The 288,358-nt window shown below is 42.8% G+C and overlaps 1 protein-coding gene across 1 annotated transcript; it reads right to left on the bottom strand.

Annotated features, from left to right (window-relative positions):
- Positions 1-88,297: 88,297 nt before the first annotated feature.
- On the bottom strand, positions 88,298-278,837 carry LOC124722855 (intracellular coagulation inhibitor 3-like). The gene is made up of 7 exons (XM_047247981.1): positions 278,680-278,837; positions 193,958-194,073; positions 169,001-169,183; positions 160,862-161,015; positions 136,370-136,596; positions 111,069-111,417; positions 88,298-88,714 (listed from the first exon to the last, which is right to left on the bottom strand). The coding sequence occupies exons 1-7, from the start codon at positions 278,753-278,755 to the stop codon at positions 88,584-88,586; spliced, it is 1,236 nt and encodes a 411-aa protein (XP_047103937.1). The 5' UTR covers positions 278,756-278,837; the 3' UTR covers positions 88,298-88,583.
- Between the last annotated feature and the right edge of the window lie 9,521 nt (positions 278,838-288,358).

Raw genomic sequence — 288,358 nt, 5'->3', positions numbered from 1 at the left:
TTGCACTTCCCTAACTGTTTTCGGCTCTCGAAAATCCCTTACAGCCTGTACCAACCACAGATCGGTTCGCACTCCATCCTTACTGATGATAAGACATCTTCCAATGCAAAATGACACTTCTCCAGGCTCAGTGTCAAATGAGCTGCTCTTAACCTCATAAAGACTTCCCTTAACTGCTGCCTATGCTGCTCCAGACTACTTGGAAACACTATAATGTCATCCAAATAGACAAGACACTGCTGTGGTTTCAAACCCCTTAACACATTGTCTAGCAACCTCTGAAATGTTGCTGGAGTCTTTTTTCAAACCGAATGGCATTCTGATGTACTGATAATGGCCTCCAGGAGTAGAGAAAGCAGTTTTCGGATGATCCCCTAACTGATGATAACCACTTGTCAAATCCATTGTAGAAAATTACTGGCACTGTTGTAAGTTATCCAAAGTCTCCTATATGTTTGGAATGAGATATGCATCCATTACTGTCTTATTATTGAGGTATCAGTAGTCACAACAGAACTTGTATTTCTTATTTACATCCATAGATTTTTTAGGCACAACAACAATGCCCGCTCCCCAGAAACTATTACTATGCTCTATAATACTGTCTGCAAGCTGCTGATCAATGAAATCTTCCACAATCGGCTGCAAATACCTGGTTTACAGTAAACAGGTGCTTCGTTCCCTGTTGGTATCCTATGTTGAACTAATCTAGTTGCTGGTAACAGCCCTCACAGAAAAAAACAAATCCATAAATTTCCACAATTCTTCCATATGCTCTTTTTCTCCTCGTTTCAAATGCTTAACTTTGTTATGAAGTGCAGTTCTATTGGTAGTTAGTGGCTGATCACTATGCCTACCTCTCGAACACCAGTTTTCATTATCTGGTACATCCAAATTCGCTACTAAAACTCCTTTTCCCAAATTCGCGTCTACGGCACTAAAATTATCCACATTCACAGGGACTACTCACCTGTTGTTTCCCTCATGTACGCATACAATACTATGTTTCACAAAACAACCTAATGGGTCCAAAACCTCATTATCCTCTAATGATTCAATAACACATACCATACCCACAGGTAGATTTGACTCCACACTTACCCAAAGTGACTTCCCGGTGCCACTAGACACTCACTCATGCAAATTAAGGCTTAATGCTAATCTACACGGCTCAATTAGTTTGTTCATTATGTTGAACACCCCTTATGAGAGCTCTGCATCGACAACAGTTTCCCCCTTGCTGAAATAACATTCCACTGAGTTCAACAGTTTGCTGTCCAATGTCAATTTTGGCATGACGTTGATGTAAGAAATCTTCTCCTAGGATCATGTCATAGCCCTCGCTTACCCACGATACTGCCTCCATGCATGCATCAAATTGGACTTTCCCTATACGAAAATCAACTGTCACTGACCCCAAAGGTGTGACCCCCTTATCCCCCAATCCACACAACCTATAATATGGTGGGTCTAACTTCCTTTGTCTCATTAAACTCTTAGTAGCTACTGACACTTGCGCCCCTGTGTCCAACAAAATCTTAAAGCTTTTAGTTCCTATGGATCCTACCACTGAACATTCCACCTCTGCATACGTATTTGTAGCATTGAATTTAAACAGGAGCTCCCTTAAGTGGGTTTTGGGCCCCCTCTGCCGTTTAACGATTGTCCACCTTTACTAACTCCACTTCTCCATCCTCCATGCTGCTGATTTCCACCCCTTCCTCTATTCCTTGGTGACTGGGTACATCGCCTCAGCACATGTCCTGTACGACCACACTCATAACATTTTATACCCACTGTAAACACTGTTTGTCTATCATGTACTCCCGTTGCCATGTCTGTTTTCTCACATTGGATTGCTAACTGAATGGCCAAATACAAATCTTTTGGAGTCCCTTCACGCACTTTCCATGCCATATGCACAGGTAACCCCCTCAAAAATACATCAAGTGCCCTTTGCTCTGCCTCCTGTAACAGAACACCATTCGCTTCATCGCTTGGATGCAACTCATAATTTCTCTTATTCTGTCCGCAAATTTCTCTACCATCTCCCCCTGTCTCTTTGTCATTGCACTCAACCTCTCCCTAAAGTACCGAGTGCTATTCTGTTTCTTGTACCTCTATAAAAGCCCCTCCTTCAACTGCTTAAACTTTCCTGCCTTCCTTAAAGCCGGAGAACACCTTACATATGTCTTCACTTCACTCGTGAATCTAATCTTGGGTACATGTAACAACTGTTCATCAGACCAACCATTCATCACAGCTGAAGTTTCCAAGTCCTCCACAAATGAACGCATATCCTCAGATGCCTTGCCAGAAAATGGAACAATCAAACTCATGGCAGCTGGACCAATCTCCTGCTGTGGCACCCTAGGCAACAATAACTAATCAGATGTGGTTTCCTGCTCACTCCTAGATGTCAATGCACTTCTCAACTGCGTATTGTCTGCTGTTAATTGTGCTACCTTTCCCATCAAAATCCATACCACTTCTGGTTCTGACACACCTTGCATCCTTGACTCTGCCATTGTGTTGCTTTTGTTCCCAGTTAGTCCCATTTCAACCTATAAAATCCCACAGAAACAAAACACTCAAAAAAATAAACTGACTTCCTACAGCTCAGTATCTCACCTTACATTTTAGGAGGAGATAAAAAGATCATACTCAACACAATACAAAAGTAATTAAATGCCACAAAAGAAAAAATCTTACTGTCCCAAACACACTAACACTTACTCTGACAACGCAAAGAAAGAAAATGTCCAACACTCAAAACGAAAAATTGGTCAACACTCACCACATTTTGTGACTGTAGTGCAGGTGGTGGGCTCAAACATCGTACTGTACAGACAATGTCCGCTATTCTGACACCAAATGTAGCCATCACTGCCAAATGTAGATGTTGGCATGTGGTGGAGGAGTGTTGGTCGTGGATGGATGCTGTCAGGATGCGCCATATTAAAACTTCATGGTCTTCAAGTGTTTTATTATTCCCGGCTACAGTGCCACGTTGCTCTCTATCTGCATCACATGGTCCTGTGATGCCAATGACGCCACTTTGCTGTCTGCAAAACAGCTTGGCATGGAGGGGCTACCTCAGCGACCCATGCAACGTACTGCTGCACACCAGCCATGTACAGCCACGGAGTTTTGATGATGTCAGCATGCGCTGGCGGATGACTCAGCACCCCGTTGTCTCAGTGCCACTCACAGGGAGCCACAGGGCGGCCCGCTGTGTGCTTCTTCGCCGTCATGGTTAGGATCACGGCAACAACAAACGCCTGTGATCCAACAGCCAAATCTGCAGCCCTCACCACAGGATGCCTCCCGCGTGTGTTGGGAGCCAACAAGACTGCCCGCGGTACCGAGCCGTCAAGTGGCCCGCTGCTGGCTGGCTGCAGAGGGTCGAACCAGTGACCCACTGTAGACTGGAATGCTGTCACCCCATCGGCTGCTGTGTGTAGCTGGTGGTGTGACATACCCCACCATCCAGGAGAGCTGCCACAATTGAATCCCCTCGTTAGAAAACCGGCACCTATTTATATGCGGCTGTGCACCTCTGTTTTGCTAACACATCACTCCAAGTCATGTACTCATAACACCTAGGTAGGCCACTGGGCCCCTTCTGCCTGTAACTTGTGCCATACAAACCGCTGCATTTACTCTTTTCAGAAGTTCTACGGCCCTGTGGCCTCCATTCAACTTCACAACCGCTGGCAAGCGTATCTTGCTGTCAACAGGCCTGTGCCTGGCTGTAAGTTGGCGCTCAGAAATATTGCACCAAATATAACTTTTTCCTATCCTGACAGTGGTGCTGCTACACCTAATTTCAATATTTTTTATTTATTTACTTAGGTGTATTAGAGGAGATGTGGGTTGAGTTTCAAATTTATCAAAATGCATTGGTATTGCTTCTTCCACATACTGCCTTGCATTTTCTAATGAATAGCTGGATCCTATTTCTCTACAACACTTAAAAAATGAGGCGAGTAATGTAATTGCTGTTTATTGTTTTAAAAAGTGTAGTAGATGTAGTGAGGATAGTGTGAAAGTTTATATCAGTGAGTTGGCAGCTATAGCAATTATTCTGGTGTCTGTATTAGGGGCAGTGATGTTGACAGAAGTTGGAGCAGCAATTTTGACTGTAGCAGAGAAGTTGCTAATGATGAATATTAAATGGGCCAGTTCAAAGAGAGCACATGCCTGATACTGAGGTTTCTGGTGGTGATACCGCATCAGATGATGGCATATTCTTTTGAATTTAAGGTAGTGCCTGTACCAATGGCTGTACTAATTGATATTGATTATATTACAGCTGATTGAGTACAGTGGGAAGTAATTATCATAATTGAAGTGTTGTTAATGAAATATGCCCTGAAACAGAAATGGAAGCATGGGTTTTGGGAGAATGTGAGTGTTGCATGTTTCTAGAGAAGGATTTCAGTCATGGTTGGATAGGTACAGAAGAAGCAGAATAGGTTCAAATGTAAAAATAATGAAGAAAACAACATTTTTGTATATAAAGTGAAAATTTGTTTGCCCTACTTTCATGTAATAGTAATTATTTTGGGGATTTCCAATGTGTGTAGTTAAGTTAGTATGCATATATGGTGTGTGATACAATATGAACAATGGCATGAAAATGATGTCAGAATTCTTATCTGTACAAGCACGGTAAGTAGAAAGTGAGTAATTCTGCAACAGAAATGTGTGCATGTTGTCATGCATAAGTGAGAATTTGAGGGAGCTTGTTTTTGATGGGTAGACAAACACATATACAGTTTATTAATCTAATGTTTAGGTTCCCCTTGAAAGTGATTTGACAAAATATATTTGTGTCCACATATATAGATGCAACAACATAGTGAGAAGCAGGGTTGCTGAAATTGGGAGATGGTAAGTTATTTGGCTATAATCCATTGTAGTTTAAGTATTGGTTAATATGCTATGTGCAGTGATGTGACTGTATGTTGTGTGGTTGTATGAACAGCTGGAATGGAGGTAATAAATGAAGTTGTCTGAATGGAAGTGTGAGTAAAAGTGAGCCAATTAACTCTGTATGATTCAGTGTGTGTACATGAAGATTATGTTGTGTTCAGCTGTAAGACAATTTGATGATTTTTACTGTTTGTTGGAAAATGTTCATAAAGGCATATGGGAAAATAAACCTAATTTTGATGATAGTGTGTTCATCTTGTAACACCCACACAAAGGAGGAATGAGAAAAGTAAATACTGAAATGGGAGTAAATATACAGATTCTGCTTACTTAAAAGTATGTTAGTTTCTTGCAAATAATTTTGGAAATTTATAAACTTATCTGTTTGTGATTGTATCTATGGCACCTGGGGTCAAGGCTGCTGCTTGGAGGTAGAGTAGTTGTTGGGAATGGAAATGTAGGGCATCTTAGTGAGTGAAAAATAGTAGAGGTACACAGATGTTTGCATTAATCTATGTACATATTTGTGATTGATACCTGAATAAGCCTCAGTTGAGAGTAATACACAGCGGATACTTGAGGGTTCAGAGATGGGTTGATAAAACCTGATCTCTTGGGTGTCATGGGTGACTTACCTGATTAATCACTTATTTGGGAATTTGTTGTATTTCATCAGAAAGTTTGGCTTGCAATAGATGCATAGCACTGTTGGCTGTAAGCACAAGTGTGTGGAAGACAATCTGCAATGAACTGACACAATAACTGACTGTCTCTGGTTGAAGGGTCCACTGGTAACATGGAGTTGCAGAGAAATTATTGTTTTTGTGATATGAATGAAGTGAATGTAAGGGAAAACATGGGCATGAGTAATAGTTATGATTTTTTAATTCACTGAAAGCCCACAAATGAACTAGTAACTATAATCGTACATAATTCAATGACTTGATTTGGATATAGTTGTTTCCATGAATTTATTTATGTTTGCTATGTTGATACATATATTTCATCATGCAAGCTAATCCACCACCACAAATTCAATAGAGATGTTTTGGCACAATTAGAAATGAGTCATACTGAAGAATGATAAAGTGTTTATTATCAGCCATTCTGTATATTTTGAGACAATCGGCCTCATCAACATGTAAGCTACAGTTAACACAATTAATACAAGAGCTTTATTGTTATTAAAAGTTTGTATAAATAGAGTACAGTGCCAGTTACTACTACACTTACTAGAGCTGACAGGTCGACAGACACACAAACAAACACAAACATACACACAAAATTCAAGCTTTCGCAACAAACTGTTGCCTCATCAGGAAAGAGGGAAGGAGAGGGAAAGACGAAAGGATGTGGGTTTTAAGGGAGAGGGTAAGGTGTCATTCCAATCCTGGGAGCGGAAAGACTTACCTTAGGGGGAAAGAAGGACAGGTATACACTCGCACACACACACATATCCATCCACACTTATACAGATACAGTGCTTAGCTACAATTGTATTTTAATTATGTAAATTTCAGTTTTAATTACAATCATCTACTATTTTTGGTTACTTATGCTTACTTGAAGCTGTGGCACTAGTCTACTTTTTTACATGTATATAAATGTTTAACTGCAATTGCATGATTATAAGATACAATGTTACTGATATGTACAGCTACTCAAAGCACAGTTCTTAAAAATCACCCCCTATGAATTCCTCATCTGTGTAAAATTCTCACTCTTTTAGCAAAGTTGCTAAAAAAATTTTAAACTTGTATAAGAGAATCAAGTGAGATGTTTCTGGTAATTTGTTGAATAGGTTTATGGCTTTTGTGTGTGAGAGAGAAAGTCTAGTTTATGGTAAATCCATAATGTGGCTTTTTCTTGCATTGCACAAACGAACATTATTTCTTGGTCTAAGTGTGTTTAAATTTCCTTTGGCATAAATTAGAGAACTATGGATGTGAAGGTTTGGGACTGTCATAATTTCAAGTGATCTGGACTGATTTCTGCAAGTCTCTATGGGAGGCAGCCCTAGAATATATCTAATGGCTTTCTTCTGTCATTGAATTATGTAAATAATCTCTACCCTGTAACAGTTTTCCATATTGCAGGTGTGAGTGGAACGATGCATAACAGGAGTAAAGTAGCAGATTCTTACTAAATATTTATTCTTAATTTATGTCACAAAAATAATGTTCTTCCAACTCTGAAAACTTTTTAAATAAAACAAATGTTATTAACACTCTACATCTTTATTCTTCATGTCTACATATTTATTTCTCAACAAAGTCACCCTGGTGGTGAACACATTTCTCCCTGTGAGATGACAGTTTGTTGACACCAATACAGTAGAATGTTTTGCTTTGTCAATGAAACCACAGTATCACCTCTGCTTACACTGTTTCATCATTATCAAACTGATATCTTTGAAGGCATTCCTTAAGATCTGGAAGCTGATGAAATGATGAAAATTTGGGGGGGGGGGGGGGGGGGTGAGTGGGGGGAGGGGTCAAGTTGGGACTCTATGGAGGATGACTGAAGACAGTGAACCAAAGGCAATTGCCTCTTACAGATCTCACAGCACTTGTGTGTGGTCTGGCATTGCTATACTGAAGGAGAGGGTGTTCCATGTGTGGATAAACTCTTCAGATCCAAAACTCAATTACAGCTTGCTGCTTCTTGTGTACTGACTTCATTATGTTACACACCACCACATTACACATTACAATTCAGGGCTCTCTAACAGTAGAGAGCTGCAAATACAGTAGAGCATCGATTATCTGAAGTAATTGGGGGACATGGGTGTTCAGAAAACTGGTTTGTTCGGATAATCGAACTGTACATGTTTATTTGCCAAAAAGAACTACTGTACAGTAAATTTATTCATAAAAACACCACTTGTAAACAGCATCATCTAGATCTGTGTTAGTGGTGAGCTTCATAGTTTTACGGCTTGTTGATCCATCAGTAGAATCAAGCATAGCTATAAAATTTGCTGTGCTCATCGTTTGTTTTTTTATATTCGTAATTGTCAACTTCCCCACCTTGTGCTTATTGGATAAAGTGGTTGCAGATTCACCTTCTTCTAACCTTTTAATAATCTCGTACTAGTCCCTCATAGGAAGGACAACACGTTTACGTTTAAGCATTTTGTATCGTCAAGTTCACTTCTTCACACAGCAGCACACAAGCGGTCATAACAGAGAACAGAAGGTGACTGTTTGCACTGCAGGAAGCTCTTCTTGGGGGCACACAATCCTTCAAACTGTGCGGAGTGGTACGCCTCAACTCTAAGCTGGCGCAGCTGTTGCTGTGAACAGCTTTGATACTGCCGCTACTTCTACTGCCAGTGCCAAGCCGACAGAAGTGTGCTGATTGTTTGAAACACAGCAACTGGCAGCTTGGCCGGTCAGCAGCACCTTGTGAAGGCCCCATTAGAAGCAATGTTCTGCCAGTGGTGGCCCAGTGCGGTGACTACTGTGGGAAACTTGGTTTGGGAGTGAGGGGGATGATGGACGGGAGGGTGGGAGAATAACAGGTGCGAGCGAGTACACAGTTCAGTTAAGCGGTCATTCGGTTACCCGACGTTTGGATAATCGATGATCTACTGTAAATATACATGAAGAATAAAGGTTTAGAATGCTAACGACATTTGTTTTATGCTTTGAGTTTTCACATAAAAAATTCAGAGGGATTACTTTTCAGCATGCCGTCATACTTTGCTGCTTAGGTAATTTATGTGTCCATGCCACAACAGTCTTTATCAGTCACAAGTTCAACTAATTTTTTGGACAGCTAGTTGACCAGGCACGAGAGATTAGTCATCTTGATGACATCTCTGTTGCAATTTTGAACACTTTGTATTTTTCACCTACTGTTATCAGTGTGATATAATCAGCATGCAACACATTCTCACATGGTTTATGACTTGAGAAATCATATACACAAATGAAGAGAAGTTGTCCAAGAGCTATGATACCTGCAGCCGTATGATGCCTGATTATTTGCATATAGTTGCTGTAGCCTCTCACTTTTTAAGGTTCTAAATATATTTAATGATTTATTTCTAATACCATAGTGAACCAATTTTATTAAAATAGTCTTCTGTGACTCTGAGTTAAAAGCTTTGCTCAAGTCTGTTTTCAGCACCATCCTATGTAATATCTAACAGATTTACTACTGTTTCACTGTTGATAGATCTGATCTACAGGCAAACTAGTTGACATTCATTAACCTGTACAGTAAAATAGTCATATATTTTTTTTACATGTACAACTTTCATTCCACCTCCACAGCTGATTTCACTAACACACACTTGTACAGAGGCATTCAGCTCAGAAATAAGCTAATTCAAACAATTGGAAAGGAACATCTTTATGTGGTAATGCATAGAATGGTTGTGCCACAGTACAACATCTGGTATGAATTTGTGGCAGTATGCAGTTTTGCCCATAACACCTGTAATTCCTCAACAGACATGGGGTGTGGCAACATGGCAATAGCATCAATATGCTGGTGCAATGGTTTAAGGCCAGCATGTGACACTTCAAAACCCAAATAAATAATGGATGGTTGAAAAAACTGTCTTGTCCAAATTGTACCATCACCCTGCAAAGTATAAAACACAAATTAAAGCACAAAGGTTGTGCAAATGTTCCTCTGCAAAGGCACCAGACACTATGATGTCATCTAAATAGCTAATGCAGCCTGGAACTGATGCAATAAGCTGGTCTAAAAAGTGTTGAAAAATAGCTGGTGCACTTGCCACACCAAGAGGCAAACATCAGTATTGATAAAACCCAAATGGTGCATTGTTAACTAGAAGGCATTTAGATTCAGCATCTAGGGAAAGCAGTAAATATGCATCTGCTAAGTCAATCTTTGAAAAATAATGTCCCCCCTCCTTCCCCCCCCCCCCCCTCCCCTGCCCCCCACATGATTTTGCTAATAGCTTGTCAGGGCACAGTACAGGATAGATATCAATGATTGACTATGCATTCATTTTTTTTTTTTTTTTTACCTGTGAGTTTTTTTTACTGTCACTAATGGTGTTGACCATTCACTGGAAGAAATAGGTTGAATAACATCACAGGATTGAAGGTGATCTAATTTTCCATTTTCTTGATCCTGTAAAGTTACCAGTACCTGGCCCAGAAAAAGACAGCGGCCAGCAGACTGTTTCATTGTAATATGAGCCTGACATTCTGTTGTACAATCCAGTCCTGGAGAAAATAAAGAGGAAAATTCAGCACAGAGAGCATTTAACTGTTGAAATGGAACTTGATCAGAAACAAAATGTGCTTCATCATTGAAGGAGAATTTAAAAAGTTTGACAGTGTCCAAACCGAACTGTTTTTCATTGTAAGCATTGTCCACAACTAGAAATTTTAATGAACAAACCATAGTCTCATGAGTTGCAGGTGTAGAAAACTGACCAAAATGGGAACCTCTTGTTTTTTTATAAGTCACCAGCCTCTGTGACACTGGAGCCAGAGAGGGAGAGCCCAAATCCACATAAGTTTGAGAATTCGCCAATGTTGCTTCTGCACCTGTGTCCACCTGCATTCTTAACAGTTTGTTAAACACATGCAATTCAATGAATAACTCACTTGGAGACACTGTCACTGCTGACACAGTGTTCACTCCCATGTTCATTTCATCCCCACTCATATTTGGAAGAAAGTTACACAGAAGCAACATGTCCTTTTTTTATGATACTTATTACACATTGCTCAGCGCTTGGGGCACACAATCCATTGTTGTTGAATGAAACGGTATGGGCATGGAGGCAGTGGAACATGAGGCTCTTGCTGTTGTGATGCAGACTGTTGTTGTCATGATCGATAATTACCTATACAAATCTGAGACGTCTGTTGGACTGCTGAAATTGCTTCTCCATTCCCTTGCAAACTAACTGGGAGGGGTGAGAAGAAATGATTTCTGAAACTTTGGACCAGGTTTCTATCTGACTACCTGTAGCTCATGAAACTTGAAATGACTGAGCAATGTTTAATACTTCTATAAGGGGAGGTTTTTCACACTGTAGAGCTCACATCCGAACTTTCCTATCAGGCTCATGATGTTTCATTAAATCTTGAATCATCTGATCTGTTTAGGATTCCCTATGAACATTTGTCACAAAATTACCACAACACCTAAGACCGTGCAGTTCTGCTGCCCATGCCCTGTATAACTGTTTCGGCCACTTTTGGCAATGGTAAAACTCCACAAAGCAGGAATAACATGATTACATTTACAGGGATAGGTAGAAAGTAACTTGCACATCTGGTTAAAAGAAAGACTTAAAGGGTCTTGTAAGGGGGTGAGCTGACTCAACAACTGATATACCCAAGGTGAGATCATGACCTGCTATTTAGTATAAGTTGAACAATGTCTAGAAAAAAGTAGTGCATTCATCAAAGGTTCTCACAGTGATCAATTTACAGGAACATTCCACTAATTTTAGTTCCTTTATCATATTTTCAGTGCTGTTTTTATTTATTTTGCTGTACTTTACAAAACCTTTGGTACATTCAGAGAGTGACAGTCTTATTTTTCAACATAGTCCTTCATGGTCAGTTATTCTTAATTTAACCACATTACACACTACATGATCTCTATGCTCATTTGTCATTATGTCATCGAAGCATGCTTCTATCCTTGTGGATTTTTCATTGAAGTGGTAGAGATTAAGTGACTTAATTGTATTTATTAAGTGAGATACATTCTTTCTTTTTTTGCTTATGTCTATGTTAATGTCACTGGCTATGAAAATTTTGTGATGTCTGTATCTTGAATCTAGTAGTACGAGCATATCTACGAAAGTTTCTTCATCAGTTTCTGTTTTACAGTAGACTGATACAATTACCATTTTTCATGTGTGTAGTACCACTGCTGCTGCTTCAGACACACCTTCTAGACACAGACTACTAACATCTATAACTGAGGACTCTATATGTAAACTGCCTCTAGCACAGATTGATAACCCACCACGTGCAGTTTTTTGGTCTCCAATAACTTACGATCAGTGAGAATCCAAATGAGACACACAATTCTATATGTGAACTATTTAACCAGTATTCATTAATACAGAGTACTCTACAGTTACATGGTCCAGTCACATTAATGTGACCACCACCTATGTTCAACACTGTCTTGCAATAACCACTCACAGACGGCAAGTGGCAGCACTAGCAATGGAGGGTATGTAAATCATGACAGGGAAATGAGGAAAACAGTGCAGTCATTGTCCTAATGCAGAAATGGAGGGATTTATCTGATGCCCAGTAGAGTGTGATCATTGGCTTTTGGGCAAAGGGCAGAAGCATTTCTGAACTGGCTGAGTTTATAAACTGTTTGTGTGCTGTGTTCTTCTTCTTCTTCTTCTTCTTCTGTGCTCTACAACTCATGATGAATCTTGGCCTCTTCAACTATCTCCTTTCATTTATCTCAGTCCCTTGCTAGCATTTTCCAATTCCTGTAGCCCATCTTCTGAAAGTCTTCTATGACTTTGTTCTCCCATCCATTTTTTGATCAACCCCATCCCCCCTGCCCACCTAGTTTTCCTTCTAAAATCATTTTTGGTATTTCCATATCATTCATCCATGCCATGTGTCTAGCCCAGCTCAGCCTAGATGACTTCTTCACAATTCTTCTAATAGGCCAATATTTGTAGACGGCATACAATTCATAGTTGTATCTCCTCCTCTTCCCTGTTGCAAATTGGGCTGCTGATTTTCCTGAGTATACTTCTCTCAAATGCATCCAGCAATTCAGCATCCTTTGTTGTTAGAGCCCAGGTTTCAGAGGCATATGTAAGCACTGGTCTGATCAGTGTTTTGTATATGGTTATTTTTGTGGCTCTAATCAGGAGTCTTGAAGACAGAAGCTTTGTTAAGGTAAAAGGGCTTTATTAGTTGCAATGAGTCCCTGCTTTATCTCATAGGAGGTATTATTTAGGCTGGTTACAACTGAATCAAAGTTCTTCAGATTATTGGCTCTTTCAAAGGTACAAGTACTCATCATTATTTTGGTTGCCATGTTCTCCCTGTGCGCTTTCCCATTAGCTAGGTATTTAGTTTTCTTAACGTTGATATTTAGCCCTGTATTCCTGCTGGTCTGTTAAAGAGTGGTGAATGTCTCTTCCATTCTATCAGATTTATTGCTACTATGTCCACGTTGTCCACATAGGCCAATATCTGCATGGATATATGAAAAATCATTAATCTATTCTCTCACCACCTTCTCCAAGGCAGCATTGAATAGAAGGCATGCAGCGCATCAGCTTGTTGTACTCCATTTTTAATTTCCAAAGTACTGGACAACATTCCTCCCATTTTTATGCTGCCCTGCATTCCTCTCATTGTCATTCTTAGTATCCTCATGAGTAATTTTTTTATTTTTATTTTTTTAAGATCATGTTCACCTAGTTTGAGATAGTTGTTGAGATAGTTGCTCTCTATCTATACTGTCATACACTGATTTAAAATCAATAAAAAGACCCCATATTCCGTTTTTCCAAAATTTCTATTATGGTAAATATATGGTCAATAGTTAACTTACTCAGGATAAATCCACATTGGTACGGCCCCATTTCCCTCTGTATTATTGGAAGGAGCAGGTTGTACAGTATGTTAGAGAGTGTTTTATATCCCAGATTAAGCAGTGTGATCCCACTATAGTTACTGCATTCCATCTGGCCTCCTTTCTTGTATACAAAAGAGCATATAATGCCTTCTACATCTACATCCATACTACGCAAGCCACCTGATGCTGTGTGGCGGAGGGTACCTTGAGTACCTCTATCGTTTCTCCCTTCTATTCCAGTCTCGTATTGTTCGTGGAAAGAAGGATTGTCGGTATGCCTCTGTGTGGGCTCTAATCTCTTTGATTTTATCCTCATGGTCTCTTCATGAAATATACGTAGGAGGAAGCAATGTACTGCTTGACTCCTCAGTCAAGGGATGTTCTCGAAACTTCAACAAAAGCCCGTACCGAGCTACTGAGCGTCTCTCCTTCAAAGTCTTCCACTGGAGTTTATCTATCATCTCCGTAACGCTTTTGCAATTACTAAATGATCCTGTAACGAAGCGCACTGCTCTCCGTTGAATCTTCTCTATCTCTTCTATCAACCTTATCTGGTACGGCTCCCACACTGGTGAGCAGTATTCAAGCAGTGGGCGAACAGGTATACTGTAACCTACTTCCCCTGTTTTTGGATTGCATTTCCTTAGGATTATTCCAATGAATCTCAATCTGGCATCTGCTTTACTGACGACCAACTTTATCTGATCATTCTATTTTAAATCACTCCTAATGGGTACTCCCAGATAATTTATGGAATTAACTGCTTCCAGTTGCTGACCTGCTATATTGTAGCTAAATGATAAGGGATCTTTCTTTCTATGTATTCGCAGCACATTACACTTTTCTACATTGAGATTCAATTGCCATTCCCTGCACCATGCGTCAATTCGCTGCAGATCCTCCTGCATTTCAGTACAATTTTCCATTGTTACAGCCTCTCGATATGCCACAGCATCATCCGCAAAAAGCCTCAGTGAACTTCCGATGTTATCCACAAGGTCATTTATGTATATTGTGAATAGCAATGACCCTACGACACTCCCCTGCAGCACACCTGTAATCACTCTTACTTTGGAAGACTTCCCTCCATTGAGAATGACATGCTGCATTCTGTTATCTAGGAACTATTCAATCCAATCACACAATTGGTCTGATAGTCCATATGCTCTTGCTTTGTTCATTAAACGACTGTGAGGAACTGTATCGAGTGCCTTGCAGAAGTCAAGAAACATGGCATCTACGTGAGAACTCGTGACTATGACCCTCTGAGTCTCCTGGATGAATAGTGCAAGCTGGGTTTCACACGATCGTCTTTTTCGAAACCCACGCTGATTCCTACAGAGTAGATTTCTAGTCTCCAGAAAAGTCATTATACTCGAACATAATACGTGTCCCAAAATTCTACAACTGATCGACGTTAGAGATATAGGTCTATAGTTCTGCACATCTGTTCGATGTCCCTTCTTGAAAATGGGGATGACCTGTGCCCTTTTCCAATCCTTTGGAATGCTACGCTCTTCTAGAGACCTTCGGTACACCACTGAAAAAAGGGGGGGGGCAAGTTCCTTCGTGTACTCTGTGTAAAATCAAACTGGTATCCCATCAGGTCCAGCGGCCTTTCCTCTTTTGAGCAATTTTAATTGTTTCTCTATCCCTCTGTCATCTATTTCAATATCTACCATTTTGTCATCTGTGCGACAATCTAGAGAAGGAACTACAGTGCAGTCTTCCTCTGTGAAACAGCTTTGGAAAAAGACATTTAGTATTTTGGCCTTTAGTCTGTCATCCTGTTTCAGTACCATTTTGGTCACAGAGTGTCTGGACATTTTGTTTTGATCCACCTACTGCTTTGACATAAGACCAAAATTTCTTAGGATTTTCTGCCAAGTCAGTACATAGAACTTTACTTTCGAATTCATTGAATGCCTCTTGCATAGCCCTCCTCACACTACATTTCGCTTCGCGTAATTTTTGTTGTCTGCAAGGCTTTGGCTATATTTATGTTTGCTGTGAAGTTCCCTTTGCTTCTGCAGCAGTTTCCTAGCTTGGTTGTTGTACCACGGTGGCTCTTTTCCATCTCTTACAATCTTGCTTGGCACATACTCATCTAATCCGTATTGTATGATGGTTTTCAACTTTGTCCACTGATACTCAACGCTATCTGTACTTGAGACAAAACTTTTGTGTTGAGCCATCAAGTACTCTGAAATCTGCTTTTTGTCACATTTGCTAAACAGAAAAATCTTCCTACCTTTTTTAATATTTCTATCTACGGCTGAAATCATCAATGCAGTAACTGCTTTATGATCGCTGATTCCCTGTTCTGCGTTAACTGTTTCAAATAGTTCGGGTCTGTTTGTCACCAGAATGTCCAATATGTTATTGCCACGAGTTGGTTTTCTACTTAACTGCTTCTTCCCATGTTAGATTAACAAGTTTCATGATGTTCCTTTCCAATTCAGAACATCCTTGCTTGAAAAGTTCTGCTGGAATGCTGTCTGTCCATGCCACTTCGTTGTTCTTTAATTTCATATTGCAGTTCTCACCTCTTCTAAGTTAGGTGGTTCTACACTTTTATCTGGGTTCTGTTGGCTTATAATTTCAACCTTCTCATATTTTATTAAACTTGTTCTGCCCCTGAGAGGTTTCTGTGTCTTATTCACCTCTCTAATAAATTTGATTGCCTTGTTTGTGCTTCTCAGAAGCTCCATTTCTTCAATATTTCCCTTCATTCACTCCCTCTTTTTCCTTTGATGGGCCTTTTTCCCAATTCTCTATTTTTCCTTATATTCTTCCATTAATCATCCTGGTACAATGTGGTTGTATGTCTCATTTTTTCATTTGTTACTGTTTCACATTTGGTATCGAACCACGAGGTTCTTGTTTGCCTTACACTGTTCCCACATATCTTGCTTGCTGCTATCTGCACTGTCTTTTTTTATCTTCAATGTTGTTACATTCTACAGCATTTTCAAGGGCCTGAATTATTCTCTCCTGTATTGTCCCCTTGCTTCCTCTGATTCTAAGGCTGTGATGTTATATTTTCTTCTTGGGCTGGGTTCCTTTCACTGCGTTAGATATTCTTGCCCTCACCTGTGCCCAAAGTAGGATGTAATCCATATCTGTATTTGGACCTCTTAAATTCCTTACATCCAGTAAGTCTGACTTGTGTCTCGCATCAATGGTCAGTTTGTTTTATTGTATTTCGCTCTGGTGCTGTCCATGTTCCCTTATGTATTTCCTTGTATGAGAACAATGTGGAGGCTACCACCATGTTTCTAGATGTTACAAATAGTACCAACTTTGTCCCATTGTCATTACTTATAGCATGTTTACTACAGGTACCAATTGTTGGTCTATAGATCTGTTCTCTTCCTACCTGAGCATTTAGACCTCCAGCTAATTATTTTATATCCTGCCCTGGGCACTCATCATATGCTATTTCCAGAGTTTAATAGAAAGCTTCTTTCTCCTCATCCTCTGATTCTTCAGTTGGTGTGTGGGTATTAATTATTGGGTGATTGAAGAATTTCTCTTTTAACATCCCACAGATCCTATCTCAAACTCATGATTCCTTTCACTACAGCTATAAAATATGCTTGCTTCTTACTTTTCTAGGATTCCACTCTCAATCCATCTTACTTCTTGTAATGCTGCGATGTTGTGCTACAGGTTCATTATTCGGCCTAGCATTACTTTCAGGGCTCCCGGGTGGTATAGTGATCTCACATTCCAAGTACCAATGAACAAATCTGATTTATGCTTTATGTCTCAATATCCTGCCATCTCCATCATCCTTTAACAATCCCACTTTTCTTTGTTAAAGTTTCATAACAGGTATTTTTATAGAGTGGGCTGTCAACCCTACATCCAATCTCTACTGGTGGCTGGGTAATTTTTATTCAGGGTTTTCTTTGCTTAACCTTTGGAGACCCAACTCCCAGACACAAGGCAGCAGTTTGCTAGTTTTGGTCCATCACAGGAATTTTATTTTCCTGTTGTCCATCATATCTGTTGTCCATCATATCTGGTGATGCCCATCTGGCATCTGATAGGAGACTAGCAACTCCAGATGGGAGTTAAAGTATACCATTCATGGCAAACTAGAGCTATCAAAAAGCAGTGCCAAGGCAACTGTGGAGCACCCTGGGCCATAGATGACATGTGTGAACGACAACTGTAGACATGTTTATATGTAAATAGTTCTGCAACTGTTGAGTAAGTGATCATCCAGATGAACCAAGAGGGTACTATCAGTGTCTCCACAACGGCCACTCACCAAATATTGCTGTGTATGCACCTCCACTGCAGACACTTGTTTCATGCACCCATGTTGACTACTTTTCACCAGTGACAAAGGCTGGAATTTGCATGCCGATACCACAGGTGGTGTCTACTGAGTGGCAACAATGGACTTTTCTGATGAATGATGTTTTATGGTCCATCATACAGATATCCATTGACATGTACGGTATGAAATGTCTGAAAGCAAACACCCCGCAACAATTTTTGGAAGTGTCCAAGCCAGAGGAGGGGGCATTATGGTCTGGGGAATACTTCTGTAGCTTTTCCTGGGTGATATCATCATTCTAAAAGGCACAATGGATCAACACAAGTTTGCATCTATCGTTTGGTTAGGTTAGTGTTTTTTAACGTCCCGTCGACAACAAGGTCATTAGAGATGGAGCACAAGCTCGGGTTAGGGAAGGATGGGGAAGGAAATCGGCCGTGCCCTTTCAAAGGAACCATCCTGGCATTTGCCTGGTCCAAAAAGGAGAAAAAAAGCCTTTAGATTTGCTGTTCCTATGATATGGAGGGATCCCAGACATCATTGCAATGATTGCTACTTTTGCAGTGTTGATATTACTGGTCATAATTCGAAAAACAAGAAGGTAATAAGCTACCCTAACCTTCCGTCTGGTCTAGATTTGCTGGTTCCTTAACCACCAGATGGTTTAAATTCTATTTTTTTTAACTGTATTTCTTGGCTCTGGATTAAAAGGAAAGAACTTATTGGCAGTTCAAACCAGCATATACATGTATAGAAAGAGAGAGCAGCAATTTTCCAAAGTTTTTGCAACAAGAAGGTGATTTAGTGTACTGCTCAGACATGCCCAGTATGATGAATGAGTTTGGTATTGAACACAAAAAGGAAGATTGGAGGCTGTTTATTGATTCATCCAAAACTAGTTTAAAGGTGGTTTTTTTACACATTGGTAACATGTATGCATCTATACCTGTTGGACATTCTGTACATATGAAAGAAAACTGTGAGAACCTAGAAATAGTGCTAAATAAAATAGGCTATTCTGCTCATGGTTGGATGATATGAGGTGATCTAAAAGTAACATGCATGCTCCTTGGTCAGCAAGGTGGCTTTACCAAATTTCCATGTTTCTTGTGTGAATGGGACAGTAGGGCTAGGTATCAACACTGGTGCAGAAAGAACTGGCCTGTGAGGGAGTCTTTAAAACCTGGTGAGAACATTCAATGCAAAAACCTTGTAGATCCAAAAAACATACTCCTACCACCACTGTATAAAGTTAGGCCTAATGAAACAGTTTGTAAAGGCTTTGCCTAAAGATGGACCACGTTTTAAGTATCTCTGCCAAAAGTTTCCACACCTCTCAGAAGCTAAACGAAAAGAAGGCATCTTTGTTGGCCCTGACATTAGAAAATTGATGTTTGATGTTAACTTTGAATCCACAATGTCCTTAAATGAGAAAGAAGCTTGGATATCATTCAAGCAAGTCATTACGAAGTTCTTAGGACATGAAAAAGACGCAGAGTATGTTTCTATTATAGCTACAATGTTAAAGAAGTTTAAAACTTTAGGATGTTTAATGAGCCTGAAAGTTCACTTTTTGAACAGTAACCTTGATTACTTCCTGGACAATATGGGAGATGTTAGTGAGAAGCAAGGAGAGCGTTTTCATCAGGACATTAAAGTGATGGAAAATCGCTACCAAGGCCGCTGAAACACCAACATAATGGGGGACTACTGTTGGTCACTTCACTGAGAAGTTCAGCAAGCAACTCATCATAGAAAAAGCTACACAAGAAGCTTCAAAGAAAAAAGAGAAAGAAAATACAAACCAATTCCAGCTGACACGTGAAACCTCTATTAACACATACTGTTGTAAGTAGTTTACTGTAAATACAAACCATGCTTATGTTGTAACAAAACGTTTCATTAATTTCCCTGTTTACCATATAGCATAGGATTTTTATACTATATAATAAAGAGCATATTGCTCGAAAACAATGGGTGATACAAAAAAAATTAGGTTAGATTTGGATTCAGATCATAAAAATCTATAAAGATCCGCTATCAAAGTAAAAAAAGTTTTTACAAAAGAAATTTTCATTGGCCTGTGGAATTAATACCATGCAGAATATCTTGAATCATTTTTTAAAATACTTTCTTAAAATGGCAGATTTACTACTAGTAACTCCAAATGGTAAGTAATTGTACTTGTTTAAGTATAGAATACTTAAGACTAGCAGCTGACATGATGCATCATTGGATATATGATTTCTTTAGAGCTATCTTTGAGGAATAGTGGTACTGAGTCAGTTTAGTTAACAAATGCTCTGTGTGAAGCATAAGAAAGAGATAAATGTTTGACTGGGTATTTATAGTGGACTTAAAGTCACCACAAATGTATAAAAATGTTTAAGAACAATCACAGGCATCGTCAACTGGCTGGTTGATACCAGGGGTATGATGCCTTGGCCTTGAAGTTGTTCAAGTTTTACTTGAACAAACTGTCTAAGTGAAAATGGAAGCTGGTGAGCTATACAAAATTTTGAGACTGCTGAAGGCTTCATGGAGAGTTGAGCAGTAAAATTATGTGTGCACCTGAATATTCGTTCAAAAATCTCTTTGTATGAATTTGGACACTAAATTGACTTGGACCAGTACTTTGAAACCAATACTGGAAAGGTGCCTAAGCCATAATACTTTTTTTTTTTTTTTAGCTGCCAGGGACAGTTGTCCAAGGAGAGGAATGACCTTGTGGCAGTAAGACTTGGCCCAGCATTAGGTCCTGCATGCCAAAGGAAAGCCAAGCCACTGTCAGGTGCCTTAATTGATTAATGACACAGCAGCAATAATGTCCAGCTGGAATTTCATGGACTGGCCAGAGTGTGTCAGGTCCAACATAAGCTTCCGCAGCAATGGGGAAGGTGCCTGCCTACAGCCATGACAGTGTGGGCCAATGATCTTCCCCATGCTGTAGTTGAGTGTGCAGCTGGTGGACCACTTGTTGACACACTACTGGTAGGTGGCCTTGCCCCAGACCCAACAGTTCACTGCATTTTGTGAAGAGCTGTTTCTGGAATCATGTTTGCTGCAGTCTGAGTGGAACTGGAGGTCACTAAACACTGATGGGGCAGCAGAATGATTGATGTACTACAGTCTCTAGTGAGATGCTGTTGAACCAGATTCCTGTAACTTGGGTGAGATTTAGAGGCAGAAGAAGAGAGTGGGGACTGAATTATGAGTTAACAGATGCCAATGTCAGTGAAAAACTACTCTTGATATTTTAGCATCATTTGTGAAACAATGCTGAGCTTCAGAACAAACTTTGAAAGATTCAGCAGTTTTAACCACTTCACCAGGACTACGATCAGACATAACCAAAGTTTTTGTTGTGGCCTCGCTGTCAGTGTAAGGTGCACAGTCATGTCCTGAGTGAACGATTCTGCATATGAGACCTTACAGTTCTGACACACATAACTGCATCTGCAAGTAAGACTAATATTTCTGGCTTAGACAGCCATCATATTAGGCTCCAAGAAGCTGTTCCCAGCGCAGTGGTGATGCAAGAAGTATATAGATGATTAAATGTGGTGTGAGGTACCTGTGACAGATGTTAGATTCGGTGCCATTCCTGTGAGAAAGACCGCCTGCATAATGCTACTGCTCTGTGATTGGCTGCTGTGTTCGGAGCAAGGGCACCAAAACGTTAAAGTATAGTTATTATTATTAGTTAAACTACTCATTGGAATGACTTCACCTATTAATATAAATATCTCTCAACAGCTGACTATCAATCAGTCATTTTAGAACTATTAAAAACAATTTAAATCAAAAACAAAAGACTGACAAAATTGCAGTCGAAGTACTTCGGAAGCGTTCGTGTCACGCCATTTCTGAGATGGTGTGCAAAGTGTTTCAGGTTGTTCGTCACTCTGGATTAGGCAGTCAAGAAGAACAGACATTTTGTCTATGGTAGGATGTGTTTCCAATTTTTAATTAAGTTCCTGTTCATCACTCTGGATTAGGCAGTCGCAATGTACAGTCATGTTGTCTGTGGCAGGATGTGTTTGCCAGTATTCAGTATTAAAAGATTCACTCTGGTAGTCATGAGGCACAGACACATGCCAAAAATAGTGTAAAGATACATTTTTGTAAACATTGTGTTTGATCATGTACTTTGCTGTATCAGAAGGTGTTGTGTTAAGATCATGTAGTCTTCTTGTGTGGCTATATTAAAATACGTGAGTGGCATCCCAAGAAGTGATACATTATTTCAGAACAGAACCTAGATAAAAGTCAGTTTCAGCCTCAAGATACAGAACCTACAAGCTGCATGCTGTTTTCTGCACTGGGGACATCAACTTGAACACAGCAGGTTAGTGAACTATAACAGAACCTTCGTATTCCACAGTGCAGTGGGAACAAGTAGGTGCCTCACATGTACTGCATGCACAGAACACATGTTCTCAGTGACACGTCATCTGCAGTAATGCAGAAGGTAAAGGAGGATGATCGTTATTAAAACCTACAATCAATTCATTCTTCCTTTCTTGCCATAAGACCCAGCAAGTTGCCAGCCCACTGCAATTTCTGCATAACTATATATAAAGCCAAGACACCAAGAGCAACAAGCTTTGCTGCCTACCAGAAATATCATAAGCAAAACAGTACAGTACAAATTGGCAGAGATGGACTTCCCAGCTCTCAGAGGACTTGTCAAATGCAGAAAACAGTGGTTGCTGCATAGCCATGGTCACCAGATGATGTTGATAATGAAGCTGAGACATGTATTACAGGAGAGCAACATACTGTTCTTTCTCTTGCAGCCATTGTTCCTTACATTGCTACTGTTGCAGTGACAGCTGTTTCTGGTGCCATTGCTCTTGAGATGTAAACTGTTTCTGCTGTTGCTGGAGATGTCACTGTCAAAGTTTCAGAAACTTGGGATGCCTAACACTGGCACTGGGTGCAAACATGTTGCCCAAAGTGCAATAGGGTAAGATCTCATTGCCATTGTTCTGTTGGCTCCTAATACGAATACATAATCTGTAAATAAATCCAAATTTGTTGAGTGCAGAACACTGAAAGAAAACCAATACATGAAAGACTATGTAGAATGCAGGGTCAAAATCCAGTAAGCAGAAGGCCATGACTGATAGCAGCTCATACATTGGATTTTACTAGAGTGACATCATGGCTGCCAGCCTGGCTCCACTGTGGCAAGTGGCTTGGCGCATGTGACGTGTCATGCATGCCACTGTTGGTGATCATCAACTGTGATTGTTGTGCCTCTGAGCCACAGTTGATCTTGGCCATTAGTGATGATATTACAATAAGTATCCCTTGTAAAATACTATTCAATACCAAAAACAATTTTGTACACAGTGACAAAGTAGTTCTCTGGCAAAGTAGCACAAATGTAAAGTATTTGACAAATAAAAAATTTAAAATTGAATTGAATCTTGGCTAAAATGGAAGATGTTCTATACTATTAAGTAAGATATATGCAATGTTTTCATAGTCTAATAGTTTAAACATGATCTGAAACAATGTTATTTACAGTAATGAGTGTAATGTTACTTTTTAATCATTTTTCAGGAGTGTAATACATCCAACGTTCTGGTAAATGTGATCCACAGATAAATAAAACCACAAAAACTGCTACTGCTAATACTATGAATAAATTATACATTATACTGTCGCCTTATTACAAAGACTAGGTAACTCAGACTTTTGAATCATATGTATGGTTCTTGCCTACTTGGTGTGCTCTATTTCAAGTGCTGGATATCTCTCAGGATTTACTGTTGGACCACAATAGTCTTTTCAACAAATAGGTAAATATTAAACCAGCAAATATTTTTGTGCTATAAATAGGTATCTTGAGTTATGCAGTTGTGTTGTAAGAGGAACAGCATATGATAAGATAACTATAATGCTAGAAGAAGTAGATATTTGAGTTACATAGCTGTAATAATTAACTAGCATTCAATTTAGGGATATTTATGTAGCCTCTTTATTAGTAACGCTATCTACATTGGGAGAATATTCAATGAGCATTGTTTTCCTCCATTCCTTATGTGTTAGTCAAATGCCTCTGAGCACTATGGGACTTAACGTCTGACATTAAACTTCGAAAAGACTCACTATATGCAATTCAGAACCTGTAAGAGGTTTCCACCCAGCATATGCATGAAGTACAAAGAAGAGCAGATAGAAGAGGTTGACAGTCTTAAATTCCTGGGATTACAACTTGATAATAAATTCAGTTGGGAGGAGCACACCACAGAACTGCAGAAACGCCTTAACAAATCTGTATTTGCAATTTGAGTGTTAGCAGACATAGGTGACATGAAAGTGAAAAAGCTTGCATACTTTGCCTACTTTCATTCCATAATGTCATATGGTATAATATTTTGGGGTAGCTCTTCAAGTCAAACAAAAGTTTTCAGAGTCCAAAAGCGTGTAATACATATTATTTGTGGAGTAAACTCACAGACGTCTTGTAGAAACTTCTTCAAAGAACTGGGTATACTAACTACTGCCTCTCAGTATATTTACTCCTTAATGAAATTTGTCCTAAATAATATATCTCTTTTTCCAACAAACAGCTCAGTTCATACATACAATACCAGGAACAAAAATGATCTGCACAAGGACTTAAAAGCACTTACTTTAGTTCAAAAAGGGGTCCACTACTCAGGAACACTCATCTTCAATAATTTGCCAGCAAACATAAAAAATTTAGTTACAAATAAAGATCAGTTTAAAAGGAGCCTGAAAGACTTACTAGTGGCCAACTCCTTCTACTCCATTGATGAATTTTTTAATAGAAACAAATGATGTATTGTATATATTCATACTATTAGTATTGTTATTTCAGCTTTAAAAAAAAAAAGTGACATGTTCCACATCCACGAGGATCTCCTCAACATGGATCTATGGAAAGAAAAACTAATCTAATCTAATCTAATCAAAGGTCGTCCGTCATGTGTCAGTCCAGTTCATGCTGCAAAGAGTGAGTAAATTGCATGTGTGTGTTTGATTTCAGAGTTGTCTTAAAGTGTTTATTAGTCAGTTATGAGATCCAGGAGGAGAAATGGTGGAAGCTGTTCTACAGCATTTCGAGTCTCATGCTGGTATGTATTATGATATTCTTCTGAAGTACCAAGGTTTCTAAATAATATTGTGATGCTTTATTTCCCTTTATGTTTTCTTTGTTTTGCATCTCACCCACCCACACATGCCCACACACACACACACACACACACACACACACACACAAAAGGGGGGGGGGGGGGGGGAGAAGACGGCATTGTCATTCCAGTCCAAGGTGCTGGAGTTGGCTGTCGTGTGCAGTGCGTTTCTTGTGTGTGTGTGTGTGTGTGTGTGTGTGTGTGTGTGTGTGTGTGTATGTGTCTGTCTGTCTTTTACCAATGAAGGCAGTAGCTGAAAGCAATCTGTCTTTTCCTTCTTAATTTTTTGGTGTGTTTGTTAAACTAAATAGTAAGGAATGTTTTAAATATAAAATAGTCAATATTATAAAACCCATTACTGTTCTTCTGAAGATAGCATTGGTTCTTGGCATATTAAGAAGGAAAAACCACCTGAATCAGCCACTTTGCCTTCTAATTTGCTTGCCAGTAATAGCAATCTTAATTCAGATTTGCCTACTGATTCCTCACCTCCTATTTCAGGATACAAACTATCATCTGATAATGAATCAAATGAAGAACCACAAAGAAGGGCATATCAAGAAGAAAAACCAACCTGAATCAGCCACTTTGCCTTCTAATTTGCTTGCTAGTAATAGCAATCTTAATTCAGATTTGCCTACTGACTTCTCACATCCTATTTCAGGATACAAACTATCATCTGATAATGAATCAAATGAAGAACCACAAAGAAGGGCGAGTATTTACTTTTAAACATTTAAAGCCAACTGATGCTAATGAAGTAGACCAAGAGCCAATGGGAAGAGCAACTGCAGATAACATTTCCAATAGTCAACTGCAGTAGGAAGTATTATAAGAAGTTTATATGTTTAAAAAGGCTGAGTACTTTTAAATATATTATAAATTAGAGACTTAAAACAGAAAAACAGACTTTACTCAAGTAACACAGATATGATATTTAGAAAGAATAGCACACAAGTGAATTCATAAAGAAACTTCAGTGTTATTTTCTACTTGCAACAAAGAAGAGAACAAATCTAAGTTTGTAAGAACCTGTTTTTCAATACATCTGGAAGCCCTAAAGGTATGAATATAGTAATGAACAACAGAACATCCCAAAACACAAGTGAAGAAGTTGATAGTGTGAGAAATCACACTGAAAGTTTTGCAGTTGCTAAGTCTCATTGTAGTCACTCTGGGGGGGGGGGGGGGGGAAATCCAACATTCATCATTTGATATCACACCGATGTACTTTCTGAACAAACCTGCACGTACAGACACCAAATCTTTGTACATGTCTGTCCTGCCTATAAAAAAGGAAAAATACAGTGATTTGATGTCCCTGTTCAAGTGAGTGCTTCCCATACTAGGATTGTAATTTCAACCATTTTATGAAATCTACCACAACAAGGAGATCCAGAAGGCTGTGTATCACTATCTGAACAAGCTGTGAATGACTTCTGACAATGGCAATCATTTTTCAAATTATGTGGCATCACGTTTGAATGTGTAAAAGTGAAAGAATAACAGAGTATTTTCTGAAGATTCGGCATTATAATGTATAATTAAAACAATTATAGTATATTTCAACATTACTATGTACTTCACTGCAAATAAATGTGTTTGACAAGTAGTTGCTTTATTCTGTAAATCACAAGAAGGTAACTCACCATATGGACCAGTGCAACAATTAGATATCCCCTTTTTTAATAAAAAGAAATCAGTTTTGAAAGAACACTGAGAACAAACCTACAAGTACCAAACTTTTCAAACTAAATAAGCAAATCAAGTCAGAATTACTTCAAACACTTTGTGTACAGTGAAGCTTTAAAGTTCTGAGAAATTTTCAAGCTTGTTTCTTTCAGTAACAGTTGTTTCAAATTACCTGGTTGTTGTACTAATGTGATGATATGTAAGCAATGAAATATTTAAGTGTAAATTTTGTATATGTGACTTAAATGCATAAATTAATTGTGTGACCATGTTTTTGAATTGTCTTCAAAGCAATCATTTGTGTACTGGTGTTGTCATACAACAGTAATGTTGTCTCCACAAACAAAAATGGATTTCAGTTATTAACTTAAGTTATAGCAACCTAGACTACCTGGTCACTAATAGTAGTAGTGGTAGTAGTAGTAGTAGTAGTAGTAGTAGTAGTAGTAGCTTTATTTATTTATAGATCTCTTTTTACAGGGATATAGGACATATCAAAGTATTTACATGTTTATACCAGTTTAAAATAAGCTAATTTGTATACACGTATATGTAATAACTTCAAGTTGAACAAATATATTTCAAGGAAGACGCAATACATGAAAGTCACAGATCAAGTAAACAGAGTAAAACATGTGTACACTTTAACAGTCAAATCATAACTGAGTCCAAGTCTAGTGGCCACTGGCTGGCTGGTCACTTAGGTGGCGCTGCTGCTGCATGGCTGGCAGACAGCGCCGCATGTAGAGGATGCGTTTAACTGCGCAGCGGCACTTTGAAAGATTGGCGAGTCACAACACTTTTCCCCCCTTTTAATTTTTTGCACAGGTCTTGATGGAGGTGGCCTGTAGATCGCTAACATCCATAGGTGTTGTTTGACTGACCGTAAAGTCTCGAGGAGGAGGCTTCCCGTACGGACCGAAGTGTCCCCGATGATAACGGGTCGAGATGACAGGAGACATGGGGGTCGAATCTGCTGGGGCCCCGTGCACCAATCTGCCCATTGCGGCAAGTCCAGTTGTTATAACAGGAGACATGGGTGATGTGTCCGCGTATGTAGGAGAAGGAGGTGAGTAGAGTTGCTCCGACAGATGATGGTCATCTGGTTCCTGGTGGTGTTAGTTCTTGTGCTGGCACCGATATGATGGTGAGAGGACTGCGTTGTGAGTAATGAGAGATTCCAGTAACCTGAGTGTCAGGTAGAGCTGAAAGTGGTGTAGTGGCATCCGGAACAGGCGTTGCCGGCACACGAGGCTGAAGCTGGTCTAAATGATGCACTGCAACACCCGTGTCTGTTGGGATTTCATACAGGCGTTGGTCACGGTGTCGTAAGATGCAGCCAGGACTCCATTTTGGCCGCCTGCCACATCCCCGTACCCATACAAGGTCGTCGGCGGTGAACCGGCCAAGCGAAGACACCCACGGCCGTGAGGTGGAAGGGCGCAGAAGATGAAGTAGCGTGCAGGGCTGTCGGCCATGTAAGAGCACAGCTGGGCTGTGGTCGCCCATGGGGGTGAAATGGTAAGAAGCCAAAAATTGGAGAAGTGCATCATCAGCAGAAGAAGTCAGGAGTTTCCTCATCTGAGCCTTAAAGGTGCGGACCAGTCCTTCAGCCTCACCGTTTGACTGTGGATGGAATGGAGGGGCTGTGACATGCATGAAGCCGTGGTGGGTACAAAAATCCGCAAAACCGGAAGAGGCAAATTGCGGACCATTATCAGTGACAAGAGTAGAGGGAAGGCCTCCAAAAGAGAAAATGCGAGCTAGAGCATTGGTGGTTGCCACGGTGGTAGGCGACATGCAACGGACAATGAAAGGAAAGTTAGAGTAGGCGTCAATAACAAGAAGCCAATAAGTACCTAAAAAAGGTCCCACGATGTCAGCATGAATATGCTCCCAGGGCTTCTCAGGCGAAGGCCACGGTGACAAAGATGACTTCGGGGTGGCGGCCTGTGACACACAAGGGCCTCAGGCAGCAACCATGTGTGCGATTTCAGAGTCGATTCTGGGCCAGTACACATGACAGCGCACCAGAGATTTTGTGGGAGAGACACCCCAGTGCTCTTGGTGAAGGAGGCGCAAGACCAAAGCACGCAAAGATGCAGGTACCACAACACGCAGCGAAGCATTTTCGGTGGAAAGGAGGATAACACCATCCCCAGCCATGAGGCGGTAATGCAAAGCATAGTAGTTTCGCAACGGAACAGAAGTCTTAGTGGATGGACGATCTGGCAAACCCTTCTGAATACAGTGTAAAACCTGGGAGAGGGTAGGGTCAGAACCCGTAGCAGCTGCCAGCCAGTCCCCGGTGATGGGGAACACATCCACAACCCGCTGCTCGGCAACATCCAGGTGGAAACACAAAAGTTTCTCCCTATCGAATGCCAGATCAGGACCCATGGGAAGGCGAGACAGTGCATCAGCATTTGCATGTTGAGCTGTCGGCTGGCAATGAATCTCATAACTGAAACAAGACAAGTAAAGATCCCAACACTGGAGGCGGTGTGCAGCCTTGTTGGGAAGTGACGTTGATGGATGAAACAAGGAATCAAGTGGTTTGTGATCCGTAACAAGATGAAACTTGGAACCATAGAGAAAAACACCAAACATATGAAGAGCATAAATAATGGCCAAAGCTTCTTTTTCAATTTGAGAATACGTTTGTTGGGCATCCGTGAGGGTCTTGGAGGCATAAGCAATGGGTTGTTTAGAGCCATCAGAAAAATGGTGCACAAGGACTGCACCAACCCCGTATTGAGATGCGTCCATGGCAAGAACAAGATGTTGGCCAGGTCAATACGTAGCTAGGCATGGGGCTTGTTTCATCATAGTCTTCAATTTCTGGAAAGCCACATCGCATGACGCGGACCAGTGAAAAGGCACGTTTTTATGCAACCGGCGATGCAACGGCTGATCCACCGAAGCAGCAGATGGTAAAAACTTGTGATAGTATGCTATTTTCCCCAAGAAGGCCTGCAGTTCCTTAACAGATGTAGGGCAAGGAAGGGCATTGATCACAGCGACAGTTTGCTGAAGCAGACGAATACCATCCTGAGAGAGTTGAAACCCCAAGTACGTGATAGGTGCCTGAAAAAATTTTGATTTCTGAAGATTACACTTAAGACCGGCAGTCTGTAAGGCATGAAAAAGTGTGCAGAGATTTTGAAGATGTTCATCAGTGGTGGAGCCAGTGACAACAATGTCGTCCTGGTAATTTATACACCCAGCAACACTGAGCAATAATTGTTCCAAGAATCGCTGAAAGAGAGCATGGGCACTGGCAACCCCGAATGGCAATCGTTGGTATTGATAGAGGCTGAAAGGTGCGTTAAAGACCAGAAACTGCCGGGAAGCAGCGTCAAGAGGAAGTTGATGATAAGGTTCTGACAGGTCAAGTTTAGAAAAATACTGGCTTCCAGCAAGTTTAGTGAACAATTCTTCAGGTCGAGGCATGGGGTAAGTATCAATAAGGCATTGAGCATTTACAGTGGCTTTGAAATCACCACAGAGATGAATGTCACCATTTGGCTTAGCAATGACAATGACAGGAGAGGACCACTCACTGGAAGTGACAGGAAGCAAGACCCCTGAAGCAGTGAGACAATCCAGCTCCCGTTTGACCTGAGCACGAAGGGCCACAGGAATGGGCTGAGCCCGAAAACACTTAGGCCAAGCAGTGGGTTTGTGCGTGATATGAGCTTCAAAGTCATTTGCATGGCCTAACCCAGGAGAAAAAAGGGACGAAAATATCATTGACAAGGAATCCAATTGAGCATAAGGAATAGCATCAGAGACGATATTGACAGAGTCATCTATGGAGAACCCAAAAACGTGAAAGGCATCGAAACCAAAAAGATTCTCCATGTTACTATGGTCGACCACAAATATGGGAACAGTGTGAATGACAGATTTGTAAGATACCTCAGCATCAAATTGCCCCAAGAGAGAAATCTTCTGTTTATTGTATGTCCGTAATTGCCTAGTGACAGGTGACAGGATTGGAGAACCCAACTGAAGATACATCTGAGAATTGATGATAGTGGCAGCAGAACCAGTATCCACCTGCATGCGAACATCTTGACCAAGTATTTGGACAGTGAGGAATAACTTCCCTGAAAGGGAAGAAGTACAATTGACAGACAACACAGAATCCGAATCAGCGTCACGTTCATGAACATCATGTATGCGGTCGGATTTGCAAACGGATGACACATGACCCTTTTTTTTGCATTTGTGACATACGGCCCAATGTTGTGGACAATCTTCTCATGAATGTTTCATAAAACACCGCAGACATGAAGGAAGTTGCCGTGGGTTTTGCTGCAGTTTCTTAGAGGTTTGTTTATGGTTAGGTCGAGGCTGCACTTGGGAGCGTACTGCGGCCACGTCGGCCGGTGGGGACAAGCCACATGCTTTGTCAACATCGTACAGAGGTTGGATTTCCCCAACGTTGCCCCATGCCTCTATTTGTGCTCCAGCGGCGCGAGAAATTTCAAAAGACTGAGCAATGGATAGGACTTCATCTAGAGTCAGATTTGCCAACTGAAGGGCACATTGCCTAACTTCTTTGTCAGGCGCCGATCGGATAATAGCATCCTGTCCATGGAACTGGCGTAGGATTCTTTGTGAACTTCAGTAACAAATTGACACTTTCTACTGAGGCCGTGAAGTTCAGCAGCAATAGGATTGATTCAGTTGTTTTTGACAACAATAAAAGGCAACACGAGAGGCTACCACATGCATTTGCTTTTGAAAATAGACAGACAGAAGTGAGCACATTTCAGCAAAGGACAAAGATGCAGGATCTTCCAAAGGAGCCAATTGCAACAACAACCGATACATTTGATGTGAAATCCATGAAAGGAACAGAGACTTACATGTTTGTTTGTCCGTGACATGAAATGCCAAGAAGTGCTGTCGAGGATGTTTTTCGTAATCAGACCAGTCTTCCGCCGTCTTGTCGTAAGGAGGAAAAGTAGGTAGAGACAACAACGAGAGATGCCCCACATTTGATGCCGCGACGAAATCACGAATCACATTTGTGAGAAGCATTTGCTGTTCTATGGGACCTTGCAATAGTTGCTCTAAAGTAGCCATGGAAACATGTGGGTCAACGATGGAAAAGAAAAATCACTACCTTGTCACAAATTGTAATAACTTCAAGTTGAACAAATATATTTCAAGGAAGACGCAATACATGAAAGTCACAGATCAAGTAAACAGAGTAAGAAGTGTGTACACTTTAACAGTCAAATCATAACTTGCATGTAGAGGACGCGTGTAACTGCGCGGCGGCACTTTGAAAGATTGGCGAGTCACAACAATATATTTACAGACTTCTAGTTAGAGATAGTCATTATATTTACTCCTGATATATAATAACTTATTAAATAATGTAAAGCCACACTGTTCACTCATATCTCACTATCAGTCACTGCACACACTATGTTTCATTACACTAATGGAGCCCCAATTTAAGCTGTACTGCATGGTGATCTGAGTTGGCTAGTTTTAAAACAGATGCACTGTGGGATAGGTGGGTCATGTTTGTCATTATGTTGCCAAGACATGTTTTACTATTGCCAATTTCTCTAGTGGGTTCCCGAATGAGTGGGGTCAGGTTAAGTTCATCACACAGGTGATGTAACTTTTTGGTGCTGACATCATTTGTTAATAAATCTATATTTATATCCCCTGTAACTATAATATTTACATGACCATTTGACCCAGAAAATGTTGTGTCCACATATACAAGCAAGTCAGAAAGATTTATAAAATAGGTATCCGTATTTGCTGCAGGTGGCCTATAAACACCGATAACTGTTATGTTATCTCTACCCCATATTAGGTTTATTGCAGCAAATTCTGAGACTCCTTCCAAGCAGAAGGCACTCACATCAATAACATTAAAATTACTTTCATTTACAGTGAAAATTGCTACACCTCCCCCAGTCTTGTCTTTTATACTGAAGGCTGTGCAGAATTTCATACACAGTGGTTGACTAATGCTAATCAGAGCTTCATTGTACCTATGTTCAGTTATAACTAATATATAGGGTTTGTCAATCCATGAAATTACATCTAAATCATTATGCTTATTTCTAAGACTACCAAGATTCTGGTGCATGATTTTAAGGCTGAGTTTTACCTGCGGGAACTTAGAGGATAATTTTGGGCTAGCAATGAGGCCAGCAGGCTTTACAAGTTTCCCTGGCTTGCCAGCGGTGGCTGTTCCTCTTTCTGAAGTCAACATCTCACTCATTATGGAGGGATGCTGACTCAGTTTTTCAGGATAGCAAATGGGAAGTTGCAGTATAAAAAATGGCCCAGAGATCACCAGAGAGAGAGAGAGAGGAGAGAAGACTAAACTCCATGCTAGCACATATAAAATGGTTTGAAAATAATAGCTTTCCATATGATAGCTTTGCTGCTGACTTCTATTACTGCTTTGAGACCACATGCCCGGTTGTAATCACAAAAATGAAACAAACAAAAAATATAAACAAAAATATTTGGGTAAATAGTAATGTCACTGAAGATGGGGAAAAATTAAAGCTACTCCACAGCGCAATGCTGAATAATAGAGATATTCCTGAGCTAAAGGAAGCCTTCAAAATATATCAAGCACACTATAAGGACTCACACAGACCAGGAGCAACTATGTTGCAAATAAGCTTCAAAACTCACACAATGTAACTGCTGGCATCTGGGCAGTCATAAACAGTTTTAGAACCTGCAATGACAAATCCTGTATGGAATTTACTATTAACCACAATGGCATGCTCATAAAAGACCAACTGGAAATTGTATATATTTTTAATGAATATTTTTTTTCCATAGGGGAAGCCATAAGTGACAAACATAAAAACATGCACTACTGTTTTAAAGGTAATATATGTGACCATAGTATATATCTAGCCCCCACAAACTGTGCAGAAATAATGGGCATCATTAGCTCTCTAAAACCCTCTAATTCCACTGGGCATGATGGCCTAAATATTAATGTTTTAAAAGCCTGTAGCCAAAATGTCTCTGTACCTCTGTCTGTAGCAGTCAATAATATAATAGAATCAGGCACCTTTCCAGACAGACTAAAAATAGCACAGGTAACACCCATTTTTAAGAAAGGTGACAACAAAAAAATAGAAGACTACAGACCAGACTCAATCCTTCCTGTCTTTTCCAAAATAGTTGAGAAAGTTACATACAACAGGATTATAAACTTTCTTAACAAACACAACCTGATGTTTGAAAATCAAAATGGATTCCTAAAAGGTAAATCAACTAGCACTGCAGCTGCTCAACTAATTGAAGAGGTGTTAGGGGGTATCAAAAGCAAGGAACATGTGGCAGGTGTATACCTAGACCTGGAAAAAGCCTTTGATTGTGTGAATGTTTACATCCTATTACACAAGCTATGGAACATGGGCATTGGAGGCACTGCTTATGACCTAATAAAGCATTATATGAGCAATAGAAAACAGTTTGTTCTGCTTAAAATGGGAAGTGGTATCTACAAATGAGAGTTCACTTGCATAAAACATAGTGTGCCCCAGGGCTCGGTGTTGGGCCCCCTTCTGTTATTGATCTATGTAAATGATATTAAATACTGTACCATAAATTCCAAAATTGTTCTGTATGCCGATGACACGTCCATTGTGTGTAATGAACTAGAGTCTGAGTGTAATAATGTGACAAAAGAAATTGTTCAGTTTTTTAATGAAAGCCACTTAAATGTAAGCACCAGTAAAACATGTTTGATGGAGTTTAACAAAAGTAGTTTGAATAATGAAATTAATTTATACATTGGCAATGAATTGGTAAAGAAAGAGTCTAGTGTAAAATTCCTTGGTGTAACAATCCAAAGCATCCTGAAATGGGACACACATATTGACTCCCTAGCAACTAAGTTGTCAAAAAATATATTTTCCATCAGTACTATTTGCAAGTTCTGTAAAGACACTGTAGTCCTAAAGACTGCATACCATACTCTTTTCTCCTCTCACTTGAACTGTAGCATTGAAATTTGGGGGCAACAACCAAAGCTAATCTAGATAAGCTACTCATTCTTCAAAAAAGGGGTGTGAGAATAATCTGTGGAGCAAAATATAGGGAATCTTGTCGCAACTTGTTTCCAAAAACACAGGTGTTAACTGTTATAAACGAATACATTCTAAAAGCCATATTGCTTGTGAAAAGACTGCATCCAAACACGTATTCAGATTTCCACCAGTACAATACTAGAAATAAAGAAAGATTTTACATTGGCAGCCACAGAACAGCACTTTATGAAAATGGGCCTCAGTATGCAGGTATAAAATTAGCTAATGCACTGTCTAGTGCAGTCATGGCTCTTACTACAATTAAACTGAAACATCAGCTTAAGAAATTTTTAGTAAAACACCCTTTCTACACATTAGAAGAGTACCATACTTATATGAAGAACAACAAATGCTTTGTGAAATTATGTGAATAGAAATCAGTAAACATCTTATTGTAATTCTGTTGTAAATTAATAACATATTTGGAAGAATGTGTCCTGTGTATTGTACAAATAACTTTAATCATTACTGTTTCTTTGTACATGTGCAGTGTACCATTTGATGTTGAATAAAGCTATTATTATTATTATTATTATTATTATTATTAACCAAAAATGGATTCAGGAAAAACAAATCCTCTCAAACAGCCTTTGTTGATCCCTTGCAGAAATTCCTTAATGATGTGCTGATATATAATGATATATTAAACTGTGGGTTGTTTCTTGAGTTGTCAAAAGCCTTTGGTCTGATGAATCATGATCTGCCCCTAAGGAAATTATACAAAAATGAAGTCTGTGTAGTTGCCTATTTCTGGAAGGCAACAGATGAGAGAAATATCTTATGAATATACGAATTACTATTTGACATGTAGGAAAGTTAAGTACAGGGTAACCCTGCCTCAAGGCTTTGTGTTCACCATCTGTTATTCTCAATTTTTGTAAGTGACTTCCTATACCACTTGCCAGCAGCAAAGCTAGTATTGTTTGCTGATTATTATAATATTTTTAGCAATGGATGCAATGAAACTGATTTACAGCAAAAGGACTTTCTGGAAACACAAGAAGCAGAAAGTGATCTAGCAAAAGTTTAATTGCAAAAACAGTGTGGATGAGTTTTAGATATGTTATCCCAAAAGCCAAAGGAAATACAATGTTAGAATTTTGGGACTGTAGCATTGCACAGATATCTCTCACGATTGCTTGGAGTATTGTCAGAGTATTGTCGTTCGACCTATACTTGAGTATTGCTCATCAGTGTGGGATCTGTACGAGGTCAGGTTGACAGAGGAGGTAGAGAAGATCCTAAGAAGAGTGGCACGTTTCATCACAGCATTATTTGGTAAGCATGATAGCGTTACGGAGATGTTTAGTAAACTCAAGTGGCAGACTCTGCAAGAGAGGCGCTCTGCATCGCGGTGTAGCTTGCTGTCCAGGTTTCTTGAGGGTGCGTTTCTGGATGTGGTATTGAGTATATTGCTTCCCCCTACTTATAACTCCCAAGGAGATCATGAATGTAAAATTAGAGTGATTTGAGCGCGCACTGAGGCTTTCCAGCAGTCATTCTCCCTGCGAACCATACGCAACTGGAACAGGAAAGGGAGGTAATGACAGTGGCACGTAAAGTGCCCTCCCCCACACACTGTTGGGTGGCTTGCTGAGTATAAATGTACATAATTTAAGATGAGAAAACATGTTGAAAAGCCAAAGAAAAAGTTTTGTAAATGTCGTTATGCATTAAATCTGCTTAGGAATTACTGTGTGGTAAAGAATGGAAATCATCATCAAGTCATTCATTATCAAAAACTTTAATGGAAAATAAAAGCACAATACAATTGAACAGTTTGTAATGGTGTGCAGACACAGAGGCAAAAAGAGCAGAGTCAATGATAATAACATCAGAGTTGAACACTAGTGCTCCAGTGGTCAATGGTCCATAACAATAAAAAAAGCACTGTGTGCCCACTATGTGGAAGTGAACAGCTGTAACAGTATGGTGTGGTGTGCTGGGGAAATGTAGACTTTGCAAAAATTCATTCAAACTTCAAAGCAAGTAATGAACATCATGAAGGGGGCTACAAATAGGGAACTGTGCACAAAAATTTTGAAGTGATGTCTGTTCTATGATCATATGTAAATGATTCTCTCTCTCTCTCTCTCTCTCTCTCTCTCTCTCTCTGTGTGTGTGTGTGTGTGTGTGTGTGTGTGTGTGTGTGTGTGTGTGTGTGTGTTTTTGTTTATTGGTGAGTTGGATGTGGGGGATGGGGGTTATGTCAAGTGGGTAGAGGGCTCAGGAAGAGATAGACTTGAGGGGCAGGCAGAGGGAGCTAGCAGCTCAGAGGGAGGCAGCCAGTTTTCGGGCTAGGAATGCAGAAGCGAGGGGTAGCAGGTACACAGTCTAGGCTTGTGATACACAGTTGACAGGGCCAGCAGGGAGCTGCACATGCCAAAGGTGATGTGGAGATATAAACTGGGAGGGGGAAACTGCTAGAGAGATAGGAAACTGTTGGATGAAAGGTGTGGAGAAAGGGGGTTACAGGAGATAGAGGTCAGGAGTGAAGGGAGTGATATAAGAATACTTCCTGTCTGCATAGTTCAGAGAAGCTGGTAGAGGTGGGGGGGGGGGGGGGGGGGGGAGAGAAGCCAGATGGTCCAGGTTGTGAAGCAGCCATTGAAATTGTGCAAGTTGTACTCAGCTGGATGTTGTTCCACTGGATAGTCAACTTTGTTCTTGGCAACAGTTTTGTGGTGGCCATTCTGGTTATGGCAGTGCTATATAGTCTGACTGCAAACTGAAGAATGGGTGGGTCAGTCCCCACTCCCTCTATTCAGCTACATCACAAGAAACACCTACAAGTTATTTCACAAAGTTGATTGATTGACTGATTGGTTTTTTATTGTTCCAGTTATACTGTACAGCACAAATTTTACAATTGATATTCGACAGGTTAAAGAAAATTTGAAGTAATACATAGTCTTAGCAAATAGTAGCAAATTAAAATTAGGTCCATATTCTTACAATCTAATTTTTAAGTAACTTTTTTTGTTACATATTCAGAAATTCTCTTAAAGAAAAGAGACTGTGCTTTATTAGAAATGTCTTTAGCTCAATCTTAAATTTTGGATACATAGTGATATTTATTTCCTCCAGTATCTTATTGTGTAGTATTACTCCAGTGTTAATTATGGTCCTCTGATTTGCTGTAGTTCTGTGATATTTTTGGTGAATGTTTGATTTCCCTCTGGTACAATAGTTGTGTAAATTTTTGTTTTGTAGTAGTTTGCCTATTTTCACAAGGTAATCTCTAGTGAACAAGATAATTTCATAAATGAACAAGCTTGGAATATTCAGAACACCATGCTCAGTAAAATGAGATTTACAGGACACCATCTTTGTAAGGCCACAAATCATTCTCAGAGCCCTTTTTTTGCTTTCTAAAAACCCTTATGCTGTGTGTTAAGTGTGCCCAGAAAATGACCCCACATGAAGCAGTGAATGGAACTGTGTATAATACACCTGCAGAACTGTTGTTTTTCTTGTTGTAGACTTTAATATTCTTAGGCCTTAGTACACAGATGAGAGTTTGATTGTGATTGAATAGACATTTGGTAAGATGGAGAAAATAAATGAAAGTTGACACACACAGGTTTTTCAGTATTTAAATTGAGACTGTTTTTTGTGAACCACTCAGGAAATCTTTTGATAGAACTTTCTGCTGTTGATTGCAAGATTTCTGAGTTGGATCCAGTAAGAAATATGCCAGTGTCATCAGTAAATATAATAGTTTCTTGGGGACTCATATATTCAACAAAGTCATCCATATAAATCAAGATAGATAGATTGAGCCCTGCAGTACACCATATTTTATTGGTAATTCACTGGAAAGGAAGTTGTTTCTTGTTTTGATCTTAGTATTGAATTCATAGTGAAGTGATACCTTTTGCCTGTGGTTTTTAAGTACGAGCACAACCAACTATGTGCTACACCTCTTACTCCTCATCTTTCTAATTTTTCAAGCAGAATGTTATGCTTGTTAAGCTCTAGGACATCAAAGCCTTTCGACAGGTCTAGAAAAATACCTGTAATTGATTTATGTTGATCAAGGGATTTTAAAATGCAGTCTAAGGATTTAAAAACTGCTGTCTGTGTAGATTTAGACTTTCTAAGACCATGTTGCTGTACAGTAAGAGGAGGATATTTATTTCTGAAACTTAAAAGCCTGTCATTAAAGATTTTTCTAGAATTTTTGAGAAGGAACTTAGCTGTGACACAGGTCAGTAGTTCAATATTTGATCAGAACCACCTTTTTTTTAGTAGTGGTGAAACTCATGCTATTTTGAGAACATCTGAAAAGATACCAGTTTCTAGAGAGAGGTTGAAAATTTTTGCCAACAGTTTTGCTATGTGATGAGCTCATGCTTTTAATATGAAATCAGGTACTTCTGACATTTTATTGCTTAATGACATAATTTTACTTACAATGTTATTGAAATTTGTTTAATAAACTCACATAGAGGCACCCACGATCACTGATTTGCTGGATAAACTTGGGACTGGTCCTTTACAGTTTACTAGAATGAAGTCTTCAGCTAGTGTTTATTTATTTATTTATTTATTTCGTATTCCATATGGGAACATATCCCTATGGGAACATATCCCTGGATATAGAACGAGTCAAGGTTTTTTTACAGATTATTGTTTTGTGCACAGATACATTGATCTTATCATTAGATTAAAGAAACTGTGAAGCTTAGCATATACCCTTACATATTAGTTAAGATACAGGGCATCTGAAAGAATATACAGTCGTACATAAATTTGGATAGTGTTCTTAAGTTATACAGGCGTCATATACAGACATACATAAATTTGGGTATTGTATTAAGGTACACTGTACTTACAGAGTATGATTAATCAATTGTAGAGGTCACACAGTAAGGTTTAAGCACAAACAAAAGATTCTATGCATTTTTACGAAGAAATTCATCAATACTGTAACAAGATTCATCTAAAAGGAACTGCTTCAGATTTTCTTTAAACTTTGGCATGTTTCCAACCAGTTCTTTAATGTGCGGTGGGAGGGCATTAAAAATCTTGGTGCCACTGTATAAAACCCCCTTCTGGACCATGCTTTTCGTTTTTAGGTCATAATGGATATCTAGTTTCCTTTGGGTGTCATAACTGTTGTATGAGCTATTGATTTTGAATAAGTTGCTATTTTTTGAGACAAAGCACATCAGGGAAAAAAGGTTTGCAGCAGAGCTTCTGTAAAGTTTGGAAGGTAGGAGACGAGGTACTGGCAGAAGTAAAGCTGTGAGGACGGGGCGTGAGTCGTGCTTGGGTAGCTCAATTGGTAGAGCACTTGCCCGCGAAAGGCAAAGGTCCCGAGTTCGAGTCTCGGTCCAGCACACAGTTTTAATCTGTCAGGAAGTTTCAGGGAAAAAATATATTGGGCAGGTGTTGTAAGGATTTGTAGAGCTCTAAGCAGATCCCTGCACGAGCGCCTAGGCTGTACTCCACACATAATTCTTATTGCTCGCTTCTGTGCATGGAACACTTTTTTTGCTATTGGTTGATTCCCCAAAATATTATACGATAGGCCATAAGTTGGTGAAAATAGCCAAAATATGCAGTTTTTATTGTGCTCATTTCCCTAGTGTCTGAAATTATTCTTAAGGCAAACGTTGCTGAGCTTAGCCTTTTGCACAGATCTCGAATATGGTGGTGCCACTTCATTTTGCTATCTAAATGCAGACCCAAGAATTTGGAGGACTCAACCTTCAAAATCTCATGCTCACCCATTTTTAGGTTCATTTCATTAGTAACATTTGTGTTAGAAGAGTAATGAATGTAATTTGTCCTTTTTAGGTTGACTGTAAGGCCATTGGTTTCAAACCAGTTTGTCAAATCTGCAAAAGCTTTATTTGCAGCCTCATTTGACACATTCCATGAGAGATTATTAACTGATAAAGTGGTGTCATCAGTAAACATGAGTATTTTCCCATATTCTGTACATAGTGCTAATCATTTATAAATATTAGAAAAAGCAGTGGGCCCAATACTGAGCCTTGAGGTACTCCTGCAGAAATGAAGCACCATTCTGAAGATAGCTGGCCACCATGCAGTCCTTCCACAATTACTTTCTGCTTTCTACCACACAGATAGGATTCAAGCCATGTGCCTACGGTTCCATCCATTCCTAGGGTCTTGGCTTTACTCAAGATAATATGGTGACTTACACTGTCAAAAGCTTTTGACAGATCACAAAATATTCCAACCATCATCATATTATTATTTACGGCTTCCATAACATTGTCAACAAAGGCATGTATTGCATCCATGGTTGATACCCCTTTCCGAAAGACAAACTGGCTACTGCTGAGGATGTTATATTTACTAAGATGCTCAACCATTCTGCTATGCATCAATTTTTCTAGTACCTTGGAGAAAACTGAGAGTAATGAAATTGGTTGATAGTTTGTAGCCTCAGTCTTTTCTCCCTTTTTATAAATTGGTTGTAAAAGCCCATGTTTTAACCTGTCGGGAAAAACACCTTCTTCCAATGACGTATTACTAATATGGCAGAGGACTGTACTTATTTCTTTACAACGGTATTTCAGTAACTTGCTGGAAATGTTGTCAACTCCAGCAGAATTTTTACATTTTAAAGACATAATTATTTTTTCTAATTCTATCTCTGTAGTATTTCAAAGATCCATCTCATCTATTTCGTTAGTTAAGGTGTTATGCAAGTATTCTGTAGCTTTCTTTACAGAACCCTGGCATCCTATTTGGTTGGTGACTGTTAGGAAATGATTGTTAAAGATATTAGCCACCATTTTGGGGCATCCACCAAAAGGCTCCCAGTTCTTAAGCTAATCACTTCTTTGGCAGATAGGCTTTTCCCCGCCTCACTTTTAACATATTTCCATATGGTTTTCATTTTGTTATTTGATTTGTCAATTTTCTTTTTTAGATGAATACTATTAGAATTCTGGATCACCTTCCTTAATATCTTAGAGTACACTTTATATTGCCCCATCAGTGCAGTATTGTTAGACTGTCTGGCTGAGGCATACAATTCTCTTTTTGTTTTACATGAAATTTTGATGCCCTGGGTAATCCATGGCTTAAATGCAGGGTTACATTGATTTGCTCTGACTCTTTTATTTGGAAACACCTCCTCAAAAAGATTTGATGTTAAATTAATAAATACATTAAATTTTGTTTTTACATCTGCTGAGTTGAATACTTCAGACCAGTCTACTAACTGTAACTTCCGCCTGTATGTCTCCATTGTGAACTAAAATATTCATTGAATTTTGTTATGACAGATTTTGTGACTATTGAGCCCTCTAGTGTCAACGATACATTCCTTTTTTTTTTTTTTTTGTACTGAGGTACAAGTTTCTTTTTTTATAACTCTCCACATGGTTCTCATTTTGTTAAATGAGTTCCTTATCAAATTTTCATTCCACACAGTTTTTGCGTCTCTGTCTACTCTGCCATAGATTCTTTTGTAGGCTTCAGAATAATTTGCAAATTCTTGGGTAACTCTATATTTCTTACAACAATACTGCAGAAATCTGTTTCTCTCACTAGAAATTTTTATGCCTTTAGTTATCCATATCTTATTGTCGTTAGATTTTAATGTTTTTACTTCTCTAGGAAACACTACATTAAAATATGTTGTGAAAACTCATGTACATACTATCAACATTGTTCTGAATGGAGATGCTTTCCCAATTTTCCTTAGCCAGTAAGCAGTAAGAAATTAAAATTTCTGGTGTTATCTTCACAAAAGTTCTTTTTTCAACTACTTTTTTGCAACTTCTGCTATCTGCACCTGTGTCTCATGATCACTGTAACCCATGCTGAGTACTCTACTCATGAATTTTTAACTTGTGTCTAAGATGAATATTTGGTCAATGATGGAATTTGTACATTCTGCTAAACTTGCTGGGCAGTGTATTGTGGGCATCTTCATGTTTTCACAGCATAAAGACTGTTCCATAAAATTTCAGGTGTGCAGCCTCATAAATTCAGCTTCTTCTTCTAATATTTTGGCTGAATACCATCCAGCCATCTTGGGAGTGAGCTGAGGTGACTAGCGCTGAAGCACTTACTCCGTCCTTTTAACTTGAGAACCGAACCATTGAGTATGGGGCCAAAGATACACAAGGCACCAGAGACAATAATAGGTGGCAAAGAAATGTAACATATGCATTGAAATCAAATCTATGGCTGCGCAGTTGATCCACACAGTGATATCTATGTGTCAAGGAGAGCTGTACCGTCGTGACGTCTTTGTGATTTAATTACAGAAATTGCTCTATTCCATGATTTGTCCAAGCTGAAGCCACTATCTCTATTAATTAAATTTGTCACCAAGCAAATTTCAATTGCCTCTTTTGCTATGTCCCAGAAAGATGAAGTCGAGGATAAAATTTCGACATTATCCTACACCACAGAGTGCCCAGTGTCAATACAGTGCTCTGCCACCACATATTTATTAGGTTGTAAGAGACGGGTGTACCTGCAGTGCTCTGTGCATCTTTCCTGGACTGTATGTGTCATCTGTCTGATGTATGAATGGCCGCACTCACAGGGGAGCTTATAAACCCCAGGCTTCCAAAGAACCAACTCATCTTTAATGAAACCCAGGAGTGCTGCAGTCTTTGGTGGAGGGTAAAAAATCACTTCCACTTTGTGTTTCCTGAAGATCTGTTCTATTTTTAATGAAAGGCTTCTCATGTATGGTAGGAAAGCCATGGATTTAAAACTTTCTGTGTCTTCTGCCACTTTTCTTGTGTCCACTGTTGATTTCATTTGTACTGCCTTATTTATTTGCTGTGGAGAGTACCTATTGGCTTCAAAACTCTTCTCACTTGTAAAAGCTCATCCTCCAGACTGCTCTTGTCAGCAAATACGTGTGCTCTGTGTGATATGCAGTGTATCAATAGCTGCAACCATCCTTCACAGACAATGAGTGTACTCAGAACTCTAGTACACAGAGCACATGTCATTGCTGACAAGAGCAGTCTGGAGGATGAGCTTCTACACCTGAGAAAAGTTTTTGAAGCCAACGGTTACTCTCCACAGCAGATACATGAGGCACTACAAATGAAATCAACAGTGGGCACAAGAAAAGTGGAAGAAGACACAGAAAGTTTTAAATCCATGGCTTTCCTGCCATACAAGGGAAGCCTTTTGTCAAAAATAGTATGGATCCTCAGGAAACACAAAGTGAATGTGATTTTTCACCCTCCACTAAAGACTGCAGCACTCCTGGGTTCTGTTAAAGACGATAGCTTTATATTTTATGGAAAGAATGACCATGAGAGCAGTTTTTTATTATTTTTTATTGGTTGTGACAATGATTTTATAAGATGGTCTGCCTCATATGCCATGATGTCCATATGGTTTTATAAAAGTTAATCCACGTTTCAGGTATGTGGTTCCGTAATAATTGTAATGTATATAGTTAACTCATGTAAGCCCTTCCTCAAATCTGTTACGTTATACCTTCACAGATCTGATGATGGCACCTTCGGAGTGCTGAAACTGGTCATCTAATAAACGATTGAAGATATCGTGGATTTTCAATTATTTTATAGTACTATGTGCCTGTTACTCTTACATACATAGTAATCTAAGATTTAGTATTATATTTTGGGGAAATAGAAATTTCACAAAAAGTTGTTTTGATCTCCAAAAGAGAGCTATTCATATTCTAAAGGGTGTTGCCTACAAAGATCCATGTAGAGAACTCTTTAAGGAGTTGAAAATTTTGACCCTCTCTAGTTTATTCATCTATGAATCAGTATGTTTCCTCAAGTCAAATCAAGAATTCTTTCCTCTAAACAGTGAAGTATATAACTATAAAACCAGAAACAGGCATGATTTCCATAGAAACATACATTCTAAAGCCCTGTACCAAAATAATGTGATGTATCTACTCAAAATAATGTTCAGTGCCTTACCAAAAGAAATAAAAAAACATACAAAACTTACATATATTTAAAACAGAATTACAGAGGCTACTATTAGGTCAAAGTTTCTATAATGTTGATGAATTTCTTTGCTATCTAAACAGACGGTACTCATCTTTTGATTTTTTTGTATAAACCTTCATTTTTTTCAACTTGTGTGTAAAAAGAAGACAAAATATGTAAAGTGTAATTAAGAAAACTTTAAACTGTAATTAAGAAAATGTTATTTCCCTTAATGGATTTTTTGTACAAACCTTGTATTTTTTCATCTTGCATGTAAAAATAAGACAAAATATGTAAATTGTGATTAAGAAAATGTTATTTCCCTTACTTGTTAAAAATATAAATCATTCTCTCTCTCTCTCTCTCTATCTCTCTCTCTCTCTTGCTTTCCATATGACAATTCCTGCATCATATATATCATAAAATGGATGGTAATGAATTGAATGGATAAAGTAAAAAAGTTGTGCAATAAGCTTTAGACTCATATGTACCAAGCAAGAGTGTGTACAATGGTAAATGCTTACCATGGTTCAACCGCCACTTTGGGAGGTTGTTATGAAAGCAGAGAGAGCTTTGTCACAGACTTAAAAGAAGTCAAACCCTTCGTGAGAAACAAGAGCTGAATGAATCCAAAATGACTGTAAGGACAGAAATGCAAGAAGCATTCAATTAATTCTATGAAGTAAAATTTTACTTGATGGTCTGATAATAAATTTTAAGTGTAATACTTGTAAATCCACAACTAAAATAAACCTCTTTAAGTTATTTTTGATAAAATTCTGATTTGGGACACTGATCCCTTATAACACCTGACATTTCCAAAAAGGGAAAATGAAGATTGCTATCCCATCAGAATGCAGGATAAGGACATAGGCACAATGCCCATTGCCACTGTGTACATGGACCACACCGATTTGCTACAGAAACAATGACATCACCAAAAAAACTGAGCTATTCCTGAAGTCACTTTACTGTTATGCAATCTGTAGTTATATCTTGTAATTATATATGAATTAATCATATTTTACCTATATACTAGTAAATATCTCAGTCATTTAGTAACAGCTGTATAATAAATATGTTTATTTTAATAGCTGTCATGGTTTCTTATTGGTAGCAAAAAATTAAGTCTTGCCTAGGAGGTAACAAATCCACACACACACACACACACACACACACACACACACACACACACACTCACACATTCTTCCTCCCTCACATGCTTCATGAAAGAAGTGAACTGTATCTGTTTACTTTACTGTGTCGATTCAACTATACTAACTTACTCTAAGTTTTGGAATAAATTTTTATGCATTTGCATTGTGTAAGCTTTCTTAGCAGTGGAGAGATGAAACAAAAAGCAAAAGAAAACAGAATGAGGTAGCATAGCAGAGGTGAACTTAAGAATTTATACTAAACCCAGTGACTCATTGGGTTAGTCTCATATTACTTGTGCGATCATTTGAGATGGACAGGGACTGCCCCTGTTCTGTAAGGATGCAAGACGTCTTGGCTACTGACTGTAAACAGCTGGAAACTGTGTTAGCCATATTAACAGACTTCAGGTTGCTGCACTGGGCGGTTTTGGTATTAAGGCACCTGAGATGAATGCTTTGGCATCTCTGGAGCCAGTAGTGTCAGGTGGGACTCCTGACATCCCTGTGTCTTCTGATTCACAGGTCCTGTGGAGGTTTTGACTTGCCAGCTGTACACTGAGAAACTCAAGTGATTAAGGTGGATAGTAGGGACATGGAATCATGTGAAATTGACCTAAATGCCTTATCCAAAAATTAGCTTGAGCAGTTAATCATAGAATTGACTCATGAAGAAGGCTACATCTCCTAGTCACTGACAGATCCAAACATTTTGACTCAGTGTGTAATAGGGAATCGGTGAACATAAAGCCATAGAGAAATAGGAACATATTTATGCTTAGCAAGTGAGACAAGAAACAGATTTCAGCCTGCCTGAGAGGTCAAAATGAAAATTTCATCCCTGGCACTGATAATGTTGAGCATCAATGTTCAAAGTTAAAGATTATTATACAATACACTTTAGAGAGGTATGTGCTGAGCAAAGCTGTGAGGGATGGAAAAGATATGCCATGCTTTGTCTGTCATGTTAGAAAGCTGCTGGAAATGATCTGGTAAATAATGTCAGGAGTTTCATTAGCTTTTCATGAATGGTGCTGTTAAATACAGAGAAGTTTCAGCACTAGAAAATTGTAGCAAAATGCAATAAGAGCTGCAAGGGATCAATGCTCGATGCAGGGATTGGCACTTGACCTTCAATATAAACAACTGTGACACACATAAATAGGCAAAAATACCCATCACTGCTTTACACAACTGCAGAACAATCACTGGAAGTGATCATACCCATAAAATATTTAGTAGTGTACATACATAGTGATTTAAAGTGAAATGATGACACAGAACTACTCACAGATAAGCCAGATGCCAGAGTGAGATTCATTGAAATGATCCTCAGGAAATGTAGACCATCCACAATGGAGATAGTATGAATTGAATATTTCCCATTAGTCTAGGATCCATACCAGATACAATATCAGTACATTAATTTATTTATATAATATATTTATATTGATGGAGGAAACAGAAAACATCCAAAGAGCAGAAGCATGTTTCATTACAGGATCATTTAGTAAGTGTGAAAGTATCATGTAGATCAGCCAACTCCATTGACAGACACTGAAAGAGAGGCATTCTGCACCATGATGTGGTTTACTGTTAACTTTCTGAGAGCATACATTCCTAGAAGAGTTAATGAATATATTGCATCTTTCTTCATAGATCTTGCAAAAAGACCATGAAGGTAAAGTTAGGGAGATTTGAGATCACATGGAGACTTACCAGGAATCATTCTTCCCTCAAACAGTTCATGACTGACACAGGAAAAGGCAGAAGAGACAATGATACATGAAGTATCCACTGCCACACACTATACAGTGGCTCGCAGAGTGGATATGTAGATGAAGAATGTCATTAGCAAGACTTGACGTTCTTCCTCAGTCATCTGCTTAACCCATGGCACATCAATATGGGATTAATATCTTCTTTTCTCTCTGCAATTATTTCTTCAGATAGTTTTAAACTGCTGTTTGTAACATGATGATGATTTACCTTCAGAACCAGAACAGTAACATTATTGATCTTATTATATGCCATTAAAACAAAGAAAAATCCAGGATGGAATAATGGCAATATTACGAAAAGAATAGATTGCTACTCCCCATTTAATAGACTTGTTGAGCCACAGACAGGCTTCAGAAGAAGCCTTTTTGGCCAAAAAAAAAAAAAGGTACTTGTTTAGTAGTCGTTTCATTGTCCCACTATATGGTGAGTAGAAATTTATCCTTTTCATCATATTGTAGTTACACAACAAATAAATACTTCCCAGATGATGACTCACACAGCCAAGTTGTACTAAGAGGAATAAAATGGGGTGTTGTCAAGGCTCTGTAGGAGTGATAAGTGTCCTCAAGTTAGGACCAGCTCATAAAGATGTGATCAGGCAAATGCAGATGAAGGGTTCACAGTTCCAACTGCCTAGACAGGTGTCTTGAAGATGGCCAGTGACCATGTTGAATTATGACATTATTATTAGTTAGGACACTGTTATTCAAAAGTCCATGGAGAAACTGACAATCTTAAAAAAAATATACAATACCTTCAAAGAGATACTAACAGATCTGATACACTACCAATGGCCATGGATTGTGGCATTTCTCCAATGTATCTGTCAACAGAATTTGTGGAGAAACCTCTGCCTCCTGCATAGCAGTATCAGAAGCCATTTTCAGAGTGCAGATTTAATGTTCCACACAACCTACCTGGATAACCAAATGCATTGCTGTGCTGCTTATGGCATTTAGGGAGACAAACATGCCCCAAACTGAATGCACCTCATGCATTAATGACAAAGGCTGGTGAGCTGACAAGCTTGGATGTGGTTGTCAGGCAGTTTAATGCATCCAACTAGGTGAATGCTGGGCTTGTATCTGCATCTTGCCGCCTCAGCTGCATAGTAAGAAAACATTTAGAAAATTCTCTCACACTTGAATTTACTCCAGATGCAGGCAGATATGGTAGACAGATTCCATCACAGGGGGGTGGTGGTGTCATGAAGAGCATCCAGCCACTAACTGTCACTGACGTTGTCAGAACCCATATAACAAATGCCAACCTCACAGAAAAACAGGAAGAAAGGCAGTGAAGAAGAAGAAGAAGATGAAGAAGAGTAGGAAAAGGAGGAGGAGGAGGAAGGAAAAGTTTGTGTCCCATACCACTGTATCACCAGAAGTTCAGATATCACCCTTGAGCTTGTGGCGCCGATGAAATCGACACCAACATCAATATGAATTCATGTTTCGACTCTAAGCATTATCTTTGGCTGTTTCACCATGTTGAGTTCAGTTCTTTGTGATCCTTGTATGTGTTAAGGTTAATAAATGAACTATTGCTAAATGGGTGTGATTATTGGTGCAACCAACCCAGTACTCCTCCTCACTGGTGACCCCAAGTTGTAACGTCTTCCGTTTTCGCTGTTTTACTGTGTCCACAACCTCCGCGTCGGTTATTTTCATGTGTATTACATCAACACAGCATTCGAACAATGACTTTGGTCCAGCGCATAAGGCCGGATTTTGTGTTCAACATGCATCATGTTGCAGGCGATGTACACCCGCCAGAACTGCAACACAATGCCTCTCACTTGATGATTCCGCCGATTTCACTGGACGTCTTCGAGCCTGCAACAATAAGTGAGGTTGGGAGTGCACATGACTCTGGCTATCAAATGCCTTTGTTCCCGCCACATGTGCCCTCCCTCATCGACTGTACAGTTACCTCTTACAGATCTCCATGCAGTGTGGGACCAATGCCGATTTCTGCAAATGCTTCATCAGACAACCTACTACCACCAGGACAACAATTTGCCACACTGCAATCTGTGCAGTACCACATGGATACCTGTCCCATGGCCAGAACTGCTTCGTTCACAGGTCTACCTCCTCAGCATCTGACCACACCCGCGCCTGCCTTGGTTCAGCATCAGTACATGCCTACCTCCACCTGCAACAGGAACAATAACTTGTTATCTGTGCCTGATCTCCACCTCCGTCCCACTGCTACGCTTCAGTGTTTTGTGCCACAACATTCACCTTATCTGCACACTGTTTTGAGTGGAGTGACTATGAACAGTGAACATTCACATATTCCGTCCCACGTTCAACATCATTTCCCACAATGTGCTTCTGGACAGCCCACAGCTCCGTAGCCTCCCTGCAACACAGGTGGCCCCGGCTCTGATCATATGTTGAGCTTTCTGCAGACTAACACACGTTCTCAAACTTTGAACTTTTTCTCACCTGTTGCCCCCACGCCAGCTCCAGTTGAGCTTCCGCTACCATTCTTGGCACATCTCAGTGCCTCATCCGTGTTGGTCTTCCGCGACGCGTCAATCCAAACACACCCGCAATGCGTTGCGCTTCTGCAACCGCAATCGACAATTACGGTGTCTCACCCACATCAGCCTTCCGCGTCGTGATGGATCACACTCAACCACAATGTGTCACCTTCACGCTGCCACTCGAACAGCCGTCGTTGCCACATCCCCTGGAGGCACACTCTCCTGGAATACTACAGCAACAACAGCTCGATTCAGGCAGTGCCCCGACAAACTCAACTCAACCTGTTCTTCCAAACATTGTACAATGATTACCGACGCTGCCGCCATTTAATCCTGACAGAACAACAAACTGGTTCAAAATTGTGGATGAAGTGTTCGACCATTACTAACTTGATGAGTCAACCAGGTTTCTGTGCCTCATCACCCACCTGCACGACTAGGAGGACTTGATTGCTGACCTGGTCAACACCCCGGACTCATCTACCCGGTACACTCTAGCCAAAAAGACAGTTCTATGTTGGCTTGCACGCTCAACTGAAGCAGCAATACGGCAATTGCTCCACGTCGAGCAACTAGGCAATGACAAACCTTCCCAGCTCTGGAGACGGCTACATGCCCTGGTCAGCGCCGATCTATTCTCTGACACAGCTCCCCTCACCATCTGGTCAGATAAACTATCTCCTCACATCCGCTTTGCTCTGGCTCGAAGGTCTTCTGAACCTGTCAAGCAAAGAATGACAATTTCTGACAAGCTACACAATGCATCACTGCTTTATTTCGCCAGCCACTGCCTAACTGACAAGTCTCAGTTTCAGGCTCATTGCCCTGTGGCCAGAAGAGGCTGGGGCCGTAGTGTGCCGACCATTCCATTCGCTCCGGGAAGCAGTAAACAAGCAACTGGGACGTCACTGGTTCCGCCCACGGTCACGCCCCCTCCTGCAACCGAACCTGCTGCAGCCACCGAACCTCGGCAACTGCCTTTAGAAACGAACTTTCCAATGGAAATGCAACTGCACTACCCATACTGTTACTTCCACACACGGTTTGGTGAGGCGGCACGGAACTGCAGACCACCCTGATACTTCTCAAACGTCAATCGCAGGTAGGTCCAGGTGCCGCCTCCAGTGCACAACATGAGAGGCACTCCCCAGTGCTCCATTCTGTCCGGGAACAACCGGATAATTGTGGACGACTTTACATTAAAGACATTACGTCAGGATACCTTTTCCTAGTGGACACAGGCACCGATGTTTCGCTGCTGCCTACATCCTTAGCATCGTCAAACATCCGCCCTCATCATACTTCACTGCAAGCCGTGAATTCAACTAAACTACAATGCTCGGGTTCAACTTCCCACATCATCTCACTCTCCGCAAACTGCAAACTCGAGTGGACTTCCTTAGTGTGCAAAATTGACGAACCTATACACTGACTTCTTGCGACACCACAAACTTTCACCAGAGCTAGTGTGAAACACCGTGTTTCATAATCCATCCAAGACTCACTTCCCCTGTGCTCTGTCGAGCGAACCCACCCATGACACCTCGGTCTGGGCTCATCTCTTCCATATATGCTCGTCTCTGTCAATGACGTTACATGAAACCATGCACAAGTTCCTTGTCGAGCTTGAACATGTCACTCGTCTACACAAGGAAAACTTCGAGCTCTCCCTCCAGCTCCACGAAACACAGCTCCAGCTCTCTGATGCAGCAAAGGAATTACATACACCGAATCTGCTTGCAGTCCCAGCAATTGAGCCTTCGTGTGTTTACCTCCCACTACCCCTCGCAACTGTGCTATCAAGACTGCCATAACATGTACTGACAGTTCCACAGGGCCACCCCCTCCTAACATGGCAGCCTTTGGCACTCGGCCAGACACAAGTGTGCATGCGCGACGAGCATCACGTGTTCCCAAACTGACGGCTCCTACCCCGCCCCTCGCGGACAGCACCTCATACTATGCAACCTTGGCTCCTGCGCGCCACCGTGCGACCGCCACTGACAACACAAACAGTGCACCCGCTCCAAGCATTTTGCCCGCGTCCGTGCTGCCACAGGCCGCACCCTCGGACAATGGAATCACTAACGGCTCACGAGCTCTACCGAGCTCACCCGGCCACGGTGCCACTGCTTTGGGACGGCGGCCATCTTGTCACGTTGACTCCTGGGACACTTTGCCGCCTCGGCTCCCGTCAGATCTGCCGAGTGGCTCCGAACACCACGACCACGCCTTGCCTGCCCCGCCCGACACACATTGTATACAAACCGCCTCCCGTGTCGCCGGCAACATTTCCGTCGTCACCAACGGCACAGTTCACAAGCTTCGCCTCATGCCAGGTTCCCCGATCTCCAGTAAACCACGTCGACTTTGTCCCGAGCGCCTCTCTGACCTTAAAAATCAGATTTCTGAACTACTAAGCGCCAGCGTCATTGAACCCTCTGCCAGTAGCTGGTCTACGCCTATACATATGACACCCAAGAAAAACGGGTCCTGGCGCACGTGCGGAGACTACCATCGACTAAACACACGAACAATTAAGGACACCTACCCCATACCCAACATTGCCGACTTTACCAGTTCCCTCGAAGGTGCGACCACGTTCTCTGTCATTTATTGCAAACGGGTCTACCACCAGATCCACATGGCACCTGGAGACATCGAGAAGACAGCAATCATCACCCCAATCTGGTTATTTCAGTTTCGATTCATGCCCTTTGGTCTGAAAAACGCAACCCAGACCTGGCAACACTTCATCAATGAAGTGCTATTTGACCTAAAATTCTGCTTTGCATATCTTGATTACATTCTTGTGTTCAGCTCTTCTATCGAGGACAACATTCAACATGTGCAAACTGTTATGAACACTCTCGCGGCAGCAGGCATCGAGACCAACGAGAACAAATTGCAGCTACATCAACCCGCTGTCACTTTTCTTGGTTTTCGTGTCTCTGCCAACGGCATTTCACCACCCCATGAGAAAGTACAAACAATACTAAACCTACCCAGACCTTCGACAGTCAAAGAGCTCTGGCGCTTTCTGGGGACGGTTAATTACTATCGCCGACATCTACCTCGGGCTGCGGAGATTCAGGACCCTTGCTATGACTGACTCTTTCACTGCCCTCAAAAATCTTCTTGCCGAGGCCCGCACCATCGCGCATCCTCATCCCAATGCGCAGCTTTTCATCACCACAGATGTGAGTGATACTGCCATCGGCGCTGTCCTTTAGCCAGACATCGACGGCCAAACTTCGCCTCTGCAGTTCTTCTCATGCAAGCTCACCAATGCACAACGGAAATATTCTGCGTTTGACAGGGAGTTGCTCACGGTCTACGAAGTGATCAAGCATTTTAAGTTGAGGTTGAGAGACGTCCTTTCTATGTTTTAACGGACCAGAAACCCCTGGCTGCAGCCATTACAAACTCGCCAGCTGACCCGCCTCCTCGCCTCTTCAGATACATGGACTTCATATCTCAGTTTGCCACCGATGTCAGACACATAAAGGGTGCTGACAATATAGTTCCTTTCACGAGTCGACGCCGTCCATTCGCTGTTAGACCTTTCTGAACTGCCTAACCTCCAACCTGCCGACGAGAAAACACAAAACCTGATTTCAGACTCTGCTTCTTCACTACACTTTGTCCGCACCCACTTCCCTGGCATTTCTGGTGAGATCTGGTGCGATGACAGTAAGGGCACGTTATGCCCCCTCATCCCAACCACGCTTCGTCAAGCTGTCTTCAACGCATTGCATAATTTAGCCTACCCTGGTGTTCATGCGTCCGCCCGCCTCGTAGCGGAGCACTTTGTTTGGAGAAACGTCAACAACGACCGCCAGCAATAGGCACGCTCCTGCGTCGCGTGCCAATGCTGCAAAGTACACAAGCACACTTCACCCCCCCCTCCCCCCTCGGTGCCTTTTCGATCCCTTCTGGCCTTCTGGGCGTTTCCAGCATATTCATATTGACATTGGCCGCCCTCTCTCCCCCTCTAACGGCTTTCATTATGTTCTCTCGTCTATCGACCGAACAACTCGCTGGGTTGAGGCTGTCCCCCTCCGCAATATTAGGCCAGAAACTGTTGCTCGAGCTTTCGTCGAGTCTGGGGGATCGCATTTCGGATGTCCAGCTATCATCATGACTGACCAGGAGAGACAATTTGAGTCAGCCCTGTTCAACAGGATTTGTAACATTTGCGGCATCCGGCACATCCATACTACAGCATATCAGCTGCAAAGTAACGGGCTTGTCGAGTGCTGGCACCACACTTTCAAGGCGGCTCGTTGATGCCACGACTCTCTATGCATGGAGGCCCTTCCCCTTGTGCTACTCGGCATTTGTGCGATCTATAAGGAAGACCTCAAAGGCACAATAGCAGAGCTCGTATACGGCCAGAACATTGTTCTCCCTGGCGAAGTTGTGAGCCCTTCCACTTCTCCCCCTCAGTCTGACTTACCTTCGTTCGTGGACCATGACAGACGCCACTTCATCAACCTCCATATCCCTCCACCCGCCAGCCATTCCCACCCTAAGGTTCACGTCCTGAAATCTCTGGACAATTGCGAGTACATCATGCTCCGAGATGACACTGTCCGTGCTCCTCTCCAACCTACATATACTGGCCCGTACCGAGTTCTCTGGCGCTCAGTCAACACTTATGACATCCAGATGAAAGATTCAGCTGTTACAGTCTCTCTCAATAGACTTAAGCCTGCTCATGTCGAACCTTCTTCTACCCCCCTTCAGGCCACGACCATGCCATTCACTGTCGTGGCTCACGATGCTCTGATCACGCCCTGTATGCTGGTCTCACACACTCCATTGAGTGACTTCCAGCTCCAATTGTCAAGCTCTCCTCCGACCTTGCCCTCTTCTCCGATCTCACGCACTCCGTCGAGTGACCACATGCTCCCCATGTTGGACTTACCTATGATCACGCCCTCGCCGCTGGGCCCTTCGCTGGTCCCTTCAACCTCTCCACCATCGCGTGCCTCGCCCTGTCGAAGTTTCTCATGCCCCCCATCTTGAACGTGCCCTCGCTCGAGGTGTTTGTGCCTGTCTCCCCGGACATAATCCACGACATCTCAATAATACTGCACAATTATACACTGTTCATCGTGTGTTTCTCTTCATCCAGTGCTCACAACACAACGTCCGCCATTCCCTGCCACCTGGTGAAATGTGTTCCCCTCTCACCCAACGTCGACCTGGACATGCTTTGTGTGTTCGCCACGCCCATTGGAGACATCATTGTCATCACTCCGTTCCTCCCGCAAACCGCCGGCCTACCTGTCGCCGCACGACCAGCATGCCCAGTACGATATCCGGCTCATTTCAACGACTTCCAGGTTCAGTGGCCGAACCTTCCTTCACGACGTCTACCCGCACAGCTCCCCGACGACACTGTCGAGCTGACCATGGTCCAGTTCCTGCGGACCACCCCTGCCGACGCCATAGTCCCCCCGCCCCCCTCCGGCCTCTCAAGAGTACTCCGTACTGTGGGGGGGAAGGGGGGGGGGTGCTATGTGGCACCAACGAAATCGACACTTACATCGATATGCATTCATCTTTGGACTCTAAGCATTATCTTTGGCTGTTTCACCATGTTGAGTTCAGTTATTTGTGATCCTTGTATGTTTTAAGGTTAATAAATGAACTATTGCTAAATGGGTGTGATTAATGGTGCAACCAACCCAGTAATCCTCCTCAAGCTCATGGACACCAATGTCTTACAGATTGTATAGTTACATCACTTGAAGGATCACTGTGATGTATGACTCGCCACATCAAACATGCCTATTGCCACACACTAGAAATAAATAGGTGCCTGCTATGGTTGTCTGTTCCTACACCATCAGTGCATTCTTTTGTAACATCTGATTATTGGGTTTCTACACAATCTTTATGATGAGTTATGACTCCCTCCAATCATTCTATTTGGTATATGTGTGAATCCACTGTTCATATCTTCAGTTGAATTTCTGGTATTTAGTTGGAAGCTGTGTATTTCAGTGACTCCTTGTGCAAGCTCTATCATTGTGCATTTGCCTATCATCTTTGCTGTGCAAATGAAGGGATACAGTGTAAGGCAAGTCTTGATCCATCATAACAAATCACCTCTGTAATAGTCAGCTCAAATGTAAGCACATCTCAGAGTCAGGAATCCAAATGCACCTGCATTTGTCTTACAGCTCTGTTCAAAAGAAAACTATGATACATTTTCTGATTGATTAAGTCAATGAATCCATCCATTTTTTAACTATGTGTTTTTAAAAATTGAAAAGCTGATACTGAATAAGAGAACCTTTGGAATCACTGCATTGTAGAAGAACATTTAGGCAAAATTTTATTTTTTTTTAATGTTTTCTGTACTGGTAATATTTTGGAAGTACAGTTTTACCTTTGACTTTCAAAAATGTCAATTATCATATGAATTTCTATTATTTCTTTTGACTGAAAATTGGCACATATTTTACATTGGGAAAAATGGTATTTAATTATGAAAAGTCCATTGTAACATTTCATTATTCATAAAAATAAGAACTGTTGTAATTTTTCATAAATACCAGAAAATATCATAATGTTAATATGGTAAGAATGTATCTTTGAAGCTCTGCACTGAGTTATGCTATCTTTGTTTAGTCACTGAGTAGTAGTCTTTGAGAGTAATGGAGAGAGGACTGTCATAAAAAGTGAAGTGTTGGACTAATTTTCTTCTCAGATGGAGTCATATATTACTTTGTTAACTATGAACTGCAAACACTGTGTCTAACACAAAATGTCAGTTTTTGTATCTCTACAATGAAGAAAAAATCCAATAATATCAGTTAGAAAATCAGTGACTTTGTTAACTATGAACTGCAAACGCTGTGTCTAACACAAAATGTCAGTTTTTGTATCTCTACAATGAAGAAAAAATCCAATAATATCAGTTAGAAAATCAGTGACTGTAACAAAATAAGATTTGTTGGATACATTGAACTTGAAATTAAACCATGATGCTTTATTATCTACAAATTAGTATCTTCACTGAAACATTTCAAGCCTGAGCCTTCTGAAGAATCATACCCCAAAATATGTTGGACTGTGAACTGAGCCATGAACTTCTTCAAAACACCCAGATGAGTGTTTTATTGTGATCTTGTTCATGCAATAACCAATGCTGGAACTTTTATTCTACAGTGCTGTTTCACATTATACACTAATACATGTCTGATAGTACAGACGAAGAACTGTTATTGTTAAAATGAAACCATTTCAGTAATTACTCTTTAATTGCACTGTGGGGACAGGACTGTTAGATTTGGGTGTCTCATGCAGGGATACTTTGTTGTTAAGAAGATATTAATTTTGTTATCTATTTCAGATGATAATTAAAAGTAATCTATCCTCAAAAGTACTTTTGAAAAAGATAGTTTCTGCACCAAAAAGATGTAAAAAAAAATTGAACCTAGTTGTGAACTTAGTGGTCAATATTTATTTCAAGAAAAACTGAAATGACAAATTAACATTAAGAAGTTAACAGAGGACTTGCAAACATCAACCTGGAGCAGAAATAAATATAAGTATATTAAGTTCAAGATCTCCTATTTCTAGGTTAAAGCTAGCAAAGCTAGCGTCTCCTATCTTGCTCCTGAGATGCCTTCCTCTTCGTCTATCTCTATTAGCCACACAATCTCCTATTCCTTTATACTTTGTTAATTATGTTTCATCATGTCTCTCTATTCTTCTCCTCCCTTCATCAGTCTCCCTCACACTCCCTGCTACTAGCACTCCTATCTAAAATCTGTCTCTTCAATAATGTCTAATTATAACAGTACTTATGATCTACAAATATAAACTCTATATGTATGTATTTTTCCAGGGGTGCCTTTGTAATTGTTTATTACACTTTTTGTACTAGATGTAGTTTAACATGCCTACTAAAACATATGAATGTAAAATAAGTAGAATGCCTGGTTAGATGTAAGAGAGGGCCTGATGGCCCTAATCTTGCCAGGTTAAATAAATAAATATAAATAAATAAATAAATAAATGGTTTGTGATCAGGTTAACAAAAATGACCATCAGTGAAGACATAGTGAATCAAGCTGCAGGTGGGAGGAAGCAGGTATCAAGTATGAGCAAGGATTCAGACAATTTGCCAGTTGATAAAAAGCAGACCTGATAATTTGATTAGATCAGTGTCGGGGCAAATTGGGAATTTATGTTATCAAATGATAGACCTACAATCAGCTATGAAAACCAACAATGACTCTTTAAAATCAGAACTGCAAAGTACATTAGAATCAACAAAGAAAGCCAACAGTGACCATTCAGAGTCAACTATGAAATCCAATAATGTTCTTTTAAAATCTGAATTGGTAAAAAGCAGTGAGCAAATCAATAATCAAATCTCAGAATTAAAGTACAAGACAGAGGCTAGCTTAAAGGGTGTGCATTCCAAAACAGGTGTAGTTGAAAATAGAGTCATAATCTTAGAATATGGGTTTGTCAAAGACAGTTTTAAGCAGAGAAAGGACATTGAAAAGTTAAGATCTATATGAAAGGCAGTAGAGGAGAAGGTTAATAATCTATGTTCAGAAACAGAGGGAAAGATAACTAAATTAGATTCAAAAATAAATGAGGTACATACAACAATTTGTTAGAAAAAATGAGAATATGATGGATTAAATGGTAAATGGAACTCAGAAAAATTTTGCATCAAAAAATCTATGTATGAATAGTGGTACAATGTGGTCCAGTTTACCAGTGAAAAGGTTTCCTTGTGTTAATTACATTCTATTGAGCAAGCTAGAATTATGAGTGAATTTTTGAATGGGCCTACTTTCAGAGAGGAAATGGAACTACAAAAGACTTTCCAGGAATCAGTTGAAGAAATAAGTACACTTAGATAACCCTGTTGGTGAAATGGCTCAGATAGATGCACTCATGAGAAGGTAGCCTGAAAGATCTAGTGAGATCTACTTCATGAGCCTGATGATTCATTTGATCAGTTTTTTTTTTAATGTGTAGCCTATACTAATTAGATAGAGTTGTGGAGAGACATCATTCACAAAACTTTAGCCATGAGAACTATCACTGTGGGAGTTGGATTGTGGTTTCACTGGTGAGAATTACAGAAGGGATCATGAAAACTTTAGACATGAAAATCACAATGGTAGGGCCAGAGAATGCAATGGAAACAGAAGAGATGGAGGTTAGAAAGAAATGTTGAAAGCACAAATTGAAGATGGGATGGGGGAAATAGAACACAGATTAATTGGAGGCTGGGAGCACTTTGAGTGTTTTTTGTGAAAACTTTAACCCGCCTGCAAAAATGTAGACATCACAGGGTTGGAAAAGTATTGTACATTTGGATGGGATAATTTTCATGGTGTGTGTGTGCTCACTTTTCTTTCATCTAGAAAGATTTGATCATAAAGTGACTGATCAGTCTGTGTTTCCCACAAATCAATAATATAAAGAAGTTTTTCTTGTTTCACTTATGGATAAATAAAACCATTCACTCAACACTTTTCTAAACTTCCCTGTTTTTGTGTAGGTTGCAATTACATTTTTTTTATTTTATTTATGAGCCATCTCATCAACTCTTTTTTGAACAGTCCCACCAGGTTTCCCAGGTGGTTCTTACATACATAAGAAAAATTAAGGAAATATCATTCTGATGCAGTAACATTATGCTGTTCTTTGAAGAAATGACTAATCCTGTTAAAATATTTCTTCCGGACAGTGACTGTTTTTGCTCCTTGTTCCCAATAGAAAGTTCACTTGCAGTATTCAAATCAGACTACTTGTGTGGTAGCTGTGAACCTTAGCCACTGTGCTTAGCCACTTGTCACAACAACTCTAATGTAAATGAGTACAGGAGGTACACACAAAATAACAACATCGATTTTTGCAGAAAGTAGAGGCTGCTGCATCAAAAGTTGCTACATAGGTTCTCAGGAGAGGTCCCTCTTCTATATACCTAAAACATGTTAATATTTGTAATTAGTACATCTGTGGTCCAATTGGAAATTTTACTATGTCACCTATGGTCAATTTTGGCATGGCACATTATCAGAAAGTCTAATCCTAACACCATGCAGTAACCAGTAATTATGAAGGGCCTGACTTCCACTCATTGCTTAAAACTCTGCATTCCCTTTGAAAATTTACCACTGCTGAACCCAAAGACTCTATATCACTATCTCCAATGACAAATGAATAATAGTGTGGGGCATTTAATCACCTCTGACCCATAAGGTCCATACTTGCTACCAACACATGTGCCCCTGTGTCTAATAAAAATTTGTTCTTCTTACTCTCCACTATTCCCACTACACTACATTCCACCTCTGCATCCACACTAACTGCACCAAAATTTATTAAGAACTCCACGTGGTGGGTGGTGGAGTTTCCTTTTACATTTAACACCCATTTATTCAACTCCTGTTTCTCCTTATCATTCCTAAAATCACATTGGTGGTGTTCAACCATGCCACAATGAGGTTGGTGATGTTGCCTCTGCACATATCCCATTCTCCCACATCGATAACACCTCACATTAGTGAGAACACTACTCTCTTATTCCACAATCCTGTTACTACATCAATTTCTTCAAACTCTGTGTCTTCTCTGACCACAGAGCATAAATCTGGGGTACCCATTCTCACTCTTCTAGATGTATCTGGTGGTAAGCCTCTTAAAAATTCATCAAGTGTTCTCTACTCCTCTTCCTGGAGTGTGACTCTATTTGCCTCATCTTCCCCCAATCCACTTGTCTGCACATTCACTTTTCATATTCTGTCCATAAAATTCCTTACCAACTTATTACGCTCCTTAGATAGACTACTCAACTGTTAGTGGAGAACAGCATGTTGTTTTGCTCCTTTTAACATTGTATCAGGTCTTTTTTTCAGTTCATTGAAATTTGTTTGCCCTCATCTGGTCCTGGACAATCTGGTGTTGGACTGTAGGATCCAAATGAGCCATTCAATCTGGTATATGAAAGTTTATTCCCTTTTCAGGTGGTTACCACACCACAAACTACATGGGAGAGAGTTGGTTTCATGTCATTTAGCCTGTAGCATTGCCTTATTGTCATAGACAGTGTGGCAGCTGGGACAGGCAACACCACAATGTGTTTTCCACCTTTTGTTTGGCTATTAGATGTGCGCATATGCGCAGCACTACATGAAGACACACGTGGGTCACAACGCCACAGCAGTTTGGTTGCAGGTGGCCCTTTAGTGTGCTGGCCGGGGTGGCCGAGTGGTTCTAGGCGCTCCAGTATGGAACCGCACAACCGCTACGGTCGCAGGTTCTAATCCAGCCTCAGGCATGGATGTGTGTGATGTCCTTAGGTTAGTTACGTTTAAGTAGTTCTAAGTTCTAAAAAAAATGCCGGCACGGTAGCTCAGCATGTTCGGTCAGAGAGCCGGTTGGCCTCTGTAATAAAAAAACTGAGTGGAAGGATCAACAAATGAACTTGAACGGATGTCATGTGACGTCTGCAACGACCAAATACAACGATCAACAACGAACAAGATGGAGAAGAAAAAAAGTGCCATAGCACATTCCTTATACCCAGATCACAATAGCAAAGTGATTGACAGTGAAGCACAGTTGAGTATGGAAGGGGGCGTGTTGGTGGTTTGCTGGTGCATGCATGCACAGTATGACTGCAGTAGCAACAGTTTTACAGTTCCTTACTGGACTACCTTCTCACATCATCTTTTAATGTGTGGTATTGACTTTGCTTTACAGGATCATAATATCCCTGTGGCTTAACAAACGCACTCCCATGTATAAAATGATACTGTGTTATTATTATTTGTATATGTCAACAAAAGCAACAGGAAGCACATTGTCTTTTACAATAATCAGAATGGATCACATTCAGTTGTATTCATTATGAAAGATGTCTTAAAATGGGTATGAATTGTTCAATACAATAACTAACAACATTAAAATAATATAAACTGCTTGAATACTCATCAGTCATTGGTCATTGTAGAGCACATGTAGAGTGTCATACTTGTGTAGAGAAGTATTCCTTAATAGTGAGATGAGACTAGATAGGGGTGTGGGAATAGCTATTATGGATGCTATGATAATAGTAAAATAGCCACAGGTATTTTTGTGACTAGCTTCCTGTGTGGTCCAGCAAGGCATAATATGTTGCATTTGCGATGTAAAATTGCGAATCAGGTGCGTGCACATGTTGATACTAGATAGAAGTATAGGAATATGTCACAAAAATAACTGTGGCTATTTCACTATTATTGTAGCATCCATAATAGCTATTCCCATACTCCTATCTAGTATCAACATGGACACACACCTCATTTGCGATTTTACATCAGAAATGCAACATTGAGTTGAGATTTATTGTGCAAATGCAGTACACATCATTCAGTCAAACATATAAAACATAAACACAAAAATAAAGATGAATTAAGGCAAAAGGTAAATGCCACTGAATTCAGAATCACTTTCTTCTTCAACACTGTCATTATCTGAGCTCTGGTCGTGGATGAGTCACTGGAATTACCCAAGGATTTAATTATATTTTCAATATTACTGTGAGCACTCACTTCAGTTCTCCAAGCTTCTTTAACAACCTTTTCTGTGTTGTGTACAAATTACTCCACTTCTCTGGCATTATTTGTACTACTGCTGCCTTTAATCGGCTTTGAATTTCTGCCACATTAAAGCTTTTGTTATTAGTTGCCACATGATGTTTAATATGTGTCCACGTCATTTTGATGGCATTGAAGTCACAGTTGTGTCATAGAAACCTAAGAACTATGTGGCCATGTTCTTTAGCTACATGGTCCACAACATGCTGTTGAAAGAATGACTTATTTTTGTTCTGTATATCCATGAGCTTCACCTTATGTAAATTATCCTGAATTTTTACATTGTGGTATTTCAACCACTCAACCATAATGTTGGCTTTTTTTGTTGTCATTATTGGAGCTTTATCATATATAACTGAGTGGTATGGTGAATTATTCATTACAATGACAGATGCCCAATTTAAGGTTCCCAATAGTTGCTCACTGAACCACTTCAGAAAACTATCGTCATCCATTTCATTGTGGTCACTTATTTTTGTCAATTTGTAAATGGGGAGACAGTTAGACATGAAACCAGATGCAGTTCCAGCATCGAAGACAATAATTTTTGCCCCCTTTCCCAATGGAACAAAAGAGCTTCCACATAAGCTATCATCTGTCCAGTCTTTTCTGATGAGATGACCAAACTTTATCTAGGATTTGTCAAGCCACACAATGTCTTCAAATGGCACTTTAGTGCTATTTCTTCAAAATTGACAATGCCACGTTAGCATGTCACCCCTCTCTATCGTAATTTTCTGTTCATTATTTTTCTTTATACCAAAAACCAAGGGCTTTGATGACTGTTAACAGAGACATCTTGCTGCCATTGAATAACTCTGTCTCATGAAGAGGAATGCACAGCTTTTTTTATATATGTATGTTCTTTTCTCTCATAATATCCAAATATGTGGTGATGAACAGCATCATGTTCAAAAGAGTCCAAGTTTTTCATGTGTGGTTCTATTCTTCTCTTATTACCAGGTGTCCAAAGGTTGGATGAACCAGGCTGTTCCCTGTCTGCACAGTATTTCTCCTTACAAATTTTGAGAACAGTATTTTTTATGTATCTTCAATGCATTTGCAGTTCTTTTGACTACTTTTGTTGGAGGCATTAGAGTTGCAGCATTCTCTCTCTTGTTCTCAAAATATTCCTGTGTTGAGCACACAAACTCATGTGTTTGATGATCTTTGAACTTTCAGTTTAGCAGCCACCCTTTTTTGCACATTTTCACTACAAGCTTCAGACTTTCTGTAGTGCACAATAAACTTATCGCACAGAGAAATGAAGCACACCATGAAATGGACCACAACTGCTTTCATTACTAGCCACAAGCATTGTTTACAACTGGCTACAGTGGCTGCTACCTGCAGTAGCAGAGCAATTTGATAGCAGTGAATGAAACAAGAAGAGCAGCCAAGTGTGTTCTTTGATTGGCTGTTAGTATGGTAGCAGCTATGGCTGTTGACAAAATATTGGTATATATCAATAATATTTTCCCCTTGATATATCAAAATGCAATATCAAGTGCCAATACTTTTATTTTATATTATTTTTTTCACAGTTTTCAGAAAATGTTTGAAATTGTAGTAGGGCATGATTTCACTTTCACTGTGTGAAGGGTTCTTACTGCGTTTTGAGCTTTCATGATGTCCAATCTCTCTCCTTGACTGTGTGAAGCAAGTACATGTGACACAAAAGAACAACTCTGATTGCACTTGGGGGTGGTGATGTGAATCGAATAACAATATTTCTGATGTTAAGAAACAGCATAGCAGTTGTGTTAAAAAACAATTTTTAACACAACTAGTGTGCTATTTCTTCACATTGACATTCTTCAAAAACAGTTGCTGAAAATGATTAACAAAAATCTATATAACATGATTGTTTGTTGCAGTGGGTGGAGATGTATGAGGGGGAAATGCTGACATAATTGGTGCTCTGCACTATCAACAGAAACTGTAATGTTTAAGTTCACTACACAATTTTGACACTACAGCTGGTGTTTGCAGAAATGACAAAGCAAGGAAGTTGATATGAAGTGTTCCAGACAAATCAGATATGTGACAAAACTGAATGATGGACCCATCAAACACATTTTATTGTACCACTTACATGCAGTTACTATTGTTAGCAAAGTGGTTTTTGCAAAGTGTGAACGTGCATTCAATTCTTGCTCTAAGTGGTATAGGCAGGCTGCTAACATGTTGATTTACAGACTATCTAATAATAAACAAATGCTTAAATATACAGCTCTAATACCAGCAGTATATTTGCAATGTGCAGCCAATATTTTTATAGGCACATATGTCAATATTATCTCTGCTGATACATCGAGATCCAATAATGATATTTTTTAAACATTGATATATTGGATTCTCAATATTTTTAAAAATATCAACAGTCCTAGTAACACCCCTGTAAACAGGTAGATGTCAATCGCTTTGTTATTGTGATCCAGATATAGAGTCTACCAGATGCTATTGTGATATGGATGCCAGTTCCACCTGAGGTGCTACCACACCTGAAATCAGTGAGAGTAGGGGCCATCAGTGCAGGTCAATGCTGGATGCTGTGATGCAGCCAGATCTAGGAGGACCCTGCTCATCATATACACTTTCAACCTGGCATCATCATTGCCAACGTAGACAGCCCATACCATGCGCCATCACCGTCACTGTGCTACATATCGAAAGTTAAAGTAAATTTTGCTAGCAATGTATATTTGCACTCTGTTGCCACTTAACTGTGAATCATCACTGGACACTTTTGTAATTAGGCTCTAACTTTTGAGTACTACAACCCCTTTTGATAAAGTTTTGTGGTCTTTAAGAGGACGTGGATGTGAACGGCCTGTTTTTTTATGCTTCGCTTTCGGTGCGCGTTACCCATGACCTGAAACATGGAGGAAGTTGCAGTTTTGTATCAACACTGAATAACATTAACTGAAGCTGTACAAGGAAATTTATTAAATTGTCAGTTATAGTTTAAGAATTACAACATTTTGTCTAATAGACGGTTTTATAACACTCGTTTCATTTCTGGTTCTATTTTCTGGTGCATCATCAATCTAACAGCATTCATACTGGGGCAGGCTGCTGTCATCATTCATAGGAACACATTATGCCTCTTGTTTTGTAGTTTGTAGTGCACCTGAGGAAACAGAAAAATCTTTATTATACCACATCATTATTTTACTCAGAAATTACCACTAAAATTACATGCAGAATGACAAACATAGAAATTTTCTGCAATGTGTGAGGCATAATACAACGAGAATATACCATTCTTCACGTGGGAGAAATTTGGTGAACATAGCTCAATCCATAGTGAAGATATATATACCTAAAGCTTGGAAAATGTAGTTTCGAGAAAATGAGAAAAGGTTGTTCATAGTGCTTTTGACTCGCCAAATGCCTCTTTCAGAACATTCCAGCAGCATATTCTTGCTGGCCAGCTGTTTCTTTATCCTTTAAACTTTTTCAGGAGTCCTTTCCTTACTCTGAACTCTTCAGTGGTGGCCTCCGCAGCCTTTCAGCTTTAACTACTCGCTGACACTCTATGGCAGTCAGAGGAAATATCATATTATTTCCTGGTTAGATGACCAATTTGTCCATTATTTTTGTCCTGCTAATTGCACCATCATTGAAACAGATGACAGCATCCATCACACCTATTTTGAGTACCGTCCTTCCAACAAACACTGTTTTTGGTACTTGTTGCCACACACAACTGTTGAAACTCTTATTATGGTTCTGTATGTGGCCATGTAGACATCTGTTAAACAATTTTGTATCTGCAAAGTCTTGACTTTATTGTTTGCATGACTGTGGCAGTGCGACAGTGAACTGAAAGGAGATGTGACTGGTGTACAGGCTTTTGTTCAAAGAGCGCTTAAGAACAAATAAACAATTTGAAAGTTGGTAATGCACACATTTTTGGAAATGGGAGAAATTTGTCTTTCAGATGGTGATAAATTATTTTTCTATTTTTCAGTCATTTTCACATTGAGGTCCCCTTAAGTAACTGTTATTCCCACATTCCCATCAGCTCAGACCCTGCTGCTGCTTCAAATGAACAAATTAATAAACTTCTCCAGAAACTAGAGTTAAGGGAATAGTGCAGTGAGTTGGCACAAAGACATGAAACAAAACAAAAAGCTAGCCAGACAACTGCAAGATCCTCAAGGAACTCTGCAGCTAGTTCTTCAACATCTGTGCCAACCATTGTAAGCAGCTTCCCTGCTGTAACTTTTATCCCTACTTTCTCTGGAAAACCAAATGATAATATCACTACTTTCCTACGGAGTGTTCAAGGTGTAGTGCATATTTGCACTTGGCTGGACAGATTTCAGCTGAACATAGTGAGCTTAAAGCTGTCAGGTAATGCAAGCACGTACATAGAATCTACATCTACATATACTCCTAAATCTACATTTATACTATGCAAACCACCATGAAGTGCATGGCAGAGGGAAGGTCTCATTCTGTTGTTAGGGTTTCTTCCCATACCATTCATGTATGAAGCACAGAAAGAATTACTGTTTGAACGCTCTGTGCATGCTGTAATTATTCTAGTCTTGTCCTCATCCCTATATGAGCAATACATATGGGGTTGTAGTATATTACTAAAGTCATAATTTAAAGTCAGTACCTGAAACTTTGTAGTAGACTTTCTCAGAATAGTTTACATCTATCTTCAAGAGTCTGCCAGTTCAGTTTCTTCAGCATCTCTGTGACACTGTCCCTGATCATTAGTGCTGCCTTTCTCTGTATGTGTTCAATATCGCCTGTTAGTCCTATTTGATATGGGTCCCACACACTTGAGCATTATTCTAGAATGGGTTACATGAGTGATTTGTAAGCAATCTCCTTTGTAGACTGATTGCACTTCTCCAGTATTCTACCAATAAACCAACGTCTGCTATCTGCTTTACTCACGGCTGAGCCTATGTGATCATTCTGTTTCATATCCCTACAAAGTGTTACCCTCAGGTATTTTATCAGTTGACCAATTCCAACAGTGACTCATTCATATTATAGTCATGGAATACTAATTTTTTTCTTTTTGTGAAGTGCACAATTTTCCATTTCTGGACACTTAAAGAAAGTTTCCAATCTTTGCATCATCTTATCAAGAGCTGAATGAATCTGTTGATGCATTAAGAGATAGAGGAGTTTTTGAAGCCCTGTCACACAGTTTAGCAGAGAAATTCAGAAAAATGAGGAGTCATTTACTACAGAGACTGCTTATGTACACTATGGCAAAAGCTGAGTGAAAATTTTGAAGCTTTTGCTGATTGAATACAAACTGTGTTGTGTTGTACATTCTTGGTGGGATGGGTGGTTATGCACAATGAGGTACTAACTGAGAAAGCTGAGGCTAGGACAATCAATGTTTCCATGCATACAATAGACCAGTAGACAGGTAGTGAAGTCAAAGTGGCCTAGCCTACTTTGCTACATGAAGCAGTAAAATTACCTTTGTTGTGCGAAGAGGCAGGATGGTTAGTTTCCAATCCATCAGGAATTAATGACCCACATCATGTTTTTTTGAATGATACCTTCTGTATGGTAAGCCTAATCATACAGTCAAACACTGTCAGGTGTCATGTCATACCATATGACACACGAGTAACAGCTGCCCACAGCATCAACAAAATGCAGGTCCCAAGTGGGGAAACAGTAGGGAGGCAGCCCCTGCCACCTGTCCTTGCCCCCAGTAAGAATAATTAATTCTGTCCAATATGGAAATGTAGACGAGGTAGGTAATGTAATTTTAGATGGTAGTATCAGAGGAAAGATTGTCAAAGTGTTTGTACACACAGGGGCTCAAATTAGTCTATTGCTTGTTTCTCATAGTGACAGGTGTGAGCTCAAGCAATCGTGCTGTAGTATCAGTGGACTACAGAAAGAAGTTATCATATCCACAGGAACATGTATAGTGAGTTTACAGATAGATGGTAGGAATTATGGTTTTGATGTGGAAGTTGGAAGATGCAGGAGGGACTGCGATGTCATTCTTCGGAATGATTTCTTGCAACAGCACTAGGGTGCGATAGACGATAGGACAAACATTGTTTGATTCAGCCAGGCCTGCAGAAACTTGTGGAATGAGCTCTCATTCACAGGCTTCAGCAGAAACACTTACTTGTTGCAATCAGTGGTGGCACTGGGAAAGTTGTCTGCTTAAATGTTTAGAAACCCAAACACTGCTGAGATTTATCTTTCTGGTTGGTCTGCTCAGCCAGTATGATGTTCTTGACAGGTTACAAATTCATGATAAAAGTACTATAAGAAAGACAGAGAGAGTGGGAAAGAACTTTGGTTCCCTGTATTCATTGATAATTTTTGGCAAAGAAATATACAGATTCCATGTGGAACAATACCTGCTAGTGGTTGGGAGGTAGTAGAGGAAGAATCTGAGTGTGGGAATCAGTTCAAGTGTGTGAGAGAAAGAAGTAGTTGCCTGTAAGGAAAGTTTGTACAGTCATGCCTTTACTTAAAGACCAATTATTTGAGAGGTTAGCACATTTGTCTGATTCAGAGTGGAATCTTTTGTGCCCAATTTTAGAAGATTAAGTTTGTTTGTTCAAGGAATGGCAATATTAGCAAGTAACTGACCTTGTACAGCATGAAATTTCTACTGGAGGCACTAGGCCAATTGCTCGAAAACCATATAGACTCCCATTACACCTACAATCTGTTGTTGAGGATACTATCCAACAACAGTTATATAATAGTAACATCATGAAATGGTGGTTAATATTTTGTGATTCTCATTAAGAACCAAAGTTCTGGAGACACTATGAATACATCGAAACATTAAACATCACATTAGCCATCACTAAAATGACCGTTTGTTATTCATAACATTACAGACATATCTCTCAGCATTGTTTAGAAATCAAGAAAGAGAGATTTCCAGATTATATTTTTGATTGATGCTGCAGTTTATAGCGGCACAATAAACACTGAAATATGACCATATTTTAATGTGCTTCTCCCCTCCTTAATACATATATACAATCGTTTTGCAAAATGTTATGTTTAAACAGGCTTGCCACTTAGCAGCGCTGCAGTAGTGAAGTCGCAGAAAATTTTTGGGAATTTAATGACTCATATGTTAGATTATATGAATGCACGGTGTCTGATCTTTAGGAGATGTCCCAAAAAATAGACACCGTGCAGAATCCATAGGTATGAAACATTATGTGTAAATTGATGGTGGAAGAAAGAAAAGAAAAGGGAAGAGATTACTGATGCCAGCTGCATCAGGACGTCATGCAGAATCAGCGGGATGAGTGAAAATGTGCACCAGACCGGGATTTGAACCCAGGATCTCCTACTTACTAGGCAGTTGTGTTAACCACTGTATCACCCAGACACAGTGTTTATTGCAGCTGCAAGGACTGTTTTGTCATGCTTCTCGGGCTACCCACACACTCATCTAGTGCCACCTATCCGCAGTCCTTGTCCATGTCCTCCATGTTTGTTATGTACAGATTCCTGCAGAAGGCCATACATAATTGTGCATCTTCCCTGGAAAAGGTGGATTCATTGACCATCAAGGTGAGTCTATTATGTGAATGCTTGGTGTCTGTTCTTCTTGACATTTCCAGAATAACAGACACCATGCCTTCATATATGATGATGATGTCCCATGCTTCTTGACAGAGCATAGGGGAACGATGTGGGAGACCCGCACCACCGTACTAGGCAAGGACCTAATGGAGGTGGTTTGCCATTGCCTTCCTCCGATCGGAAAGGGGATGAATGATGATGATGATGAAGACGACACAACACACCCAGTCATCTTGGGGCCGGTGGAAAATCCTGAACCTGCTGGGAATCGAACCCAGGACCCCACACTTGGGAAGCGAGAACGCTACCACAAGACCATGAGCTGCTTTCATATAACTGATTCAAAATGTCCAAAAGAACAGACACCATGCATTCATATAATTGATTTGCCTCAATGGATGAGGACTCCACCTTCTTCAGTGTAGATGCACAATTATGTCTGACCTTCTACAGGAATCTCCGCATAGCGAGCATGGAGGACATGGACAGGGACTGTGGATAGATGGTGCTAGATGGGAGTATGGGTTGGCCGAGAAGAGTGCCAGGATAGTCTGTGCAGCTATGATAAACACTGTGTCCAGGTGGCTCAGCAGTTAATGCAATTGCCTAGTAAGCAGGAAATCCTGGGTTCAAATCCCAGTTCAGCATCCATTTTCACTCTTTGCCACTAATTCCATGTAATGTCCTGATGCAACTGACATCAATAATCCCTTTCCTTTTCTTTCTCTCCTCACCACCCTCACTCCATCTATTGTATGTTAATTCTGACTAGCAGGAGTAAGTAGCAGGGATTAATATGATAGCAAAGTCAGCTGCTACAATATGCATTTTGGATACAGCCTGTTATATTCTGAGGGGGAGAACCTTGTGCTGAAGTGTCAGTGTCACATGAAATTATTAAAATTGTAATTCTCTGTCATATTTGAACTATGTTCATATTTGCTAATCTATTCCAAACCTGCTACATTACTTGTGACCAGTTACCCTTTTGATAATGCTTTTCAGTTTCTTATATCTAAAACCAAGAGTTTCACAGACTCAAGATTAATTACATGAAAAAATTAGAGACTGTCAGTCTGCAAATTGTGTTGATTTCATTCATCCTTCCCAAGTTGTGCCTTTCAAGATATAGAGGCCTTACAGCCAGCTGTCCTACCTATTCTCATTGTTAAACAAATATTATACTCAAAATAAGCTAAAATCTGGAATCTTTATACTTTAAACATTATCAAGTCACTAACCAAAACATTTATAATGAAAGATCAACATGAATCTGAACAACCAACTATGGACACTAATACATTGGACACTGAACATCCAAGAATGGACCAATTTTCTTCACTACCATGACTGTTTGACTGTTGGGAACTACTGTCTGTCTAAACTCACTGATTACTGGTTTTATATCTCATTTATACACAACTGTGTTTGAAGATTTTGGTAAATGGCTTCTACATGTTAAACAGTTTAAGAGTGGTTCTTAATAATAATTTTTGGGTTTTACATCACCTTATTTTTATGTAATTGCAATTACTCTTCCTCTCAGTCAAACTGTATTTTGCCAGTGGGACTAAGGAAATGGACTGTGTGATGTGGGCACTCAGCTGAGTAGCTGATATCAACATTGATGTTGATGTATTTGCTAATCTATTCCAAACCTGCTACATTACTTGTGACCATTTAGTTACCATGACATCGGCATTGACATAGACATTATGCTCCACAAGCCACCTACTGGTGTATGCTGGAGGGTACTTTCTGTGCCAGTAAAGGAGCCCTCCAACACCTTTCCACTCACAAACAGTGCGTGGAAAGAATGATGGTTGGTAAGCCTCAGTATTGATTTCTTGAATTTTCTCCTCATGGTAATTATGCGAGACATATGTGAGGAGAAGTAATGTTGCCCAACTCTTTCCAGAAAGTGCTCTCTCAAAATTTCAATTCTAAATCTTTCCATGATGCACAATGCCTCTCTTGTAACATCTGCCAAGGGAGTTTGTTGAGCATCTCCATAATGCTCTCATGTGAGCTAAATGATCCCTTGATGAATAGCACCACTCTTTGCTGGATCTTCTCTCTCTCTTCTATCAGTCCTAGCTCATAGGGATCCCAGATAGATGAACAATAATCAAGAATCGGTTGAACAACCTCCTCATAAGCCACTTACTTCATGGACGAATTACATTTCCTTAAGATTCTTCCTATGAATCTGACTCTGGCATCTGCTTTTCTCACTAATTGTTTTATGTGGTCATTCCACTTAAGGTTGGTCTCAACAGTTTCTACTGGATATTTTATGGTAAACACTATTTTCAGCAGTTTGTCATCAATAATGTAGCTGTAGAGTAGTGGAATGTATGCGCAATATGTTACATTTTTTACGTTCAGGGTCCTCTAGGTTAGCTGATTTGATGAGTTCAGATCTGTTTGTTACCCTCATGAGTTGGTTCTCTAACTATCTGCTCAAAGTAATTTTTGGACGAGACATCCAGAACAATGTAACACAAATCCCTGTCTCTGGCACCAGTTTTGATTGCATAACACTCCCAATATACACCTGGCAAGTTCAAGTCACCCCCTATTACAACGGCATGATAAGGAAAATTTCTAACAATATTCTGCAAGTTCTGTCTGAAGTTCTCTACCACTAGAGCTCCTGACCCAGGTGGTCTATAAAAGCATCCGATTACCATTTTTGGCCGATCTTTGATACTTAACTTCACCCAGATCACTTCACAATCAGAATCCGTGATAACCTCATGACATTTTGTAAAATTCTTTACTGCACTAAGCACGCTGTCACCATTGGTGACTAACCTACCCCTATGATAAATATTCCAATCTGAACTTAGGATTTTGTTGCTATTCACTGTTGGTTTCAATCAACTTTCTGTTCCTAATTCTATCTGTGCATTATAACCTTCAGCAAGCAATTCTAATTCTGGGACCTTTCTTTGAACACACCTGCAGTTTACTAAAATCATATTAACCTTTTCGATCTCTGATCTGCCATGACGAACATTCTCTGAGGACACTGTGGCTAATTTAGCAGCAAATTGTCTTTGATCCCAAGGGTGGGTTATTCTAACCTAAAAAAGCCCCATGTGCATGCCACACATACTCCACTACCCTAGCAGCCACTTCCTGCATGTAGTGCATGCCTGATCTATTAAGGGGAACCCTACAGTTCTGCACCAAATGGTGGACATTGAGAGAAATTGAATAGTATTGCCGAGTCATCTGAGCCTCTGGCTTAGATCTTCCACTCTGCTCCAAATCAGAGGACCACAATGTACCCTGGGTATGATACTACAAATCAACAACTTAGTCTGCACCCTTCATACAATTCTGGTAGCTTTCACTAAATCAGCCGTCTGCCGAAAGGAGCTGATGATGCCCTCAGCATCTTTGCTGCTATTTCCCTGAGGGGTTCCACCACCCGCCTAAGATTGTAGCTCTCAATGACAAGCATACCCATCCTCTGCACTTGTCCAGACTGTGCAGCAAAATTGGTCACTGGCCTAACAGGAGAGGCATCCCATGCTTGATCAGAGTTATCACCAACACTGAGTAGCACCTTGTACCTGTTAATAAGGTGTAAGGAGTTAGCCGCACGACCTGCTCCCTCTTTCGTCTTCCGCCCAGACACCCATGAACCCACCAATGTCTGCCATGTGCACTTGAGTGAAGATGGCCCAATCAGATGATGCAGCAAAAACACCTGGATCACCAAGCTATTACAATGGTACCAAATGTGTTGCAGGTCTCATCACCAGCACCCCAATGTCACTTCAACTTTGAGCATTAGACAGAAGGATGTCAATGGTAGTCAACGCAGCTTCCAGCTGTTTACAAACAGCAGCCCATTCTCCTTGTGTCTGTTCGCAATAAGCACAGTCCCTTGCCATATTTTAAGGTGTAAAAAATAGATATAGGATCTCAAATGGTGCTGTAGAGTCTGTAATATACGTAAAATATAATGAGGAGAATTAAGAAACACTAAAAACTGCTCTGCAGTCTTCTCACTATATGACGAGACAGCAACCTCTTGGAAATAAATTTCTCTGCTGCAGTGGATGTATCTACATTACCTTTTACTAGAAACTCTTCTTACCCATACGCTACTGCATGAGAAGTATGCAAATTAGAATGCACTGATCTAAACTATATGCTGTCTACCAGCATGAGATTTAAACTTATTGACGTGGTGTGGAGCCTCTGGCCCCAGGGAAATGATACCAGGAAGCCACCTTACACAAGGATATGCACCAAGTTTTATGCAAAAACAAAAACAACTTAGAATAATTTGCAAACCACTACTCTACACACTAAAATACAAAAGTACAGTTCATTTCTTTGCAGAAGCACATGAAAAATAAATTATTGTGTATCAGACAACTGATGCTGCTGCTACCACTGCTGGTGCATCTGCTCGGCTTGTCATCTGCATACGATAAGAGGCACACTGTGCCATGGCCCTGTGCATTGCTAGTAGGACACTGTCCACTAAAATTCACAGGATTTATGCATTGGACAAGGGATACCTAACAACTGACCTAATTTCTTGCATTGATGCACATACCATTTTAGTACCTGCCTGGTACTTCCTTCCCAGCCCCATGATTATCGACACTGTTTGGTAAGCTGATTACTTCTCTTCTCCTAGCTTTTTGGAACAAACCTTTGATTTCGTTTTTGATTTTTTTTCTGAAAGACTGACCAATCAGCCAGCCAGCTTTCTGCTGCTATGGCTCTCATCTCAGCCCTATAGCCACCTATTGGGTGCTAGGGATCAGACTACCAGGCAGCACAGCAGCACGGTTCGTGAGTGAAGTTGGTCATATGCCTTATCCTTTGTGAAAAGATATGTACTGTGCTTTCTGTGCCTTACATGTGAGCTAGTGTATGTGCCTGGTTCCCTGAATGTAACACAACACTCTGAGAACAATACAATATTGTAGAATTTACTGGAGACAAAAATCAATGATTTCACTACTTCAAACATCCGCCTGCTTAGCTGGGTGGTAACGTGCTTGCCTCCCATGCACTGGGCCTGGGTTGAATTCCCAGCCAGGTCGGAGATTTTCTCTGCTTGTGGACTGGGTATTGTGTTGTCCTCATCATCATTTCATCCTCATCATCGGCCGCAAGTCTCCCAATGTGGCAGAGACTGAAATAAGACTTGCACTTGGCAGCCGAACGGGAACTTCCAGCCAACAATACCATACGATCATTTCATTTCATACTAGTTCAAACTGCACTGATACAATGCTATTCTTCATACACACACTATCTACTGTAATCCATACTACTGTTGAAGCAATTACAGGCTTAACAGAAGCAATTCATTGCATTTTAGTGGAACATCAGTATCACAGGTATATCACTTTGTGTATGTGCAGGTACATTTTAATATTCAGTATGTGACACATGTTAACATTTTCTTTGTCTTCTCCTTGCTCTCCTGCACAGGTCAATAGACCAAACCCGATGCGAGTCATACAAGATTTGAAATCACACCATGTGTGCACATGCCGCAACAGAATAGCAACAGATTGACATCACTAGGGCTGAACTTTGTGCAGCTGAATCAACAAGAGGCTGTGCTACTCTTGGCTACAGACAGGGGCAGCTTTTCAGTTACAAATACATAGAGCCATGTGAGGAAATTTTCAACTCAATCATTTGGTCACTGGAAACAAACACAGTTATCAAAACAAATTACAACTACAATTCTTGCCATATACCACCCTAGGGAATGTCTTAATTTCAAAGTTACACTTTTCTTGAATCCTTGCCTAATCTACAAATCTATGTGATAGCCTGAACATCATAGTTAAGTCCACCATGAGAAGTCCATCTCTGCACTCTGATACCACTGATCCATCAGTATGGGAATCTATGGTTATTGCAAGTAAGTCAGGAAAAAGCAAGTATAGGGAAATTCTTAGGTACTGGGATGAGAACATAAATTTTTACACATGCAAGGACTGGAATTTTGTAAAGAAGACCACTTGCCAGAGTTGAACCATACACTGCTTTTGTGTCACCAATGTCTTTACTCAATTGTCAAACAATGGTTCTTGAAAGGAACTAAAAACACAATAGGTACTGAGTGCAGTTTCTCAGTAATGATTTATGTGATGTTGAGAAATAAGAAATTTTACAAACAATTTCCAAACAATTGTGGCACCCTCACTGTCAAGGTGATGAATAAGAATTAACTCGGGTAATTATGATTCAGTACAGAAAGGTAGATACTAAAACTAAACAACTGGCCAATGATGAGCTAACTGCTCACATCACTGCTCCATTTACTTTGCAATACATATTACACTTGTGTTCCATGTTTTACAAGTCTCTACTGTTTTGAGAATTACTTTTCCTGCATTTTGTATACTGTATTCTGTGTATGGTAGAGATAGGAAAGTTCCTTTCCCCTGAAACTTGCTGGAATTTATAAGCTATGAATTATGGTGAGATGCATATGAAACAGTAAGGCAACATTACATTTAAATGAAACATTATGTTGGAGTTTACAGAATCTCCTAAGATATAGGAATAGGACGCATAGATAGTGTGCAACATTTCTTATATAATTAAATGAAATACTGAGGGATCCACACTTAGAAGTACTTTTGAGGAGTTAATATTTCCTTTAACAGTGGCTTTGTCTCTTTCATTTTGTGGATAGCCAAGTTATTTTGATTTAAAATGCCCCTTAGGCAAATTACTTATCCTATGTTCTACAGTGGCAAATGTTATCTTTCCAATGAGGTTATGTACTGTGACCTAGACTGCATGTACTCTAGCTGTTTTCTTGGTTGTGGTTATGCTCCTACTCTGTCCGCCACCATTTAAATGAATAGAGGCATGATTAGGTGACTTATCCCAACAAGACCCGGCAGTAGTTACTGTATTTTAAAGGATTAAGTACATTACTCTAGGATTTCAGTTTATCATTAACACTTCTGAATCATCCTTGGCACCTATGAATCTAACAACTCATTTACATGTAAGCAGAGGCCACATGGTAATAGTAACAGGCATAGACGTTCTGTGAGAAGGGATTCTCCTTTGTCATTTCCCTCCCCCTGGACAAGGGATACCTAACAACTTCCCTAATTTCTTGCGTTGATGCTCATACCATTTTAATACCTGCCTGGTACTTTCTTCCCAGCCCCATGATTATCGACACTATTTGGTAAAACCAAATTGTTTTTGGGACTTACAGTGCTAACTCCTTTTGAATACATAACCCTATAATACCAATAGTGCTGGATCAGTGGTCTCGGTGTGCAGTGGCAAACTTCTGACGATGTACTTACCTGTTATATTCAGGATTTCACTCTCCTATTGTGAACACCTATTTCCAGTTTGCCGTGAAGTAAGCTAGCCACTATAAATGCACAATATACTGGATTGGCAGAACTGCTACAAGCTTGGACAGCTGAACATGACTGCCTTCCTTCCTTCCTTACCTCCTACTTTTATTGTATTCTTCTATATACACTCCTGGAAATGGAAAAAAGAACACATTGACACCGGTGTGTCAGACCCACCATACTTGCTCCGGACACTGCGAGAGGGCTGTACAAGCAATGATCACACGCACGGCACAGCGGACACACCAGGAACCGCGGTGTTGGCCGTCGAATGGCGCTAGCTGCGCAGCATTTGTGCACCGCCGCCGTCAGTGTCAGCCAGTTTGCCGTGGCATACGGAGCTCCATCGCAGTCTTTAACACTGGTAGCATGCCGCGACAGCGTGGACGTGAACCGTATGTGCAGTTGACGGACTTTGAGCGAGGGCGTATAGTGGGCATGCGGGAGGCCGGGTGGACGTACCGCCGAATTGCTCAACACGTGGGGCGTGAGGTCTCCACAGTACATCGATGTTGTCGCCAGTGGTCGGCGGAAGGTGCACGTGCCCGTCGACCTGGGACCGGACCGCAGCGACGCACGGATGCACGCCAAGACCGTAGGATCCTACGCAGTGCCGTAGGGGACTGCACCGCCACTTCCCAGCAAATTAGGGACACTGTTGCTCCTGGGGTATCGGCGAGGACCATTCGCAACCGTCTCCATGAAGCTGGGCTACGGTCCCGCACACCGTTAGGCCGTCTTCCGCTCACGCCCCAACATCGTGCAGCCCGCCTCCAGTGGTGTCGCGACAGGCGTGAATGGAGGGACGAATGGAGACGTGTCGTCTTCAGCGATGAGAGTCGCTTCTGCCTTGGTGCCAATGATGGTCGTATGCGTGTTTGGCGCCGTGCAGGTGAGCGCCACAATCAGGACTGCATACGACCGAGGCACACAGGGCCAACACCCGGCATCATGGTGTGGGGAGCGATCTCCTACACTGGCCGTACACCACTGGTGATCGTCGAGGGGACACTGAATAGTGCACGGTACATCCAAACCGTCATCGAACCCATCGTTCTACCATTCCTAGACCGGCAAGGGAACTTGCTGTTCCAACAGGACAATGCACGTCCGCATGTATCCCGTGCCACCCAACGTGCTCTAGAAGGTGTAAGTCAACTACCCTGGCCAGCAAGATCTCCGGATCTGTCCCCCCATTGAGCATGTTTGGGACTGGATGAAGCGTCGTCTCACGGTCTGCACGTCCAGCACGAACGCTGGTCCAACTGAGGCGCCAGGTGGAAATGGCATGGCAAGCCGTTCCACAGGACTACATCCAGCATCTCTACGATCGTCTCCATGGGAGAATAGCAGCCTGCATTGCTGCGAAAGGTGGATATACACTGTACTAGTGCCGACATTGTGCATGCTCTGTTGCCTGTGTCTATGTGCCTGTGGATCTGTCTGTGTGATCATGTGATGTATCTGACCCCAGGAATGTGTCAATAAAGTTTCCCCTTCCTGGGACAATGAATTCACGGTGTTCTTATTTCAATTTCCAGGAGTGTATTAGAATTTAAATATGTTGGTAATATGTTTCATACACTTAAACAATGCACTTATTACTAATATTCACCACCATTTTCATAACTGAACAATGAACTTATAATCATCTGCAAACAATATGCTTGATTTCAGAATTACTTGTTTCTGTCAGTATTCTATAAATTCTGCTGATCCATCATTCTGGCCACATGTCAGTTGAATCTCAGTATCCTGTTACACTTGCCTCCACATGTGTGCTGACTATTGCAACTTGCAAGCAAAAATGACAAGGTAATACCTCTCTCTAGTGCCCCTTTTCATGCTGAATTGGTTCTCTTTCATTGCATTATGGACAACGTTTGACCTGTGAATATCCAATTGATTATTTGGTGTGAAGTCACATCAATATATTATTGTGAATCATTTTACTAGTTTGCCACAACACCCAAAAGGTAACTAATAACATTTTATCTGCTGCTAGATGCCTTGGGCAGATCATATTACAACACAGCTTGGGACATACTTTAGTATTGGGAGATTCTGTTGAGCTGCAGCTTTTCATGTTTCCTTTCTAGGTAGTTGGATCTGTGATAGTGGAACCATCATCATGTTCTGAATCAATACCACTGACTAGCATGTGCATCTCACCCGCACTGAAGATAACCTTCTAGCCACTAACAGACAAATCCACAATGCAGGCGCTGAGCTAGTACAGCAATATAAGAAACTTAGAAATTTGATCTAGCGTGCCACAATAACTGTACACAGGAGAAAATCAAACCTAACTGCTACTGTGGGAGTAACTAAAGCATTACAGATTTTGTTGTATAGCACCCATGCAACACAGCTGCTTGTCAGCACCTTGCATGCCATAATTCATTAGGATTTTAATAGTTAGTTCATACTGCCTGCTGAAACCTTCTTGCAAAATTTAAGAAATACTTCATTTTATCTGTTGGCACCCAGGCAAATGACCTATCCAATTTGGTAATCAACCTTGGCAAAGTACAACTGTCACAGTCTATGAGAGTGTTAAACACACATATATCCCTACCTGTCACTTGCACTAATTGCGAGTTTGAGTGTTACTGCCTTCACATCTTCCCAGTCACCTGGGCAGCCACTTACAAACATATTATTTGACACCAAAACTGACTTTCTGACTGTTAGTAAAGATTATCAAACACACTGTCATACAGCTCACTGAGTTTCAGCTTTGCAGTCATACAAGCTATTACAAGTGTTCCACTTTATCACTTTCCACTAGTGTCGCAGACTGTAAAACTGCTTTGTTTTCAGAGGAAACCAAGAGACCCCTTATTCCCACACAGTTGTCATGATGCCTCAACCACTGTTTGTACCTGTTGGCCATAGTTTACTATATGTGATACAACAGCCAACTGTCATAGCACTTCTCTGCTATAACAATGTGTTGATGTCACATTCTTATCAGTTCTCTCTGACAGAGAGTGTACTCCTGTTCAACAGTACTTATTGTGACGTAATCACAACCACTGCTAGACTGTGTGCTTGTTTAAAATACATACATAACACATGTTTTAAATCTTTTCTGTTGCATTTGCCTGAAATACCTTTTGTGCTGCCACAACCTGACAGGATGCTTATGGTGCTGCAATCAACTGACAAATTATCAGCTCAAGAGTGAGGCCAAATTACTCTTGTTTGTGCCACCACACAAATTGCATACTGGGATATACAGGAATTGATGCAGAGGGGGGAGGGAGGTTAAACACAATGTCATACCTGTTCCACTAACCCCGGTTGCCTTTGGACTGGTCATATGGTTCACATGTAGCAAGGATTAGAATCCCCAAAACCAGCTGCAGCTGAGCATAATCCATCAGGTGACTATCATAACTAAAGACATATTGAAAATGTGGGGTTGTTAAGGCATGGCCCTCTCTTACTGCTAAGTGTTAGGAATTAAGTTGTTTGTATATTAGTTTGTTTTCATTAAATATATTTCTCCTTTTACATATTCTGTAATATGAAAAGCATATTAGTTGTTATACATTGGCGATGGGCCTGATATGTAGAACATTATATTGTGGTGTGTTTGATGATAAAAAAAAAAGAGTAATCTCTCATAGGAAATTGGGATTTGTTAGTTGATATTAACCTTATTGGAAACAAGTATATTATTAAATTTAAGGAAAAAATGTGCTAAGAGATTGGGTTGATCATATTAGTACATCATGGAGAGCACATAAATGGATAGTCAGTTTTTTAAGTATTCATCAATAAACCTTTGAACTTTTGACTTTTATACAATACAACAGTGGAGCTTATAGAGAAATACACCCTATGAACCTCCCTTGATGGAGTGTCACAGTCTTTAATAACGTGTGAGGTCTGGCTGTCACACCTGACAACCACCCTCAGCATCCTGGCTGCACTACTCCATCACTACACTCAGATGTCGCTGACACACAAGCCAAGTCACTACACCGAGCAAGGTGGCGCAGTGGTTATCACACTGGACTTACATTCAGGAGGATGACAGTTCAAACCTATGTCCAGCAAAAGAATTGCAGAGTGATGATAGCATGGAAGCACAGCTTTCGAATCTGTTTCGTGACAGTTCCGAATCTGACGATACGAATTATGACGATTGTATGGAAATCGACGACGAAAACGAGCCCGACCTGTCACACGGAGATAATCCAGGTGAGTCTTGGCATAAAGAACCACATAATATGCAGTATCACCCATTTACGAAGGAAGAAGTTCTGCAAATTCATCCTGCTGGCAATTCTCCTATGGATTTCTTCAGATTATTGGTAACATACGAACTGTTGCAACTTGTAGATGACGAAACGCATGACGACGCAGTCAACATATTGCTGAGTCAAAATAGGATCTAGGATCAGTAAATGGAAACCTCCAAGTGTAGGTGTCATCATTAAATCAGTATAGAACATGATCCTACAGATCTTACAAGGTCTTGATGTTGGCCTGTATCTCAGGTGTCAGGAGAGTCAGCTCCGAGCAGTACCTGCCCTTTCAGAGTGTTACCGGCTTGCACTCGTGCGTTACCAGCCCGCACTCGCACGCTGCTGGGCAGCATTGGAGAGTTGCGCGCCTGCACCAATGCCGCAGCGAAAGTGTTAAGCAACAACCAATATTGGAACTTCTACTCTCAGTGTTTTTTCCCATCATACACTGATATATACATTTACATGTCTAATAGTACAGACAAGGAAAAGTTAGTGGGGAAAAGGACTGTTAGGATATGCAATTACCAACATCGATTTTTACCCAACACTTTAACCCCATTTTTCTACTGCCGTGCCTAGTAATCTAGTTGTTGTTCCTGCTGTCAGCTTCAGTTCAAAGACTGTTTCCATGCTACTTCAGCCTGTTTAAGCCTCTTTGTCTCTGAACAACCACTGCAACCTACACCTTTCTGAATCTGCAGATTGTATTCATTTCTTGGTCTTCTTCTACGATTATTACCCCTCACACTCACCTCCAATACTAAATAGGTGGTACCTTGATGTCTCAAGTTGTGCCTCATATATCTGGTCTCTCCAGTTCGGTTCAGAATCTCCTCATAAATTACACAATCTAGCCATTTAATCTTAAGCATTCTTCTGTAGCACCACATTTCAAAAGCCTCTTCTTGTCTAAACTGTTTATCACCCATGTTTTACTTATCTTCATGGTTACAATCCAGACAAAAACCTTCAGAAAAGACATTATTCAATGTTAACAGATTTCTCTTATTCAGATATGCTTCTTTTTTGCCACTGCCAGTCCACATTTAATATTTTCTTTACTTCATGCATAATCAGTTATTTTGTTGATCAAATAGCAACACTCAGCTACTACTTTTAGTGCTAATCTAAGTCCCTTAGCACCACCTGATTTAATTAGACTATATACCATTATCCTTGTTTTGCTTTCTTGATGTTTATTGTATATCCTTCTTTCAGGACACTGTCCACCCTGTTCAACTGCTCTTCCAAGTCCTTTGTTGTCTCTGACAGAATTACAAACCTGAAAGTTTTTAGTCTCTGATAATCCATCAAGTGGAAGTGCAGCCAGACAAGTAGTACTTGAATAATGGCAACAAAACCAGTGGCTGTATTTGAATATAATGTTGTTTACTCTTTTTAAAACACGTAACCAGTTTTGACACCACATGGTGTCATCTTCAGGCCTCAAATGTAACCTGCTACACACATGCACAATGTGGCATCGAAACTGGTAGCATGTTTTAAAGAGAATAAATGACAGATTCATATACAGCCACTGGTTTTGTCATAATTATTCAAGTACTGAAAATTTTTCTTTCTTCTCTCTGAACTTGAATTTATACTCTAAATTTTTCTCTGGTTTCCTTTACTGCTTGCTCAATATACAGATTGAATAATGTTGAGGATATGCTACAACCCTGTCTCTCCCTTCTCAACCACCACTTCCCTTCCATGTCCTCATGTGTGGCCAAACCTTTGTTACCTCTTTAGGTCTAACTACACCTATAATTTCCCTATGTGGACTCTTATCTGGAAGATTAGAATTGTAAGTTCAGATAAGAGTGATCCACTTTATCTTTTCTGTAGTACATTTTATTAATTTTAAATACAAAAAGACATTAACATACCCACCAGTGCACTTATCGCCACATTTAATTACTCAGATTGTATTACGTGAGGAAATTGTTTACTTGGAGGAATGTTTAAATGTTTACAGACTCCACTGCCTTGCACTGTCTCTTTGGTCAGTGTGTGCACCTGCTTATCTGCAATGAAAAGAATTCCCTTGCCTTGGATGCTGAAGGTCTCACCAAGGCCTACACAAGCACTATCCCCCAGACCTAGTCTGCAAACAGATCTCCCATGCAATTTCCCGACAATCCTCCCACCACCCCCAAGAACCAGCTACAAAGGGGTGCCCCGTTCATCACTTGATAACACCTTTGACTGGAATAACTGAACCCCATCCTTTGTCAAGGCTTTGATTACCTATAATCATGCCCTGATATGACAGACATCCTACCCAAGATCCCTCCTGCCTCTCCTAAAGTGGGCCCACCCAACCTCCACAATATCCTAGTCCACCCCTATGCCACTCCAAATCCTAATTCCAATCCCTTGCCACAGGGATACCACTGTGGCAGCCACAGGTGCAAGACCTGCCCAGTCCAACCACACAGTATTTGGTTGGTTGGTTTGTGGGATTAAAGGGACCAGACTGCCACAGTATTTGTATTCCAGTTCTGTCACTGTCTTATCCTATCCCATCAGAGGCCGGGCCATCTGTGAAGACAGCCATGTCATACATATACCAGCTACACTGTAGTCAGTGCACAGTTTTTTATATTGATATTATGACCAACCAGCTCCCCACCAGGATGAACAACCACTGCCAACTATGCCAATGCACCCACCTGTTTTCCCCTTTCCTGTTCCTCTCCTTTTCTGCTCACAATCCCCCCACCCCACCACTTCCTTACACCCTGCTTGTCACACTTCTCGTGCTTGTATATAATCCCTGAATGCTCTGAGCAATTATGCTCTTCTCTCCACCCATCTGTACCCTGCTATCCTTCCTCCTTCCCTGTCCATCTGAAGACTACTGCTTACATTGAACCTGACAGTTGCATTCCAATACAGTTTGCAGCTGATGGTGGTCATGTGTGCCTGAACTGTGCTTGCTTGTATGGATGTGTGTGTTTTCTTGTCTGAAGAACTGAAGAAGGAGAGGGGAAGGGACATGGACGCGCGCACACGCACACGCACACGCACACGCACAGAGAGAGAGAGAGAGAGAGAGAGAGAGAGAGAGAGAGAGAGAGAGAGAGAGGTATAGCAGGCAGTTTTAAGTTGCAAAGGGGTAGTGGGCAGGTGGAAAACAAAGAGGGTGTGATGAAGCAAGTGGAAGAGGGAAAGCGAGAGGGTGTGATGTGCTAGTGAAAGAGGGTGTGAGGAGGCAGGTAGAATATGAGCAGGTTGTGAGTATGTAGGCGGAAGCATGACAGTTAGTGAGGAAACAGTTGGAATATAGGAATAGTGCAACAAAGCAGGTGGCTGGCGGAGAGAGAAATGGAAGGGGAAGATAGATCAGGGCAGAGATTTAAATTTTTCCTGATTATTTTGATAAAACCATACCTGATATCTACCACGTCATGTGGGCAACTGGCACAACTATGTGTGTTAGGGAGGGGGTGCGTGTCATGACTGACAGTAAGATACATCACATGCATAGTTGGATCCCGGGGTGAAATAGGGTGACCAAAAAACTCAGCAGCACCTGGAGCAATTTAAACATACTTTGGGACACATGTGACACATTTTTCATATAAAAGTAGTCTGGGAGTAGGGTACCCAACTACTCCTAAGGAAGGTGGTGGTGATGAGGAAGGGGATGGTATGTAAAAATGTTCAGAAATAATCTGCTGGTATGTCTTTCCTGTATTTGGCTGACTTGGAATACTTTAAAAGTATGAAGTGCAAACTGTCTCTTATTTGTGTGGTTCAGTGTGTCCATCCAGTTGTGAGAATAAGCACTGCAGCAAGCCAATAATATGTCAACATATTTCAGCACAAAAGATCAGGCCACACAGCTAAATACCATCCACTCGAGTCATATGGTGTTAAACAGAGATTTAGGCATATAGTACATGTGTGCAACATATACGATGTGTACATGGACAAAGCTGCAGGCAAAAAGCTAGTTCCATGTTTTCCTATATACTTACAGTTACTTTATCTCAGGCAATTAGCCTCCAAACAGGTTGTGCACTAAGAACTTTCTTGTTGTTAATGATGCAATGTTTTATGACAAAACTTAGCATAGCACGATTTGGAGTATTTCCTGCAGTTACAAGACTTCAGCATTTTCATGTGAGTGTAGCTAATAAAATTTTCTCTACTGGTATTTAAAATTTTTAGGAGATTCAGAAGAAATATAACGTAACTTGTGAGGTGATTCGACAAGTAAAAATAAACCCAAAAATTTGTACGAACATGTGTCAAATTTTCGATTATAACAGAACTGGTGCGGGCCGTGTACACAATGTTAGACAGTATAATGGGTGGACAGATGACTGATTCATCATATAAGAGGTGTTCAAGAAGTCCCCCCACCCACCTCAATGCACTTGTCAATTCACTGGTGTGTGTGCTGTGCTGCACATAGATCATCTCAGCATACTTTAATGTGGGTAACAGCATTGGTGATGCAAGCAACAAGTTCTTCATGTGTATCTAACATCACAAAATACACGTCTCCCTTTAACCACCCACATAAACAGAAGTCTACTGGGGTTACATCAGGAGATTTGGAAGGGCATCACAGCCAATCCACTGTGGAAATGTGTTATTCAGATTCTGGGATACTTGTCTGGTACAGTGAATCAGTGATCCATCACGTTGCATGTACGATGTCGCCATTGCTCTAATGTCACGTCTTCCAAGTGCAGGCAGGTCTTCTATCATGGAATGTGTGTATTCTGCAGCTGTCATGTGATTTGGCAGGAACACAGGCCCTGGTCACCAGGTCATCAATCATACCATATCAGACTTTCACTGAGAACCTAAATTGGAATCTTGTTTGCCTAGTGTCATGGGGGTTTTCCATTGCCCATGTATGATAATTGTGGGTGTTCAAGATACCACTGCATGCAAATGTAGTCTCATCTGTAAATAAAGTGTATTGCACGACATCTTTGTGTTCAGCCAACCATTCATAAAATTTTTGTTTGCTTCCCGAGTCATCTGGATGCAGATGTTGCACGGGCTGCACGTGGAATGGGTACAAGCCCTCAAAATGTAATGTACACTACAATTGTGTTAGAGGAATACTGAGCTGACGGTTAACATGGCATGTACTATTGGTGGGATGCCATTGTACCATTGCAATAATACCTTCCCTTTCCTCAACTGACTGGATCGCCTCACATTTTGATGTTACGTGTACACTGTGTAGTGTTCCAGATTCGTGTAATGTCTCAAAAACCCTGACAGATACCCTGGCACAGGGGTTTGTCCCTCAGGAACATGTCCCTGGTATTCTGTCACAGCTGCACTGCAATTACAATTCTCCTACACAAACAACATGTCTGCGTATTCTGCATGGGTGAACTTCTACAGCTTGTTGGTATTCATGGGCACAAGTGGGCGCACTCAAACACAACACGCACATGGCCTCACATCTGCTCACTGCTCCAACCCACAATTGTACACTGGGTATGCTTCAACCCGCTCCAGTTCCATAACAATCTAAGATCAGATATTTTCCATTTATTTTTACATGCAGAATCACCACACAAATTATGTGACATTCCTCCTGAACCACCCTGTATGTCAACATCCAGTAGACATCAAATGTTTCAAGGATAACACATCTTGATCATTAATGAATATTTAATTTTGTTGGAGTTAACAATAAAGGAACCGGTGCAGCATGTGTGTGAAGTGACTTAAGGAAGCAATGGAAAACTTAAATCAGGATTGCTTGACAAGGAACTGAATTCCACTTCTCTTGAACATGAGTCCACATTTTCAACCACGAAGCCATTTCACTCACTACTATGAACAGTGATGTTATTCGAGAACCTGAAGCATTCAGAGCTTTGTAGTTCCTCAGATTAGCAAATCTTTACCTAACTGACTGCTTAGCATACTTAATACTTTCATAAAACAGTTTGAAAAATATTTTAGGGCATTGCCAACAAAAAAAGACATAATTAGATGTCCTGATCCAATTTTGTAACATTTCTCTACCTATGTTTTCCCTTTTCAGGCTTTTTTTCTTCACACCAATACAGCGACTTCCACCATAAAAAATTTAAACTCTACATCAAATTACATCATTTAACAAAATAAGGAATCATTTGTTACACACACACTGTACAGTACTTCTTCTTCTTCTTCTTCTTCTTCTTCTTCTTCTTCTTCACTGTACAAAAATCCATTGGTTGAAAACTAGTCTTTTTACCCACAAAAAAGGGAAGAAATGATTTGATCATCATCAGATCGACAATTTGTTCACATGATTAAGCTTTATGCAGTACCACGGACTATTACCAATAACAAAGAAACAGATTTCAGTTTTTGCCTATAGCGGCATTTATTTTATGTAAAATATCTGAGCTCCAAGTACAATGAAGATGTATGCGTAGTTTCTGCGATGCACACCACCAACCTGGCACAATACTCTCTAGACTCTAATCAAAGAATACATAACTCAGCGCACAAAACCAGTCACAACTAAACACAAATATGTTTTACTTATTTATGGATGTGATGTTTAATTACATTGAGATGAATCAGTACATAAGACATGAGTAGCAAATGTTCACAATTGGTTGCCATTGAGAGGCAGCACACATCATGGTACTTGAGTAGGATTTTGCACCTTCCCAGCTAACAATACAAGCTGTGTGTCACGATGCAGCAAGAAGAAGAGGAAAGGCTGGTCCACAAAAAACCGGGTCACCTCTCTCTTCGGCCTCTTAGTCCCTGAAATAAATTTTCATTTATCAGTATAGTACATTAATTTTAAAAATGAAAATGATCAGTTCATTTACATTCATGAAAATAAAATGTAGCTGTGATATAGTTCATCTTTTGTAATGAGCGATCTGCGAGTAGTACATTAAAGGGACGACTAGCCACATATGGGAAGAAGCAACAGTACAGGTACTCAATACAACCCTTCTTATGAACAGAAGATGATATTTTGCATGATGAATAGAGCAACTATTACACTCACGCCAGTGTTACTTGTGTTGATAATAGTACTGTCACTTACTGAGTTGCTTTTTATTAACATCAACTCTACAGTTGACACTGTTCAACTGTTTGTCTAAACGTTAACAACAGCAAGTGACATTCTTCTTTAGTAACTATTTGTTCACTTTGTTCCGCTGAATTCATTTATGTTTAAATATGGATAGTTAAGAGGTCGATACCTCTTAAGGATAGCATAAATTCAAATGTCTCCTTTAAACATAGGAAGGAAAATGGTGGCAGAATGAAAATAATTTAGGAGTAGAGGAGAATAGCAAAAGCATTGTCACACAATGCACACAAAAAAGAATGAAAAGTTTACTAGCTTTTGGAAGAAATCCTTTGAGAAGCTAGAGTACAAATACATGCACCCACAACCTTCCTGGCCTCAATCTCCAATTAAACCCACTTTTCGCACACCCTCTAACCAACTGTTCACCTTTTCTCAGTTCCATCACCCCCTCCCAACCCATGCCTCCACACTATCTTCCTCATGTGCCACATCCTACTGTCTCTGGTGCCCATCTATTGCAAGTCTTGCCTGTGTACCTGCCAGTCGTCCCTCCTGCATTCCTATCCTGTATAACTACTGTCTTCCCTCGAACCACTAGCTACCCATCTCCAACCCCTCCTCCTGCTTCCCACCCCTTTCTCCCTCTACCTGCCCTACATATCGCAACCCCTACCCCAGCTCACCTGCTGAACTGCAATTCTGGTATTGTGCATCCTTCTGGCACAATGTATGTGCACATGGGATTGGGGGGTGGGGTGGAGACAGAAGGAGAGAACTAGCTCATCATAAGATTTCTTCCAAAATCTAGCAAAGCTGCCATTCTTTTCTGTGCACCTGTCAATAATTCTATGAGTCGTCTCCTTTACTCCTAAATTATAAATGTTTCCTTCACTATTTTAGTAAGAAATTTATTTCCCTTCATCTGCCGCTTTGTTCCAACTGAATCCTAACACACTTTCATAATGCAGAACTCCCCCCTCAAAAATTATTTTGTCTTTCCAAATAAGGAGAATGTTCTAACCACTGGGTACCATTTGTTTGAAGAAAAATGTGTACTGTCCCGTGAAAAACCATTTACCCAAATCATCAATAACTGCTTACAGCCTCTTCCCGCACCATTTGAAGAGCTTTATAGCATAACGGTGTAAGTCAGATTTTGACGAAAACAATTACTACGTTATGTAGAGAAAACTTCAGTCTCTTGGATGGCATGGTGATGTATGTCTTTGTATGAACAGTAGCATCACAGATGGCACCACAAGTTGTACTGTGAAATGGTTCGTATGATACATGTTATGGCACAGTGAAGGAAGTCCGACTTGCATCACAATGCCATGAAACAAAATTACGTTCCCCCACTGGGGGGTTTTCCGTTCATCATCATCATCATCATCATCATCATCATCATCAACAACAACTTGATTATTTGGCAGGTGTTACTGATGTTCGTATGAGATTATGTTTATGGTAATACGAATAATGCAGAAAGGCTTAGAGAAATCGTGAACGAAGAAGGGGAAATTTCGGATTCTGCTTCAGAAAAGTAACCATCCAAAAGTGAGTCTAATGAAGAAAAAGAGGAACAGCAAACTCGTAGAAGAAAATGGCAGAAGATACAACAGATGAAACTCAAAAGGAACTGAGGTCAAGAATATGCCACCAGAGAAGGTAAGACAGTTCCTGTCAAAATATTTTGTAATGATGACTGCCACTGTAGACTACAATTCGCTTCGAAAGTAACCAAAGAAGAAAGGAAAAGACTTTTTGATAGTTTTTGGAGACTGGGATCTTTTGCCTTTCAATATGTCTACCTATGTGCTCTAACCAAATCAGAATCTCCTGCAGCAAAATGGCGATGAATGGGATCTTGACTTTCAAAGGCTTCTACTGACAAATACTATTTACATGTTCAGAATTGATCCGTTAAAAGTCTGTGAAAAGTATTTTCTGAGAACTTCGCAAATTTCTGATGGCAGGATGAGTCAATTACACAAAAAATAAAAAAAGAATAGGATCCTGATAATGATTTAAGAGGTCATCATAAAGTTCCAGAAGTTACAGTTAAGTCATATTCATTCATACATTGAAAGTTTTCCATGTCATCCGTCACATTATTCATGATCAGAAATTCTTAACAGATGTTACTGGAGTCCTGAATTGAACATCAGAGTTCTGTACATTTGTAAAAAATTGTGATTCTGTGCTTGGTGAAGATGGCTGATGATGTGCAATTACAGATTGGTGTGGAAGGGTTTTCTATAGTTGCTGTGGCCAAGGCAATCATTTCATCTACAACAGATGACATTGAGGAAGGGCAATGTATTTTCTTTTTCTACCTCCATGGTGAACTGGAAGTTACTGTTAATGCTGTCGAGGTGTTCCAAGAACCTGACAATAAGAACTATTTCGGTACACTCTTACATTGTTTATTTTCTGTACAAAAGCCAGTATTATGATCAGATGGACAGCATTGCAATGGGTGGCCCTTTAGCTCCAGCTGTTAAACTTCGTCATGAAGAATTCTACGGATATTGCCTTACACACTGCACCATTAAAGCCTGGCTGTTTTTTGTAATACTTTAATGACACGCTTGTCATTTAGCCACATGGACGTGAGAAACTTGTCTAGTTCATGGAGCACATCAACAGCATTAACAATAACATCCAGTTCACCATGGAGGTAGAAAAAGACAATGCATTGCCTTTCCTCAATGTCCTCGTCTGCTGCAAACGAAATGGATGCCTTGGCCACAGCGCCTATAGAAAAACCCACCCAGCCCAAAGTCCAAAGCGACTCAAAAAAGTGCTGATGACTTCTACATGTAAGAATGGGCCCACAAAATTACAGACCTACATCCTTTATGCCTGTATGCTGCAGTATCCTTTAACATATTCCAAGTTCAAATATGATAGATTTCCTTGAGCCTGAAAAGATTATCAGCACAGATTTAGAAAGCATAGCTCGTTGGAAACAGCCTGACCTGCTCTCTTGTAATATCTTGTGAACCACAGACCAAGGGCAAAACCAGATCCCATATTTCTAGTTTCCAGAATGCTTTTTACACCATTCCCCACAAATGACTCCTAATTAAATTGCATGCCTGTAGAGTATCATCTCAGTTGTGCAACTGGATGTATGATTTCCTGTCAGAAAGGTCACAGTTCTTACAAGGGAACCTCCCCATTGCACTCCCCCTCAGGTTTAGTTATAAGTTGGCACAGTGTATAGGCCTTGAAAAACTGAACACGGATCAATCGAGAAAACACGAAGAAGTTGTGTGGAACTATGAAAAAAATAAGCAAAATATACAAACTGAGTAGTCCATGTGCAAGATAGGCAACATCAAGGATAGTGTGAGCTCAGGAGCGCTGTGGTCCTGTGGTTAGCGTGAGCAGCTGGGGAAAGAGAGGTCCTTGGTTCAAGTCTTCCCTCGAGTGGAAAGTTTAATTTTTTATTTTCAGACAATTATTATCTGTCCGTCCGTCTGTCTGTCCGATGCGAGGTAACTGCACCATAGTATGGGGATGCTACACCTAAACAAACATCGAAACACACAACGTCAGTTGACTACAGTGAACGGAAGAGAGAGTATTCCTGCTAACGAGGCTCCCTGGCTGGCAGTTGACTGTGCGCTACTTTGGACGAGAGTGCATTAAATACGTGAGATGTATTCCTGTCATGTGATGCACATGCCATCACCAGTGTCACATAGAATATATCAGATGTGTTTTCCTGTGGAGGAATCGGTTGACCTATGACTTTGCGATCAAATGTTTTCGGTTCCCATTAGAGAGGCACGTCCTTTCATCTACTAATCACACGGTTTTGAGGTGCTGTCACAAAACACAGACACTAAACTTATTACAGTGAACAGAGAAGTCAATGAACGAATGGACAGATTATAACTTAGCGAAAATAAAGAAAGTAAACTTTTCACTCGAGGGAAGACTTGAACCAATGATCTCTCGTTTCGCAGTTGCTCACGCTAACCTTGGGACCACAGCGCTCCTGAGCTCACACTATCCTTGATGTTGCCTATCTTGGGCATGGACTACTCAGTTTGTATATTTTACTTATTTTTTTCATAGTTCCACACAACTTCTTCCTGTTTTCTCAATTAATCTGTGTTCAGTTTTTCAAGGCCTATCCACTGTGCCATCTTATAAATAAATCTGAGGGGTCCGTGATGGGGAGGTTCCCTTGTCAGTAACTGATGGGAAGTCATCCAGTAAAACGAAAGTGGTATCTAGGACTCCCCAAAGGAGTGTTAAAGGTCCTCTGCTCTTAATAATCTATATAAGTGATTCAGGAGACAATCTGAGCAGTCCTCTTACACAGCTTGTAGATTAAACTCTCATTCACCATCTAATAAAATCATTAGAAGATCAAAACCAATTGCCAAATTACTTTGACAATACATCTATATGGTGTGAAAAGTGGCAACTGACTCTAAATAAAAGTGTCAGGTTATCTGCATAAGTACACTACTGCCCATTAAAATTGCTACACCAAGAAGAAATGCAGATGATAAACGGGTATTCATTGGACAAATATATTATACTAGAACTGACATGTGATTACATTTTCACGCAATTTGGGTGCATAGATCCTGAGAAATCAGTACCCAGAACAACCACCTCTGGCCGTAATAACGGCCTTGATACGCCTGGGCATCGAGTCAAACAGAGCTTGGGTGGCGTGTACAGGTACAACTGCCCATGCAGCTTCAACACGATACCACAGTTCTTCAAGAGTAGTGACTGGCGTATTGTGACGAACCAGTTGCTCGGCCACCATTGACCAGATGTTTTCAATTGGCGAGAGATCTGGAGAATGTGCTGGCCAGGTCAGCAGTCGAACATTTTCTGTATCCAGAAAGGCCGGTACAGGACCTGCAACATGCGGTCGTGCATTATCCTGCTAAAATGTAGGGTTTCACAGGGATCGAATGAAGGGTAGAGCCACGGGTCTTAACACATCTGAAATGTAACATCCACTGTTCAAAGTGCCGTCCATGCGAACAAGAGGTGACCGAGACAGGTAACCAATGGCATCCCATACCATCACACCAGATGGTACGCCAGTATGGCGATGACGAATACACACTTCCAATGTGCGTTCACAGTGATGTCGCCAAACACGGATGCAACCATCATGATGCTATAAACAGAACCTAGATTCATCTGAAAAAATGACGTTTTGCCACTCGTACACCCAGGTTCGTCGTTGAGTACACCATCGCAGGTGCTCCTGTCTGTGATGCAGCGTCAAGGGTAACCGCAGCCATGGTCTCCAAGCTCATAGTCCATGCTGCTGCAAACGTCTTCGAACTGTTCGTGTAGATGGTTGTTGTCTTGCAAACGTCCCCATCTGTTGACTCAAGGATCGAGACGTGGCTGCACGATCCATTACAGCCATGTGGATAAGATGCCTGTCATCTCGACTGCTAGTGATACGAGGCCTTTGGGATCCAGCACAGCATTCCGTATTACCCTCCTGAACCCACCGATTCCATATTCTGCTAACAGTCATTAGATCTCGACCAACGCGAGCAGCAATGTCGCGATACGATAAACCGCAATGACGACAGGATACAATCCGACCTTTATCAATGTCGGAAACGTGATGGTACGCATTTCTCCTCCTCACATGAGGCATTACAACGTTTCACCAGGCAACACCGGTCAACTACTGTCTGTGTATGAGAAATCAGTTGGAAACTTTCCTCATGTCAGCACGTTGTAGGTGTCGCCACCGGCGCCAACCTTGTGTGAATGCTCAGAAAAGCTAATCATTTGCATATCACAGCATCTTCTTCCTGTTGGTTAAATTTCGCGTGTGTAGCACATCACCTTTGTGGTGTAGCAATTTTAATGGCCGGTAGTATATTAAAAAGAATCCATTAAATTTCAGCTAGAAGGTATTTCACACAAATCTAAAGGCTGCATACTCAACTAAACGCTTTGTGATTACAATTGCTAATAACTTCAAATGGAACCATCACATAGGTAATGTTATGGGGAAGCGAACCAAAGACTGTTTTATTGGCAGACCACTTAGACGATGCAAGGGACCTGCTAAAGGCCATCGCTACACTTGGCCGTTCTCTGCTGGAGTACTGCCACTCAATATGGGATCCATATCTGAATGGATTGACAGAGAACATCGAAACACAATATGCAGGCAGACCCATTCACAAAATTTCACTCTACAACTTTCTCTTCCGAAAGCAAAAACATTTTGTTGGCACCCTCCTTCAAAGGGAGAAGTTATCTTTATACTAGAATAAAGAGGAGTCATAAGTTTGCATATTGGAATAGTAAACTATAAAAAGAATTGAAATTTTAAACATTGTTATTGGTTGAAGTCCAGCAACCGTGCATTAACTTAATTACAGAATGTATGTAGAGTCACCTCGGTTGCACAAATAGGCAACTGAGGTGGCTCTACGTGCATTCTGTAATTAATATAAAAAGTATGTATGCAGCAGATCTGTATGTGCACCAGTGTTTCTTCTTCCCTGATGCTTCTTAAGAGCAGAACTAAAGACAAATACAGTGGAACCTCACATAGCGAACACAATTCATTCCAGAATCTTACTCTTAGTGCGAAACACTTGTTAAGTGAAACAATTTATCCCATAAAAATTAATGCAAAATACGGCAATGCATTCCTTGCAGAAGAAGTACTGAAGGTTTTGTCTTATTCATGTCATTTATACACAGAAAATTATACATACAATATTATGTGCTTTACTATTCATGATACGTAGCTAATTCTTTTTATTAGGAAGCTATCTATAGTCATTTATTTATCCTGATGCTTCAACACTTGGTGAAAATGTGACACAGCATCATCATCAAATAAATTTGTACTACGCATAGCCACTGCTTTATTGGGGTGAAGATTTTTCAATGTAAAATGCAACCAATTCCCATGCTTTCAGCATTTCTCTTATTGTGCCAGAAGATTGCTGCTTTGCTGTTACTGCTGCCGCCACCACCTCCTCCTCCTCCTCCTGATTAACTGCTCTTCACAACTTCCTGCTGTTAAACACAGTGCAACTCCTTAAGCTCTTTGGTGGTCATTTTTGGTCTGTGATCTTCCACAAGCTCATCGATGTCATCCTCTTGGCCAAAGACACAATCCTGTTGACTATGGGCTCCACAGGTACTGACTCAAATGCCTCAGAGTCACATCTGACAATGCACTCCAGCCACAGCTGCTTCCATGCAGAAGTGAGAGTTCTCTTGGTAACCCCTTCCCAAGCCTTTTTGATCATCTTCATGCTGGCAAAGATGTTAAAGTGGTATTTTCAAGACACTCAGAGTGAGATTGGTAACTTCAGTCAACTCAAAGCAACGCTTAAAGAGTATTTTAGTGTAGCGCTTCTTAAAGTTAGAAATATTATGCTGGTCCATAGGCTGAAGTAATGGAGTGGTGTTGGGAGGTAGAAATTGCATCTTGATGAATTGAAATTCTTCAAGGGCGTGGTGTTGGAGACCTGGAGAATGCACAGGAGGATTGTCATAATAAGCAAGACATGGAGTGGCAGATTCATCTCAAGCAAATATTTTTTCACCAAAGGACCAAACACTTCATTGATCCAATGAAAAAAATCATGTGTCAACCGTGCCTTGTTGTTGGACCTCCATATCACATTGAACCTGCTCTTCTGGACTTTACACTTCTTGAAGACTCGTGGAGTTTCTGAATGGTAGAGAAGCAGCGGTTTAATTTTCAAACAACTGCTTGCACTGGCACAAAATAGCAGTGTGAGACAGTCTTTCATTGACTTGTGACCTAGCAATTCATTCTCCTCTGCTGTTACAAGGTACACTTTGGTATCTTTTTCCAGAATAGACCCATCTCATCACAATTAAAAACTTGTTGCAGCAGATCTGGCTGCTTTGTCATGCCTCACACTGCTGTACTAAGATGGTGTCAGAAAGAACACTACACACAGACTGCAGTACACACTACAGACATTTTTCATATACAACTGCCGACAATGACAGGTGTTCATAATGTTTAACATTTCCGCCACTGCGCACAAACGAGGGGAGGGGGGGGGGGGGGGATGGGACCAAACTGCTGAGGTCATCTGTCCCTAGGCTTACACAGTACTTAAACTGACTTATGCTAAGGACAACACACACACATCCATGCCCAAGGGAGAACTCAAATCTCCAAAAGGGGAAGGGGGGGGGGGGGGAGGGGCAAGGCGCCTCAAGACCACGTGGCTGCCCCACCCGGCAGAGTAGTCATGAATGTAGATGTATCCAGTATGTTATCATCAATAGTGAGTGTTCATCTGAGACAAGGGTACCATCAGGAGTGCAGCAAGTTGGTGTGGTTGGACCACTCGTTCTCTCTGTGTATAAATTATCTGACAAACAATGTAAACATCTGTGACTGTTTGCTGATGACATTGTAGTATATGCGAAAGTATTGTCATTGAGTGACTGTAGAAGGATACAGGATGACTTACACAGAATTCCTATTTGGTGTGATGAATGGCAGCTGGATCTACACGTAGAAAAATATAGCTTAATTCAAAGGAGTAGGAAAAACTATCATGTGACTTTCAAGTACAGTTTCGGTTTGCTCATTTTGAGAAGCAAGTAGCAATTCAAATTAATGCATTAGTGAAGATAAACTCCTTTGCCAAGATCACTAATATTAAGCTTTACCCTAGATAACTGGCTTCGGTCATCGAGGTTACCATCTTCAAATCTCAACCGACAGGTTACTGTGTATGTCTTGAAATAGCAGTAAAACTACTCTTCTCATGAATTAGGAGGTACCAACAGACTGGAAGACTGATGCATTGGCATGTCAAAATTGAAACAACTGTGTGCAGTTATTCACCACACACACCTGTCTTATGTCACTCACAACAGAGCACATCAATTCAGCCAGGGTGCCGCTAAACTCGCAAGGGAACATTCACAAGTGTCAATAAAAGATCTTCACGAATCTCGGCAGTTGTATGGGGGGAGTAACAACACTTTTTTGTGCCCAGTTTCACTTTTAAGAGGTAAAACACAGCACGAAAGGTAATTTGGCATATTAGGCTTGGAGGGAATATCTTCGAAATGGTGGTATCTAAAAAGTGTTTCTCTGTAAAAGTTGATATGTAATAAACATTCTCAAACACTGGATAATCAAGTTTTGGAATAATTTTAAATTTTGTAAAATGCCCCACCATCATCAATTAATCTTGAAAAATGAAAACTGTTGTAACAACCTAAATTAAAGAAGCTTTCAAGCTCTATACATTGATGTGTAATAAAGCTAGTTTCTGAAATAACATTTTCGGAATATAAGCTATACACAATGTGCCGTCACAGTCTTTCCAGTATACCTAATTGAAGTATTTAGACATTCCTTATTAGTCTAGTTATTTATTTTACTTGTATTCATTTTATGTAAGTAACTCATTATGATACAAAATCACTACAATAATGATAATCTGTAAATAAATGTTTAAAACATAACATTTTCTTACACGACACATGTAAAATGAATGAAGTTTCTTCACATATGACACATGACAGAGAACACAATATGAAACAAAATTCAGTAGGATTTCAAATTGTCGCTGGTGACCCTCTAAATATCCTGTGTTATGTATAGGGCATATTTCAGTACATTGGAAAACCTTGGCAAAGAGAACTGTTATGTACTAGTGACGGCAGCTTGATTATATTGTTTCTAAAATGACAATCATTTAACAGAACTACGAGGGTTGAATGAAAAGTAATGCCTCCACCTTTGTTAATTGGTTTTGGATGGGAATGTTTTAATAAATCAAACACAGAAATAATCCTTAGAATGTGATATTTAATTACCAATATTCACTTTTTCCACACAATCACCAGCCAATTGGATACATTTCTGCCAACGATGAACAAGTTTTCTGAAGCCGTCACGGAAGAAGTCGACACTATTTCCACAACCACAGTCTCACAGTTCTCTCAACATCTTCATCAGAAGCATAATAATGTCCCCGCAGATTGTTTTTCATTACAGGGAACAGATGGAAGTCGGACAGTGCTAAATCTGGACTGTATGGAGGATGCCATATGGTGTGCTTTCATTTCTGGAGTCAGCATCCAGGGTACCCATCGTGCACATATCTTCTGACAGCCAAGCAAACCAATAACGTGACCCACACGTTATTGTGAAATGCCAATTGTGCTTGCAATTTTTCTCCAAGTGATACGACGATCGTCCTGAATCAATCTGTCACCCTTTTGCTTGTGAAATTCAGTGGTTGCTGTCACAAGACATCCAACTCGTTTGTCATGCAGATCAGATGTTCCCACCTCAACATCTTTGAACTTACTCTCCCAACAACGCACAGCACTCAAATCAATACAATCACCATAAACTGCTTTCATTCTCTGATGAGTCTTCTTCGGGGTGACACCTTCTGTTGTCAAGAATTCAATGACTGCACGTTGATTAAATCGCATTGACCAACCATCTGCGCAGGGGTCCATACTCTACACTGTAACAACACAACCGTTCAGTGCTAAGGCTTCCCACCAACTGGAGCTGTATAGAAGAGGCTACGGAACAAGCCAGTACCTACTGCATACCAATGCTGCTGTTTAAGAGTTACGAGGATGGAGGCATTACTAATCAGTCAAGGCTTGTACATCTGAAAAACTTCTTACAAAGTTCTTCCAACATTGAACCGTACAAATCTCACGACTGTACCTATCCCATCAAGCCCTTTGAGATAGCAAGATGAACAAGTTCCTTGTCCTTGGGTATGATGGTCAAAATACTTTTTCATACCGACCAACCACTTTTTCATAGTTTTAGAAGAAACTAATGGTGAGGTTGGAACAAGAATTAGAGAATTTTTTTTGAAGCCTCAAATGGTCTTGTGACAGGATCGAACTCTGGTAAACAAACATGTGACCAGGTCAAGAGAGATTTGAAAGATGTTTTCTTTCCCAGTGAGGGAGAAAAGTTACTTATTACAGTCAGATTCTTGGGGCCGTCAGTGTGAAAGAACCCTATAGAGCATCGTACCCAAGGATGAGGCACTTGTTCATATGGTGAACCCAAAGGGCATAATGGCATAGGTACGACTGAGATGCACATGGCTTTTGATGTTGGAAAAACTTCATGGAAAAATTTTCAGATATTTCTGTTGAATAATTATGTCAGTCTCCACTTGAGAAACAATGTAATCAAGCTGCAGTTACTAGTACACAATTAATTCCCTTTGCAAAGGCTTTCCAATGTACTGAAATATGCCTGATACAAATTAGGAAATTTAGAGGGTCACTCGCAACAATTTAACATCCTGCTGAATTTTGTTTTGTATTTCTCTCAGTCACGTATATTCTGTGAAGAATTTTCATTCAGTTTATGTGCATGGTGTAAGAAAATGTTTTAGACAATTATTTACACATTATACTGACATTTATCATAATAATGAGTATTTACTATCTTCAATTAACAAAATACATTTATGTAAAAAAAAGAGTGTAAAATAACTTCAAACATGAAGCAAATATAACTAAAATAAATGGCTAACAATAAATGCTTAGGCATTATAACTAGTTATGTTGAAAATACAGCACATTGTGTAAAGCTTACTTCCCAAAAATGGTATTTAAAGATCCAGCTTTATTACACACGGGTGTATGGAGCTTGAAAGTGGCTTTAATTTATGTTGTAACAAAAGTTTTCATTTTGCAAAATTAATTAATGGTGGTGGGGTATTATGCAAAATTTCAGATTAATACAATATTCGATTATACATGTTTCAAGGACATTAATTATGTATCAAGTTATATATGAAAAACATTTTTTTATATAGCATGATTTCAAAGTATTCCCTCCAAACTTAATACGTCAAATTACCTTTCAGGCCGTTTATTACAGCTTAAAAGTGGAACTGGGCACAAACAAAAAATACGTACTGCATTATTTTGACCCCTACTTCTACATCTACATCATACTCCAGAAGCCAGTCAATGGTGTGTGTTTGAGGGTACTATTGGTACTACTATTTGATCCTTCCAACCCTGTTCCACTCACGAACGGTACACAGGAAGAATGATTGTCGATTAGCGTCTGTATTGAGTCTAATTTCTCAAATTTTCTCCTCATGTTCATTATGCAATGCAAGCTGTATATAGGGGTAAGTAATATGTTGTCTACATCTACATCCATACTCCACAAGCCACCTGACGTGTGGCAGAGGGTACTTACAAGGGAACCTCCCCGTCGCACCCCCCTCAGATTTAGTTATAAGTTGGCACAGTGGATAGGCCTTGAAAAATTGAACACAGATCAATCGAGAAAACAGGAAGAAGTTGTGTGGAACTATGAAAAAAATAAGTAGTCCATGCGAAGATAGGTAACATCAAGGACACTGGGAGTCAAGGAGCGGCGTGGTCTCGTGGTTAGCGAGAGCAGCTACGGAATGAGAGGTCCTAGGTTCAAGTCTTCCCTCGAGTGAAAAATTTAATTTTTTATTTTTAGTTTATGTGACAAACTCTTATGTTTTCATCACTTTTTTGGGAGTGATTATCACATCCACAAGAAAACCTAAATCGGGCAAGGTAGAAGAATCTTTTTACCCATTCGCTAAGTGTACAAGTTAGGTGGGTCGACAACATATTCCTGTCATGTGACGCACATGCCGTCACCAGTGTCATATAGAATATATCAGATGTGTTTTCCTGTGGAGGAATCGGTTGACCTATGACCTTGCGATCAAATGTTTTTGGTTCCCATTGGAGAGGCACGTCCTTTCGTCTACTAATCGCACGGTTTTCCGGTGTGGTCGCAAAACACAGACACTAAACCTATTGCAGTGAACAGAGACGTCAATGAACGAACGGACGGATCATAACTTTGCGAAAATAAAGAAAGTAAAATTTTCAGTTGGGGGAAGACTTGAACCAAGGACCTCTCGTTCCGCAGCTACTCACGCTAACCACGGGACCACGGCACTTCTGAGCTCGAATGTTCCTTGATGTTGCATGTCTTGCACATGGACCACTCAGTTTGTATATTTTACTAATTTGTTTTATGGTTCCACACAACTTCTTCCTGTTTTCTCGATTGATCTGTGTTCAGTTTTTCAAGGCCTATCCACTGTGCCAACTTATAACTAAATCTGAGGGGGGTGCGATGGGGAGGTTCCCTTGTTAGAGTACCTCTATCGGTTCTCCCTTCTATTCCAGACTCGTATTCTTTGTGAAAAGAAAGATTGTCAGTATGCCTCTGTGTGGGCTCTAATCTCTCTGATTTTATTTATCCTCATGGTCTCTTTGCGAGATATACGTAGGAGGGAGCAATATACTGCTTGACTCCTTAGTGAAGGTATGTTCTCGAAACTTAAACAAAAGCTCATACCAAGCTACTGAGCGTCTCTCATACAGAGTTTTCCACTGGAGTTTATCTATCATCTCCGTAATGCTTTCACACTTATTAAATTATCCTGTAATGAAGTGCGCTGCTCTCCTTTGGTTCTTCTCTATCTCTTCTATCAAACCTATCGTGTAAAGTTCCCACACCGGTGAGCAGTATTCAAGCAGTGGGCAAACAAGTTTACTTTAACATACTTCCTTTGTTTTTGGATTGCATTTCCGTAGGATTCTTCCAATGAATCTCAGTCTGGCATCTGCTTTACTGACGATTAATTTTATATGGTCATTCCATTTTAAATCACTCCTAATGCATACTCCCTGCTTCCAGTTGCTGACCTGCTATATTGTAGCTAAATGATAAAGGATCTTTCCTTCTACGTATTCGCAGCACATTACACTTGTCTACATTCAGATTCTATTTCCATTCCCTGCACCATGTGTCAATTCGTTGCAGATCCTCCTGCATTTCAGTGCAATTTCCCATTGTTACAACCTCTCGATATACTACAGTATCATCTGCAAAAAGCCTCAGTGAACTTCCGATGTTATACACAAGGTCATATTATGACACTCCCCTGTGGCACGCCTGAAATCACTCTTACTTCGGAAGACTTCTCGCCATTGAGAATGACATGCTTCATTCTGTTATCTAGGAACTCTTCTATCCAATCACACAACTGGCATGATAGTCCATACACACTTACTTTGTTCATTGAACGACTGTGGGGAACTGTATAAAATGCCTTGCGGAAGTCAAGAAACACGGCATGTACCTGGGAACCCGTGTCTATGGCCCTGTGAGTCTCGTGGACGAATAGCGTGAGCCGGGTTTCACACAATCGTCTTTTTCGAAACCCATGCTGATTCCTACAGAGTAGATTTCTAGTCTCCAGAAAAGTCATTATACTCGAACATAATACGTGTTCCAAAATTCTACAACTGATCGACGTTAGAGATATAGGTCTATAGTTCTGCACATCTGTTCGACGTCCCTTCTTGAAAACGGGGATGACCTGTGCCCTTTTCCAATCCTTTGAAACGCTACGCTCTTCTAGAGACCTACGGTACACCGCTGCAAGAAGGGAGGCAAGATCTTTCGCATATTCTGTGTAAAATCGAACTGGTATCCGATCAGGTCCAGCGGCCTTTCCTCTTTTGAGCAATTTTAATTGTTTCTCTATCCCTCTGTCTATTTCAATATCTACCATTTTGTCATCTGTGCAACAATCTAGAGAAGGAACTACAGTGCAGTCTTCCTCTGTGAAACAGCTTTGGAAAAAGACATTTAGTATTTCGGCCTTTAGTTTGTCATCCTCTGTTTCAGTACCATTTTGGTCACAGTGTGTCTGGACATTTTGTTTTGATCCACCTACCGCTTTGACATAAGACCAAAATTTCTTAGGATTTTCTGCCAAGTCAGTACATAGAACTTTACTTTCGAATTCATTGAACGCCTCTCACATGGCCATCCTCACATTACATTTCGCTTCGCTATCCCATCTCTTACGATCTTGCTTGGCACATACTCACCTAACGCAAATTGTACGATAGTTTTTAACTTTGTCCATTGATCCTCAACACTATCTGTACTTGAGACGAAACTTTTGTGTTGAGCCATCAGGTACTCTGAAATCTGCTTTTTGTCACTTTTGCTAAACAGAAAAATCTTCCTACCTTTTTTAATATTTCTATTTACGGCTGAAATCATCGATGAAGTAACTGCTTTATGATCACTGATTCCCTGTTCTGCACTAACTTTTTCAAATAGTTCGGGTCTGTTTGTCGCCAGAAGGTCTAATATGTTATCGCCACGACTCTGTTCTCTGTTTAACTGCTCAAGGTAGTTTTCATATAATGCACTTAAAAAAATTTCACTGGATTCTTTGTCCCTGCCACCCATTATAAATGTTTGAGTCTCCCACTCTATATCTGGTAAATTAAAATCTCCACCCAGAACTATAACATGGTCATGAAATCTACTCTAAATATTTACCAAATTATCCTTCAGGTGCTCAGCCACAACAGCTGCTGAGCCAGGGGGCAAATAGAGACATCCAATTACCATGTTTGACCCTTCTTTAACCGCGACCTTCACCCAAATTATTTCACATTTTGGATCTCCGTCAATTTCCTTCGATACTATTGCACTTTTTATCGCTATAAACATGCCTCCCCCTTCACTGTCCAGCCTGTCTCTGCAGTATACATTCCAATCCGAGTTTAGAATTTCATTACTGTTTACACCTAGTTTCAGCCAACTTTCCATCCCTAGTACTATGTGGGCATTGTGACTGTTTATTAATGAGAGCAGTTCTGAGAACTTTCTATAGATGCTCCTGCAGTTTACTATTACCACATTAATATTGTTATTCCCTGTTGCGTTTTGCCTACTACTACTACCTTGTCACATCTCGGGAGGCTTCTTGTCGAGACTAGGGAGGGAATTCTCTAACCTAAAAAACCCACATGTCCACCCCACACATACTTCGCTACCCTTGTTGCCACTTCCTGCGTGTAGTGCACGACTGACTGTATTCAGTGGACCCTACATTTCTCGACCCGATAGCGGAGGTCGAGAAATTTGCACCCCAGATCTCCACAGAATCGTCCGAGCCTCTGGTTTAAGCCTTCCACTCGGCTCCAAACCGGAGGACTGCGATCGATTCTGGGAACGATACTACAAATTGTTAGCTCAGATTCCACCCCACGAGTGAGGCTTTCCGCCTTCAACTCCGCCAACCACCTGTATGAACTGAGGATGACCTCTGAACCCAGACGGCAGGAGTCATTGGTGCCGACATTAGCAACAATTCGCAGTCGGGTGCACCCAGTGCTCTATCACCACCAGTAGGGCCTCCTCCACATCTCGGATGAACCCCGAAACCCCCCCCCCCAGCAAGCAGACAGAGTGAACACTGGCCTTCTTCCCCGACCTTTCCACTATTTCCCTAAGCGGCTCCATCACCCACCTAACACTGGAGCTCCTAATCACTAATAAACCCCTCCCCCCGTGTGCCTGCTCGGACCTTGCTGAAGGATCGGCCGCATGTCCACTCACAGGCAGAGCATGTGATGCCACACGGCCAGCCTCCACATTAACCCTCCAAACACTTCCTGGAAAGTGCAGCCCCCTTCGGACCAGAGCATTCTTGCCGAATTTTCCTAATTGCAGGATCCCAAGCTGTACTGAGATGGTAACCACTGTCTCGATTAATTAAATTTTCTTTCATCACCGAATCCCAAAATCCACTGGCGCTGCACAACTTCTTCATTTCTTCAAATTCGAAGGTATGCTTTTCGTTGATGCTGTGTTACGCTTGGGATCCTGCAATTAGGAAAATTCAGCAAGAACGCTCCGATCCAAAGGGGACTGCGGCCAGCGCTGATATGAACAGACACCGGGAATCCACGCCCGCACGCGCATCCTCCCCCTCCGCCTCCCAAACACTGGTGGTGCCAAGCGCGATTCCGCAGCACGTAGCATGTGATTGGTCAGCGGCCGGAATCTGATAGCAGTCCACTGGCTACAAAGGAGCGCGACGACAGACAGCATCCCGACACTTTGCCTGAAGATGAAGGATACGCAATCCATTGAAATGTTGCGACTAGAAGATGATGCCACTCGGCTGATAACTCGTGAAGATTTCATAGCCCCTTAGGGTTATTACTCAGATCGGTTGACAAAGTTTTACTCTGAAAGCCATTGGACGCTTCTCCCACTGCTCTCTTTATGCTCATTTTCATGTAGTTCAGCTAGGGTTTTACTTCTCTTGAATCTGAGGTGAAGTTCTCTTATTATGTAAGTTATTTAACATGGCTATTGTACTATAGTGTGTCTTTCCCAACCCTTAAGACGTCCCTGAGAACATAATTGTTTATAGCATATCACACGATTCCTTTGAATTTTTTCCATTTGTTTTCCACATCTTCATTGTCATCACTGAATATTTTATGCTGACTGCTCAGATGCTGTGAAATTTGTATCCTGTCACTCTTTCTAAGCAATATCATCTCCTTACTGTTTTTAACATTCTTTGTAAAACTGGTTGTCACATATCCTGTCACAGCCTTATGATCACTGATACCTTCCTCTGTGTTAACTGATTTCATAAGTTCAGGTCTAAAAGATGTTACCCTCATGAGCTGGTTCTCTGTCTGCTCAAAGTAATTTTCAGACAAGACATCCAGAACAATGTCACATGAATCCGTCTCTGGCACCAGTTTTGATATCGTGACACTCCAAATCTACACCTGGCAAGTTGAAGACACCCCTAGTACAATGGCATGATCTGGAAAATTAGTAACTATATTCAGCAAGCTCTGTCTGAACCGCTCTACCACTACAGTTAATGACCCAGACAGCCTATATAAGCATCAAATTACCACTTTTGACTGATCTTTGATACTTAACTTCACTCAGATTACTTCATCTATATCTACATTTATACTCCACAAGCCACCCAACGGTGTGTGGCGGAGGGCACTTTACATGCCACTGTCTTTACCTCCCTTTCCTGTTTCAGTCACATACGGTTTGCGGGAAGAACGACTGCCGGAAAGCCTCCATGCGTGCTCGAATCTCTCTAATTTTACATTTGTGATCTCCCCAGAAGGTATAAGTAGGGGGAAGCAATATATTTGCTACCTCATCCAGAAACGCACTCACTCGAAACTTGGACAGCAAGCTACGCCGCGATGCAGAGCGCCTCTCTTGCAGAGTCTGCCACTTGAGTTTGCTAAACATCTCCGTAACGTTATCACGCTTACCAAATAACACTGTGATGAAACGCGCCACTCTTCTTTGGATCTTCTCTATCTCCTCTGTCAACCTGACCTGGTACGGATCCCACAATGATGAGCATACTCAAGTATAGGTCTAACTAGTGTTTTGTAAGCCACCTCCTTTGTTGATGGACTACATTTTCTAAGGATTCTTCCAATGAATCTCAACCTGGCACCCGCCTTACCAACAATTAATTTTATATGATCATTCCACTTCACAGTCTGAATCCACGATAACCTCACCACATTTTATCGAATTCCTTACTGCTATAAACATGGCACCACCATTGGTGACTAACCCATCATTACGATAAATATTCCAATCTGAACTTAGGATTTCATTGTCATTAATGTCCGGTTTCAATCAACTTTCTATTCCTAATACTATCTGCACTTTATAACCTTGAGTAAGCAATACTAAATCTGGGACCTTTCCTTTAACACTCCTGCAGTTTACTGAAATCATATTAACCTTTTCTATCTCTGATGTGCTACAACAAATGTTCTCTGAGGCCAATGAGGCTAATTAAATCAGGCAAATTGTCTTTGATCCCGAGGGAGGGTTCCTCTAACCTGAAAAAGCCCTATGTGCACGCCACATGTACTCTGCCACCCTAGTAGCCGCTTCCTGCAATTAGTGCATGCCTAACCTATTAAGGGGAACCCAGCAATTCTGTAGCCAATAGTGGAAGTCAAGAAATTCGCACCCGATAGTGTCACAGAGTCATCTGAACTTCTAGTTTAAACCTTCCACTCTGCTCAAACCAGAGGACTGCAATCTACCCTGGGAACGATGCCACAAATAGACAACTTAGCCTGCACCTTGCATGTAATGGTAGTTGCCTTCAGCAAATCAGTAATCCACTGAATGGAGCTGAGGATGCCCTCAGAACCCAAGCGGCATGCGTCATTCGTGCTGACATGTGCCACTAAATGCAGTTGGTCGCACCCAGTGCGCTCAATAGCTGCCGGCAGGCCTCTTCCACATCACGGATGAGACCTCTTGGCGAAAGTATCAAGTGCACGCCGGCATTCGTTCCTGCCTTGCCTGCTATTTCCCTGAGGGGTCCATCGTCCACCTAACACTGGTGCTCCCAATGACAAGCATATCAACCCTCTGCACTTGTCTGGACCAGGCAATGAAATTGACTGCTGGCCCAACTGGAGATGACTTCCCATGCTGGCTCAGAGTTATCACCAACACAGGGTAACATCTCGTGCCCATTGCTAAGGTGTAGGACGCCAGCTGTGTGACCTGCTGCCTCTTTCACCTTCCGCCCAGTGACATGCAAACTATCTGCCATCCACTCTCAAGTGATGACGGACCAGACAGATGTTGCAAATCAGAATACGCAGCGACAGCCAAGACACGAGGAAATTACAAAGGCACCAAAGGTGTCGCAGGCCTTCTCCCCAGGTCGTAGCCATATCATAGTGTGTAAAAATAGATGTAAGATCTCAAATGGCGGTTGCCAGTAAGCTACTGCACAAGATAAGTATGCAAACTAGAATGCACTGGTCTAAACTATGTGTCACCTGCCAGCACAAGATTTACACTTAGTGGCGTGACGCGGCAGCCTGATGGCAGGAAAATTACACTAGGAAGCTACCTTAAACAAGGATTTGCCCACAAAAACCAAAACACAGTGATCTGCTAACCACTGGTCTACACACTAAAAGATGCAGGTGCAGTTCACTGCTGCTGGTACACACTCACCACATTTCATCATTTTCATTTACTGACAGTTGGGAATTGTCCCTTGTCAGTCTAGCAGTGCCCTGGCTGCAATGATGTACACTGTTGTGAGGGACATAAGACAGATGCATGACGCGAATAACTATGTATATAATTATTTAATTCTGATGTGCTGATGCATCAGTCTTCTGGTCTGTTATGGACCTACCAGTCAATCAGAAAGAGTACTTTTACTGCTATTTCAAGATACAAAATAACTTGTCCTTGTAGTACAGAAGGCAAATGGTCGACTTCAGTTTACTGGGAGAATTTTATGAAATTTAGATTCACATCTCATGATATCAGGTGTACTGCCGATGCCTGGACAGTGTCTGGTGTTCCCCACAACGCCCGTGCCTGCGGCGGCCGTTTCTGGCAGTTCTTTTTATCTCTAAGTGTTCCGTCTTCCGTTCACACCCACTTCCTCTGTTTTCTCCAGTGATGGCCATGCCAAGGCGTTCTGTACGAGGTCCATGCCTGCCAGGCGTGTTCCCAGCACTAGCAACATGCTTTACATATTTCTTAAGCTTTAGGCAACTGCTCCAGCTACCTATCGTTCCCTGTCATTTGCCTGGCCTTACGGGTTCGGTACGCCCCTACAAGGTTTGCTTCCTGCTCAATTGCATATTCAGTCCACGCATGCCACAGCAATCTCTTGTGGCGGTGGCCGCCGTCTGCAGTTCTGTAATATGTCTGGTCCTAGGATGCGTAGAACTCTAAATGGCAGCCACCACCACAGGAGATTTCTGTGGCGTGCACAAACAGAATATGCAATTCTCACAGCAGCCTGATTCAGCAGGGAGTGCATCTTGTAGGAGCATACCGAACCCACAAGACCAGGAGCATGACAGGGGCATGACAAAGCTGGAGTGGTCGTCAACAGCATAAGAAATGTCTAAAGCACATTGATAGTGCTGGGAATGTGCCTGGTGGGCATGTACCTAGTATGGAATGCCTTGGCATGGCCGGCACTGGAGAAAACAGCAGAAACGGGCAGAGACGGAAGATGGACTAGATATAAATAGCACCAGAAATGGCCACAGTGGGTGTGGATGGTATAGGGAACCCAAAACACAGCCCAGGTATAAATATGGGACACAGTCAGCTTGCTGAGCAGTTGCAGGAAATACCTAATCAAGATGCCGAAATACGTCGTCATAATATTGTGTTGGGAAGACGCAGACCACCAGCAGTACACCAGATTCCATGAGATGACACCGAATCACCATGAAAGTCTAAGAAATTACAGAGCTTAGATTATCTACAAAGGAGACAATATACAGAATACTAGTGCGACCCATTCCTGAGTACTGCTCAAGTGTTTAGGATCCCCACCAGGTCAGACTAAAAGAAGACCTTGGGGCTACTCAGAAGCACACTGTTAGATCTGTTGTAGGTAGATTCAATCAACATGTGTAAGTACTATGAAAACAGCTCATAGGAGGCATACAGACAGTCTGTTCCCTTGCTCCATTTGCAAGTGGAAGAGGAAAGGGAAAGACTACTAGGGGTACCTGTTACCCTCCACCTATACACCATAAGGTGGCTACTAGAGTATTATGTAGATTTAGAAGAAATGTAGAGCATTCCGAAGTCTAGATTAGGTCGGTAGTTGACTGTTTGGTTGTGATTTGCAGTGGATAACAAATGTATCACAACAAAGATATTTTAGTTAAACAAAGTTTGTGATAAGACTGATTCACTTTTGTTAGTGTGACATTTCATACACTCAGTGATCTCGAAAATGACAGACAAATTAATAAGTCTATCAAACTGTTACAACTATTTGAAGACAGAAACTTATTCACATCTATTAAAATACTCATATTAGAGATAGCACATTAATATTCAAATGAGTGATCTCAGACGAAGAAAGAAAGAAAATATCTGAAAGAATGAAAAAATATTGGTCAGACAAGTGCAAAAACCCCTTTATGTAAATAACCAGACTATTATTGAATTGTCTTACTGAAGTTTTATTGAACTAAATTGTTTAATTCAATAGAAAGTCTTTGTATAAACGTTTTACAAATTAAGTGAGGTGTCAAATGAAGGCAAAAAATATATAAATAAATGTACTCAAATGTTTATATTCCAGAATAACGAACTTTCAAATAAACACAGGAAACATACAGATTTATTCTTACCCATGTGCGATGAGACAGCTCCAACAGAATTAACCGCAACATATGATGCGGAGAAAAAGGCATCTTGAGTGATAGATTTCACATACAGTGGAGGAGCACCACTTGCAGAAGCAAATCCTAACTCTGCTGCACTTGCATTGAAGAGACTCCGTACACCCAACTGTTTCATAAATGGTGTCAAATCAAGTCCACTTGATAGAGCTGTAAACTGAGGAAGTGAAACTTCCGTCTCAGCGTATGTGAGCCAGTGCGGCAGCTGCTGGAACGACACTCCTGGGAGTTTCACAAGAAGCTCATCTATATGATCAGGAGCATCCGGCAGAAGTATGAGAAGATTAAACGTTCCCACCTGTAAGCAAATCAAGATAATTTCTAATATAGACTTTATCTCATGAAAATCATTACGTATTCTTAAAAAAAGGCATATAGCATATTTCAATGCTACAAAATGGCAATTTATAAACAAAGTCACAATGTAATTACATGCCTATTATCAGACCTTCCATGTTATGTAATCATCAAATTTCACAATACAAATGCAAGAGCAGTTTAAATAAAACAAATACATGAATTAAACACAACAACCCCCCCCGCAAATTTCACCACGTCAAAGTACGTAATACAGTTCTCTACAAGCACTAGTGGCAATCTAGCAGTATGAGCCTGGTGAAGTATGTGGTGTCACCGCCAGACATCACACTTGCTAGGTGGTAGTTTAAATCGGCCGCGGTCCATGTAGTACATGTCGGACCCGCGTGTCGCCACTGTGATCGCAGACCTAGCGCCACCACCAAGGCAGGTCTCGTGATACGAGAGTGGACTCGACCCCAGTTGTACGAGAACCAAGCTACCGCCCAGTTGTACGCGAACCTAGCTATCGCCCAGTTGTACGAAGCCTTTCTCTCTCATTAGCCGAGAGACAGAATAGCCATCAGAAGTTAATGGCTACGAACTAACAAGGAGCCATTTGTATCAGTGCCTATAGCTTACGAGTATTCAAGAGAGATGTATTCCAAGGAATCAATAAAAGTTAAGTAAAAAGCATCTACATACTTTTCTTCGTATTCATTTATAAGTTCTCATGTTCCAGACTTCACGCCCGTCTGCTGTATGCCGTGCACTATCGGCTACCGCGTAGTCAAGCTTTCTTTTTCAGCTAAACTTCACTGTGTCGGTCCAGCTACCGACACAACAAAGTAACTTTCATAACTACAAAAACAAGATTGTTAAGAGGCAATCTGCCAGTTGGAGTCAACCACAAACTAACAGTAAATTTCGAAAATGAGGGCACAAACAGCTGTCTATCAATGTTGGTTTTGTCATTTGTACAGTATCATGTGAAGGGAGTGTCCCACATGCAATGTTAACAATATATTAAATCAAATATCGTCCAAACAAACAAAATAAAAATAAATTATTTCTTTAAATCACAGTTGTGATAGACTGATCTGTGCTGTAGCCCAAAGTCAATGTTAAGGCCTTTGTGAACAAACTTGTTTGTCAAATTTGCTCTTACCTAGCCATGGATTTATGGAACAAGCCTGTACATTTACCAACAAAGTTCGACCCTTTAACCTCACTTTTTGAAACAGACACTGTTATACTGTATTTTGCCACTAGTGGGGCTGGCTACAAATGCAGATGCAGCATTTCTAACATTGACTCGGGCATTTTGTCAGAATAAGAAGTAGTATCAGCAAATGGAAAGTGAAACTTGTTTAGAGTTGGGTCATTCCATGCCAAGTGGTTTAGAGGTTCCTTTATAACCATCAAGGATTTTGGTGAAATTTTGTATGAACAATTGCACATACTTCCAATGAACATTGGTGTTTTTCATCATCATTAGTTAAACACTTCCGGAGATACAGTGATTCGTTTGACGCCATGGTGCAGCTACCAACAGTGCACCCGGTAATTTTCAGTAACTTTGAGACATAACATCTCCGATAATATTTTCTTGAAAGAAACAAAACTAGGTTATGTTGCATAACTTTTTCCATTCTTGTAAGTGAAATAATAAAGAATTCCTGACCTATCTGCATATAGACAATTTCAAGCAAAGTCAGATGAAAAACATAGATATTTAAAAAAGAGAGAGAGAGGAAGCTTAGCTTTTTGTATCTCCGGAAGTAATTGCAGGGAAAAACCTGAAAACACCATAATTTACCAACACAAGGTCTTAGAATTTACAATTTCATTCTCCTACTGCTTTCCAATAGTTAACAAATTGAGGGCAAAGTTAATTTTTCAAAAACTGTCACACACTATAGTTGTTTAGTACTCTCTGGGCAAGGTAATATCAAAATCATGACTAGGAAGTGAGAAAGTCTGAATAATATGATATATTTCAGTCTGCTCTTCTATTATAACTACAGAATCAAACTGGTTATAAACTTCATGATTTAACTGTTCATTATCAGGACAGTGGAGATTATGGTAGCAAAACTGTTTCATAACAGCTGCAGCACACATCATACAAATGGTCTGCAGGTTTTACACCACTGTCACATTGTGTAGATTTTGGTGAAGTTTACAGAATTCTTCCTCACACTTTTTGGAATGGACTCATGTTGTAGAGAATAATCAGTATGTCTTTATTGTGCAATTCTATTCATGTGCCAGTTTAATTCTGGTTTAAGGTACAGTATACCTTGTATTAGTATAGTTTGCAGTCAATGTAGAACATCAGTCAACACATGAAAAATTGTATAAATATGTTGGTACGGTCCACGATGACTTAACAACTGCTGGCTTCTTTCAAAGTGAGAAAACCAGTGCCTACATCACCACAGGGGCCACGTCTGACAGCTGGCAACAGCAGCCATGGGTGAATTTCTTTATCACAGGTTCCCAAGCTGATTATGAGGTTTCTATAAGAGTCAGAAGCCAAAGCTAGAAGCAGTCTCTTTTACAATCCTAAGCTTATGTCTACATGAAGCTACTTGAATTTTTTACAGATTTCATTAACTTGCTGCAGAATGCCATGAGGAAAACCATACAACTATACTTCCGGGCAGATGATGTCACTGATGGTATTGTTAGGAAAGAAATTCTGCTAAAAATAAAAATTGACACTTTTAGAGTGTGATTACCTCAAATTATTACATCAAGAAAAGAGAGAAAACTATTATTTTTTATTGGACTCCTCATTCCATTTCATTTTTGTAAAAATGATTTTGTAGGGCCGGATCCTTAAAAACTATTTACTAGTAGTTTTAACTCCAGCTTATTTCCAGGTCATCAAAACTTTTTATATTATCTCCCTCAGAGAGTATTAAACAATTGTGGAACCTCCTAACAGATATCATCTTTAATCTGAATACCGGCAGAATACAGGCCTATTTTCAATGCACATTCACTTTGTCATTCTTTTCTACAGCCTCATATGCTCGCATTGCAAAACCAAATATACCTTTTTAGTTGGCTTAGAACATGATCTTTCTAATGACTCCAGTTTAAAGAGACTTTGAAGAAGACTTTTTTATAAATGTGGGACAAAAATAGCTATTTTGGGCATTTTCAGAAAAGTTGTCAAATCTGCCCTCAATTTGAACATTGGAAAGCAGTAGAAGATTGAAAATTTATATTCTAAGACCCTGCATTGGCAAGTTATTACGTGCAAAGTTTCAGGTGTATCATGCAATTACTTCTGGAGATACAAAAAAAAGTAATCATTACATTTCTTCAAGCATCTATTTTTTGGCCAACTTTGCTTCATATGATCCTTACGCAGATAGTGCAGGGAAACTTTATTATTTTGCTTATGGGAGTAAAAAAAGTTGTACACGATTACCTAAGTTTTGTTTCTTTCAAATGGCTCTGAGCACTATGGGACTTAACAACTGAGGTCATCAGTCCCCGAGCACTGTTAACAGTTGTGCTATAGGGTCAAACAAATGACTATATCCCAGCAATTATTAAATTGGCGAAAGTGAATGTTTACCAATGTTCACTGGGAACATGTCAAGCATTCACACAAAATTTCAGCAAAATCCGTGATGGTCATGGGGGATCGATTTTCGCAATTTGACGACGCGGCATTGAAGAGCCCAGTCACTTCACCCAAACACTGAAAAAGAGGACACGTGTCAGTAAATTTATTCTCTTCTATTTGGCTCTCTAACGACAGTTCATTAAAATACCACAATGTAGGAACCCATACCCTCCATCTTACTTGAAAGAACTGAAGAACTTATTTTTCTTATTTTATTACACTCTCACCTGTATGTTGGGCATAGAATACCAATTTTCTTATTAACCACTTCTTGCATTATGTATAGTTGAGACAGATGACACCTCTACCATTTTGGTAATTACCAGTGCTATTTTGTTTTTATCCTTGATTGTAGTTTCTATAGTTGTGAAAACTCATGATACAGCGAGATACGTTGTAATTAAACTATTTGTCATCAAACATATGCAGTAAAACAACACAATGTTTGCAGATCTTGTCATATTTTCCTTCAATATTAATTCCTGGCAAACAGATCAAACATGCTCTATGTCTTACAAACACATCGAACAACACCGTACGTGGTCAAATATTTAGCAAACATAATAAAATTTGACATACTGTTTGATGATTTACAGGAGCCTTTAGGTTGGGAAGATCGCAATGTTGTTTTTAGTGTGCACTACTCACTCCTAGTAGTTTGACAGTTAAAACACTCAACTGTATGAGTTAGTGTATACATTGGTTGGAAGTTGTACTGAGGTTAGGCAGCCCTCGTTTTCCCCAGCACATGCGCATACCTATCCAATCAATTACAGGGGCTTACATTGTAAAATGAAATCTCAATCATCTCTAAACTGTTTTTTCCTGATACAGATAAAGCAATGAGAAAGTGAAAGCACCACCAAGTCACAATCCCCAAGATTCACCAGGGTTTAAATCAATTTACTTATACAAGCATTAAAAAATTTAAGTGGCCTATAAAAATAAGTTGGAAATTAACAAGTGTAAAATAATTAAAAACAAAGTCTACTCGAAAATCATTTTACTTCTTCTTCAGTTAAAAAGGTAATAGCAACATGGTAACAGTTTTGTATTGGACCCCCCCCCCCCCTTGCATTTAAACATTAGGTTTCGTAATTGATGAATTTGTTACCACAACCAGATTTTCTGCTTAAACATCTGTTTATTTAACCAACTCACATCCGATTGTCACCTTCCAATCTGGCCTACACTTCAAGTTGTGCTAGAGATCAGTGTCGCCACAAGCAAGGTGTGGTCCACCACACAACTTTAGCCAGAAACCTGCAGTATCAACCTTCCAAATATAAGACTAGGAAATTCTTCTCCATTTTATTTCATACCTCTCAGTCATCTTTTCACACTTTCAACATATTATATGGTGCAATAAATATTCTGTACTTCGACGTTTAAATTTGTTACATGACTAATAATTCATGTACTTATATCTGGGTTTCAAGTAGATTACTCTCTAATGTGCAAACAACAATGCAGTATCAAATGCTACATAATTCTTAAAGTCTATTAAGATTTATAAAAAAAAGAAAACTGAATAAACTATGTGACATATGCATCACTTCAAATATCCATTGCGTTGCACATATAAGAATTTGCAAGATTTCATCCATGAGATTTAGAGTGTTCTGCAGTACTTAGACAGCAAAGAAATACTGACACTGGTTTTATAATTCAGTTATTTCCATGCATAATTTTAGGTTTCTTTTTTATTGATCAATACTGTCAGTCTTTTGCTCAAGGCCAAAATAAACTCTTCTGGCAAAGAGACTCCAGTAACATAATTGAAATACAAGTTGCAATACACAGTTGCCGACATTTTATGTACAATGAACACACTACTTTATATCATAGTATATGTCTACAATATAACAGAAATCCTCAAATTGTCTACACATGGCGCTATGTTCACAACAAATGGTTTCACACAAAAATGAACCAAGATCAGCACTAGTTTGTATTATAGTTACAAAAATGTTACTGATCATTGGTTGTCGCACAGAAACCATGAAATATTTTGATTACTTTATTGCATCACGTCACTATCGTATGCAAATAAAATGTTCACCATCTGATGGTAACTCATTGTACAGCAGCTGTTCCACGAATCATATACCATCACAGAACCTTATCCAGGTCATCTACTAACAAGATACTATTATCTCTAACAAGCCATACATAAACTTCCACTAATTTACCAATTGTGTGTCCCCATGATTGTCATAATCACACAGCTTAAATCGAATTTCAAACACTTGGTAGACAGCAGAATTACATTCAAAACAACATTCTTATTATTCGAATAATCCATCCACACCATAATATTCACTTCTATTCATCCAGTAAGTGTGATGCCATGTATATAACACAATATTAATCACCTGAGTCTCTTGATACGAGGAAGTATAATTCATAAAATTAAACTATTGATAATATAGACGTTATTTCATGAGTACATTAAAATATGTGGTGCTTGGCATATACAAATTAATACTGATGAAATTAACTAGGTATGAGTGTTCTGTGTGGATACGTGAAAACGCCAAACTTAAGGACTCCTTTCAATTAAAACTTTATTCAGTATTTACATTTGACCAGCCTCTTGTGAGCAGATTAAGTCGTTGCCATGTTACTTAAGCACAGAATTTTAGAGTCATACTAACCAACAAAATGTAGCCTTTCCATCCGCCCCACTGTAATTATACAAAATTTGCAACATTTTGGTCACGTCTCCTGTTACCATATAATATTCAACTAAGCACGAACTCTCCCTAACATCAAAATTCTTATACGCAGAAAATCAATGTGACGTTGTGACCCTAACGTGCCTTTATTTACATATACGTTACCAGTGTTGCCAACTCGATGACACAACTTTGTACTAAAAATGAATCACAAGTCGCTAGGTAAAAGTCATCTCTGAACGCACAGGCGCTAAAAAAGGCGTCAGAATGTTTTACAATAATAATCGCGTTGAAGTAAAGCATATGCAACATCAGACAACGGTGAAAGTTTCGATCAGTGTTGTATTAAGAAGTGATGGAAAAATCTGGTCATTGTAAACATTTCTGGCACAGTTGAAATGTATATGAATTGCAAATAAATGGGTGCTGCAGTGGAAAACGGTTTCATAATACGCATTAGTTGAGCACCGTAGTAATGTTTCTTCAGAGTATGCATAATTAATTGACATTTCACATAACACGCACCTAAGAGGCAAAGAATTTTTTTGTGTAGCGATGGTTCCCATCTCGATCGAAGTTCACAGTGCCCTTACCACAGTCTAACATGTTAGACTGTGGTTCAACCTACCGGCCGCTTTGGGCGCTGCTGGCGCTGTAGCAACAAAATAAAGGCGAAGTGTCGCGACTGTTATGTTAGACTGTGGTTGGTTGGTTGGTTGGTTGCTTTGGGGAAGGAGACCAGACAGCGTGGTCATTGGCCTCATCGGATTAGGGAAGGATGGGGAAGGAAGTCGGCCGTGCCCTTTCAGAGGAACCATCCCGGCATTTGCCTGGAGTGATTTAGGGAAATCACGGAAAACCTAAATCAGGATGGCCGGACGCGGTATTGAACCGTCGTCCTCCCGAATGCGAGTCCAGTGCCGAACCACTGCGCCACCTCGCTCGGTAGACTGTGGCCCTTACTATTTCAGAGCAGACTGAATCAACATCCCTAACTTCTATCACGTTACGCCAAGAAACCACAATTCGCGTGCAATAATGTTTATGTTTTAAAATATGAAAATCATTTAGAAATTAATCAGAATTAATTGTAATGTACAAAGCAGCAGCCTATAATGCATCATTAACATCTATAGCTATAATCCTAAAGTAAGCGAAAAGAGTGAAAAGACGTCGACAGTAAATCTTCCGCCTAGCTTCTGTCGTAGTATTTTATTTACTCCTTTGTCTAATAATTGATCGATAAGTTCCTTAACTGTCAAAAATTCTTTTCGTGAATATATTTTCCCCATAAAGTCTGCCAGCAGATATACTTACTATTATGCTGCAAGGAAAAGTGTCAAGTTGCACAGATTACTCTAAAAATTATTTCTTAAGACACCAGGTGCCAAATCTTTTACTTTTCTGCAAATACAATGGAGAACTGCGACTAGATTAAAATGTCACGAACTAATTGTAACTATTTTCAACTTGTACACTTATCTTACTACAGTACGTGCAAAATAGTTTTCCGAATCGTACAGCCGTGAAAACTTGCTGAGTCTGTACAACGCCCGAGTTTGCCAGCCAATCAGGGAACGATATTCCGCTAGCAGAGTGTATCAAGAAATAAAATTTCTCCAGCACCGGTTTAAACAGCAATGTATTCCGTTCGTATTATTAGATATTTGTTACTGTACACCTCTCTAGTAGTCTAACGTAGTTTGTCAGTTGCTGATCTTTGCTCTATCTGAAATCGCAATTTTTAATACTACCATTCAATTAACGCTCACCTGTTCGTAGTCTGAAAATGTTTCTAGTTCATCTTTTTCTGCTGCCGCACAAGTTGAAGGCTGGTTGCTTTTCTACATCTACAGGTACATAGATCCTCCACAAGCCACCATACGGTGCGTGGCGGAGGGTACCCTATACCACTACTTGTCATTTCCTTTCCTGCTCCTCTCCTAAATAGAGCGAGGAAAAAACGACTATCTATTTGCCTCCGTATGGGCCCTAATTTCTCGTATCTTATCTTCGTGGTCCCTGCACGTAATGTATTGTTGCCAACAGTACAATCGTTCTGCAGTCAGCTTCAAACGCCGGTTCTCTTAAGTTTCTCGAAAAGAACGTCGCCTTCCCTCCAGGAATTTCCATTTGAGTTCCCGAAGCATCTCCATAACACTTAAGTGTTGCTCGAACCTACCGGTAACAAGTCTAGCAGCCCGTTTCTGAACTGTTTCGATGTCTTCCTTCAATTCGTCCTGGTACGGATCCCAGACGTTTGAGCAGTACTCATGAATAGTTCGCACCAGCGTCCTACATGCGATCTCCTTTACAGGTGAACCACTCTTTCCTAAAATTCTTCCGATTAACCAAAGTCGACCCTTCGCCTTCCCTATCACAGTTCTTACGTGCTTGTTCCACCGCATATCGCTTTACAACGTTACGCCCAAATATTTAAACGACTTGACTGCATCAAGCAGGACACTAGTAATACTGTATCCGAACATTACAGGTTTGATATTCCTACTCATTCACATTAACTTACATTTTTCCATATTTAAGGCTAGCTGCCATTCATCACATCAACTGGAAATTTTGTCTAAGTCGTCTTGTATCTTCCTAGAGTCACCCAACTTCTACACCTTACCGTAAACCACGACATCATCAGCAAACAACCGCAGATTGCTGCCCACCCTGTCCACCAAAACATTTATGCATGTAGAGAACAACAGCCGTCCTATCACACTTCCCTGGGCACTGCTGAAAATACCCTTCTCTGATGAACATTCGCCGTCAAGGATAATATACTGGGTTCTATTATTTAAGAAGTCCTCAAGTCAATTACATATCTGTGAACTTATTCCATATGGTCGTACCTTCACTAACAGCATGCAGTGGAGCACCGTGTCAAATGCTTTCCGGAAATCTAGAAATATGGAATCTGTCTGTAGCCTTTCATCCATCGTTCGCAGTATGTCATATGAGAAAAGAGCAAGCTGAGTTTCGCACGAGCGTTGCTTTCTAAAACCATGCTGATTCGTGGTCATAAGCTTCTTAGTCTCAAGAAAGTGTATTGTATTCGAACTGAGAATATGTTCATGGATTCTGCAGCAAACAGAAGCTAGGGATATTGGCCTGTAATTTTACGGGGTCCACTCTTTTGCCCTTCCTTTTATACTGGAGTCACTTGCGCTTTATTTTTCCAGTCGCTTGGGACTTCGTGCTGGGCGAGAGATTCACGATAAATGCAAGCTAGGCAAGGGACCAATGGCATAGAATACTCTTTGCAAAACAGAACTGGGATTCCACCTGGACCTGGTGATTTATTTGCTTTCAAATCTTTCAGTTGTTTCTCTACGCAAGGTATGCTTATTACTACGCCGTCCATACTGGAGTTCGGATGACGGTATGTTTGTACGATTCTCCTGTGTGAACGATTTCTTTAACGTGAAATTTAAAACTTCGGCTTTTGTTTTGCTGTCTTCAACTGCCACACCAGACTGGTCACAAGGGCCTGACTGGAAGTCTTAGACCCGCTTAGTGATTTTACATAGGACCAGAATTTTCTCGGGTCCTGTGCCAGATCTTTTGCTAAGATGTGAAGGTGGTAGTTGTCGTATGCTTCGCGCATAGATCTTTTCACAGAAGCACTAACCTCTACTAACCTTTGCTTTTGTCATTTGTCCATTCCCTTTTGAACCGAGAATGCAACAGCCTCTGCTTCCCGAGTATCCGCCGAATTTCGTTGTGAAAACATAGTGAGTCTTGTCCATCCTCTATCCACTTACTAGGCACATTACTGTCCAGACCACGATTTACAATCTGCTTAAACTTTGTCCATAATTCCTCTACATCCATGTTACTGGAACTAAGTGATGCCAGTTCATTGTCAGAGTGAGATGCTAATAACCGCCTGTCTGCCCTTTCTGCCGGAAACACTCTCCTAGCCTTCTTGACTGATTTATTAACTTTGGTATTCACATTTGCTATAATGACATCATGATCGCTAATCCCCGTTTCTGTACGGACATCGTCGATAAGGTCCGACCCATTCTTAGCTACAAGCTCTTAAGATATTTCCATTGCGTGTGGGCTGCCGGGCTAGATGCTAAAGACAAATTTCAGAAAACGTGTTCAAAAGCATTTCGCATGACGCTGTGTCAGTACCCCCCCTCAATGAATTCATAGAAATCCCAGTTTGTAGTCGGTGGGTTAAAGTAGCCTCCAACTAGCATTGCATGATGTGGGTATTAACGCGCTGTCGACCGTAGACTTTCTTTGAATGATTCTAGAACTGTCACTGCAGAATCAGGTGGCCGATAAAAACATCCAAAAATTAACTTGGTTCCACCTACACCTGTTATACGCGACCAGATAACTTCACTGAGACACTCAGCTTCGACCTCAATAGAGACAATATTTTTGTCAACTGCAATGAAACTCCCCCTCCTATGGCCTCTAATATGTCTTTCCGATATACTTTCCACGACTCGCTAAGTATCTCAGAGCTTTCCATTTCGGGTTTCAGCCAGCTCTCAGACCTAAGAATAATTTGAGAGCGAGAACTTAGCTGGAGGAAAGTAAATTCAGGAACTTTATTACGAATACTTCGACAGTTTACTGATAAAATTGTGACAGTCGAAGTGTCTTTATTCTGAACGCCGTTTGATTTCCCTTGCTGCATATCAACTGGCGAGTGTTCATCAGAACCCCTCAAACTAAGCCTATCCTAAAAAGCCCTGTGTATACTCCACAAGGATTCTGCAACCCGAGTAGCAGCATCCTTTGCGTAGTGCACCTCTGACCTCTCAAGGGGAGTCCTACAAATCCCCACACGATAACGTAGGTCTAGAAATCTGCAGCCAAGACCATCACAGAGTCGACGAAGCCTTTGATTGAGACCCTCCACTCGGCTCCAAACCAAAGGACCCCTATCAACTCTGGGAACGATGCTGTAAACTGCGAGCTCTGCTTGCACCCCACACGTGAGGTCATCGGTCTTCATCACCTCCACCAGCCACCTGTGTGAACTGAGCATCACCTCAGAACCCATGCCGATATGTTGGCTGACATACTGAGCGCTCGTTGGCTTTCTTGACAGCCCTGAACGCTATCTACCTAAGGGGCTGCATAACACGCCTAAAGGTGGAGCTTCCAATAACTAGTAAACCCCCCAGCCCTCCGTGTGCCTGCTCGGACCCTGTCCACTCACAGGGTGAATGGGCGAGGTCAAGCGGCCAGTCTACACATTAGCCCTTCACCTCGAGCGACGCGAACGAGTTACCACAGCCACTCACACTGCTGTAAGGGCGGACCCACCGCATCGGGTGCACTAGGAGGTGCCTCGGAAGCAGAGCCCTTGGGCAAAACAAGGTGTCCCATGCAACGTGCCAGATTCTCTCACCGCTGCACCCAAAGGCAGCAGCCTGAAGGTGATTGACCGTAGCCAAAAGTACATTCAGCTGTTCGTGGACAGCGCCCAGCTCCTCCTGCGACCCATCACAGTATGCACACACATCCTAGCTATTCTAGCAAGACTAACGGAAGAAGTGAACTATAAAAGCAGACAATTCTAGATATCTAACTTGCTACCCTCCTGATGCGTCACCAATGGAAGCTGCTGCGTTAATGAGCTACGTAGCTGGCTGTTCAGTGAGCAACTATCGCACTGCAGACTGAATGAATTTACACTTAAAAAACGCGAGATTAGACTTCTTAAACAGCGAAACACGCGCGAAATTAATTAAATATACTACAAAAGAAACACAGAAAAAGATAAACACTTAACTTGCTGCTCTGCAATTGTATTCATACTCGTACATTAGCTCGTATATCATAGCTGTATACCAGCCGAGAGCTGGAGCCTGACTGACTGGCTTACTAAACGAACGGACGGTTGATTTCGAAACAAAACAAATGAGCAACCTCTGCGCTACAGACTGAAGTTATACAGGTTGTATCACAATTAATGGGATAGGGTCGAAAATGCATACCTGAAGAGCTACGAGCAATTTTTCATCTTCGATACTGTGAAACAAATCTCTTCTAGTGCAAGCTCTTTGCTTTCCATATTGTGGGAAGTGGTATGATGGACCAAAATAAGAGAAAAAATGTCCAGCAAACATGTGCTCTAAAACGCATTCCTTAAAAGTTACGAGCACTTGATCATTAGAAGAGTTGTGTTACGAAGTAGCAAAGATGAACAAGTGCTCATGGCTCTTAAGCAATGCATTTTAGAGCACATGTTAACTGGACGTTCTTTCTTGTTTTGGTCCATATTACCAGTTCCCCAAATATGGACCGAGCGAGGTGGCGCAGTGGTTAGACACTGGACTCGCATTCGGGAGGACGACGGTTCAATCCCGCGTCCGGCCATCCTGATTTAGGTTTTCCGTGATTTCCCTAAATCGCTCCAGGCAAATGCCGGGATGGTTCCTTTCAAAGGGCACGGCCGACTTCCTTCCCACTCCTTCCCCAATCCGATGAGACCGATGACCACGATGTCTGGTCTCCTTCCCCAAAAACAACCAACCAACCAAATATGGAAAGCAAAGAACTAGATGTAGAAGAGATTTGTTTCTCAGTATCGAAGATGAAAAATTGCTCGTAGCTCTTAAGGTATGCATTTTCGACCCTATGTTTACTGAGCCTTTTTTCCTTTTAGTATCGTGTAATTTCAACTTTATGTGTTTGCGCCATTAATTATGATACACAGCATAGGAAACAACTGTTTTATCCATATTTTTCAGTTTTTCAGTGAGGCAGAAATTTTAAAACTCGTTTTCAAGAACACATGAATGCTTTTCAGACTCAACCATTTTGAAACATCAGTCACTGCACAACATATGCTAGAAATCAAATATACATGATTATCAACAGGCTAGAAAACAATATGATTGGGTACTACACAATGAAACTTAATGGTAAGACACTAAATCTCTTAAAACAACTGGAACTGCCCAAGGCTTCCTGCTACTGCTGGCCCACACCTCTACTGTGCAAACTACATAACAGCAGAACCTTCTTCTTTCTGTTAGACTTTGCAACTGACCTAGGCCTTGCACGTTCCCTACATCTACAGCTGCAAGAGGCTCCTCTCTGCTCAACTCTGACAGTTGGTCAAATCTATTGAACATATGCAAAGTATAACTGTCTGAATACCTCCTATTCCTATCTGCCTTCTTGCCAACTGCCAGTTCCCATTCCCCAGCACCCTTCACTCTCCTCAACCTACCTAGTTCCTCCTTTGCGTGTTGTAACTGCACCTGAAGGGCACAGGTTTTATGCTCCTGCTCCTCTATCAACCTAGTTCTACTACAGATTCTGCATTCCCAGGAGAGTATCTCGCTAGACTGCCCACTGGCTTCCCCACTGCATTACCCCCCATGAAAATACTTTGAACAAATCCCACACCGTAACCCACTACTCACAAACCTACGACAGAGCCCACACTTCTCGCTCACCGTAAAATTTTACAGTTACTGAAAAAAAAACTATAATTCTCCTCTACTTAACTTTAGTAACACCAGTAGAACTATTTATAGATCTGACAATAACGGTCTCGAAATTGTCTGTCTACTAAGAAAGCAACTAATTGTATTAATACTACTACACCACAGCTAATACCAATAACAACAAAACTTCACAAAATTATTAGCTAAAACCAAAAATTCAATCGGCCACTGGAACACTCAACGAAGTTAAAAACACTGAATGAAAGTTTTACTGAAATATTTTACTAGAAACAATAAGAAACGTCAGCTGAAAACTAAAGAACGAAGTTTATTAAACGAATTCAAAGCACAGAAAACTCTAAAAACACAGTAAGCGAACGTTTCAAAATGGTTCAAATGGCTCTGAGCACTATGGGACTTAACTTCTGTGGTCATCAGTCCCCTAGAACTTAGAACTACTTAAACCTAACTAACCTAAGGACATCACACACATCCATTCCCGAGGCAGGATTCGAACCTGCGACCGTAGCGGTCACGCGGTTCCAGACTGAAGCGCCTTTAACCGCACGGCCACATCGGTCGGCGAAGCGAACGTTTCCAAAAGCCAGAAATAGCATAAAATACTAAATTTAGTATCTGTATATCAGTGCACAAATAACTTCGTAAGTACGTAGCATCATAACCGCTACTGTTGCAAACTGCACACCGCAAAATGTAAAAACACTACTGAGTTGTAGGAACTAGGAAATGTTGGGAAGTGAGTACCAGGTTGTGGGGTCGCAACTAGTGCGCGATCGCTCATTTGTCTACTTTACTTCAGAATGTATGTGGGCTGCAATGTAAGCCGGTAGAGTATTATACGGTCAGTAAAGGACGAGTTGTGTCCTGCAGACTGACGTCACGACCATCTGTTGCAGCTGCGCGTGTGAAAGCAGTGGAGTAGCGCTGGCAGGCCACTTACATTATACGAAACTAAAAATATTAATAACTAATAAAGGAATAACCTGAGGAACTTCATATTTGATGTACATCCTTCTGTTGTGAAAACAAACAATATGTCAAAGTCTGAGATCAAAAATAGTTGTATTTTGGAAGTTAGTAAAATTCCATAAAAAAAAACGTAATTTGCCGACAGTCAAGAATTTAAATAAATACAGTGATGTAATAGTTCACCTTCAGTGATTATGTACGATGATCTGATAACACTTTCAGTGTTCATATATAAATTTGGAAAGTTTTTAGTTTCAGAAAACCTCTGACTTCTCTATAATAATAATTTCAAGAATTCTAAGTAAATATGTGTATTGTGTGTTAGGGTGCGTGTGAACGAGAATGCGTGTGTGAGAGTATGTGGGACGTTCGGCATTATTAAAAATCATTCTGTAATTCTCTACAGGAACTGGCAAGTGTTCCAACTCTGTAACGTGGGAACGAATCCACTAGTGGTTCCCCTACTAGTGAATGTCGGATGTCCAAGTGTGTATGCTTATGTATAAGACAGCCAGAACATTCGCGACTACATAATAAATTTCCAGATACAGAGTAAAGCTTATAGTTCATTTTGTTTTGTTTATTTAATTAGAGAGTTTTGTGTTACTTAATTTGATGATGTCAATGAGCCTAGAGAAGTGGTTGGTGCTTGCTAGATTTTGGCGCGAGCCGCGCCCTAGAAGTGAGTTCTCATTGGTCGTAAGTGCTGACAGCGAATGAGAAGCGAGACGGTTGGCCGCCTAGCGAGGAGATATAGTTTTGAGAAGTGGGAGAGTGCGAGGAAAGTCGCGAGCTAGCTTTGATTGGAGGCGGTTATGCTGGATGTGACTTTTCGCATTATGCGTAAGATGAAGTCGTGGGATGACTTCCGCGATATGGTCCAGTGTTAATGGTATCTGGTAGTGACCAGAAACTGTTTATGAAAACTTTAGAGTGTTGTGATAATTCGTTCCGACGAAAATCGCGAGTGAGCTTTGAATTATATAGTGTGGCGGTACTGAGTATATTCTTACAGAGTATTTTATGGCGAGCATAAACTTTTACTAAAGAAAACCACTGAATATCGTGTGCAGAAGTAATTGGCCGATCATTGACTGTGTTACAAGTAATTGGTTTCGGAATTTGGGAAGGTAAAAGTTCTGGCTGTTTTAGGTATGGTGATAACTGTGAGCAGAAACTTTAGTAATTTTCTTAAATGTGGGCTGATGATCTTGCTTCACGGCAATAAAGATCCATTGAAGGTTTAAATTTGAACTTCATGTTTAAAGTACGAGTGACATCCCCTTTCCGAATCATTTCTTTAAAGTACATAGACAATTTTCAGCAAATTTTACTTATAGCGGCCTCCGGCGTGTAGCTGTGAGGTTACAGTTTCCTCAACACTGCTTTTCTGTGATCTCGTAAGTAGCTGCAGTCAGGAGTTTACGTGCGAAGATCTACCGCTGTAAAGAGGTAGGTAAACAAAAATTATAAAAGAAATTGCAGCAACAGCAGCAAAATATAATCTGTCGTAATTGGTGCACCGCACGCACGCACGTAAAAAATCCGTCGCAAGGTCACCAGCATTGTGAAGCCTAGTGCAGGGTTGGCTCAGGTGACTGACAGCTTAGGGGAGTTATGTAGGAATTTTACGGAGGAGGATCAGGTAGTGATAGTGGGTGGAGCAGGGAACAGTCTTGATAGGGACGAGGAATATGATGTAGGTGGTGACCTGGTAAAGATAGCTACTCAAAATGGTGGCACTAATGTGCATTTCGTGCAACTGTTCTAGCGTTATGATCGGCCTCATCTTATTGCGACTGTTAGGCACATTAACATGAGGCTGGAGGGGGTGCTGGTGGTAGAGGGCATTGGTCACATTTCAGTGGTGCCAGTTGGGTCTATCAGTAGATCGGGTTTCACTAGGCATGGTCTGCATCTCGATAGGTATGGGAAGCGGAGACTGGCAAAGCTTATAGGTGACAGTGTAGCGGGTGGTGGTGGAATAACTCATGGAAAAATTCCTGTGGTAGTTGGTGTTAGAGATGCACTTCTTTAGATTGAAGTCAGCTGATAGGTATATCTGCTTGAAGGAAGTCCCTCTAACTAAGCAATCACCTTCAGAGGACGTCATGTTCCTAAGTAGAGAAGGAATTAGCATATTTCATCAAAATATAAGAGGTATTAGAGATAAAGTTAGTGAACTGCTTATAGATGTTGACTCTGAAATTATTGGTATATCGGAGAACCACTTAAATAACTGGACAATACAGAGGCTTCCTTTACCAGGATACAGATAAGCTGGATGTTTTTCAACGAGTTCCTTGTGGGGTGGGGGAGTAGCTATGTACATAAAAAACAGTATTCCCTTTGAGTCCATAGACATATCGTGGCACTGCACTGAACAGATATCTGAATGTTGTGCACGGGCAGTTGAATTTAGTGAAACTAAACTTCTAATTGTTGTTGTTTATAGGTCCCCAACTCTGACTTCAGAGCATTTCTACTCAAGCTAGAGATTATTCAAATGTTCAAATGTGTGTGAATTCCTAAGGGACCAAACTGCTGAGGTCATCAGTCCCTAGACTTACACACTACTTAAACTTATGCTAAGAACAACACACACACCCATGCGCGAGGGAGGACTCGAACCTCCAGCGGGAGGGGCAGAGAGGGTTCTTGATCCACCAGAAATTAGTTAAATGTGGTGACTTTAATATAAATTTTGTGTATGATGGTGCAAGCAAAAGGATGTTGGTAGATCTAAATTCATATGATCTGATGCAGACTGTGCTTTCTCCAACTAGGGTGCAGGGGATCAGTAGCACAGCCATAGACAATATTTTTATTCATTCTTTATTACTAGATGGGCATTCTGTTAGTAAAAGGGTGAATGGTCTTTCACACCATGCTGCACAAATTTTAACACTAAAAGGCTTTTGTACTCAAACAGATGCCACATATAATTACAAACTATGCAGGGGAGTTAATCCAACAGCAATAGAGAGTTGTTTAAACCTTGACAAGGAACAACAGTGGCAAGATGTTTATAGCGCCGATAACATAGATGGTAAATATAACGCTTTCGTTAACACGTTTCTCATGCTCTTTGAGAGTTGCTTTCCATTAGAACGCTCTAAACGGGGTACTAGTAGTAATAGGCAGCCCAGGTAGCTGACTAATGGGATAAGAATTTCATGTAGAACAAAATGGGAATTATATCAGAATGTTAGAAGTAGTCACAATCAAGCGACAGTAGCCCATAACAAACAGTATTGTAAAGTGCTTAAAATGTTATTCAGAAGGCAAAGAGTATGTGGTACGCAAATAGAATAGCTAACTCACAGGATAAAATTGAAACCATATGGTCAGTTGTGAAGGAAGTGTCTGCTCAGCGGCACAAGGTCGACGATATAAAGTCAGTTCGTAGTAAAAATATTTATGTTACGGGTAAATCAGATATATATACAGTATTTAACAACCGTTTCCTGAACATTGCTGGTGAATTAAATAAAAATTTAGATTCTGCAGGGAATCATAACTTTCGTGGCAAATGCCTTTCGAAGATTGATGTCTGAAAGACTCCTCTGTGATACAGATAAGGGGACGATTGAGCCAGTAATTAAATCACTGAAGACTAATGACTGTCATGGATATGATGGAGTGGCTAGCAGAATATTAAAGTACTGTGCTGCACAGTTAGCCCTGTATTTAGCCATATTTGTGATTTTTCCTTTAAGAATGTTCAGTTTCCTGAAATATTAAAGTACTCAATCACAAAGCCACATTATAAAAAGGGAGAAAGGGATAATTTAGCCAATTTTAGACCTATTTCTATGCCATCAGTGTTTGCTAAAGTTATTGAAAACGTTGTGTATGTAAGGATAATTGATCATTTTATATCACATGATTTGCTATCAAATGTACAGTTCGGCTTTAGAAGTCGTTTAACAACTGAAAATACTATATTCTCTTTTTTAAACAAAAGTTTTTGAACGCTAGCCATATTTTTTGATTTAGCTAAGGCATTTGATTGTGTTGATCACAAAACATTGCTCCAGAAGTTGGACTATTACGGAATACTGGGAGTAGCTCACAATTGGTTCACCTCTTATTTTAGCAACAAACAGCAAAAGGTCATTATTCACAATGTTGGGAATGGCTGTGATGTGGGGTCTCAGTGGGGTACGGTCAAGTGGGGGATGCCCCAGGGATCAGTGTTGGAGTCACTCCTGTTCCTTATTTATATAAATGATATGCCCTCTAGTATTACTGGTAACTCTAAAATATTTCTGTTTTCTGGGTAGTAAAGGATGTTGTGAGTAACATTGGCTTGGTTTCAAATAGTGTACTTCATGACCTAAGTTCATGGCTTGTAGAAAATAAACTAACGCTAAATCGCAGTAAGACTCAAGATTTACAGTTTCTAACACACAATTCAACAAAACCTGACGTTTTAATTTCACAGAATGGGTATATGATTAGTGAAACTGAACAGTTCAAATTTCTAGGTGTTCAGATAGATAGTAAACTGTCGTGGAAAGCCCACGTTCAGGATCTTGTTCAAAGACTAAATGCTGCCACTTTTACTATTCGAACGATATCTGGAGTGAGTGATCGTTCGACACGAAAAGTAGTCTACTTTGCTTATTTTCATTCGCTTATTTTGTATTGTATTGTATCTTGGGGGCAACTCTTCCCATTCGAAAAGGATATTTTTGGCTCAGAAACGGACGGTTCGGGCCATAAGTGGTGTGGGTTTACGAACCTCTTGTCGAACCCTGTTCACCAATCTGGATATTTTGACTTTAGACTCTCAATATATATATTCCATGGTGTCTTTTCTTGTTAACAATATTAGCTTATTCCCAAGAATAAGCAGGTTTCACTCGGTTAATACTCGGCAGAAATCACACCTGCATTTGGATCGGACTTCCTTAACTCTTGTGCAGAAAGGTGTACGGTATACTGCTGCATCCATTTTCAATAAGCTAGCACTCGAATTCAAACATTAGCAGTAATCCACGCGCTTTCAAATCGTAAATGAAGAGTTTCCTCATGGCTGACACCTTCTCTTCTGTCGAGGAGTTTCTTGAAAAATTAACCTGATTCTTGTTGTATTGTTGATTGCATTTTCTTAAACTTACGGGCTGACTTTTTTCGGGTTCATAAACATTTTATTTTTATCTATTATTACTTTTATGTTGTAATTTCATGTATTGACACGTTTCATGAGCTTGGAGATTTGCTCTTCAATTTGATGCTACGGAACTTTACGTGTAAATAAATAAATAAAATACACCTCCAAAAAATCAGAAAATCTGAATCAAGGTTAAATATAGCCCTAGTTACGTTAGTAATTTTAAAGACATGTTTTAAATTTATTTCTTTGCGTATGTAAAACTCAGATTCTTTGCAGTGCACGATAAACACCATCTTTGGTGACTTCATGTTAAACTAACTTTGTGAAATGTTTTGAAATGTATAAGCAAATGTTAGCCTTGAGTAACGTGATGTGTGATTATAGAATGGATAAACCAGCGTGTGCTGGTATTATAACGTTAAAAACGTTACTCGTTGTTTTTTGTTTCGCTGAACTTTTTCACTGTTTCCCATTATATTTTCCGTCATTAGATTCACGAAACAGAGAGCCTAACATGTAATCTTCTCATACCAGGAATTTCCATTTCGCATCGCTTCACTCAAGAGCAGAAGTAATTAATTTATTAAGATGATTTACAACTGACGATCGACGTACAACTTCTGAAATGCGTCGTGTGATTCACTGAAACACGAAAAAATTGTGACGGCGCAAAATGGGCGAGCTCGCTTCAAACCTGGAAATAATAGAAAAATGGATACAAATCCTAGAAAACTGTGCTCTCTTACATTCCTTGGCTCGCTGATTAGGAATCAAATGTCGGAAATACAAAATTTAAAAATAGCGGATCGAATTTGGCGGATCAAAATGTATAAATTTAGCGGATTTGAGTAACGCTTCGGCTATAAAGTATTGTGAAGCCGCTGACAACGAATTAAAAGCCGAAATTGCCATATTGAAATGTTTTATTCGATATTTTACATTTTTCAATCGAAATCATAGTCATATTCGTCGTTTGTATCATTATCGCTTCAGAAGGGTCGCTATAGTGTTGTCCACTAGGAGATGGTTCGAAAAGCAAATTTACCTCAGGTGGCATCCGTATATTGTCTTCAACAGTCATTTTCTAGATACTCGAGGTGAATGGATCCTATGAGGCCAGAAAATGGTGGAATACCACATGCATCGTTTTATCGCTTGAATATTTGCGTGTAAAATCGTCGCTGTACCGCTGGATATCATTCCGAGCTTCCTGCGCATTTTCAAATAGCCGACCAATCGGCAACGGAACAGCTTCGATTATGGCATACCCGTGCGTCCAAGCACTGTGGACTGATGTCGGTGTCGGGCAATATTGCAAACTATTCTGGGGCCGGTGAAGCTCGCACCCGACTTTCGTGATGTACCGGGTGATCAAAAAGTCAGTATAAATTTGAAAACTTTATAAACCACGGAATATTGTAGAGTAGATAGAGAGGTAAAAATTGACACACATGCTTGGAATGACATGAGGTTTTATTAGAACAAAAAAAAAAACAAACAAAGTTCACAAAATATCAGACAGATGGCGCTGGCCAGCAAAACGTCAGTGACTGCGCATGACAATCGTGTATAAAAGGAGCTGTAATGAGAGAGAGAGAATCAGATGCACCAGCAGTAGCAACATGTTGACGTTACCTGAAAAGGCGCTTTTAGTGAAGCTGTATTATCAGAATGGGGAATGTGCTAGTTCAGCGTTACGATCCTATCGCCATAGGAAGGGGATTCGAACGGGTAAAGGTCCGTTGACAAATGCAACTGTGGAGAGAATGATTTCGAAGTTCGAAGCCACGGGTGGTTCAGACGATAGACCCGGTAGTGGCCGACCGAGCACAAGGCGTAATGCTGCTGAGACAGTTCAGGAAGAAATGGAGACTGTAGCGGGTTCGTCTATGCCCGGGGAAGTCAGCGCTCGTGCAGGCGCACGTCGCACCGGCATTCCATACACTACTGTTTGGTTGGCACTGAGGCGTACACTCCGATGCTATCCGTACAAAATCCATCGGCATCATGAACTGTTACTTGGCGATTTAGTGAAGCGGAGGGCATTTGCGGTGTGGGCGTTTCAAAAAAAAAAAAAAAAAAAAAAAAAAAAAAAAAAAAAAAAAAAGTGGTTCAAATGGCTCTGAGCGCTATGGGACTTTAACATCTGAGGTCATCAGTCCCCTAGAACTTAGAACTACTTAAACCTAACTAACATAAGGACATCACACACATCCATGCCCGAGGCAGGATTCTAACCTGCGACCGTAGCAGTCGCGCGGTTCCGAACTGAAGCGCCTAGAACCGCTCGGCCGGCACGTCAAAAGACGGCGGAAGATGACGATTGGTTTAGTAACGTGTTGTGGGCAGACGAAGCTCATTTCACTCTCCGTGGGTCTGTCAACGCCCACAACTGCAGAATTTGGGCTACCGAAAATCCTAGAACTGTCGTGGAAGCTCCATTGCACGACGAGAAAGTCACGGTATGGGTTGGGTTTACCACATCTACCGTTATCGGGCCTTTTTTCTTCGAGAAATGCGTGATTCTGGTTTTGTAACTGCTACCGTGACGGGTAAGACGTACGCCGATATGTTACAGAATCGGAATCGCATCATCCACAGCCTGGCTGATAAACACCTGCTGGAACGTACGATGTTTATGCAGGATGGCGCTCCACCCCATATTGCTAGACGCGTGAAAGATCTCTTGCGCGCGTCGTTTGGTGCTGATCGTGTGCTCAGCCGCCACTTTCGTCATGCTTGGCCTCCCAGGTCACCAGACCTCAGTCCGTGCGATTATTGGCTTTGGGGTTACCTGACGTCGCAAGTGTATCGTGATCGACCGACATCTCTAGGGATGCTGAAAGACAACATCCGACGCCAATGCCTCACCATAACTCCGGACATGCTTTGCAGTGTTGTTCACAACATTATTTCTCGACTACAGCTATTGTTGAGGATTGATGGTGGACATATTGAGCATTTCCTGTAAAGAACATCATCTTTGCTGTGTCTTACTTTGTTATGCTAATTATTGCTATTCTGATAAAATGAAGCGCCATCTGGCGGACATTTTTTGAACTTTTGTATTTTTTTGGTTCTAATAAAACCCCATGTCATTCCAAGCTTGTGTGTCAATTTGTACCTCTCTATCTACATTATTCCGTGATTTATTCAGTTTTCAAATTTATGCTGACTTTTTGACCACCCGGTATACATTTCTTCAAAGTTCTCGATAGTTATGTTTTAGTTCTTGAGTTCTCTGTACGAAATTTAAATATCCTGCAACATTTTGTGAAAAAAACAATATTACTCGGGAAAATTTTAATCGTGTGAAAGAAATTATTTGCCAGTTTTCGAGAAGAATTATGATCACAATTCCGAATAGATCCACAAGATTTCTGCAGAAAACCGTAATGGTAATTTTTGTCCAAATAAGTTTTAATAACTAGGGAACTATTTTTCCCGTGTGGTAATTTCGTAAGCTAGATAAATGACCGTCCACTAAGAACTTGTAAATACACTCCTGGAAATGGAAAAAAGAACACATTGACACCGGTGTGTCAGACCCACCATACTTGCTCCGGACACTGCGAGAGGGCTGTACAAGCAATGATCACACGCACGGCACAGCGGACACACCAGGAACCGCGGTGTTGGCCGTCGAATGGCGCTAGCTGCGCAGCATTTGTGCACCGCCGCCGTCAGTGTCAGCCAGTTTGCCGTGGCATACGGAGCTCCATCGCAGTCTTTAACACTGGTAGAATGCCGCGACAGCGTGGACGTGAACCGTATGTGCAGTTGACGGACTTTGAGCGAGGGCGTATAGTGGGCATGCGGGAGGCCGGGTGGACGTACCGCCGAATTGCTCAACACGTGGGGCGTGAGGTCTCCACAGTACATCGATGTTGTCGGACCGCAGCGACGCACGGATGTACGCCAAGACCGTAGGATCCTACGCAGTGCCGTAGGGGACCGCACCGCCACTTCCCAGCAAATCAGGGACACTGTTGCTCCTGGGGTATCGGCGAGGACCATTCGCAACCGTCTCCATGAAGCTGGGCTACGGTCCCGCACACCGTTAGGCCGTCTTCCGCTAACGCCCCAACATCGTGCAGCCCGCCTCCAGTGGTGTCGCGACAGGCGTGAATGGAGGGACGTATGGAGACGTGTCGTCTTCAGCGATGAGAGTCGCTTCTGCCTTAGTGCCAATGATGGTCGTATGCGTGTTTGGCGCCGTGCAGGTGAGCGCCACAATCAGGACTGCATACGACCGAGGCACACAGGGCCAACACCCGGCATCATGGTGTGGGGAGCGATCTCCTACACTGGCCGTACACCACTGGTGATCGTCGAGGGGACACTGAATAGTGCACGGTACATCCAAACCGTCATCGAACCCATCGTTCTACCATTCCTAGACCGGCAAGGGAACTTGCTGTTCCAACAGGACAATGCACGTCCGCATGTATCCCGTGCCACCCAACGTGCTCTAGAAGGTGTAAGTCAACTACCCTGGCCAGCAAGATCTCCGGATCTGTCCCCCATTGAGCATGTTTGGGACTGGATGAAGCGTCGTCTCACGCGGTCTGCACGTCCAGCACGAACGCTGGTCCAACTGAGGCGCCAGGTGGAAATGGCATGGCAAGCCGTTCCACAGGACTACATCCAGCATCTCTACGATCGTCTCCATGGGAGAATAGCAGCCTGCATTGCTGCGAAAGGTGGATATACACTGTACTAGTGCCGACATTGTGCATGCTCTGTTGCCTGTGTCTATGTGCCTGTGGTTCTGTCAGTGTGATCATGTGATGTATCTGACCCCAGGAATATGTCAATAAAGTTTCCCCTTCCTGGGACAATGAATTCACGGTGTTCTTATTTCAATTTCCAGGAGTGTATATTTGGACTCGTTAATATGCTATTAAGGTAGTAGGAGAGGCATTTACAAAAGTGGAAGCTCTTAGAGGAAATTATGTAGTCAACGATTTCCGATAATATCAGTAGTAGTTTAAAGTCGATATACGTTTTGAAACCAGTTGGCCCACTGTTCGGCTTTATTACTTATACTTCCTGTGAAAAAAAAGAAAAAAAAGAATTACCTTGAGAGGAAGCTCAATGGCGGTGCAGGCTAGAGGAGCGACGCGTCCGCTACGGAATAGGCCAAGGTGCGGCACCATGGGCACGACTATGGTGTCGCCGACGCGGCCACTCCGCTGGAAGAGCGTCGTCTGCTGCGGCGACAGAAAGGCGAGCGTGCCGGTGCGATCCAGGTCCCGCCAGTGGCTCAGCACGCCCGCGTCAGTGCGGATCTCCAGGGCCTGTGCGCCTGCAACCACATCACATTAGTCGTATCCACGGAGAGTCGAAATGAATCAAACACACACATTTTTAATTTTAGTGCAATACAGTGAAATGATGTTAGCTGATGGAGGACGGAGGAGAAACGCAAGGAAAGGAGAGGGACTTGATATCAACTGCATCGGGCTGTGTGCGGCATCAGCGGAGGCGAGTGAAAATGTGTGCCGAACTAGGATTCGAAACCGGGATCTCTTGCTTACTTGACAGTTGCGTTAATCATTGCGCCACTCGAACACAGTGTTTATCATACCTGCGCGAATGATCTTGACACGCCTCTCGACCGACACACACGCTTATCCGCAGTACCTGTCTATGTCTAACATGCTCGCTACTGAGAGATTCCGGCCGGAGGTCTGACGTACACTACTGGCCATTAAAATTGCTACACCACGAAGATGATGTGCTACAAACGCGAAATTTAACCGACAGGAAGAAGATCCTATGACATGCAAATGATTAGCTCTTCAGAGCATTCACACAAGGTTGGCGCTGGTGGCGACACCTACAACGTGCTGACATGAGGAAAGTTTCGAACCGATTTCTCATACACAAACAGCAGTTGACCGGCGTCGCCTGGTGAAACGTTGTTGTGATGCCTCGTGTAGGGAGGAGAAATGCGTACCATCACGTTTCTGACTTTGACAAAGGTCGGATTGTAGCCTATCGCGATTGCGGTTTATCGTATCGCGACATTGCTGCTCGCGTTGGTCGAGATCCAATGACTGTTAGCAGAATATGGAATCGGTGGGTTCAGGAGGGTAATGAGGAACGCCGTGCTGGATCCCAACGGCCTCATATCACTAGCAGTCGAGATGACAGGCATCTTATCCGCATGGCTGTAACGGATCGTGCAGCCACGTCTCGATCCCTGAGTCAACAGATGGGGACGTTTGCAAGACAACAACCATCTGCACGAACAGTTCGACGACGTTTGCAGCAGCATGGACTATCAGCTCGGAGACCATGGCTGCGGTTACCCTCAACGCAGCATCACAGACAAGACTGCCTGCCTTGGTGTACTCATCGACGAACCTGGGTGCACGAATGGCGAAACGTCATTTTTTCGGATGAATCCAGGTTCTGTTTACAGCATCATGACGGTCGCATCCGTGTTTGGCGACATCGCGGTGAACGCACATTGAAAGCGTGTATTCGTCATCGCCATACTGGCGTATCACCCGGCGTGATGGTATGGGGTGCCATTGGTTACGCGTCTCGGTCACCTCTTGCTCGCATTGACGACACTTTGAACAGTGGACGTTACATTCCAGATGTGTTACGACCCGTGGTTCTACGCTTCATTCGATGCCTGCGAAACCCTACATTTCAGCAGGATAATGCACGACAGCATGTTGCACGTAATATACGGGCCTTTCTGGATACAGAAAATGTTCGACTGCTGCCCTGGCCAGCACCTTCTCCAGATCTCTCACCGACTGAAAACGTCTGGTCAATGGTGGCCGAGAAACTGGCATGTCACAATACGCCAGTCACTACTCTTGATGAACTGTGATATCGTGTTGAAGCTGCATGGGCAGCTATACCTGTACACGCCATCCAAGCTCTGTTTGACTCAATGTCCAGTCGTATCAAGGCCGTTATTACGGCCAGAGGTGGTTATTCTGGGTACTGATTTCTCAGGATCTATGCACCCAAATTGCGTGAAAATGTAATCACATGTCATTTCTAGTATAAGATATTTGTCCAATGAATGCCCGTTTATCATCTGCATTTCTTCTTGGTGTAGCAATTTTAATGGCCAGTAGTGTAATTGTGCGTCCGCAATGAATGTCGTGGATTCGTTGCCCATCGAGGCGGAACAGTTACATCAGTGCGTGGTGTCTGTCCTTTCGGACATTACCGAAAAAACAGTCACGGCGTATTCATATAACTGATTCGCCTACATGGGCAACGGATCCACCTTTTTCAGTGTGGATGCACAAGTACGTCTGAGCTCCAGCGGGAATCTCAGAGTTGCGAGCATGGAGGAAATGGACAGAGACTGCAGATAGGTGGCGTTCAATGGGAATGTGGGTCGGCCGTGAAGCGTGCCAAGATAGTCCGCGCAGCTGCGATAACACTGTGTACCAGATGGCGCAGTGGTTAACGAACCTGGTAAGCAGGAGATCCTGGATTCGAATCTCGGTCCGGTAAAAATTTTCGCTCGTCGCAGCCGATTCCCGATGCAGCTAACACCAGTAATCTCTTCCTTTCCTTTCCTTTCTCCCCCTCTCCACCTTCAATTTACATATAATGCATCACAGCCGCAGGTCCGAAAGAACAGATACCACGCATTGATAAAAAAAAGAGCTTTTCGTTGCTGTTGAGCGACATCAAGGGGTGGTAATCGCATATCCGTGAGTTACCACGAGGCTTGTGGATGGGAATGACTAAACCATCGAGGAAAACGTCTGGGATCAGTACGAGAGGTGACGTAAGGTCGTGACAAAGTTCCATATACACGTACGAAATGTCCGATAAATCTCCAGTGGAAGGCCGTCAGGGCCAGGCGATCTGTTCGTAATACGCGCCTGGATAGTATCATGGACTTCGTCCTCTGTGACTTTAGCTAGTAGATTCATCATTGCATCCCCAGGAACCGAACCAAAGGAAAGTCTGGAGACCGCCTTAATGTTGGCAGGGTAGTGACGTTGTTCATGGTGCGGCACAACGTAATGTGCATGGAGGGCAGACCCTGTATCGCGTTGAGAATCTAAACGCCGCCCATCACGGGTCGTAAGAACATTAATCAAAGTCCTCTGACGGTGGCGCCGTTCTGCTATCACATAATACATGGATAGAAGCTCCTGCGCTAACTTGTCGTGTGTGCGCGCCCTTACAATAGCTCCTCAAGGTAACGGCGAGAGAGAGATGTGAGCTGCGCCTTGCCACGATTCGCCATATCCTGGCGCTCTGGTGAATTCGGCATCATAGTACATTCCCAGAGAATGATGAAATAGAATTCCTGGATTCGTCATTGCCACACCGCGACCTCCCTTCAGTAACAATCAAGGCTGGGAAGGCTTTGTGCAGAGCACCCACCATGACAGGACTGACTGATACGCATCGGCCTCGAAGACTAGCTGTCCACGTGGTCTCGATGAGCTGCCGGCAGCCGAGTGAAGTAAGGTGGGTTGTGTTCAGTTTACATGGTCCGCAGCCGCGCCACACCCTTTGACGACAGAGATTAATGGCACAGAGATATGCATCATGGTCAGGGAACGCAGTGGGACAGACTTCAGCAGCCTGCACCCCACTGATGATATCGTGAGAGATGTAAACACGATCGAGGCGGCTGGAAGAATGGCTAGTGCAATTCGTAAACCCAGGACGATCACTACGAACGTGCTCCCAAGAATCCACAATTATGAGGTGCTGGAGAATTGTCGCTAGCGCAACTCACGGAGAGTGACGTGGTAATTGGTTAAAAAAAATGGCTCTGAGCACTATGGGACTCAACTTCTGTGGTCATTAGTCCCCTAGAACTTAGAACTAGTTAAACCTAACTAACCTAAGTACATCACACACATCCATGTCCGAGGCAAGATTCGAACCTGCGAACGTAGCGGTCTCGCGGTTCCAGACTGCAGCGCCTAGAACCGCACGGCCACTTCGGCCGGCTGGTAATTGGTCTTTGGGTGCCTGGGTGCAGTTGAAATCGCCTCCCATGATCAGTGCATCTTGCCGACCCGAGAAAAGAGGCGTGACTATCTAGGAGAAGATGTTGGAATGTTCACGCTGGCGATCCCGAACTAGATGGCTCGTAGACGTTGACGATACTGACGCCACAAAACGTGCATAGGGAGATAGGCAACTGTATCAGCCACCCCACTACCATTAGGGGAAGCATGGGAATCATCTGCTGTAAAACCATGGGGAGAACAGAAAGTTGGAACGTGCACCTCCTGAAGGAGGGCAACGTCAACGTCCGCCGCATGCAGCATATCATGTAGTAAAGGCAGTTTTGTGGAGTACTCGAATGGTATTGACACCAACGGCGGCTATGCGATACGCCTGAAAAGCTGCCATAGTCAGGAGGACATGATTGAAACACAGGGAAGCACAGGGAGGTCCCTGTTAGGTCCACGTAGAAGGGTACAGCACTATGATGGGGAGGGAGCCGACCCTACAAAGGGAGGTATATTGCTCTGTACACCTCCAGAACGTCCGTCCTCAGCATCGACGTCGTTCGGAGAGACAGGTGTCGCACCAGGTCTGTTCTATGGAACACTACCAGAAATACGCCCACAGGTAGCGCCAGACACAGAAAGGGAGGCAACCGCATCTTATTCAGGCGGGGGAAGGTCGGTGTCTGGAGGTGGACGCTGAGATTGGAGATGGAGGCGGGGAAAAACATCGCGTCGCCAGGTGCCAGGGCTTCAGAGAACAGCGCATCATCAGTAGCAGGGTCGTCATGCCATGCACACATCCTATGGAGGCAGTCATCAGAAGGGGTAGGGCGTTGTCTCTTCCGTTTCCTCAGCGACCGTTGGTACCTAATATGTTGTTCCGGGTCGGATGGCGGACGGCTATTGTCCGACACGTGGCCAGAGGTCGGAAAAGCGGTGGTCGGTACAGCCCCATGATTAACAACTATGAGGTGGGGACGGACGGCTTGCGTGGGCTGACGGCCGTCGTCCGTTGGTACTGCCTCCGGCGGCAGTGTGGGAAACACAGGAAAAACGTCCACCGTGTTGTCAGGAGGAGTCGACGCTGGCGCCAACTGATTCAGAGTGGGCGCAGCATGCAGCCCCGCCGTGGACTCATAAGACAGAGGTAACACAGTGGGCGCCACAGGTAGAGCGACGTCTCCGGTCAGCGTCTGAACCAGTGTACGTCGGAGACATTCAGAACAGACATGTCCTTCCTGGGCACAACCTGAACAAGTGCGCGGCTGGCAATCGTACGTGACAACAGCTCGGCAACCGACAATTACCAATTAGGGAGGCACGTGCTTCCTCAGTTCAGTTTTTGTCTGCTGTACACCGTTGAGGACACGGTATCTTTCGAACGTCTTCCACGTCTCATAACGTGGCCGACGACGTTTCCGTAAGGTTTACAGGCAGCCACCACTGTGTCCGACGGCGCTTCAAACGCGAGTTCGAAAACCTGCAACGTTCGGAAGCTAAAACCAGTGTGATCAACCACGAGAGCTCCTATATGGCCGTCAGAGTATCGGAACTTGAGATCGTTAGTAGCATGGCGCCGCACAACGTTAGCGCTCAGCTTTTGATTCACCAGCTTTATGTTCACATTGGTCCTAAGGATCGAAAAATGAAGGCCGAGAACATCTTACAGCGGGAGACGCTTTTCGTCCCGTGTAAACCAGTCAACTTAGTACGCTTTGAGTCGCTCATGATCCAAAGGAAACATTAATTCAATCGTGGCTTGGCGAAAGGGCCGGCCGAAGTGGCCGCGCGGTTCTAGGCGCTACAGTATGGAACCGAGCGACCGCTACGGTCGCAGGTTCGAATCCTGCCTCGGGAATGGATGTGTGTGTTCTCCTTAGGTTAGTTAGGTTTAAGTAGTTCTAAGTTCTAGGGGACTGATAACCACAGCAGTTAAGTCCCAAAGTGCTCAGAGCCATTTGAACCATTTGGAGAAAGGAAAACACCATGACGGTTGGTTAATTCGGACACGAAGACAAGCCGCGACGCGGATGTACACTATCACGCGCCCGTTCGCAAGCAGCACAACAGGCGAGACGAAAGGAAGGCGTGCTCGCCTCGGCGCTGCCGAAAGCAGTCACTGAGCCATCCGGACACAGGGTCATTGCAACTGATCAGACTACCCTAACACGCTTCCCGTCAGACCCAAATTCTCAAGTTATCGACACACTAGTAACGTAATGCCCCTTGGTCATCATTCTCATTACTCGCGGCGCCGGCCGCGGTGGCCGAGCGGTTCTAGGTGCTTCAGTCCCGAACCGCGCTGCTGCTACGGTCGCAGGTTCGAATGCTGCCTCGGGCATGGATGTGTGTGATGTCCTTAGGTTACTTAGGTTTAAATAGTAGGGGACTGATGACCTCAGATGTTAAGTTCAAATGGTTCAAATGGCTCTGAGCACTATGAGACTCAACTTCTGAGGTCATTAGTCCCCTAGAACTTAGAACTAGTTAAACCTAACTAACCTAAGGACATCACAAACATCCATGCCCGAGGCAGGATTCGAACCTGCGACCGTAGGAGTCTTGCGGTTCCAGACTGTAGCGCCTTTAACCGCACGGCCACTTCGGCCAGCAGATGTTAAGTCCCATAGTGCTTAGAGCCATTTTTTTTTTATTCGCGCCATTTTGCTGATTCCCATGATGGAGTAGCAGCTGAGCAGCGGAGCTAACCGGCGCGTGCTCCCTGCACCTTGCGTAGCTGCCAGAGTACACTTTCGTCGCGAATAAGGTAAAACTGGCTTAGTTGCCATAGGACGCTCCTTGGAGCATCGCTAACAAGCACACGCCGCTAAACGCTTCACAGCGCTAAGCGGCCTAGAGTTACTGCAACTATGGTTGCCACTTCCCCACTGGGTCTCTCTCGTTCTTTAATAGGGAATTTCAGTGTCAGGGGCCCGTTCTCGTTGGATGACCCCGTGCACTGTAGGCTGTCTTCCACCCCAGCCGGCCGGTGTGACCGAGCGGTTCTAGGCACTACAGTCTGGAACCGCGAGACCGTTATGGTCGCAGGTTCGAATACTGCCGCGGGCATGGATGTGTGTGATGTCCTTAGGTTAGTTATGTTTAAGTAGTTCTAAGTCCTAGGAGACTGATGACCTCAGAAGTTAAGTCCCATAGTGCTTAGATCTGTAAGTACACTAAAACGTTTATCTCTGCCGATGATGATGATGTTTGGTTGTGGGGCGCTCAACATCGTGGTCATCAGCGCCCGTACAAGTTCCAAATCTTTTTATTGCCAGTCTCGGCACTTCCCAAATGATAATGAGGATACCGCCGGCCGGAGTGGCCGAGCGGTTCTAGGCGCTACAGTCTGGAACCGCGCGACCGCTACGGTCGCAGGTTCGAATCCTGCCTCAGGCATGGATGTGTGTGATGTCCTTAGGTTAGTTACGTTTAAGTAGTTCTAAGTTCTAGGGGACTGATGACCTAAGATGTTAAGTCCCATAGTGCTCAGAGCCATTTGAACCATTTGATAATGAGGATAAGACAAACACCTAGTCCCCGGGAGGAGAAAATTCCCGACCCGGCCGGGAATCGAACCCGGGACTCTGAGAACCAGAGGCAACAATGCTAGCAGCTAGACCATGAGCTGCAGACTTTATCTCTGACGAAAAAGCAAAACTATCTCGTATCCACACCCTACCCTCAATAAAAGTATTCTTACGCTGGGGAGATGGCAGATCCCCCTAGCAGATTCCACCCGATGACCCGCGGCAAGACTGCAGCAAAGGAGGCGGGAATGCCGACTGTTCCCGTCGCCACACATCAGGGGGTGATCAGCCAGCTAAAGCTGGATGTCAGTGCTGCCAATCAGGAAGCTTGGGCTCAGAGAGAGCAAGAGCTCGTCGCCAAACTGACGGGTGGAAGCGACATAACAGCAAGAGCAACAGTAATACGTATACACCACCAGCGAATACGCTAGACATGCCCTCAATATCGCGGCTGCAGCCTCCCGAGCCTCAAATGACGATTCTGGCGACCGCAGAGGAAGAAAAAAACGAAAAAGACGGACCTTGGCAGGTGGTAGGTCCAAAACGCAAAACAGCAGCAACATACGCCGACAAGTGAGCCCGCAGACTCACAGGACAAACGACCAGCGCTTCTGCCGACACTACCAACACCGGTTCCAAGCACTGGTAACATGAAGACCATGCAAACAACGCTGTAGCAGTTCAACAACACAACACTACACCAGCAGCTACGCAATTAGTAAGTTAGTAAGGGCCCAAACTGCTGAGGTCATCGGCCCCTAGGCTTACACACTACTTAATCTAACTTAAACTATCTTACGCTTAGGACAAGACACACACCCATGCCCGAGGGAGGACTCGAACCTCCGACGGGGGAGCCACGCGAACCGTGGCAAGGCGCCTAAGACCGCTAGTCTATCCCGAGCGGCCTAGCAGCTACGTAGAACACAACAATTTCGTCTGGTTTCCGACCGGTCATAATACGCGTCTACACTTGCCTCTGAAAGCTAAACAAGAGAGTCATAGAACGCCACTCCGCCGCCACATACCACACAAAACTAGCAGGGGACCACACATCACTGTATGTATGCAATAAAACAGATAACAGCGATCTCCTTAACTTCTTCAAAGCTGAGGTGATCAAGTATAATACATACAAAGTCTATGAGAAAAAAAAACTCAAATGTCCACTGATGAGCCAAAACATTACGACCACCTTCTTAACAACTTGTTTATCCGTCTCTTGAAGGAAATGCATCACTGATTTTACGTATCAGGGATCTGACAGTTTGTCGGTTGGGTTGTGGAGGTATGTGGCATTAGATGTCTGCGCACAGGTCATGTAATTCGCGTAAACAACGGACCGCTGATTTGCGTGCGCGGTGATGGCGCCCGATAGCGACCCAGATGGGTCCTCAAACTACTGTAGCACGGTTGTGGCTTTGAGACACGGACATGCTGATGAGAGATGACATTGCCTTCATGTATGACATCAAGCATGAAGGGATGCAGTTGGTTCGCAGCTGTCTGCGCGTCTTTGATTACTACCACAGATCCCATGCAAGAGAGGGGAATGTCTCCCATAGCATAATACCGCTCCCACCAGCCTGCGACCGTGGCGCGCTGCACGTTTCGATCCGCCATTCACCTCGATGACGGCTTTTTTAGAGGCGACACTAGACCTAGTGTAGCGAGAATGTGATTCACCTGAAGGGCCGACACGTTTTCATTGATCGACGAACGAATCCTATGGTCCTGACGATGTCATTGGGTCAACATATGATCACGTAGGGGTGATCTGTTGCGGAGCTCCATGTTCAACAATGTACGATGAACAGTGTGCCCCGAAACACTTGTGCGTGCACCAGCATTGTGCTCTTTCGGCAGAGATCCTACTGTCCTACTTTACAAAGCAGGCAAGCCTCCGAACCCCACTTTCTGTGAAGAGTCGTCGACTTCCAACCATTTGGTGCCTAGGTGGTAGTTTCACTGTCCTTCTTCCTCTTTCTGTAGATACTCACTACACAAGTACGTGAGTATTCGACCAGTTTCGCCGTTTTCGACATACTCGCTTATAGGCTCTGCGTAATAATAATCTGCTGCGGCCGGCCGGGGTGGCCGAGTGGTTCTAGGCGCTACAGTCTGGAACCGCGCGACTGGTACGGTCGCAGGTTCGAATCCTGCCTCGGGCGTGGATGTGTGCGATGTCCTTATGTTAGTTAGGTTTAAGTAGTTCTAAGTTCTAGGGGACTGATGACCTCAGAAGTTAAGTCCCATAGTGCTCAGAGCCATTTGAACCATTTTTTTTAAATCTGCTGCTCTTTGGCAAAGCCGCTTATCTCATTGGATTCCCTCATTTGCAGCCCAAATCTTCGCTAGGGTGATCCCCTGCCCGTGTCTGCTCCGCTTATATACTTTCGTTACCGAGTCGCGTGCTCGCAACGCTACCAGGCGGCATCCTACGTCGCGGTGAGCAATAGTCATAAAGTTCTGCCTTATCAGAGTAGTCTGTGAAAGGAGTTGACATCAGAACCCTCTGTGACATTGTACATGACGAAATCACAGCTGCGTGAGCGTGAGCCGAATATTGGGTTTCAGGACACACAGACCACAGCCAAACTACTTAGTGGAATTGGTCGACACTACTCATTCCCGCGACTTTCTGAAGTGTTCTCGCTTCCCTTAGCATGGGTCCCGGGTTCGAGTCCCGGAGCGGTCAGGGATTTTCACCTGCCTCGAGATGACTGAGTTTTTGTATTGTCCTCATCATTTCATCATCATTCATGATAGTTGCGAGATTGGACTGAGCAACGATTGGGACTTTGTACAGGCGCTGATAACCGCGCAGTTAAGCGCTCCGCAAACCAACCATCATCATCATCATCGAACCTCCGGCGGGAGGGGCCGCGCAATTCGTGACATGGCGCCTCAAACCTCGCGGCCACTGCGCGCGGCCATAACCACCCAAAAATACTTCTAGCTAGGGACAATTAACCACCTATGGACACCACAAGTTCGCAGACAAAGCAAATACTGGTGAACCCCTGTATTACAGCAAAACTAACTGGCGTTGCCTGCTGCAAATACCTAGCCGACCAACTGACAATGCAGCAAAGCGGTGCTGCACACTAAAAGCAAACAATTCCAACCAAACTTTTTACACCGTGCGATCGATTTATGGCCAATCGACCACTCATATAACAACCTTGGCTTTTTACAGGTACAGACGCTGCAGCTGGACCAGGAGAAGTGATAGGTGCCCAGCCTGGTAGTACCCCTCCTCGATAGGATTGAAACTCTTTATGACGACGAAAGCTATGACAACGCTACCGAGCACTGCACGATACCCAAAACTAACAACAACTTCACCCTTGCACAATCTGTCGCAGATAGCAGGAAACCACTACTGCTCTTATTAGCCGTCCAGACTATCGCAGAGGTTTTTCCCCCTTAGTGCTTGCCATGGCACGCTTGTCTCCTCTGACTTAAAACCGCTACCCTACGTTCGCTTCTCGAGCACTTCTATATCCACGACGCGCGAACGTAGGTGACAGTAGAACTTCTATGATGGTCACTACGTCGGTGCGGACGTAGAAGGATTCCACGCTTAAAAAAAAAAAAAAAAAAAAAAAAAAAAAAAAAAAAAAAAAAAGGAGGAGAAGAAAAAGAACAGGAAGAAAAGCCGATTCCTGTAGGAATTCGAGCGTGTTGTGCATATGAACTGAAGAGACCATTGGTCGTCTCGCCTTAATTATACAGATATGTGTGGTGTCTGTGCCTACATATATATAAGTGAGTGGTTCTTTACCCCACAGTAATTCTTTCCAGACATTAAATGATACGTGTATCAAACTTGGTTGAAATCTGTCTAGGGATTCGGGAGAAGATGTGTAACACACATACATATGTACATCCACTTTTATAATGTGTACGGATAACGCAACGGCTGAAGAGCGGCGAATTGGCCGCTGCCAGCACGTTCCCAATCAGAATAATGTAAACAACAATAAATGATGTCAAAAAAGAAAGTAAATTAAAATTATACTGATAACCGAAATAAATAGACAATTGGTTCCTTTTACCGATCCCCTGGCTCAGATCATACAGTTGCTGAAATGTTCAAAGGAAACTAGAGTATCAAGTCTAATAGTTACTCACTCATAGGTTATAGTTGGTGGTGACTAAAATCTACCCTCGATATGCCGGCGAAAATGCATGTACAAAGACGATGGTAGGTACAGTACTGGCCATTAAAAGTGCTACACCACGAAGATGACGTGCTACAGACGCGAAATTTAACCGACAGGAAGAAGATGCTGTGATATGCATATGATTAGCTTTTCAGAGCATTCACACAAGGTTGGCGCTGGTGGCGACACCTGTAACGTGCTGACATGAGGAAAGTTTCCAACCGATTTGTCATGCACAAACAGCAGTTGACTGGCGTTGCCTGGTGAAACGTTATTGTGATGCCTCGTGTAAGGAGGAGAAATGCGTACCATCATTTTGATAAAGGTCGGATTGTAGCCTATCGCGCTGGCGGTTTATCGTATCGCGACATTGCTGCTCGCTTGGTCGAGATCCAATGACTGTTAGCAGAATATGGAATCGGTGGGTTCAGGAGGGTAATACGGTACGCCGTGCTGGATCCCAACGGCCTCGTATCACTAGCAGCCGAGACGACATGCATCTTATCCGCATGGCTGTAACGGATCGTGCAACCACGTCTCGATCACTGAGTCAACAGATGGGGACGTTTCCAAGACAACAACCATCTGCAAGAACAGTTCGACGACGTTTGCAGCAGCATGGAGTACCATGGCTGCGGTTATCCTTGACGCTGCATCACAGACAGGAGCACCTGCGATGGTGTACTCAACGACGAACCTGCTTGCACGAATGGCAAAACGTCATTTTTTCGGATGAATCCAGGTTCTGTTTACAGCATCATGATGGTCGCATCCGTGTTTGGCGACATCGCGGTGAACGCACATTGGAAGCGTGTATTCGTCATCGCCATACTGGCGTTTCACCCGCCATGATGGTATGGGGTGCCATTGGTTACCTCGGTCAGCTCTTGTTCGCACTGACGGCACTTTGAACAGTGGAAGTTACATTTCAGATGTGTTACGACCCGTGGCTCTACCCTTCATTCGATGCCTGCGAAACCCTACATTTCAGCAGGATAATGCACGGCTGCACATTGCAGGTCCTGTACCGGCCTTTCTGGATACAGAAAATGTTCGACTGTTGCCCTGGCCAGCACATTCTCCAGATCTCTCACCAATTGAAAACGTCTGGTCAATGGTGGACGAGCAACTGGCTCGTCACAATACGCCAGTCACTACTCTTGATGAACTGTGTTATTGTGTTGATGCTGCACGGGCAGCTGTACCTCTACACGCAGTTCAAGCTCTGGTTGACTCAATGCCCAGGCGTATCAAGGCCGTTGTTACGGCCAGAGGTGGTTATTCTGGGTACTGATTTCTCAGGATCTATGCACCCAAACTGCGTGGAAATGTAATCACATGTCAGTTCTAGTATAATACATTTGTCCAATGAATAACCGTTTATCATCTGCATTTCTTCTTGGTGTAGCAATTTTAATGGCCAGTAGTGTATAAAACATCGTGCAGTATTATACTAAATGGTTGCTCCGAAAATTATTTTGAGTAACTAATTCAGGAAACGACTCGAAGTGTAAATGATTGCAAAATATGCTTGACCTCTTAGCAACACATAATTCGGAGCAAACAGGGAGCATCATGACGGATACATGGATTAGTGAATCCGAGGTCGTTGTAGCGAGATTGCATACCGTAACATCTAAACCCATTAAAAATAAACGCAGAATATATCTATTTAATTAAGCAGATAAAAATTCGCTTGGCGCCTTCCTAAGAGACAGTCTTCTTCATTCCTTCTGTACTAACTGTGTGATGTGGCTTAAATCAAAAGAAATAGTATAGAGAGAAATTGAGAGATTTATATCACATAAATTAATAAGAGAGAGAACTGATCCCTCATGGTACAAAATACAGGTCAGAACGCAGTTGCAGAAGCAACGAAAAACAGCATGTCAAATTTAAAAAAACGCAAAATCTCCAAGGTTGTCGAATTTTTACAGAAGCTAGAAATTTAATGCGAACCTCAATGCAAGATGCTTTTAATAGTTTCCTTTACGAAACTCTGTCTCGAAATCTGGCAGAAAATCCAAAGAGATTCTGGTTGTATGTGAAGTACACCAGAGGGAAGACACAATCAATATCTTCACTGCGCGATAGCGATGATAATGTTACTGATGATCGTGCCACTAAAACCTAGTTACTATATACGGTTTTCCAAAATTCCGTCACCAAGAAAGACGAAGCTAATATTCCAGAATTCGAATCAAGAACTGCTGCCAACGTGAGTAACTTGGAAACAGATTTCCTCGGTGTAGCAAAGAAACTCAAATAACATGATAAAGGTAAGTCTTCTGGTCCGCATTGTATACCAGTTACTTTCCTCTCATATTACACTGATATAATAGCTCCATACGTTGCATCATATACAACAGTTCTCTCGACGAAAGATCCGTACGTAATGACAGGAAAGTAGCACAGTCACACCAGTATCCAAGAAAGAAAATAGGAGTACTCCTCTGGATTACAGACCCATATCACTGACGTCGATTTGCAGTAGGATTTTGGCACATATACTGTGTTCGATCATTATGAGCCAGCGGAAAAATGCTTCTATTGCAGCACAAAAAAGGCGAATATGCTCATGTTTATTAGAAGACTGACTAAAAAGTGGGGTATAAGCTGCCTTATTCTACCATCTCGCACGTTTAAAAATTTTTTAACGTGCATTTCACCTCTGACACCCACTAGCTGCCCTGACTATAACTCGCTCACACCCACTAGTCCATCGCTGTAAGTGGCTCGAACCCATCCACTCCAACTTATCCATTCTCACTCGCTCATTCAGCCCGACTCATTGTCATTATCTCTTTGTGCCTCTATAACTGTCATTGTTCTCTGTATTTCGGCCACAGTCTCCGTCGTTCTGTCCTACTACTACTGTCTCCTCTTACTGTCATTGTCTTCCTTGCTCTCTCTTGCTGCTGCTATTTCATTCGTTCCTTCCAGCTGCTGATGACTCCTTTCACTGTCACTATCTTACTCTACCTCGTTATCACTGGCTCTCACTCACTTCACTTGCTACTTCTTGCTCCTTCTCCTTCTTGCTTCTTCTCTTTATTACTCTCACACTGGCACTGCCTCCTTCACTCTTTTCCTAGCTCTGTTCTATCAGTGTCTACTATGTTCCACTGCCACTGCCCCCCCCCCCCTCTCTCATGTCATTGTGTCTTTTGCTCTCTCTACATCACACCCACTGTCCACTGTCTTCCATTATTACTTTTCCGTTTTTTTCCCACTGTCGCTGTCTCCTTCTCTCTCTGCATAAAAATATTGCTAATACGAGGTGGGACAATAAAGTAATGAGAATGATTTTCTTCGCAAGATGTGGCAACCCTGCAGGCTTTTCGCGGATGATGCTGTAGTATACAGAGAAGTTGCAGCATTAGAAAATTGTAGCGAAATGCAGAAAGATCTGCAACGGATAGGCACTTGGTGCAGGGAGTGGCAACTGACCCTTAACATAGACAAATGTAATGTATTGCGAATACATAGAAAGAAGGATCCTTTATTGTATGATTATATGATAGCGGAACAAACACTGGTAGCAGTTACTTCTGTAAAATATCTGGGAGTATGCGTGCGGAACGATTTGAAGTGGAATGATCATATAAAATTAATTGTTGGTAAGGCGGGTGCCAGGTTGAGATTAATTGGGAGAGTCCTTAGAAAATGTAGTCCATCAACAAAGGAGGTGGCTTACAAAACAATCGTTCGACCTATACTTGAGTATTGCTCATCAGGGTGGGATCCGTACCAGATCGGGTTGACGGAGGAGATAGAGAAGATCCAAAGAAGAGCGGCGCGTTTCGTCACAGGGTTATTTGGTAACCGTGATAGCGTTACGGAGATGTTTACCAAACTCAAGTGGCAGACTCTGCAAGAGAGGCGCTCTGCATCGCGGTGTAGCTTGCTCGCCAGGTTTCGAGAGGGTACGTTTCTGGATGAGGTATCGAATATATTGCTTCCCCCTACTTATACCTCCCGAGGAGATCACGAATGTAAAATTATAGAGATTCGAGCGCGCACGGAGGCTTTCCGACAGTCGTTCTTCCCGCGAACCATACGCGACTGGAACAGAGAAGGGAGGTAATGACAGTGGCACGTAAAGTGCCCTCCGCCACACACCGTTGGGTGGCTTGCGGAGTAAAATGTAGATGTAGAATACCTTTGACCTTGGTCTATCAGCTGCTTCTAGTTCAAGTGGCACATCGATGCAACTACTCAGTCGTGAGTTGTACTGTAATAAGTTAACACGTGTTTGTGTCTCTCGTCACGGAAATGGAACTGCAGAATATTGCGCAATGGTATGCCATTTCTTTTTGCGTTAAATTGGGTGAAAACGCGACAACTTACGGTATGCTTCAGAAGGCAATTGGAGAGGAGGTTATGTCAAGAGCTCAAGTTTTTCCTTGGCATAAAATGTTTAGTGAAGGCAGAACGAATGTTGAAGATTAAGACCGCAGTGGACGAACATCAACTTGGCCAGGGTGCGTGAACTCGTACGATCTGATCGAAGATTATCCGTGAAAATGATTACAGAAGAACTGAACATCAATCGAGAAACGGTTCGTCTAATAATAACAGAAGATCGTGGTATGAGAAATATTTGTGCAAAAATGGTCCCCAAATATCTCACACCACAACAGCGAGAAATACGGAAAAATGTGGCAGCCAATCTGTTAGAGCAAACGGAAATCAATTCAGAATTGTTGAACAGTGTTATCACTGGTGATGAAAGTTGTTTTTTTTTCAGTACGATTCAGAGACAAAACGCCAAAGTTCTCAATGGCGCTAAAAGGGATCGCCCAGACCAAAAAAAGCTCGCATGTCAAAGTCAAAAGTGAAATGCATGCTTGTGTGCTTCTTTGATTCCAAGGGAATTGTTCATAAGGAGTGGGTGCCTCCTGGACAAACAGTTAACCAATATTACTACAAAGAAATTTTTGAAAGACTTCGTAAAAGAGATCTTCGTGTTCGTGCCAACGTTGCTGATAATGTGCCATCTCATACTGCTCTGTCAGTACAGCAATTTTTAACCTCAAAACAAATTTCAGTACTACCACAGCTACCTTATTGACCAGACATCGCTCCGTGCGACTTTTTTCTATTTCCAAGAGTCAAAACGGCGGTCAAGGGACACCATTTTCAAACAACACAAGACATCCAAAAAGTTGTGACGAGGGTCTTGGAGGATATTACAGAAGATGAATTCCAGAAATGTTACCATCAATGGCAGAAGCACTGGAAAGAGTATGTGCAATCAGAAGGGAACTACTTTGAAGGAGACAACACTAAACTTGGCTAAAACGGCAAGCAACATTTTTTTCACATCAGTCTCATTGCTTTATTATCGCACCTCGTATGTTCGCATGCCAAACTTTTTGGGAAAAAATTATCCCAAGTTTCAGTCATTCTTTTAATAAACAGGATTATATTCACATTTTTTACACATTTTTCGCCTGGTTCCGTCCTTTCACCCGTTACAGCAGGGCATGTCACTCATATGATAATAACTTTATGGGTCAGTAAAATTTTGATAGTTTACTTATGTGGAATTGAAATGACGCAAAGCTATATAATGTGGCACCTCATACCGTATTTTATGTACACAAAAATTTCTACCGAGTGAGGTGGCGCAGTGGTTAGCACACTCGCATTCGGGAGGACGACCGTTCAAACTCGCGTCCTGCCATCCTGATTTAGGTCTTCCGTGATTTCCATAAATCGCTTCAGGCAAATGCCGGGATGGTTCCTTTGAAAGGGCACGGCCTACTTCCTTCCCATCCGACCCTAACCCAATGGGGCGGATGACCTCGCTGTTTGGTCCTCTCCCGAAACCAACCAACCAACAACAAAAATTTTGCATGTGCTTCAGTACTACAACAACACGTTCCCAGAAACTTTCTGATGAAACGGAGACACTTAACATGACATTTCTCCGTGCTACGTCACTTTATAAACTACGTTCTCGCCTCACACCCGATTTTACGTGCTATTTTAAGTGTACAAGTAGGGTAACTTTGAACCTGTACGTCGCGGAAACTGTAAAGATATCAAGGTTGTTGGAGATCTGGATCTTAGGAATACATCGCAAAAATAACAGTCATTTGCTACACATAATCATCTTGAAATTTGCAGTTCGGTTTTGATACTCACAAACGATATTTTGGGGTGTTTCTCGATAACGGATAAAGATGTTTGAAAACGGGAAGATAGCAATTCTAGGCGCTTCAGTCTGGAACCGCGTGACCGCTACGGTTGCAGGTTCGAATCATGCCTCGGGCATGGATGTGTGTGATGTCCTTAGGTTGGTTAGGTTTAAGTAGTTCTAAGTTCTAGGGGACTGATGACCTCAGCTGTTAAGTCCCATATTGCTCAGAGCCATTTGAACCAGTTTTGAACCATTTGATAACAATTCTAGATAAACGCCTAGAGAATGTACCGTTAAAACTTGAGCAATTTTCTGCTGTTATATATTATTTAGATTTTACGTATTTGCTTTACGTGCACAAGTAGGGTAGCTTTGAACCTCTGTATATGGGAAACGGATAAAGATATACAAAAAATTTTCAAGGTTGTTAGGGATGAGGATCTTAGAAACATATCGTAAAATTTTTAGCCATTTGTTGTGCGTAGCCGACTTGGAACCCACGGCTCGATTCTGGTACCCAAAAACCAAATTCTTCGGGTTTTCTCAGGAGCCGCACATTAACTAAATGGTGCCTCCCTAATGCAAAAATAACTAACCGTTTTGTTCCATTTGCGTAAGCTGGAGGAAGTGTGTAATATTCATTTTTTGAACCGTGTATTATATGATGGTTACAGTAGTACGATCCTTCCGTTTGATGTCCAAATTCTCTGTTGCCCAAGTACTACCTAAAACACTTGACCTTATCTTTCTATCGGCAATAGTACCAAAGATATGCACCGGAAAAATCTCGCTTTTATGGGCGGCATTTTGGAACACATTAGGTAGCGCATACTGTCGCAAGTGTACTGATTATACCGAAGTAAACGATCTTTTGAGAAATAGTCATTACTGATTCAGAAAATAGTGTTCTTGTGAAAAACAACTAGCTCTTTATAGTCATAAAGTAATGAGTGCTATCTACAGGGAATCTCAAATTGTTTTCACATTTCTGGATTTCGAGAAGGCTTTTGATACCGTTCCTCACAAGCGGCTTCTAACCAAATTGCGTGCTTATATAGTATCGTTTCAGTTGGGAGACTGGATTCGTGATTTCCTGTCAGATAAGTCACAGTTCACAGTGTATCTGGAGTTCACTAAGAAAGTGTTATAGGAGGTCTGCTGTTCATAATCTATATAAATGATTTAGGAGACAAGCCGAGGAGCGCTCTTAGATTGTTTGCAGATGATGCTGTCATTTACCGTGTAGTAAAGTCATCAGAAGATCAAAACCAATCGCATAATGACTTAGACGAGATGTCTGTATGGCGCGAAAAGTGAAAATTGACTCTAAACAACGAAAAGTGTGAGGCCATCCACGTGAGTACTAAAAGGAACCCGTTAAATTTAGGTCCTACGAAAAATAACGCAACTCTAAAGGCTGTCAGTGCAAATAAATACCTAGGGATAACAATTACGGACAACTTAAGTTGGAACGAATACATAGACAATGAGGTGGAGAAGGCGATCCAATGACGGCGTTTCATCGGCAGAACATTTAGAAAATGCAAGAAATCCACTAAAGAAACTGCCTACACTACGTTAGTCCGCCCCCTGCTAGAGTCTTGTTGTGAGATATAGGATTGATGGAGGAGTGAGGACATCAAAACAGTTCAAAGGAGGGCAGATCGTTTTGTACTATCGTGAAATAGAGGAGACAGTGTCACGGATACGATATGGGAGTTACAGTGGCAGTTTTTAACAAAGGTGATTTTCGATGCGCGAAATCTTTTCAGTCTCCAACTTTTTTCTTCGAATGCGGAAATATATCATTGATATCCATCTACATGGGTATAAATCTGGGTTCGAATGGAGAGATATAAGTGTTCGTTTTTCCTGTGCGCTCATCGTGAGTGGAGTGGTAGTGAAGTATTGTGAAAGTGGTTCGATGAATCCTCTGCCAAGCACTTAAGTGTGAAGTGCAGATCTCATGTAAACTACTGGCCGTTAAAATTGCTACACCATGAAGAAATGCAGATGATAAACGGGTATTCATTGGACAAATATATTACACTAGAACTGACATGTGATTACATTTTCACGCAACTTGGATGCGTAGATCCTGAGAAATTAGTACCCAGAACAACCACCTCTGGCCGTAATAACGGCCTTGATACGCCTGGGCATTGAGTCAAACAGAGCTTGAACTGCGTGTAGAGGTACAGCTGCTCATGCAGCTTCAACACGATACCACAGTTAATCAAGAGTAGTGACTGGCGTATAGTGACGAGCCAGTTGCTCGGCCATCATTGACCAGACGTTTTCAATTGGTGAGAGATCTGGAGAATGTGCTGGCCAGGGCAGCAGTCGAACATTTTCTGTATCCAGAAAGGCCCGTACAGGACCTGCAACATGCGCTCGTGCATTATCCTGCTGAAATGTAGGGTTTCGCATGCATTATTATCCTGCCAGTATGGCGATGACGAATACACGCTTTCAATGTGCGTTCACCGCGATGTCGCCAAACACGGATGCGACCATCATGATCCTGTAAACAGAACCTGGATTCATCCGAAAAAATGACGTTTTGCCATTCGTGCACCCAGGTTCGTCGTTGAGTACACCAAGACAGGCACTCCTGTCTGTGATGCAGCGTCATGGGTAACCGCAGCCATGGTCTCTTAGCTGATAGTCCATGGTTCTGCAAACGTCGTCGAACTGTTCTTGCAGATGGTTGTTGTCTTGGAAACGTCCCCATCTGTTGACTCAGTGATAGAGCCGTGGCTGCACGATCCGTTACAGCCGTGCGGATAAGATGCCTGTCATCTCGACTGCTAGTGATACGAGGCCGTTGGGATCCAGCACGGCGTTCCGTATTACCCTCCTGAACCCACCGATTCGATATTCTGCTAACAGTCATTGGATCTCGACCAACGCGAGCAGCAGTGTCGCGATACGATAAACCGCAATCGCGATAGGCTACAATCCGACCTTTGTCAGAGTCAGAAACGTGATGGTACGCATTTCTCCTCCTTACACGAGGCATCACAACAACGTTTCACCAGGCAACGCCGGTCGACTGCTGTTTGTGAATGAGAAATCGGTTGGAACTTTCCTCATGTCAGCGCGTTGTAGGTGTCGCCGCCGGCGCCAACCTTGTGTGAATGCTCTGAAAAGGTAATCATTTGCATATCACAGCATCTTCTTCCTGTCGGTTAAATTTCGCGTCTGTAGCACGTCATCTTCGTGGTGTAGCAATTTTAATTGCCAGTAGTGTAGATGGAGGTGGTTCCTTCGAAAGGATACTACCCGTATTCTTTTACATTGTTTCCCAAAACGAGCTTATACTATGTGTGACCTCGTCGTCGGTGGGACGTTGAACTCTAATATTACCTTCTTCAAAGTTTCCTACAATCATCAGTGGCATCGTTCACTGTGACTAGTTTTGAAGAAAGGACTAGGTACATAGATGGGAGGACACCCTGGGCAGATTGCTCAAATTTCTTAGCATTATTTAACAGCCGGCCGTTGTGGTCGAGCGGTTCTAGGTGCTCAATCCGGAACTGCACTGCTGCTACGGTCGCAGTTTCGAATCCTGCCTCGGGCATGGATGTGTGTAATGTCCTTAGGTTAGTTACGTTTAAGTAGTTCTAAGTCTAGGGCACTGATGACCTCAGATGTTAAGTCCCGCAGTGCTTAGAGCCATTTGAACCATTATTTAACACTAGTCATGGAAACAATCAAATGAAAATAGTCAATTAATTCGGTTGTAGTTATACGTAACGACTGAATTATAGTTCATTGTTTTGGGTGGAACCGGTCTATGGTAACAACCGAATCAAAATAGTTGATTCAGTTGACTGCAGCCCTAAGTTTCGGTTGGACTGTTCATTCATTCTCTTGATTGAAATCTGTCTGTGTGACAAACCGATTGAAAACAGTTTACGTAGTTTGTATGTGTGAACCGTTCTGCCAGACCAGACCGATTGAGGAACAATGAAACCATATATCAGATTATCGATAAGAGTCAGTGCTTGTCAAATGGATCAAATGGCTCTAAGCACTATGGGACTTAACATCTGAGGTGATCAGTCCCCTAGAAATAGAATTACTTAAACCTTACTAACCTAAGGACATCGCACACATCCATGCCCGAGGCAGGATTCGAACCTGCGACCGTAGCAGCAACGCGGTTCCGGAATGTAGCGCCTAGAACCGCTCGGCCACAGATACCGGCTAATGCTTCTCTTTTATATGTGCCCTACGCAGTAACTATGTGGTGCGGATCGTATCGAACAACTAGGTGAGTAACCGAAGTTGCCTGGGTACGTATTTATTCCAATCTTCTGTTAGCCCATCTCCTCCTCTTCCCTCTGTACATCACCACCTCCGCCCATGTTCTTCTGCTCTTCTCTTTGCCCATCTGCTCCTCCTCCCCCTCTCTGACCATCACTCCTTCCCCCCTCTAAGTCCATCTCTACTGCCCCCCCCCCCTACGTCAATCTCCTCCTGATCCCTATTTCATCTCCTCCTCCCCTTTCTTTATTTTTCTCCTCATCGCCCTCGTCTCTCTGGTCTTCTCTTCTACATCCCTCCCTGTCCATATCCTCCCTCATACCTTCTCTTTCCACGCCCGGGTTCGATTGCCGGCGTGGTCAGGGATTTTCTCTGCCTCGAGATGACAGGGTGTTGTGTGATGTCCTTAGGTTAGTTAGGTTTAAGTAGTTCTAAGTTCTAGGGGACTGATGACCATAGATGTTAAGTCCCATAGTGCTCAGTGCCATTTGAACCATTTTCCACGCCCAAGTCATGAGGCTCACTCCACAGCTGGCTAGTGGTTCTTACCCAACAGTATTTCTTCCCAGATGGTAATTACTGTGATATGCGTAACAAGTTTGATTGAAACCGACTCAGGGTTGTAAGAGGAGCTTATCACCTGCGTCTTTGCGAGAGTATGCACATTTCACACATATTTCACATATATATAACACGTTTCACACATGTTTGAAGACATATTTCATCTGTATCTGTTGCGAATTTCGAGCTGTACTTTCGTTTTCACGCAGCTCGTTCTTCGTGGCGCCATACCTCCTGAAAAACGTGTCATACAGTGATGTAATTTTGCAGGTACATTCAATGTTGTTATTTGGATACTGTTTGTGAAATGTGTTTCGAACCAAGTTGGTAATACAAACGTAATTAATTAAAAGTCATGAATGATGCGGCAGTTTTTGACGTATCTCACTGCTTATGACGTCATATCTCCTGAAGTAGGTGTCATACAATGATATAATTTTGCAAGTACATTGAATGGTATGTGAGATTAATGTCTGCAGACTTTGTCGTGAAAGTAAAGTACTAGTAAATTAAAACGTCATGCCTGATGGCGGAACTTTTACAGTATCAACAGCGGCTTGTACCGTAAAAACACGGGTAACTGCCGGATGTCAGTAACGTCCTGCCACGATATTTCGGCGCAGAGTCTTCTGGCCATCTTCAGGTGAATTCACTGTAGTAGTACTGGCAAGTACGCGCTGAGCTCTGCTATTTAAAGCCATACTGAGGTGACATTGAGCATGCGCTGTTCAGCGTGCGCGTTCATAACAACTCCGTGCTCTGTGCCCCGCACCCTCCACGGTGAAAGCTTGGCGTATCGATATCAGGCCGATTTTCATCTTTATGCAGATAACTACGTCGACTACGAAGTTTCTCTATAACAGGATTCCAAGCACAGTTTAGCTGATAACCGCTATCTCGATTGATGAGAGTCTCGTTGTCAGACAATCTTATTTCCACAGATTCATTGATAATCGAGCTCCAAAAGTTTGATGTCTGGGTCAAAATTTTTGCGTCGTTGTAATTCATGGAGTGGTCTGTGGAAATACAATGTTCGGCGATTGCGGACTTGGTGGGTTGGAGAAGGCGAGTATGCCGTTGGTGTTCCACAATGCGTTCCTGCACAGTTCGTGTTGTTTGCCCTATAGACCTATATGATTTGCCGCATTCACACGGAATCTTGTAAACCAGGTCGTCTTTAACGGATCCCACCAGTGATTAAATTTTGGAAGGAGGGCGAAAGATGACTCTCACTTGATACTTTCTCAATATTCTGCCTATTTGTGAAGAAATATTCCCAATAAATGGTAGATAAGCCAGTCGACCTGAAGGCCTCTTCCTCTTCCTTGTTCCATCGTTTGTAGGTCTGCATCACTCCGTTCACTTGCCTAGTTGAAAAGCCATTCTTCAGAAATACTTTTTGCAGGTGTTCTAGTTCCGCTTGAAGACTGTCGGCGTCAGAGATGGTATGGGCACGGTGGATTAAGGTTTGGAGAACGCCCATTTTTTGTGCTGGATGGTGGCAACTAGTAGCTTGCAGATACAGGTCTGTATGAGTGGGCTTTCTGTACACCGAGTGACCAAGTGTGCCATCACTCTTACGCCGCACCAAGACGTCTAAAAATGGCAAGCAACCATCTTTCTCTATCTCCATGGTAAACTTTATGTCCTCATGTATGGAGTTCATGTGATGTAAAAATTCTTGGAGACGGTCCAAACTATGAGGTCACACTATAAAAGTGTCGTCAACGTATCGCCAAAATACTGTCGGTTTAAAAGTGGCAGAGTCGAGTGCTCTCTCCTCAAAATCTTCCAGAAAAACATTGGCCACCAGGGGAGATAAAGGACTCCCCATGGCGACACCGTCAGATTGTTCGTAAAATGTGACAAGGAAATACTGCAGAGTCTTTCTGACTGCTGCCTGGGGAGTATTTTGGGTACTCACCGTGGGGTGGGTCGCCAGCTGCGGCGTCTGTGACGTTGACGCGGTAGAACTGCGTCAACAGTTGCTTGTACTGCGGCGACAGCAACCCCGGCGTGTGCACCGTCGCCATGCTGAACGCGCCCGCCGCCTCGTCCGTCAGCGACTCCGCCGAGTGCTGCGAAGTAAAAGCGCGCTCTCGCAGGTCCAAAGCAGGCACAGATCTCATCAGTGACGTGCTCATATAACATTATCCATTCTGGTTGTTTAGTTATTACTGTTCGCAATTCAATTGTTGTATGAGGTGTAGTCGTACAATTTTAATTATCATCTCAAAAATAAAGTTAGGTAATTAATTTACTTTTTGTTTCCTGGTAGACTTCTCCTGTCCTACGACACACTGAAATCCAAGTGCCACAGTTCTTCAGCACTCTACTAGAGGAGCCAAAACGAAATGGCATAGCCCATTATTTAGTGGAGTGTCGTGCGGTAATTTGTTTTCTGAAGTAGAAAGCGTACAACACTGTAATATGACGCTTCCTGGCAGTTTAAAACTATGTACTGGATTGGATCTCGCACCTGGGATCTTTTTATTCAGTAAGAAAGTGCCCTACAAACTGTTTTTTTAACAGCGGGTAGTAGTTTCAGTGCAATACCTGAAGATACATACAAATGCTTATCTATGTGTCACGGTGCTGAAAAAAATATTCATAAGTTACGACGTGGACGCCCCCTGCCAGTTTCCGTAGTTCATAAGCGTGCGTTAGTGACCTTTTTTTATGGAACATGAGAGGGAAATGTAAACTCTATTTACAAACAAACAATACACCAAATCATCAGACAACGTCACAAAATACAAATGGGGAAAAATGACGTTTCCTTGTAAGCAGACGGAAGGTAGAGATGATGGAATGTGAGTACGTGTAGGTCGTCTCCGGCTCGAAGATAGGGAAGAGGGCGGAATGGACCGGGATCGCTCGTCAGGCCTGGCCATAGCGTTACCAAATCCACCAATCAACCGGACTTCGACAAGAAGGGATAGTCAAGGATGGAAAAAATTGTAAGCATGAAATTTCATCGTGTGACACAGCAGTGGTAGATAGGGATGACGGGAATGGGAAACAAGGACAGTGCAGTATCAGACGCAGCGCCCACCACGGGCTTGAAAGCCGGCCGTTGTGACCGAGCGGTTCTAGGCGCTTCAGTCCGGAACCGCGCTGCTGCTACGGTCGCAGGTTCGAATCCTACCTCGGGCATGAATGTGTGTGATGTCCTTAGGCGAGTTAGGTTTAAGTAGTTCTAAGTCTAGCGGACTGATGACCTCAGATGTTATGTCCCATAGTGAAACTTCCTGGCAGATTAAAACTGTGTGCCGGACCGAGACTCGAACTCGGGACCTTTGCCTTTCGCGGGCACGTGCTCTGGTTCGCAGGAGAGCTTCTGTAAAGTTTGGAAGGTAGGAGACGAGGTACTGGCAGAAGTAAAGCTGTGACGACGGGACGTGAGTCGTGCTTGGATAGCTCAGATGGTAGAGCACTTGCCCGCGTAAGGCAAAGGACCCGATTTCGAGTCTCGGTCCGGCACACAGTTTTAATCTGCCAGGAAGTTTCATATCAGCGCACACTCCGCTGCAGAGTGATAATCTCATTCTGGAAGTGCCATAGTGCTTAGAGCCATTTGAACCATTTGAACGGGCTTGAAATAACGCGTGGTGTGTTAGCAGTGCACCTCGACAGCAGTCTAGCCAACCACGCCAGGCACATTCCAGCAGAGGAGGGTTTTTGCACAAAACTCCAAGGAGGTAAGTGCCCAAAACGGTGCGGTAAACTGAACGTCGTTCAATTACCTCATGTTCAGTCTGTAGGAGGGTCCCAAGACCGAGCCACCACTTGTCCCCGTCTCCGTCAAGGCAAGCGACGTCTTCCGCGCGAATGAAAACGTATAGTTCGATCACAGATGAAGGGGCGCAGATGAAACAGGCGACGATTTGCCGCCCCAGCGTCCAGATTTCACGAACGCTGGCGCATGTCCAGCGCTGGGCGTCATCGTCCACCGTGTGACAGGTGGAGCGTAAAGGAGTGTCCATTAAACCAGTCGCTTGTAAACGCCTGTTAGTGGCGAATTTTCTACAGGCGACATGAGACCGTGACGCTCCGACTGATGTCGGGAGGACGGCTGATGAAGGTTGCGCCACACCGCCGTCCACCTTGTTAATGGATACTTAATCTCAACGTTGTTGCAAGGTACATCACACAGTAATTGAATGCAGAAATAGTTTGGAAGTGGGGATGGGGGTGGGGGGACGTACACGGAAGACAAGCATGCACATATAGCTAAGATCCACAAAAAAGACAGACAGATGCGTAAATAGAGGCGCAACATTCCCTACCGACTCCGGTGGGGAGATGGAGGCTGGCGTGTAAATGTCCAAGAGTTGGCACATGAGTGAGTTCCCTGTGCCAGATCACTATTTGCGCATGGTATTTAGATATAATGCTGCTGCACGACCCCAGACATTGGAGTGAGTTCAAGTCCTCAAGTCCACCAGCTGTCCAGGGGAGGGTGAACATATCATATTTGATCTTAAAAATGTTACCAGCCCTCAGGACGTAGCCTTATGCGGCCTGCAGGCTGTGACCAATCGCTGGCGACATCGAAAAGACGTGTACTACGTGCACCAGCTTGGAAACTACACGCTCATTCAGATATCCCACATTATGCAAAGCGTCAAGGCAATGGAGGCAATGTTGCTGAACGGTCATGCGGGTGATTTGGAGGGAACGTAGGAAGTTGACCACTGCGATGCGACGGGTGGTGGACATACAGATGATGCCAAGGTATTGGAAACTCTGGGCGCAAGATAGAGGCGCCAGTTCTTCTTGTGTGAGTTTGCGGCCTATTGGCATCGCCGTTGATTTGGCAACACTCAAAGCACTGCCTGCCACGTCCCATACACGGAGATCAGATGAAGTACGTGCGTGGTTTCTTCCTGTAAGCATACCGGCAGCAACATGTCGTCTGCATACACAACAGCGGAAAGTGCATTGTCGCAGGGTGAATCCTGACAAGTGCTTCGTGAGACTCCAATTAAGTGGTCCCAGGGAGCGAGCACAGAGGACCATCAATAGCGGACATCGCTGAGATATTATACTCGGACGGATCCGATGGCATTGTGTCGCCAAAATACATGCAAGTATCTTGTAGTCGGCATTGAGTAAGGTTGGGGGGCACTAATGGACAGCCATATTCCCCTGCGATGGCTCGTTAATTGGGATGTTCAAAATGTTCAAATGTGTATGAAATCTTATGGGACTTAACTGCTAAGGTCATCAGTCCCTAAGCTTACACACTACTTAACCTAAATTATCCTAATGACAAACACACACACCCATGCCCGAGGGAGGACTCGAACGTCCGCCGGGACCAGCCGCACAATCCATGGCTGCAGCGCCCTAGACCGCTCGGCTAATCCCGCGCGGCTTTAATTGGGATGATAATGGGTTCGACAAATGGCGGTGGAACCATGGTGGCTGTCGTCGAAAGTTCGTGAAACATCAGTCAGTCTTGGCGTCACTAAATCCTGGAAAGCGCAGCAAACTTCCACAGGGAGACCATCCAAGCCAGGCGACTTGTTTGGATCACCCTTCGCTATCGCATTCTTGATGTCATCACAGGTGATGTCCTCCATCAGAGTTTACGTTTCGATGTCCGAGATGGTGCAGGTGATGTGGGACAAAATCGGCTCCAAATCATAACCTTTATGTTGCTCTTACTGGTAGATGTGGCGAAAGTGTTCCAAAACGCCAGCCACAACATCTGCCTGGTTGATGGCCCTATGCCTCCCCCTCCCCCCCCCCCCCTCCCCACGAGCTCCGAGACCAGTTGTTCCTGGCGATACTTTCTGTCAGTCACGATGTGGTGCATTGAGGGGTCTTCCTGCGAAACTGTATCTTGACGGCGAGTCTTCACGACCACTACCTGTAATCTGCGATGATCAGTGCAACTGTGTGAGCCTCTATCCTGTTGATATCCGTCTTAACAGGCGGATAGAATGGATGACGCTGGAGCTGTCGTCTTATTGTGTCCCATATGTGCTCGACTGGAGACGGATCTGGTGATAGAGCAGGCCAAGCCAACATGTCGATTATCGTGTTGGAAAACACCCCCAGGAATGCTGTCCATGAATGGTAGCACAACAGGTCGAATCACCAGACAGACGCACAAATTTCCTACTGCTGTCATACCAAACAGCACAGTGCCAGGTGTAGGTCCAGTGTGTCTAGCTCGCAGACAGCTTGTTTGCAGGCCCTCAACTGGTCTCCTTCTAACCAACAGTTCGTTCCTATCGAGATGCTTATATTGCTGATGCTGTACGATGCTACGGAGCCCTACGTCGAACACTTCCGAGTCTTCGCGTTCGCTTGCCTAAACCCACGTCGTCTTACAAAACTGTGCTCGTAGCGGAGCGGAAGTCATGATCTGCTGCTGAGTGTCGGTGGCAGAGAGAAAGCCATCCCTCGTCGGCTCTGGGTGGAGATAAGTATTCTGTTCGGTGCCCGGAGAAAAAGTTAGATCTGTTCAGCGACCAGAGAAGAAGGGTATCCTGTTCGAGCTCTGAAGAAGAAGTGAATTCTGTTTGTTCTCCAGATTAGCTCTCCGTCCTGCGTCTGTGCGCCTTCGTTGTGCCAATCAGACGATTTTACAAAACTCTGCCGAATGGCATGGCCATAAATAAACCAACAATTTCCGAGTTTGCAATGTTAACCTATGGAAGGACTTGGTCTGAACAAGTCTTGTTGACGTTCTCCCTCTCCTATCGAGTTGTCTATCTAGCCAATCGGTTGGCTCCACGTTTTAGAGTTTCTGGAAGCAGGACTCGGCTCCTCCACTCTGCTAAATTATAACTACTAACCAGTAAGGAGTCTCGTTCAACTTTTCAACGAACTGGCTGGGCTGTCCCATGTTGTTTCTTACAGTTCTGCAAGGTGATTTCCACTTCACATCGCTCGTTTCTGGGAAGGACGTTCCAACCAGAAAGTAAACTTCTTGTCTCAAACAGATACGCCTGGCTGCACTGGTTTGCTAAGCTCAGTGAGTCGGCTGAACTGAAGTGTTCTGCCACTACGTTATCGGGTTTTCTAGGAGGCTTCCTGGACCTCATCTATTGCGAAATACGGTACGCTGACCCTCGTGAGTTTCACCGCGGGCTGCGCGCAAGACTCGGACAATGCGGTGGCTTATACGCTCGGCCGCACTGGACTCCCTGATACCTGGCCGTTAAGCCGCAGAGGACGGTTGCTCCTGAGTGCTGAACGGGACTTCGCTTTACTGCGGAAAACAAGATTCTCAGGCAGTGTCTTGGTCTGGGGTTCTCCATTCACGAAATCTTCAGAAAGATTTATATGCAACTACTAGTGTATGGATAGAGAGAAGTAAGATGTTAATTGATGTCCTAATCTCTGCAGTCACTGAATATTGCTTCTATAAACGTGGGCGTACATCAACTAGCCCCAATCGAACTCCCTCAGAATAAATTAAATACACTGTGACAATATAACACGAGATGTGTCAGTTCACCAATAGACTGCCACATATCGCAGGCCTTTGACCTCCACGTTCTATAACAGGTGTGGATGACTAACACATTGTCGCCTACTCATGATTTTACTGTCTTCCATAGGAGCTTAAGAAATTAACATGCGAACAACTGACCATCTTCGCTGTTTCCAGGCACTGGGTCGTAAGAATCTCCTCTTTGTCAGTCATTTAAGTGGATTTCCTCACTCGTTAGAATGATTTCCCATTCGTCTTTGGTCCACTTAGATACTACGCTTACCGCGTCACGTACCCACAACGCAACCAGGCGACATCAATCTCGCTGTGGGCAGTGGTCATAATGTTTGCGCTCATCAGTGTGTATTAATACCTAATATAAATTTAAGTATTAGGAATTATTTTCGGCTGGTATTTGTACGGAGTGTGAAACATGGACGATAAACAGAACATCCAACAAAGGAACAGAAGAGTGTGAAACGTGCTATAGAAGAGTGCTGAAGATTACATGAGTGAATCAAATAACTAATGAATAGATTCTGAATAGAACTGAGGGGAATGTAGTTGTATGGTATAGTTCCACTAGACGATAGGATCGGGTTAGAGCATAGGCCCTTAGGTGTCAAGGAACAGTTAATTTGGTAGTGCGGAAAGTGTGGTGGTAAGTGGATATAAATTGCAGAAAGAGACCAGGTCTTGAATACAATAAGCAGGTTCAAATGGTTCAAATGGCTCTGAGCACTATGGGACTCAACATCTTAGGTCATAAGTCCCCTAGAACTTAGAACTACTTAAACCTAACTAACCTAAGGACATCACACACACACCCACGCCCGAGGCAGGATTCGAACCTGCGACCGTAGCAGTCCCGCGGCTCCGGACTGCAGCGCCAGAACCGCACGGCCACCACGGCCGGCTCCAATAAGCAGGTCCAGACTAATTTAGCATGTAGTAGTTAGGCTGATATGAAAAGACTTGGGCAAGGGAGAGTAGCATGGAGAGCTACATCAAACGAGTCTTCAGACTGATGATAACAACAACAAATATTGTGTTTACAATGTACTATACATTTGAAACCATGCGTTTTCTGTGTTCCACCCTGTATTTACTACTTTTCATGAAACACCCTATATGTAAATGGAACATTCAAGACGGCAGTGTATACAAGAAATAGTGATAAAATTTTAATTATCACATAGAAAAAACTAAGATGTAACCATGACATTTTATGATGGTGTTAGTGTTTCTCTACATATAGATCCTTCAGTACAGTACATTTTTCCCAATGTTGGTAGGAACGCTGTCTGTAAAAGTCTGTATATTGGATTTTCTGGAGAAGTTCAAGCTCAAAATTCACCTTGTCGTAATTCTATAAATCGCTCCCATACAATGGTTTCTTCAGCCGAGGAAAAATTAGAGGGGTGCAGCAAAACTTTTATAGGTCAAAGGATCAGCATGCGTGACTATGTCGTGTGCAGAATGAGCTGGGCGTTGTCGTGGGGCAAAAACAGCTTTGGAGAGTTTCCTCTAAAGCCTTCTTTGGACCGTCTCCCGTATCCTTGCCAGGAGATTTTGGCGGTGTGCTACTGTAACCCTATAACGGTTTGCCCTTATGAGTATAATCTGTCAGCACCACACCATGACAGTCCTAAAAACATGATGATGATTGGGACTACGTTGCTGCATCCTCATGTTTCACTATTCGTTTTGCTCCTTCGTCTCGGGATCATCGTGATACCCCCAAAACTCGTCGATGGAGATTAGATGGCTAAGGAAGTCAGCTGGACTGGCCTGACAGAGCTGCAAAATTTCCGATGGTGTTTCTGTTCGGTCGGCTTTTTGAACTGGTGTGAGCTGCAGTGGAACCCAGTGGGTGATGAACTTTGTCGTGTTCAACATGTCGTGCAAGATGTTGAAATCTGATCCATTACTGACTACCACTTTTCCCCCTGTCGCCTCAATTGAGATACGCCGGTCTTCGAGCACCAGAGTCTCTTATGATTCTTGCTTCTTTACAGAGACTCACATTCTGGAGCACGACGTTTAAAATCCGTGTCTGGCCATCCTAATTTAAATTTACCGTGTTTTTCCTAAGTCATTTAAGGCAAATATTGGGATGGTTCCTTTAAAAGGGCACGGCCGATTTCCTTCACCGAGCATCCCTAATCCGAGCTTGTGCTCCGTCTCTAATGACATCGTTGTCGACGGGACATGAAACATTGATCTTCCTTCCTTTTCTTTACAGAGAGAGCGTCTGCAGCTTCGTTTTTCGTCAGACTTTTCTGACCAAACTGGAAGCGTCTTTTCCGCCTAACTACTGTATCGTACGATGGTGCATTTTTGCCGTTACTTGCATCAAATCAGCAACCGTTTCAAAGACAGAAGACCAATTACCGCCCATTGTCAGTGGACTGGGTCATTTTTCTTTGGCTCCTTCGGCGGCGTTCTACGATCTTGTGGCGCGGGGATTTCAGGATGGCAAAAGTGATAATTAAAACTTTATGAATACCTTGCACGTGTGGGCTGTCAGTGCAGCGAGATCTCGACCTGAGGGTCCTAAAATCATTTTGAAATTTGAGCAGGTATGGTGCAAGTAATGACAATACCCACCTCGAAAGTGTCAAAATAAGCCTTGAAACCGTCGCGCAGAGCCTGGCGCTCTGCCTGCGCGATGCCAAGGGCGTGGTGCAGTTCCCGCGCCGTGTCTCCACTAGCTGCCTCCAGCAGGATCCCAGCCGCGCTCGCCACGCCGAACGGCGCCAGGACCAAGTTGTCCCGCCCCGGCGACAGTGCCTGCCAACACACGTTCTTCTAAGTCTTTGGACTGTTCGCTTTCACAATTGCACTGCGAAAAAATGAAAGGATCACTTCTTCCGAAACTCCCTAATTGTCTCCTATTCCGACGCGTAAGTTTGCAACTTGACTTGTCTACAACCTTTCTCTGCAATGATGTAAAAGCATGGCACCCTACGCCGTCACACTCGAGACTGGTGACGCTTCAAACGGCAAGGAATCGACACATGAAAAGAAAGGGCGACATCTCAGAAGCTCGTGTTAGCTGCAAGACGGATAAATGACGTTACATTTACACCAAATTTCACTACAATTCTGCTTAAGGCTGCCATGCACGTGTAGCATGATGGAAAAGTCGTCGCACCCTCTCTTACCCACATTTCACCCCATATTTTGACGCCTCTACGATGCAGCCCAGAACCACGACATCCATCGTTGAAATCAGGTGGTTTTCTTATGAGTGGCCGACGAGAACATTTCAGATACACCGCCGCTGAGAACTGACACGAAAAATCTTTAGCGGGTGGCGTAAAGGGCGTCAATGAAACCATACCTTGGCTTTGGTCGTTGATTCCCACACATTTCGCCGCCAAAAGCGACAGTTCGCAGTGCGATGAGCGAGAGGACGACGTTCTTCTCAATGTTCGACACTGCTGCCATCCAGTAGGCGTTTCACCTCTACTCTAAAGACATCGTGAGGCTGTAATCCCATTGAACTTGATATGATCCATTTCGAGTATAGTGGGACTGCAATTTCTACTTTGATATACAGGATGGAGGCAATAAAGACTGTTGAAAACTTTTCGGCGAAATCTAAACGAGATCCGAAGCAGAAATATACTTTTGTGCTATTTCATCCCTCCTTTTTCGCGCCCTACTATAGTGTGATTACTGGGGCGGGGTGGTGGCGTGAGGGGGAGGTGCAACATTAAGATGTGCGTGAAAAACAGCAAAGATCTCTCCAATTCTGCAACATCCTCAGTGCCAGCCACGCAGCTCTAGCACCTGAAGGTTAGACAACCCATTCGACACCCATCAGGTGGTGTTTACTTGCTTTGAGGCACTAGAGCAGCCGCATGGCTGAATTGGTGTCGAACTTTCTGACAGGTACCATTTGCCGTTTTATTCACGCACATATTAATGTTTCACCCCCCACCCCCACTCCCACCCTCCCCAGTAATCACACAATAGTAGGGCGCGAAAAGGGAGGGATGGAAAACCATAAAAACGTATTTCTGCTTCGGCTCACTTTCAGGTTTCGCCGGATGATTTTCAACAGTCTCAAGTGATTCCATTCTGATGTCGGAGTAAAAATCCAAATTGGTTAGATCATGTTCAACGGGGTTGCAGCTCTACGATGACCTTAGAGGGTAGAAACGCCCAGAGAGTGGCAGCAATATCGAACGTTGTCATGAACGTCGTCCTCTTGTTCATCGCATTGCAAACTGTCGTTTTTGACGGCGAAATGTGTGGGAATCAGCACCTCAAGAGAAGGGATGATTTCATAGACTTCCTTTATGCCACCCTCTGAGGCTTTTTCTTGTCGATTTTACGTGGCGGTGTGTCTGAAATGTTTTCCACGGCCACCCATAAGAAAACCGCCTGATTTCAGCGCTGGGTATCGTGAGTTTGGTCTCCATCGCGGAGGCGTCAAAAGATGGGGTGAAATACGGGTAAGAGGGGGTGCGATGACCTTCCCATCGTGTGACGCGTGCATGGCCGCGTTGGACAGAGTTGTAGTGAAAGTTGATGTCACTGTGACGTCATTAACCCACCTTATAGCTAACACGAACTTCTGAGCTGTCGCCTTTTCTTTGCATGTGTCGGCACTTTGCCGTCTGAAGCGTCGCCAATTCCGAGGGTGATGATGCAGGGTGCCACGGTTTTACATCATTACAGAAAAATGGTATAGGAATCTTTGAGCCAAGTTTCACACTTGCGCGTTCGAATAAGAGACAATTACGGATTCTCGAAAAGTGGCACTTTCATTTTGTTGCGCGGTGCAGTATCCAAGATGTGAGCATAAAAAACATGGAAAACTTAGATTTTATGGAATCTATGGCTGTACAAACAACTGGTTTGTATCATACTTAACAAACAGAATGCAAAGAGTGATGCTGAACAATCCGACTATGTTGGAAGGAAAGAAAATTTTATTAACTGGTGACAAATTACAAAAGAAATCCCCCAAAGTTCAGTTTTGGGTCCACTGCTATTCTTTTTATATGTAAATGACATTTCGCTTAGCATATTAAGAACCAGACATTTCTGTTGAAACTTGCCGATGTGGACGGGTATTGCCTGATTTGTATGCAGCCAACACAATGTAATTGTCTTGCAGGTCCTCCAATCATATTTCATCTGACTATACAAAACGACATGTTTTTGGCTAGCTCTTCTGTTTTCCCATGTAACCATAAACAGATTTACATATCATAAACTTTTCATCGTTTCTGTTTCACTCTTTCAGTGTTTGAACATATATCGTTTCTCTACATTATGAAACAACAATTTTTAATGCATGCGCAAAAAGTACCAATTTTTATAAACTATAATACTGATGTAACTTTAAGCTACATGTAAAAATAACACCCGTTAGTGTTCACGAGAATGAATCCATTATATCACACACACAAATAATTTACTTATTCCTGCGGTTTCCATTTGCTGATGTGCTCCTTTGGTATGATATTTACTATCGTGACTACACACACAGCACTGCGCTGAGACACAGACAGTTTTCAAATATTATCACTAAGCCCTTCGACTTGATTTAATGCGGAGATCTTATCATTTACAGCTACTGTTTCATATATTGCATGAATCTTGTAGCTTACATATAAACCAACTTTCCTAGTACTTTTTTAATGTGTAATACTGCGTAAAACATTTCTTTCTGTGAATCGGAACCGTAGAAAGTTCTGCAAATATACTTTGTTTCACTTCTTTTTATGCGGGCTGCACTAACTCTACCGAGTCTCGTAGGTAATTTATTTTTTCAGTATTCTGAAATGGACACAGGTTCACGTTGCTTCATGTCACCCGACACTCCTCCAATGTGGTGCTTTCCCCGTTTCAATAGGGGATGGATTGGGCATGTATCTCCCTGGTTTCGGAGAGCCTTCGTTATCATCGTCGGTAATCCAATATTTCGCGACCAACTGAAGAAACGACTTATACTTTATTTTTTCTCGGCATTCAAGGCATTTTAAATTCTAAATAAATTGAAAAGTCCACGTTTTATTAGATGAAGGACGACTTTTTTGTTAATTTCGTCGATTTACTGACAGTAGGAGAGTAATAAAGATATCCGCATGGTCACCTCCTTTCATGCAGGCATTTTGTTGTTTTACGCAAACAGGCATCAGTATATGCTGTCCAGTTTTTCTTTTCAGTATTTCCAAGAGAAGTCCCATGAACTATCGATATCATTCTGACATCCCGCTTGTCTTTGGATACGAGGAGATGAATGCCACCTTATCTACAGAAAACTACGTCACATCTCTTCATTCTTTGGCTTTCAGGATATCCGGTAAACTTATGTTCACCATAATAGTACCACAGACTTTGTTTTTGTTTTTCAGTAAAAACTCTACATTTGCGATACTGTTACGTGTAATAATTATCCTGGAAGATATGGTGCCCACCAAGAACATGGTTAAGAACTGAGACTTCTTCCAATTTAGTCCCTTCAGCAGTGTCAGCCTCCATATTACAAATATAATCTGTGTCACTCTCGCACAGCATCCTAACAAGTAACCCATGGTTTTTAATCTTTGCAGAGTTGTACGTTCGTAACCTCAGGTGCCTCTCCGTTGAATAATCCTTTCTTCCAATGAAAACTGTTGCTTTGGATTTTTAAAATGTTCTGAATTTATTGAGGAAACAACCCAACACAGGTTGAACTTTGAAGAGTCTGCCAGAGCTATTGTTCAGTTTCGTGTTGTCATTAAAGTGCCAGAATTTCCAAATCTATTCAGGTCTATTGCGACTCATAGTCTGTGAAAATATTTGTGTAGCTAGTAGAGGGTCCGTTGACCAATAATCTTTCTTGTTTACCATTTTTCGTTTGTCCCATTACAAGAATTACGTTAAGGAATTTCTTCATGCCTCTTTCTGTAACCGAAGACTACTTGAGTGCTATAGGCTAGGTGCACGACTCCTTGCAAAACAGTTCAAACAAGTCATCACCAAAGGTCAGGATAATCACAGAAGCTTCAGGGTCATACTGCGTTGGAAACTTAATGACTCCAGGATGACAATGAAACGGTTCTATGTGTGACTGAAAGTCAATTTCACATCAATCGCTGTTATAAATATGACAGGGTGAATCATTCACAAGAACAGTCACTTCAGTGTTATTGTCAGAATCACTGGAAAACACTGCCACTTAAGCTTCTTTACAGGTCTAATTATGTCACTGTCACTGGAATCCTCCCCCGAATCATAAGTATATTTCTTCACACAGTCATCCAGATCTTCATTCTCATTAGGAACATTTCAGTACTCGTTAGCAAAAACCTCCGAAAATATCTCTAATTCGTTCATTTACTTCCGTTTTCTGAATAGGGCCATCACTAAAAGCAGGAGTAGCTTCAGGACGGAAATGGTAACTGTTGTGACTGACAATTCGCAATTTTTCACAAACACGACTTTTATTGATGTAAGTTCACAAGGTTGATGACTGAACAACAAAAGAAAGGTAACAACAACGATACTAGTAAAAGTCTCATAACTGAGGCAAACAAAAGTTCACTTCTAAACTTCCACAAAGGTTCGTGGTAACACACACACACACACTAGTGAGAGTCTAATTCAGAGATGAAGACGTAATCTTCAGCGATCGAAGTGCACGAGATCGGCGTCCAGAGTGAACTGAACTTCTGGGCTAGTTCTAGCACCTAAATAGCTGTCTCCAGCCAGTTAGGTTTTGGCGTAGTGATACTTCCTGCAGGCCGTGGCTCGAGATCCCCCTGCAGGTAGTAGTGCTCGGAATGTCTGTTTCCATTATCTTGTATGTAAATAGCCGGTGTTTACCATGGTGCTTTTGGTACGCCTTGGAATAGGCAACCTCGTCCTCTGTGGTGTAATATGGGTTGCCGGCCCTCAGGGGCTACCTTTGGTCCGGTATAACAGTAACTTTCTGAAATATCAAAATACACTTACAGTGCTAAATAAGCAAACGGTACTCTAAGAAAGTCACCATTGCTACGTTGGCTATGGGTGTGAACACCTAACTAGATGAAGTCTAGAGGCTGCATGTTGTAAACACGAGTTATTTCGTGATCCACCCGAAACAGCTGTCGTCTGAAACACGAGTAAACTCTGGATCTGTCCGCACTGCGTTAACATCCATCAAGCAGGATTGGTGCTTTTTGTAGTGACAGTGAGCCGTAACGCCTGCAAGCCAGACTTCCCTCAAAGCACGCAAGCTACACAGTGCTGCCAGCTCACCAGGCGAAGCGAGAAATTTCTAGCGGACTACGTCAGAGGTCGTTAGCACAGCGGTACTGTTTTTCACGACACGTATCACGCGGAACAAAGAGTGTGGTGCTTACTATCACAGAACAGCAGGATATTTGTTGTGCTTAGAGGCTTTACAGACGTAGTGTGTTCGAGCTTTGTTCCTGTGAGAGTTGCAGTTCCAGTTTCAGTCGCAATCGCTGCTCCTGTTGATCGCAGGTCACCTGTAGGAAGAAGGATCCGCCGCTCTTCGACGACGCACGACATCGCCTCGGCAGTGCACACGCCGAATAGAAGAGTATACTATGAACACCTAGACGTAGCCTCAGAGCAAGAGAGTCACAGGATAGGAATACTGCACAACGATCTCTTTGAGCATCAGTGCGTAACTGAATAAACGTGTGTGTTTTCGAAACAGAACCGTAGTTTATGTAATTGTGTATACTGGGTGGTCCATTGATCGTGACCGAGCCAAATCTCATGAAATAAGCGTCAAACGAAAAAAACTACAAAGAACGAAACTTGTCTAGCTTGAAGGGGCAAACCAAATGGCGCTATGGTTGGCCCGCTACATGGCGCTGCCATAGGTCAAACGGATATCAACTGCGTTTTTTAAATAGGAACCCCATTTTTCATTACATATTCGTGTAGTACGTAAAGAAATATGAATGTTTTAATTGGACCATTTTTTTCGCTTTGTGATAGATGGCACTGTAATAGTCACAATGCGATCAACAAAGGGGCCAAGAACAAATCACCAGGACCAGATGGTCTCCCAGTGGAGTTTTACCGGGCGTTCACCACGTTAATGCTTCCTCGCTAGACCGAAATGATTCAAGAACTCTTTACTCCGTTCTTCCCAATTCCACCTGAATTCGTCACTGGCATTCTTCTACCTGTGCCTAAGCCGAAAGGAGGGTCTCATGTTTCTGCATATCGCACCTTACTCTACTGAATGCAGACTATAAAATCTATGCACGCCTCTTAGCAGCGCGCATACGCACCGTCTTACCTACGGTCCTTTCACCGGAGCAGACTGCACGTGGTTGTGGGGCCACCTTACAAACAGCCCTAGGAGAATGCCGTGACCTCATCGTACTGGCGTCGGTTTATCGCACGGGTATCCATCGATTTCACGAGTGCCTTTGATCGCGTTCGCCACCCATTCCTCCTCATGGTGGCGACACGTATGGGGTTCCCATTACTTTTTGTCGATGCCTTTCGCCGGTTATTACTTCCCGCGGTCTCGATGGTACGAGTCAATGGGAGGCTTGTAGGACCGATTCCTATACGCCGCTCTGTGCGTCAAGGATGCCCTATGTCTACTTTACTATATGCCATTGCACTTGAGCCCCTCATCACTGGTCTTACCTCTAGGATGCAGGGTCTCACTTTGCGTGACTACACCTTTCACTGCAAGGCTTATGCGGACGACCTCCTCTTTCTCTCCTACTCCTCCACGGAACTCAATGACGCCATTAAGTGGATCCACCAGTATGGACGTCTTTCTGGTAGCATTCTTAATGTCCGTAAATCGACTATGATGCACATTGGGCGCGGCCTCCCGGCTATGGTGCCGACCCCACTCCCAGTCAGTACCACCCTTCGTTACTTGCGTATCGAATTTACGAGCTCCACACACCGCACAGTGGCCCTCGCTTACCGGCGGCTTTTGCAGTCGATTCGGCACCATGTCCGCGGACAAGTGCACCGTAACTTAAACCAACTCCAACGTGTGTCCTATGTCAACATGTATGTCGCCCCTAAACTGGTACACGTCGCCCAGATCCTCCCAATGCCGTTACTCATTGGCCGCCGCATCCAATCAGCCTTTGGATATTTCGTGTCAGCAGGGGCACTGTTCAAAGTCCGCTACAACACTAACACTGCCTCCTGCAAAAGGTGGCCTCGGGCTCAACGTGCGGACACGATCTTCTGCACTCTTTGTCCATACTATGTTGCGGCACTGGCAGGGGCCGGTCCCGTCCCTAACACGCAGGTTCGAATTCTGCCTCCGGCATGGATGTGTGTGATGTCCTTAGGTTAGTTAGGTTTAAGTAGTTCTACGTTCTAGGGGACTGATGACCACAGACGTTAAGTCTCATAGTGCTCAGAGCCATTTGAACCATTTTGCACCTAACACGTAGTCTCTTAGATATCCTCCGACCAGCTTCTCCCGATCCACCGATCAATGTGGCACCTATTTCTCCATTATTGTACCACGTCGCCAATTGTTTCATAGAACTCAGCTACGTTCGGGCCGATCTTCCAGTCACCCGTCCCCCCCCCGTACAAAAGATTATTATCGTCTGTTTATGCTGTCCAACCCTTGCGACCCCATGGTGCTACAGCATCCTGACATTAACTGGCGAACGGTATGGGGGTGTGTGCAAGCACCCTTCTTACCGTCGTCTGTGTCTGCACTCTGGTATGTTTTAGTCTATGGCAAATTCCCGACTAGTAGTCAATTTTATCGCATAGGACTGGCCACCTCCCCACTCTGGCCTGACTGTCAGCTCGAAGACACCGACGAGCACCGTCTTACGTGCCCCCTGAAACGAAACGTATGGCCCCTCATCCAACGAATCGTGGGCTTTTACTTCCGTGTCCCGCCAACGACGGTAACCCCGGACTTCCTGTTGTTGCCCCAGACATTTCACTACCCTCTTGCTAAGCACCATACCCTAATTTCGAGGACAGGCTTTAGAATACCTCTTTCAGAGTGGTCTGCATACAGTCCTTGACTTCTGGTACAAAGTTGTGACCGCGCATAGCACCCTCACCCGCAAACCATCTTACCGACCAACTTTTGCCGGTTATCTCCGCAGCGTCTTCCTTGACCCCCCTCAAAGTTGGAGTGCGCCATGCCTACCTGTCACATGATGCAACACCCTTATCCACGTTCTCATGCATCGACCAAAAAACAAATAAAAAAGGAAGAAGACAGAATATTTATATTTTGTTGTATTCAATGTTTTTCTAATATTTCTTGTTTAACTAACAGTCATTTGTATATGTTTAAATGTTACCTAGAAGAACCCTTGCATAGTGTATATATATGTACTTTTAGTTTGTTCAATAAAGACAAAAAAAGTGGTCAGTGCGACAGACTGTCAATCCTAAGGGCCCGGGTTCGATTCCCGGTTGGGTCGGAGATTTTCTTTGCTCAGGGACTGGGTGTTGTGTTGTCCTAATCATCATCATTTCATTCCCATCGACGCGCAAGTCGCCGAAGTGGCGTCAAATCGGAAGACTTGCACCAGGCGAGCGGTCTACCCGACGGGAGGCCCCCGCACACGACATTATTATTGTGTACAGAGAGTGAATTGTGACGGCACAAGTCATTCACCAACGAGACGTCACAAACTCATTAGCCGATCCCATTCCCGAAAGGGAGCTGTGTCGAGTTCCAGACGAGTCACTGGTGGCAGCTGACGGGCTGCAGGTCCTATCGAAACTTTACTAGCATCGTCGCCATGTCACTTAGGCCATATTTGTAACTTTTTGTTTACAGAATGAAATTTTCCCTCTACAGCGAAGTGTGGTAGGATATGAAACTTCCTGGCAGATTAAAACTGTGTACCAGACCGAGAATGGAACTCGGGACTTTTGCCTTTCGCGGGCAAGTAGAAGGTAGTGGATGAGGTACTGGTGGAAGTAAAGCTGTGAGGATGGGTCGTGCTTGGATGGCACAGTGGTTTGTTGGTGAGTGTGATGATGACCATTTGGCTTTTCACCAGTTTATATCTACGGTTTAGTGGTCCTGTTCACAGCTGCCTAGATTTCGAAAACTCTTTGCCAGCATGGTGAATCTTATCTTTCAAAGACTTGGGGTTGGACAGTAGCGGCAGCAGCTGCTAACCCCATTGTGTTTTTGTTCTCTCGTCTCTATTTTTGCTCTGCACTCCTTCCTTTTGCGCTATTGCATCTCAGAGGCGGGGGGGGGGGGGGGGGGGGGGGGTTGAAGGCGTCGTGGCCGCCTTCTTGTCTCCACATGCCTGAAGGCGTCTGACAATGACAGATGGATTTTAGTAAAGTGTATTTTCTCTTTTGCAGGCTATTCAAATACTTATATTGTGTTCCTTCTAATTAATTATACTTTCATTATTGTAAAATGTGTCATGCTCGCGTTTATTTTTATTTCGGTGTAAGTTAACTGTACGTATAGTATACTCAATAAATAACTGTTACGAAAAAAAGTGTTAGAGCTTCTGCCCGTGAGAGGCAAAGTTCCCGAGTCCGAGTCTGTGTCCGGCACACAGAATTAATCTGCCAGGAAGTTTCAACTTTTTGTTGTTTGCCTTGACGGAACGTGAGGAGGTATACACTAATGTGCTTTCGTAGAAGGGAAGTACAGTATAAGTGCATGGAAATACATTATTATTTTATGACATAAGTAATAAAGAAGTAATCTCTGGCAGTAAGGCTACAGAATACTTGAAATCTGAGATCTGTGTGGAAGAAAAAACCAGTATAAATCGTAACAAATTAGGTCTACATACAGTGGTGGACGAATGCCCAAGGGAATTCAGCTAAAGAGAAAGAATAGTTCAATGGCATTATTTCCTCTCTGCAGCACAGCCTCTAGCAAAGTAGAATGCCTGGCGTAATATCATACCAATGTTTAGTCCAAAATGTGCCACGAGACAGGCGAAAATTATGTAGGACAGACAATCGGCGCCGAGTCCTGGTGATCTGCTGGACATAAACGTCATATCTAGCCCGGAAACTTGCAAAAGTCAGCGATAGCTGACATCTTGCGAAACGACTTAAGTTCTCATTTAAAGATACGAAGGTCCTATCTCAAGCTTCGTCTTACTGTGGCTCTATAGCAAAACGAATGGTAGAAATTCGGATGTGCACTATCAAATGCGATATAGTCAGTGAACGCAATCTTGACGGAGCCTGCTGTCAGCCGCTAGAAATGAAGAGTTACCAAAGAACCAAAATTAAGTTCTTAATTACAAATGGAAGTGATGGCGCTGGGGCGGTGTCCTGTCTCCTTCCACCCTGTAATTCTAACCCGGGGATGCAATGGAGCGGAGGCTACACTCTTTTCATTATTCCACAAAAAGTTAGCCAGATCACTTACTATTTAAGAAGCACATATCGGTCCCAGTAGTGTCGTCTGGATCTCCGCCCTCTCAAAATTTTGCAAATCCCTTGAAATTTCGGAGGGACAAACACTCTGCCTAGCCTCCGGCATCCGACTACCTTCTCCAACTCGAATTCCATTCCAACTCATCCAGTTCCCACACATCATTTTCTTTCTACGGCACTTACGAACCAAGTATGTAAATCGGAACGCCCAGTCCCAGCACCTCATACCTTCCTCTCTGATCTCCAATCCAACTTCCCTTTCGCGCCATTACCCCCAAGTTCCAGATTCCAAGGACTTCCCTTGATCACCCTCAATCGCCTAAACTTCACCTAACAACCACTTACCAACCATAAAATCCATCGTGACATATGATCGCTCTACCTGCCTTAGCCTACAATGTTGCATCCCAACCAATTACTAAAGTACTCTATCGCTTCTCTCACATTCTACTTGCCGCCGTGGTTTTCTCTGTAAATTAAAAAAATAATCGGTGAAACGAAATAGGTAAAGGTAAGATAGGTTACTCTTTCTGCGGATTTATAAACTTAGTTTATTTAGTTGTTATCCAGAGAGTTTCAGCAACAAGCTAAGTTTTGAATTGAGATTATACTTTTTCCTGTCATGCGGCTGATGTATTTAAACCAACTAGATACAACTAAATGTAAATAAATTTTCTATCAGTTTTATGTAGCGACCTAAAAACATTCAAAGTTTTAGGGGTGGATGCAGCATGCTGTACATGGTGGGTTGCGTTCTTGTGGATGTTCTGGAGGCGGAATATTCATTTAAATGAGGTATTTAAATGAGTGCTCAAATTCCCGAATGCGCTATTCAACATGCGTTCTAAACGACCTGCGGAGGAGGTGTAAGGCTGTTAGTGTTACGGACCGATAATCTTCCTCTTTCTTGTATCTCACCGGAAAACAAATAAATAAACAAAAAAATGGTTCAAATGGCTCTTAGCACTATGGGACTTAACATCTGAGGTCATCAGTCTCCTAGAACTTAGAACTACTTAAACCTAACTAACCTAAGAACATCACACACGTCCATGCCCGAGGCAGGATTCGAACCTGCGACCGTAGCAGTCGCGCGGCTCCAAACTGAAGCGCCTAGAATCGCTCGGCCACACAGACCGGCTAAAATAAACAACGTTCGTAACTCTGAAGTAGTAGTAACGTTCCTTACGTGTATCTGGTCTATGTAGATAAATATTCCTTTCACTTATTATTTTGTAAGTTACAGAGAAAACACCTTATCTGAATACCCTGTAAGCACAGTATTTAACACCAATATTGTAGCCTCATTTTTTATATTAAAAAGCTGTGTAAAATGTATCACTTGGTCTTAAGAGCTGTTTTGTCAGCTGCGAGCCCTTCCTCTGGTGCGGAACTAAAATATCAATAAAGAAGAAATGAACGTCACGGCAGTCGGTTAGCTCCTGATGAAGACGATGGTTAATTTATTGGGGCCCTGGAAAATTAACTTCGGCATGATGCAGCTACAAAACAGAGCAAATTTTATAAAAATATGAAGTAATTCAGTGTGATCAGAGTATTACGAAATGTCGTATGGCATTGTTGGTTGAGATATCCCATAGGATGGTTTCAGCTGCCGTCGCAGAGGGCACACTCCGCACACAATGGTCTCTTTCCTTGTGGGTTGTGAGAGATGTGTCATTTGTGTATTTGTAGAGTTTACTACATATGTGTTGTGTGATGATGATGATGAGAGAAGGCAGAGCATGCACATAGCAATTTTCGTCCGCAGCTCGTGGTCGTGTGGTAGCGATCTCGCTTCCCACGCCCGGGTTCCCGGGTTCGATTCCCGGCGGGGTCAGGGATTTTCTCTGCCTCGTGATGACTGGGTGTTGTGTGATGTCCTTAGGTTAGTTAGGTGTAAGTAGTTCTAAGTTCTAGGGGACTGATGACCATAGATGTTAAGTCCCATAGTGCTCAGAGCCATTTGAACCATAGCAATCTTCTGTCGAATAGCACAAACGGAGTCTCAGAGCTTGACGCCTCCATCCGACGGACTGATCACCATCAACTATGGTGATGATGTTTGGTTTGTGGGGCGCTCAACTGCGCGGTCATCAACGCCCGTACACATTCTCACTCTGTACACAGTACGATCCAGCCACTTTCACGAATGATGATGGAATGATGAGGACAACACAAACACCCAGTCCCGAAGCAGAGGAAATCCCCAACCCGGCCGGGAATCGAACCCGGGACCCCGTGATCCAGTGGTAGCAACGCTAGCCATTAGACCACGAGCGTGATAAACAACAGGAATTATTAAAAAGGTTAAGACTGAAAGGGAAAGTAAACGACATTTCCAGCTGTCGTTCTCTGCTCCACTAATTGCTGTTCTAGTTCTCTGTGGAGCGTGTCTACTGATGCTGCGAGCGAGAAGCCGCTTTTTTCTAAGCGAGCGCTCGCGGCAGGTACGCGCTGCCATCGCTTTCCCTTTCACTTCCAGCAGGAACGCCTGCATGATTCGTTTCATTCCCACGCTCGGCTCTCTTCTGAAGGAAGGTTCTTCTCTGTGTGGGTGGACCTGGTGACACGAGAAGATTGCAAGACAGAGCAAGTAAATGGTGTAGCTGGTCGTGATCAGCAGCACAGGCTTCTGGCTTTTCTTATCTTTCGGGATCCAACACAGAGATTAGAGCTGAGCTCCGTATACTCAACTCGCCAGCGGGTCCTGTGACGCCATCTCTTAACTCGCCGTCTCTGTCTGCCTGTAGTCAACTCGTGAGCCTCCGCCGTTGCCTACATATCACTTGAGTCTGTTGTCGGGTACAAATGAACTCAACTCGTTCACAGGGGAGAGCGAGTACACGAGTTCGCTAGTACAGCCATACAACCACGGACTCGCGGCATTCCCGCGCTTAAACTGTAAACTGTTATTCATTTATTTCACACAGTCATGATTTCGGCTTTCTAGCCATTCTCAAGTGTAAGTTTAACTTTTGCAGAATGTCCTACCTGCCTACATGACACAAGAAAGATATACACTCCTGGAAATGGAAAAAAGAACACATTGACACCGGTGTGTCAGACCCACCATACTTGCTCCGGACACTGCGAGAGGGCTGTACAAGCAATGATCACACGCACGGCACAGCGGACACACCAGGAACCGCGGTGTTGGCCGTCGAATGGCGCTAGCTGCGCAGCATTTGTGCACCGCCGCCGTCAGTGTCAGCCAGTTTGCCGTGGCATACGGAGCTCCATCGGAGTCTTTAACACTGGTAGCATGCCGCGACAGCGTGGACGTGAACCGTATGTGCAGTTGACGGACTTTGAGCGAGGGCGTATAGTGGGCATGCGGGAGGCCGGGTGGACGTACCGCCGAATTGCTCAACACGTGGGGCGTGAGGTCTCCACAGTACATCGATGTTGTCGCCAGTGGTCGGCGGAAGGTGCACGTGCCCGTCGACCTGGGACCGGACCGCAGCGACGCACGGATGCACGCCAAGACCGTAGGATCCTACGCAGTGCCGTAGGGGACCGCACCGCCACTTCCCAGCAAATTAGGGACACTGTTGCTCCTGGGGTATCGGCGAGGACCATTCGCAACCGTCTCCATGAAGCTGGGCTACGGTCCCGCGCACCGTTAGGCCGTCTTCCGCTCACGCCCCAACATCGTGCAGCCCGCCTCCAGTGGTGTCGCGACAGGCGTGAATGGAGGGACGAATGGAGACGTGTCGTCTTCAGCGATGAGAGTCGCTTCTGCCTTGGTGCCAATGATGGTCGTATGCGTGTTTGGCGCCGTGCAGGTGAGCGCCACAATCAGGACTGCATACGACCGAGGCACACAGGGCCAACACCCGGCATCATGGTGTGGGGAGCGATGTCCTACACTGGCCGTACACCACTGGTGATCGTCGAGGGGACACTGAATAGTGCACGGTACATCCAAACCGTCATCGAACCCATCGTTCTACCATTCCTAGACCGGCAAGGGAACTTGCTGTTCCAACAGGACAATGCACGTCCGCATGTATCCCGTGCCACCCAACGTGCTCTAGAAGGTGTAAGTCAACTACCCTGGCCAGCAAGATCTCCGGATCTGTCCCCCATTGAGCATGTTTGGGACTGGATGAAGCGTCGTCTCACGCGGTCTGCACGTCCAGCACGAACGCTGGTCCAACTGAGGCGCCAGGTGGAAATGGCATGGCAAGCCGTTCCACAGGACTACATCCAGCATCTCTACGATCGTCTCCATGGGAGAATAGCAGCCTGCATTGCTGCGAAAGGTGGATATTCACTGTACTAGTGCCGACATTGTGCATGCTCTGTTGCCTGTGTCTATGTGCCTGTGGTTCTGTCAGTGTGATCATGTGATGTATCTGACCCCAGGAATGTGTCAATAAAGTTTCCCCTTCCTGGGACAATGAATTCACGGTGTTCTTATTTCAATTTCCAGGAGTGTATATACCAATAAAACGACTGATCAGTTAGTAGTGAATATTGTTTTGTTTATACATGCTTTTACACAGATAAATTTTTTTCGAACACTGTTGTAAATTTATTTTAATATTTAATATCTATTCAGCGAATGTCTAACAATTACACTGACATATTCTTACTTTCGTGGCGTTATCGAGTCTGTAACGGCAGTTCCAGAAAACATGACATGTGGATGAATGCAATCTCTAAAAAGTGATTAATTATTCAAGTAAATAACAGAAATGAATTATAACCTACATAACTCGCTGTTACTCCACGAAAGCAAGTTTCCGTGACCAAATGAATAGAGATATAGCACGCTTTTTTATGTCGCAGGAATGTAACAGTGACGTTTCTTTGTGCTGTTTCACGTAGAACGTTTTTCTCATGATGGGGGTGGAATAAACGATAATACAACCATTTTGTTTGCATTTGACGCAGTTTGTATATTTTGTGTCTGAAGCGTGGACTGTAGCGTCAAACTTATTAAAAATATCGCTCCTCTTCTAATGGAATACAGTTGTATTTATATACAGGGTGATCAAAAAGTCAGTATAAATTTGAAAACTTAATAAACCACGGAATAATGTAGAGAGGTAAAAGTTGACACACATGCTTGGAATGACATGGGGTTTTATTAGAACAAAAAAAAAAAAACAAAGTTCACAAAATGTCCGACAGATGGCGCTGGACAGTAAAACTGCTACCGTGACGGGTGAGAGGTACGCCGATATGTTACAGAATCGCATCATCCCCAGCCCGGCTGATAAACACCTGCTGGAACGTACGATGTTTATGCAGGATGGCGCTCCACCCCATATTGCTAGACGCGTGAAAGATCTCTTGCGCGCGTCGTTTTGTGATGATCGCGTGCTCACCCGCCACTTTCGTCATGCTTGGCCTCCCAGGTCCCCGGACCTGAGTCCGTGCGATTATTGGCTTTGGGGTTACTGAAGTCGCAAGTGTATCGTGATCGACCGACATCTCTAGGGATGCTGAAAGACAACATCCGACGCGAATGCCTCACCATAACTCTGGACATGCTTTACAGTGTTGTTCACAACATTATTCCTCAACTACAGCTATTGTTGACGAATGATGGTGGACATATTGAGCTTTGCTTTGTCTTACTTTGTTATGCTAATTATTGCTATTCTGATTCAGATGAAGCGCCATCTGTCGGACATTTTTTGAACTTTTGTATTTTTTTGGTTCTAATAAAACCCCATGTCATTCCAAGCATGTGTGTCAATTTGTACTTCTCTATCTACATTATTCAGATGGTTCAAATGGCTCTGAGCACTATGGGACTTAATTGCTGTGGTCATCAGTCTCCTAGAACTTAGAACTACTTAAACCTAACTAACCTAAGGACATCACACACATCCATGCCCGAGGCAGGATTCGGTCGCGCGGTTCCAGACTGTAGCGCCTAGAACAGCTCGACCACTCCGGCCGGTTATCTACATTATTCCGTGATTTATTCAGTTTTCAAATTTAAACTGACTTTTTGAACACCCGGTACGTTGCATCAATTAATTTTCATCTTACACTCTCCACAGTCTCACAAAACATTAAAGGGCATCTGATCCCGACAATCGGTCATTTCGCCTTGTCAGTGCTACTTTACAGCAGCAACTTCGTGTACTGGTCTTCCGTACAAGCAGTAAGTCACAATTAGCCTTACATTCGTACGTGCTTCAGTAAGAGAGAACGAGTCGAAGAGTATGAAGCGATCGCAGCGCCACAGCTCTCAGACTCGTCGTACTCACGAAACTACTGCGGGAACAAAGGAACCACGTTAGCACTGATGTAACAGCGCCTTCTTGATTTGTGAAGTATGTTATCCGAACATTACACTCGTACTCGCTCCGCTCTTGGTCTCTAATCCAGCATTCCTGTTTCATTAACCATTCACGCGGCTGCATGTCCCGCCTACATCCTATCGATTTTCTTTACAGATATAGTTACTTACAGCACGGCAACAGGTTCTTTACCTATTTGTTTGCCTATCTGATCTACACTGATGAGTCAAAACGTGAGACTGAATGCCACCTGGTAGAATTACAAACACGTGACACGGTAAGGGATGTATACAAGCGAAAGAGAGACGAATGGGGGACTATTATAGCAACGCTACGAGCCTCAAATGGAGAAACCCAATGATATAAGCGAGTTTGATTAAGAGCAAATGGTTATGGTCCGACCCTCGAGCACGATCATTTCGGAAACGGCGAAGCTGGTCGGCTGTTTTCATGCTATTGCCATGAACATCTTATGGAAAGTGGTCGTAGGACGGTGAAACCATGAGTATGCGACAAGATGTTGAACGTCCAAGCCTCGTCACAGTACGTTCAGATCGGAGGCTTGCCCGCTCTGTAAAATAGAGTAGGTGGCGATCTGTGGCAGATCTGAGGACAGAATACAATGATGGTGTAGGCACAAATGTTTCGGAGCACACCGCTAGGCGCACGTTGTTGAACATGGAGCTTTGCAACAAGACGATCTCTACATGTTCCCATGTTGACCAAAGGGCGTCGTTAGTTACGACTGCAATGGGCACATAATCATCTAGATAGGACCATGGATCAATGCTTCTTGTCATCTAGTCGGATGAACCACGTTTCTTGTTACACCAGGTCGATGGTCGTTGCTGTATACTCCATCATCCAAGCGAACAACTGATCGAAACATCCACCGTGCTACGGACGCAAGCCAGTGGGGGCAGCACTGTGCTATGGAGGACATTCCTCTGGGCTTCAGTGGGACCTGTGGTCGTAATTGAAAGCACTATAACAGCTGAGAACTATGTGAAAATTACTACCTAGAACTTGCTTCCCTTCACTGGGGATGTCTTCCCCGGTGGCGATGACATCTACCAGGAGGGTAACTGCCCGTGTTATAAGGCCAGAATCGCGCTATAATGTTTGAAGAACATGACAGTAAACTCACTCTGATGTCTTGGTCACCAAATGCGCCTGATATAAACCCGATGGAACACTTCTGGTATAATACAGCGAGCCAGCTCCGCGCCGACAAACCATCGACACGTAAGTTACGGGAATTATGTTACTTGTGCATATACATCTGGTGCCACATGCTTTGGGAAACCTACCATGGACTTGTCGAAACAATGGCACGTACAGTCGCTGCAGTTTTGGGTTCCAAAGGTGGACAAAGACACTATTAAGCAGGTGGTCGTAATGTTTCAGCTCATAAATGAACTGAGCCCTAACATGTATCTCTCCATTGTTCGTTTAGTAACTTCCACTTTTTGGTTTATTTTCGTATTAAAAGTCTGTAGCTCACTACCATAGGCCAAATCTGCTAATACACACTGACAGTAAGGTTTCTGTTTGAGGCATATAGGAATCCTAGTTTTGAAAACCCTGTTCAGAGTACCAAAATCACTCCAGACCAATTTTACTCTCTTGTTTGTGTCCATCCAGTTCTTGTCTTTAACTGCTGTCAATGCAAAAACTCATTAACTCGCTTTATTATTGACTGTTACTATGTACAATTTTTTAGTGTATTATTAATGGATAAGTTTAATCTTACTATTATTATTAGTATTGCTACTAACGATTTTCATGCATACTTTCAGACCTCCTCTATTAAGCTGTTCCATTCACTATTGAAATTTGTATGTGCTAGAGGCATACTGTCCAAGTGTCATCTGCAAAATAAAGGTAATTCAGATGTGTTGCATCAACACATTCCTTCTTCGTTTTCCCAGCACAAGGATCTAAAAATTTCCTTTTAAGATTGCTGGGAATACGTTTGATGGTATGGAAGCTTTTTGCCTAACTCCTATTTTAACTGTGAATTTCCTACTTTCTTGATGAGTGTAATTTATATGGTATGGTGTTCAGTACACTAACGCATTAGGTTGGTGCATAAGTTCGTACTTTTCTGTTTTGCATGTTGGTATTACGGTTGCTATGGCTCTATTTATTGATTGTCATTTTTTATTTGTAGTAAACTGTTGCTGTCTGAGATTACATATTGTCATTTTGTCATTTGGAAACACTGCGTGGAGCTGGAGTGTCAAGTGGAGAAATCGGAACATTTCCGACATGTTTTCCTGTTTGAGTTCAGTAGTAGGGTGGCAGCAGCACCATGCATGAGGATAGTGCCGTTGAACAGAGCACGGCAAGAAAATGATTATCTCGTTTTAAGAGAGATCGCCTTGACATTAGTGACTCTCCAAGTTCAGAAAGACCTTCGGCGGTTGACGAAGATCGTTTAAACCGATTAATCCACAACGATCCACGTCAGTGTAATTGAGAACTGGCAAATGTGATGGACTGTGATAATTCCTCCATCGTGCTACAATTTCCTGCAATGGGCAAGGTTCAAAAATCGGGTGTGTGGGTACAGCACGCTCTAAGCCAAAATCACAAAAATCAGTGGATGGTCGTATGTGCATCTCTGCTTGTTCGTCATCAACAGGCTCGTGAACAACACCGACCAATCCTATTCTGTATCATTACTGGTGACGAGACATAGTGACGGTGTGGTGTACTTCGTATTGCTTCACCGAGGTGTAACCATCACTGCTGACATTTATTGTCAACAACTGAGACTTCTTGCGAACGCAGTCGAAGAACAACGACCAACACCCTCCCGCATTCTGCTAGACTGACAAAAAAACGCTGTAGGGCAGTTGCGTTGAGAAGTCATTCCGCACCCATCTTATTAATCTAATCTTGCACTCTCAGATTTTCACATTTTGCGCTCTCTATCGAACAACCTTCAAGAAAATTCCTTTCCCGGAAGAAAATGCGCTCAGAAAATGGCTCAATGAGCTCCTCGCCTCAAAATCACGTGATTTCTACAATTGTGGAATCGAAAAGTTGTCACATGGTTGGCAGACTGTTTTAAAAAGTGAAGAAGAATGTATTACTGACGATAAAGTTCAAAATGGTTCAAATGGCTCTGAGCACTATGAGACTTAACTTCTGAGGTCGTCAGTCCCCTAGAACTTAGAACTACTTAAACCTAACCAACCTAAGGACATCACACACATCCATGCCCGACTGCAGCGCCTAGAACCGCTCGGCCACTCCGGCCGGCGACGATAAAGTCTCTGTTATGAGTATCTGTTGTGTTTATTAAACTTATGGAGAAACGATACAAACTTATGCACCACCCCATTAAGTTGAATCATTACCTTATTTCTCAAGGGCTATTACTACAGAGTTTAGTGGAATTAAGTTAAAAACTCTCTCTAAATCTATGAATCGCATGCAGAGTGGTAATTCATCCACGTTGCACTATCTACAGTTTCGACTTGCATTGTGACATTTGCACTAATGAAGCATTCTAGTTCTTCGAATGAGTGAAATCCAATATTCTAGGAATGACGGTTCTCATACAATGCCTGACAAACTTTTAGAGTGACGTTACTGGACAGTTGGACACTGCAAAGAAGTCCTGTCGCCGGCCGCGGTGGTCTAGCGGTTCTAGGCGCGCAGTCCGGAACCGCGCGACTGCTACGGTCGCAGGTTCGAATCCTGCCTCGGGCATGGATGTGTGTGATGTCCTTAGGTTAGTTAGGTTTAAGTAGTTCTAAGTTCTAGGGGACTGATGACCACAGTAGTTAAGTCCCATAGCGCTCAGAGCCATTTGAACCATTTTTTTTGAAGTCCTGTCAGTGATAACTCGAGTACCAATTTTATGGGATAGTTCTGAGCATGAATTTTGAACACTTGAACGTCATATATGGACTTGCTCATCTGCAGGTACACCGTTTCCAAGAACACTTTTCGCCTTTAATCTATGGTGTACCTTCAGTAGCGTAGGCAGTATTGTCCGTTACTGAAAGTCAACTTCAAGAGACTCTGTCCTCGACAACTAAGGAGATCGATGCATGGTGTGTTGGCTAGGAGCAAACGGAAAATGGGAAGATGAGTTGTTGAGAAACTAAAATGTGATGAAAATGCCTAACATTATTCCAGGTGCACATATTTACTTCTTTTTACCTCACTATAAAGTGTAGTGTGGAAGTAGAGCAATGTACACCAGTTGGAAGGTTAGACTGAAAGCTGAAACTGAGTGATGCAGTAACATCTACATATGCTTTCGTGGTCTTCCCGTACAGTAGATGTAGTCCTTGAAAGCTCTGTTTTTAATACACTCCTGGAAATTGAAATAAGAACACCGTGAATTCATTGTCCCAGGAAGGGGAAACTTTATTGACACATTCCTGGGGTCAGATACATCACATGATCACACTGACAGAACCACAGGCACATAGACACAGGCAACAGAGCATGCACAATGTCGGCACTAGTACAGTGTATATCCACCTTTCGCAGCAATGCAGGCTGCTATTATCCCATGGAGACGATCGTAGAGATGCTGGATGTAGTCCTGTGGAACGGCTTGCCATGCCATTTCCACCTGGCGCCTCAATTGGACCAGCGTTCGTGCTGGACGTGCAGACCGCGTGAGACGACGCTTCATCCAGTCCCAAACATGCTCAATGGGGGACAGATCCGGAGATCTTGCTGGCCAGGGTAGTTGACTTACACCTTCTAGAGCACGTTGGGTGGCACGGGATACATGCGGACGTGCATTGTCCTGTTGGAACAGCAAGTTCCCTTGCCGGTCTAGGAATGGTAGAACGATGGGTTCGATGACGGTTTGGATGTACCGTGCACTATTCAGTGTCCCCTCGACGATCACCAGTGGTGTACGGCCAGTGTAGGACATCGCTCCCCACACCATGATGCCGGGTGTTGGCCCTGTGTGCCTCGGTCGTATGCAGTCCTGATTGTGGCGCTCACCTGCACGGCGCCAAACACGCATACGACCATCATTGGCACCAAGGCAGAAGCGACTCTCATCGCTGAAGACGACACGTCTCCATTCGTCCCTCCATTCACGCCTGTCGCGACACCACTGGAGGCGGGCTGCACGATGTTGGGGCGTGAGCGGAAGACGGCCTAACGGTGCGCGGGACCGTAGCCCAGCTTCATGGAGACGGTTGCGAATGGTCCTCGCCGATACCCCAGGAGAAACAGTGTCCCTAATTTGCTGGGAAGTGGCGGTGCGGTCCCCTACGGCACTGCGTAGGATCCTACGGTCTTGGCGTGCATCCGTGCGTCGCTGCGGTCCGGTCCCAGGTCGACGGGCACGTGCACCTTCCGCCGACCACTGGCGACAACATCGATGCACTGTGGAGACCTCACGCCCCACGTGTTGAGCAATTCGGCGGTACGTCCACCCGGCCTCCCGCATGCCCACTATACGCCCTCGCTCAAAGTCCGTCAACTGCACATACGGTTCACGTCCACGCTGTCGCGGCATGCTACCAGTGTTAAAGACTGCGATGGAGCTCCGTATGCCACGGCAAACTGGCTGACACTGACGGCGGCGGTGCACAAATGCTGCGCAGCTAGCGCCATTCGACGGCCAACACCGCGGTTTCTGGTGTGTCCGCTGTGCCGTGCGTGTGATCATTGCTTGTACAGCCCTCTCGCAGTGTCCGGAGCAAGTATGGTGGGTCTGACACATCGGTGTCAATGTGTTCTTTTTTCCATTTCCAGGAGTGTATAACGTTGGAAAAATAGTTAACTTAGAACTCGGATAAAGAAGAAACAAGTAAACAACTTTGTAACTAAAATATTACACAGAAGTGTTTACATAACGGGTTTTTCTTCTAAGAGTCGTCAGGCGCGATTATCTCTGGTGGTTCGGCAGGTATTTGCATTTTCGCTCTTGGAATGTGGAGCTGGAGCCAGCCCAAATAAATGCAACTCATCCCGTCTTTCATGCGACACCCAGTATCGACAAAGAGCGTCGGTTTGTGCTTAATGAGACAGTTTGTCGTTCTGCGCATGTCGTCATATTAGGAGCACGTGGGAGCGCGTTGTTTGTAGTGCTTTGTGATTTTCTACAAACGTTTTATTTTAAAATGCCTGGCTGTGCTGTTATGGGATGCCTGTCGTACAGCAGGAAGACAAAAGGTTCAGATGTAATCTATCATCCGTTCTCAAAAGACATTCAGTTGCAAAAAGTGTGGATTACGAGGTGCTACCGAAAAGATCGCTTCAATATTACGACGTCAACAATGTGTTCTTTTCATTTCACGCCTGTTGATTACGTCCGTGACTTGCGAGCAGCGCTTCTTAATGTATCACCTAGGAAATTGCTTAAACTAGACGCAGCACCGAGTGTAAATATACCAGGAAGTGTTCACATTAATAATGGTAATGCGAGTGCAGTTGATGCAGTTTCTTCAAATAGGGCAAGAAAGAGAATGCAAACCGCTAATGTGTTTCCCAAAAAAAGAAAAAAAGAAAAATTAGCCAGACAACAGCTGCAGTGTGAGATTGACAATATACAAATTAGTGAACTTAGTAAACACATAGAAAAATTAGAGTATAGAAACAACAAACTGACATATATTTGCGCAAAATTGAGATATAGTGAGAAGTGCCTGAAACTAAAAGTGAAAGCTTGTATTGCGAAAATAATCCATCAGCAGAAGTATCAAAAGAAGCGTGTGCAGGAGATGGTGACTGGAATATTAGGCAAACTATTTTGATGGACGTGGATACGTTGCTTGTGGAGCGGAAAGAAACAAAGCAGCAAAGAGAAGACATTTGTAAAGCAGTCCCTCTTCGTGCTGCATCTAGGAGGTGTGATTTGTTTTTGAGGAATCAAGTTGGTTTCCCACTTCCAGTACTGACAACGCTGGAAAGGTGGGCATCACGCTCTTTCAGATGCTTTCCTGGTGTGCTTACAGATGGTTTACAGCTAATGAAAGCCCAGACATCTGTATTGTCAAAAACTGAACGTGTATGTGTGCTCTCATTCGATGAAATGAACGTAGACAGCATTATTACATATGATTCTGTTGAAGATCGTGTTGTAGGGCCGCACACTAACGTGGTGTTTGCTATGGCACGCGGTTTGTTTTCTGGGTGGTGACAACGATTGTACTACAATTTTGACAAACAGATAACAGCTGTGCAAAACTGAGATATAGTGAGAAGTGCCTGAAGCTAAAAGTGAAAGCTTGTGTTGCGAAAATACTCCATCAGTAGAAGTATCAAAAGAAGCGAGTGCAGGAGAAAGTGACTGGAGTATTAGGCAAACTATTTTGATGGACGCGGATAAACTGCTTGCGGAGTGGAAAGAAACTAACAATGCGGCACCTAGGTGCTTTTTTCGCAATCGAGGCGGGTTTTTAGTTTTTTAATATATTAACTTTCAGAGTCATTCTAGGTGGCAGTGGTTAATGACTCACTCTGTATGTTACTATTACTGTGGAACTGGTGGGTGATGAAGAAATTTTATTACTAACACAGACACAAAAGTGGTCGTTAGGTAAAAAAGGTGACTACTCCTGGTGTATTGTATTCTCGAAGGTAGAATTTGAGGAGCAACCTAGCATTGGCCTCAATGAGCGTTGAAAACCGCCTAAAAACCACACACTAAGCAGGCCGATGTACCTGCCCACGGTCGTTAATCCGTCGCGGGCATGCGATCTGTGTCTGGCTGACCCGTCTGTCTCGCACATTAGAGGACGAACTGTCAAAAACAGGAGGCCATACAAAATCCGCACACTTCTGTGAGTTCCGCAGGAAAGCACTTGATTTCTTTGCCACGCGTTTTGTTACTTTGGCTGAACTATCACATCTACTTAAAATATGTTAATTTCTTAGTCGCAGTTTTCACAGCCGACACATTTAAGGCGAGATCTGCGTGGAAGCAATGCGCCAGAGGCAAATCACTGACCTGGAAAAGCTTCGGCACGAGGCTATTGCTGAGCTTGGTGACGGCCTGGACGCTGCTCTGCGACTCCTGGAGACTCAGACGAGCTGCCGCCACCACCAACAGCGCTCTCAGCATCTCTGAAACGACACAACACGTTTCCATTTAGTACACGTATCACTAAAATACGCCCTCCTCGAACGGTAGGTCTTACCATTGGTGAGGTGGATTGCATGCTTCAGCGAAACGGATAGCCACACCGCAGGTGCAACCACAACGAATGACTATCTGTTGAAAGGCCAAAGCCGGCCGCGGTGGTCTCGCGGTTCTAGGCACGCAGTCCGGAACTGCGCGACTGCTACGGTCGCAGGTTCGAATCCTGCCTCTGGCATGGATGTGTGTGATGTCCTTAGGTTAGTTAGGTTTAAGTAGTTCTAAGTTCTAGGGGACTGATGACCACAGCTGTTAAGTCCCATAGTGCTCAGAGCCATTTGAACCATTTTGAAAGGCCAAACAAACGTATGGTTCCTGAAGAGAGGCAGCAGCCTTTTCAGTAGTTGCAGGGGTAAGAGTCTGGATGACAGATGAATCTACCCTTGTAACATCAACAAAAACGGCATGTCTGTGCTGGTACAGCGAACGGTTTTAAGCAAGGGGAAACTACAGCCGTAATCTTTCCCGAGGACATGCAGCTCTACTGTATGGTTCAATGAAGATGGCATCCTCTGGTGTAAAATATTACGAGGGTAAAATAGTTCCCCATTCCGATTTCTGGGCTGGGACTACTCAAAAGAATGTCGTCATCAGGAGAAATAATACTGGCGTTCTACGGATCAGAGCATGGTATGTTAGACCCCTTAATTGCGCAGGGAGGTTAGAAAATCTAAAACAGGAAATGGATAGGTTGAAGTTAGATTAAGTGGGAATTAGTGAAGTTTGATGGCAGGAGGAACAGGACTTCTGGTCAGGTGAGTATAGGGTTATAAACACAAAATCAAACAGAGGTAATGCAGGAGTGAACTTAATAATGAATGAAAAATAGAAATGTGGGTAAGCTACTACGAATAGCATAGTGAACGTATTATTGTAGCCAAAATAGACAGAAAACCAACACCCATCACAGTAGTACAAGTTTATATACCAACTAGCTCCGCAAATGATGAAGAGATTGAGGTGCTGTGTGATGAGATAAAAGAAATTATTCAGATAGTTTAGGGAGACGAAATTTTAATTGTGATGTGGAATTCGATAGTAGGAAAAGGAAGGGAAAGAAAAGTTGTAGGTGAATAGGGACAGGGAGAAAGGAATGAAAGAGCAAGCCACCTGGTAGAATTTTGCACAGATCATAATTTAATCATAGCTGACACTTGGTTTAAGAAGCATGAAAGAAGGTCATATACTTGGAAGAGATCTGGAGACACCAGAATGTTTCAGATTAATTATATAATCATCAGGCAGAGATTCTGGAACCAGATTTTAAACCGTAAGACATTTCCAGGGGCAGATGTAGACCCTGGCCACAACTTATTGGTTATGAAAACTAAATTAAAACTAAAGAAACTACAGAAAAGTAGTACAGTTAGGATATGAGACCTGGATATGTTGAAAGAACCAGAGGTTGTTAAGAGTTTCACAGGAGCATTAGACAACGATTGACTAGAAGGGTGGAAAGGAATACGGTAGAAGGCGAATGGATAGCTCTGAGAGATGAAATAATGAAGCCAGCAGAGCATCAAAAAAGTAAAAAGACAAGGTATAATAGAAATTCTAGGATGACACAGGAGCTGTTGAATTTCAGTGATGAAAGGAGAAAATATAAGAACGCAGCAAATGAAGCAGGTGAAAGAGAATACAAAGGTCTCAAAAATGAGATCGACAGGAAGAGCAAGACTGCTAAGCGGGAATGGCTAGAGGACAAATGTAAGGATGTAGAAGCATATATCGCTAGGGCTAAGATAGATGCCGCCTACAGAAAAATTAAAGAAGCCTTTGGAGAAAAGAGAACCAGCCGTACGAGTATCAAGAGCTCAGATGGGAAACCAGTCCTAAGCAAAGAAGGGGAATCTGAAAGGTTTAATGATTGTATAGAGGATCTGTACAAGGGAAATGAACTTAAAGGCAGTCTTATAGAAATTGAAGGGGACGTAGGTGAAGATGAGATGGAGGATATAATACAGCGGGAAGCATTTGACAGAGCACTGAAAGACCGAAGTCGAAACAAAGCTCCAGGAGTAGACGATATTCCGTCAGAACTACTGACAGCCCTGGGAGAGCCAGCCATGACAAAAGTCTTCCATCTAGTGTGAAAGATGTATGACACAGGTGAAATATCCTTAGACTTCAAGAATATTGTAATAATTACAATTCCAAAGAAAGCAGGTGCTGACAGGTGTGAAAATTACCGAACTATCAGTTTAACAAGTCATGGTTGCAAAATACTGTCGCGAATTCCTTACAGAAGGATGGAAAAACTGGAGAAGATCAGTTTGGATTTCTGAGAAATGCAGGAACACACGAGGTTATACTGACCCTACGATTTATCTTAGAAGATAGTTTAAGGGGAGATAAACGTACGTTTACAGCATTTGTAGACTTAGCGAAAGCTTTTGACGGTGTTGACTGGAGTACTCTCTTTGAAATTCTGAAGGTAGCAGGGGTAAAAAACAGGGAGAGAGCAGCTGTTTGCAACTTGTACAGTAACCAGATAGCAGCTATTGGAATCGAAGATCATGAAAAGGAAGCAGTAGTTGAGAAGGAAATGAGACAGGGTGACAGCCTATCACCAATGTTATTCAGTCTATACATTGAGCAAGCAGTAAACGAAAAAAAAGAGAACTTTGGAGTAGGAATTGAAGGTCAAGCAGAAGAAATAAAAACTTTGAGGTTTGCCGATGACATTGTTTTTCTGTCAGAGACAGCAAAAGACTTGAAAGAGCAGTTGAACGGAATGGACAGTAGCCTGGGAGGAGGATATATGACGAACATCAGCAAACGCTAAACAAGGATAATGGAATGTACTCGAAGTAAATCAGGTGATGCTGAGGGAAATAGATTAGAAAGCGACACAATTATAGTTGTAGATGAGGTTTGTTATTTGAACAGCAGAATAAAAGATGATGGCCGAAGTAGAGAGGATATAAAATGTAGACTGGCACTGGCAAGAAAAGCGTTTCTGGAGAAAAGAAATTTAGCAACATCCAATGTCTTATTGAAAGTATTTGCAAGTAGTGTAGCCACGTTTGGAAGTGAAACATGGATGATAAACAGTTTAGACCAGAGGAGAATGGAAGCTTTTGAAATGTTACAGAAGAATGCCGAAGATTAGGTGGACAGATGACATAACTAATAAGGAGGTAATGAATGGAATCTGGGAGAAAAGAAATTTGTGGCACATTCTGAGACATCAAGGGATCACCAATTTAGAACTGGAGGGAACTATGGGGGTAAAAGTTGTGGAGGGAGACCAAGAGATGAATACAGCAAGGAGACTCAGACGGCATAAGTTACTCGGAGTTGAGTCTTGCACAGGGTAGAGTAGCCTGGAGGGCTGCATGAAACTGGTCTTCGGACTGAAGACCACAACAATAAACATCACTAAAATTCCATGTCTCTTTCTCAACTCCATGGATTTACAGATTCTGAAAGTGTTACGGCACACGTTCCCACTCGCGCAACCACTCACAGAACAGAGGTCACACTCCGATAACTCTGGATACATTGAAAACGTCTTACGCCAGTCGATGGATACAATAATAAATAACATAATTTGGATGAAAGCTGTTAAGTTGAGAAAGCGAATTGGGGAAGTGGAGCAGTTCGTGGCGAAGATCTGGATAATATAACATCTGTGGTTTTTGATATGAGCCTACAGCAGTGTGGATACACCGAAAATAATGCAACACATTCACATGTTGCACTTGTCAAGTGTGTCTACTGTTCTATGCCACTCTGTTTAAAGCACAGGTGCCTCCTGTACATAAGAAGGTCAAAAGAACTGAAACGCAAAGCTACAGACCAATATCCTTAACACCGGTTGCTGCATAATTCTTGACCACATTCTCAACTCGAAGATAATGAAGTTGGTTGAGGAGAAAAGCTCCTGTGCAACACTTGGGCGAAACACAGCTTGTTGGTTTTTCACATGGTGTCCTGCCAACCATCGGTGAAGGGCAATAGGCAGATTCTATATTCCTAGACTGCCGAAAAGCGTTTAACACGGTGCCCCGCTGCAGACTGTTAACGAAGGTAAGAGCATACGGAACAGGCTCCCAGATATGTGAGTGACTCGAAGATTTGTTAAGTAACAGACTCCGGCCGCTGTGGACGAGCGGTTCTAGGCTCTTCAGTCTGGAACCGCGTGACCGCTACGGTCGCAGGTTTGAATACTGCCTCGGGCACGGATGTGTGTGATGTCCTTAGGTTTAAGTAGTTCTAAGTTCTAGGGGACTGATGACCTCAGGTGTCAAGTCCGGTAGTGCTCAGAGCCATTTGTACCGTTTGAAGTAACAGACCCATTGACAGCGAGTGTTCACCAGAGACAAGGGTGTCATCAGGGAAGCCTAAGGGGAGTTATTCTCTATATACATAAATGATCTGGCGGCCAGTGTGAACAGCAATCTCTACAACATTTCTAGTTGGTGTGATGATTGGCAGCTACCTCTAAATTAAAAAAAAACGAAAGTTAATGCAGATGCTTAGGAAAAACAATCTCGCAATGTTCGAATACGGAATTAGTAGTGTGCTGCTTGAAACAGTCACAGCGATTGAACATTTAGGCACAACGTTGCACAGCGATGTGAAATGGAGCGAGCATGGAAGGATAGTAGTGGGGAAGGCGAGTGGTTGACTTGGGTTTATTGAGAGAGTTTTTGGAAAGTGTGGTTTATTTGTAAAGGAGCTCGCAAAAGAACACTACTGAGACTCATTATTGACTACTAATCGAAGGTTTGGGGTCCGTACGAGATCGGATTAAATTAAGACATCAAAGCAGTTCAAAGGCGGACTGGTAGATTTGTTACCGGTAGGTTCAAACAACGCGCAAGTGTCACGAAGATGCTTCGGGAACTCAAATAGGAATCCATGGAGGGAAGGCGATGCTCTTTTCGGGGAATGCTATTGTCGTTCAAATGGTTGAAATGGATCTAAAGCACTATGGAACTTAACATCTGAGGTCATCAGTCCCCTAGATTTAGAACTACTTAAACCAAACTAACCTAAGGATGGTTCAAATGGCTCTGAGCACTATGGGACTTAACATCTGTGGTCATCAGTCCCCTAGAACTTAGAACTACTTAAACCTAACTAACCTAAGGACATCACACACATCCATGCCCGAAGCTGGATTCGAACCTGCGACCGTAGCAGTCGCGCGGTTCCGGACTGAGCGCCTAGAACCGCTAGACCACCGCGGCCGGCTAAGCTAAGGACATCACACACATCCACGCCCGAGGCAGGATTCGAACCTGCGACCGTAGCGGTCGCGCGGTTCCGGACTGAAGCGCCTAGAATCGCTCGGTCACAGCGGCCGGCTGCTATTGTGAAAATTTAGATAACCGGCATTTGAAATTGATTGGTGAAAAATCCTACTGCCGTCAACGTACATTTTGCGGAAGAACCACGAACATAACATAAGAGAAATTAGGGCTCGTTCGGAGGCATAGACTAAGCCGTTTTCCCCTCATTCTGCTTGGAAGTGGAACAGGACGATAAATGATTAGCAGTGGAACAATGTATCCTCCACCACGCACCGAACCGTGTCTTGCCGAGTATGTATGTAGGTTAAGAGTAAATCAGTCATGGAAACTCGAACATTTCCAATTGGATGGCGGATGAAGGAAGAACGTACGACGTCACAGCAACTTCAAATTTGGGAAACATGTCTCGAAGTATTGCTTGTGTTAACTCATATTTTTTCAAGCAAATTTTTAGCTTTTTGCCAAGTAATCACCACCTCTATAGCCGAATGGTTAGCATCACTACCATCTGTGCGGAAGGAACCGGGTTCGGTTCTATGTAGCGCTTCCGATTTTCCAGAGGTAGGGCAGTCTGGAACGGTGTCTGCTCGCCCTCGTGCGGCCAGATGAGGAACTGCTTAAGGGGACCACACCCTGCCTGTCTAACTCATGTTAATTTAGGCAAGTATTTTACCCATTTCTGAAAAAAACTATTTGATGCTGGACCTTAATATTTTTACTGTATGTTACATGATGCTAACAGTGTCAACTGTACTAAAATCTACGTTATCCATTTTACAGTTTTTAAGAAATACTTTTTTAAATTTATTAACAAAAAATATTAAGTTTTTTCTGCAGAAAATATTTTTTTGTGAACTTTCTAATGGGGCAATATTAATGAATGTAGTACCAGAGGTGGCTTTTTATGTTATACAGAGTCTCTGAAAATTTCATTCATTAATCTATGATAGTTTCTGATATAATGGGGCATATGTACTGAAAATTTTAGTTTGCGGGAAAGTGACTTTAAAGAAAAAACTTTTGAAATTTGTTACTTACAGTTAATTAAAACTGCCCTGATGCATATGATGGCCCTTCTTTGGCCTCTAGCAGGTCTTCCAGTTTCTTTTTCACGTTCCTGGATGTTTGTCTTGCTTTGTAGGCCATATTAGGTACAAAACTGTCTGCATCGGCTATCCTCATTTTATCGCAATGTTGCAGCCCAGTGGTCATATTTTCACCAGGATTAATTCCTAGCTTTTTCAGTACCCAACACATTCCAATATTACCACAACTGAATGTAATAACAACATCATGAACTCCTAGTTTCATTGTATACATGCCTACAAATACAGTTTTAGGAAGGCGGTTCCAAATTATGCTGTTGAAACATTCATTTGGGTTCTGTGTTTGCCCATGCAGACATTTCCTTAGGTGAGGATGAGCCAAGTCTCTGAAAATAGGTTTAATTGCTGTCATAACAGCAGCAGGAAGAGAATGCTGGTGAAAATATCCTCCAGTTGCCCGAGCCCTATTGTATTTGCACCACGAATTTTCCCCTATGGACACAATCCATGACATGGCTTATCATCAGTAGAAGACTTATGGAAGAATATGGCCCAAACATCTCTCTTCATTGCCTCCAGATTTTCTTTATTTCTCCTAATTGCCTGCCAGTAGTATACCGGCAAGTTTTCTATAACAACTACTCGCAATCACACTTGAACAAAACTAACCGCGTGTTTGAAAGCGTGTTGTTTGCAAACAGCAGAAACAAAAGAATACCGACCGTTGAATTCCAAGGGTAGCCAACACACGCGGGAGTAAAAAAAATCCCTAACGTGCAATGTATAAAGATCTAAAATGTATGCAGAAAAGTGGGTGACAGAAAAGTGGGTGACAGAAAAGTGGGCGTGGCACATAAACATACGTGGTAGGAGAAACGCTCTTTAAAAGCTCGAAAAAATTTTTTTTTCAGCAAAATCCTTTTCAGAGTACTTAAATAAAACATTACTCTATCGAAATATGATGAAAACCGAAAATCTATTTTTTCGACCTGAACCACGGTGTGGTCCCCTTAAATAAAGAAACAGCAGCATGGCCAGGATTAATCTACTGACAAGAGGGGCTGGAGGGACTGGAGACATGCTGATCACATATCTCACGATCACACATTGCTTCCCACAGTGCCTTTCAGGCAGCAATGGGACAGCCGTAACTTGTCTATGACTAACGCCTGATCCGCGAGTACTTATAATTGTTACGCGGTTTTTTTTTTTTTTTGTCAGAGACTTGCACTGATAAGCAAAACATTATGACCACCGCCCACCGCAACGCTGGATTCCGCCTGGTGGCGTTATGGGCACGTGACGCGGTAACAAAAGTGTGTAAGCGGAGCAGACGTGGACGAGGGATCACCCTAGCGAAGATATGAGCTGCAGATGGGGAAATCCATTGGGATAAGCGAATCTGACAAAGGGCAGATTATTATTACGTAGAGCCAGCGACCGAGTATCTCAGACATGGCGAAGCTGGTCGAATGTACACGTACTACTGTCGTGAGCATCTATGGAAAGAGGTAGAAGGACAGTGAAAATACTAATAGGCGCCAAATAGTGGGATGTCCACGCCTCTTCCCAGAACGTGGGGTTTTGAAGCTTGTCTGCTCTGTAAAGTAAGATAGATGGTGATCTGTGGCATCTCCGACGAAAGAGCACAGTGCTGGTGAGCTCACAAGTGTTCAGTAGCACACCGTTCATCGTACAGTGTTGACCATGGAGCTCCGCAGCAGACCAGCGTTACGTGTTCACATGATGACCCAACGACATTGTCAGTTATGATTGCAGTGGGCACGCGACCGTCGCTATTCGACCGTCGATGACTGGAAACGAGTGGTCCTTTGGGTGAATCACATTTTTGCTGCACTAGGTCGATGGTCGTCTCCAAAAACGCCGTCATAGAGGTGAACGGCGGTTCAAAACGTGCAGCGCGCCACGGACGCAGATAGGTGGGAGAAGTATTATGCTAGGGGAGACATTCTCCTGCGCTTTCATGACACCTGGGGTAGTAATCGAAAACACGCTGTCGGCAGCGAACCACCTGCATCCCTTCATGCTTGATATCTTCCCCGACAGTGATGTCATCAAAAATGGCTTTGAGGTCATCAGTCCCCTAGAACTTAGAACTACTTAAACCTAACTAACCTAAGGACATCACACACATCCATGCCCGAGGCAGTATTCGAACCTGCGACCGTAGCGGTCGCGCGGTTCCAGACTGTAGCGCCTAGAACCGCTCGGCCACCCAGGCGGCATCGATGTCCTCTTTCAGCATAATAATTGTCTGTGTCTCGGAGGCAGGACCGTGCTACAGTGATTTGAGGAGCATTACAGTGTCTTAGCGACCATATTCGCCTGATGTACATGCTATAGAATTCATCTGGGTCACATCCGACTACGCACATCAGCGATCCGCTATTTATGCGAATTTCATGACCTGTGCGTAAACATCTAGTACCACGTACCTGCACAAACGTACTAACAGACTGTCAGATCCATGATACGCAAAATCAGTGATATATTTCGTTCCCAAGACGGACAAACAAGCTATTAAACAAGTGACCATAATGTTTTAGCTCATGAGTGCACACTTCCGTACTGTCCGCGCCCAGTAGCTGAGTGGCAGCTGGCACGGTAGCTCGGCGTGTTCGGTCAGAGGGTTAGCTGCCCTCTGTAATAAAAAAAAAGAGTTAATCGATCAACAACGAACTTAAACGGGTGTCTTACGACGTCCGCCCCCAGCAGATTCAACGAACGAAAACGAACAAAATTAGATTTAAAAAAAATAAAATAAAAGTGGTCAGCGCGACAGACTGTCAATCCTCAGGGCCCGGTTTGATTCCTGGCTGGGTCGGAGATTTTCTCCGCTCAGGACTGGATGTTGTGTTGTCCCAATGATCATCTTTTCATCCCCATCGACGCGCAAGTCGCCGAAATGACGTCAAATCGAAAGACTTGCACCAGGCGAGCGGTCTACACGACGGGAGGCCCTCGACACACGACATTATTATTAATATTACTCCCGTACTCTTTAGATACGTTAATCTTCAAACTTCGATGGTTCACAAATGCCAAGATAACAGATAAATGTCCTTTACTGATGGCAGCTTAGACACATGCCTGTATTTTTTAAATTATTGGTATCGCTTTAAGCCGGTCCCGCTGATGTGCGGCGCTTGTAAGCAAACAGTGCCGTGTAACGTTATATGTCTTGAAGGTTTCGTCGCGTTTGAGGCACTTAAGGCATCATTCACAATCACTGAGCGCTTTTTCATTGCAAAGCGTAAGTACTGTATCTCAAATGTAACTACACAGTCCAGTCACATTAAAGTGACCGCTGTCTATGCTCGATGTCAGCGAGCAATAACCACTCACAGATGAAAGGTGGCAGCGCTAGTAGTGGAGTGTACAACATAAAGCGTGTCCGCGGGACGTGAAACACAGTACAATCGTTGCCGCAATGCGGAAACGGAGTTATTTATCTGACGTCCAGAAGGGCATGATCATTTGATTTCGGGCCAAGAGTGGATGCATTTCCGAAACGGCTATGATTGCAAGCTGCTCGCGTGCCGCTATGGTTAAATTATTCTAGTTATACCGGAGCCAAGGTAGCCCCTGAGGGCCGGCAACCCATATAACACCACAGAGGACGAGGTTGTCTATGCCCAAGGCGTACCCAAAAGCACCGTCGTAAACACTGGCTATTTACATACAAGATAATGGAAACAGACATTCCGAGCCACGGCCTGAAGGAAGTATCACTACGCCAAAACCTAATTGGCTGGAGACAGCTATTTAGGGGCTAGAACCAGTCCCGTAGTTCAGTTCACGCCAGATGGCGACCTCGTGTACTGCGACAGTTGAAGATCACGTCTTCATCTCGGAATTGGACTGTTACTAGTGTGTGAGTGTGTTACCACGATCCTTTGTGGAAAATTAGAAGTGAACTTTTGTTTGCCTCAATTAGGAGACTTTTTCGTTATTGTTACCTTTCGTTTGTACGTTCAGTCATCAGCCTTGTGAACTTACATCAATAAAAGTTGTGTTTGTGAAAAATTGCGAATTGGCAGTCACAACACAAGTTGTTATACGGGTTGCCGGCCCTCAGGGGCTACCTTGGCTCCGGTATTACAATTCTGTGCATGGAAAGACTGTGCTGTCGAAAACCGGCTCTCGAGGCAACTGTGATGCACCACAGGCCATAGGTGATAGGGGTGAACGACGGCTGCGGAGACGGATACGGGCGAATGGACGTGCAACTGTTGAGCAGCTGACCGCTCAGATGAACCAAGGGATTACCAGTAGTGTCTTCTCAACGACTATTCGGCGAATGTTGCTGCATATGGGTATCCGCAGCAGGTGCCAGGTTCATGGATCCATGCTGACAGCTGTTCATTGGCGACGAAGGCTATTTGCACAGCCGACGGGGGTGGCCGAGCGGTTGTAGGCGCTACAGTGTGGAACCGCGCGACCGCTACGGTCGCAGGTTCGAATCCGGCCTCGGGCTTGGACGTGTATGACGTCCTTAGGTTAGTTAGGTTTAAGTAGTTCTAGGGGACTGATGACCTCAGAAGTTAAGTTCCATAGAGATCAGAGCCATTTTGCTATTTGCACAACAGTACCGCAACTGGACGTCACTGATTGGCGACAGGTGGCCTTTTCAGATGAATCATGTTTTATGTTCCATTGGACAGGTGCAGTTGGCGTGTATGGAGTGAAACGTCTGAAAACAAAAATCCTGCAACAACTGTCGGAAATATCCAGACTGGAGGCGGGAGCTTAATGGTCTGATGAATGTTTTCGTGGCATTTCCTGGGCGATATCGTTATTCTGGAAGGTACAGTGAATCAACACAGGTATGCATCTGTCCTTGGGGACTATGTCCATTCCTACATGCAGTTTGTTTTCTCCTCAAGAAGATGGAATCTACCAGCAGGACAACGCAACATGTCACACAGCTCCCACTGAGCACCAGGATGGGGTTATCATACACTCCTGGCAACCAAATTCTTCAGATTCATATCCAGTCGAGAATCTGTGGTACCACCGCGATCGGGCTATTTGAACATGGATCCTCAACCGCATAACCTAGCGCAGCTGGCTACGGCACTGGAGTCGGCGGCGCTTCACATCCATGTCGGTGCTGTTGTATCTGCCTGGTAGTCGTTTTCCCTGCACACCAGGCAGACCGTGCTGGGGGACCCCGCTGGGGGACCCCACTCCAGGATGACGTGCGTAAACGGCTCTCATAACCTAAGAGATACACTCATGCTCATAAATTAAGGATAATGCTGATACATTGTGAAACAACGCTCTGGTGTGCGGTTTTCAGGTTTAAATCACCTCGGGGTATGACCTTGCGGTGCATTTGACCTGCGGCCTCGCACGGTGGCGCTGGCAGCAGTCCACATACGCAGAGGTGTGTTGGTGCATGTCAGAGTATGGTTCAGCGAGTAAGTGTGCTGACGTTTTCAGACGTGCTAATGGTGACTGTATGTTGAAAATGGCTCAAAGAACACATATTAATGACGTTATGAAGGGTAGGATACTAGGGAGACTGGAGGCTGGTCAAACACAGCAGGTCGTAGCACAGGCCCTCCGTATGTCACAAAGTGTGATCTCAAGATTATGGCAGCGACTCCAGTAGACAGAAACGTGTCCAGGCGCTACAGTGCGGGACGTCCACAGTGTACAACACCACAAGAAATGATATCTCACCATCAGTGCCCTCAGACGGCCACGGAATACTGCAGGTAGCCTTGCTCGGAACCTTACCCCAGCCACTGGAACAGTTATCTCCAAACACACAGTCTACAGACGACTGAACAGACATGGTTTATTCGCCCGGAGACCTGCAAGGTTGGCATTCCACTGACCCCTGGTCACAGGAGAGCCCGTAAAGCCTGGTGTCAAGAACACAGTACAGGTCATTGGAACAGTGGTCCCAGATTATGTTCACGGACGAGTCCAGGTATAGTCTTAACAGTGATTATCGTCGGGTTTTCGTCTGGCGTGAACGAGGAACCAGATACCAACCGCTTAATGTCCTTGAATGGGATATGTATGGAGGTCGTGGTTTGATGGTGTGGGGTGGGATTGGTGCACGTACACCCCTGCATGTATTTGAAAGAGGTGACAGAGGAACTGTAACAGGTCAGGTGTATCAGGACGTCATTTTGCACCAGTATGTCCGCCTTTTCAAGGGGGCAGTGGGTCCAACCTTCCTCCTGATGGATGATAACGTACGGCCCCACGGAGCTTCCATCGTGGAGGAGTACCTTGAAACAGAAGATGTCAGGCGAATATAGTGGCCTGCCTGTTCTCCAGACCTAAACCCCATCGAGCACGTCTGGGATGCTCTCGGTCGACGTATCGCTGCACGTCTTGAAACCCCTCCGACACTTCAGGAGCTCCAACAGGCACTGGTGAAAGAATGGGAGGCTATAACCCAGCAGCTGCTCGACCACCTAATCCAGAGTATGGCAACCCGTTGTGCGGCCTGTGTACGTGTGCATGGTGATCATATCCCATATTGATGTCGGGGTACATGCGCAGGAAACAGTGGCGTTTTGTAGCACATGTGTTTCGGGACGGTTTTTTCAACTTATCAACAATACCGTGGACTTACAGATCTGTGTCATGTGGGTTCCCTATGTGCCTACGCTTTTAGAGCCAGTTTTGTGTAGTGCCACATTGTGTGGCACCACATTCTGCAATTATCCCTAATTTATGAGCATGGGTGTATTTCCTTGTATGGCCTGGGCTGTTGACCTCTGATTTACAAGTCGCTTCCACAGCATCTGGGGGCGCCACCCTCGTCGACAGTCAACGTGCCTATCGCAGCAGAGATCGCTGTCGCCAGGCCACTATTTTGCTACAAGTTACGTGCCCTCACAGCGCCACGTGGATATCCATTTACCCAGACTATTTAGACCACCGCCGGACCGTGCGACGTCATTTACGTCCTACGCCTCAAATCGGCGGGAAGAGCCGTTCCGTCTGGCAATACAAGCAGTTCAGGCTAGAGATGGGCAAAGTCGTTCATCCTTGGGAACTAGTTCACTGTTGAGCGCTCTTTTTTGGGAACCGTTCATTTTTACTCGTTCACCGTTCATTGTGCTTGGTATATGGTTCTTATGAAAAACTGAAAATTAGTAGGATAGGTGACTGAAGATGGAAGGCACCAAGAGGGGGCACTTGCCTACCCCCGGGAGTACAGAGTTTTTATTCATAACAGAATTCTTACACACTTGTAAGTTTCATGATTCTGCAAAACATCTCATTTAGCCAACTGTAGCGTTATGTGGCTGATCTCAGTGAAATAATATAAAGTGGCGCACGAAAATCCCGGTCCCGAGTGCAGACGGCTCGCCAATTACGCACGATTTGTTGACAGCTGCGAGCAGAATAAACATGTAATAGTTAGGCAGTGAAGAAATAACAAATAAGCTAATGCAAACAACTCCGAAACAATAGATGACGATTGGTGAGCGACAGTGAGCAATCTAGTACTCGGGGCCGAGTTTTCGTGTGCCACCCTATACCACTGAAATAATATTGTAGAAATTATCATATTCTCTTTACAAAATGTGACACCATACACTCGATCACGAAGCGCGGGCTTCATTCGGTTGTGAGTCGGTCTGCCTTCCATAACAATGAACATACTCTTGTACCTTGGCTCAAAAAAAGATGGAAAATAGCCACTCGCGTGTGCCGTGCCGACGTCCTTTGCATGTGTAATAACAAAAAATCTTGCCTTTTTACAAGTATTTCTTCTGCTGTTTATCGAAATTGTGAAGTAAGCTGATACGCCGTTTTTTTACGTGAAAAGACGTATGTATTACATACCACGTAATTTTCATGTAATTTACGTAATCATAAAATACATTTTAATTACCGGTCATGGACGCTGAATGGAATACGAAAAGAACCAGAAGTTCAGAGTTCAGAAAAGATTTGAGACGGATCTAGAATGGGCGTGCGAAGCGACTGAAACGAACAACAACCCGATACTGAACTAACAAGGAGCAGACGGCAGTGGAACTGCGACTTGTGGCCACGTTAAGAAGGACGAGTCCGGCCGAGGGAGGCCGAGACAGATGGGAACGGGACCGAGGCTGGAACGAGACCTGCTCACGTGCCGTTCGGGAACGAGACCGACCGTTTCCCGTTCCCGGGAACTATAAGCGGAGAGCCACGACCGAGACAGACGGGAACGGGACCGAGGCTGGAACGAGACCGGCCGATGTGCCGTTGCGGGAACGAGACCGACCGTTTCCCGTTCCCGGGAACTGTAAGTAGAAAGCCGCGATCGAAGTGAACTATGAAAGACCGTTCCCTAGAATTCGTTCCTCGTTCGTTCCGTTCATCTTGGTGAACCGTTCCTTTGGGCCCGTTAGTTCGCGAACGACCCATCTCTAGTTCAGACCCAGCGCTATATGTTGGCTCCACGCCGATATACTTGGCCCAGTTCGTTGTGGTCTTCACGAGCAGCATGTTAGCCATCATACGGCGCCGGCAGCGACCCATTATCGTCCCAGGTCTTCACGCCGCTGCGTATCACTACTCCAGCGTTCGTCGTGTAGGTACATCACAGACAACGACATAGAAGAGTCATTTCTATGGTATATATTTGTGTGGGTGGTCATCCAAGGATATTATAATTGAGTTTCCTTTTGTTAATAATGTTTTCCTTTTAAAAGTGTCTTCGATCACTTCTGAGTACGACGATATTTTAAGCACCTTCCAGAACCTCACTGATTTCTTCCTGGACGTCTCGTAGTGGCCCGCGTTGCAAAAGATGTATGCATTTAGAGATGTATGCATGTCTAACGGAACAGGTACTGCGGTGACTACAGCTGTTACGAAATACATTAATTGTATTCGCAATTGCGAATAACGACAACCATCAGTTGTAGAATGGAATGACGACAATGAAAATTTGTGTCTGACATCTATTTTGTATATTCCCGTACAGGTCAGACGCTGTACTTGAAAGTCGCTTGCCCGGTATCGGCAGTGGAATGCGATATTGCAGTGCCTGTGTTATTCTGATTACAATGTAAAGTTCCTTTAAATATGCGGTCCGGCACAAATTTTCACTGTCGTTATTCCATTCTACTGGTGATGGTTCTCGTTATTTGCAATTGCGAATACGTTTAATGTAATTTATAACGGCTGTAGTCGCCGCAGTACGTGTTGCTTTAGACATGCATGCATGTCCAAAGGAACTTGCATCGTAATCAGAATAATACAGGCATTGCAATATCGTATTTCTTTGTCGATACCGAGCAAGTGACTTTCAAGTACAACGTCTGACCTGTACGGGAATATACATAATGGATGTGCGAGTACAGGTCGCAGATGCGTGTTTGACGACTTATGGCAGTTTGGGTACAGCCATGAGTCGTGCGCGGTTAGCCAAATGGTATCCGGGCACTGTAGCTCAGAGTGTTCGGTCAGAGGCTTAGCTGCCCTCTGTAATAAAAAACTGAATGAACGGATCAACCATGAACTTGAACGTGTGTCCTGGACGTCCGCCCCGAACAAAAGGGACGAACACAATGAGATTAAAAAAATGGTAAGGCGATCGCTTGCGATAAGCGGGAATTAAAGGTTCGAGTCAGGGTACGCCACAAATTGTTATTGTCGTCATGTCGTCATTCCAGTCTACAGCTGACCGTTGTCGTTATTCGCAATTTCGAATACGTTTAATGTATTGACAGAAGTGTTTAACACGTTCACGCTAGCGCTGGAAATTGTTTCATGCCGTGGGGTGGCGAGCGTTTTCATGCTTTGCTTCATATGGCGGCGCTGCTTTACCTGTTTGTCGCCGCTCCGAGGCGATAGAATTCGGACGCCCCAGGCTCTGCTTTAATATACACTACTGGCCATTAAAATTGCAACACCACGAAGATGATGTGCTACAGACGCGAAATTTAACCGACAGGAAGAAGATCCTGTGATATGCAAATGATTAAGTTTTCAGAGCATTCACACAAGGTTGGCGCCGATGGCGACACCTACAACGTGCTGACATGAGGGAAGTTTCCAACCGATTTCTCATACACAAACAGCAGTTGACCGGCGTTGCCTGGTGAAAAGTTGTAGTGATGCCTCGTGTAAGGAGAAGAAATGCGTACCATCACGTTTCCGACTTTGATACAGGTCGGATTGTAGCCTATCGCGATTGCGGTTTATCGTATCGCGACAGTGCTGCTCGCGTTGGTCGAGATCCACTGACTGTTAGTAGAACAGGGAATCGGTGGGTTCAGGAGGGTAATACGGAACGCCGTGCTGGATCCCAACGGCCTCGTATCACTAGCAGTCGAGATGACATGCATCTTATCCGCATGGCTGTAACGGGTTGTGCAGCCACGTCTCGATCCCTGAGTCAACAGATGGGGACGTTTGCAAGACAACAACCATCTGTATAAACAGTTCGACAGCGTTTGCAGCAGCATGGACTATCAGCTCGGAGACCATGGATGCGGTTACCCTTGACGCTGCATCACAGACAGAAGCGCCTGCGATGGTGTACTCAACCACGAACCTGGGTGCACGAATGGCAAAACGTCATTTTTTCGGATGAATCCAGATTCTGTTTACAGCATCATGATGTTCGCATCCGTGTTTGGCGACATCGCGGTGAACTCACATTGGAAGCGTGTATTCGTCAACGCCATACTGGCGTATTACTTGGCGTGGTGGTATGGTGCCATTGGTTACACGTCTCGGTCACCTCTTGTTCGCATTGACGGCACTTTGAACAGTGGACATTACATTTCAGATGTGTTACGACCCGTGGCTCTACCCTTCATTCGATCCCGGCGAAACCCTACCTTTCAGCAGGATAATGCACGACCGCATGTTGCAGGTCCTGTACGGGCCTTTCTGGATACAGAAAATGTTCGACTGCTGCCATGGCCAGCACATTCTCCAGATCTCTCACCAACTGAAAACGTCTGGTCAATGGTGGCCAAGCAACTGTCTCGTCACAGTACGCCATTCACTACTCTTGATAAACTGTGGTATCGTGTTGAAGCTGCATGGGCAGCTGTACCTGTACACGCCATCCAAGCTCTGTTTGACTCAATGCCCAGGCGTATCAAGGCCGTTATTACAGCCAGAGGTGGTTGTTCTGGGTACTGATTTGTCGTGATGTATGCACCCAAATTGCCTGAAAATGTAACCACATGTCAGTTCTAGTATAATATATTTGTCCAATGAATACCCGTTTATCATCTGCAGTTCTTCTTGGTTTAGCAATTTTAATGGCCAGTAGTGTACTAAACTTTTATTTTTAAAACAACAAGAGGTCACATACAGCAGTTTTACACTAAATTAATCACATATTATGTGATATCTCATTTGTTGAGAAAGCTCTGTCGTTGAAGGGGCACGCAAAACTGTATTCAGAGCAGTTCGTTATGCCTGGCTGATACGTTAGACATCACACTTTTATTGCTTGTAGCGTAATTGGTAGAGTCATACATGAACCGTCGGTGGCACACTTCAGCGTGAACGGGTTAAACTCGAGTGCGTGCGTCTACAGGATTTCGTACCTATAACAGACTGAAGGAAAAAGAACTTATTGCTTTCGGCCCAATGGATTTTTTAAAGTTAATTTTTTTGTCCAAACTTGAAGGGTTACCTAATTCGTACAACGCTGAGAATATTCTTTGAAGCTGGACCAGAGGATAGGGGCCTGGCCAACCAGCGCGCGATCACTCGCCTCCCCTGCGAGCAGAGGCCGTCAGACGAGTGACCAGTGTCTCCCTTCGTCTCCACCGGAGCATCCACAAAACCACATCGTACGCCAAAATGTTTTTCTGTGCTGTTCAGAAGAGCAGAAGAGTAAAAGAGACCCGCTATCAGATGAAGGAGTAGAGGGCAATTGGATATGCCGATATGTAGTGGGACGATATGAAGTTTGCTAACGGAAACAACGCTTGTTGTGAGTGCCGTTTACGTCTACGTATGTATCCTGCCGAGAGATGTGTCGGGGGCTGATTGCACTGAAGTGAGGGAATTCCACTCATAATGATGTTTGTGTAGTCATCTATCTGTGCGAATTGTGGGCAGCACAGAACTTTGACAAGGATGGTAAACAATAATTTGACTGGGAGAAGAAGAGTATGATCCAGCCAATCGAATGGGTGGTTACGCCCACGGACAAAGCTGGGGAGAACGTAAAGAGATCGCCTTGGAAGGGAACTCGTCATCAAGCCGGAAAAGAAGACATATGTTGGCCAACCTACCCTAGAACTCTTGCTTGTCACCCTCCCGCTGCCACGAGCAGACCCCATCCGACCTGCATCTCGTGCGACGCCAGCAGCCTGGTCGCCTCCCGCTAAAATGCACTGTAGCTCTCATCTAAGTCCACCTGCCAGTTCCGTTTGTCTCGTAGCAACCACGATTTGAACACCTTGGTAACGACCCTGAGATTCTTGTAACTGATAATGGATAAATCAGTATTTCCTTCCTCGTGAGTAAAATTAGCTTGTAAATTTTATTTGGATGATAGTGGTCCTATGGAATTTCTGTTTCTTAAAATAAATATTTACGACTAATCTCTTTACATTCTCGCAGCTGCCGTTCCTAACCCCTTTAGAAACACAAGTGTAGTTCAACATATTTTGGTTAATTTTTAATTAATATGTCCCGATAGCTGAGTGGTTCAGTTCGGCGCTAGCGGCCGTGCGAAGCGGAGATCCGATACTTCCGCCTGTTCGGCGTGTGCGAGTGTTTGTTTACTTGTGGACTTAGTCTGCGAGCCAAGTACAACGATGGGAGTCGAAACACTTCCAGTTCCTACGGATGCTTTTCTGTCGGGCAGCCGTGATTCCCTACAATCTGAGGACACGGAAGGATGATCACGCAAACAACGTTCCCCGAAAAGGAGGAAACGGCGGCGTCGCACATCTCCTCGGGATGACTCCCCTTGCCCCGACGACGATGTGCCTGTGGACCAAGACGACAGAACAGCCTCTACGAAACAGGATGAGGCAATGGAAACTGTTCGATCAGACCCGCAGTGGTCTGTCACATTGACGGTACCGGGACGTGGTGATGCTGAAGAGGAATCACAGCCAGTTGGCTCTCCAGACGCAGATGCTGTGGCTATGGACACGAATATATCACTGCCTGAAAAGATGTGGTATGATGATATTGAGGAGGCGCCGGACGTCATAAAGAGGCAGCCGGCACTCACGGAGACGGCCTAATAATTGCTGAAGGTGAAGGGAGAGGGGCGAGAGAACGTCTTCTAACTCAGCCCCCAGCGCCGATGCAGGGAGATGTTGTTGCGCCTTGACAGAGTGGGATTCAACGCCATGCGAACCGTATTGCGACATTAAATATAAATGACGTGCGTTCACCGGCCAAAATACACCTACTGAAGGAAACGATTTGTGCATCTGATGTGGATATTGCTTTGCTGCAGGAAGTCCACATAGCTGCACTCCCATACATCGCAGGCTACCAATCCTATTCGTCACATGGAGATCGCAATGGGAGTGGGGTGGAAGTTTACGTGCGAGATGGCTACCCAGTGGAAAACGTGTGCTATCCTCCGTCGGCCAGGGGAATGGCTTTCACGACGTTTGGGACACGCATCATAAATCTTTATGCACCGTCGGGAAATAATCGGCGACAGGAAAGGGTGCGATTTTATGCAGAAGACATTGCCCCACTATTCCATGGACGTTATGAATGTGTAATAATTGGTGGAGATTTCAACTGTGTTCTCAGACAGAAAGACCAATGGCCGCAAGCAAACATCAGCCAGGAGTTGCGAATCGTTGTCAACGACCTTATAGTTAGTGACACGTGGGAATTACGACATGGAGATGCACCGGGATACACCTATGTGACAAGTCATTCGGCGAGCAGATTAGATCGCATTTATATCTCACGGGCTCATGCAAATGATGTCCAGGACGCGGAACGCTGGCCATTGGCATTTTCCGATCACAGCGCTTACATCTGTACGGTGCTTCTTCCCCGTAGAGAGGTGTGGACAGTAAGGCCCCGTAGAAACTAAACATTCAACATCTACATGATCCTGAATGCCGTCAACGGATCCTTGAGACATGGACGATGTGCGAGCGAAGGGTTGGAAGGTATGCGACGATGCTTGATTGGTGGCTGACTTGTGCTAAACCGGCGCTTCGCCGTACGTTTATCTCATATAGCAGGGAGATGGCAGAATGGCGCCGCTGTACGACCGACTTTTATTTTGCAGCACTGCGCGACCTGGATGATGGTCCGCCGGGACAGGACATCTGGATCGAACGCAAAAGGATAAAAGCTAAACTTGTGGCTTTAGCTCGGAAACATCTTCAGGGAACCATGGTGCACGCCAGATGTCACGATACGATAAGGCACGAGATTCCTTCCATGCACCATGTCGTGAATGAACGAAAGCACCGAGGACGTGATTTGGTACGGGAATTAATTACCCGCGTCAAGCGGACATTGTCTCTGCATTCGTCGACCATTACCAACACATCTATCGGGAAGGAGCAGCCCCTGTCGATGACCTCGACCGTATAGCCACGTACGTCTCCCGTACACTGACGGTGGAAGCCGCGGGAACCTTACTGGAAGCCATTAGCTGTGAGGAAGTACATGATGCGATCGCACAAGGTGCGTTGAATCGGTCCCCAGGCATTGATGGGCTTCCTGCTGAATTTTATCGAGAATTTGTCAACGAAATGGCACCGCGATGGACGGAAATGTACAACGAGATGTTAAATTTCGATGCACCTATTCCACCGGCTTTTATGGAAGGCCTCTTGGTGCCAGTAGATAAAACCGAAGCCAGGAATTACGGTCACACATTATCGCCCCATCACCCTGCTTAATGCCGACTATAAGATCTTTGCACGGTTGCTAGCGTCCCGATGTCGTATGTTAATTCGTAGCGTTCTCTCTCCTGAACAGACGACACCGGGTGGATCGGTGAATGTGCAAACAGCTACTGGCGAATGCCGTAATGTGATAGCGCTGGCGGAGGAGTGCCGGCTTAAAGCGGCGATGGTGGCGGTTGATTTTGACAGTGCTTTTGATAAGGTGCGCCACAACTATCTATACGCTGTACTGGAACAAATGGGATTTCCAGACCGTTTTACTGGTCTCATTAGAAGGATTTATGGGGGGCGCACAATCCTTGGTACAGGTTAATGCGCGTATAACAGGGCCATTCAAATTCGACGATCCGTTCGCCAGGGCTGCCTCTTTCGATGCTGCTGTTCGCGGTAGCATTGGAACCATTAATTGGGAGGCTAACAAATTCTCTTTCTGGGATGGAACTACGGGGCTACACCTTCAAATGTCGTGCCTATGCGGACAACCTCCTGCTGCTCGTTCGTTCTGAGGAAGAGGTGAAGACGGTCCTTGAACTGTTGTTGGACCACAGTGTGACAGAAGGTAGTGCAGTGAACATGAACAAATCGGCGGCAATGCCGGTTGGAAGGGGCCTTACGCCGGAAGAAATCAGTCCGTTTCCTTATGTGCAACGATTCCGCTATCTCGGCATAGACTTTACCTCATCTGTAAAACATACTGCGGCAGTTAACTACCGACGTATTTTACAGACAACACGTACCATGGTCCGACAACATCTCCTACGGCGCCTTGATCCTTTGCAGCGAGTCGAGTATCTGAACACTTATGTGTTTTCTCGAATGGTGCATATTTCGCAGATCCTGCCCCTACCACTCACGCTCGGACGTCGACTTCAATCAGCACTAGATTATTTTGTGATGATTGGATCGCCCCTCAAGGTGCGATACGCAACGCTCACGCTCCCTACGGACAAGGGGGGACTCGGACTTACGAATGTTCACTGCCGAGCGACGGCGCTGCTCCTAGCCACGATGTACAAGCAATGGCGAGGCGGGCGTGATTCTCTTACATCCTGCCTACTGAATCTCCTGGTTCCAGCGTCCCTCACACCTCCGGTGGCGGTGGGCAACATTACGCCACATTTTGCGCATGTATCAACATTTATCGTGGAACTTAGTTATATCAGAGACGAGCTTCCGCGCACGAGACCGCCATGCGCGAAGGATTTTTATGTTTGGCTGCTACGACGGATAATTCGTAATGTCATTGAACTCAAACACCCCAGGTTGCATTGGCCAAAGATTTGGAGACATGTGCACCAAAAATTCCTTCCTACCTTCGTTCAGGCACTGTGGTTCTCTGTCGCCTGTGGCAAGTTCAACACCAACCAACGGCTCCATGCAATTGGACTAGTGGACACTCCACTATGCCCGAAATGTCGCCAAGTGGATGACGACCGTCACCGCTTAACTTGTATCGTGGTGGAGGACGTCTGGCTCCTAGGAAGACAGATGGTGGCTTGGTACCTCCGTGTGACCCCGCAACATATTACCCCTGCTTCCTTCTTACATCCGGAGAGTGACTACTTTCCGTCGACTAATTCACAGTCGATAATCTGGATCAAAGGTTGGACGATCGCGTACCTCTATGGGGATGCTGCCAAGTCGCGACTTGACTTTTGGTATTTCTTGTAGCAAGCCCACAATGAGGTTCATAGATGGTCACACTATCGGAAAACCTTTGCCAACTATCTTCAGGCAGTCTTCCTCGACCCCCCACGCAGCTGGGATGTGCCGGGTGCAGTCGGTGTGCACATTTGACAGCTGATAATGAACCTCACGCTTCTCTCACCACTCAATATGTAATGCACATACTATACCATGAAATGATATACATGTTCCTTTTAACAGAGTGATCTTCATATCTTTATTGAAAATAAATAAATTAAAAAAAAACATCCCTGTTCCTTTAAATTTGTGATTTGTTTTACTTTTTTTTTTTTTTTTTTTTTTTTTTTTTTTGCAGAGGATGCATTTCATTTAGTGTTTGTGAACTGCCTATTTTTGTATCCAAATAGAATACTAATACATAAATAAAGAAAAAGGGTCGTGAGTTCAAAACTCATCTGCATCGTACAAAAAAAAGTGGTCAGCGCGGTGGTCTCTCCTGCCAAGGGGCCCGGGTTCGATTCCCGGCTGGGATGGAGATTTTTCTCCGCACTGGGAATGGGTGTTGTCCTCATCATCATTTCATCATCATGAGTGGAAGGCAACGGGAAACCACTACTGGAATCACTTCCCTACACGCTCATGCGGTGGACCTCTCTAAGGAGGCTTCCCCCATGACAAGACCTGCCGTTAAGCAGAACACAATGGTTTTTTATATGTCACACCCAAGTGCTATTTAATAATTTTAGTTTGGTTCATAAGCTCGTTGCGTTTTTGTTTTGCATGTTGGTATTCCGGTTGCTATGGATTTATTTATCATCATCATCTTCTTCTTCTTTTTGCGTTACGGCCTTTGTAGGATCACGGGTAGTCCATTCGTGAACTGCATTTTCCTCTTCTTCTCCCGGAACCTCTTCATTTTTTTCTCTTCTTCTCTCCCGCTCATTATTTATCGATTGTCATTTTTTTATTTTTGTTCACCGGTGCTATTGGAGTTTACATATTGTCACTTTGTCATACGGAGATAGTGAGTGGAGGCAGAAGATGGAGTGCCAAGTGGAGAAATCGACATATTTTTCTGTTTGAGTTCAATAGACAGGTGACAGCAGCGAAGACAGAAATCTTTGTGCCATCTGTGGGGACAATGCTATTGGACAGAGCACGGCAAGAAAATGATTTTCTCGTTTTAATGAGGATCATTTGGATATTAGTGACACTCCACGTTCAGCAATGCCTTCAGGGTGTGATGATGATCGTTTAAACACATTAATCCACAATGATCCACATCAGTGTACTCGAGAACTGTCAGACGTGATGAACAGTGATCATTCCACCATCGTGCGACATTTGTATGCACTAGAGAAGGTTCAAAAATTGAATGCATGCGTACCGCACGCTCTTAGTCAAACTCACAGAAGTCAGCAGGTGGCCATATATGCATCTGTGCTTGCTCGTCGTAAATTGGCTCTTGAACAACACCAACCACTCCTATTCTTTATCCTTACTGCCGACGAGAAATGGCGTCTTAATGCTAACATAAAGAAAAGAAAGGAATGGTTGAGCCCAAACAAAGCAGCAGCTTCCCGTACAAGGACCTGCGCGCATCCACATGAGATAATGTAATGCATCTCGTGGTACAGCGACGGCGTGGTGTACTGCCAATTGCCCCCCCCCCCTCTCCCCTCCCTCCACCCTTGAGGTTTAACCATCACTGCTGACATTTGCTGTTAGCAATTGAAACTTCTTGCAGATGCAGTCCTAGAACAGTGACTAGGAAGACTGCGTGAAGTGATGCTACTCCACGATATGCCGGCAGCGGTGGCCGAGCGTTTCTAGGAGCTTCAGTCTGGAACCGCGCGACTGCTACGGTCGCAGCTTCGAATCCTGCCTGGGGGATGGATGTGTGTGATGTCCTTAGGCTAGTTAGGTTTAAGTAGTTCTAAGTTCAGGGGACTGATGACGTCAGATGTTAAGCCCCATAGTGCTCAGAGCCATTTGAACCATTTTTTTTTACTCAACGATATCGGCCACCCGCATTCTGCTAGACTGACAAACAACGATGCAGAGGAGTTGGATTGGGAAGTCATTCTGCACCCACCTTATTCACCTGATCTTGCACCCTCAGATTTTCACCTTTCCCGCTTTCTGTCGAATAGCCTTCAAGAACTACATTTCCACATTTCCATGCACTCCGAACATGGCTTCACGAGTTTTTCGCCTCAAAACCACGTGATTTCTACAGTCGCGGAATCGGAAACTTACCCCACCTTTGGCAGACTGTTATAAATACTGAAGGTGAATATGTTATTGGTGACTTAAGTCCCTGTTACCTGTCTATGTTAGGTGTTAAACTTACGGAAAAACTCTAAGAAGTTACGCATCATCCTAATAATAAATATTGTAAAAATTTCTACCACTACGAAATATACACTGTCCACGTTGAGATTAACAAATCTAGTTATATTGGCAATGAAACATGTGGTACGTACCCACACTGACGAGTGTATTGAAGACCTTGCATTGCAAAATACATGCAGAACAAAATTTCAGTTTATGAAAGATGTTTTATTTTGAATCCATTTCAAATAGTGACAGAATATCGCAGATGTTTTTTCCTTCACAATTCTTTGCATGCATTTCACAGCTAGTATAACGTAGGTTGGTGCTTCTGTGAACTTCGAGGCGTCATGATGATTATAAAATATCTAGGTGTCCTAAATATAATTGGAGTGGTAACTGCATTTCAGGTTAATTTGCGACTAAGTTCTAAGGTTTACAAAGGAAGGTCTTATGTCCTCATATCACGTGTCCTCTCTATAAGTGACGACACAAAAACATTTATAGATTTGGCCAAGAAATTGGAAGGCGTGATTAAAATGTTGCATTGAGTTAATATTATGTTCAAGCTCTCCTTGTAGTTTGTATTGCGTTATGAAAACACTTTCTGCTTCTGAATATATCAATCAAATCTAAGTCAAATCGCATTAATATTCGTTGTGGGTCAAAATTTCCGATAAAAAGGGAGATATTTTCACATTTATACTGAGGTAGTATCGTCTGCGTACTCAGTTTGCTTCAAAAAGATGTAGGAGGCTTTCAGGCTTTAAAATATGTTTACGAAATACAGACTGGAAAGATGTACACAACACGCTCGTTATCAATGAAAAGTGTAATGTACACTGTAATATAGCCTACAGTTCCCTAAAAAAGCATTCCAAAACGAGATGAACAAATTTCATTCAGTTATTATTATTTTTGTACGTATTAGTCAACATAAGGGAATCAGTGTCACCGCTCCTAAGCACAGCAATTCACTTTCCCTGATAAAGTGACGTTGAAAATATGGTTGAAATCGTTCGCTAAATCGCTCGTGTGTGATACGTAGGTTCAAGAAAAGGGAACGATTACAGGCAATATAGCTCGCGTGTGTTGGGTGCCCTAACATATTATTAGTATAGAACGGAAGAATTCTAAAACTATTAAATCAACGTCATTAGATTCTTATATATACAGTATTATTAACTTTGTACTCAATAGTGCTGCTTTATTTGATTTCGATGTTCTCTGTTTGACAAAATACCTAAGACATTAGAGTGGAACGAATCCAAAACGTAGTGAATTTATGACTTTCTTTTTCCTGTTTTCGCGACTTCTTTGAGAACGTCCACTGCTCTCGTCCCTGCGCTGCAGGCGACGAGAGACGCACGCTATCTCGTTAGGTAAAGTATTCTTAACTACATCACTATCACTAAAGGAAACGTTAATTACATTTTATTTACGGTTCTAAAAATACTTAAAGATTTGCTTTAATTTGCTAGACAAGAATATTTCGTCATAACTACTATACCACTGATTTTGGCCCTAGCTATAGATAAGGTCAGTCTCTCAATGAAAAACCTTCAGCAGCTATTTATTAGCTCTACAGTCTAACACATGGCTGCCACTGAAAGAAAAGCACGTAATACATAAGCACTCATCGTCGAAAATCAGAGCTGCTACAAAAATCTACCACATTTTCCCCAATTCCTGCAAGATCTCTATCTGTGTTCTAGATTCCGCAAGGCTTTCTTATTAGCCCCTCGAAACCTTTAGTTTGGAGAATGTTCATTTTAGATGCAATGTTTCAGCTGTGACGTCCCCTCTCCGCCGCGTGCTGGCGTTGTCGACGCCGTTGAGCTGTTACTGCTTCAGCTCGGTCGGTGGAGTCGAGACGCGATGCTCCATGATCGATGTCTCCGTCGGTTAACGAGAGACAAGATTTGAAAAAGCTCTTAAGAAATCGTTCCTCGCGTAATGATTAAAGTTTGATTGCGAGTCGGTACAGTTTCCTTATTAATGCAAACTGCGCACTCTGTCTATTATGGTTTGAAGTTGAATTATTATGTGCCCAGTTAACACTTTAGTGCAGTAATTGATGACTCTTCCCTCATGCGCATAGTCCACATCACCAAAAGCAAGGAAAAAGTTCAATTGCAGATCGTATTGGTCGTTGTATGTTCGTTGCTAAGTAAAATTGTTCGCTCTATATGACGCGAGATCCACAGATACTCTTTAACAATGTCTTAATTATCTTGCGTCGTAGTATTATGTATGTCCAAACTTCCCTTGTCACAACTAACAGTCCACGAATTTACTTCCAAGTTAAATAGTCACTGTTCATTAACTTTTGCTGAGCAATTACCAAATATTCATAGAATGATGGAGGCGACACGTTGAATTTCCACTTTTGATGAACAATTTTATTGTTACTTTTCGCTAAATGCTTTATAAACATCACGCCACACGCACACACGGTTAATTAGCACTGGCAGTTCTGTTAGTTTCAAGTATCGTGACAATTACGAGAGCTTTAACCCTCGGCGTGATATCTTCATGTATTCGTGTCAATGTCTCCTACTCGAGACTAAACGCGTATTATAGTCTTTTGAAACTTTGTCCATTCCTTTCTATAAGTTCACTTATATGAATGTTGAGTCCAATATTGCCTACTTCCGTTAATAAAGTCCAACAACTCGGTATTCACAGTCAGCATACTACCTCGGTTCAAGTCTCTAGTCTGAATATCAGTTCACAAAATCCGTGCGTCTACGTCACGCAACAAGGACTCTTGAAAGTAAAACAATCTCGTCGCGCTCCGTTCTTTCAACTATGGCCAGAGCTGCTCTCGTATGACTTGATAGCACTATAGCTAGCAAGCGACTTACTTTTTCCGTGAATGAGTATTGTAGACGCATTGAATTTCTTCGTTGCGTTTACAACTCTCTTCCACATAAAAGTTATCTCTGACCGACATTTCTTTGGACTTAACTTTCATGGTATTAATTTGAAATTATTACTTAGATGTTTGGCAAATAACTAAAGATGACCTTTCTTTCTACTTCCTTTCTACCAAAACACACTCTGTGATGCTTAATGTTGGTGTTTATCAAGACTTTCTGGTGTTATGTCATCGGCAAAGTTGTCGTACCTGTCAGGATAACGTTTCCCTACTTTACGTCATGATGGTCTTTCCTAATTGGGTTTTGGGGTTCATTAGGGTGTTACACAGCCTACAAGTGCTGTGGGAACAGACTGACCGGCTTCCGCTCCAGTACGAGCATTCCCACTGGATCCTTCCCCTCTTCTACTATTAGTACTTTCCTCCTGGGTGTTGCTTCCTGGCATGACTACTCGTTTATAGGTCAAGGTAAGCTCTTGTGATGGTAGAATCCTCTTGAACCCAACAAATCCTGAACAAATCCTGTATTTACCCCGCCAGCTAGTGGCACGATGACAAAATGGAGAGTGCCTGCCGATTCGTAGATTAGTTGCGCCTCGTCCAGTGGGCACTGAAAATGTCCACGGAGGTCCCACTGACAAGGAGTTATCATAGAATTAATACCCATAAAAGAATTCCCCTAACTTAAAGCTATGAAAACCCTTTCCCTGTAGGATCAGAGCTGTATGTTACAAATTATTTACTTCTTAATGCATGAGTGTTTTCTTTGTTGAAACTGTCTTAAATGTGTGAAGTTTTTCTTTGCTGTTACGTACAAATCACACAAAAATGGCGTATAAATATCCTTCGAAAACGATTTGTTCAGAGTAAAGGAAAGCATGCAACAGACTCAAATAATTATGCTGGGAAAATAAATTGCTACGTCCTATCGTCTTTTAATAAACGTAAACCAAATAGTGCTACGCATTATCAAAGATCTCTATTATCTTTTGCTTAGTTGCTAAAATAGGGGGACAGTTGATTAGGGTGGATACATGAACAAGGCGTTGCCTCGAGTCTAGTGTATGATGATGATGTGTTTATACACTCTTGGAAATGGAAAAAAGAACACATTGACACCGGTGTGTCAGACCCACCATACTTGCTCCGGACACTGCGAGAGGGCTGTACAAGCAATGATCACACGCACGGCACAGCGGACACACCAGGAACCGCGGTGTTGGCCGTCGAATGGCGCTAGCTGCGCAGCATTTGTGCACCGCCGCCGTAGTGTCAGCCAGTTTGCCGTGGCATACGGAGCTCCATCGCAGTCTTTAACACTGGTAGCATGCCGCGACAGCGTGGACGTGAACCGTATGTGCAGTTGACGGACTTTGAGCGAGGGCGTATAGTGGGCATGCGGGAGGCCGGGTGGACGTACCGCCGAATTGCTCAACACGTGGGGCGTGAGGTCTCCACAGTACATCGATGTTGTCGCCAGTGGTCGGCGGAAGGTGCACGTGCCCGTCGACCTGGGACCGGACCGCAGCGACGCACGGATGTACGCCAAGACCGTAGGATCCTATGCAGTGCCGTAGGGGACCGCACCGCCACTTCCCAGCAAATTAGGGACACTGTTGCTCCTGGGGTATCGGCGAGGACCATTCGCAACCGTCTCCATGAAGCTGGGCTACGGTCCCGCACACCGTTAGGCCGTCTTCCGCTCACGCCCCAACATCGTGCAGCCCGCCTCCAGTGGTGTCGCGACAGGCGTGAATGGAGGGACGAATGGAGACGTGTCGTCTTCAGCGATGAGAGTCGCTTCTGCCTTGGTGCCAATGATGGTCGTATGCGTGTTTGGCGCCGTGCAGGTGAGCGCCACAATCAGGACTGCATACGACCGAGGCACACAGGGCCAACACCCGGTATCATGGTGTGGGGAGCGATCTCCTACACTGGCCGTACACCACTGGTGATCGTCGAGGGGACACTGAATAGTGCACGGTACATCCAAACCGTCATCGAACCCATCGTTCTACCATTCCTAGACCGGCAAGGGAACTTGCTGTTCCAACAGGACAATGCACGTCCGCATGTATCCCGTGCCACCCAGCGTGCTCTAGAAGGTGTAAGTCAACTATCCCGGCCAGCAAGATCTCCGGATCTGTCCCCCATTGAGCATGTTTGGGACTGGATGAAGCGTCGTCTCACGTGGTCTGCACGTCCAGCACGAACGCTGGTCCAACTGAGGCGCCAGGTGGAAATGGCATGGCAAGCCGTTCCACAGGACTACATCCAGCATCTCTACGATCGTCTCCATGGGAGAATAGCAGCCTGCATTGCTGCGAAAGGTGGATATACACTGTACTAGTGCCGACATTGTGCATGCTCTGTTGCCTGCGTCTATGTGCCTGTGGTTCTGTCAGTGTGATCATGTGATGTATCTGACCCCAGGAATGTGTCAATAAAGTTTCCCCTTCCTGGGACAATGAATTCACGGTGTTCTTATTTCAATTTCCAGGAGTGTATATTTAATTCAAACCGCTGCGAAAGCCCGCAGTAAGGTGAGGAAGCTTTGTCCTTAGTGGGTACTGTATTTTTTGATAGAAAAGCATAGGTGCATAGGTTCTTGTGGTGTAGATGTTTAGTCAGAAAGATTTTAATGTGTCACATCTTACTATGTGAATGGCAGCATCACAGGCGACGAAAATTGCCTACGTTTCTATAATGTTTCAGCCAAGTCTAATAAACAAGTGGTAGATTTTTGATACGGGTTTATACATATCTCGATCCAAAAGTCTCTGACTGCCTAGAAAAAAATGGCGATTGTTGTGGTCATGTTAAACCGTGAATTATGTGATGTTCGAGTTCTAAAGAGCATTCACTGGAAAGGAGAATACGAAATGGAGCACTATCTCAAGTAGCAGAGGGACATGCATCCATACGAGTATATCTAATATCTAAACCAATGGATGGCTTTATATAATGATAATGCGCCAGAAAACGAGTTAATTCTTTTATTTTTTATTTTTTTGCAGGTCGTTTATCTGCAATATTACGTAAGAAACCTGCCTGTAATAACGATATTGCCTAATATGATTTTATATTGTTTCTTAAGTGAAGGATTGGTTGAAAACCTGCGTTTTCTGGCTATCGAAAATGTCATGTGGGAATGGGAACACGAGCTGGAAGACATTCTGGAAGAATGATTTGGTAAACGATTACCAAGAATTAACAGATGCATTCAGAAAGTTGGAAATTTTGTTCGTTTTCCTCCTCCTCCTCTTTCGGCTCCCTCTTAGTCCAACTGTTATTATTCTTCGGCATTACAGAACTTGATTAACCTTGGCCTTCGCTTCCAAACGAAACTAAGAGGCATCTTCACGCGTTCCGAACCCGTATTAGTATTATCCAGCGTTGTTCCCTACATTCTTTTTCTGTCTTCCATGTAGAACAGCGGTAACAATATTGTATACATATGTCGTGGTGGCGGTGGTGGTTGTAAGTTCCTATGGGACCAAACTGCTGAGGTCATCGGTACCTACGTAATCTAACTTAAACTAACTTACGCTAGGGACAACACACACACCCATGCCCGAGGGAGGACTCGAACCTCCGACGGGGGGAGCCGCTACAGTATGTTACGCCTCTGTTATTTCCATATATTATGTTGTGGGTTGACAGGAGAGCCAACACCTTGTTATTAGAGGAAGCCGAAAGGCACGCGTTTTAGCTCACGGAGGCTGGCGTGAGGTCTGGAACAGGACAAGGAAATTAGAATTTAGAAAAACGGACGTAGCTGGTGGAATACTTAACTTTAATCCATAACTGGTGAACGTCGCTCTTGACTGTACATTATTCACAATATCAATAGTAACTGAACATGGCGCCTCGCTAGGTCGTAGCAAATGACGTAGCTGAAAAGGCTATGCTAACTATCGTCTCGGCAAATGAGAGCGTATTTTGTCAGTGAACCATCGCTAGCAAAGTCGGTTGTACAACTAGGCGAGTGCTAGGAAGTCTCTCTAGACCTGCCGTGTGGCGGCGCTCGGTCTGCAAGCACTGATAGTGGCGACACGCGGGTCCGACGTATACTAACGGACCGCGGCCGATTTAAAGGCTACCACCTAGCAAGTGTGGTGTCTGGCGGTGACACGACATATTAGTTTTTTCTTCTTTCTTATTAACTTGGCATATTATTCTAGCTTTATATGCTCCCACTTTCCCCAGTGTCAGTTATATACGCGTATTACTCGGCTCACTCCAAATTTAGGAGTGTTTTGCTAATATAGCATTTAGTAGATTTGTTTAGTTCACATGCGATATACATCAAATAAAAAGCCCTAAAATCGAGTAAAATTTATGTAACGGAAAAAGAAGGATACATGCACACAAAGAGACAGAAGGGTGAGAGAGAGAAAATACTAGGTCAGTGTGAAAAAAACGCAGCTTGGCTGTCAAAGACATTGTTTATTTTGAATTGAAAATACTCTAAGTTCTTGAGGTAGTCCCTTATATGATAATGCGCACTAATCAAATTTTACGCAGTGACTAAATCAAATTCCTGAAGTGTCATTAAAGAAAGTCTGTTAAACTTTTATCTATAGTTGTCATAACCTTCTCACTGTACTGGTGTCATGTCTTATGAATAGGATTAATGTTCCCACAATTGGTTCTTCAAAGCTCTGTTTTACCACTATTATCAATATACACTTGTAATCAGGTGAAATGTAGGATGAAAAATAACATTTTTCCTTTGCAATCCACACCTCTTTATCGTTTTTTGTCCAGTTATCCCTCAAGGCTTGAAAAACATTTTCTAGGTGTTGCTCATCATTTACAAGCCTATTGCTAAGAAGAAACCATCTTACACTATTTATAATCTTCGCATCAGATGAAATCATTTTTATGCAGTGCTACCGGCATTTACCCACTAATTCGCTGTCCGCATGCTCTGGGATGTGCAGAGAGGTGCACACGTCTCGTCTACATTAACAAATCGAATTAGAAACTCAGCTGGATTTTTTTTTTCCAGAACAGTTCAAACGTCAGTGGGAAACTCGATTTCGCTTTTGCTTTTGATCAGCATTCAACAAATAAAACATCTATCGTGCCTAATAGTTTCTCCTTTATCCGGACTGTGCTTTATTGTTTTTTCTGATATGCCTATAGCATCACTGATCACCCAATGATGCACAAGTTCTCGACGTTTTCATCCGTGGTTGCCATTTTACGTTTTAGGACGTCCTTCAAGATTTCAAGAGAAATACGCCACATTTGAATTCAACTGCTCGTTCCTTTAGTCAAAACTAACAGATTACGGTATACTGATAATTTTTACTTATGGACCGTCTGACAGCAACTGAATAAAACACAATTTTAGTGCCATACGCGTTTCGCCTTTATTATCTACAAGGCATCTTCAGTGGCCTGGAATATGTACATATGTTTGCTATTTAATTTACATTTTGGTCACTGTACCTGTAGGTTATAAACAGTTCTAGTAGTTGGTATTTCCTATTGAGTAGTAATGTTTTGAACTGTCCTTAACAGGTTGCGTGCACGATTTCCTACATATTACGCTCCTGTTGCATTTTTGGTGTTGTTCTTCTTCTTATAAACGATTGGTTTCTTTCTTTTTTGTTATCTTGTCGTTATCATTTCTTTTATTAAGTGTAGTAAGGGGCCTGTGCTGATGTGTGTTTGTTCATTTATCACACGTTAGTTTTCAGCGATGGCTTTCTGAATGTGGAAGTTTTCTTGCGTTTATATAAGATGTTTGTCATGGTTGCTTATTCTCATTATTTTGATTTCTTGTTCCATATTTGTAGGATGGTGATTATGGTGTTTTAAATATTCTGCAAATGTGTAATGGTTTGTTTCGTGCTTCCAACACCTGTTATGTTCTTTGTATCGCGTTTTAAAATTCCTGCATGTCATGCCTATTTATACAGTCCATAAGTAAAAATTATCAATATACCGTAATATTACACACAACTGAGAAAGACAGGACTACAAAAGTTGAAGATATCAAAACTTACAAATGTTACTGTATTTTTAGTTGTATGTACTATGGTTGGTGGTATGGTCATGAAACCAAAAGCCAATAAGAACTGTTGAAAACTAGCAGACTTCTTATAAACCATCATCTGCTTAAGATACAGTTCTGTTGGTGATAATCCCATAGTAAAATAGTTTTAATAACATTTCGGTATTCCCCTTCATAATTTGAACGAAACACAACAAGTTAAACGTGCCTTCAGAAATCTCTTACGCAGTTCGCACATTACTTACGTTATTCGCAAGTAGGTACCAATATAACAGACCGAAACTCAGTGATACCAGTGCTATTTCTGTTACATTCCGTTAAGTTTTCACCTTGTCCTAATTCTTGGTGCAGATATGTTGCATAACGAAAACATCCTAAAAGCGAGGAACGTTGTCGCCAAGAACGAGAAGCTATGTGTACAGACGAAGAGGCAAAGAACAAACAAGGTAGAGGGACAGTGAGAGCGGGGTGGAGAGGCAGAAAGAAAGTTAGAATAAAAGAAATTGTAAATGGCCACCGCTTCGAAACACGGCATGTTTCGTGTCGAGTATGAGCGTCTCAGCCCTGCGATCGGAGCTGTAACAGCGCCTCTAGGATATTCTCTGGAGTAAGCTGGCACGTATTTCACTTTCACTCGTTAGAAACCGCTAGCGTGCCGCTGGTGTACATGTCCTGTTGGTAACGAGCTCGTGGCGACGAATCGTGCAGCGAGGCGGGGAACGTCTTCCTGTGTCCCGCGCACCCGTCCTACAGATGAAGTCTGTTCCACAATACGCTAACTCTACCAAGATTTCATCTTTGTTGAAAATGGAACTATTTTCTTTTCATGTCTTTTCCTCCTAAATTCCTGTTTATTTGCCTGACTATTTTGCCTGTCGCTCTCATTAGTGTTTGGGCACCAAGATGAATGGCACTTATGATAGCAAATTTAAAATTTATCCAGTGTTTAATTTCTCAGACATCAGTTAAAACCATGCTGTGTAATACGCCAACCAACGTTGAGAGGATAATGGGCCTCCATCTGCATAGCATTAAGAATACAACGCGTTTCTGCGGCTTATAAAACACTGAGCACCCGACGTTGCCCAGGTACGTATTTATTTCAGTTTTCTATTAGTTCATTCTTCCTTCCCCCTCTCTTTGTCCATCTCTTCCTCCCCCTCTCTCTTCACACTCTCTGTCCATTTGCATCTTCCCTTTCTGTCCATCTCCTCCCCTTCCTTCTCTTATTCTATGTCCTCCTCCTCCCTCCCTATTCACCACCTCTTCCCCATCTCTCTGTCCGTCTCTTCCTCCCACCTCCTCCTGTTTATCTCCTCCTCTTCCCTTTCTCTATCCATTTCCTTCTCCCCTCTCTGTTCCACTCTTCCTTCCCCTCTCTCTGCCTATCTATCCTTTCCCAGTCTCTGTCCATCTCTTCCTCCCTTCTCTCACCTCTCTCTGTCATTCTGCTCCTCCCCCCCCCCCCCTCTCTCCATCTCTTCTTTCCCACTATCTGTCTCCATTTCCTCCTTCCCCTTCACTGTCTGTCCACGTCCTCATCCCCCCTTCTCTCACTACGTTATCACATCACTCCAATAAGCTGCTGGCGGTTGTTACCCCACGTTATTTCTTTCCAAATTGTAAATAGCGTGAGTACCAAATTTGGCTGAAATCGTTCCATGAGATTAGAATGAACTTTTTACCCGTAGTTTTGGCCGCCTACGCACATGTCAGATATATTTAACATGTACACTACTGGCCATTAAAATTGCTACACCAAGAAGAAATGCAGATGATAAAGGGATATTTATTGGACAAATATATTATACTAGAACTGACATGTGATTACATTTTCACGCAATTTCGGTGCATAGATCCTGAGAAATCAGTACCCAGAACAACCACCTCTGGCCGTAATAACGGCCTTGATACGCCTGGGCATTGAGTCAAACAGAGCTTGGATGGCGTGTACAGGTACAACTGCCCATGCAGCTTCAACACGATACCACAGTTCATCAAGGGTAGTGACTGGCGTATTGTGCTCGGCCATCATTGACCAGACGTTTTCAGTTGGTGAGAGATCTGGAGAATGTGCTGGCCAGGGCAGCAGTCGAACATTTTTTGTATCCAGAAAAGCCCGTACAGGACCTGCAACATGCGGTCGTGCATTATCCTGCTGAAAGGTAGGGTTTCGCAGGGATCGAATGAAGGGTAGAGGCACGGGTCGTAACACATCTGAAATGTAACATCCACTGTTCAAAGTGCCGTCAATGCGAACAAGAGGTGACCGAGACGCGTAACCAATGGCACCCCATACAATCACGCCGGGTGATACGCCAGTATGGCGAAGTAGAATACACGCTTCCAATGTGTGTTCACCGCGATGTCGCCAAACACGGATGCGACCATCATGATGCTGTAAAAATATCCTGGATTCATCCGAAAAAATGACGTTTTGACATTCGTACACCCAGGTTCGTCGTTGAGTACATCATCGCAGGCGCTCCTGTCTGTGATGCAGCGTCCAGGGTAACCGCAGCCGTGGTCTCCGAGCTGATAGTCCATGCTGTTGCAAAAGTCGTCGAACTGTTCGTGCAGATGATGGTTGTTGTCTTGCAAACGTCCCCATCTGTTGACTCAGGGATCGAGACGTGGCTGCACGATCCGTTACAGCCATGCGGATAAGATGCCTGTCATCTCGACTGCTACTGATACGAGGCCGTGGGGTCCAGCACAGCGTTCCGTATTACCCTCCTGAACCCACCGATTCCATATACTGCTAACAGTCATTGGATCTCGACCAACGCGAGCAGCAATGTCGCGATACAATAAACCGCAATCGCTTTAGGCTACAATTCGACCTTTATCAAAGTCGGAAACGTGATGGTACGCATTTTTCCTCCTTACACGAGGTATCAAAACAACGTTTCACCAGGCAATGCCGGTCAACTGCTGTTTGTGTATGAGAAATTGGTTGGAAACTTTCCTCATGTCAGCACGTTGTAGGTGTCGCCACCGGCGCCAACCTTGTGTGAATGCTCCGAAAAGCTAATCATTTGCATATCATAGGATCTTCTTCCTCTCGATTAAATTTCACGTCTGTAGCACGTCATCTTTGTAGTGTAGCAATTGTAATGGCCAGTAGTGTATTTAACATACCTTACATTTGTACCCATATTTCACCTGTATCTCTAGCAAATTTTGCCCGGTGGTGAAACGTTGTTGTGATGCCTCGTGTAAGAAGGAGATAAAGGTCGGATTGTAGCCTACTGCGATTGCGGTTTATCGTATCGCGACATTGCTGCTCGCGTTGGTCGAGATCCAATGACTGTTAGCAGAATATGGAATCGGTGGGTTCAGGAGGGTAATACGGAACACCGTGCTTGATCCCAATGGCCTCGTATCACTACCAGTCGAGATGACAGGCATCTTATCCGCATGGCTGTAACGGATCGTGCAGCCACGTCTTGCAAGACAACAACCATCATCTGCACTAACAGTTCGACGACGTTTGCAGCAGCATGGACTGTCAGCTCGGAGACCATGGCTGCGGTTACCCTTGACGCTGCATCACAGACAGGAGCGCCTGCGATGGTGTACTCAACGACGAACCTGGGTGCACGAATGACAAAACGTCATTTTTTCGGATGAATCCAGGTTATTTTTACAGCATCATGACGGTCGCATCCGTGTTTGGCGACATCGCGGTGAACGCACACTGGAAGCGTGTATTCGTCATCGCCATACTGGCGTATCACCCGGCGTGATGGTATGGGGTACCATTGGTTACACGTCTCGGTCACCTCTTGTTCGCATTGATGGCACTTTGAACAGTGTACGCTACATTTCAGATGTGTTTCGACCCGTGGCTCTACCCTTCATTCGATCCCTGCGAAATCCTACATTTCACCAGGATAATGCACGACCGCATGTTGCAGATCCTGCAGGGGCCTTTCTGGATACAGGAAATATTCGACTGCTGCCATGGCCAGCACATTCTCCAGATCTCTCAGCGATTGAAAACGTCTGGTCAACGGTGGCCGAGCAAATGGCTCGTCACAATACGCCAGTCACTACTCTTGATCAACTGTGGTATCATGTTGAAGCTGCATGGGCAGCTGTACCTGTTCACGCCATCCAAGCTCTGTTTGACTCAATGCCCAGGCGTATCAAGGCCGCCATTACGGCCAGATGTGGTTGTTCTGGGTACTGATTTCTCAGGATCTATGCTCCCAAATTGCGTGAAAATGTAGTCACATGTTAGTTATAGTATAATATATTTGTCCAATGCATACCCGTTTATCATCTGCATTTCTTCTTTGTGTAGCAATTTTAATGGCCAGTAGTGTATGTTCCAAAATCCTGCTGCATATAGACGTTAACGATATGGGCCTGCAATTTAGTGGATCACTCCTTCTACTTTTCTGGAATATTGGTGTGACCTGTGCAACTTACCAGTCTTTGGGTACGGATCTTTCGTCGAGCGAAGGTTGTATATGATTGCTAAGTATGGAGCTAATACATCAGCATACTCCGAAATGAACCTAACTGGTATACGGTCTGGACCAGAAGACTTGATTTTATTAAGCGATTTAAGTCGCTTCACTACTCCGAGGATATTTACCTCTACGTTACTCATGTTGGCAGCTGTTCCTGATTCGAATTCTGGAATATTTACTTTGTCTTCTTTTGTGAAGGCATTTCGGAAGGCTGTGTTTAGTAACTCTGCAGCACTTTATAACTGACTGCTTTATTTGTTTTTCTTAATTTTAATCAGTTCTTTTTCAATTTAAATTGTAAGTAACGTAACATTAGCAATTTATAAATTTCTAAAAATGGTTCAAATGTCTCTGAGCACTTTGGGACTTAACTTCTGAGGTCATCAGTCCCCTAGAACTTAGAACTACTTAAACCTAACTAGCCTAAGGACATCACATACATCTATGCCGAGGCAGGATTCGAACCTGCGACCGTAGCGGTGGCGCGGTTCCAGACTAGTGTAAATTTCTACTGTTACATACATGTACATATTGAAATATCTCTGAGAGTGAAAGTCTTTGGCATTGTTATAGTTGTAATATCGCTATCTTTGTATGCATACCTTCATGTGATGATACTTCTAAGTGTATGAGTGGTGCGTTACATTATGTGGATACGTTGCAGAGCTCAGAATTTAAAAGAGGCTCTTCACCAACTTGAACCATCGCTGACCACGCCAGGTGAGGTGAAGACTTTAATCTGCCCATGGGAACTCTCTCTACCCCAGACCAGACAGCGGTATGAATGAACATCTAAAACATCTTCCACACAAACTCTTAGTGCTGTTCACGAGCGTTACACTAGTTGGATAAGTCTGGGCTCCTGTCTGGGTGGATGGAAGGTCGCTTATATCGCCCCTATCTGAAAACCTGACAAAAGCTTTAGTCTACCGATTAACTACCGTTCTATTGGCCTACCTTCCACATTATCGACGTTGCGGGAAGGCCTCCTTTTTTGCCGCATGAAACCATTCATCCATGATCAGCAAATCATTAGGACGGGTCAGTCTGCTTTCCAGCCGTTGCTATCAGCTGATTTTCAACTGCTGTGAGCCGTGGAGAACATCGCCTGTAAAATGAACGTCTCCAATTACACAGCGGCTATCTTATTAGACAGAGACAAAGGTTATGGACGCGTGTGGATTGATAACTCTTGATCAAACTGCAAGATCTGCTATCCATGCCCTACTAATGTCTTCGGATAATTGGCAGTTTTCTCTAACACTTGCAGATGGTGGTTTACAGCGATGAGCATCACTCCAGCGTCAGACGCCCGCAGGATGGTCTTCTGCAAGGGCTAAGTCCTGTCCCCAACTCTTTTCATCGTTTATGTTAACGACTTGCCCACCATGGCCGTCCTAGCTCATTTCTCTGACGATACAGCCTTACTCACTGGTAGCCAGATAATTACTGCAGCAATGGGGAGATTGCAACGCCAGCTCACGCTGGCGGAAGTGTGGCGTCAGATAATCACATTCGTCCCAACGCCGACAAAACAAAGGCTCTCCTACTCACTCGCAAATGTCCCAAATTGCGGAGCAGCCTTACCCTTCACCATCAAGAACGCACGTGAGAAGAACCAAATTAAATACTTGGGGGTGCACCTGGATAGCAAACTCCTTTTCAGACGTCATATCCACAACAAGAGGATGCAACTGTTATAGCTCCTGCAACAACTGAGTACCGTTTTAACAAAACTCAACAAACGCCATTTTTTCAAAATGCGTATTTAATGTATTCTGGTACTTTAAAATTAGCCTCACACAGTTGTTGTTGTTGTTGTTGTTGTTGTGGTCTTCAGTCCTGAGACTGGTTTGATGCAGCTCTCCATGCTACTCTATCCTGTGCAAGCTTCTTCATCTCCCAGTACCTACTGCAACCTACATCCTTCTGAATCTGCTTAGTGTATTCATCTCTTACTCTCCGTCTCACACAATAGCTAACAGAAAGTACGACGAAACTAAATATTTACCGTTGTAAAAGGTGCCTGGATATAGCAAATATTGACAAATTCGACATCTCCATTTTTCAAGATTCCGCAAAACTCAACTAATCCTTCTTTTATACTGCACAGCTGAAATTTCGAACACGAAATTTAAAAGTTAAATTTATTAGCCTTTACACTAGCAAGTGTTTACTGTCGGGCAATCACACAGCATACTACAGGATAAACCAACTTTTAGCTAAGCGAATGTTAGACAACAATACATATAGTCCAGCGTAATTCTCTTTCATGTTCAGCCACTGTTTCACTATACGATTAGAAGCTGTTGTAGCTCGTTCTAGTCGGAACACCATTATTAAAATATTAGAAGATTTAGGATATTCTGCAATAGTCCAGAGGTGAAAGGTGGAAGACAAAGCAGGAGTCGTCAACGTCAAAAGAGTAAGAAGTACATGATTGTATCCTCAAATGAAGATCTGTATATAGAATTCAGCCATATTGAAACAACAGAGGAAACTACATGGAAATGATGTTTATGTTTCAATGATCTTATTCATTTCAGAGAATATCAACAAGACAAAAGTTGAACAGGATAATTTCTTACTACGACATGTGAGCGTGAGCTTGTCTTAAAGACGCAGAGCGGCGGAAGACGATAAAAGCAAACAAAGATCTGTGTCAATCTCATATTACATAAGATAAGGAGAAGGCCGAGAGCTTCCTGCATGTGCCTCAAATTTCAGAAAGTGACAGGTAATTCAGATTTTATTTTTAGCATAAGCAAAACGTTTCTAGACTGAAAATAATTTTCTGAAAATAGTTATTTCACGAGTATTTTTTCAGGAGTGTCCGGGGATGGACTTTGAAGTACTGCCCAACGGGAGTCGAGGTGGAAGAGCTCGTAAGCTGCAGAAAAGGGACGAATAGCAGACGCATTTCCTTAAGAAGGATATACGTAAAGTATAAATGCAGACTTTCTCGTTACTCTAGAAATAAAGTTAAGTGGTCATATTTTCCACCAGAGTTAACCATTTAAAAATGCATGATACTGTTAGATTCTGCTCAAGATTTGGAATTAAAAAATAATAGAAAAGCAGATTATAGGTTGCACAAAATAAGAATAAAAAGATTTTTGAATATTTTAAGTGAAAATAACAAAAATAACACGACAGTTTGTTTTGACTGCCAGAAGAATCAACCCTTACCCATACCCTTTTACTCCAGTCTGGTCTGGTTGTATAACTGTACGATCTTAAATTATGCACAAAAGAAAGCAGGCAAAGTAGTTAACTGCATATAGCTTGAGGCTGACTCAGGATGAGAGGGGAAATGAAACTGCATCTGCTGTAAGCATTTATTTAAATTATTCACAGCAAAATCTAAGGAAAGAAAGCTCAGAAAATCTTAGGCTCTGTGGTGTCACCGCCAGACACCACACTTGCTAGGTGGTAGCCTTTAAATCGGCCGCGGTCCGTTAGTATACATCGGACCCGCGTGTCGCCACTATCAGTGATTGCAGATCGAGCGCCGCTATACGGCAGGTCTAGTCTAGAGAGACTGCCTAGCACTCGCCCCAGTTGTACTGCCGACTTGGCTAGCGATGGTTCACTGTCTACATGCGCTCTCATTTGCCGAGACGACAGTTTAGCATAGCCTTCAGCTACGTCATTTGCTACGACCAAGCAAGGTGCCATATTCAGTTACTATGAATGTATTCTGAACAGATAATATTGTGAATCATGTACCGTCAAGAGCGATGTTCATCATGGATTAAAGCTAAGTATCAAACTAATTACGTCCGCTTTCTGAATTCTAATTCCTTGTCATGTTCCAGACCTCACGTCAGTATAGTTCTTCCCTCCTCACGCCAGCCTGCGTGAGCTAAAACGCGTGCATTTCGGCCTCCACTAGTAACACGGTGTTGGCTCTTCTGCCAACACAACAGGCTCATGTTATTTTCTGATTCTTGTGGTTCCCAAAACTAAAATTTCACTATGATGGCAATCCGTAAGAGTTTCATTGAAAGCTCAGAGGTATTTAAAGCACTCAGTAAAATTCTTCTGGGTCTGTCACCACACTGTCATTGTGCACACATTGACAATGCGGTCACAAACCCAGAAGAATTTTACTTGATGTGACAATAACCGCAGAAGCCTGCGTTTACGTAGTGAAAAGAATTTGGCATTATTTCCCAGTACGTGGGCATAACTATTTGCCTCCTACAGCGTCTTTGGCCGTATTGAAAAGTAACTAAGGAAACAAAAACAATCAGTCTGTCCACAGAATATTATGACATTTTGGGAAAGTTTGGGGTAAAGACTAGCATAGTTACAATGTGAAATAAATCTCCAAACGTGTAGTGGAAACAAAATTGCCTTTTAAGTTATCTAGCGCAAGAGTCTTGCGTTATGTAAGAAGACCTACGACAAGAGCACAATGCTTTTTTCAAAACACTTACTTTGTTTCACGCTTCGTGATGTTGAATCCTGGAAAGAGAAGTTCTTCAATAATGTTTGAAGCACCTCAACTTCCACCAATGAATCACATAAGCAAAAATAAAGCTAATGATGTGAGGAAGTCCCTGTCTTATTTTCAAAATTGTTCAGAAGGAAGTAAATATTTAATTCAAAAGTTTTAGAACGGAATCCCATTGATAATGAGGACAAAATTCTGTGTTTAGACGAACCTTTACATTAAAGAGGACTGTGTTTTAGTATTGTTTTGGATTTCACACAGAATCAAATCGAAAAACTGTACTAAAATGTATATTATTACTTTAGTTGTCATTCAAACGTATTACTGAGTTTCATAATAGGCTCAAGATGCGAGAAACGGATTTTGTTACTGTGGAAACCTCTGATAACGTGTTAACTTACAAAAAATATAAATTTATTAACACATTGCTAACTCTTTATTCTGATGTTATCTACAAAACGTAATATGCAAAGCCCATTGAATTTAAATGCTCGGAATGTATAGCACCTAGCTTAAAAAATAAAGAAGAAACATGCATGAAAAAGTGGATATGTTGAGTTTTGTAAAAATTTGTGATTTGTAACTTTTTTCCTTGATATAGGCTGTTTGCAATGAACTTCGATTATACCTTCACCAGTCCCTATCTACATGGATGGGCAGTACTGAATTTTGGATTTTTTTTTGAATCAACGATACTGAATAGAACTAAAGAACATCTCTCCTGTAAAATTGTCTTTGTCAAAAAGGTCCTCAGTTGCGGTAGTTTTACCCCGCTTCTTTACGGCTGCTCCACGTGGGGAACTACCAGCCCGTCCAGCTTCTGGCCACTATAAGTCATATAAAACACATGCCTCCTCCTCATCTTAGGAGTTCAGAGAAGGGCCCGGATTGCCGACCTTCCTGAACGTCCCTCTCATCCCTGATCGCATTACAGGAGCTTCTCTGTAGGATCGTCGAATTCAGGCCCACTATCCGACACCTGGAATATACTGGCTCTATTATTTCAGAAAGAGGGCACTGAGTGCGGGTCCGTCATGCAATCGTTGGGACTCCCCAATAACTGGACGTTCCAAATGTTCAAATGTGTGTGAAATCTTATGGGACTTAACTGCTAAGGTCATCAGTCCCTAAGCTTACACACTACTTAACCTAAATTATCCTAAGGACAAACACACACACCCATGCCCGAGGGAGGACTCGAACCTCCGCCGGGACCAGCCACACAGTCCATGACTGTAGCGCCTTAGACCGCTCGGCTAATGCCAAACTGGATGCAACGAGAACGCCTACGTGCTTTGCCCCCTGCTTACATCTGAATAAAGGTCGAACTGATCTCCATACCCAGACTCCCCAGAAGTCCAGGCTTAATGTAAGGTAGTACTTTGGTTCTCCTCTCTCTCTCTCTCTCTCTTTCACACACGCACACACACACACACACACACACACACACACACACACACACACACACACACACACACAAAGACTGCTCAGCATTTGGTTCGGATTCCATCCTTACTAACGTCCCATGTCAAATTTCTGTATCGCTCTGTTGTTCGGTTTCGGGAAAGCAAACGAAGAACGGGTTTGAATTTGCGCGCGCAACGCCCTGATTGGCAATCTTCAATGTTAATTAATTCGGAAAAAGCGCAACGTATCGAATTTTTTTCGTATTGGTTATTTCTCTGCACAGTTTACCCTAAAACACCCTTACAAGGTTATCAAACTGTTTTGACCACTCTGTACATGGTCCTATGGTCCTATGTTTTACACCTGTTATGAAGGGGTCGCTGTTTCCTTACAAGTTTCTTCACAGTGACTATATAAGATAGCGGGTCCCTCCCATCATGAACTATTCTGTTACGTTCGTATTAGTCCAGTTTGTGCTCAAATACTCTCGGTGATTTCTTTCTTCGAACTCGGTATAATGTTTCCTGCTAACATTTTTTTCGCTTCTAATGCCCTGCTGCTACCGCATGAGTCATTATATGAATTATGAGACTGCATTTCTGCAACGTATGAGATCGATCCGCCATCAGCGACACATGTCTCCTCATAATCAGCACTACACATGGAGGCTACGAAGGTGAGGCTCGTGAGTATTGGTCACTTCTTAGAGAAAATTGCCTGAAGTATGTTCTAAGTTTGAATATAAGTTTCTTGCCCGGAACTGTGATTTAATGTATTTTTCTGGCACCAGTGCATCACGCATTGGTTAAATTTCATCACAGTCAGCAATAAACGTTTTAAGTCAACGACAGTTTGTTGTGTTCACCTGGATGTATCTACCATTTTAGCAGGTTTGGTTCAGCATGTTTTTATGTACTTCTACTTAAGTAAAGATCAATAAATATTTTAAAACGTTTGCAGCAATATTGACCTACTCTTAGAAGGAGTATTACAACCTTCGTTAAATTATAGACTATTTCTTGGAAAGCAATTGTTTCTTCGAGAAAAATTTGTCGGAAAAGTGTACGTAACTTAAGAGACCATCGAAATTCACGAAAATCATGGCTACACTGTATCTCGAAGATACGGAAGTAACTTTGCAGTACATATTCTTGGTTTTGTAAGAGAATTATATTTCGTCACACGAATATTCTCAGATTCTTCTTTTTGTTGCACTCACCGAAAGCAGGTTTTTATAGTTGTATGCGAATTTGAATCCCATTTCTCGGGAATGCATGGCTAATAAGTTGAACATTGCTTTAGCTCACTCTAGATGTGTCCCCTATTCAGGGAGGAAACGGTCAATTTTCTCTTGATGTCACTGTATTTAAAACACCTCTTTTATGGGAAATTTCCAGATTTTGCAAATGGCTGCACTCAGACGGAATCCGCGACACACTCTGCGGCATGGTAAAGAAAGAGAATCTGTGGCACAAACTGAACATCCGGCCAGGCAGAATATCCGATTATGAACTGAATAGCTATTTAGCCCACAGACATCATGAAAACGAAATGCGCGAAGGCGGAACACGTAAATACAAAATATTTCTGGAAGCAGCGAGGAGATGCCAGAGAAACCAGAGAAATCTGAGACCCTGACTGTCATCTCCCTCCCAGTTTCTACAACCTCGCAATGTGAAAGAAGGATAAAAATTGATGGCATCACAGTCCCCGTGATACATGAGCTATGGCTCAGTGGGTTAAAGGTCAACAATCTGAAATAAATGAGGGAAAACACGATTTGCTTCAGTCTGCAACTACAGCAGTGTAGTGTAGCGTAATGTAGTAAACTATAGTAGTCTTCAAGAGTGTGTTCTAAGACAGCTGCTTTGACAACGTGCATACGTGTAAGAAGTTAACAGTTACTTGTTCTACGATATAGTTCTCAGAAAGCATCTCTTTTGAAAAAAATCGTCGAAGTTACAAGTACATACTAGTATTGCCTTGAATCGTGATTGAAATCTAGTCTTACATATAAGTGACGTTAGATTAACTCGCATGACCAGACCATTAGATACATATCGCTCGATTACACCGCCGTCATCCCATCCATATGAGTCATGTCATTCATCTGCATTAGAGCAGCCATTCAGAAAGACTTTAACTGGAGTAAACCGATTAGGTGGCGCAGTGGATATCACACTCTGCACGTATTCGGGATCACGACGGTTCAAATCCTCGTCCGGCCATTATGATTTAGGTTTCCCAAGATTTCTCTAAATCGCTTATGGCAAATACCCGGAATCCATTGAAAAGGGACATCCGATTTCCCTCCTATCCTTCCTTAATCCCAGCTTCTGCTTCGTCTCTAATGACCTCGTTGTCGACGGTACGTTTGTAAGTAGGCTGTTAAGGTTTTTATGTTGGTAACGCCATGTAGCGCTCTATATGAAAATCACTGTCTGTGCTGTGTGCAGTCTGCGGCTGGTTTGCATTGTTGGAATTTGCTATTGTAGTGTTGGGCAGTTGGCTGTTAACAGTGGCCAGCCAGAGTGGCCGTGCGGTTCTAGGCGCTGCAACCTGGAACCGAGTTACCGCTACGGTCGAAGGTTCGAATCCTGCCTCGGGCATGGATGTGCGTGATGTCCTTAGGTTAGTTAGGTTTAATTAGTTCTAAGTTCTAGGCGACTGATGACCTCAGAAGTTAAGTCGCATAGTGCTCAGAGCCATTTGAACCATTTGTTAACAGTGTGTAGCATTGTACAGTTGGAGGTGAGCCACCCGTAGTGGTGGATGTGGGGAAGTGAGATGGCGAATTTTTGAGAGCGGATGATCTGGACGTGTGTCCATCAGAGACAGTACATTTGTAAGACTGGATGTCATGAACTGCTATATATATTATGACTTTTGAACACTATTAAGGTAAATACATTGTTTGTTCTCTATCAAAATCTTTCATTTGCTAACTATGCCTATCAGTAGTTAGTGCCTTCAGTAGTTAGTGCCTTCAGTAGTTTGAATCTTTTATTTAGCTGGCAGTATTGGCGCTCGCTGTATTGCAGTAGTTCGAGTAACGAAGATTTTTGTGAGGTAAGTGATTTGTGAAACGTATAGGTTAATTTAGTCAGGGCCATACTCTTGTAGGGATGATTTATGTCAGATTGCGTTGCGCTAAAAAATATTGTGTGTCAGTTTAAACACAGTCATGTATAATTTTTCTAAGGGGACGTTTCATATGGCGACCCTTAGCCGAGGATACCTCACTGGAATCTTCTGATTTTTTCTTGTAGTTTGTGTAATTAGTGTAGCTTTTGTTTATTGCTAGCGCGTAATTGCAGAGAGGATCTCTTTTGTAGCTGCAGTCTTTTATTGTTGTACAGTAAAACAGTTGTGGCATGCATGTAGATTTGCACCAAGTATTTCGTAGCTGCGCTTGCAATTAACTAGATATTATTATTCAGTGCTATGTTAATGTGTTCCCTTATTTTTGCACTTCAAATTGTGCTTTTCTGTGTTATCGTGTGAAATATTGTGACAATAATGGCGTGTGAAAAACGTAACACTAGGCTCCAAAGCAAACTGAGAAATAATAGTGACGACGAGCGTAGCTTATCAGCACCACTCTGTAATGAATTAACAGACATTCGAAGTAGTAATTTGGTAATTGTGCATAGGGAAATGGAGCAGGCGGCAAATAATGGTGTGGACAGTGAAACAAGTAGTGAACAGGGAAGCATTATCGATCGATCGCTCGGCAACAGCTCGCCTCAGGAATCCGAAATGACAGAACACAATATTGCAAATACTGTAGACTCAGGTTTTGGTTCCTCACCGTTTTCTCAAATGAGTCAAGACACATTTTCTGCTTGTCAAAATGTGAATGTTGCCGGTGGAAATGCACTGCCAAAAAGCATAGAGAAACAGATTCCAGACACTAATACATTATTGTTGCAATTAATGTAACAAATGGAACAAAATCAGAGACAAACACAGCAAAAGCTTCAAAAGTTAGACACAATGGAACAAAATCAGAGACAAACACAGCAAAAGCTTCAAAAGTTAGACACAATGGAACAAAATCTTCAAAAGTTAGACACAATGGGAACAACACCAGAGACAAACACAGCAACAGTTAGACGCAATGGAACAAAATCTTCAAAAGTTAGACACCACACTTGAACAAACACGTGAAGATTTAACTACTGAGTTACATAAAATCGAATCGAAATGTCAAAAAGTCTGTAATGACGTAAAAACACAAATTTGTGAGCATTTCAAACCTATTTTTTCGCGGCATGAAAATGCATTACAGAATCACGAAGCAGCCATAAAAGAACTGCAAACTACTGTTCATGAAAATCATGAGACCTTGTAAGCTAAAACTGACTCAGTTGCATCTACCGATTCGGTTACTCAACTTGCAGGAAAACTTAAAGGACACAGTAGATACTCTGAAAATTGGTTCAGAAAGAAACATGGAGGAAATTAGTTCATTATCAGAGAAAGTAGTTGAACTTTCGGATCAGCTAAATAGTTTATCTACGAAGGTAGATGATAATCTGAATGAAGCGAAACCGGTAGTCTTTAAAGACACGGGAGAGTGCGAACATATTAGGAAATTCAAACAAAATCAGAATCAAATTAATACGCAACACCAAAGAGAAATCCGGAAAGTACAAGATCAGCTGACACAGATAATACAAGAATTACGTATTTCAGAGGACACTCGCGCTCCAATACGGGAAGAGGGACATAGAAATACGGAACAGCCACAAAATAATAACATGGGGTACTTCGGTAATTATGAAAGAAATTGGCAAGGTACACCGAATTTTGAGATGGAACCGCCGAAACGAAGTAACAATGACCGATATGCCACTCGCCGACATGATGATTTTGACTATAAGCTGTTTATTACTACACGTAAATTCAAAACATTTAAGAATTCCGGCAACGCCATTCATCCAAAAGCGTGGCTTCATCAATTCTATCATTGTTTTCCTTCCAACTGGTCATTAGAGCACAGATTCGAATTTATGTGTGGCTATTTAGAGAATGAACCAGCTGTAAGAATGCGATCGGTCATTCACGGTTGCCACAGTGAAGGAGAATTTTATCATGCCTTCCTCTCGGCGTATTGGTCTCAAGCTACACAAGACCGAGTAAAACGTAGCATCATAATGATGAAACATTTCGAACAATCTGAATTTTCCAGTCTTGTGAAATATTTTGAAGACATGTTGCACAAGAATCAGTACCTGTCAAACCCATACAGCCCCTCAGAACTCATCTGCATTTGCTTAATCAAATTACCTGAACATTTACGACATATTATTTTGGCAGGACGTTGCAAAGACGACATTGAAGCTTTTCAGGGACTCTTACAAATATTAGAAATTGACACTGACAATCGCGGAACGCGAAAATAGGAACACAACAATTACAGGTCACATCCGTCGCAATTCCGCGATGAAAGAAATAATAACTGGACACGACAGGGCTATTCTCACAACACAAATCGTGAACAAAACAGACACCACCCGTATGACAACCGTTGGCAGAGTAGTAATAATTACAGGGAAAGATCACCTCTCCGTAGTAGTGACTATCACAGAGACAATCAGAGACACAGACAATATGGGAAACAAAATAATTATTATCAAGGGAGACAGAATAACTTTAGACGCAACGGTCCACCGCGCAGTTACGATTCAGGTAGAAATTCTCCACCACGTGACCGACAAGAAAGAAACTATGAAATCTACTGACATGACGACAGACGATATGATCGTAACGACAGACCTGAATTGCATCAGAACTGGCGGGATTCAAACAGAGCAGGGCCCTTTCGACAAGGTGAATTTGTAGAAGTTAGGTCTCCAAATCCCAATAACGACGCGCGCCATCAGAGAGACAATAGGCAGTGACTCATACCGCTGGCAGCCACAAAACGTACTTATGAAGCTGACGACGTAGCTGCCGTGGCTAGTAATTACGTAAAAATGGAAGACATTAGGGACATCTTATTCCAGGAACACGACGTAAAACATAACAACATTGCATATCCTGTGATTCACATTACAGTAAATGACGTAAAATTTACGGCAGTACTTGACTCTGGCAGTCCCATTTCAGTAATTAGTGAAACAGCCTTTAGCAAATGCAACAAATCGAACGATTTCCCCACACTTCCATTACGTAAGATCAAATTACAAGGTGCAATCGTGGGAAAAAGTGTAGATGTACGCCAACAAACCAACTTAGAATTCTTTTGTCAAAGCCGCAGTTTCTCTATGAACTTTCTTATTGTTCCATTATTGTCGACGGAAATTATATTGGGAGTAGACTTTTTGAATGAATACAAAACAATCTTAAACTTTCACGATGCTGAAATAAGTTTTGAGAATGAAGGTAAGTCAATAGCTTTGAAATTTCAAGATTGGCTCTCAAACCATGATGAGGAAATTAATCGGCTGTACCTTCTGTTAGACAACAGTTCGGAATTTTCGACGGAACTAGATACTAACAATCACTCTGCAAGTACTGGTTGGTTGTTCTGGGGAAGGAGACCAGACAGCGTGGTCATCAGTCTCATCGGATTAGGGAAGGATGGGAAGGACGTCGGCCGTGCCCTTTCAGAGGAACCATCCCGGCATTTGCCTGGAGTGATTTAGGGAAATCACAGAAAACCTAAATCAGGATGGCCGGACGCGGGATTGAACCGTCGTCCTCCCGAATGCGAGTCCAGTGTCTAACCACTGCGCCACCTCGCTCGGTCTGCAAGTACTGATAGGGATGATATCGACGGCATATTTGATACTAATGAGTTAATTCAGAATAAAATTCAGACAATTGAGAACTGTAATGACACTGATAGGCAGGACGTTTTTCAGATTTTACAAGTCCATTTCACAGTTTTTACTCTCAAAACAGGAACAATCAAGGGATTTCAATACCAATTTCGTGTTCGTGAACATACTAAATTTTGTGTTAGACCATACGTAATTCCGGCACATTATAGGGACTGTGTTAGAACAGAAATACAATCTATGCTTGACGAGGGAAGTGTTGAGCCTTCAATAGTCTTGACGAGGGAAGTGTTGAGCCTGCAATAGTCTCATACAACAATCCATTACATGTTTTTGAGAAGAAAAATCGATCGATCAGGCTTGTCTTGGACTCTAGACAAATCAATACTATCATCATTCCTGAAACAGACAGGCCGCAAACATTGGAAGAACTTCTTCAAAATTTTAATGGTGTAAAAGTGTTGTCTTCCATTGATCTCAGATCCAGCTTTTATCGGATCGAACTTCATCCAGAATGTAGAAAATACACAGCTTTTCTATGTTTCGGCGTTTGTTATCAATTTCGGAAACTTCCTTTTGGTTTGAACATTTCTTTGGCAGCATTCATTCGTGGGCTAAATTCCATATTACCTGAGTTCTTAAAATGTCACATCACCTTATATGTGGACGATATTCTAATGCAGAAGCCTCATGGGAACAACATAATCGCATCCTCAACAGTGTGTTACGTATTTTTGCAGAATCTGGAATCACGGTTAACTTGGAAAAGTCTGAAATCGGTAGGACAAAGGTGAAGTTTTTGGGACACACTATTTCTTCTGAAGGCATTCAGCCGGGTCCTGAAAAGTTAGAAGCAATCAGAGCCATTCCAGTTCCATCCACAAAAAAACAAGTCCGCAGTTTTCTAGGTCTCATAAAATTTTACCGTCGTTTTCTGAATATGCAAATTTTAGTTACACCAAAACTTTGTTCTCTCACCGAAAAAAAAATACTATTTGGGACTGGGACGAACAGGCACAGTTGGAATTCAATTCTTTGAAAGAAGCGCTACTTAACGCGCGAATAATAGCTCATCCAGATCTGTGACAACATTTTTGCCTTAGCACGGATTCATCTAAAGTCGGTCTTGGTGCCCATTTATTTCAAGAAGCCATAGATGACACTACTGTTCAGAAAACCATTGCTTTTGCTGGCCGAGTGCCAACAAAATTTGTAAAAAATTATTCCGTTACTGAATTAGAAGCTTTAGCTATCGTTTGGGCATTTAACAAATTCCGTTTCTTTCTTTCTGGTAAGCACGTAAAAGTATACAGTGATCATCGTGCATTACAACTTCTTATGTCTTCAAAATTAAATTGTGACAGGTTAAAACGTTGGGCATTGTTTCTGCAAGAATTCCACTTCACAATAGTCTACATTCCCGGCAAGGAGAACATTGTTGCGGACTGTCACACGCACCGGCCGGGCTTGAGAAAAGTAACACAGAATGTAACCTCGAGAAAAATTTCAGTATTCTTTACATTCAGAAAGTCGCCTTTGAAAACTTCATCACCACATATTTAAAGGACATTGCTTATGAACAAGATAAAGATCCGATTTGGAAAGACATCAAAAGTAAATGGCATGAAAAGACACACTCAGATTCGGCATTATTATCTGGTTAGAAACAAGATACTCTTCAAACGCTGCACTATTGATGACAAGCTATGGGTACTTTGCATTCCAGATGATTTAGTTAATAAGCTCATTTGATACATTCATTTCAGCTACGCACATTTTGGTTCACGAAAATGTTATATTCTTCGGACGACTTGTTATTTTAACAATATGGAAAAAAGAATTCGAAGAGTTTTGTCTATTTGTAAACTTTGTCAAAAGGCGAAACCATCTACTATCCCACATAGTGCTCCGTTGTTTCCTATCATTCCTTCTAAATTAAAAGAATTTGCTGCTGTTGATCTCTTGGACCCCTTGTCAGAACATCGAATGGATTTTCGCACGTTCTAGTCGCTGTTGAACTTACTTCAAAATTTGTTTCTTTCACTCCGTTACGTAAAGCCACTGGACGGTCTGTATCCAACGCCTTTGTTAAAAATTTCTTACGTGAAGTTGGCCACGTTGCTAAAGTCATTTCAGATAACGGACCGCAATTCAGATCTGCTGTTTGGTCACGCATGCTTCGGAACCATAAAATCAAACCTGTTTTTATTTCATTGTACTCACCACATTGTAACCCGGCTGAACAGATTATGAAAGAAATCAATAAGCTTTGCAGACTTTATTGTCACAGAAAGCATCAGCATTGGGACAGATATTTACACTTATTTCAAAATGTGCTGAATGAAATGCCTCATGACTCCACTGCTTTAGAACCTACTCTTGTACTGAGGAATGAAGAACCACCGAACAGAATCAGAGAGCTTGTACCTTTCCCGAATACATGTAAACTTCGACACAAAGACATAATTGATTTGGCTATTAAAAATATAAAATCTGCAGCAGACAAAAGGAGAAAACTACACGGTAAAGCAAATGCAGAGAAATTATATATTGGTCAGAAAGTTCTCATTAAAGCTCATTCATTGTCACATAAGAAGAAACATTTGAGTCACAAATTCTTTCTAGTTTACAATGGACCTTACAGAATCCGATGTATACCGCATGATAACTGCGTTGAAGTTGAAACTCTGCGTACTAGGAAGAGTAAAGGTTTACACCACATTTCACATGTAAAACCGTTTATTGAAAGATAATCTGCTTTTTAACTTTGTCCTTGCCATAAAACTTTTCACTTTACATTACTAGTATGCTTTGTCAGACTTAGAATCTGTTAACATGCAACAACGTTTGAAGTTAAATATCCAGTCAAGAACCAAGAGAACTTATTTAAACAGAAATTACGAATGCATTGTTATAGTGAACAGACGTCACAGTGTTATTGTGTGTGTACATTCTTGCTTGGTAGTTGCACGATTCAGTAACGACTATCAGGCTTACATACTTAGAACATATACTGGTACTGCTAATGAGATTTTAATGCAACATTTTGGTTTACTTGAAAATAGATTCTAGATTTAAAGTACTTTCTGTGAGATACCAGATGACACAGTGGTTAGTTTATGTGACAGCTACACGATTTCATCACGACGCTACTAATGAGTGACAATTTACAGTGTTGCTTTTGCGGTGTTTCTGTTTCATATCTGCACAGTTTTTCTGTATTATTCTGAAAAGTAAAACATGTTTTAGTAGTAACTTTTGCGGTATAGCTACAATGAGACAGCCTTTTCCGTAGCATAACAATACGTTACAGCACAGTACTTTCTTCATCACGGCAATAAGCGTAATAACTAAGATATCTATACGCAAAGCATTTCACTTTTGTTTATCATGAGGTAAGTACATTGACTTCTGCAGAACTTAGCTTTCGGAGGACGATAACTACGACACTTCCACAGAGATTATCTTACAACAAGACGCACAGTTTAGCGCTTCAGGACACGTATTTGAGGGGTTAATTTTGTACTCAAAACATTTATTTTTAAAGATTTTTGAATTACAATGATACAAAGGTTTTCCGTGATAGATTCCATTCCATTGCTGTAATCTGTAACACCTGAGGTTATAATTACATTAATCCGCAGGGGGGTACACGCTTACTTTGTGTACCATGTGTTTGGCAAGTACAAGGAGCCCTAGCTAATATGGTATTTGCTTATACAACTTTACACATCGGTACCATATTTCTCTAACACTGAATTACACAGCTATCTGATCATTTAACTGAGAGAGACAAACATGTTTTTCTACTACATCAGTGACAGATGTTTACGCAATTACACAGTTGGATAACTTCACACTTATGAAATTGTATTTTGACTGTACTTTGTGAACTGTTCATATTTTTTTTGGAACCATTGTGATACTATGAGAGCTTTGAATGATGTATTTAGTATAGGATCGCAATTTTTAAAGTACGTTTGAGGTAGATGACACTATTGAAATGAGCAGAGAATTTTTTTAGGTTTTAAAATTATTGCAGAAAGCTACGATGTTTTTGAGATTTGGTTGAGTTTTTATGATATTATTATTACGACGACGATGTGTATTATGCTGTTTAGGTATGTTTATGATCAATAAGCTGATGCTATACGATGAATCTGATTATGTTACGTATTTATTATGATGAAATATTGAAGTGTCGACGCAAGATTGACGTGTCGACAAATATGTATATGTGTAATAAGGTAAGGAGTAATGAATAGTGGTTAGGGACTCTGAAAAAGAATGTTGGAAATCAAGAATCGTTCTTTAAGAGTTATGAAATGTGTGTATATGCGTGAATGTATCACAATGCCGGCGAAAATTTTTTTGGACTCTGTTATATTTATAGGATTTTGTTTCTACACATTTGTAACGCAAATTCTTGACCTGTGAAATTTTTATATGAGACTGTCACTGTAGCAAACTGCTGTCGTAAATATTTCAGTAAGAAAGGTAAGTGACCTTGACGAAATGTGTTTTGGGCGCCCAGGTGAGAGATAGTCGTCTGACAAAAGAAAGCCATTAGGTGAAAAAAAAAGAGGTCATTATCTTCACTATTGACATTTCTTTGTAGAAAGCATCGCAAATACGACACGCCCAAACTTGAAAACATATGATTACACTGTGGAGCTCTTAATTTATGACATTTACTGAAATGGCTAATAAAATGACGAGAAATATTTTATGTCTATACACCTGATTATGACTACTGTCTTTCTAGTTGAGAGATTTTTTTTGCCTTTGGAGACGCCATTTGCCTAGTGAATGACGTTTCATATGTTGCTTTATATATATATATATATATATATATATATATATATATATATATATATATATATATATATATATATATGCTCATTTCGTTTAATATCTAGTTTCTTGCTGCACTGCAGCATTGGGTAAAATAAAATTTAATAGATGTACTAATATCACTATTTTCTGTCTACAGACCCAGTAAAGAATACGTTTGTGATGTACTTTCTTAGAAAAGAGAGCACAAATAATCATTTCCCTTCACAGGAACTGCATAAATAATTTTTTTACGATTTGGATACTTGTCTGCTAGAGTAAGTTCTCGTGATGCATCAGTCTAGTGTTAAGATGTGACATAGGTATTAAACATGGCCATTTTTACTGTAATATTTTTTCTGCTTGAGCTTTGTCATGTTTAGATATAAGTTATTACATTTACTGCTGCTTGCTTTGCCAATTTGCATGTTTTTGTCATTGCTGTTTGTGTTAATTGTTTTGTGCTGTTGCATTGCCTCGTCCCTTAGTATATATATCTGAGCTCAGTGGATTTAAGTTAGCTTAAGAGGGGGTAGACTATATAAGAAACTAACTATGAAGAATAAGGAAAGAATGCATTGAGAAGTTATATGAAAAATATTTGGGCAAAAACGGGTATTGTACAATGAGAAAAATTTATTTAGAAAGAGGATATGAACAAAACAGTAGGGTTTAGGGACAACAAGTATAGATAGGACTCTTTGGGAATAATGATAAATGGAGATCTCCAAGAAGTAAAGAAAGTTTTGTTTGCAAAATACTGCAGTAAAAGAAACCCTGTCCTTTCCTTTTGTGTTATTCCACTAGGTGTTTGTGTACCCTTGTGTATTTGTGTTCTTCCTCTCTTTATGTGTTTAGCTGATACGAGTTATGTTGTAGAATTTTGTAACACTATGTTATTTACTTTATAAAGATGTTTAGACATTATTAATTCTGTTCTGTTTCAATGCTCATGTGTGAAATTAATGTTTCGAAAACTATTCTCTTTATTTTATGTATTTACTTATGTCATAATTCCTGTAACACTGATGTATATTTCTATTCTTTTGTAAAGCCTGTATTACTACAAATGTTATCTGTATTATTATGTTTTAATGATGTTTTCTGTATCTTTATAATTGTATTCTCATGTTATAAAATTGTAATGGACACCAGTTCATCAAATTAAGTAACTTGTAAGCATACATTTCACTGCACACTTTTCTGTTGGTCATAGTATATGCACAATATGTGAAAAGTTGGGACTGTTAGTGCTTGCACGTGTGTTAAGAATTCAGCAATGGGCTGGTTAACAGCACTGCTGGTTCTAAGGACATTTCAAAAAAAAATTTTGTGAGTGCACAAGTGGTGGTTCATGGACTTGCTATATAGTACAAGACCCTTCGATGGTGATTGTGCACCTGCACAGTCGCAACAGATGGCTGCTGGCCGTCTCTACAAGGACTGAAGTAGGTCTGCACCTTTGATGATCCACCAATACAATTACTTCTACAAGGAGTGAAGTGGGCCTGCACCTTTGATGATACAGAAATACCATTATTTCTACAAGGACTGCAGTGGGTCTGCACCTCTGGTGGCCCACCAATACCATAATTTCTACCAGGACTACAGTGGGTCTGCTCTGTGATGACCTACCTACCAATATTCTTCAAAACTTCGACTGACTCTGCTGTGGGTTTGCTCTGTTGTGGCTAATTACCTGTCTGCATGTCAAGAGTCAGCATTATCTTTCTGTTGGAAGGACAACAATACTTCTTCAAGACTGCATGGAAATCCACTACTTCCGTGTGCATTTTCTTCTACTGCTCAGACTTTGTGCATAAGATTGCAATGAATGCTGTGATGAATGATCAGGACTGTCTTCATGGACTGTGAGAAAATTTTAGCTTTTGACCAACAGTGTATCAATAATTGTGTGCATTTGATTTCTTTGTTATTGTAATTATGAAAACTTTTTCAAATCTGTATTGGCCACTGCCCAAAACAATTTGTAAAATTTTTTGTGGGGAGCATGGGGGCTATGTAAGTAGGCTGTTTAGGTTTTTATGTTGGTAACGCCATGTAGCGCTCTATATGAAAATCACTGTCTGTGCTGTGTGCAGTCTGCGGCTGGTTTGCATTATTGGAATTTGCTATTGTAGTGTTGGGCAGTTGGCTGTTAACAGTGCGTAGCATTGTGCAGTTGGAGGTGAGCCGCCCGCAGTGGTGGATGTGGGGAAGTGAGATGGCGGATTTTTGAGAGCGGATGATCTGGACGTGTGTCCATCAGAGACAGTACATTTGTAAGACTGGATGTCATGAACTGCTATATATATTATGACTTTTGAACACTATTAAGGTATATACATTGTTTGTTCTCTATCAAAATCTTTCATTTGCTAACTATGCCTATCAGTAGTTAGTGCCTTCAGCAGTTAATGCCTTCAGTAGTTTGAATCTTTTATTTAGCTGGCAGTATTGGCGCTCGCTGTATTGCAGTAGTTCGAGTAACGAAGATTTTTGTGAGGTAAGTGATTTGTGAAACGTATAGGTTAATTTAGTCAGGGCCATTCTCTTGTAGGGATGATTGAAAGTCAGATTGCGTTGCGCTAAAAAATATTGTGTGTCAGTTTAAGCACAGTCATGTATAATTTTTCTAAGGGGACGTTTCACGTTAAACACTAATCTTCCTTCCTTTCCCTTTTTGGAGAAAACCTGTGAAATGAGCGCCTGCTGTCAGAAGGGCAAAGAACATAATTTGATTCACTTAAGATCTCTACAAAGACTACAGCTCAAAGAATTAGGTTGAAACCTCTTCTTTAGCAGTGTTAGATTTTGATGGCTCTTTACGGAGAGAGAATGACTCAATATACTGCTACCGTCTTTCGTTACGGATTTGTTCAGTGAGTGGGAGAAAGTTACACAGGCCGCTAGCTGACTCGAATCGGAGATAGTACAAAAACGCAGTGTGAATGAGATGAAAAACTACTGTTTTAGTTCCAGGGATCTGCCTCGAGTGAGGAATCTAAGAACGTGCTGCTTTCACAATTATGTATGTAATCCAGAGATGACATTTATCAAATGGAGAATCCAGGGTGCACGAAGATAACAGTTAAAACAGGAGCATTAGCTATGTGAAATATATGAAAATTAGTTGTCCGCGGCCTTGCTGACTTAGTCTACATTTACATGGGTACTCAGCAAGCCACCCTCCGGATGTGGCGAAGGATACTTGATGTACTAGAATCATGTTCAGCTTACGGGATTCAGCACCCTCTCGTTGCATTTGTGCCTCGAAAATGAAGTGTTCACCTGTAGAAATATCAGCTATTATCGAACACATCATCCGGTTGCGTTACCGCAAATTGTTTCAACGTTTTGTTCGCTGGGAGAAACTCGAGTTTAACTAGAATCATATTCTCATCTTCCTATGCCATTTGCAAATGGTGTGTGTCAAGAGAGATTATCAGTACTGCTCTTTGTACAACAGTATTAACTTTAATTTTTCACTAAAGCAGAGTCCGCAGCTCGCTTTCGTGCGGTAGCGTTCTCGCTTCCCGCGCCTGGGTTCCCGGGTTCGATTCCCGGCGGGGTCAGGGATTTTCTCTGCCTCGTGATGACTGGGTGTTGTGTGATGTCCTTAGGTTAGTTAGGTTTAAGTAGTTCTAAGTTCTAGGGGACTGATGACCATAGATGTTAAGTCCCATAGTGCTCAGAGCCATTTAAACCAACTAAAGCAGAATACAAGTTGGAGAAAATAATGTATTTCTTGACTAGTATTGGAATGCGGGCACTCGGAATTTCGGGAGTAAAATTCTATGTGAAACACTGCGACTTTCTTCTTGTGTCTCACAGTGGAGTAGTTGAGCATTTCTGTCGAGTTGTCGCACTGACTAATATATTTGTGACGAAGCGCGCAGTTCATCTTTGAATTTTCCCTATCTCCTCCATCAATCCTCCTTGGTAAAGCTCCAGACCGAAACACAAAAATGGTCTATCGAAAGTTTTTAAGTGATCTCCTTCGTAGAAGAATTACGGTTCCTTAGGATTCTACCCGCAAATCTCAGTCTGGCACCTGCCCCCTTCGTGTGATCGTTGGATTTGTAATCGAAGACCTCCTGGTATAGAATAACACGCAGCGTACTAGCTTGCGAGACAGGGGGACGAGCTGGACCCGGATCTAACGTTCGCCGACTGTTACACCAACCAGCCTTACATTGGCTTTAGGCTGTTTCCCGCGCACGTTGAGAAAAATGCTGGGCTGTTGCCCACATTCAGCCTCAGAGAATACAATACACAAACAGTTATAACACGATATCACATAGGACAAAATATATACTATTCACAGACACGTCTTCGCTCCCTTAGGATATCTTGACGACCGTGGCGCCATGAAAGGCATCCGTTGACAACGATAAATAGTACACTCAGGTGACAAAAGTCATGGGATAGCGATATGCACGTATACAGATGGCGGGAGCATCACGTACACAAGGTATAAAAGGGCAATGTACAGATGGAGCTGCCGAGCGGTTCTAGGCGCTACAGTCTGGAACCGCGCGACCGCTACGTCGCAGGTTCGAATCCTGCCTCGGGCATGGGTGTGTGTGATGTCCTTAGGTTAGTTAGGTTTAAGTAGTTCTAAGTTCTAGAGGACTGATGGTCTCAGAAGTTAAGTACTATAGTGCTCAGAGCCATTTGAACCATTTTGAACTGATGGAGCTGTCAAGGTGATTATGGCCGCACAGCAGAGACTTTGAACACGGAATGGTAGTTGGAGTTAGACGCATGAAACATTCCGTTCCGAAAATCGTTAGGGAATTCGATAGCCCGAGATCCACTGTCTCGAGATGGTGCCGAGAATACCATATTTCACCCGTTACCTCTCACCACGGAGAACGCAGTGGCAAATGGCCTTCACTTAACCACTGAGAGTAGCTGGGTTTGCTTAAAGTTGTTAGTGCTAACAGACACGCCAAACTGCGTGAAACAACCGCAGAAATCAATGTAGGACGTACGATGAACATATTCGTTAGGACAGTGCGGCAAAATTTGGAGTTAATGGGCTATGGCAGCAGACGACCGAAGCGAAAGCCGTTCATAACAGCACGACATCACCTGCAGCGCCACTCCTGGGCGAGTGACCGTGTCGATTGGACCTTAGACGACTGGAAAACTGTGGGCTGGTCAGATGAGTTGCGATTTCAGTTGGTAAGAGCTGATGGTAGGGTTCAAGTGTGGCGCAGACCCCACGAAGCCATGAGTCCAGATTATCAACAAGCACTGTGCAAGCTGATGCTAGTTCCAGAATGGTGTGGGATGTGTTTTTATGGAACAGACTTGAGTTCTCTGGTCCAACTGAACCAATCATTGACTGGAAATGGTTATGTTCGGCTACTTGAAGACCATTTGCAACCAATCGTGGGCTTCATATTTATGGCTGTCAATGCGCCAGGTCATCTGGCCACAGTTGTTAGCGATTGGTTTGGAGAACATCCTGGAAAATTCGAGCGTATGATTTGGCCACTCAGATCGCCCAATATGAATCCCACTGAACATTTATGGGACATAATCGAGAGGTCATTTCGTGAGCAAAATCCTGCACCGGCAACAATTTTGCAATTGTGGTCAGCTATAGAGGTTGCAGCATGGATCAATATTTGTGCAGGGGACTTCGAAAGACTTGTTGAGTCCATACCACGTCGGGTTGTTGCACTACGTCGGAAAAAAGGTGGTCCGACACGATATTAGAGGCATCACACGACTTTTGTCACCCCACTGTATTATGGAAAGAACCGTTCTGCCAACCACATATCTTCAAGAGAACAGTGCCCGCAGATACTTGTTTTATAATCATTAGACAAGACAGAAAAATGATACTTTTACCGTTCACTCTGTACTGCACTTCGTACGGTCGCCCACAGACCGTAATTGCGCTTGTGGAGGAACATCGTCACAATCTTTACTGACTTAATAACGACGAAATTTCTGAAACACTTTAGTTAATACACGCAATCGTTACACAAGAAAACAAAACATTAGTTTGCCAAGTTTAGTGTAATAGCGCACTGATCGAGGCAACACATTGAGTTGACACTGAACTCGTAGTGGGAGCAGCAGAGTTCAAATCCCCATCCAGTCAGCTGGATTGCGCTTTTCTTTTGCTTCCCTGAATCATTTGAGGTTATGCCATCATGCTTCCTTCAACAAGACCACAGACAGTTTCCTTTTCCAGTTCTCGCGCTTATAGTGATCTCATTGTTGACGAGACGATAAACTATAACTTCTTTTCCAATGTATAAAGCGACGCATAAACATGCAATTTGTTATAAAGCAGCAAACCAGATCCATCTGATGGATCAAAGCTTTCCCCGCTCACCAGCAAGCCTGGTTCTCGTTACTGGCGATTTCCGTAAACCATTTCAGCCTTTCCTCTTTTTCTTCAAGCAACGTATACGCAAAAACTGCTGCATCTACATGTCCATCGATAGTGTATAAGCGAACATATGGTGTAGGTCTGTGGGTACTTCGTGTAATACTGTCACTTCGTCCTCACCTCCTATTCCTCTTCCATCTCGGATGGTGTGCGAGAAGAACGACTGTCGGTAAGCCCCGTATAAGCACGAATCTCTCTAACGTTACACTCACTAAATTACTAAAATACGCAGAACAGAGATCAATTAAAAACACTCACACTAACAATAATCCGCCATTCTACGACTCCTCAAGCCGCTTTAGGTTGAAACGACGTGATGACAATTAAGGAGTTCCAGCCACTGAAATGAAAATACTGGATCCCAGATGAAATATCTCTGCCCCCTGAAAATTCTGAAAATAAACGTGAAAAGAGTTTTCACAATGAATTACTGCTCCCATGTTTCAGCTTGGAAGCCTCGATCTTTGGTGACCGAAACAGGTAGGTCAGTGGTTAGCACATGGACTTATAGTAAACCACCAAACTGCAAGTTTTTGGTGGTTCCCGTAGCGCACTGAATATTTTCGCGGATATTCACTCCTACAACTGGTGCTTAACCTGTTCAGGAGACAGGAAACATACGGACGTGACACAATTCCTCCCACTTGCTCGTACAGCGGAACTAGTACTCCGTCTCTAATGACTTCCACATGAACGGGACGTTTAACTTTACTTGTAAGCTCTGAGCGAGGTGACTTAAGGGTACTACATAAGACTCTCATTAGGGGCGCAGCCGACTACACTATCGCTCAGGCCATCCAGATTTGAGTTTTCTGCGGTCTCCCAAAACAGCTTAATGTCAGTGCCGGAATGAATGAATGATCGTATTGCATTACTGGACAGGACACCCAGGATGGGGTTACTGGGTCACCGAGTGCAAGTTTTTCCATCTGGCGTCAATCAGCGTCGATGAAGATGAGATGAAATCATTTGGACAACACAAACACCCATTCTCCGAGCAAAGAATATTTCCAACGCAACCATGAATCTAACCTGGGACCCTGCAATTAAGAGATAGCGACGTTGACCTTCAGAAGAACAACTGTGGACAACGTCGGAATGGTTCCTTTGAAAATGATACTGCTTATTCCCTTCTCCATCCTCTTTCAACTCGAGCTTGTGCTGCGTCAATAAAAAAAACCCTTTTTCTTTCTAATTGTAAGCCGTGATTTGGTAGAAATTTAGCCGCACTGGGCATTTATCGCCTGCCTCATTGTCAGTCAAGCTATTAATTAAAGGTGGTGGCATCAGCACTCATCGCCAACAGGAAGCGAAGGTGTCGTGCGTGTGTCTCGAGCGACGCTTCTTGCTGCCAAACAATACAAACATAGCTTTCACGCACCTTGCGCTCTTGCTCAATTCCCGGCTGTGTTTGACATTTGCAGGAGAAACTACACATTGCCCAATGGTAATTAAGTGACAGTGGGGAGGCGCCTGCTGCCAAGTGAGAAAGAATCTATTGTCAGGAAGTTGTACGATGCAAAAAAAGAAAGCCTTTCAGTCATACAGAAATAAACTGTCAGCTATCTTTGGCCAGTTGGACAACATTTGGCACGATATCCATCAAGAGAACATCCAAAACCTCTGCCAACCAGTGAAAGCCAAATAACTCCTGCGTAAGACCCGGAGGTGGACCAACGTGTTATTGACTTGCGCAACTTGTGAGGCTCTTTCTCTGAAAGAATCCTCCAATTTTTCTGAAATTGTAGTCATTTGTCTGTCTCTACATGTAAATCACATCTATCGATTTCCGTTCCATTCGGATAATTCCTTCGTGGAGTGTCTTTTCTTTTTTCTTTGTCTTAGAGCGTATGTAATAAAAGCTGGGAAGTTCCTGCAGAGTTAATAGTTGCTTATATTGTCATAGTATCGCAGATATTGCTCTCTAATAACCCAATGATTCATATCGACAATGAAATACGTATTATCAATGTTTCTTCTTTAGGATGGCTGCTCGAATCTCACGCCCGTGGCACAATGTTTCTTGTACGTAGTTTGAACACTATCGAAGAACTTTAACATTGTGTACGCACGTTCTGTCACCTTCACCATCACTACTGAAACTACGTTATCCTTCTTAGCGTCAATAAATTTAATGTCGCAAAATACAAGCCATCCCGTCTGACGGCGAAAACATTTTTCACGCTCGCTTGCACAATACCCAGTGCTTTGAACTGGAACGTATCTGCACCTAGTCACGCAATTACATTAGTTTTCGCTACATATGCCACTTCAATTGATTTTAGGGGATAATATAATCTGCCTCTTTCCAGAAGCACAAATCGCCAGCCTCTATAGTCGAGCGGTTCTAGGCGCTTCAATCCGGAACCACGCGGCTGCTATGGTCCCAGGTTCGAATCCTGCCTCGGGCATGAATGAGTGTGATGTCTTTAGGTTAGTTAGGTTTAAGTAGTTCTAAGTCTCTGGAACTGATGAGCTCAGATGTTAAGTCTAATAGTGCTTAGAGCCATTTGAAGCACAAATCAACAATCATACGGGCATTCCCAACACATTTAGAACCCTGTCTTTTGTACCTGTAGTCCAGTCCTTACGTTGAAGATCTAGTTATTGTACATTGAATGTATGAGAATTTCTCGTATGGCATTATTGGTCGGGGGACACCATTTTGGGTTGACGGCCGCCTACTGTAAGTCTTTGAATTTGACGCCACTTCGGCGACTTGCATGTCTTTGTGAAGAGGATGAAATGAAATGATTAGGATGACACGAAAACCCAGCCCTAATCCGACGGGATTGTGAATCGAACCCGGGACCTAATGTTCTGCAGTCAACGACGCCAACCACTAGATCACTAGCTGCGGATGGCGCATTATAATATGGGAGGTAGGAAAGGTGAGGAAGTCAAACAGAGGAGAGGGAGAATATTAAAATAAGAGCCACCATGACAGGCTTACTGTTATAATTCCGAGAGTTCGCGTATCAACGTATACCTCAAGAAAGGTAAGGAAAAATCACAGAAATTCGAGCTTATATGATTTACCAAAATCATTCTTCCGGCACGCCATAAGTGATTGTAACAACAGATGAACGTGCTCCATAAGGTGGCCAGCGGAGTGCAGATGTAGAATGAAATGATACAGGATTTGTCTTCATAACCTACTTTGAGGACCGTTCGTAAATTAGGCTACGAATAAAACCTAGTAAACGAAACGACGTTGTGGGACATTTCATAAGATTGCTGGTATAAATTTTAACGTTGTAAATTACTGACAGTATCCATAAAATTATATCTATTTGTTGGTGTATAAGATAGTAACGTTTTGTTTTGCATGTTGGTGTTCCGGTTGTTATGGGTTTATTTAGCGATTGTCATTTTCTACTTTTAGCTCACTTCAAGAAGAATATAATAATTCCAATCCCAAAGAAAGCAAGTGTTGACAGATGTGAAAATTACCGAACTATCAGTTTAATAAGTCAAGGCTGCAAAATACTAACGCGAATTCTTTACAGAAGAATGGAAAAACTGGTAGAAACAGACCTCGGGGAAGATCAGTTTGGATTCTGTAGAAATATTGGATCACGTGAGGCAATACTGACCCCACGGCTTATCTTAGAAGCTAGAATAAGAAAACGCAAACTTACGTTTCTAGCATTTGTAGACTTAGAGAAAGCTTTTGACAATGTTGACTGGAATACTCTCTTTCAAATTCTGAAGGTGGCAGGGGTAAAATACAGGGAGCGAAAGGCTACTTACAATTTGTACAGAAACCAGATGGCAGTTAGAAGAGTCGAGGGACATTAAAGGAAAGCAGTGGTTGGGAAGGGAGTGAGACAGAGTTGTAGCCTCTCCCCGGTGTTATTCAATGTGTATATTGAGCAAGCAGTAAAGGAAACAAAAGAAAAGTTCGGAGTAGGTATTAAAATCCATGGAGAAGAAATAAAAACTTTGAGGTTTGCCGATGACATTGTAATTCTGTCAGAGACAGCAAAGGACTTGGAAGAGCAGTTGAGCGGAATGGACAGTGTCTTGAAAGGAGGGTATAAGAAAAAACATCAACAAAAGCAAAACGAGGATAATGGAATGTAGTCGAATTAAGTAGGGTGATGCTGAGGGAATTAGATTAGGAAATGAGACACTTAAAGTAGTAAAGGAGTTCTGCTATTTGAGGAGCAAAATAACTGAAGTAGAGAGGATATAAAATGTAGACTGGCAGTGGCAAGGAAAGCATTTCTGAAGAAGAGAAATTTGTTAACATCGAGTATAGGTTTAAGTGTCAGGAAGTCGTTTCTGAAAGTATTTGTATGGAGTGTAGCCATGTATGGAAGTGAAACATGGACGATAAATAGTTTGGACAAGAAGAGAATAGAAGCTTTCGGAATGTGGTGCTACAGAAGAATGCTGAAGATTAGATGGGTAGATCACATAACTAATGAGGAAGTATTGAATAGGATTGGAGAGAAGAGAAGTTAGTGGCACAACTTGACAAGAAGAAGGGATCGGATGGTAGGACATGTTCTGAGGCACCAAGGGATCACCAGTTTAGTATTGGAGGGCAGCGTGGAGGGTAAAAATCGTAGAGGGAGACCAAGAGATGAATACACTACGCAGATTCAGAAGGATGTAGGTTGCAGTACGTACTGGGAGATGAAGAAGCTTGCACAGGATAGAGTAGCTTCAAGAGCTGCATCAAACCAGGCTCAGGACTGAAGACCACAACAACAATAGCTCACTGTTGCTATTTGAGTTAACACATTGTAATTTTGTTATTTGTAAATAGTGAGTGGAACTGCAGATGCTAGAAAACGGAGTGCCAAGTGGAGAAATCAGAACATTTCCGACATATTCTTCTGTTTGGGTTCAGTAGAGAGATGACAGCAGCAGAGGTAGCCAGAAACATTTGTGCTGTGTGTGGGGGTAATGTCACTGGATAGAGAACGGCAAGAAAATGGTTTCCTCGTTATAATGAGGATCATTGTGACATTAGTGATTTTCCACGTTCAAGAAGACCTTCGGGCTTTGATGAAGAGCGTTTCAACGAATTAATTCCCAATGATTGAAGTCAGTGTACTCGAGAACTGGAAACTGAGATGAACTGTGATCATTTCAACATTGTGCTACATTTGCACGTAACGGGAAAGGTTCAGAAATTGGGTGTACGTTTACCGCATTCTCGAAGCCAAAATCATAAAAATCAGTGGGTGGCCATTCGTGCATCTTTGTTTGCTCGTCACAAATTGGCTCGTCAGCAACACCGAACAATCCTGTACCGTATCGTTACTGATGACAGGGAAATGGTATCTTTAAGCTAACATAAGGTAAAGAAAGGAATGGTTGAGTCCAAACAGAGCAACAACTCCCCATGAATAGGAAAAAGAATCCCGTAATGTTTGAACACTCCATTAGTAGTGTAGCGCTTGACACAGTCACGACGATTAAATATTTGGGCGTAACATTGCAGAGCGATATGAAGTGGGACAAGGCAGTTGTGGGGAAGGCGGATAGTCGACTTCGGTTCATTGGTAGAATTTTGGGAAGATGTGGTTCATCTGTAAAGGAGACCGCTTATAAAACACTAATACGACCTATTCTTGAGTACTGTTCGAGCGTTTGGGATCACTATCAGGTCTGATTGAGGGAGGACATAGGAGCAATTCAGAGGTGGGCCGCTAGATTTGTTACTGGTAGGTTTGATCATCATGCGAGTGTTACGGAAATGCTTCAGGAACTCGGGTGGGAGTCTCTGGAGGAAAGGAGGCGTTCTTTTCGTGAATCGCTACTGATGAAATTTAGAGAACCAGCATTTGAGGCTGACTGCGTTACAATTTTACTGCCGCCAACTTATATATCGCGGAAAGACCACAAAGATAAGATAAGAGAGATTAGGGCTCGTACAGAGGCATATAAGCAGTCATTTTTCCCTCGTTCTGTTTGAGAGTGGAACAGGGAGAGAAGATGCTAGTTGTGGTACAAGGTACCCTCCGCCACGCACGGTATGGTGGATTGCGGAGTATGTATGTAGATGTAGATGTACAAAGAGCTGCGTGCATCCACAAAGGATAATGTTATGCATCTGGTGGAACAGCGGCTGTGTGGTGTACAACTAGTTGCTGCCCCGAGGTGTAACCATCGCTGCTGTCATTTGTTCTCAACAAATGAGACGTCTTGCAGAAGCAACCCCAGAACAACAACCAGGAAGACTGCGCAAAGTGATGCTACTCCACGATAATGCCTGCCCGCATTCTGCCTGACTGTCAAAACACACTATAGAGGAATTGGATTGGGAAGTCACTCCGCACCCACCTTATTCATCTGATCTTGCGCCCTCAGATTTTCACCTCTTTTGCTCGCTATAGAACAACTTTCAAGGAACTTCCTTTCCGGATGAAAATACGCTCCGAACATGGCTCGACGAATTCTTCGGCTCAAAATCACGTGATTTCTACAGTCTCTGAATCGAATTACCCAGCGTTCCCAGACTGTTGTAAATAGGGAAGGAGAGTATGTTACTGATGACTAGCCGGGCGGGTGACCGAGTGGTTCTAGGCGCTACAGTCTGGAACCGCGTGACCGCTACGGTCGCAGGTTCGAATCCTGCCTCGGGCATGGATGTGTGTGATGTCCTTAGGTTAGTTAGATTTAAGTAGTTCTAAGTTCTAGGGGACTGATGTGCTCAGAAGTTAAGTCCCATAGTGCTCAGAGACATTTTGGAACTGATGACTACTGTCTTTGTTATGCGTATCTCTTGTGTTTGTTGAACTTACGGAAAAGCGCTACGAACCTATGCATCAACCCAGCAATACGCTTATTGGAGTGCCTTTGGGCAATCACGAGGGCCAAGGAAACTCATTCATACACTACTGCACAATGAAGAGGAAAGAGAGAGCACTTCGGCGCCTTAGCGCTGATCCGTGACACGGATTCTTTTGCCCTCTTTCTTAGCTGGTTTCCTAACCTCCCACGGATACTACTTCGCCTTTCTTGTTTCACTAACAACTTTCACGGGTGACTAAGATCCTGCTTTACTTCTCCTGCTGCCTTCTGCGAAAGGCTCCAGCGATGAAATCTGTCTGAACTCTCCCGTCATGCCTTGAAGCACTGTCGCGGTCCAGAATCTGTTACGGAGCTACATCAGAAAAATAGACAAACGAAACACACTGTGCATGACTCGTAAAACTAAAGAACCGGAACACTATTCAGACGTCGCAGACCGACATGCTGAAACAACGTCTTAAAATACGGTCGCTGTTGCATCTCTGAATGAAAGAAAGAAAATAAATAGCTAGGAATATAACGATGGTTTCAACTAATTATTTAATCTAGTCTTATCAGGATTCTCTTCGAAATCACATTTGGTGACATGAGGTGAGGGAAAACTCACTATAGATAAGATTTATTTGAAAATCTTTTCTGCAGCTCCTCTTTTTTTGTCCTTGTTGACGGTACCCAGCTTTAATAACAGGGATCGCCCCATAGTGAGTCTTTGCTCATCGTCGATTGGAAACTTTCTTTCTGTTGCCGGTGTGGTGTCACCGCCAGACACCACACTTGCTAGGTGGTAGCCTTTAAATCGGCCGCGGTCCGTTAGTATACGTCAGACCCGCGTGTCGCCACTATCAGTGATTGCAGACCGAGCGCCGCCACACGCCACACGGCAGGTCTAGTGTAGAGAGACTCTCTAGCACTCGCCCCAGTTGTACAGCCGACTTTGCTAGCAAATGGTTCACTGTCTACATACGCTCTCATTTGCAGAGACGACAGTTTAGCATAGCCTTCGGCTACGTCATTTGCTACGACCTAGCAAGGCGCCATTTTCAGTTACTACGAATGTATTCTGGACAGATAATATTGTGAATCATGTACCGTCAAGAGCGACGTTCATCATTAATAGATTAAAGTTAAGTATCAAACTAATTACGCTTTCTGAATTCTAATTCCTTGTCATGTTCCAGACCTCACATCAGTATAGTCCTTCCCTCCTCACGCCAGCCTGCGTGAGCTAAAACGCGTGCATTTCGGCCTCCACTAGTAACACGGTGTTGGCTCTTCAGCCAACACGACAGCCGGAAGCCCTTCGTGAGTCAATGTCATAATATTAGTCGAACGGGAGTACGTAATATGTACTTCACACGTCTGTAAGTTGTATCAGCTGTGTATTTTCGTGTTTACGTGTTGGTTTTCCGAGGAGGATTTGGTAAACGAACCCGATCTTTGTATAACTAAGTACGTGAAACGCCTAAAACACGCATCTCACCAAACTAAAGGTTGTTATTTCGAGGAACGGTTTTGGTCAATGCCCCGATCACCTCCCAGCCCCGCAAGCGGTAACACACTACGGATTAGGCGATAAGAGCAACTCTTTTCCCACACCTGTGATTATGCACAACTAGGCATTCTAGAACACCACAAGAATACTTGGATGCGATTGAAGCCAGCTAACTTCCCACTGATACTGAATTCGATTTTCTTGTTTCACTGACAACTCTCACGAGTGACTAAGATCCTGCTTTATTTCTCCACTTATCTCTCCCGCCATTCCTTGATGCATTATCCCATTTCTAAGACCTGTATAAAGTTCCAATACTAACAGCGACAGCGGGTGACTTCTTACGTGAATCACGATTGACTCTTTCTCGAAGCGTTATGATATCACGTTGAATGCGTGTTGTTAACACACACCGGACAAAAAGTTTGTCATCCCCAGGAAACATCATCACCATAATACCATGTAATATGGCCCTTTACCTTGATAATGACCTCACATAAGCGAGGGAGGGAGTCCACAACTTCCTTCAGGTATGATTATTAGATGCTTTAAAGCTACCAAACTATAGGGATTTTTGATTATTACGTTTCATCCGCTATTCCAAATGGTACCAGCCATTTTCTATAGCATTAAAGTCGGAGGAGTTAGGAGGCCTGCCAAGATGGGTTGGACTGCACGTGTGTTCGTCAAACTAGGAAAGTATAAGTGTAGCCCTGTGGACACGACCGTTGGCATCTTGGAAGGCAGGAGTGTCCACAGTGCACTCATCATGATGATGATGTAGCAGGAAGGTCAACGGTTAGTCTCTGAGCACGTGAAATAAGTATCCTGGTTCATGTTCATAGTATCCAAACCAGTGGGCCCAATATATGGTACATCAAACACCCACAAAACACCACAGAACTTCCTCTGGCCTCACCTGTACACTCCAGAGATTGCAGGTTAAACACCTCTTTCGGTCGTCGATGCGCTCGATACCTCGCATCAGTCGAAAAGAGGAAAAATTGGGATCCATCGGACTATACTACACGCTTCCAGTCAGCTACTTCCAGTATATATGATGTTTGGCCCACTGAAGAGGAGTAGCTTTATGCGTCGCTGTAAGAAATGACATTTTGCGAGGTAACCGACTCCAAAAGTTCATCACATTGTGTTCCCTTCCCACGGTTTTCTCGGGAAATGGTTGAATAGTTGATATGGATCTGCTTTCACTGACAGCAGCAAGTCGAGTCGGGTTTGAACCCGATGGTCGTTCACAGGGCGTGATTATCGTCCCTGGTATCAGTTGATCAGGATCTTCTTAAGAACTCTGTTCTTATTCAGAGTTAGATGATTGGGAGGGGTACATCATTCCTTGTAGACACCTTGGGCGGTCCTCATTCATACACAAATAAATCGGGCAACATCATGTACGATGTGGTCATGGGCACATCCAAACACAATATCTCCTTTGTGCCTTTCTGTCACGTCTCAATGTCGGCCTATTTTATTGCGTTTATTCCGTACAAGGTACAACCAGTTGGCAAAGCCCTTCACGTTACTGTCATGACTCACGTCAGCTATGGTTGATCACATGTATATGACCGCTTGGTAGCAGTTCTACACTATCTGTAGTGCTCCAGAACGACCGGAGTGCTCTTCTAAGGGGGTGGTAAATATTTTGTCCAAAGAGCTTACTTTTGCGTGTCACTCGGTGGTCCTTTTGTTGACTCATAACCAAATACAAAAAAAGTTTTGCTTACTATGTAGAGAACCGTTCTGTGAACCACATCTTTTCAAGAAAACAGTGCCTGCATATGCGCATTTTATAATCATTAGACAAGATATGAAAAACACGAGTCATGTGTATTTCAGGAGTTGCATCATGTTTCTTTCAGAAAAGTTAAGACTACTGACAAAATACATGCGTCGGAGAAAACCATATCAACATCGATGAATGACACATCCATTGAGGACACTTATTTAGCGTCTGCTGTACGAACAGTTTTGCTTGGATCTGCACGTACAGGACACTGTCGTTAGTCATTAAATAGCAAGGTAAGGTACGTAAAAGGGGGAATATACACTGAGGTGAAAAGTCATGGGATACTTCCCCGCCATCTGTATATGTGCATATAGCTATCCCATGACTTTTGTCACTTCAGTGCATAGTCCACTATTTCATACGTACCCATCCCAAAATTTACATAAGTTGATATTCTTGACACGGTCGATCTTCTACAACAGTGAGCGTTACCAGACTACAAAAAAGGTGTGCAACACAGAGCTGCAGACATCTTCTTCTACTAATATAGATGCTTAATAAAGATATCTTATTATGTTCCAGTAAGAGGCATTAGTAAAATATACTGGAGTGTTCACAATAAAGTTAAGCAAGTATAGGCGTCTGATACGCTGTTAGTGAAAGCAACTGGAGATCACCCCGGAAAGGAAACGCTGCAGTTCTCATTGTGAGAGTTCCGTGCGCTGTTCTGCTAGAATCGAAGGAGCGTGACCAGACTAGGGTCGTAGCCGCAACACGCAAGAGATCTGTACCAATGTGCACTACTGGCCATTAAAATTGCTACACCAAGAAGAAATGCAGATGATAAACGGGTATTCTTTGGACAAATATATTATACTAGAACTAACATGTGATTACATTTTCACGCAATTTGGGTGCATAGATCCTGAGAAATCGGTAGGCAGAACAACCACCTCTGGCCGTAATAACGGCCTTGATACGCCTGGGCATTGAGTCAAACAGAGCTTGGATGGCGTGTACAGGTACACGATACCACAGTTCATCAAGAGTAGTGACTGGCGTATTGTGACGAGCCAGTTGCTCGGCCACCATTGACCAGACGTTTTCAATTGGTGAGAGATGTGGAGAATGTGCTGGCCAGGGCAGCAGTCGAACATTTTCTGTATCCAGAAAGGCCCGTACAGGACCTGCAACATGCGGTCGTGCATTATCCTGCTGAAATGTAGGGTTTCGCAGGGATCGAATGAAGGGTAGAGCCACGGGTCGTAACACATCTGAAATGTAACGTCCACTGTTCAAAGTGCCGTCAATGCGAACAAGAGATGACCAAGACGTGTAACCATGGCACCCCATACCATCACGCCGGGTGATACGCCAGTATGGCGATGACGAATACACGCTTACAATGTGCGTTCACCGCGATGGCGCCAAACACGGATGCGACCATCATGAAGCTGTAAACAGAACCTGAATTCATCCGAAAAAATGATGTTTTGCCATTCGTGCACCCAGGTTCGTCGTTGAGTACACCATCGCAGGCGCTCCTGTCTGTGATGCCGCGTCAAGGGTAACCGCAGCCATGGTCTCCGAGCTGATAGTCCATGCTGCTGCAAACGTCGTCGAACTCTTCGTGCAGATGGTTGTTGTCTTGCAAACGGCCCATCTGTTGACTCAGGGATCGAGACGTGGCTGCACGATCCGTTACAGCCATGCGGATAAGATGCCTGTCATCTCGACTGCTAGTGATACGAGGCCGTTGGGATCCAGCATGACGTTCCGTAATACCCTCCTGAACCCACCGATTCGATATTCTGCTAACAGTCATTGGATCTCGACCAACGCGAGCAGCGATGCCACGATACGATAAACCGCAATCGCTTTAGGCTACAATCCGACCTTTATCAAAGTCGGAAACGTGATGGTACGCATTTCTCCTCCTTACACGAGGCATCACAACAACGTTTCAGCAGGCAACTCCGGTCAACTGCTGTTTGTATATGAGAAATCTGTTGGAAACTTTGCTCATGTCAGCACGTTGTAGGTGTCGCCACCGGCACCAACCTTGTGTGAATGCTCTGAAAAGCTAATCATTTGCATATCACAGCATCTTCTGCCTGTCGGTTAAATTTCGCGTCTGTAGCACGTCATCTTCGTGGTGTAGCAATTTTAATGGCCAGTGATGTACTTTAGAAATACGCTTCTCAGGGAGCTATTCACACTGTCTGCAAGACTAATAAAATTGCTGTCGAACTGCGGATAACTTCCGCTTTATCCAGCAGAGAAAAAATTATGATGAACTCCCGCTCCTTTGCACTCGTCTACAGAGATTTCATTTTTGTCGGAGTTGACTTCCATAAAAGTGAAAAGTCAATAAACTTTTAACTGAGCAACGTAGAAAGTCAGAATCGACATAAATTACCAACCTACAGACTCAATGCACGCTTCGCCCATTTCTTCGTCCGTACATATTAATGAACACTAAATCACACGACATACCAAAGCGGTCCCGCGAGACTGCAACACCGTCGTTCTGAGAGAGAAAGAGAGAAACTAAGTAGGCCTGCTGTCAGGTATTATTCCGTTTGGAGCGCTCTAATGTACTACACGAACACATCATCACAGTAACTACGAGAACGTAAACAGGAACTAAATGTTTTCTCTGTCAGTAGTCGTGCAGCTATTTTCTGCGATGTACTTTACTATCTGAAATTGCCGAATCGTCTTTAGAGGTGCAGTCATCGATCACGATGATGACTTGTGTGATAGATTCTAATAAAAATGTATTTACAGCTGTATCGTCCATCGAGCACATTTGTCGTCCAGTAATTGACAACAAATATTTCTAAAGTGTTCTGCTGCACTTCTCGTCACCTAAGATGACAACAGCGAAAGAGGTAGCCAGTACTTTATTTTAGTTCGTCCATAACCTCTTCCATCGTCATTTTGTCTTATACAAATAGAGAGTACATTAAGTTCAAATGGTTCAAATGGCTCTGAGTACTACGGGACATAACTTCTGAGGTCATCAGTCCCCTAGAACTTAGAACTACTTAAACCTAACTAACCTAAGAACATCACACACATCCATGCCCGAGGCAGGATTCGAACCTGCGACCGTAGCGGCCGCGCGGTTCCAGACTGTAGCGCCAAGAACCGCTCGGCCACCCCGACCGGCAGTAAATTAAGTAACCTTAACAGAAAACAGTGATAGCTCTCCATGAAGGCATTCTCTGTAATCGCTTTCTATCCTTACAGTGACTGTTCTGCAGTCGTGTTATTGTACACTATCGTCTCTTTTTTGCCTATTCATGAAAAATATATTAAGGGAATATAATGCCACTAGAAGTAGTCACATGCAAAAAGTATGTGGGACCATGCGTACCTTGAGATTAAAAGTGGAACGACCACATTAAACTAATAGCAAGAAAGATGTCAGACCGAGGTCTTTGGAAGAATTCTCAGAAAGTATACTCTACCCACGAAGGAAGTAAGGAAGTAACTTACAAAACCATCTTTCGGCCGTTGCGTGGGTGTTACTCGTCAGTCTGGAACTCTTACCACATAAGATTGATTGAAGAAATAGAGACGATTCAAAGAAGAGCAGCGCGTTTCGTCACAACTTCGTTTAGTAAATGCGAAAGAGTCACTGAGATGCCTACCCACCTCCTCTGGCAGACGGTACAGCAGAGGCTTTGTACATCACGATGTCATATGCCGTTCAAATTCCGAGAACGTACGTTCCTGGAAGAGTGAACCAATTTTCTACATCCTCCCATGTATGTTTCGTGAAAAGACCGTGAAGGCAAGATTAGAGGGGCTGGAACTCGCAAGGATGCTTACCAGGAATAATTGTTCTTTCCATACACCATTCGTTGCTGGAATAACAAAGAGTGGAAGCGACAGTGGTAAATAATGTACCCTCCGCCAAATACCTTATGGATCTTGTGGAGATGTTAGTATAGATTACAAAATAATAAAATAATCCCACTCTGAAGTTAATCCACCTCCATAAATTCAAATGACGAAGTTTAGTTCCTTTAACACACTCTACCATATGGTGCGCAAGATGTATGAGACAGGCGAAATACCCTCAGACTTCAAGAAGAATATAATAATTCCAATCCCAAAGAAAGCAGGTGTTGGCAGATGTGAAAATTACCAAACTATCAGTTTAATAAGTCACAGCTGCAAAATACTAACACGAATTCTTTACAGACGAATGGAGAAACTAGTAGAAGCCGACCTCGGGGAAGATCAGTTTGGATTCTGTAGAAATATTGGAATACGTGAGGCAATACTGACCCTACGACTTATCTTAGAAGAAAGATTAAGGAAAGGAAAACCTACGTTTCTAGCATTTATAGACTTAGAGAAAGCTTTTGACAATGTTGACTGGAATACTCTCTTTCAAATTCTGAAGGTGGCAGGGGTAAAATACAGGGAGCGAAAAGCTATTTGCAATTTGTACAGAAACCAGATGGCAGTAATAAGAGTCGAGGGACATCAAAGGGAATCAGTGGTTGGGAAGGGAGTGAGACAGGGTTGTAGCCTCTCCCCGATGTTGTTCAATCTGTATATTGAGCAAGCAGTAAAGGAAACAAAAGAAAAATTCGGAGTAGGTATTAAAATCCACGGAGAAGAAATAAGAACTTTAAGGTTCGCCGATGACATTGTAATTCTGTCAGAGACAGCAAAGGACTTGGAAGAGCAGTTGAACGGAATGGACAGTGTCTTGAAAGGAGGATATAAGATGAACATCAACAAAAGCAAAACAAGGATAATGGAATGTAGTCGAATTAAGTCGGGTGATGCTGAGGGAATTAGATTAGGAAATGAGACACTTAAAGTAGTAAAGGAGTTTTGCTATTTGGGGAGCAAAATAACTGATGATTGTCGAAGTAGAGAGGATATAAAATGTAGACTGGCAATGGCAAGGAAAGCATTTCTGAAGAAGAGAAGTTTGTTAACATCGAGTATAGGTTTAAGTGTCAGGAAGTCGTTTCTGAAAGTATTTGTATGGAGTGTAGCCATGTATGGAAGTGAAACATGGACGATAAATAGTTTGGACAAGAAGAGAATAGAAGCTTTCGAAATGTGGTGCTACAGAAGAATGCTGAAGATTAGATGGGTAGATCACATAACTAATGAGGAAGTATTGAATAGGATTGGGGAGAAGAGAAGTTAGTGGCACAACTTGACTAGAAGAAGGGATCGGATGGTAGGACATGTTCTGAGGCATCAAGGGGTCACCAGTTTAGTACTGGAGGGCAGCGTGGAGGGTAAAAATCGTAGAGGGAGACCAAGAGATGAATACACTAAGCAGATTCAGAAGGATGTAGGTTGCAGTAGGTACTGGGAGATGAAGAAGCTTGCACAGGATAGAGTAGCATGGAGAGCTGCATAAAACCAGTTTCAGGACTGAAGACCACAACAACAACACACTTGGCTTTGTCACCTACAAACAAGAAATTGCAATGTATGAAGAAGGGGACGCCTGTTGCGGACAGACATCGGGGCCGCTGCGCGCCTCGTGTGCTGACCGTAACTGCCTGCTGCGCTTTCTTTTCTGACTCACTCAGGAAAACTGGAATCACCCTGATGGAAAAAAATCGCAACACCAAGAAGGACTTGTGCGACGTAAACAAAGGTTGGTATGCTTGTTTATACATCCAAAACATGACATCTATTTAAATTTCACGCCAATCGCATAAGAGTGGCAATAGTAGCACCACTATGAGGATTCAAATCAGGTTTGCTTTACATACTCGCTGCAACAGCTAGTTACCTTTGAAATTGGACGTAGTGAGTTGATTGTTGTTGTTGTTGTTGTGGTCTTCAGTCCTGAGACTGGTTTGATGTAGCTCTCCATGCTACTCTATCCTGTGCAAGCTCCTTCATCTCCCAGAACTTACTGCAACCTACATCCTTCTGAATCTGCTTAGTGTATTCATCTCTTGGTCTCCTTCTACGATTTTTATCCTCCACGCTGCCCTCCAGCGCTAAATATGTGATCCCCTGATGCCTCAGAACATGTCCTATCAACCGGTCCCTTCTTCTTGTCAAGTTGTGCCACAAACTCCTCTTCTCCCCAATTCTATTCAATACCTCCTCATTAGTTACGTGATCTACCCATCTAATCTACAGCATTCTTCTATTCTCTTCTTGTCTAAACTATTTATCGTCCATGTTTCGCTTCCATACATGGCTACACTCCATACAAATACTTTCAGAAACGACTTCCTGACACTTAAATCTATACTCGATGTTAACAAATTTCTCTTCTTCAGAAACGCTTTCCTTGCCATTGCCAGTCTACATTTTATATCCTCTCTACTTCGACCATCATCGGTTATTTTGCTCCCCAAATAGCAAAACTCATTTACTACTTTAAGTGTATCATTTCCTAATTTAATTCCCTCAGCATCAGCCGACTTAATTCGACTACATGCCATTATCCTCGTTTTGCTTTTGTTGATGTTCATCTTATATCCTCCTTTCAAGACACTGTCCATTCCGTTCAACTGCTCGAGTTGATATTAGTCAAGAATGCCTTTAAGGCGACAAAAACGCCATCATTGACACCTCAATGAGTTTGAACGAGGCTTTGTAATAGGGCTACGAGAAGCAGAACGTTCCTTCTGCGATACTGCAGGAAGGCTTGGCAGGAACGTAGCCACAGTACGTGATTACTGGCAGCGGTGGACATGAGAATGTTTGGTAGCAAGAACACCGGGCTCCGGATGGCCACGTAGCACTACCGGGAGAAAAAGACCATCGAGTTCGATGTAGGGCTCTGGTTCATCTTACAGCATATGCAGCATCAATCTGAGCAGCAGTTGACATAATAATGACACAACGAGCTGTTGCAAATCGATCACTTCAACGACAGCTCAGAGCCAGACGACTTGCAGCGTGCATTCCACTTACCCCGAACCACCGCCATTTGCGACTTCAGTGTTGTCAAGCGAGAGTTCATGGGAGGGCAGGGTACAGCTCTGTTGTGTTTTCTGATGAAAGCTATTTCTGCCTCGGTGCCAGTGATGGCCGTGGTTGGTTAGAAGGAGGCCAGCTGAGGGCCTGCAACCAATCTATCTGCGTTCTAGACACACTGGACCTACACCTGGAAGGAGGACGGTTCAATACCGCGTCCGGTCATTCTGATTCTGATTTAGGTTTTCCGTGATTTTCCTAAATCGCTCCGGGCAAATGCCGGGATGGTTCCTTTGAAAGGGCACGGCCGACTTCCTTCCCCGTCCTTCCCTAATCCGATGAGACCGATGACCTCGCTGTTTGGTCTCTTCTCCCAACCAACCAAACCCTACACCTGGAGTTACGGTGCTGTTTCGTATGACAGAAGGAGCAGGAGGAAATTTGTGCGGCTGTCTGGTGATGCAACCTGTTCTGCTACCATTCATCAACAGTATTCCAGGGGGTGTTTTCCAATACGATAACGCTCGCCCACATACCCCTGTTACAACCAAATATGCACTACAGAGTGTCGACATGTTGTGCCTTGTCCTGCTCGATGACCAGATCTGTCTCCAATCGAGCACGTATGGGACAACATTGGACGACAACTCCAGCTTCATCCATAAACAGCATTAACCGTCCCTATATTGACCGACAAAGTGCAACAGGCATGGAACTCCATCCCATAAACTGACATTCAGCACATGTACAATGCAATGAATGCACATTTGTGTGCTTACATTCAACGTTCTGGTGGCTACATCGGTTATTAATGAACAAGCGTTTCGCAATTACAATGGCTTATCTCACGATTACATTAACCTGTGATCTTGCAACGTTAATCACGTAAATATATTACGTAGACAAACGTATTCCTGAAATTTCATTTCTCTACATTAACTATTTCTTGGTGTTACCAATTTTTCCGTCAGTGTAATATTCTTCTTTCATTTTTGCTGCATGAGAAAACACACTAAAAAGTTTATGTCCGGCACAAAATTTTTATCTACGATGGCTTTAAATGTATGCTGCCATTTAGAGATGTTTCCAACTGCGAATTGGTACTTATTACTGAATATCGTGTTAATGTTACATGACCTTTATTTTTTCGTGGCAGGGTATCATATAAAGGAGTACAGCAATGCAAACAAACATTTGTAACATCTGCACATTTAGAGAAGGCTTTTGGCAATGTTGATTGGAATTTACTATGAGAAATTTTGAACGTAACAGGAAGTGAACTGTTATGTAAAACAAGTACAGAAGCCACATTGCAGTTATAAGAGTCTAAAGGCAAGTAAAGGAAGCATAATTGAGAAACGAGGGAGCTGATGTCGCAGCCTATCCCTGATGCTATTCAATCTGTACAATGATTTAGCAATAAAGGAAACCAAAGATTAATTTGAAAGGAGAATTAAAGTTCAGAGAGAATTAAAAAACTTTGACGTTTGCTCCTGAGATTATAATTTTGTCAGGGGCAGAAAAGGACTTGGAAGTGCTTGTAGCAGTTGGGCACAATCGACAAAAGTAAAACTAGAGAAATGGAGAAAAATCTAATTAAAACACGCGATATTGAGGGAATCAGGTTAGTGAGTGAAACACGAAAAATAATAAGTGAGTTTTGCTATTTGGGTAGTAAAATGATTGACAATGGCAGAAGTAGAGAGAATACATTAAGCAGAAAGGCAACAGCAAGAAAATCGTTTCTGAAAAAGAGACTTATTTTATCTGCAAATGTAGCTTTAAGATTTAGAAACACTTTTCTCAAATTATTTGCCTGGAGTGTACCCTGGTACGGGAGTGCAAGATGCACGTTAAACAGTGCAGACAAGAAGAGACTAGCAGCTTTTGAAATGCAATACTACAGAAGAACGCTGAATAATAGTTGAGTAAATCGGATAACTAATGAATCGGGGAGAAAAGAAATTAATGACATAACTTGACCAAAAGAAGGACACAGCTGATTCGACACAACCTCAGCTATGAATAAGGAGTTGTGCGACATAAACAATAGTTCGTAGGCGTGTTTATTCATCTGAAAGATGATGTCTATTTAGATTTCTTGCCAGTTGCACAAGAGTGGCGCTCGCAGCGCTACTACGAGAATGTAAACCTGGTTTCCTTTAAATACACGCCGTAACGGGCGTGAGCATCAGTTACCTTTGAGATAGGATGTGATGAGTTGATATTAGTCAAGAATTCCTTTAAGGTGACGAAGATGCCATTATCAACACTTCACTGAGTTTGAACGCCGGCCGGGGTGATCGAGCGGTTCTAGGTGCTTCACTCTGGAACCGCGCGACCGCTACGGTCTCGGGCATGGATGTGTGTGATGTCCTTAGGTTAGTTAGGTTTAAGTAGTTCCAAGTTCTATGGGACTGATGACCTCAGAAGTTAAGTCCCATAGTGCTCAGAGCCATTTGAACCATTCTGAGTTTGAACAAGGTCGTGTGGTAGGCTACGAGAAGCTAGATGTTCCTCCTGCGATATTGCAAAGAGGCCTGGTAGGAATGTAGCCATGATTGCTGGTAGTGGTGGTCACGAGAATGTACGGACGCAGAAACACCGGGCACAGGGAGGCCACATGACACTACCGCAAGGGAAGACCATCTTGTTCGACGTATGGCTCGAGCGTATCATACAGCATCTGTAGCAGCAATCTGAGCAGCAGTTGGCATCATAATGACACAACAAGCTGTTACAAATCGATCACTTCAAGGACAGCTCAGAACCAGACGTCCTATGACGTGCATTCCACTGTCCACAAACCACCGCCATGTACGACTTCAGTGACGTCAAACGAGAGCTCATTGGAGGACAGGGGGAGGTCTGTTGTGTTTTGAGATGAAATCCCGTTCTGCCTCGGTGCCAGTGATGGCCGTTTCATGGTTAGGAGAAGGCCAGTTGAGGCCTGCAGCCAACCTGTCTGTGTGCTAGATACACTAGGCCTACACCTGGATGTACGATTTATGAATCATTTAGGAACAGTATTCCAGAGAGTGTTTTCCAACAGGATAACGTTTGCCCACATACACCTGTTGTAGCCCAACTTGCACAACAGAGTATCGACATGTTTCCTTGGCCTCCACGATCATCAGATCTGTCTCCAATAGCGCACATATTGAATATCATTGTACAACACCTCCAGCGTCGTCCACTAACGGCGTTAACCGTCCCTGTTTTGACCGACCGAGTGTAACAGGGATAGAACTCCATCCCACAAACTGATATCCATCACCTGTATAAAAAATATATGTACGATCGGTTACTTCAAGGACAGCTCAGAACCAGACATCCCGTAGCGTGCGTTCAGCTGATCCCAAACCACCGCCATGTACGACTTCAGTGGTGTCAAACGAGAACTCATTGGACGGCAGGGGAGGTCTGTCATGTTTTCTGATGAGAGCCGGTTCTGCCTCGGTGCCAGTGATGGTCGTTTGATGGTTAGAAGAAGACCAGTTGAGGGCCTGCAACCAACCTGTCTGCATGCTAGACACACTAGGCCTACACCTGGAGGTATGGCCTGTGGTGCAATTTCGGATGACAGCAGGAGCAAAATCATGATTACCTCACGCTGCGTGACTGCAAATTTGTATGTCAGTCTGGCGATTCGACCTATTACGCTACCATTTATGAACAGTATCCCAAGGGTGTTTTCCAACGGGATAACGTTTGCCCACATACAGCTATTGTAGCCCAGCTTGCACGACAGAGTATCAACATGTTGCCTTGGCCTCCACAATCATCAGATCTGTCTGCAGTAGCGCACATATTGAACATCATCGGACAACAACTCCAGCATCGTGCACTTACAGCGTTAATCGCCCCTGTATTGACCCACCAAGTGTAACATTTATGGAACTACATCCCACAAACTGACATCCGGAAACTGTACAAAAAAGTATATGTACTACTGCATGCTCGCATTCAACATTCTGGTGGCTACTTGGATTATTAATGTACCAGCATTTCACATTTACAATGGCTTATCTCGCGTTTACATTAATCTATGATCTTACAGTGTTAATCACGTAAATAAGTTACCTAGACAAATGTATTGCCGGAGTTTCATTACTCTACATTAATATTTTTTTAGTGTTACGATTTCTTTCCAGTTAGTGAAGAATTACGATTTTGAGAACTATCCCAGGCTGTATTTTGATCTCGTGTTCGTGGATGTGGACAACAAAGAAACGCTAATCGGTAGCGTATAATGTGAAAACATCAGATTCGAGTCTCAGTGGTGAAACAAGTTTGCATGATCTTTTACTTGGCCAAAGAAGGGAGAGCAGTTGGTGGCGCACAGTTGACGACCATCAAACAGTGTCCCAATATTCTGAGATACATATTGCGGACGCCGCCGTTGTCTCAGAGAATGAGGATAGATGACACAGTTGATGATCATTAGGCCGTCTGATGTGTAAATTAAACACGGCGGCCACTATGCAACGAGGAGTCTGGTCCGTCAGCTGGCACCGGGTTTCGCTTCTCCCCATCTCCTGCTGTTTCTGTTATTACCCGTAATATCGCAAATACAGCTCTAGCCAAGACAACACTAATCACAGTGAACTACACGACACACTTAACACATTCGACACATTACACCAAGCGAGACTAATCTTACACCGTGTCCCCCACCCTGCACTAAAAATCCCTAAAAATCAGTTACGGCTTTCGAGTTCGAAGCAATGACTAGACAGTACCCTCCCGATGCACAGGAGTAGAACAGATCGTCGTTGTCCGTCGAAGAGCACTATTTTCGCATTCATTTTTTTCAGTTAAGGCAGTAGCACCAGCAACATAATAACACACCATCATATGAAACTAAATAAACTACAGAGCACTACGAGACACGAAGAATGAGTCTGATGAGCCGTTGGATAAGAATCAAAGGTTAGTTTCATTCACGAAGAACTTCTTGAAATATTTCGAGTGCTAGTATTCATCGTCAGATTGTGCCAATATTTCACTAGTATTTACTTACCTCCTGTGCAAAAATCTTAAGACACAGAGACGAAAATTCAGCAGACACTGATTGGCGCGCAGCAGTCACGGGTATAGCGTGTCTCGCAGACGCGGCGAGGTGCAGAAGGGAAGAGCCGGCGCTTACCTGCGGCTGCGGGACGCATGGTGTATCCGCTCTGGCGTCGTCCTGCGCTGTGAGAGGCGCGCCGGCTTTGCAGCATCTGGGTCACTCACCACTCTTACTTTCCGTCGCGCTTCGCCGCCGGAAAGGTCGGCTTGACCCACAGAACCCACGGGTGTGCGTACCGTTGTAACGTACACGTAACACAAGCAAGTGGAGAAAGTAGCTGCTATTCGCAGACAGTTAGGGCTCGTCAAGGCCGTCCACATTTGCATTTCTTTTTTGCGGTTCGTGTGTATCCACGAACGCACACTGAGCCGATTAGAGATTGAGCACAAAGAGCTTATTAGCCTCGATTTGAGGACCGTATCGTAATGTAACCCACTACAACTACTCGAAGTGTAAATAAACCCATTTAACTACCCTTGACAAAGAACCGACAATGGTATTCGATTTATTATAACAATATTTACAGGTCAGTTCAGACAGTAGTCGCAAATGGTGTGCCGGCCGCTGTGGTCGAGCGGCCCTAGGCGTTTCAGTCTGGAACCGCGCTGCTGCTACGGTCGCAGGTTCGAATCCTGCCGCGGGCATGGATGTGTGTGATGTCCTTAGGTTAGTTAGGTTTAAGTATTTCTGAGTCTAGGAAAAACGAATGTGGAAAAACTGGTAGACCTCGGGGAAGATCAGTTTCGATTCCGTGGAAATGTTGGAACACGTGAGGCAATACTGACCCTACGTCTTATCTTAGAAGAAAGAATAAGGAAAGGAAAACCTACGTTTCTAGCATTTGTAGACTTAGAGAAAGCTTTTGACAATGTTGACTGGAATACTCTCTTTCAAATTCTGAAGGTGGCAGGGGTAAAATACAGGGAGCGAAAGGCTATTTACAATTTGTACAGAAACCAGATGGCAGTTATAAGAGTCGAGGGACATTAAAGGGAAGCAGTGGTTGAGAAGGGAGTGAGACAGTGTTGTAGCCTCTCCCCGATGCTATTCAATCTGTATATTGAGCAAGCAGTAAAGGAAACAAAAGAAAAGTTCGGAGTAGGTATTAAAATCCATGGAGAAGAAATAAAAACTTTGAGGTTCGCCGATGACATTGTAATTCTGTCAGAGACAGCAAAGGACTTGGAAGAGCAGTTGAGCGGAATGGACAGTCTCTTGAAAGGAGGGTATAAGATGAACATCAACAAAAGCAAAACAAGGACAATGGAATATAGTCGAATTAAGTCGGGTGACGCTGAGGGAATTAGATTAGGAAATGAGACACTTAAAGTAGTAAAGGAGTTCTGCTATTTGAGGAGCAAAATAACTGACGATTGTCGAAGTAGAGAGGATATAAAATGTAGACTGGCAATGGCAAGTAAAGCGTTTCTGAAGAAGAGAAAATTGTTAACATCGAGTATAGATTTAAGTGTCAGGAAGTCGTTTCTGAAAGTATTTGTATGGAGTGTAGCCATGTATGGAAGTGAAACGTGGACGTTAAATAGTTTAGACAAGAAGAGAATAGAAGCTTTCGAAATATGGTGCTATAGAAGAATGCTGTAGATTAGATGGGTAGATCACATAACTAATGAGGAAGTATTGAATAGAATTGGGGAGAAGAGGAGTTTGTGGCAGAACTTGACCAGAGGAAGAGATCGGTTGGTAGGACATGTTCTGGGACATCGAGGGATCAACCATTTAGTACTGGAGGGCAGCGGGGAGGGTAAAAATCGTAGAGGGAGACCAAGAGATGAATACACTAAGCAGATTCAGAAGGATGTAGGTTGCAGTAGGTACTGGGAGATGAAGAAGCTTGCACAGAATAGAGTAGCATGGAGAGCTGCATGATACCAGTCTCAGGACTGAAGACCACAACAAAAAGTCTAGGGGTCTGATGACCTCAGATGTTAAGTCTCACAGTGCTTAGAGCCATTTCAACCATTTGAGCAATTGGTGTTACGACAGTTTTCGACCAGTGTCAGAAATCTTCGGATATCACAGGTCTTCAGAATGACTCTGCAGCGGCCTGTGGGCTGTTGTAAAAGTTCGTGACATTAAAATTATGTAACAATCCGGTTCTCGAAATCAGATCCTCTCCTATTGCGGCCAGTGCAACCACCGACTGAACTATCCGCCTCCATAGTTTCAATTCTGTAAGTACCTCTCTCTCATTATACAAACTTCTACCAGAAGCGTCGTTGATGGCACTGTAACAAACGTAACTTGCAAGGCCCCGAGGGCGGCATTATACTGCTGTACTTAGACTTATTCTCCACAAGACAACATGCAGTATTAGACGGAGGGTAAATAGTGGATCATTCATACCCCCTCCCCTTCCCCCACCCCCTCATCTGCCGTCCTCTTCTATTCCAGTAGTGGATGGTACACAGGAAGAACTACACTACTGGCCATTAAAATTGCTACACCAAGAAGAAATGCAGATGGTAAACGGGTATTCATTGGACAAAGATATTATACTAGAACTGACATGTGATTACATTTTCACGCAATTTGGGTGCATAGATCCTGAGAAATCAGTACCCAGAACAACCACCACTGGCCGTAATAACAGCCTTGATACGCCTGAGCATTGAGTCAAACAGAGCTTGGTACAGCTGCCCATGCAGCTTCAACACGATACCACAGTTCATCGAGAAGTAGTGACTGGCGTATTGTGACGACCCAGTTGTTCGGCCACCATTGACCAGACGTTTTCAATTGGTGAGAGATCTGGAGAATGTGCTGGCCAGGGCAGCAGTCGAACATTTTCTGTATCCAGAAAGGCCCGTACAGGACCTGCAACATGCGGTCGTGCATTATCCTGCTGAAATGTAGGGTTTCGCATGCATTATTATCCTGCTGAAATGTAAGGTTTCGCAGGGATCGAATGAAGGGTAGAGCCACGGGTCGTAACACATCTGAAATGTAACGTCCACTGTTCAAAGTACCGTAAAACTGGACAAGAGGTGACCGAGACGTGTAACCAATGGCACCCCGTACCATCACGCCGGGTAATACGACAGTATGGCGATGACGAATACACGCTTACAATGTGAGTTCACCGCGATGGCGCCAAACACGGATGCGACCATCATGATGCTGTAAACAGAACCTGGATTCATTCGAAAAAATGACGTTTTGCCATTCGTGCACCCAGGTTCGGCGTTGAGTACACCATCGCAGGCGCTCCTGTCTGTGATGCAGCGTCATGGGTAACCGCAGCCATGGTCTCCGAGCTGATAGTCCATGCTGCTGCAAACGTCATCTAACTGTTCGTGCAGATGGTTGTTGTCTTGCAAAAGTCCCCATTTGTTGACTCAGGGATCGAGACGTGGCTGCACAATGCGTTATAGCCATGCGGATAAGATGCCTGTCATCTCGACTGCTAGTAATACGGGGCCGTTGGGATCCAGCACGGTGTTCGTATTACCCTCCTGAACCCACCGATTCCATATTCTGCTAACAGTTATTGGATCTCGACCAGCGCGAGCAGCAATGTCGCGATACGATAAACCGCAATCGCGATAGGCTACAATCCGACCTTTATCAAAGTCGGAAACGTGTTGGTACGCATTTCTCCTCCTTACACGAGGCATCACAACAACGTTTCACCAGGTAACGCCGGTCAACTACTGTTTGTGTATGAGAAATCTGTTGGAAACTTTGCTCATGTCAGCACGTTGAAGGTGTCGCCACCTGGGCCAACCTTGTGTGAATGCTCTGAAAAGCTAATCATTTGCATATCACAGCATCTTCTTCCTGTTGGTTAAATTTCGCGTCTGTAGCACGTCATCTTCGTGGTGTAGCAATTTTAATGGCCTGTAGTGTATTATCAGTCTTCTTCTATTCTAACTCGAATTTCTCCAAATTTACTGTCGTCGTCATTACATGATATTATCGTGGAGGACGTTGACTACTACAAGTACATGCTAAAGAAGCGAGTAAATGACAATAAAACACGCAAATAATCTTAATAAACATAGGTTTGGAAATCAATAGTTTCCCCGATACGACGTATTACGACTGAGTACATGAACCCTTTAGAACAAAGTCCCCGAGGATACAAAATGCACATGTGCGCTTGACGACACCACCTTACACAAGTTTTTGACACGGGCACTGTTCGTATGAAGGCAGGGTCAGCAGTTCTCCTCAATCGGGGCACATATGAGTTAAAAAATCTCAAGTGCGTTGTCCACCATCGAGAAAGCGTGTCCGGAGGTCATCGACAGAGATTAAACGACTTTTAAATATCTCTACACACAAAAGTGTGTAGAGATATTTTGTTTGCTAGGATTATTTGTTTCATTGCTCTCTAATCACGCCTTTCGTTTGGATCTACAGCAGTCAAACACCTTGTATTTCTTGATTCATATTGGAATTTGAGCTCTCGGAATTTTGAGGCTAAGGCTCCGCACTATGGAGAACATGTTTCTTGTAAAGTCTCCCATACGACTTTATTGATTTTTTTTTTTTTACTTTCTCGTGCTAAGCAAAAAGCCTACCTCTTCCTTTATCTAAATTTAACATTTTTTCACTATGAAACGACCAACAGTTCCTAGCAGTCTTTTCAGAACTTCATACCTTGCAACATATCCTTCATTCAACTTTGCCCTGTATCAAAGACACCAAAATATAGCATTCCGTCTTCAGGCCACAAGTGGCCCATTGGGAGCATCCGACCGCCGTGTCATCCGCAGATGAGGATGCGGATAGGAGGGGTGTGGGGTCAGCACACCGCTCTCCCGGCCGTTATGATGGTTTTCTTTGACCGGAGCCGCTACTATTCGGTCGAGTAGCTCCTCAGTTGGCATCACGAGGCTGAGTGCACCCCGAAAAATGGCAACAACTCATGGCGGCCCGAACGGTCAGCCATCCAAGTGCCGGCCACGCCCGACAGCGCTTAGCTGTGGTGATCTGACGGGAACCGGTGTTTCCACTGCGGCAAGGCCGTTGCCAAAGACACCAAAATGCTGTGTCGTAATTGATATAGACACTATCTTTGGAATTTTGGTCCATATTACGCTGCTGATAGACTCGTTAGGATTCTGGGTGCGGCCATGAAGACATTTCTTCAGTAGCCTTACATCGCCTACACAGCTCGCTCGTGTTCAACAGTGGAATCCTTACCACATCGTCGCTACGGTATTATAATATGTCAAAGGCAGGCGAGCGGGGGTTGAAGCAATAATGATATTTTTCTGGAAGCTTTTGAATCTCTGAAAGTTTCTTTCAAGACCTCTACTATGGGAAAAGGCATAGCTGGTTTGTGAATAAGTTTGTCACCATTTTGCTGTGCTCTGTTGTATTTGCAACATTAATCCCTTCCTAGAGGGCAGAAGCCATGAATGGGTTTATCGTCTATTGAAAAGAACTGAAATAAAACTACCCGCACAGCTTTTCTCATATCTTCTACGCTACAAACAGTTTGCTCAGGGGCCGTGCCATAACAGTTCTATGCTAGTATCTGTGAGTCTACTCTTACCATGTAATCCTCTGACATCTTCCAATTTCTTTCACTTGTAGGCAGTCTTCAGTTGTCGCGGCGTCTATCAGTTCGCTTTTGTACATGAGCTATGCACTTCAGTTATATTTGCTGCATATGGCGTCTCTTCCTCAACTGCTATGAAAGCTTTTGAATCCCCATCTCCTAGACAAATGATTAATCTTATCTTCTTCAGCTACGCAGATTCTTGGAAACTGGTCGCGCTCACACAGTGTTTTGTTTAAATGATTGAATAAACCAGAAAGAGGCAATAATATATACGTATTATATATCATTAGAAAGGGGAAATTCGGTAGATTTCTCTCAACGAAAAAAAAAAAATTTTGAAACTTTCAAGATTTCAACTGTTACGTAGACCCTTAAAATGGTTACACAGAGTATATAATGATCACAGAACGGATAAATGATAAGAAACTTCCTGGCTGATTAAAACTGTGTGCCGGACAGAGACTCGAACTCGGGACCTTTGCCTTTCGCAGGCAAGTGCTCCACCAACTGAGCTACCCAGGCACGACTCACGCCCCGTCAAAACATTACGATCACAAGCTTAATAGTGTGTTGGTCCACTTTGGAAAGCAATATTGGAGCGATTCTGCGAGGCATGGATTTGACAAGTCCTTTGGAGGTTCCCAGAAATATGTGGCACCAAATGTCTATGTACATCTCCCGCAATCCCCGTAAATTACGGGCCGGTGAATTGCGGGCGCGGAACTGATACCTGATAACGTAATACCTGTGTTCTACAGAGTTCAGTTCAGGCGAATTTGGTGGCCAGTAAATCAACGTTAGTTCACTATCCTGTTCCTCAAATCATTGTATCACGATTCTGGACTTGTGGCACAGTCATTAAGTTATCCTGGAGAGAAGATGCCATTACCGTTGGGGAATTCATCATGCATTACAGGATGCATGTGGTCTGCAAAAATGTTCACGTAGTCCACAGCTGTCATGGTACCTTCAGTTGTTACCACAGGATCCATGGAAGCTCAGGTGAATGTCCCCCATAGCATAATACTGCCCCCACCAGCATTCATCTGAGCCGCGATGCATATTTTGGGGAGTCATACATGTGGATGACGGTGCAACTGGGCGCAAAGGTCGACCTGGTGTAACAAGAAACGTGATTCGTCTGACCAGACAAAATTGGTCCATAGTCCGATCTCGATGATCCCATGTCCACTGCAATTGTAACTGACGATCTCATTGAACCATCATGGGAACACGTATGGGCCCTCAGCTACAGATCTCCTTGTTCAGCAAAGTGCACTTAATGATGTGCTCCGAAACACTTATACCTGCACAAGCATTATATTCTGCCGATTGCAACCTATCTTGCTTTACAGAATGGGCAAGCATCCAACCTCCAAGTTCTGTGATGAGATGTGGACATCCTACACTTGCCACATGCTCGTGGTTTAATTACCCGCTTTCCATTAATGCTCACGACAGTAACAAGCGAAGACACACTGGATGAAAGCATACTCTCAGGTGCATATTGTAATTCAGTGCACAATCAGATGTTTGCTAGAATGTGAAATCCGTCTTCATCCTCATAGCATCTGTTGTTTCTGCTGCCGATATAACTATTGCTGATAATTGCAGAAAGGTGAAGAGAACTTCATTAGGAAAGAAAGAGGATTATACGTCTACAAGTTGTAGGTCTTAGTGTTACATAAAGCAAACAGTTCAAATTTATCATCCGAACGAACGCTTGGGTTCACTTCGGTTCGACATGGCCATGTTTTACCATTTTGGCCTACGTAATGATGTAGGGGCTGTTGCAAGGATACGAATACACAGTTTGACTGTTTATGCTATTTTCCGTAGGAATGGTAATGAACACGAGGCTGCACGGCTGTAACGGACGGCATTTCCACACCAAAGACAGCTGAGTCCTTCAGCTTTTAGTGCTAAGGCAGGATCTATAGCACCACAGACTATTGAGCAAGGAAGGATACGTGTTGTTCATACACCTGGCCAGGAAGGGAACATTCTGTGGGCTGTCGAAGAAGAACCAAATATCAGTGCAATAAAAGTGGCCCTGACATGTGGTACATCTCTATGTTCAGCATGGGGGATACTTCACGAGCTACTCATGTATCCGCATCGTCTTCAACGTGTGCAGGTCCTTACACCTGCCGATCACCCACCGCACGAGAACTTTCAAAATGTTCAAATGTGTGTGAATTTCTAAGACACCAAACTGATGAGGTCATCGGTCCGTGGACTTACACATTACTTTAACTTACGCTAAGAACAACACACTCACCCATGCCCGAGGGAGGACTCGAGCCTCCGACTGGAGGGACCGCGCAGTAACTGACATGGCGCCTCTAACCGCGCAGCCACTCCACGCGGGCGAGAGCTTTCGTCGAGTGTTTGTTACACAAACTGTCACTCAGTTGTTTTTCTCTTGAGTTTTGTTTACAAACGAGGCAACGTTTGGAAGAGATGGAATAACAAATTTACACAAGAAACATATATTGGCCGATAGCAATCCACATGCTATAGTAAAGGCAAGACATCAGCATCAGTTAAAGACTGATGTATGGGCTGGAATTGTAGGTGATTGTCTGGTAGGGGCATACGTTCTCCCAGCACGTCTAACAGGTGCTGTCTGCTGGTACTTTATTTAGAACACCCTCCAAGATACGAGGTGCATTCAAGTTCTAAGGCCTCCGATTTTTTTCTAATTAACTACTCACCCGAAATCGATAAAACTGGCGTTACTTCTCGACGTAATCGCCCTGCAGACGTACACATTTTTCACAACGCTGACGCCATGATTCCATGGCAGCGGCGAAGGCTTCTTTAGGAGTCTGTTTTGACTACTGGAAAATCGCTGAGGCAATAGCAGCACGGCTGGTGAATGTGTGGCCACGGAGAGGGTCTTTCATTGTTGGAAAAAGCCAAAAGTCACTAGGAGCCAGGTCAGGTGAGTAGGGAGCATGAGGAATCACTTCAAAGTTGTTATCACGAAGAAACTGTTGCGTAACGTTAGCTCGATGTGCGGGTGCGTTGTCTTGGTGAAACAGCACATGCGCAGCCCTTCCTGGACGTTTTTGTTGCAGTGCAGGAAGGAATTTGTTCTTCAAAACATTTTTGTAGGATGCACTTGTTACCGTAGTGCCCTTTGGAACGCAATGGGTAAGGATTACGCCCTCGCTGTCCCAGAACATCGACACCATTTTTTCAGCACTGGTGGTTACCCAAAATTTTTTTGGTGGCGGTGAATCTGTCTGCTTCCATTGAGCTGACTGGCGCTTTGTTTCTGGATTGAAAAATGGCATCCACGTCTCATCCATTGTCACAACCGACGAAAAGAAAGTACCATTCATGCTGTCGTTGTGTGTCAACATTGCTTGGCAACATGCCACACGGGCAACCGTGTGGTCGTCCGTCAGCATTCGTGGCACCCACCTGGACGACACTTTTCGCATTTTCAGGTCGTCATGCAGGATTGTGTGCACAGAACCCACAGATATGCCAACTCTGGAGGCGATCTGTTCAACAGTCATTCGGCGATCCCCCAAAACAATTCTCTCCACTTTCTCGATCATGTCGTCAGACCAGCTTGTGCGAGCCCGAGGTTGTTTTGGTTTGTTGTCACACGATGTTCTGCCTTCATTAAACTGTCACACCCACGAACGCACTTTCGACACATCCATAACTCCATCACCACATTCCTCCTTCAACTGTCGATCAATTTCAATTGGTTTCACACCACGCAAATTCAGAAAACGAATGATTGCACACTGTTCAAGTAAGGAAAACGTCGCCATTTTAAGTACTTAAAACAGTTCTCATTCTCGCCGCTGGCGGTAAAATTCCATCTGCCGTACGGTGCTGCCATCTCTGGGACGTATTGACAATGAACGCGGCCTCATTTTAAAACAATGCGCATGTTTCTATCTCTTTCCAGTCCGGAGAAAAAAAATCGGAGGCCTTAGAACTTGAATGCACCTCGTATACTAAAAGATGTGTCCCTACAAAAAAGAAGAAACGTATGGATCGTGCATGATGGAGCTCCAGCACTTTCTCAGTTTCTGTGTTCGAAATGCACTGGCTGGTATCTACCATGAGAGATGACTAGGCAGAGAAGGACCAGTTCCATGCCCTGCAATTTCCCCCGACCTCAGTCCTTTGGATTATTATTTCTGGGAGCGTCTTAAACAATTGGTCTATGCAGCGAACAACCAGATGCAGAAA

The sequence above is a fragment of the Schistocerca piceifrons genome, chromosome X (assembly GCF_021461385.2).
Source record: "Schistocerca piceifrons isolate TAMUIC-IGC-003096 chromosome X, iqSchPice1.1, whole genome shotgun sequence".
Taxonomy (NCBI): Eukaryota; Metazoa; Arthropoda; class Insecta; order Orthoptera; family Acrididae; genus Schistocerca; species Schistocerca piceifrons.
The sequence above is the reverse complement of the archived record's forward strand: the minus strand, read 5'-3'. Positions and strand labels throughout refer to the sequence as shown.

Bases quoted from the DNA above. Each gene is read 5' to 3' on its own strand.
- LOC124722855 (XM_047247981.1), bottom strand. From the start codon at position 278,755: ATGCTGCAAAGCCGGCGCGCCTCTCACAGCGCAGGACGACGCCAGAGC. The intron at 194,074-278,679 runs GTAAGCGCCGGC...GTGTCGTTTCAG, and splicing joins CATGCGTCCCGCAGCCGCAG to AGATGCTGAGAGCGCTGTTG. The intron at 161,016-169,000 runs GTGGGTATTGTC...TTTACTTCGCAG, and splicing joins CTTATTTTGACACTTTCGAG to CACTCGGCGGAGTCGCTGAC.